The sequence below is a fragment of the Mchenga conophoros genome, linkage group LG18, assembly GCF_057382185.1.
Source record: "Mchenga conophoros isolate Kocher_MC1m ecotype Shallow Benthic linkage group LG18, M_conophoros_male_GT1.1, whole genome shotgun sequence".
Lineage (NCBI taxonomy): Eukaryota > Metazoa > Chordata > Actinopteri > Cichliformes > Cichlidae > Mchenga > Mchenga conophoros.
In genome coordinates, this window is record NC_140543.1 from 8,026,024 (window position 1) to 8,270,872 (window position 244,849).

Here is a 244,849-nt window from a genome sequence, read left to right on the forward strand (position 1 = left end):
CTGCGAGAAACCGCCTCTGTCCGCCGATCAACGGACCCTAACCCTGACCCTAACCCTTTAATAAACGGTAAGCAGAACTGATATTGTCCTTGCAACATTGGAATTTCATAAATGCACGAATGGCTTGGCGCGCAAAAGAATAATGTCACAACAATGTGATTGGTCACTTGGAATGTTGAACCTGGAACAACATTTTCATGATGATCTGGGAACAACACCAACACGACGATATCAGATCATCCGTGACGCACGCACAGTCTTCACTTTTTACGAGCGTAAAACTTATTACAAGAAAGAGCTTAAATGTCAATGGCACATCACCCTGGTAACCAAAGTCAAACAAATACTGCAGCATCACTGAGAGCTAAAAACTGTCTAAAATCTTTATCAAAATTATCTGTGTGGCTGCTTTACCAGGTGTAGCAATTACGTTTAACATCCAGGCATCCATGAAAACAGAATTTATGAAATTTAAGGGAGTTGGAAGTTAGCAGGAAGTGAGCTCGCTAGTTTCCATCTAAAGATGATATATTACATTCTGACTGAGGGATTTCTGAAAAAATTCAAACATATAGCTCTGCTATCACTTCCAACATAAATGAAGACAGAAACCTAAACAGTAATGACATTTGTAGGGTTACTGAAGTTGGGCTAGCTGGTATATAATGAAGTGCTACGTGGTGGCTAGCTCCACAGCTATGGTTAGCATAATATAAACGCATTAGCACAGTGAAGCTGTAGCATGAATGCTAACTTCCACTCGATAAAAGTTAACGTGAGAGTTCCCGATGGTTAGGGACAGATATAATCGCATGGCAGGATGCTGTAAACGGACCAAACTTCAGTCAGGAGAACAACTGAGATAATCCATCCACAACAAGACGTTAGTCATTCATTTATTGCTGCATTGGCTGGGTTGTAGTTACATCGTAAGGTTTTAAAAACTGAGCTTTAAAATGAATAGTGGTAATGAAAACCGAGAGAGGCCGACAGTGATCACTGACTGTTTTTAGGGGCTTGTTCAGATTAAATAGAACAAAATACAAAGCATTAAAACATGTTAAAAACACAACAGCCTTAATAAATGCAGAGTAGTTTGGACCGGAAGCAGGGTTCATCGTGTCATCACTTAAAGACCGGATAGCTAAACAATGATGAAACAATGGAGGTGCAGGTAGGAAGACATGGCATTGATCAAGTTAAACACATAATACACTATCAGCTGAATTTAGTGAAACATTGAGATAGTTTCATATACACCCACTAAAGTCATCAGTAAGATCACTCAGTGATGAATATTCCTAAACTTTCTCTAAAGAAGGACTGAGCTCTCCTACTCAGAGGCGCTGCTTACTGCCAGGCAAGGCAGACAACTGACTTCCTTCCAATCCAATCTGATTTGAAGCTGCTAAAATCATTTGTGTTGTCATGTTTTGTTTTGTTTTTTAGCTTTTTTTCTCAGTAGTTGTGATATCTGATATGGGTTTATTGTCTGCTTTACATTTACCTTGCGGCTGTTTTTGTAAACTCGCTCGTGCCTTGCTAACAGAGCAGAACCATGTATAATTTTTTTTATTGGTTTACATATTAGTCAGCTGTAAAATTAGATTTGTTACAATGGTTTATCAGTCTGAATGATCACTGACAGGCTACTGAGTTGTTAAATTGTGATTTTTAATTAAGATTATTTAAATGTGAGAAGTCATTGAGGGCAAAATCTTGTTACTGTACTGGTGAGTAATATTTTCAGTTGATACCAGCCATAAAAAATAGGAAAAAGAATCCAGGGAAAGAAAAAAATATACATACAATTAAGAATACATGATGGAAATTAAGACGGATCAAAAAAAATGTTTTTGAACCTAGCCTAACGTTCACTACTCAAAGAAAGATACCTATGTGGTATATATTTACACCTATTTGCTGTAGTGATCTGGTCATAGTCATGGATTTTATGGCTGTGGGTAGTTTTGTACTGAAACTGCAGTAATAATAGCCCATTTCATGGGGAGACGGCTCTGCATTCATGGCTGTCTAATCAATACTGTCTGTTAGGCGTCTGTGTTTGATGTGGGTTTGCGATTCTGTGATAACTGGTAGAATTAACTGGTGGCCTTGGACAGAAAATGTATTATTTTGTGTTTACAGGTTTTATACATTCAGAGTGGCTCTTCTTGATCCTGTATTTCTGATCAATAATACCAATCAAGTCCTGCACTTACAAGGGAGTAAAGCCCTTTTTACACTGAAGCATCTTTTAGGGATATTTTTACATTATTTTGACCCACTGCAAAGAGCACAGCATCCATGCATCTTAATATTATGATTCAAATAATCAGTGAGGGGAACGTACTGTATGGGTGCTAAACTTGTGCTGTCATTTGATAGTTTCTGGACAGGTCACTTTTGTATAGCCTTATTTATGCTTATCATTCAAACAGCGTTTCATCCTGGAAACACTTAGCAGGTTCCTTTATCTTGTCATGAGAACAATTTGCTGACTAGAAAAGGTATCCAGTTTCTTTGGGACTGCAGAAATTCATTTGTGAAGTACCTTTGGTTTAATTCTTGTAAATTGCATGTTGTTCATAGTTTGCAGAAGAATGGATGTCTTGGACCTTTGTTTAAAGTGCCTGCAGCTTGTTCTATCGATGTACACACACACACAGTGACAGCTTCATGGGTCTTAGAAAAATGTATGAACTTAGACTTTTGATTTGTGTTGTCATCTTCTAGAGTAAACAAGAAGGATGTGCTTTGGATCCACCGAAGAATCCATCCATCCTTTTTCTGCTCCTTATCTGGGTTCGGATCATGGGGGCAGCCGTCCGAGCAGAGAAGCCCAGACTTCCCTCAGCCAAACCACCTCTTCCAGCTCATCCAGGGACACTGAAGCGTTCCCAAGCCAGTTGAAAGATGTAACCTCTGCAGCGAATCCTGTGAATTTATTTTTTCACTCTCTTGCTTGCACCGTACAGTTGGTGCAGCAATGCATTTGTGTAGGATTTAGTTTCTCACAGACTTGAGGCCCCTGTTATGTGGAACTCCACACCAGCATCGGCTTGGCATGATGCATAATGCTGGTGTACTTTTTTCCCGTGTCAGCTCCCATTGCTCCCCTTTTCTCTGCTCCTGGCACCTCCATTTCATCACTTCTTTCTGCGGCCTGTGTGTAGTAGGACAATTGATGAGGGGAAAGATGCTGATGGTTGAGAAATATCACAAACTATGAGATCCACAATCTCCACAACATGCCTAAAAATGACCACAACTACTGTTGTAAACATCAGCACAGCTCGTACTTTAGTGTGAGACTTGGTATGTAATGTCTTCGTTAGTAAGAAGACTGTAAAACTGACGATGATTCAGACCTCTGGCTGAGAGGAAATAAACAGCTCAGACAACCACTCTTATGATGTGATAGACTATTAAGAAACTACAGTACAGTACCTGCTGGTGTTAAAGATACAGTGAAAATTACAAAAATCATATTAACATAGTTTTGTATTGCTATTAATTGTACATTTTTTATATTTTATTTCTCGCTTTTACTTATTTTGTTATACAGCGTTTTGTAACTTAATGTGAAAAATGCTCTATAAATAAATTTTTCTTTTTTGTACATCAGCAATTATAAAATTAATTATTTGGAATTGATTATTAATTATAGAATTAATTCACATGTGAGAAGTGTGTTGTGTGAGTTTCCTTTGTTGGTAGATTTGGGATTTAAATAGTTCTTTGGGTTTCATTCCAATCCAATCCAATCTTATTTATAAAGCACTTTAAAATACCCAGCACAGGAACAAAGTGCTGTACAGAAAATAAGTTAAAACAATAGAATAACAGAAAACAGCAAAATAAATGAATAAAACACATAAAACATTTCATTGACCAATAGAGGAATTGGTGTTAGGTGAATGAACAGTGGGGGGAAAAATGTCTTATCACCTGCAGCCCAGTTTGCGTTCTAGTTGTTTCTCTGTTTCCTGTCTGTGATTCACGTGCTTCTTTGAAAGCACTTTGAGGAAGGAAACATAGAATGATTGTCCCAGTGAGACTTTGTGGTTGTTTTGGTCTTTTTACCTTCATTTTTATACGGACTATTGTGTGTGACGTAGTTGACACAGCCTTGAAAAGCTATTCATCAGCATACAACACTTGATGTTTTGTTTTTTTTTGCTAAAATTAGCGCAGCTTTTCAAGGCACCCTTTTGAGTGGGAAGTCTTCATGTTCCTCTGTGACAATGTTATCTCGTGGTGCAGTAAACAGCTTTGCGACTGCTCTATCTCGCTATTCCCATACACCAAACTTGGGTCATATAGTTGATTGAGATAAGCCTCGAGATTTAAGGAGTGGCACAGTCAGATTTTGGGATCATGAATTGTTTGTGTGTCTTTGATAATGTATCCTGATATTGAGCTAAATAGAAAATATTTTTCAATCACTTGATGCGACTGAGGTTTCTGATATGATGCAGTATTAGAACCACGAGGTGAGAGAGAACATATTTATTACAATTTTGCAGTATTAAGAGTGAGATGTTATGACAATAAACAACATTTTATCGTTTGCGTACAAGTAATCAGCAATGATTTACTTTATTAGAATCATTTAAATAAAATATTTGCGCTACTTTCTCACAAAATTATGACAAGGCCACCAAAACAACAGCAAACACATATACAAGCACACATACACCCATTACCCCTAGTAAAGAAAGCATAGGACCTTTATTGAGCTTCATTTTTCAACTTTCAGCAAACTCATTGAGGTCCTCCTTTAGCCTGCGGTGGGTCCTCATTGACCTGTTAGGGGCCTGCATGTAAATAAAGCATTAAATAGTTTGACAATGTGGAAAACTCCACGCATCACTGCACCATCAAACCAACAAGAGCTGCTCTGGAGAGCAATCAGTGCTGACTAAACACGTCATATTGATGGATCTATCAGCCACTGGCTGACGTCCCAGAAGCCCCTGGCTTTGTGGTTGGACCATATTGTCAGCTCAGTTTGAGATCCAGCACCATGAATCCTAATCCTTCTGTCATGCCCAAACACCTACTGACAGCTTTAATTACTGCCGCGAGAGAAAGAGGTTTTCGTACCAGGGTGGCCCAGGTCAACAAGAGCATGTTTTATTGTTCAGTTAGGAACATTTTCACTAACAGTGAATCATGTCTGTGGAAAAATTTCAGTAACACTTTATTAGGACTGTCTTATTGATGTTAATTGGTCAAAAGAAAAATTCTGTGGTTTCTTTTTGAGTTTTGGGCTGTCAGACAAAAATCTTGATGGTGTCTTGGGAACTTTTTCAAAGTATATGCTGACTATAATTTGTGACCAATATTGGTAATTAATAAAGCACTGGAATCCCTTATTGATGGTTTGGATATTGTAGTAGCACAACAGGCCCTTTGTGACACAAATAAAAATAGGAAATAAACTGAAATAGAGCACAAATAAGACATGTTCCTGCTTTTGGCCCGTGCAAAGTTCTGGACAGTTGAAATATGAGTCCAAAACATACACAGGTAGAGAAAGGTAATGCTTGTGAACTTTCATCCAGTAAAGGGTTTTACAGAGACAATGGATGATTTCATTTTTTAAATTAAATTAAAATAAATTTCAATATGAGACAAAGACAACCTAAAAAACCCAACAAGCTATCCAAACCTACCTGTCCTTATGTGAGAAAGTAATTACCTCCCTTAAGTTAACTGTTTATCATATTTCTTGCAAAGCGGAGTCCAGTTTTACTAGCCAATTTTGTCACACAGGTTCTGTTTATGATCTCAACAAACAACACATCATTGCCACGATCTAAAGAAACTCAAGAACAGATGAGAATCAAAGTCAATGACATCTGTCAGTCTAAAGATGGTTACGACACTATTTTTAAGGCTTTAGGACTTTAGAGGTGAGAGTCATTATCCACAAAGGGGGAGAACTTGGGACAGTAGTGAAGCTTTCCAGGGATGGTCATTTTTGGGAAAATATTCTATGGACCGATGAGACAACAGCTGACTTTTATAAGCTAAAGCAATAGTTTTAACCCATTTGAGGTTGTTTTATATTGATTTTTTTTCTTCTTTTCAGCAGGTAGACCTTCTAATTCTACACATGAAAAGCCCTTGTGGGGAAATTGGGGTCTCAGAGCTTTATTTAATCTTTATCTGGAAAACCTTTCTCTATGTGGGTCCCCAGACAACAGCCATCCATTAAATATACCTGCTTTATCCTGCAGAGAGAGGAGTAAAGCTTATCCCAGCTGATATCAGGCAAATAGTGGCACACGCCCATGTGTCAGTCCAATCAGAGCTAACACAAAGAGAAAGGCACCTCACACCTTGGACCAATTTAAGATTATCAGCTAACCTACCAACCATGTCTTGAACATGTGCATGGAAGCTGGATCACAAGAACATGAAGAAAAAACCCTGCAGAGAGGCCCCACTAAACCCCACAGTTTCTTATTTCACCTCAGTTGGATCAAAATTGCCTAAAATTGGTTGTGGTATCCACACATAAACTCTCTGCTTCCTTTGTCTTCCTTTTTTTCTGGCATTCTTAAACAATTATCAAGACTGCTTTATCCAACAGCCCTGTTTCTCCATTCCTTGATAAGGGATGAGTGCAGGTCTTTGATCTCAGACTCCAGACTATTTCCTGTCTCAAGAAGGCAAACACAGGAAGTGTTGGAACTGGGGGTTTTACAAGGTGGTAACAACGAGGGCAGAGTAAATCAGTGCCCAGTGACACCAGCTCCTACGAAGTCCGTGGGAAAGTTACTTGCAGAAAAGAAAAGCTGAATGCAAACTCACCAAAATATAACAACAAAACTGAGATTAGTGTGATAGCATATAGAAAAATTCCAAATGAGAAATCACATAAAAAGCTTATCACCTGTGATCAGGAGGAATAAAATCCAATGAAATGGTAATCTGCAATGTATTTTAGTGTTTTGCAGGAATCAGCTTAATATTCAGACCACTGAACACTTATTTGCATTTTTTTCTGCAGGCATTTATCAAATCATAACTCGTGTGGAGGCCAGAATTCTAGGTTTGTGAGGTTGATTATTAACAGTTTAATATATTCAGACAAAAGAGTGTGCTTGCTCACCAGTCCATATCTATTGGATTCTTGTTCATCCCATCCAACCAAAGAACTCAAAGTCAGTACATATTTTCTTTCTACATATAACTACATATTTTTCTACATAGCTACATATTTTTTCCTTTTAAACAGTTTGACCCAAGAGGTGGTCATACCTTTAAATCCGATTGTGGTTGTCATATTGCATGTATTTACGTAGGTAAGCCTATTGCGATGACCTTCTATATCAACATAACCTGTTACATTTTTACCAGACTGTTTTGTGTCAGCAGCCACGTGAGGTCAAATGCTTGCAAAAAAGCCCCTGATCTCAGAAGTCCCCATGTATCGGGCTCATGTACATGAAGTGAATCTCTACACAAACTGTGCATGTAAATGTATAGACCATGTGAGGAATTAGTGAAACCTTAACCCACTCTTTCCTTTCAAAAAGCGAGTGAACTGTGGGATTCAGGAAAAACATACACGTGAGTAGAACCACCATAAATGTTTGATTAAGTCTCTCATTAACAGGGTCGTACGTGAACTGACTCATGCGGCTTCCCAGCTTACGATAACATAAAAATGTGAGGAGTTTAATTATTATACAAACCATTTCAAATCAAGGAATTTGATCAACGCTCTTTACAACAATAGTGTGCATTCAAAAAAGTCCTAAGCCATTACCAGCCATGCGTCAGCACTGGTTCCTTGTGACTTCTATGTCTAAAGAGCAAAGAAGGTCTTGTTTGTTAAAGCCCATCACGACACACAACATTGCCCAACTCCCTTGGCTTCATGCGCAGTGGCTGACAGGCAGCTAATGATTCTCAATGAGGGTTCCCTGCAAACAGCCTCATGAATTAGTCATCACCTTCCCTTGACCTGTGCTATGATACAATCTCTGCCAGCCTCGGAAGCCTCCTGAGAACCACAGAGGTTATGTAAGTTGAGAGATAGTAGACTGGAGGGATAGTGTGCAGAAGCAGCCAACGTCTTGCAGTCGAGAGCTGCACAGCTGTGATGGATGGTGGCAATTTGTTGTTAAGGTGCAGGTTGTGTTGCCATGCAAATATGTACGCCCTAGAAATAAGTAATGGACATCGGATTTGCCAGTGAAAAAAAGGTCAGTGTATTTTATGTAAAATTAGACACAGGCAGTGTATGGAGGTCTGAGACCCCACGTTAATTGTCCAACAGTTGTGCAATAACACAGCACAAGTCACCCTCCGTACACCAGGATTCATCAAATCCATTCATAGTGGAAATGTAGGTAATTATAGCTACAAGTTGAATGTGAGGAAGTGCAATGTAACTAATATATCTAACCATGACATGTTACTCTTTGTACTCAGGTCCTAAAGAATACTACAGGCAAAAGTCCAACAGACAAGTATTTTAGGCAAAATATTCTCTAAACTAGGGTAGACAACATGTTTTTGGTGTCATTAGACATAAAATTCAGCACATTGTAATTCATGTGACGGAGAGGTAACCGGACACCTTTACTTCCTCCAGCCTCTGTTTTCAGGCTTTAGAAAATCAAGCCCATGAGGACTTATTGAGGTTTATCAAAGATCTGTTCAGGTACTATACAGAGAAAAAAATATTGATAATACAACATGATACATTTACTGAAGAATGTATCAATGCATTTATAGGTAACACTGAAATAATAAAGGTTGTCAGTGAAATCGGTGCGATGCTGAATGTTCAGTATAAATTGTTGCTTGATCAGAGTGGCTTATTTTCATGGTTGCACCAGAGCTCTTCCCCGTCTTTCAGCTCAATTACTAAAACAATAGGCCATGCTAATGGAAAAATACTCACTAATTCATTGGCCTCCTGTGTTTTATGATGCCTGCAATAATGACTGCACATTATAATGTTACCAAAGGCTCCTAATGAACAAAATATAAAGCAAAGGGGTCCATGGAGCACAACATAAAATGTAATTACAATGTGCTACCATGAAAAATGACACTCGTGAAACCAAAATGGTGAACTGGCGTACGTTTTTTGCCCCAGAAAGCACAAAATAATTTTATAGTAATTAAATGATTTCCCCGGTGCTTTAAAATAATAATCATGATCTGTTCATAAATATAAATGTCTCTGTGGTGAATAAAATTACTTGCAAAATAGCCAGAAATTAATTATTTAACATTTGTTGTTGCTCAAAGCTAGTATAACTAACTATGAGCATTTGAAAAGAAAAAAGTGCCACCTAAGGAGAAGTAGGAAATACAATTGTAGATTCATGAAATGATATGTTTTTTTAATCAGCAAGTAACTAAAATGTTAAAGAGGTGCTCGTACTCAAATCAGTACTTTAACTTTTCTGTTTTGTTTTGCTGCAGATGTACTTAGAGGCCTGGAAATGGCATTGTTTAGTTTAATATTATGTTGTCACAACAAGTAATATGTCAGGGTTATGCTTCAGTCATAGACTGAACTCCATGGACGTAACCACTGCGATGTCTCCCACTGGTTGTGGACATCGAGGCTTTTTGAAACAAGATTTGACCTTACTTGGTAAATATGGTAGAGCTGGTCAAGCAATGCTTTTACTAGAAAGCTAGCTTGGTTAGCAGGATGCATCCTGTAGTCGGTGATATTAAGTGGCATGTTGCATCTTTCAGTAAACATGAACATTCAACAAGGAATTCTTGGGGCAATCATGGCTCAAAGAGTTGGCAGTTCGTCTTGTAACCGGAAGGTTGCCGGTTTGAGTCCCGGCTCGGACAGTCTCGGTCGCTGTGTCCTTGGGCAAGACGCTTCACCTACCGCCTACTGGTGATGGCCAGAGAGTGAATGAATAGTGGAATTGTAAAGCGCTTTGAGGGCCCCGAATGCAATCCATTAGTATTATAATAATTATTATATTATTATTATAATATTATTATAATAATAATATAATAATATTATAATAATTATTATATTATTATTATAATATTATTATAATAATTGAGACCACAAACCTGTTTAATACAGTTTTAAATCAGGCCAAAGTATTCTCATTAGTCCTTTATGCAGTTGTCATGCGCTAGCAATTAGAAGCAAAGCAGGCTGTGCCCATTTATAAAATGTCAGTGGTTTCTGAAATTGTGGTTGATTTCCTTTCTTTCTAATGGAATAACATTAGAATAATTTGGGAAATATACATTGGGTTCTTTCTAAGAGTGTGCGATAAGTAATGATTGTAGAAACTCCACCATTCAGTGAGTGCTCAGCCTAAGTTATGTCAAGGAAAAGATTTGAGTCACAAAATTATTTTTTTTAAATTGTACGTATAGTATTATAGTCACTGAGACAAGTAGGAGTCTTACATATTCTGGGGGTCCCCTAGGCTGATGCAAAATGGTGACCATAAAAATGGCGGACTGATCACAGTTGTGCACAAGCCATGTCACGATTTCAAATCAAAGTGTGAAGTAATTTCTCGACTGAAAAGTGGGTAAAATGGTGAGACATTTATCACAGATTGTGAGATACCCAACTGAGCATTCATGCAATCACTGCATTCTCACATTCGCAAAGGGTCATATGGGACGTAGGACCGCTGGGGCTTGAGAGAGCATCATGGCCTGCTGTGCCTGCGAAGTCACACAAGAGTCACAATCTGTGCTTCTTCTGGTTTGGAAGGCGTCAGTAGGCCAGGACAGATGGGAGAGTGAGCGGTGTCATCTGGTCACACCGTGGCAAGAAGGGCATCGGGGCGACCTTTGTGTAATTAGATAGATGCCTTCTGCGGGTTGGTTGGTGAGCTCACACTGAAACCTGTAGCTGTGAGCCAGTGATGCTGGGCTTTGCATTAAAACACTAGACAGGGAGCTCGGCTTTAATAAAATGCCGTCACCTGACTCTTTCACCTAAGTGCTCCACAAAAGCATTCACCTTGCAGAGAGTTTGTGTGGCTACGAGACCCAATTCAGCTTTTAATATACTCTATGTACAGACTGCAAGAGTGGAAATCCTGGAACACGTATTAAATATGAACACTTGAGACAATTAAAAGCCTTAGAATAAAATATATAAAATCTACCTTATTAATGCACACATGCACAAAAACACTTCTTGTACTTACTTCTTGTACATACTTTCTTGTAGTACACTGCTGCAAATATAAACTTTATGAGCTTCTGGCCACACATAACACAAAATTCTTGAACAATAAATTTAACATCCATAAATGGCAACAAAATGCCATAACACATGAAGGCCCATCAATAAACTCCAGTCAGGGCTTTAAGCTCGTATACGCTTCCCCAAAGTTGGATAAAAGGGGAGGGTCATGTCACAAAGGACATCTGGTGTAAAATATTTGCTAAATGAATGATTCCATGCCAGATCAGGAGATCAGACCTTGGATGATTCGCTGCAGGGAACCTGAAAAGGAGCAGCTGTAAGAAGGAGGACCCAAGATGGCGATATCTGTGGTATTCTCACTGTTTTGACTGGTATGAGTACACCACTCGAGTGCACTTGGTACACTTCATGTCAGTGAGTTCATTTATGCACTCAAAATATGAAGTTTAAGCACAGAACTATGCGATTTGAGACACGACACCCAACAATTCATGCAAGTTTTATTATCATTAATATCTGAAAGACTTAACAACCAGTTGCAGTTGCTTCTATCATCAGCTGAAGACCATAACTTACCAGTAGCTAGCGCTTGCTCTTTATTTACATGCACTCGCGCAAAATATGAACTTTCCTCTTTACAAAAATGTGCTAAAAGGAAGAAAAAGCCAAAAATTCACATTGTGACTAAAATATGGCCTCAAAATAGCTATAAGGGGCGTCTGTAGAGTACCTTGCGGGTTTTGAGTATGCTTTATAATTGGCTGCACATTTTGTTTTTTACTATAGTCTCTTACTCTTGGTGATGCTACTTTCATGGTTGAGTGTGCTGTAATATGTTAATGATACCTATGTGTGTGCCTCCCAGTACTGAAAACAGCGCTGAGGTGCAGCTGGATGTAGTTGTGATTGTATCGTTGTTTTTAATTGTCTGCACCTGCTGCAGCGTGCTGTTGAGATGAAAACAGTCTTGCTGTGCTGCTTGTTGCTGATGTTTCTTTAATGGAGTTCTAAACTTTGGGATCCATTTATTTAAAAAAGGGACGAAGGTAGGTTTGTTTATAGATTGTGTACAGTAGCTTGGGCTCTTGGATGTAAAACTTTACTTCCACCAGGGACCAATTATAGCGGTATGTGTTGCATGGCCAGTTTTAATTTTGAACTTTGAATTGGATCCATATTAATTTCAGACACGACAGTCTGCGTGTTCTTCTTTAATCACACTGTGACCGAAAATGAACTTGCATAAGGTTTCTCGAAAGACTTTATCTCATTTTCTTCTTCCCTTTATTGAGTCTCCTTGTCTGATTTGGGATAAGGTGGGTGCAGTTGGTGCAGAGGGACCATCCAGTAGATTTGATTAAACCAGATGGAATGAATGAATGGCTGGAGGAAAACGTGGGGAGGGGGTGAGGAAAAGTGAGGGACTGGAGAAGGGGCAGAGCAAAAGACAGTGAGATGAGGAGGGGAGGATGAGGGTTACAGCACTGCATTATGCATTGTGGATCATAAGCCTGGGTGGCTTGCTTTATAGGCTGGTGTCAAGGGTGCCACTCCTGCTTCACACTCTGTGGTGATCGGCCTGTTGCCATGGCAGCAGCAAAGCAACTCATTAGCAAATATTACCCTTGGTCCACGGAGAGAGAGCGAGAACCGGGTGCTGACTTTGACCGACAGCAGACATCAAATAATAGGTTTAATACTGACTGAGAGGAACCTGATAAACTCTGCTGGATTGAGGAGAGTGCATTGGTCATTTGCATATTAAGTGACTGGATTTGTGAGATGCTCTTCTTACTGAAATCCATCTGCAGTTATGAAGCCTCTGTACTACTAGACCTTCTTTTGGGAATATATTAAATGTCCACATTTTCATTTTGGCAGCAAACTGCTTCAAATTCATCACTGTGGTTGTTGCATGCAGGCTGGGAAAGTGTTTCATTTCTGCAGTCAGTTTGAATGCAATGGGTAAAGCTCCTTCTTACTATTTGCAAATAATATCAAGACTGAAGAACAAAGTTTGCACAGCATATCTTCCAAAACATAAATGTACATAGCTGCTGCTAAATAAACATGCTGTAACATGACCCTACATTGTTTTCTAACTAGAAGTAGTTTGGTAACAATGTTACCAATGCTTGGAAGCGTTCCAAATCCCTTTATTTTCTGACCTCAGCACACTTTACTATGTGCTATGTGGAAATTTATGGTCAAGGATGTTGTTGTAACTTTTACAAAGTTAAAAAAGAGTACTACATGAGAAGTGTAATTTTCTTCAGTAAACAGCACTCTAAATTGCTATGGATTTTTTAGGTTCACAAATCTTCTGATACATTTGGAGGCAGCCCCTAAAAAGTCCCACTAACACTTGGGGAATTGATGTGGATTTATGTTCCTGGCTATTGCAGAATATGTGAAATGGGGACCTAAATGCAGACTTTCAGACTGGCAGACATATTCAAAAAAACATCCATTTATTATAGATGGTAGCAGAGAGTATAAAGTTGCAAAGTTTTCTAAGATTCCAAGAACAGCTGAGAGTGCGCAAGGATGGCAACAGACGCTGAGACAAAGAACTGAATGGAATAGTATATATACACTACATGTACACAGAATGGCAGTCAGGGAAGTGGATAGAGCAGGGGGGGGAAAGACACAGGTGCAATCAAGACAAAGAAAATGGAAGGGAAGTCAAATCAGACTGAAAGACACTAAAGACCTCTTCTGCATCTCTTAATCGGGGTCGCAGGGGAAATGGAGCCTATCCCAGCTAACATAGGGGGAGAGGTGGGGTACAGCCTGGAGGGTCTGTCGCAGAGCAAACACAGAGACTGACAACCAATCGTACTCACATTCACACCTATAGGCAATTTAGAATCAACATTTAACCCAACCACAGTAACTGCATGTTTTTGGAGATGGAGAGAACCCATGCACACATGGGAAGCACATGCAAACTACAAATAAATAAGTATTATAATGCAATGAGTAAATACCACAATAAAACAAAAGGCAAAATGCAGTCACATAAATTAACTTAATTAAGTGTGACCCATCACTAGAGACTACTGGACCCTTTGGGAAGATTAATAAATATGGACACGATGAAATAAATACTAAATATCTTGAGCACCAAATGTGAGCTTGTGTGATTAACTAGAAGGTACTCAGACTGAATTTTAGTTTGCTCTTTTGTCAGTGTAATATCTACTTAAATATAAGTTGAGTTGATGAGCTGATTGCAATATATTTAAACAGGAATTTTCACTGATTGCAGACCAAGAACATACCCCACGTAGGACTCAAATTAAAAAAATTTTTTTTTTGGCTGCTTTGCTGCTTTCAGGAAAATTTCAAAAGTCCAGAGTTCACTCGAGTGCCCACATACCATAGCCTTAAAACTTTCATTTCAGACAAGCCAAAACACATAAATTAAAGCTTTTTTTTTTTTTTTTTTTGCTCTACAGATATGATTGACAGCTTATACAGTCCTGCACTCCTCTGCAGCACTGCAGTGTGGGAAATGGCAGTGAATCTTCAATAACAGGTGATCACGGCTGAGCAAACAACATCAAACCATAACAGCAGAGTGCCAGAACATCCAGAACAGCCATCCTTTCAGTCTCGCAATCACACTTCAGTACGTACAGCTCGAAAAAGAGCCTCGCCCAGGGTGTGTGTGATCATGGTAATGGAAAATAGTGTATAATCGAGAAGAGCGCTGGTGAGCTAATGAAAAGGGTAGCGGGGTGACATTTTCAGAGTGATGTCTGAAGTAGAATGACATTTACAGAGAAGAAGCCCCAAAGACAGTCTTTTTTTAAAGGGCCTGTATATTATATGGGAGCAGCACAGGAGAACGTGAAATGTGAAGCTGATTTCCACATGACTCATGCGTGCTGGTGTCAGTTTTTATCTTCAGGTAGTATCATTTGGCTGGATACTGGTGCACAGATGGAAGATGTGTGAAAAAAAATTCCCTTTCAAACTGTCAAGCATTAATTTGAGACAAAAAACTAACAGGTTGTTGCAGAACATTAAAAATTAACAGAGTGCATTAGCGATTAAAAAAGGTCATTTCGTCTAAAGATATGAATCTTTTTGGATGATTGCGATTCTTATTCATCGAATGGCAACAAATGATCACCAAGACATCTGTTCCAGGTGAGGTAACCCAGCAGGTTCCTTTTAAAACAGCTGTGTTAACACATAATTGACAAGTTTCACAGCCTGACAGTAATGTCTGGCAGTGCAAAGGAGGATTTCTCATAATGAGATGGTGCAAGATGGATAGCCAAGGCAGGAGAAACGTGAAAGGTTTGTGAGACATTAGGTCATGGCTGTGAGAAAGATGACTGTACGGTGAAATCTGGTTGAAAAAAACAAAACAAAAAAACCCAGCCTGAGCTCTTTGACGGACTTGAAAGAAAAAATACCACAATTCTGCTGCGAGACCTCAGTCCTGCTAGAAACCCTCCCTCAACAAAAAAACATCAACAATATTGATGCCTTAGTAATTTTAAGTGTGTTTGAGCTAATGGAAATCTTAACTTCGTTAGTATTTCAGGTTAAGTAAGCATGTCAGTGTTAAATAACCGTGCCGCACACAATCCCACGTAATCTCAAGCGGTCCAAAACTGCATATGCATGATGTCCTTTGGTGTCAGTGCCTTGATGCAGGAGTCACTGCACTTCCAGATGGCAAGCGATTTCATAAAAGTCCATATATGAGGAGTGGAGGGGTGGTGGTTGCTAGGATATAAAACCTGCCACCTTGACAAAATCTAAGAGTTTGATGTTATGAAAGCTGTGTACAACTTCCTGAATATTAGTGTGTATGTCCAATTAGCTAGTGGCCAAGCAACTGAATGAGTCTCGAACTGTCGAGCATGAACACACAGCATGAGTGACACAGCTGTTACTAAGTTGCTAATGCAAACCGACGTATAGGAACATACGTATCCACATGTGAATTTTCAAATTGCACTTGAACATAACAGGCACAGATTCAAAAACAAAAGCCAGTGAAAATGTTTTATATTTAATAATAGTAGAAAAGATGGGATGGGGATAAGAATGAAAAAGGTGTATACACATTTGAGTCACATATACATTTAGATCAGCTGGACACTGGTGTAATTTTTATGTACACTAAAAAACTAAAATTAGGGAAACTATAAAAAAATGCAAAGCAGTGCATTTCTTTATTTAACCTCGAGCTTCACTTCGAAACTCTAATTTGACTGAGTTTTGGTACACAGCGAAAAGAACTAATTACTTCAGTTTTCAAAAATACTTAGACCTACTGTGCCATGATGGCGTGGAAGAAATACTGATGGGTTCTTGATTGTGTAATCAATCGTCCCATTAAAGATGTTTAAAAAAACAATTTTTCTTTCAAAATTTTGCTTAAATCTGACATCATCTTATTAGAAACACAACTCATAACACGTGTTAAATGTTAACATCAAGTTTCTTTGCAAGAGTTACAATCAGAAGGTTTCCAGATGTTTCCTTGCACGGACCTGTGGATTGTACTAAAACGATGATTCACTGGGAGAATAGTCCATTGTGTCTGAACTGCACAAAAGGCTGAAAATCAATGCAATTTGTGCTTTTTAGTGGTGTAATCATTATTTAAGCTCATATGGAGTTTTGGCTACCATATAATGTCAACTTGCTTGTTTATGTTTTAGGTAATAGATTTGTTCTTATGTGTAGAAGTGCAAAGGAAATACCATTCTCATATTAAAAAGGCACAGTCTATGTCTTCTACAGAGGTCCCATCGTCCTGATACCGTTATCCAGTTCAGTTTTAACTGTAAAAAGTTTGCCTTTTCTTCTATATGAAAACTAAATATATTCAGAGGGGTATAATTTTTTAAAGACATAAGAGACTTCTAAGGACACAGCAAAAGTGCAGCTTACAGTAAAAACTTCACATGGCATTAAAAGTCTAACAATTTTCCGTCTGGTTCAAACACATCATCCAATGTAACTAAACAGCATGAAATCTTTGCACAGAAACATGAGCCATTTTCTCACAGAGGACATGCCCACTGAGAGAGGATCGGGTCATTTGAGAGACACAGATCAAGGAAGAGAACGTTCCCCTGCCACATGGGGGACTTAATCAGGACAGCTTTTTGAGACTGTGATTCTTCTCTTGAGAATGGAGATTCGTAGGGTTTGAACCTTTGATGTCTCTGCCAGTTGTATGGCTGCATGTTTTCCTTGGCAATCAATGAGCTAATAAGCATGTAATGACAATGGCCTGATGGTTGGATATGCAACAGATGTTTTCTTAATTCGCTGTTTGCTTAAGTTGAATGCCGGGCTAGAACATGAACATTAGCTGGTAAAGTAGTACAGTATAAACAGTATAAACAGATAATGAATAGGAGATATGGTTCAAATCTTATTTAAACACATCCTTACACTTGCATCTAAGTGCATTATGTTTAGTAATACTACTAAATTGTGTTTTTAAGGCAAAGTCTTGACATTGTCACAGACAAAGATGTAATTGTTATTGACATGAAAACATAATATAGGTGTACCCTCAACATTTGACTGCATTCCCTAGTCTATGTGAACGTTACCATTGGCCTGGCTGCTAATGCACCTACAATAAAACAGTTTTAAGACGTCTGCCTATAACATCAGTGAGCTAAAACTGTGGATCGATTGTACAGCTTACATAAAGCAATATAAATATGATATATGTGATAAATCTATATGTGATAAAATGGCAAAAATGGCTGTTCAGAAACACCAAACAAAAGAATAGAAAAATACAAACATATATTTGTTGTTCTTCTTCCTTCTTGCAAGTTACATCTTGACTGTATAAAACAAAGAAAGCAATTTCAGGGACTAGTAGTGTCACTGTCTGATGAACACTTACACATATGCAACATGTACATGTAACGTGCATGTTTCTACGTGTAATTTAAATAATTTGTAAGGATTTGACAATATAAAAAATAATCCCCAAAACCGATAATCCTGGTACCTGAGGCAACTCATATAGTAAATCTAATTCAGATTGATTAATGTGTCTGAGAGTTATGGAACAGACTTATATACATAATGAAAGCAGCTAATTTCTAGCCTCAGTTTTGAGCATCTTCTAGAAACTACTTCAATATACGACCAATTGAGACGAGCAAAAATCAAGATCAAGACATGTAGAGTTAGCTGAGCAAATGTCTTTTTAACATCTGGTTAGAATGCATGTGATCCCCTGTAAATATCCAACCTCTACAGGTGACATAAGGAGGCTAAATGTAGACTAAATGGTATCATACAGCATGTTTTTGTTTCCTAACCTGATTCGTTCATTCAACAAATGTTTCTTGCAGATTAAAAAAAAAAACCCAAACCTTTTGATTATCACGTGTGTCTATGTTTGTGTGTGTGCATGGGTTTATATGCCAGAGTCTCCACACCAGAATTTAATATGGATGACAAGTCGAGTCTACAGGGTCTCAATTAGAGTCCGAAGGCTGTTTTCCTCTGTGGCAGATTTTCTCAAATGTGATTTTATTAGTCAGTCAGAGAAAGCAGGTGCATTTTTAGCTTAAAATGCCCACTTACTCAGTTTATTATAGATATCAGTTTGTGTATTGTGTATAATCAAGGGTGCAGCAGTGATGTGGAACTAAATAACAAACCCAACATAGGCAGGGACCTCAAACAGCCTGACATTAAAGATCTGAAATACAGTTTTCACGGTTTTGTTCTATTATTAGGGTTCTGCATGAACTCTTACTCATAACCAGCAGATAAAGTTAGCAGACTTGGTGGTTTCACAGGGTCTCTGTGGTTTTTACAGTGGCTGCAGCAACTCATGACACAATAACTGCATTATTACCAGGACATATGTCACTGTTTAAGTTGCTTTAATGATTTGAGAGGTCACTGGGAGTATAAGTGATTTTAAAATTTACATTTTTGAATGTTTTTTTTTCTTTTTCTTTCTTTTTTATTTTGCAGTTCCATTATCCCGAGAGTGGGAAGCAGAGTAAAAAGGCCATTCACCTGCATCTTAACATGGGCTTAGCACTTCATAAAAAGATAAGGAGTTGGACAAAGCCCTAAAGCCTCATGGTGAAAGCTGCTGACAGTAATTACAGCATGGTGACAAAAGAGGGCTGAAATGTGCTGACATTTGCAGAGAAGTGTAAAGGCTATCTTAGACTAATAACCACTACAGATGTTTACTTGTTGATTCAGTCATTATGTCAGAAGCATGATGCACGTTTTAGTCAGGTGCTTTTGCATATTCCTGTGCTAAACCAATGCACTCATTTTCCCACACAACAGCCTCTAAGGAGAGTGACCCACTAATCACTGAAAAGCACTCCTTCAACACCATCCACATTTCAGGTTTTTCTTGTACAATCAATGCATTGTTGCATGTCTTCCCATCAATAACTTGACAATAAGCTCATGTTATTGCTTCTGCAGAATCTGACAGCATGACATTCCCTTTGAATGATGACACTTAATGGTTTATGTCTCTCCGTACACCCACTATTTTGATGGATGAGACATATGCTGTCGTCTGCAGCGCTGCGGTCACAGCATCTCTACATCTTATTGTCTCATAAGTCATTGAGCTTTTGAGGGGCTCCTGCCACTGCTCTCATGCCCCTCTGCAGTCTGCTGTGTTTGTGCAGGCTTAGCTAAGTACAGGCTAATTAAATTATTAAATGTCTGTGGTTTAATCTATATAAAGACACAGGGTGATAGGTGAACAGCTGCTTCATCGAGTGATGAGAAATTAAAAAAAAGAAAAAGAAAAAAGCTTTCAGTCCTCAATCAGTCGTTCCTCCGTTGCTTGTTTTGTCTGTCTACCTGTCACTTTCTGCCACACACACACATGCATATGCAAACATGGAAACTGTTTTCATGGAAACAGACATGTGCACAAAGCTGTTATGTGTTTGGTCCTCTTTTTGTTATGCTATTATGTCTTTTTCCCCCCCGTTTTTGTGGAACGGCCCACACACACACTTTGTCTTTTACTCCTTCCTTCATTGTATCACTCATTTTGTTTCAGTGTCACTCACCCAGTGTCTTTCTTTCCTCACGCTCTGTTGACAGTGAAACTATTTCTAGATCCCTGAGCCACACAGCACTGTTTGCTGTTATGCTGAACGCACCAAACCAGAGATGAGTAAATCCTGTTTACAGCAGGTACATGTAGATGCACGTGCAGTGACATACTGTCATGTATACTGTCAAGATGCACAACATATTTGGCCAAGATGCACATAAATATGGCTACTCTACGTGATTGCAGCTTGTGGCTGTTGCGGGAATATATGGCTATGCTTACAAACATGTTGGAAGAGACATTTTGTGTCAAAATACATGAATGCACCTAACATAATCTTAACTTATTTAATAGCTTTTGTGCAATTTGTGAAATATGTCATTTTTATTGACGTATTTGTCAAAGACACTGCCATCTCGCATCAGGAGTTGATGCTTATGGCAATAAGGAGTTGATGACAATTTGAGAAGGACCCAAAAGAATCTGATTTGATCACATTTGTGGTGCTTAAACTTAATCAGAGAAGGAATTTGAAAGAAATGGGACAAAAGTGGAAAAAGGGACACAAACTGTAGTTTTCAGGCCAACAAACCGTATGTCAGTCTTAAAAACCTCTAAAGAGGTGTAATTGGTGCTTTTCTGCTCTATTTGAGAATTCAAAGCACAATTTGCCTCAATCACCCAAATAGTGCTTTCTATCTAACTGGGAGCAGACTAGGAGCAACCAGGGATCAAACTACCAACCTTCCCATTAGTAGATGACCTGAACTGCCCCAATGTATAAAATAACATCCCAGGTGCAGCAAGGCAACAATAGCACTGCTTGTTGTCTCCACACTGTTATAGAGTTTGTTCACTCTTCTTATGTTTCACTATCTACTATGCAGTTTTATTTACCAGGGCTTTTGAGTTTTGGGCATCTGCTTCATCTATATTCGTTAAGGATATCAAAATGATATCAAAAAAATATGTGTTAATGATATTTCTGACAATATAAGAAAACAATATACCAAATGCTTTATTGGTGCTTGTAGCTTGCAGGCAGTTTTTGTAAATGTAAGTAAATGAAGGTCATTTCCAATTCGTTATTGTCACTTCCTAATTGGAAAAGTGAATCTTTAGAAATAAGGTGCCAGCAGTAATAGTAATAGTAGTAATATAGGACTATCAATCAATCAATCTTTATTTATAAAGCACTTTTCATACAGAGAAAATGTAGCACAAAGTGCTTTACATAGTTAAAAGCAGCCCACCCCACCCTCCAACTCACTCCCCACACTCTCAATACACATATATCCCCCCACCCACACACACATACACACACGCGCACACTTAAAGAGTAAAAATTGGGCTGGGCTCGCATGAGCCAAGTGAGGAAACACTATAACAGGGAGCCGTCTGCACCGGGAGCCGGTCACAGACCGCAGCCTCCAGGCTGGGCACACAGCAGGAGGGAGGCAAAGGAGCCCCCCAGCCAGGCTGAGAGGACCCGAGAGACCCAGCAGCCATGGTCAATAACAGCCCCGGTGCAGAGAGCGCCCTCCGAGGAAACAGTGGAGATATGACGCAATACAATATATATAGGGTAAAATGATAAAATAAATAAGAACAGGATACAATATAAATATAAATAGAATAAGAAGATTAAAAAATGAATAAGAATAAAATCAAACAAATATTAGGTAATATAGGACTATAGCTTATTACACAGCACGAGTCAAATGTTTCCCTGGATTTTTTTTATTAAAAGTATAAAATAACTGCTTCCCACTAATAATACCTAGATACACAATATTGGCACATAATAAAACTGAAAAATATTTTCTACCCAGGATGTCTTGACCCATCATGATGTAACTTGAGGCAAGATTTTTAACCAGCTTTTCCATGTAAGTGCATCAGTAATTTCCATCCACCGTTTGCTCTTCCTGTCATATGGAATGCAGTTAGAGAGTAAGTGCAGCTAGTGATGCTTGGTTGAGTCATTTGTTTAGATTTTAGTCGTGCATCACCAGCTGCAAATATCTCCTCCTTGCATGCCTTTGTACCCTGATTGTACTCAGTGGTGTATTTTTATCTCAAGTGGTGAAACGAGTTTGTTGTTTCCGTGTTTATCTGGAATAATTTTCTTGCATAATTTGTAAAACACTGTGTGTTGTTGGAGGTTGAAGTTGAAGTTGGTGGTGCTGCTGATATGACATTTTTATATCTTAAATCTACACTGGCATTTATACTGACTAACTGTGGCACAGTGGTACAAGTTTCATTTAATGTTACACAAAGAATCAGAAGCACAATGTACACACATTTGAAAGCTGCAAACTTTTTCTGGAGCAGGAGTAGTAGCTAGCAAAATAGTCTGAAGAAAGCTTGTTTAAGGTGAAGTTGTGCACCGTTTACACTGTTAATTATGTATTTTAATGTAATTTTTCTTTGCTAACAACAACACAAACACGTTTAATACTATGTCAAACATAAGTGTGTAACCAAAGTAAATAAATAAATAAGCTTTGAGGCGTTAAATAGCATAGAAAGAAGAGAGAAATGTAGTCCCTAATACATTAAACAACAGGTTGTAGTGTCACACAAACCCACAGAAGTGCTGCAGACTCAATCTTCAGTGTGAGGCATCAGGTTATGGGGTACCCAGCGCTGCATGTTATATCTTTGGTGCTACAAAATTGCCATTAAGTGTCATCAAAGTGCATTGCCTCTCAAGTGCAGCAGATTAATATGGAAATTATATGGTAATTATATTATAATTATTACCAGTTCATTTTCTTCATATATTTAGAAGAAATTCATTACATGGCACTGAAAGCGATACTCGGTGCCCTAAGGTGCATTTTGTACACATAATGCATTCCCTGCTATGAAATATGCATTTTGTATTCGGGGAATTTTTGTACTCGAAATGTACTGTGAGACAGTTGGTGCTCCATTTTAAAGCAATGTGACTCAACCGGAGGAGGGCGTTGGGAAAATGGACTCTTTATACATGAGGCTGAGGAGAGGAGTCACAGATTTATTTGTTTATCCTCTTCTTTTAAGTTTAATGTTTATCTTTGTCATATAGTCACACAAGGATTCTTTGTAAGTTCCTTTCGTGGGTTTTCCCCTGACAAGTTCCTATTTGGCTCAATTTGTTTTTTGACGTATCTTCGACCCTGTTCTTTATTGAATTACTTCAAATTAGATTTGTGTCTTTCCCAAGTCGGAGGCTTCTTTACACCGTAAGTGAAAACAAATAACTCCTCATGCTTTACTGTGATCCCACATTCTCCCTTCAGTCTTTTATACCGTCTCAGTACCTCGTGATCCATTTTACTCCCTCAAGTCATCTTTCCCCATAAACCGCTCTGTTTCCTGCATTTTTGTGCATAATTAATTCAGTCTCATTGGTGTTCCTGATGAGACTGAGTGCTCCTTTAGTTGCAGCTAATATCATGTGGGGTCATATTAAAGTAATAATAGTATCCTGTACCCTTTAACTTGCTCTTACCCAAAATACATGACCCAGTTTATAAAGTAAACCTTATAAATGAAGCGAGAAGTGTGAAAAATAACATAATTTTCAACACTGTTGACCTGTGCCACTCCTACTACGGTATAGTATTCATACTACAGTATGTTTCTCTTATTTTAACTCTGAAACATATGTTTTTTTTAACTGTCTTTCACATTTTGGATTTTTCTGATTATTATGCTGCACTAAGCTACTGACTAGGGCTGGGTATCGTCACTGATTTCTAGAATCGATTCAATTCCGATTCACAAGGTCCCGAATCGATTCGATCCACGATTCGATTTAATTCGATTTAAATCTGGGAAATTTTGACAGTCAGAAATATTATAATTCAGATCAGTACATTTACATATTTTTGTATCAATAAAAAGGAAGCTGACACACGCAAGACTTTATCAAAGGTGTGAGCGTCACAGCAGATGCTTTTGTGTCAAAGTAGCTGAAGATAAAACACATAAAAACATGAAGGTGGTTTTCCTGGCCTGGGATTTTATAAAAATATTCTGCAGTACATCAAAAACGAAAGAAAACCATTAATCAACATATGACCATTACCTCTGACGTTACAGCGGTTTGCATTTTGAATAATTTTAAAAAGTTTAAATTTGTTCAGCAGCAGAAATGAGGTTTTCTTTTCGGAAGAATGTAAAAGGGAAAAAAACAGCGGCTGACAGCGCTGTAAACAACAGTAGACTTGTGCGTAACAAGCAAGCGAATAATGAAGAAAGGGAAACTGTTCTTGAAGTACAGAGAGAGAGAGAGAGAGAGAGAGCTGTGCATCGCGGTGGAAGCAAAACAGTAAAAGTCAGAGGGAATTCATGACGATGTTTATGTGAAGCGTTTGGATCTTCTTCTGCTGCTGGTTCGGTCAATATTGTTTGGAGAGAGATCAAACTAACAGCTTTAGAATCGGCTCATTAAGGGCGTGAACACAAAGCGCGGACCCGCCGACAGATCAGAATCAGCGAGCTGTCGGCTTTCAGCCCCGACTGTGAGAAAGGCGACATCTGATTCTGATCCGCGGGGCGCTGTGTGTTTAAGTCTATGTGCAGAATCCATGTACCTGCTCTCATTTACTGTCTTAACTGTTTGGTGGTTCTTGAAATTTTGTGAGATGTCACCAGAGATTCTGGCATTTCGGGCAAAATAAATTTATATTAAAAAAATCGATTCAGGATTTTAATGAATCGATTTTACATTATTCAAGCCAGAATCGATTTTAATCGATGAATCGATTATAAAAACCCACCCCTACTACTGACTTATAGTGATATCGGATTTGTTTTAGCACTGATTAACATATCTTAGTAGAAAAACACATTAAAAATGAATTTTGGTTGGAGAAGGACTGCAAGAGATTAATTTGGTGGCCTACAGGCTACCTTTTTATTTTTACTATTCATATAGACTTACTGGTTATTTACATCTTGGTAGCACAAGGCTTCAAAACGTCATTAATTCTTCATGGCACAGATTCAGATAGGCTCTGGAAATATTCCTCAGAGATTTTGGTCTATATTGACATGATAGCATCTCCTAGTCACTGCAGATTTATTGGCTACACATCCTGTTCCAACACATCCCAAAGGTGCTCGACTGGATTGAGATCTGGTGACTGTCAAGGCCATTTGAGTATAGTGAACCTTCTCTCGTGTTCAAGAAACCAACTTTAGTTTATTTGAGCTTTGTCACATACTGCTGAACCCGGCCGGGTACACTGTGGTCATAAAAGGATGGACGTGAGCAACAACAATACTCAAGTAGGCTTTGGTATTTAAACAATGCTCACTTGGCACTAAGGGGCCTAAATGGTGCCAAGAAATAATCCTCCACACCATTACATCATCACCACCACCTTGAACTGTTGATACAAGGCAGGAAGGAGCCATGCTTTCATGTGTTGTACACCATATTGTGATCCTACCACCACAGACTCATGCTCGATTTCCTGTTCTTACTGTAGCTGACAGGAGTGGCACCCGGTGTGGTCTTCTGCTGCTGCATTCATTCAGAGATCATCTCCTGAATAGCTCATACCTGTGATGAGGGGTTATTTAAGTTACTCTAGTCTGGTCATTCTCCACTGACCTCATGCATTACCAAAGCATTTTTACCCAGAGAACTGCAGCTCCCTGGATAGTTTCTTTTTCTGAAACCACTGAAATGGTTATGTGGGAAAATCCCAGCTGATCAACACTTTCTGAAAACTTCACACCAGCCCATCTGACAACAACAGCCACGCCACTTTCAAAGTCACTTAAATCATTTAACAGTTAAGTAGTGACCAAGAATAAAAGCATTGAGCTTGGAATAAGCATAGTGCGTCATCTTTATTTTCGTTGGAAGTTTGAAATGAGCAAACCGCATTAGTGTGATTGTGATTAGCAGATCCTGGGTCATCCAGTTGATCTAATGTGTTTTAAGCAATGTCTGAAGAACAGGCCCTAGCCTACTTACCCAGGCTTGTTATGTCTGTACTGCAGCACTCGGTGTTAAAATGTATCCGTAAAACATTTAAAAAAGCACTCACTTTGTTTTGGGTTGTGATGCTGTATATGATATTTTTGCTCCACTTGCCAGTGAAGTGATAATGGAATAACTGTCACAAAATGTACTGCGTTATGGAAAAAGTTATATTGTTTGTGCAGATTGTTTTCTATCACAGGCTTTCTCTTTAATAGCATAAACACGTTGGCGAATAATTTTATTTCCCTTTTCCTCGTGCATTTGTAAACTCTGCACCATAAAGTCGTCATATCAGTCATACAAACCTGTTGCACTGAAATGTTGGACTAGAATGAGTAACTACTATAGGTTAAGCTGCCAAACATTCATTTGTCTTCAAGCTCACATCTCCTTCAAATAAGTGTCTAAAATCAGATAAATAACACTCAGTAATCCCTAAAATGCTCCTCTCCAAATGAACTTTGAGTATGAATATGTAATATCTGGCTGTGTTTATCTCAACAGTTTTGCGTTATGTGTAACAGGCAATTTTGGCTTGGAGGTGCATTTCTAGACACATTGTGCAACAGAAGCCTCTCTGTCAGTGCGGATTACTGCATTTTATGGTAAAAGTTCCCCCCCCTGGGATGTCATTACTTTAAACCCTCCTGCAATACATCAATTTCTAATTAACATTTGCATACTAGATTGTAAGGGTGCCTGAGAGGTGGAGGAGGGGGGCCTCGTACACATACATTTATGCTAATTAATTGAAATAAAATGAGCCTGGAGCGTAAGATGGGGCGGAGCAATGGAATGCTTCAACACCCAACGGGAGGAGAAGGCTTGATGCTCAAGTGCCGTCAGAGACGCCTGGTGCATCCAATAACGCCAACTCTCTGATGACTTGTAATAGTTAGTGGATGGTGCTGAAAGTCTCTGTGGTGGAGGATACTTGTTTGTGTGTTGTAGTGTCCAAGACTGCAGACATGGGCCATATCTGGGGCGTTTTTTGCAGTCACAGCTGAGTTTCTAAAGAGTGGATGTCACCCTGGCACCATGCACCTTCTTGCACTTGCTAAGCAGAGAACCCAGAAGGTGTTTTTGTGATGCAGTAGGCATATTTCTCATTTGATTCTCCCAATTTTAAAAGTTGTCGAGTCAACAAAAATGACACAAATTACCTATTACCTTTTTTTTTTTTTTTTGCTTGAAGGCATCAGTTTTACACCCTTGATTGCAACATGTTGTAAGACAACGTTCCCCAAACCCCAGGCCACGGACCGGAGTCTTTTGGTACCGGGCCGTGAGAGTTGAGGTGTTAAGTGTATGGTTTTCAGGGTTTTTATCGGTTTTTATTGTTATTTTTTATTGTTAACTCAGTTTCCCTGGGTCTTTTCCCATGTGTTATGAATAAATCTTCTGTTTTTTGGTACCTGTACTGGTTTTATTTTGTTGTATTTATCTGCAACACCTTATAGGCCGCCCCGTGAAAATATTGTCATAAACCGGTCCGTGGTGCAAACAAGGTTAAGGGCTGCTGTTCTAGGAAGTACAAATGATGAGGCCACCTACAGTATTAAAAAGTTTGCAAGGTAAGATTTCAACAGTTAACTTTAAAGCTTGACTTTCTGGTAGATAACTTTATTACCTGCTGCTGCCCCAGAGAGGTACCAGCTCAAATAGAGATTCACCTCTTGTTATTAGTCAAAGATCAAACACCAGTTTTCAGCAGAGGCATCAACAGTGTACAAGCTAAAGATCTCAAAGTGTGAATGCAGAGTTCAGCGCAGTTCAAGATATGCTCATCACCCATGCTGCTCGCTAGTTCCAGTGTGCACTGCAGACAGGGCAGAACAGGTCTTCCAGGTAGCGGTCAAGAAAGAGAACTTGAGAAGTACACGGGAGATGACTGAGCCAAATTTTAAAAAGTTGTCTGTGTAAGCCTGAAAACTTTGCTTATAATTTTATACAGTGACTTTTACACAAAAATATATAAAAGCTGTTTTATTGATTTGTCTGCAAGGTTTATGGTCAAATATCTAAAAACTCTAGTCTTATAGCTGCGGAACACATTATCGTTACATTACTTATAATGGAAGAAGTGTTTGCAAGAAGTATTATGTGAGATATGTGTGATAAGCAGAGAGTTGAACAAACTGTTGCCCACTTGGGCCAATTAACATAAATTAGAAAATGCCCGAGCTGAGAATGTCTGCATCATTCCACAAATTTCCATTAAAATCCAATCAACAACATCCAACTGATAAACAGACTGAGGCCGATCCATAATCCCTCCCCTCAGTTTCATCTCGGGAACAATTGTCCAGCAGCACGGCAGATAATTTGACTGATAAGATCTTAAATTAAACTACATAGAATTTGTATCTTACTACTTTTAATTTGCAGTAGAGATTAGGCGAAGGCCATGCATGTTTGTGCGAGACGGTGCTCGGGGGAGACGAGTGGGGGGGGGGTCATGACTTTGCTCCAAGTCAAAGGTCTGTTGAAATGAAGCGCAACATCCCTTTAAATGTTGTTCTTGCCTCATCTGAGATTAAAGTGGAATTAGGAGCTAACACATGATAAATTTCTACTTTGTATGCAGATGCGCTAATGCGAGAACTGCCTCAGTCAAGAATGGCACTCAAGGCAAATAAATGGTTGGCTTCTGAAGCAAGGAGCTACAAAAACAACCCAAGCTCTCCCCCCTCGGTAATCACAGCGGTGTAGCTGTATACATTAGGGGTGTGAACTACGAAGCTATTTTTATAGCAGTGTAAATGGTAAGCCCTCAAACACGGGAAAGGTGCAATCAAAGACTAGTAATGGGCAAGTGACAGCAAGTCCTGCAGACTCAAGTTCAGAGCAAAAGGATTTTTTTTATAAGAACAGCAACTCAAGACTGTGTTACAGTGGTTTTCTTTCTGCAGGCAACCTTTGTTCATTTCTTGGAAAGTGGCTTTTTATATACACGGAACTGAATTACCATCAGAAGTTAGTAAATGCTTTCTTGTGTCCTGTTTTCGGTTCTTAATGTTCTGTGAGGTTAAGGGCTCCAACAAATTGGCAGATCTACACAAAACAATCTGTTTGTGTTCTTTAACCTTGCAGCAGGTTTCAAACTTAGCAATGCTTCATGAGATGTTGGTTCACAGCTTATTTTTTCTTAATTAGTTGGTGGAGACTGAAAATTTTACTCCAGATATTTTTGCTGTAAATTTATCTGGAGACTTGATGTCGTAAAGTTTCTTTTAAATATGCAATTAAGCCAAAATCTGGGGGAAATTTCTTAGATTTTGCTGTGCGAATGCCTCTAAAGTCACTGACATCAATCACATTGTGGGTCAAGATATTAATATCACTACTGGGTCATAACTGTCAGTTTTATATTATAGCTATGTTTAAGGTCACTTTAAATAAGCGCAATAAATTCAAAGGAATAGTTTGGGTGACTGATATATATCCGTGTCCTCTTGTTTCACAGTACAGACGCGTGCGGTTCAAGGACAACAGGACCTTTTCATGTTTCTAGAAATAGTTCACCTCTTTGTTGTAAGATGAATCTGCTCTCTCTTTTGGATGAAATTACATGTTGTGTGTCAAGTTGAGACAGAGTAATACGCTCTGATTATCAAGCAATGCACCGAATCTTCGAGTATCTCCAAGGAATGCTAATCACTCGTCTATTGGATTTTTCTGTGACGCCTGCCATTAATCCTCACCACAGTCTCATGTGATGAAACTGCGGCACTCTTTTGAACGTAATTAACTCCCATGATCGCTTTTGAACCTCACTGCATTGAGTGCTCTGATCGAGAGAAATTACACCAGGCTATTGCGAGTATTTAATGGACCCACGAGTGTCAATTAATCTAGAGAAGCTTTTCATTGCACTTTCTTTTCATGTCCACTAGCCCAGGTTTTTTTTTTTTATTAAAAAGCTCTTCTACCGAGCCTCTGGTTTTGGAAATGAACAGCTTTCTAAGGCATTACAATAACCGGGTGGAGGGTGGTAAACCTCCATCGCTCGCGCTGGCATTTTTCACTTCTGACTGTATTTGTTCCTGCTAAAGAGTTTGGTTTAACCGTTTACATCCAGCGGTGCATTTCATTTAAACAGTCTTACAACAGTATTTGTTTTTGTGCAGTTTCTACCATAGCATTTTTAGTTGGATACCTCCCTGCTTGTTCAGTCCAGAAGGTAAAAACAAAACTTTGCAAATGAAAGCCTCCATTTTTTTTAAACATCTGCCCAGCGTTGGCCACAAACAGCAGCTGTTTTAACCCCTCAAACAAGTCTTTGGTAGTTCTTGGTGAAGTCATGCAGGGCAACACAGATATGGAGGACATTTGTTTTCCTTTTGTGTTGCTTTAAAAATACTTACAATAAGTTTTATGTAGTTTTCAGCCTCAACGTTGTTGTTATAAACAGCAAATAGCTGTGGGTTGGCCTGAACCCCATTGTAATTGTGATAACTGAGTGATCTTAGTTAACTGGCCCTATGTATACCATACAGTACATAATGTACAACATGACTGCCTTCATGGTCTTTTGCCAATGTGGTTAACGTTTGCTAAGTGCAGACTTCTAACCCTCATACATTCAGGTTATGTTAGGTAAAAACGATATTTCTCACAGTTAGAGGAAACCTAAAGTATGCTAGCTGTTTGCAGGAAGAGGTACTTTGCACGCCCATCTATTCAACACAGCTTCCTCCCTCTAAGCTGTTTGCTGGATTACAATAATGCCACATGACTTCCTGCTTTGCAGAATGTAAACATGGGATGTTGTAAGCTGTTAAAAGAGCTAAAGTTATTTTTGGCGTGACAGTCTTTTATTTGAACTCATTGGCTGTGCTAACTTGAGTATGATAGCCAGCCGTGGCGAGCTCACAGTCGAGATTATTTTATGTCTGCAACTCTCCTGTCGAGGTGGTGATGAGCACTGATATTACAGCATCTGGCTGAACAATTATTCCCACAGCACTCAGGGGAGCTTTGAGATTATGCTGCATTCCCCCAGCGAGCAGTGCAGCAAACAGCTCTCTAATTCAGTGTCTCCAGAGGGAAGCGGGAACGCTGCAAACAAAACAGCAACAGATTGTGCTAAATGACAGGTTTTGTGGTGTTAAGTTTTTCAAACCATATGTAGTCTTGTTTACACTAGCCCCAGTGATCTAGTCGTTTTGAGAAAGCAGTTCTCGTGTTTTTCTCAGATTTATTATTTTTATTCTAATTGTCAATATTTTAATAATTACATTAATGTGCCAAATCCTTTAGAAGAAGTTCCTTTAGTCCAACTTTTCTTTGTTATTGGATTATAAAACCATTTCTCAAAGTTCAAAGGGATAGCATTGAGATATTTTAAATTATAGCAAAGATTTGCACACATGGTTGACCAGAAAATGCCACTCCTTTTTGTCTTCCTTGTATATTCTTTGAAATGTTTTCACATTGACTGGATTTGTTTGTTTAGTTGTGTGTTCTTAGCCTTTGTATATATGCTCTTACACCTGGGATATTACACAGGATAACCACACTGCTGCTGTTCTAAGTAATTCAGCAGGGTCAAAATGTTAATTGAAGTCTTGCTTCTTAAAGCAACTGTCAATTTAGGAGAAGTGAAGTGTTACAGCTTTGCTTTTTCAGCCAAGTACCTGCAGCCCGTTATCACTGCACTGAGGCTACCAATAGTATAGCTTCACTGTTATGAGCTGCACAGGCTGACTGCAAAGTACAATTTATTAAAGCTTTGTTGAAAACAGATGTGTTCTGAAAACTCAAGTTAGTAGAAAGTCTGCCAACCATATTATATCAGGCAGATTAAATAACTACGTTTTTTGATAACTGATTAAATCTTTTGAAGGACTATCAATTACAGGAAAGTGTTGTTGATCAATGTTCTCTCTGAGATGGTGAATTATTGATCTATTTTATTGTGGCCACTTTGCTGATTTTAGGAAATGAATTAATTTAAAGCAAGCGTGAAAGTTAAATACACGGAAAAAGATTTTATATTGTCACTTTGGGACAGGAGGCTGTGGAAAACAATTTAGGAATTGAATTTTCTTTTCTTTTATTACGGTACCTAAAGGTTATCTTTGGATAATTTTGATTTGTAGGCATTTTCAGTAGGAGCTCTTGATTCCAACAGATGGGTTTGGGTTTTTTTGTAATGTGGTGAGGGGTTGTCAGAGGAACAGGACTGGCACCAGCTTAACAGATAATTGTTAAATATTCACTAAATCAGTCTTCCAGAGTTTGCCCAGCTTCTAATCAAAAAGCGTGGTGGGCATCTTGAGTAATTGATGCATAGCTAATGACTTGGTGATTAATAGCTTGGCACAGGCTTGCATAAATGCGGCTGATCCAAAGATGAGAAAAGGAGGGGGGGGGGACCTGAAGACAAAGACCCTGCAATGTTCTGTGACGCATCGGAGGCCGTGGAACATTGTCGAGGCATCGCTTTTATAAAAGCCATCTAATTAGCGGAATAAAGCTCAGTGCTGGTTGTGTTAATAAGTGATGGGTGTTAATTAGGTTTGTCCAGGCATATGGAGATTTGCTCCCTGGATTAGCATGCCTGTGAATGACAACAAAGAGGGAAGACACAGTTGGTTAAGTCTGCTGACTCTCATTGACTATAGGGCTTCTGTGATGGCTGAGCATCCAATCTCCGGTTTGTGTTTTGATTAATAATATTCAGTTAAAGGTCTTTTGGGTTTTGTAAAGGTCATAGTTTCGTTCCGTTTGACAGCGAGGTGACTGTTTCTGATCGGTTTCACCCTCCACTCCACAAGTGCCAGCCAGGAGATGAAAAGACACTAATTACTGACCTCTGTTCACACTAATACCTTTCTCATTTAAATAAGGGTCAGCGGATTCCTCATCTGCATGCAAGCTACACCAAGCAGTTATTAAATACCAAGAGACTTTCTTTCCCAGGTCATGAGAGCTGATAAATGAAATCTGCAGCTGCATCTAAGGATCCTCCGGATGTGAGAAACAGCAGCGCATGATGCCATTATCCCATACTGTGCGCCTAACTAAGACAGATGGTCCTGGGGGACCAGCAAAGCATCGCCATCAACCTCCCTCCTCTCAGCGAAGAGGTGATTGGTGGAACCAGCCTTGTACTGGGCTAATATTAGCCACAGATAAGGACACCTACAGAGTGGGGACATTTGGCATCAGCTAGGGATGTAGGGAAACCTTCAGTAGTTATACGTAGCCTGGAAAAATGACAAAAGGGATGGCTGCACGCTACATGATCTTTCACTTATTTCGAGGTCTTGAAAAATATCTCTGTACAAATTGATTCCCCTTCACAGCGTTTTTAAAACACTGGCATCTTTAATTTGAAGTGATTTTTTTTATAATTGTACAAGGGTGAAAGGTATATCTGTTACTGTAAGTCGATTCATTTAAAAGTGTTACTGTTCATGTCTGATGTATATCAAACACAAGAAGATTCAAAACGTGCACCGACTTTTGAATTTGGCTGGTCTCCCTTTCAAGATCGTCTCCTTTTTCATCCCTGGACCCTTATTTTTTTATTTAACCTTTATTTAACCAGGAAGATCCCATTGAGATTAAAAACCTCTTTTTCAAGGGTGACCTGACCAAGATAGGCAGCAGCAAGTGTCTCACAGTTACAGAAATTACTCAAATAAACACAGGCAGCAACAACAAACATGCAAAAATAAATGGAAAAAAATACAATAAAATAAAAAATTCAATAAAATTCAGTAAAATTGACAATCTGACACTTAATGAAATGAATTCAGTAATTTTTCAGTCGTTCTGCAGATTGTTCCAAGCCAAGGATACTAAATTGACTAAAGCTCTTTTCAGTTTGAAAATGGAACAGAAAGCAACAGGTAACCATGCGGACAAAGAGAATACCGACCAGCGTGCTCCATTGCAAGCAGGGAACATATATAAGAAGGTAGCAACCCAAGTATTGCCTTATATATAAAACTGTATAAATGAGAGATCGTCCGACTTTCCAAAGTAGGCCATCCTACCTGAGAGTATAATTCACAGTGGTGAGTCTGAGATTTAAGGTTAGTGATGAACCTCAGAGAAGCACAATACACAGTATCAACCAACCTTTTCTGGGCCTCTCTGGAAACCCTGTTCACTTTCATGCAGATATCTGAAATGTAACCATCAACCTCAAAAGAGCAAACAGCAGCTTCTGTATCAAATTGATCAGCCTTTAATGACGACTGATGTAACTGCTGATGAAAGCAGTGACTTAGCCTGGACGTGGCACATTAGGTTACAGCTAAAATAAGGTTGACATTCACAGGGTTATGAAGCATAAACGTATCTCCAGGAATAAGGCTCATCTCAGACTTCTACAACTCTGTCCTGGGGCATTTTTGGAAAGGCCAAATGTCCACTTCTCCTTCACACTGGCCTCAACTTCCATCTATCCTAATCTCAGTCCTTAAATTTCTTGTGCCTCATTTTCAGATACTAAATACTAAATACATGGTTGTCATCTGTAGCTTTTCCTGCAATGTTCAGTGTTTGTTTTTCTTATTTCAAAGAAGAACCATATGATAAATAAGAACTGTGACTTCCTAGCCACTTTTGTCAGTCACTCAAGAGATTTTGGCTCAGTTGCAAGTATCTCTTGTGCTTTTGCTTATACTTATACACCCTGAGCAGCTCATTACAGGCAATAAATGCATATGAGGAATCAAAATAGATGAAATCCTGGTTTGGTGTCAAGTGACTCATTCGGCCATAGAAGGGAAAAGACTATCAGACATTTTTTTTAACCATAAGCTTTAGTCTTTTAGTGTCAGCCAACATAAATTTTAAGCAGTTGTTACTCATTAGGAGTTGTTGGTACAAAGTGACTTTACATGCAGCTCTCAGTCCTGAGGTTAGCTTCAAGAGAAGTACAAATTTCCCATCATTGTCACATTATTGCAGACAGTTATTTGGACAGTCGCACATTTTTGCTCTTTACTCAATGTTGACATTAACCATCTCAAATTAAAGTGAGGCCTGGCACTTTAATGTAGCATGTTTTATTTTATTTCAAAATGAATGTGCTGAAGCACAAACCGTGAAGAACACACATTGCGTTGGGCTGACAATTAGGGTGAAGAACAGCATACGTCAGATGTGTCCTTTCATGTTGTACTATCCTTAAGACACGTCACTCACAATGCACTTTTTATTACAAAATCACCTGGCTGTAGTTCCTAAGGTTGTGAGTAAGGCCTCATGGATTAGACTGCAGTCTGCAAATAAATGATGAGGCTGGAATTGAGCAACATGGTGCGGCAGGCAGCTGCTGTGAAAGGCCACTGCACTCTGTAACCAACTTTCCTGCCAGGACATTAGATTGTACTCGGCTGATCAATGTTTAATGTTGTCTGTTTAATGTTATGGCTCATGGGTGTACTTGATATTTGTTTTCTCTCACAGCCTGTTTAGTAGCTGTCAGTTTTCGTTCTTTCCTCGAGTGTGTGATTCACATGAGAGTGCCTCCCATCTTATATGTTATCAGTACCCCTGAGGGTTTACGTGTGTGCTGGGAATGAGGCAACCTTTCTTGTCGGTATGTTTTAGAAGGTGTCTAAGTGAGAAATGGGTATGGATTATGACTTGGCTTTCCAAATAAACTGCTATTAAATTTGTTTTGTGGTTTTGGCAAGATTGTGTGTAGTTTGGGCAGAACAACAGAGCGATTGGATCCTGAAAACCTAATATTAATAATAATCATCATCATCACAGTGGTGGAAATTATAGAAATGTTACTGGAATAACAGATACGCTCCTGATTTGTTGTTTTAATATTATTCGTCTGTAACTCTGAGTACATGGCTGAGGAGAACTAAAGAATATATATAATGATATTATATTAAAGTCTGTAAAATGACAGAAGTGACAAAAGGCAAAAAGGCAGCACAGTAAATAAAAACTTTTTTACAAAAAAAACAAATTTCGAACCTGCCAATTCTGTGATTACATAAAGTCAACAAGTAATGTAATAATATCTGAGTTTAAAAGTTTTGTCGTCCCAAAATCGGACATTTCTTTAAAACAATCGCTATTAAGATGCTGTTAAGTATAACAAAACTGGTTTGTGTGTACTTGCGTCGTGCTGTTCACATCATGGCTACACATCTTTAGAGGCAGCTAAGTAGTCTTATGGTGTCATCTTAGTCGCAGATGTACGTAACCACACGCTCACACACTCCGTCTGCTCACCGGCTGCTGTCATCTGCTGGCACGAACACACACCAGCTCGTGTCCTGCGGGGGTGCTGGAGGGTCGTGGGTGGTAGGGCAGGTTTTCTGGCAGGCCTTCGGCTCTTCACCCCACACACTGGCCTGTCTGTCTGAGCCTCTTTTCTTGTCAGCTCAAGGACTCCTCTATCAAGTGTCTGTCACTATCGCTGTATGTCTCTGCCGATAGCTAACAGATGTCTAAGTCAGAGTTGAGTGAGTGACATGGCATCACGTTGAGGGTGGTGGGATTATGCAGCATGTAAAAGGATTACAAGTGAAATGCTAGCGGATGTCTGCTGATGTTGATACGGCAGAAGACACAGTAGCCTTCTCAGATTATCAGTAATGTCAAGAGCATTTCACTGCTTTTGAGTCAAATCTACATTGACAGCCTTTTAGGGATGAATATGCCTTTGTAAATGCAAAGCTAATACCTTTTGAAGGGATTCCTGAATCCCTAAAGGGCCATGTAAACCTTTAAGGTTAAAAAAAACCTCTCTCCTACACCCACTGCTATTTAGCTCTACATATAGGCAGAAAGACCTCTTCACAGTGCATCTCTTTCTTTTGTTCAGGTATTTGTTGTAGTCACAAACCTGTCACTTCCAGCATATCACATATTGTTGATCTTCAATTAAAATCAGTCCCAGAAATTCCGCCATGAAAAAAATGCCACTTCTCCCACCTCTCTTCCTAAGGAGCCAATCAAAAGCCAAACTGGGGGGAAAAAGTGCTGCATTGAAATTTGAGTCATGGCTAAATCCACATTCATTCAGTCAGAGGATTTACAGTAACTGGTTAAATAACTACTGCCAAATGCCAAGACGTACTTCCTCCCTTCCTTCCACAATCCTGGACGCATGCAACACATCTAACAGTCATATCATAGCCTGAGATCCATGGATGTTATCAGCTAAATTTAACTGAATGATATCAAATATCTTCCTTTTTTAAACTCTTTTTGGTTTAAAAAAGAGAAGAGACGAACGTTTTTTCCTATAATGAGTCTTGTAAGAGTTGTCCTTGATATTTAACCTGATATCCACTTACGAGGACATTATACTGCAACTGTTCTATCGAAATTTAAAGCGAATGTCTTCATGTGTGGATCAAATTTTTCTCTTTATTTTTACATTCATCAGGTCCCAATCAGCCCAAATAGCAAAGAGAAATTTAAAATGCATGCCATGAAAGAGTTCAGGTCTTAGGAGGTTAAGGCAAAGTAAACACATGTTACTCTGGTACTGTTGCAATTTACATGATAAAGAGGAACGCTTTAGCAATTATAATCTGATCTATTTTACTTACTGATTATAAAGCACCAGTAAACTTGGGGTCTTAGGTATATTCTTAGAAAATAGAGGAGTAGAGACAAATATGAAAAAAAGACATGATGTAGAGCAGTTTTCATTAAACCCAACGAGCTCATACAGTGGATTATTAATAATTTTACTACTCACAGTTGCTCTATCTCTTTGGGAATTTTCTAATAGTTTTAAAAAAGGGAATATTTGAGCCTGAAACCAGTTTCCATCAAATTAAATCTATAATCACAGTTTAAGTGTTGAGTTCCAAGTTTTCTCTCAAAGAGGGGAAGCAATACGAAGATATTCTAATTAAATTGTTACACATTAGCGGAGATTACAAGAAAAACAGATGAAAATCAGGATACACTTCCCCAAATTCCAGAAACGCTTAGCATCAAGTACAGTAACAGTTGTTTTCTGTTCTTTGATGCTGTTATCTGTTGTTTTACTGGAGGGACACTGAGCATAAATATGTGGATCAAGTATGAAGGCACAACAACATATTTACCCCTAGTGTTCATTTGCTAAGAAACTGCCCATTTTTAATAAAAACGTTTTTATTTTTTTTAAATACTGTGCAGTATAAATCACATTCGCTCATGTTTCTTTAACTCTGTGCTTATAGTGCATGATTTCCAGGTTTTCTGTATTATCAGTCATTACACTCTACAAAACTGCAGATAATGGCTAAAATGTAAAAACTAAATGTCGAGCCGTTGTTATCTCTTCTGCAGAAGCTTTTCTTTGCCTGATTTTGACATTAATGCTTTATAACTATTGTGCTGATAATCTTTATGAAACCTATAATTATGTTTTGAATGGATCTTTACTCCGCTGGGGAAATCACTTAAATCTCAAAGGCTTTTTGTTTAATTTATGAGCGATGGGACTTTAATTCCACTGGCTAATGAAAACTAATGAAAACTTACATTCAGATTTCAGTCATAGATCAGCATATCAATAGCGCTGATGCAAGGCATTTTAATTCATTTACCAGCCTGGGATCCTTTATTAAATATTACTCTCTGGCTTTTAACTTTGCATACTTTCTGCATCACTGTTTACATTTCAGGCATCCAATCCAAGCTTATACTGATAAATCTTGCCATAAATGTGAAGAGATCTTTTAGTATCTTTGATGGGCATGTTTGTGGTTGCAAGGTTTGAACTTCCAGGTCACAGCGTTACCCTCTAACCACAAACCCAACCTTTAAAGGAGTGCATTTCAAAAGAACCAATAATCTTCAACAACAAGTGTAATTTATGGGTCAGTGTAGCCAAGTCACGGTAGATTAATTCGCAGACTTGATGCAGGGCATTGCCAGTGACTGAGCTGAATGAAATGTTGAATGGACTCCCCTCGCTTGGCGGTGGGGGAAGTGAATTCTAATTCAGCCATAGTGCTGCACAGCCTACTAATACACCATTCAGAGTGCAGGATGGAGGCCACGTACGGTGAGCAGTGAATAAAGACTAGAATCAAGGCCAAACCAGACTCTAAGGTTCCGACCTTGAGGTTGCAAAGTCTCCACATGTACTGACTGAGAATAATGATAACTTGCCTGTACACTGTATATGTGTAGGTCTCATTGTTGCAAGGTCTTCAATAGTGCTGCTCTTACTTGTTTAACTAAACTGTTAACTGTCCTTGTGTGAACAAGTCTCATGCTGAATCATAACAAACCTATTCTGAGACTCCAATTCTTTTTAGCCTTTAGATGGTTGGAAATACACGTGAGCTATTCACATAGACTGTAAGAAATGTTTAACTTTAAGTGGGATGAAGATAAAAGAATGAAATAATATTGAGTGGACTCGAACCAGGGACATCACAGTTATGATCCCTAAAACAAAGATGGCCAGAAGAACTCATATGCTTTGCATTGCAGCTCCACAACCATTGGTATGTGAGTAATGAGCAGCCCATTGCTAAGCATTGTGAAGAACCACTAAAGTTAAAAGGTACTATAAGTGCAGGACTGCTTACCATTTATTATTGTTGGTGTTGTATATGGATTATTATAGAAGTTGAATGGAATCAACTGGTGAAGACCTTCTCCAGTTCACATCCCCATAAACAGAAATTCGGATTAAAAATTAATTTTTTGTAAGGATGTTTTAATTAATAATCCACATCCATTTTTTCATATTATATAATTATGAGTAATTATTCATTATTATTATTATTATTATTATTATTACTATTATTATTAACAATAATAAAAAAAATATATAGTTTTATGGTCGAGGATGTTTGTAGATCCCATTGTGATCTGTAGTGAGAGTAGCGAGCAGGTGGACAACAACCCGGATAGGTGTAGGCATGCTTTGAAGAGAGGTGAAATGAAAGTCATTAGACACAAGACGGGTATAACAGTACAGCTACAAGGAGTAGAGGTAGTGAAGGTGGATAAGATTAAATATCTGGGGTCAACCATCCAAAGGACAGTACATCCTCTTCCTAATCTCTCTTGTGCACTGACCACTGCTCTGGGTGGTGACCCCAGGTATTTAATCTTATCCACCTTCATAACATGCATGCATTCTGTCTTACTTCTTCTAACTTTCTTTCCTGATTGATTTGTGACAGAAAGATAGCAGCAAGAGTGAAATTGATTCACAAGATGGTAGTGATCTGCTTTGAAACGTGGTTTCGAGATGGTGACACTGACAAAAGAGAGGCAGAGCTGAAGGTGGAAGAACTGAGATTTTGTGACCAGGATGGACAGGATTAGAAATGAGTACATCATACAGACAGCTCAGGTCCAGCACTTTGGAGATAAAGTTGGCGAGGCAAGGTTGAGATGGTTTGGATATGTACAGAGAAACGATAGTGAATACGGTGGACCAAGGAGAAGAAAAAGAGGAAGACCTTAGAAGATGTGATGGACGAGATGCAGAGGGTTGGTGTGACAGAGGAGGATCCTAGGCATGGTGTGAAATGATCCGCTGTGTCAGCCCCCAAAGGCAGCAGCCAAAAGAAGAAGAGAAAGAAGCAGTTACAGTTATGTAAGGGAAACGACTATCTCTATGGAGTTTAAACACTTGGAGTAATAAAATAATTACTTAATTACTTAATAAAAGAATTAATTAATTTTAATTAATCTAGTTAAAATGACGTTAACGCCATAACGCTGTTAGCTCATCATTAGCTTGTTAGCTTTTGGTTAGCTATTAGCTCGTTAGCTAGCGTTAATGAGCTAACCGCGCTAACGCGTTGACGCCGTGCAGCCTCACGCACGGGTCGATCCGCATTAACTCGCTAACGGAGATTTGCCCCGTTAATGCGGTTATGGCGCTAACGTCATTTTAACAAGATTAACGCTGACAGCACTAAAAATAATACACATTTTCCTTGTAAAATCTATTTTCTTTCCACATTCTGACTTAAAAGCATGTGAACACCCTGAAGTCAAAGAGAATGGCTTCCCCACTTGGGAAACGGCAATGCAGGAGTTTTATCCCAGTTCCTTCAGTAAATGAACTTAGATATTATTGAGTTCACTTATAATAATTAACTTACCCATCTCATAAACAAAAAATGCTAATATGTTGCTAATATAATACCTATGTTTTATCATGCCAGAGTTGAAATGACACAGGATTGCAAAGCACTCAGAAAATCAGGGTAAAACTCTGTAAGCAAACAGTGTGGCACACATAAAGAAGGTCTATAACATATTTTTATTAAACCCTATTGTGATATGCTGATAATTCAAACAGTGAATTTACTTCATGTAAGCAAAAACTGATGGTATTTCTTTCAAGTCATGTGTGAAAAGCTTTTTTACATGTACATCCTGTTTCCACATGCCAGTAGCGTGCAATAGCGTAAGTAAAGAATTGCCACCACACTCATTCATGTTGCATGTTTGCACAAAATATTTTCTGCAGTAAAGCCTGAAGCAAATACCTTCAGCTTCTTGCCAGTACCTAGTGACAACATTTCTCTTCGTGTTTTCATTGTGTGCACAAATTTATCAGTGATAACCATGCCCACATGTGCTGGATGATTTAAATACAGAATCCATGTGTGTTTGTGCAAAAACGTGCAGACGCGTATTTTATTTTTTATTTTTTTAGCCATTCACAGCTTCCAGCAAAAATACGTTGACATATTATACTTGACAGTCATATCTCATAAAAAAAATGTGTATTTTTGTTTAATACCTGTGACATTTGTTTGGCATTTGAAGCCGCCTCCACATCGTTCTCACGCAGGACATACAGGAATCAGATCAGCCATTTATGGATTTAAATCCCAGGATCAGAGTGTTCCTCTTAAAACACCCTTGAGTTGAATTCTCAATGACATTTACATCTTGTGATTGCTATTTTAGATAGGCCTGGCCCCTAGCACATTATTTAGATGTCACTGGGATAGTGGATAGCATTTCAGCTGAAATTTCCCTTTGCCTCTTCCAGATAACGTTGAGGAAATATGAGCTTCCCTAAAGCTGCCTGGCAGAGTGACATTTCCATTACGGGTAGTGTTGTGACAGTGGGGAGTTGGGTGCAAATGAGAGCACGCATATGTGAGACTTGATCATGTACATGTGGATTTGGACAAGGCTCAGAGAGTTAAAAGAAGTGTGCATGTGTTTGGATCTTGTAGCAGGTGTTTGTGTGTTTGTTCATGCCTTTATCTATGTTTACATGTCCGTGTCGTGACAAATTATTTGAAACATGCACAAGCCTGTTCACATGTCCATTACTCTCGCACCAATGGAAATGCGCATTCGCCCAATGGCAGAGCAAACTGACACTTTTCTTTTTTTGTGGTTCATCTATTTCTTGAATGGCAACTAATTTTTTGACTTTATTTTCTTAAAAGCGAGAGTACAAAAAAACATAGATTTTGTTATTTTATTAACAAAATGTGTGGATGTGTATCTATGAGTAAAATACCTGCCCTGCCCACACTTAAAATGTGTGTCAGTTTAAGCCATTCAGTTGTTTCTTGGCAAGTATTTTGTAACAGAAGAAGAGACGGCATTTTTGGTCAAGGATAACGGAGCTTTTTGAAAATGCTCTCCAAAGCGGATATATTTGAAAACACCGTTTTCACCTCGCAGCATAGACTGCGTAAACGGAGCCTTTAGGAAACAATGATGCATTTAAGACACATGAGGCAGTCATGTGACCAATTAAACTAAGATGGCGGAGGGCATTACACAGCAGTTATTTTGTTTACAGCGCTATTAAAGATTAATATCAGTCTGTACATGCTCCAGATAGCTTTTCTTCAAATTCTTTAATTCTCTCTCGCTTTTGCAACTTTGTACTTTTGTGTTACTCGCAGCAACAACTCCACCTCATTGTCAGTCCATTTAAAAAATTCGGTGCTTTTCTGAAAACATTTTTGCTGCAAAGTTTCAAAGAGCCGGAAAGTAAATAAACTGCAGACAGAAATGACACAGGTCAAATCGTCTTACGTTTCACGCATGCGCAATACAGGAACGTAAGCGCTTTCAGTTGTTTCAGTGTGGATGAACAACTGTTCGGAAACGATTGAAAATGAGAGTGTGGACATGGAGTGTTTTTAGACAAAAACGCTGTTTTCCGGATTTAGTGTAGACGTAGCCCAAGGTCATCCACACGTTGGCAGTCAGCAAAGAAGAAACAGAAACTAGAAAGTCCAACAAGGAGAACTGAAATTTGTCAAATTCAATGAGACAAAAGATACATAAAATAAGAAAACACACGAAAATGCCTGGAAAGTATGACTATTCAGGGCCCAAGCTAAATCTTCACTGGAATAAAAGAGTGCAAGAAAGTGTATAAAGTGAGAGGGCTGATTGAATAATTGAACATACTGATCCACAGCAGAGCAAGTAATCACAAAAGGCAGGATGTGAAACAGACTGGCAGCAAAATGAGTGAAATGACCCAGAAGGCTCCGGCACGACAGCCATAAAAAGACCCGATCAAATTCTCCAAATGCAAAGGAAAGGTGCTTCACTGTTTTTAATTAGCAGGGGATCACTTTAATTTTAGCTAAGCACAGGATCGCTGAATGCATGAAAAGGAAAGGAGACAATGCCACCACACAATTCAAAGCACCATCTGCAACTACATCATTAGCCTAACTGATTATATATAAAGTAACACAGATCATCATGTAAAGTACTGCTGCTTTCATCCTAGGACATAACTGCTAATATGCAGACATGTTTTTGAACTTCTGAACTTGTTTAACTAACAGGCAATCTACGTATGAATGCTCATAGCTACTTTATTAATATCTGCATATTGTAGCGTGATAATTAGCCAAGTTTAAATGATCAAAGTGAAGGTTTTAGTAGACTTGTGTTTGTGCAGGTAGATTCCCTGAGCACTGCGGTCCCTTTGAATCTTCCATTACACCTTTTAGCCACTTCAGAGGTCTTTCCCTAATCACTTTTCTTTACCCTCAGAGGAAAACCTTAAGTTTCGTTTTTAATGCAACCATGCAAATAAATGGAACACAACACTAGACTTGGGGACAGCATGGTGGAGCAGTTAGCACTGTTGTCTCACGGAAAGAAGTTATCGTGCTTCCTCCCACAGTCCAAAGACAGGTAGGTGGTTAATGGTAGTTAGTGGGGTTAGGTTAATTGGTGATTGCAAATTGGCCATGGGCGTAAATTTAAGCGTGAATGCTTATCTGTTTCTCTGTGTTAGCCGACAGCCTGGCAACCTGTCCAGGGTGTATCCCGCCTTTCATACAGTGGCAGCTGGGCTAGACTCCAGTCTCCACCACCCTCACAACCCTGAATTGGATAAGCGGAGGAAAATTGATGTATGGCAATGGACAGGGCCATACTCTAAACCGGCCTCACTTGTATCACTAACCATGATAAATGTACAAAGATCCATCATACTTATGATATGGTTGATGACAATACATCATACAGGGACTGCAAGGTGTCGCAGGCAGACTTCATAAACGGCGTGCACAGAAGACCGTCTCTATCACAAACATAGTTTTTAGATGAAACCCTCAGTTTTACAGCATTTCCCAAATCCAACAGATGATGGACGAGTACCCAGAGGATCAACCCAATAAATTAGCAGAACGGCAGCCTAATCATGTTAGCAACACCCACAGACATCTGGTAAACACTTCAGCTGGAACCATGCAAATGAACTCTGGCATAATGGTCGCCCAATTATGGATTTGACTAATGGGGGGAGCACAGGGTGGTGGGTGATATGTTTGTGACTGAAATGATGACTGCGATAGTGTATATATGTTTGTTTTTTCTAATAAAAAAAACCCCATACTGCATTTATTTTTACATGTGCATTGAATGCTTGCATGTAGCATGTAGGAGGTGTTTGTCTGTTTTCATCTATGCTTCTTTTTTTGTGTCTGAGGCTCATTCTGTTTGTTCATATCCATTTATATTACATTCTTTCATGCATGTGTGATTATGCAAATCTGCATCGTTACACATATGTGTTCATATTTGTTTTTGTCTCGATATATTCAGAGAGGACCTTTTGTGCATTTTCTCTATGTATGTGTGTACATGTGCTCCCCCCTGCGGACTCCCCCCATCTCTGCCTGACAGCATGACAAATTTACATTACGGAGCTCACCTGTTGACATGCAGGGGGCATGAAAGATAACTATCGATATTGCCATGGTAACTGTGGCCCTGCTGTTACCAGAGACCTACAATGCCACGATGCAGTGTATGCCTGAGTGTGTGTGTGTGTTTGTTTGTGCCAAAGTGTATGTATTTGTGTGTGAAAGAGATGGAGTGGGGGGTAGCTGTTGCTTACAGGGGTTGGATGTTCTTTTCCAGAGGTATAGTCTGCGACACAGCGGGTAGGTGACAGGGATTACAGCCGCAGCCAGAGGTAAATAATATGACCACGCTGCTCGTCCCTGTGCAGAAAAGCCTCTATATTTCGGAGTGGTTGCCTTGGCAACTAGGAGCAGAGAGTGGCCCTAATTTTGTGTTGGACTCCCTGATACAGATGAGCTGTTCAGTGTTTTGCGGAAGGTTCTTATTGAATGTATTTTGTTTGTTTGGCAAAAGGAAAAGATAGTGAGAGATACAGACTTTGTGTTCGGTGAGCTCTGCTGCTACTAAGTGAATATACTATATGCATGATGCCAAAATCCTTCTAGAAGTAAGTCTTGCCACTTGGCAGCCATCCCACCATTTGAAGTGGGCTAGCAAAACCAAACCCTTAATTAAATGCAGTTTGGTACAATATACATTATAAACCACCGCTCGCATCTGATGAGCAGTGCTTTAAAATGCTGATGACATGCACCAGAATAAGATTTTAAAAAAACTTTTCTCCCAGCAGGTTCTACTTATACTCTGAATGCACAACATTTCACAACATTGCTGCTTCATTTCAGGTAAACGCCCTGCTGATTGACATTACAGGTACAGTAAGCCAAGAAAACAAAACATACATTAACCAACGTGTTTCTGATGACATCATCTATATGGCTGCGTCTGTGCAAGAGCACGATTGCCAAATATGTTTTGCAGCTAACCTACCTTAAAACAAATGACTTCTTCTTTTTGGGAAGAGGCAGGACCACCACCATCACAATTTGTCTTGTGATGCTTTATTTTGAATGAAATTTTTATTTTCACCCATACTTAGAGCTCACTAGTCACTAGTCTGGCTTTAGCTAAGTGGGACTAGAATTCAATTCCGTTAAATTTATAAGGTACCAGTTAGCAACCAGTTGCCTCAAGTCAGAGTGAAAACCCAAAGGATCCAATGAGCAGCAGTTGGTGATGGCGTGGAGGAAACCACCTTTTAACAGGAAGAAACCTCCAAAGAATGAGACTCAGGAAGAGAGTAGATAAGTTAATGAGTTGATGGGGAGTGAAAAGACTAACATTACACTTAAATATTCTACTCAGAGTGGTGTGTTGTTTGTGCTTTTTGATTAAATAATGGTTCTTTCTCACTTTAATTATTAAGGCTCAACTAATAAAAGTGAAACTGCATAAAAATGCAAAATAAATGGGTGGCAATGGGTTACTCTATTCACAGAAGCTGGATCCTACTGAAGTGTCCATGAGCAAAGCAACATAGAATAACAAAATAAAATGGGAGAATGGTGCATTCCTAAAGCCCCATCATCATGCTGCCTTGGCACACTGCTGAGCTTTATAGATGCACTTTTAATGTTTTTTTTTGTTTGTTTCTTTTAAAAAGCAACTCAAACACTGAAAATGCATGAACTGCTCTTGTTCCTGTTTTTGGTTCCTGAGCTTTGCCCTCAGAAGACAGATAAAAATCACAAAATCAAATAAAACCGTCCAATGTACCCACTCTGTGTCTCAAGTCACATAATGGCAGACTTCACTGGCTATTTTGAGTGCATGAGTGTGGTCGTGCTGACATTGACAGCGATATAATGCACTCATAACATACTTACAAAGCTTATTTTGGATTACTGTATGCTTCTAACCCTCAATGGTCATCATACTGCCAATGAAGAAGGACATGAACCACAGAGCAATTTTCTGTTAATCAGTGCGGAGTTGTCGTCTCTGAGAGCAATTCCAATACTACTTACAGTATTTTTTCCTTTTTTTGTTTTTTGGTCAGGCTTTAATGGTACATGTGTTAAATTTTGGGGGTGTTTGTGTGCTGAATTGCCATCTGTAACATAGAAGATGTGTGGTCAGAGGCTCAGCAGATTGTAAATGCTCACAAAATGTGGCATCTTAAATGTGAGAATTTCTGCGCAATTTGCCATGTTTGGTTTTAAACAACACCTGTTCCCAATGCATGTAGAGCGGTACAAATATGACTGTATGCAGTTTACTGCATGGAAATGTACAAAGTGAATTATCTAGATCGAGACACAATGATTATTCTTATCATTTGTGCCTGTTTAATGTTTGATTTTTGTGCTTCTTTTGGATGTCACCCGGAAAACAGCTACTGTTTTGCAGCACATCAAGTGATGTATGAGTGCTTGCTGCAAAACGTCTTATGGTGGCATAACAGACATAAAGAATGCATCATTGCTTTTCATCTGTCTCACTAAAAGGACTGTGAGGCATAACAAAATCACAGATTTACATGTGTTTTTGCACAAGTAAACATAATGTGATGCCATGCTTGTGCATGTTTGTTATGCACACAGGTACATCCTCAACAGGAGTTGTGAGGTCCCTAAAACAAAAACAAATCGAAGAACGACCTTCATCACATTTTTGTCCAAATGACTGAAAAAAGCAAACTAAAAAGATGTATGCCTAATTTAATTTTCAGAAAAGTCAATATGTTGCAGAGACAGTAATGCACTGCCCAACATCTCATCTCCCACACTCAGTAATTCATTTGCTTTAAAGTAATTAACAAATGACCTCTGAAAACTCTGAGTTGGAAGTGAGTCATTCTCTCAGTTCATCATTTCAAAAATGTGGACTTTGTGTACTTTTAGAGGTGTTTTTCCCTCCATATTGTTTTTACACTCCATACATGCTCAAAACACAAATACAGTCAAGTTCTGACGATGACAACGGCAACAACAAACCGTTCGGGAACATTAATAACATCTTTCAGTTTCTGTCTCTCTTTCCTGGCTCGATATCTTTTTGTCCCTTTTTCAGCATCTTTCACTCGGTCTCACTGTCATGTGGTGGACAATAAATCAATACGGCATCATTGAAGGAGATGTCTGTGGGAAAGTGAGGAAATGGGAGACCTCAGGGTTGAGAGAGGAAGGAGGCCGGGCTGTTGGATTGTCAAATGAAGTCTGTCCCTCTCGCTTTCTCCCACTGGGTTATTGTGTGTACGTGTGTCTGTATCAGTGTGTGTGTCTGTCAGGGTGAGCCATAAACTGTCTCAATAAGATATGAGATAAAAATTTTACTGGTGTGTGTGTGTGTGTGTGTGTGTGTGTGTGTGTGTGTGTGTAAAAGGGAGAGAGTGTGAGAGAGACCAACCCTCTGTGGCACAAACATGAGCCAAAACTGTCAAACTGAGAGATGAGTTAAAATTTTTACTGCTGCATCTGTGTGAGCATGTGTGCATATACTGGTATGTCTGCATTTGTGGGGACCATTGAGTTTTATACTATAAGAGAGAGGATATTTGAGGAGTATGAGGACATTTTATGCCAGAGCTGTTTTAAAGTATTGTTTGAGGGTCAAGACTTGATTTTACAATTAGGTTACCATTTTACATTTAGATGCGAGGGGAAAGTACGCTTAGTCTGGAAAATTTATTTTAAAGAAATATGAATTTTATATTTAAATTATTGTTGAGAAATACTGCATGCACATGTACACATTGCTCTGTGTCCATGCAACTGATATGCCCTTGTGTTATTTTTTTTCTTTTTAATGGAAGGTGGGCTTCATTCATAATGTATCATGGAGACGAGTGTGTATAAAACATTACCAGACTCCATCAAATTCCAGACAGTAAACTGTCTGGCAACTGTCCCACTAGCACTGCCCAAGGCAGCCTGACACACACACACACACACACACACACACACACACACACACACACACACACACACGCATGCATGTGAGGAAACTCACATGTGAGTAAACCAAAGCACTCCTATTCAAATATTGATCCGCAGCCTTCTGTTTTCAATTCAGCCTCACTTATGAAATTCTCTTACAAATCTACTTCAAAGGCAGCAAGTGGCCGAGGGTGACGGTCTGCAACAAGACTGGCAAAATTATGCTGCTTAAAATGTGGGTGTGTACTGTATGTGCAGGTTTTTACTTTAATTTGACTTTGCATTTATGAGCGGAGCAGCCCTTTGTCTACTTTTTTGTTAATCCTTTGTCTCTGATATGTAAAATATTAATATAACCTCAGTTTTAAGCAATTTGTCTGATGTGTTGACACTGAGTTTGTGTGGCTATAAAAAGTGTCATAAGCTTTTTCTTTCTTTCAAAACCAAAAATATACAAAAGTCAAAATCAATGAATCTTATTGTGTGTGGTTTTGGTTAAAATTGACCAAGATCATTGTATATCAGAGTACCGATAGCAGTCCTTTTATTCTTTTCTTACTCAGTATAGTTCATCATGCCTGAAATCCTTCTCTTTTGCAAAGAAGAAATGCATTGAATATGTGAAATAATGTGCCTGGAACAGATAATGATGTATTATATTTAATTAAAAAGCAAATCACTAAGCATACTAATTGTACATTTAATTTTAAGCTAGTATATATAAATATATTAGAGATTAAGTTAAAAACTTGAAAAAATAAAGCTCCTGGTGTTGATTTTGTAGATATAACAATGTTTACAATAGTTGCTAAGTTGATAGCTGGCTGGCTATCTGTCATATTGTAAAACATTATTGAAGGAATTTGCCCATAAAGCATGGAAATGTGCTTAGTATTTCAGCAGCAGAAAAATAGTATGTCATGTTTTTGTGGATCTAATAGTCATCCATTAAGTCTACTACCTGTTTTGAGTAAGATTATAGAAAGAGTTGTTTATGAGCAGATTAATTGTTATTTTTGTGGGTATACTAACAACTGAATTTCAGCATGTTTATAGAAAAAGATATTCTACAACTACTGCTTTAACTCAATTGACAGATAATTGGCTAACTATAGAAGACAAGAAAATGGTTGGTGTGGTACTGCTGGACTTCACAACAGCCTTTTATATAATTGGTCATGATTTACTGTTGAAGAAATTAGAATGTGGATGAGGAGTTATTTGAGTGATTGGAAAAAATCTGTTTATTAATATGAGTAATTTTTAGACCTTAAAGCTGTAGACTGTGGAGTACCTTAAGAAAGTTGTCTTGGACCATTGTTGTATACGTTAAATAGTTTCTGTAGTGTATTAGTTTAGTGTGTAGTGTACCCCAATTGGTCATCGCAGATGGCTCCGCCCCTCCCTAAGCCTGGTTCCGCTGGAGGTTTCTTCCTGTTAAAAGGGAGTTTTTCCTTCCCACTGTCGCCAAAGTGCAAAGTCATAGATGTTGTATGATTGTTGGGTTTTTCCTCTGTATTATTATTGTAGGGCCTATATTACAATATAAAACACGTTCTACGGAGCACTTTTTACAATGACCCCAGAAAGAATGACTGCAGCTAATGGGGATCATAATGAAATTAACTGAACTAACAGCCATTATATGCTGTTATTTAGAATTACAAGGTGATCTATCTCTTCTTAGTAATATAAAAATGTTTGTGCTCTTCCATTTGTATATCTTCTACGGATTATCAACCAATTACTAAACTAATTTTGGACTAGCAAATATATACCATAAGCCTCACCCTGCTTATGTTAAAAGAAAGTTCCAGCAATGACTCCATAAAATTAACCAATCGTAGCTGATCTTCCTTTCAAGATCACTTTCAGTGTTTCACTTCTTTCTCCTTGCACCTTCTCTTAGTGCTTAACAAGCCAGGACATAGGGGACGAAGAAGAGGAAAGCTAACAAGCCCCTGTTAGCTTTCCTGTACCTAGCTTTTTAGTTGGCAAGAATGGTGTAATGGCATGCTAACTTTGTGAAGAAAATGTAGCTATGAAAAGCACTTGCAGGTAGTTAATCTCAAAGAAATTAGTAGGCAATTAGATGATTCATCCTTCATTCATCAGATCAGTAGCTCCTCATAGAACATTTAGCAATCGAAGTCAACTGCAAGACTCATACCTTTAAGTCTCTTAATCTTGTGAGATGCAAATTTTCAACCATTTGAGGAAGTTTCCTGAATAATGCCTTCAATCTAAATAAACCCAAAACAGAAGACTCTCAGGAATAATGACCCTAATGAGTTTTGTTTTGCTAAGTAGTTTTAATTATTTCAGCTTTGTTTCTCTCACATTATGTTTTGCCTGCCGTTAATGGCCCTAAATAGAAATTACCCATCAGTTTACACACACCATGGCAACTAGTGCAACTCATTCTGATGTGTGGACAAACATGTACCTTGCATATACAGGGGATTATTTAATCAATATAGTCAGGCACAAGCAAATATAAATACATAAATAGAAAGTGAACCAGCAGCAGCAGCTTTCCATAAAGTAACAATTAATCCAAGAGTCATAAAGGACATCTCATAATAAAGCTTTAATTTTTCCAAAGGGAATAAATAGCTTATGGGCTGTTTGCAGTTCATTTAATTTAAAAGATGCATAAATCCTGTCCCACTTAGATTGTTGTATATATAAAGTGAATTTAGTATTGGATTGAATTAAACTAATGAAATTAAGATTTAAATGAGAGTGAGAGATGTAAGTTAAGCTCTAGATGATAATGAGGTGTATACTGATAAAGTGTTGAATTTTATTGAATGGTAACACACACCTATGATTGTGTAGTGTTGGACATTTTGATATGGTGAAATATGTTTTGGATTATGTTCACTCCCACACACAAGCTGACCTGTTTTAGATGTGTATTATACGTCTGTGTATAGATTCATGCATGGTTGTGCGCGGCCACACTTCCTAAAATTCCAGACTGACCAGAATATGAGACTGTTTCCATTCATGTGTGTGGGTGAGCTGTGACTATATTTCGCACTAACTATTGATTTGGCCTGTAAACAATCATCAACTCTGATTACATAATCAATATGATGGATTGACAGTGTGTCCACTGACAGACCGGGGAGTTTCTGAATGAGTCATTTTGGTCTGTTTGGGCCACAGAGCACAAAGACGACATTGCAGTAAATCTGTTTTGCTCTTGTTTCACCTGCAGCAAGACCTCTGCAGGTGGACTCATATGTTTCAGCTGCTTTACGACTTTTAAAAAGCTGTCCACATTGAACGATACTGCGATTCAAATACATTTAATGCTGTTATTCTACAAGTATGTTAGAGGGAAACTGCCTCTGATGCCTTTTAATGATGTTAACAGTGTGGCCTTGGACTGTAAAGATCAAATCATTCACAATCACTGGATGGATTGCCTTAAAAATTGGTACACACATTTATAGTATACATAGGGTAATCATGCTTTTACTTGAAGTGACACAATAATTATTGACTGTAATGCGCCAAATTTTTATATTTATGAGGAAATATTGGTTTTACCTAAACTTTTTTACAAAACCCTATAATCAGAATACTTTAATAATCCCTAAGGAAATTATGTGGGTTACAGTTGCAGACTAACAGTAACAGATTAAACTAATTAAATACTATAATATATATACCACATTAATATTAGTGATATAGTGTTTCTTTTTTCCTTCCCTTTCTTTTCCCCCCCTAATGAATACAAGTTGTGGGAAGCCAAACAATTTTACAGGGGTGGCCAAGCTGAGATGATTACTTATATTAAAGTAATATTTATTTATTTATTTCTATGGCAAATTTCTATACTTCCAATACTCCTATTTTATTAGCCCGCCAAAACAAATATGTAATTAGTTCCCATTTCTTTTGATTAATCTACAAAGACTGACAATTTAGTAAAAAGCTGTCAGTTTCCAAAGAGTTATAGTATATACATTTTTTTGGTGACACTTAATTGTTTAAAAAATAGCTGTTACATTTATTCTTTTACTATTGGTAAAGCTCCCAAAATGGTTAAAATTTAAATTTATGGTAGCACTGGTAAAATGTGTCCTTGTGAGAAGCACAGCCAAAGAGAAATGGTTCAACACAAAATGTCGTGAAAAACTCCTTAGATAATACTTGTCTGCTGACCATAAATTCAGTTATTTTAGTATCTGCAAAACGCTCTGAAAGGCGAGGGGGCAAGACCTCCTCTGACTTAAAAGTATGTGTAGCTCTTCCCCGAATGCGGAACTACAGCTCTGCTCCACAATAGGAAAATTAGGCATAAATTTTAACTTATTAATGGTTTGCCAAAAGCAAGCCATTAATAATTAATTTGTGAATGTCAGTTTGTGAATGTCAACCAGAAATACTGTGAGAAACTGTTCCGTTTTCTCAGTAATTCATCCTCGATTTATAATGAAAGAATTGGAGCCATGTCCTCCATCTTTTATACAGTCACTGATATTAGCATGTTGATGTCAGCATTTAACTAAATGCACCATGATTTTTCTCAGTTTTTTTTAATGACATGACCAAATTAAAGACCATATGGCAGTGTGTTGGAGCAGACTGGTGGTGTGGTGGATGACACTGAAGTTCTTGGGTTCATATCCACCATCCAGGCTCGCACCTTTCAGTGTAGGGTTTACCTGTTCTCTCCAAGTACTCTGGCTTCCTCCCACAGTCCAAGGACGTAGTTAGTGGGTTACCTGATTATTCTAAATCCCATTGGTGCGAATGACTGTCTGTATTGGCTCTTCAATAGACTGGTGATGTGTCCAGGGTGTGCCGCACCTCTCACCCTATCACAACTGGGATTGGCTTTAGCCCCCCCTGCAACCCTAAATTGAATAAGTGGAAGACAATGGCTGGTTATCCGCCTTCATACAGTAAATTTATGTTTGCGTCTCTGTAGGTAAGTTGAACATTGAACTCCCCTTTATAAAAATGTCTGGATTTAATCTGAGATACTTTTGTTGCCTTGTTGGCACTTTGTAAGAAACCCCTGCTGTTTTGCTTAAATTCCTTTCAGACAGTGGTGTCAGATGATTTATAGTGCTCTCCATCCACCTCCAACAACCTCTACTGTTTCCCATCAATCCACATGTTGCACCTCTCTGCACTGCAAAACTTGTCAACAGGCCATTAAGTGTTAAGCCTCCAAATCCATTTTTAATTAAAGAGTTTACTAAATTAAAATGCAAATCATCTTTCAAGACAAAATAAATGAACAATGCTTAGTTGAAAAACCAAATCATGAAAACAAGCTGTACTGTTGGGCGATCCATATTTTTTCACCGTTTATTTGTTTCTAATTCAACATCATGTTTCCAGAGTTGGCTTTAATCAAATGGGGAAAGGTCTGAATGGAGGTCTGTGGAGTGATCTGTTTGTTCAATGTAAATGATGCTGAAGAAATCTGCATTTACATGTGTTGCCCTCCCCCCCCCAAGACAAATGTAAACGATACCAGATTAAATGACTTGTTAAGATGGATTTTTTTCGCGAGGAGTGCAAGCTAGCTAAATCCAGAGCCTGTCTTGGGGAGGAGAACAAATCGGCTCCTTCATGGACCAGTGAACCATCGACTCTGTAGCCAGCGGAGTCCTTCAGATAGAAAAGATGCATGGTGCTTTAAACCATCGCAGGCTTCTGCTGCTCAGCCCCTCCTCCTCTCCTTTTCATTCCTTTTGCTTGGGCTTGAAACCGCTGCTCCATGACACTGGACATTACACATAGAATAAAAATGAGGTGAGGCAGCTGGAAAATTGAACATGTTGTCAGGCTGCAGTAGCTGTTTTCACTGATTTAGGAACTGTAGGCCACACTCGATTAGGGTCATTTATTTTGGGTAATGTAAATACAGTGATAGTGGGGTTGGCCATGTGAAGAATGGGAGTGTGTTGCTGAGTTTATTGGTAAATGGAAAGTTACAGCATGGTATTTTTAAAAACGGGGGACGATGGCTTTTCCGTCTACTGACTGTGATGATTATTGCAGTGTAGCATTTTGAGATATAGCCACAAACAAGTGATAAATGCTGTTCATAGCTGCCATTCTGTTGGATGACTTCAGTTAAACGCTACAGAGGGGTGCATGCAACCCTGGCAAAGTTAATGTTTGTTCAAGTGAACGGCTCAGCATATTACATACAGGTCTTACTGATATATGACATGTACATTGTCATTTATCCTTATTCAAGCTGAGACTCCAAGCAAAGGAGGTGCAAAAGAATTATTGTCTTTTTCATCTTTAGTGTTTTTTTTTTGTTTAAACTCTCATTGTGCCACAAGTACAAGCAAATATCAGAAGATTATCTCAAAGCGATGGCTGAAAGGCAAGCGGCTTAGCTCTCATGCAATCTTTGATCTCTGCTTTGAGTTGCTGCCTCAGTTTAACGGAAGAAAAAAAATGAGTATTCAAAAGCTACATGTAATAAATTTCTGAGAGAAAGCTGCAGATTTGCATGCTGCCTGTGTGTTCTGCAAACATTTGGCATGTGTGAACTTATCATGTTTAAGAGGTGAACAACAAGAGGTCACAACGTTAGAGTCGCATTTACCAAGACCATCAGGTAGTCATGTGACTTATATAGGTCGAAAGTAGATACAACCATCATTTTTTCAGATGAATTTTTTTTATAGATTCTGCAAATATAAATATAAACTGACTGAATATAAAACAGGGGTGATTAATTTCAAATATTATTTGCGGATATGCTCCAACTGTTTTGTCCTTTTAATCTGTTTCATCCAGCAGATCTAAACTGGACTAACCTGCATGAAAGGTGCTACGCAAATAAAGAGCATTTTACTAAAGGCTGATCATTTTTCAGTATTTTTCAGTACAAAAACAGCAATTTGCACAATTTACTTATATATCTCTCTTCTTTTGCTAAAAAATCATTTCATTTAAAAAAAACATGATGATGTTTGAAGACACTTGCAACTTCACTGCCCTTAATGATGTAAAAATTATGATGATTTTTAGTCATTATCATGAAGCTTTTAAGAACTTTCCCCACTCTTTAAGGATTTTTTTTTTTACTTTATTACTTTATATTGTTCTGCTACTAGATTTAACTTTTTCCTTTTTACGATATTGTTGCCAAAATGGTTCAGTTTCTGCATTATTTTAGGGACAGTGTAGTTTTATCCTGTTTTGTTTAGTCCTGGTTGATTTATGTGAGTTGGGCTTTTCTTCAGTTGATTATACATTTATCTGATCACCAAAACAAATAAATCAGAGAGATTTGCACTACAAACAATGCAAAGAAAAGCTATTCAACAAAGCAAAACTATATTTGCAAGCCTTACTTGCCTTGTCTTAACAGAAGGAGCACAGCGAGTTGTAATAGTTTCCTGCTACATAAATGCCAAACTTTAAAGGAAGGTAAATAACCTCTGCATAGCTGAAGTGACCATTCTGCTGAAACGTGTAATAAAACAACAGCCGGTGGCCACGGCTTTCGCTCCCTCGCTGATTAACGGCTCAGGTCGTTAGAAGTCAACCGAGGTGACCTCGCTGCTCTTTGACCTCTGTTAGTCAGTATGCTGTAATTGCCGTGTCCTTGTCTCAGGCTGGCTGGAGCATGTTTTAAAAGGATGGCGATAATAACTAACACACATAAACACGCACAAGCAGTCATTTCTCTCACAGTTTCCCTTCTCGTAAATCACAGGCCCAAACGCTCACACTTTCATTCTTGCACATCTCGCTCACACGCTTCCCTGCATCCGTTTTTTGCAAACTGTCACGATTAGTGCAAGAGACCGAAGAAGCTGAACGTTGTAGAAAAAGTTAAACCTTAATTTACACTTTTGAATTCACAACAGGTATGAATTTGCAGCTTTTCAGAAAGTTAGTGAAGTCGATATTCAAACAGTGGCTTTCAGTTTTTGTAAGTCCAGGTGCCACAGGGTCATGTGACAGGAAAGTCTTCACTGTTCTCACTGGTTGCAGCTGCAGGTTGGTTATGGTTACTTTCACATGTGGAATTGCATGTAAGTCTACTTTGTTTTCCACAGATGTATTTTCTGACAACTATGCTCTCTTTCTCCACAGTCTCTGGTGCAGGTAAGGTCTCCGAATATGTAAGTGAGTATTTGTTTGAGTGCGAGAGGAGCCGGGCAACTTCACAACAGGACAGAATTTGCGACAAAGAGGAAAACCAGACGGCAGGTCAACCTGAGAGGACGCGGGGACCGCGGCACACGCATTCCCAGCCATCTCACTTCCTAATTTTAGTTTCAGTCCTATATAAAGTAGCTACAAAGAGATACGGTAACAAAAAACAGTGTTTCCATGACATTAGAAGATGTTACTTTGACTTGCATTCATTTCCTGGAGACTTCTAACCATAACTGCTGCTTGTGTAACCCTTTCCAATACCTTAAGTCAACTCTTCATGATTGTATTTAACCAAATTACTGTTCACATGTGGAATTGCATACACACACACACAGGCACTCCCCCTGACTGTGTAATGGACTTCCTTTTGCCTACAGCTCCAGGTCACTGATCGCACTCTGTGTGACCTTTAGGCCATGATACTCTCAGTATCCTATTTGCTTCCATTTACTATGTTAGAGCCATTTTCATTAGTTCAATGCCAAATTTCCTCCCGTTAATACCTCTTAATGGTGTTTCTGAAAAGCATCAGCAAACATTATAGTATATAATTGTGCTGAAATTAAATTGAAAGAATTATTTGTAACCATTTGTAGTTATTAATTTAAAGCGAAGACCCAAAGAAAATGAGGGGTTTTTTCTTTTTATGTTTTGTTTTCATTACATAACAAAATTGGTCTATTTCAACCAGGGTCAGGAAGGAAAGGTCACTTTTCAACAGCAGCTCAGTCAAGTTGGCAAAAAAATAGTAATTTTTGTTAATTTGGGGTCATTTTTTATAATAATATTTGCAGCTAAATATCACATTTTCATTTCCGCGAGCTTATTTGAAACAGGCAAATCCACGTCTTTAGGACTCTTTGATCAGTGCTGGCAAGAATCCCAAACAACCACAATAAGTTGTTCCATCCATTTACTTAACTGCTTATCCAGTTTTGGGTTGCTGGGAGCCGTAGCCTATCCCAGCTGTCATGGGGTGAGAGGGAGATACACTCATGACAGGTCAGCAGTCCATCACAGGGCTGACACAAAGACAGCTAATACACCTGCAGCCAATTTAGAATCAACTTAACAACCTATTATTTGGACTGTGTTAGGAAGCTGAAGTACAGGGAGAACATGCAAAGTCCACACAGAACATGCAGGATTAATGCCATTATGGTCCCAGTAACGTCTGGCAAGCTTAGGTAAGATAAAAATAGGAATAAAAACATTCATATAGCAAGAATGTTTCTTGTTTTTATGTAGCTTTGATGATTTGTGTGTGTGTGTGTGTGTGTGTGTGTGTGTGTGTGTGTGTGTGTGTGTGTGTGTGTGTGTGTGTTATTGCATGTGGACCACAGACTGTGCGGTGTACAGAATGATGTAGTGGTCGTTTCTTTGTCAGCTGATGTAATACAACACCACAAACTGCGCCATCCCGCTTCTCACCCACACAGAGGGAGATGTGGGACAGTGTTCTTTTCTTGACAAGCAGCTCTTCATATCACTTGACAAAGTATCAGGGTGCCTGGAAGTGTTAGATGCTGGCATTTGCACTTAAAGCCTTCGTGAATAGCTGCTCTGTGCCAAGCGAGGGCTTAGGCTAAATCGATGATGACTGTGCCAAGAGAGAGAATGAAAGGGTAAATTTTGCACAGCTGTCCCTAAAAATAATGGAGGCAAATATCGTTCTGAGGAGAAGCATGTGAGTGGTCTTAGTTTCACTCAAAAACATGATTTGGATATTTTAAGAGGATCAAAACTGTGTTGATGCAACTTTACTAAAAGCTGGGAAAAGTCACAACAAAATATGTTTCGGGTAACCTGAAAAAAGGTTTACAGAACAAATTAAATGCAGTAAACTGATTGATGTTAAGTAGAAACACAATGTGTTTGTGCTTTCTACTTTTTTCCATTAATGACATGCAATAGTAGCTGCTGAAATGCCTCAATGACTCGGTGCATTTTGCACACATGTGGTCATCATTATTTATCAATCAGTTAAAGCATTGGGTTCTCACGTCCGTGTGTCAACAAATAAAATCGGAAAATCGGAAACGTTTTTTTTCTTTGGTTGGTTTTTGTTGGAATGGGTGGATCTTAATGATGAATTAACGACGCGAATATATTACACACGAAAAACGATAAATAAAATGCATCTAAATTTCACGTCTTCACTTTGTTTATATACCTTCTGCTTAAGTTGCGTGGTAGAGCATTGGAGTGAATCATGGTCATTGCTTCACTTATTGGCTTTGACTTCATCTGATAAATACTGAATCATCCTACTGTTGCTGCTCTTGGATGGAAAACTTGCACGTGTGGCACTGTGAACCAGCTGGGCTCAAATCTTACTGAAAGGTATGACTTTCAGATGTTTCTGACGCAGTAATGACTCAGCATTTAATATCGGGGCTCTTTAAATAAGGGACGCGTTAATAGACATCAGATTTTTACAGTCACGGAAATTTCTGATTTGTTCTGCCGTGGGAAATGTGAAGTTTGGTAACATCTGAAGTCAGAAAGGTTACGTTTCAGCATTTGCGTTTACTTTTAGAGCCACATGCTATGTAGATTTTAAGAAAAGTTGACAAGTCAAAAACTTGTATACAAATCATGCTGATAACTACCATATGTCAGTACGCCAAATGTGCTACATTTTAGCAGCAAATTGCTTCACTACTGTAAGCTTTCTACCTTATTTTCTGTTGTTTAGTGATGTTTAATAGTAGACCTTGCTGCTGAGAGCTGTACATTAGTTTTGTAGGTTTCACGTTAAATAATTATAATCTCTATTATTCAGTTGCAGAAAATAATGTCTTTAGTGGTGGTGAAACAACTTCTAACTAAAACAAATAAATCATGTGGAGTACTTGTAGATGTATTATTATTACTAGCTATATTACTGGGTAGAGTACTCTGGGCGTAGAATCTGCTGGAGAAATCATGTATCTCATCTGGCCTGCTGAGAAGGATCTGGAACTGGTGCCTCTGTGACCCCATCACGGACTGATGGCCGGATGAGTTGCTGCTGTTAATGTTGTCATTATCAGTGTGGCCAACTCCTCAGTAAGGAAAATCGCTATTGGTTGTCCTAAAAGTCGCTAGAAGTTGCTAAATGACATCATTGCCTAATTTGCATAACTGGTCATGCATACGTAGAAGAGACAAAGTGAGTAAAAACACCCTAAATGCATTTAGAATATATTTAGAACTGCAAATTAAATAATTTTAGCAATTATTTAAGAGGATACAATTTCAATTGTACTGAAATATTCTAGCATAGACTTTGTCAATAAAAGGTTTCTCTTTGAGGTTCCACAGGGTTTCATCTTGGGTCCTCTGATGTTTATATTTAGTTTTAAAAGTTAATCATCTTTACCTCCAACTGTTTTTTTTTTTAATCGACTTATTTATTTTGTATTGCTTCTGTATGTACATTTCAGTAAGTTTTACTTTTATTGTACATTAAACTATGATGACTACTTCTCTGGCAGTAATAGTGCACAAACTGTAAATAAAGCATTTCTGTTCTGTTGAGTGAAAATAACCATTTAATCAGTTCTTTGTGAACTAGCGCTGAAAACCTCTGATATGGCTGTCAAGTGCGGTGGAACGTCAGTAGTGGTCTGCAGTGAAAGGTTTGAAGTTTCAAACCATGTTTTTTGCTTTAATACTAAATGCATGTGCCACTTGGATTATGTGAAGGAGCCATCTGTCTAGTAAATGTTTTGTTTTAGTTGAATTTTGTACATTGATCATAGAAAGCAGCTCCCTGGTGCACATTGGCAACTTGAAGTTTTGCAACTTCTTAACTTTTTCCAGCAAACCAAAATGCTTTTGGGCAGCCCATCAACGTAGTAGCTGAAATTAGCTCTTTTATTTACAGCTGGACGATTGCTATGGCGTCCTTTTTCAAATCGCCTCCTTGGTAATGACAGTAATTATCACAATCCAAGTCCTCAAACAAGGCGTTTTTGGCCAGCTTCGTCCATTTCACTCCCCAATCCAGACTCTCATCATTAGGTCCTTTGGGAAGTATAACTGGCATGCCTGCTGCAAGGCTGTGTGTGTGTGTGTGTGGGGGGGGGGGGTCTCACATTGTGTACCATAACCAGCTTGGCTCATTGCCAGGCAGTGAGACCTGATCATCAGTGTCATGACCTTGTGTTGTGTTGAAACATCTTCTCACTTTGTGTGTGTGCTGCCGTTAATCTGCACATGTATACGTGTGTGTGGAAAAAGGAGGAGGGGATCAACACTATGAGAGTGTTTTGGTTTCACTGGATTGTTTTCTGAAGGAAAGCTTTTGAAAAATCTGAGAGGAGTGTGTGAAGTCGAGCTGAGGGTTGCATGTGCCTCGGATATTGATATGTACTTGAGCACATTAATGCATGTGATCTTTCATGTGATTTCTTTTGCAAATTCTGCAGCATTTTTAGATGTAGGAAATAAAATTAAATCAATCAATAAGTGTGCATGTGAATAAAAATCACAAGTGGTTGCCCTGTGCTTAATCTTTTACTGAAAGTGCAAAACCATCAACATAAATAAGGATAAAAACCACAAGATGGCAATAAATGAATGGAAGAAATGGCACCATTTGCATGTGACCATATCCTTGAACCTGGGAACACCAAATGTCCTTGCCAGATGGCTCAATGATCCAGGTGTTAACTGGTCAGCTATGGCAGACTGTAAAAATTAATTGTATGTAAATGTTACTGTTTGTTTTCTGAGAAGATATTCTCACTGCAAGTATTAGCATTAATATCTGTATGCATTAACTGAAACTGTGAGTTGTGTGTTGCTTGAACCTGTTGGTCTGATTGGGTCATTCTCTCTCCACTTTGCATTTTTGCTCCATGCTTGTACGGGCTTTATCCAGGTGCCCAATTTTCTACCCACAAGACATGCATGCAGTGATTCAAAATTGGCCGGAGGTGTGGATTTTAGCGTGAAAGGGCCCTTAGATTTCCATGCCTTTGATGGACTGGCACTCTGTCCAGGGTGTACCCTACCTCTTGCTCTTGCCAAATATCTGCTGGGACAGGCTCCAATCACCCATCCACCAGTGTGACCAGCACTACTCCTATGCAGCCACAGCTGAATATTCAGTCATGAGAACGGTCTGAACCGCATTCGTGTGTCAGAAATGCATGCATCAGAATGTAAAGAGTTATAATTAGCTGTATTAATGAGTGTGTTATGGTACACGCAGATAAAAACAGTTGAAATAACATTGCCAGACTGTGTTTCAGATACGTGACTATCACTGCATTACACTTCTTTGTACATGTGCCCTTGAACATGTGCTCTCTGAATGCGGCATATATAGAAGCTACGTTTTATTACATGTGAACAGTAAGTGCATAATAATAGGATGTGTCTACCAGAAGCCCAGTGTTAGCCAGTATGTAGCTGCTGTTGCTCTCAGCCCACCACAGCAGACTAATGGATCACTGTCAGTTTCTCCTGTAATTACTGAGATATGACTGTGTCATTATAGAAATGCCACCCCCTCCTCCATCATTCCACAGCCGTTAAATGCACGGGTGTTATTGTGTGTGGGTGTGCATGTTCCCGCTCCAGTATGCACATACACATTCAACTATACATCCAGTGAAATAAAGGGTTATTTTTGGGGATGCTTTAAACCTTTTGTGAAAGTTTGCTCTGCAAGTATCTCGTCCATCAGTTCTGTAACTTCACAGGTTTTCTCATAGAAGTTCCATTGCATCGTTTAATTAATTTAATTAAAAGTGACAAATTGCAGACGTTTTCTGCATTATAAGATAGATGAAGGCTAAACTATTACTACCATAAATACAAAGAATTTAGTTGCAGCAACACGTTTGTGATTGAAGCTTATTATTTGTACACTACTTATTGGTGAGCCTACTTCCTGACACTGTGCTTTAATTTAGGGTTAAATCGTTCCTTTAAACATTTGTTGAAATAACGTAACTGGATTAAATTTTTTAGCATGAGGATTAATCCTAATGAATCTGCTTTAAAATATCAAAAGTGTATAATTTAAGCTCATCTAGGGTATTTTCATCACAGTAATTTCAAATTTTCAAAAAAATGTTACCTTCATTGATGAAACATGGCAGTTTCCTGAATAATGTACATGTGCTTTGTTTATTTTATTTTATTTATTTTTTTACTTATTTCAGTTATTTCAACAACGATTCTAAGAAACCAGGATTTTTTTTTTTCCACCATCGTGAAAGGGAAAATGGTATCTCATGACCCTCAGTCAGGGAAATACCCAGTCACAATCACAGTGCTATTAAAAAACATCAGGGTTTCATTGCTGTGGTTTACAATAAAACATTGTCCAGCTCCTGCTGAACAGCTGAATATTTTATTTATATTACTTATTTATTTTTTTACAGTGTCATCTTTAAGCTTAAATTAAATGACAATGACTAATTGAAATTTTACACTTTAAAACCAAATGATTTGATATATCTCACAAAAACGTGTTCATTCAAAGTCAACATTTAGTTTTCTCCCATTTTTTTATAGACACAAACGTTTTTATCTACGGCTGTTGTTCAGATAAACAGCACAGTTATCTTAACCCCTGACACAGTTACACATCGTGTAGTGATGATTTATTCTGGAGAGTTTTATATCCAACTACACCCTGGAAGCGATCCAACTTATGGTCATCTACAGTTAAAGTGCTCATAATTAAATTACCTGAACTTTGTTTTCTTTAAAACTTGCACATGCAAAACAGCAGAATTACCAGCGTGTGCAATATATGACAACCATCAAAAAAGAGATGAATATCCAAAAGAAATGGATTTAGTTCAGTATATTTCAACTGAAAAAAACCTGCATAGCAAAGTATTATATAACAGCTATATGCCCAAAACACATTACATTATCATATTAAGAAATGATACAAAATAACGTAACTACTGTGAATGAATACGGCACAGATTGGGAAATCACTTTATGTCAAAAGATGAAGGCAGCTAAGAAGGTGCTCGATGAGCTCGTTCATGGAGTGATAAATACGCCCATTGTGTTAAAGCTTTTACACAGATGAGTGTGTGGCGTCCTTTGGTGTTCTGCTATGATACACACAGTTTAACCAATAGTGAGGAGGGTCTCTTACTCCTGACTTAACACACGAAGGACACTGTAGTTTCAAACTTAGATGCATGGCATATGCATCACCTTATAATATCCATCCATCTTTCCATTTTATTAACCGCTTATCCAGTTTACAATCACAAGGGCACTGAAGCCTATCCTAGCTGTCATAGAGTGAGAGGTGGAGAACACCTTGGACAGGTCGCCAATCTACTGCTTGGCTAACTCAGAGAGGCAGACAATCGCTCACCCTCACATTCACAACAATGGTCAAATTAGAGTCACCAGTTTAGTTAATGTTCATGTGTCTTGACTGAGAGGAAGCTGGAGTAACTGGAAGAACCCGCACAGGCACAAAAGATGCAAACTCCACACAGAAACACCCTATCCTGTGTTCAGATCTGCTGGTCGTTTATCAAAATGTGGGGTGTAATCTTTGCTTAAGCCTAATCAACTGCCTAAACTTCATCAAACAGCAGCAAAAATAACCACAGTAAAAGACAGAAAATCTCTCTCCGCAACACCAGCAGCATCTGACAAAACATCAGTATTTGATGAGAACATGTAGGTCAGAGGGGAGGAGCCTAGAGATTGGTTTGTAGAATGAGGAAGTTCAGGAAAATGTATGGAAGAAGAGGCTGATGAAAAGAAGTGGAGTAGTGAAAGAAGAAGAAAGCTGACAAGAGTACAAACAGTTGTGGGATAAGGTGGTGAATGAAAAGGACGAGGTATTGTGTAAGTGGTCCGAGGATGCGCACAAAGGATGTGTCACAGGTTAGAGAGATTAAAGATGGAAACTGACAAGAAAAGAGAAGAAGGATAAGGAGTGTTTTGAGGGGATAATGAATAAAGAATTACAGGCTGCATTGTGAAGAGATGGTGGAGCTGGGAGTGTAAGTAAAGGATTAGTATAAAAAAAATGGGACGGTGGTTAGTCCATATGAAAGACATTGAGAGACAAAGAGGTCAACAGGCGAGATGACGGTGAAGTTTCTAAATAGAGTGTTTCGCTGTTTTGGAAATGAAGTGGATGAAGAGATGAAATGGGCTAGTATGCTTGCAGTTCTGAAGAATAAGGGTTATGTGCAGAGCTGTAGTAAATATACAAATAATAAGCCATAGTGGGGGAGTTAGTTGTGGAAAGTATTGGAAGCTAGGCTAGGATTAGTGAGATGCAGCCAAGAAGTGGGCTACAGATGCAGTGCTTGCTTTGACTTTGAGAGTACTGCTAGACAAACAGTCTTTGAGGACTTGGAGAAAGCATATGATAAAGTGCTGTGACAGGAGGTGTGGTACTGGGTAAAGAAGTCAGGAGTGTGTGACATTGGTTTATTAGATGTATGAGTGTCGTGGGACTATAGTGAGGTGTGTGACAGATGGTTTTTAGGTGGAGGTGGGAATACGCCAAGGGTTGGCTCCGAGCCCTTTTCTGTTTGCAGTTTTGATAGACAGGCTGACAGGGAAGATCAGGCGAGGGTCTCTGTGGATATTTGCAGATGACATTGTGATTTGTAGTGAGATTGGGGTGACTTGCCTGGAAAGTTCAGGGAATGCTGTGGAGACAAGGTGTAATAAAATACAGCAGAAGAAGGGCAGAATAGTTGTGCATGAGTAAGAAGAAGGAATGTGGGATCACGAGGATGCAAGGAGTAGAGGGTTCAAAGAAAGTTAAAAGTTTGGGAGATGTACCGGGTCCGAATCCCGGATAAGCCCCCATATGTCTATGAAACAGCTGGGAAAGACAGACGGGTTTGGGAAGGTATATCACAGGGGCAACTCAGGTTAGTTGGTTCAGGGACACAGTAAGACAGGCAAGATGGAGCAGCCAAGCAAAAGGAAAAAAGGAATGCCAAAAAGGTTGTTTATGGATGTGGCGAGAGAGAGTGCAGGCGGTAGGCGTAATAAAGAGCAGGACAAAATGGAAATAGATATTCAGCTGTGGCGTCGCCTAATAGAAGAGGAAGATATTGTTATTCTTATTATACATATATCTTTATATTAACACATAAACATATGGCTTCACTTTTAATAGCGCTCTCAACACTTTCTATATGTCACTCCTCCATCTTTTCACACTCACCTACATGCTGAAATCCACTTTAATGAAGCCACACTCCCCACCATTAGTACACATGAACTAGCATTAGAGTGATTTATTAGGCTGTTATTGGTCTTTTATTAAATCCTGATGAATGGCTCTGAATTCCTGGAAGCACTTTGCATTAAAATAGGAAAATGTCAAGTTGTCAAAAAATATCAACAGGCGTCAATACAGTAGAAAACAGTTGTGATCAGTCTTCAAAAGCTTGACTCTGTTGTCATAACACAAACACAAGTTCTGTTCTCGCTTTACAATCTGCGTCACTAACATGTACTTTGCCACCGATGCTATTTCAGTCATGCTTGGCAGTGTTATGAGTGCATCGTGCTGCCAACGATTTTTTATTGTCTCCACTCCGCCATGTACTGGTGCGGAAAAAATAATCAGAAGACTAAAACTAGAAACTAAATCAGATTTGAACACTGACTGGAAACATTAAAGTCTATCGGGATCTTTGGATTGTAATACAAACTGTTGAGATGAGAGTCTTGTGTCTCCTCGCTCTCTGCCAGACCCACTCAGCTGCTCATTTGCTGATCTCTTACTGTGTTTTTATGTCACTCAATCACTCGTTCTGCTCGCTCTCGCTAACACTCGCTCACCCCATCGTCCTTTGTGTTTACATTGCAGGATCCATTTCTGCATGCAATTATGTTCAAGCAGGTGTGTGTAGTGCAAATTTAGTAACTGGTGAAACTGTAGGAACAATTACTTTACGTAGGCTCGAGGGTGTTTTTTGAGGCCCTTTCCCAAAAGGGCGTTTCAGTTATTTCTTTTGCTAACCCCCTGGAAGTCTAATAGTTTTAATTTTTATAGACCTGTTGCTCCTCTTGCTGTTTTTAATGGTTGCTGAATTGAAAAATAAACTTGTTTTGCATTAAAACTGGTGTTTCGGCGCACTACACTATCGCTACATGCTAAAATTAAAACTTAACCACTTAAGTAAGTAAGTAAGTAAGTAAGTAAAATTTTATTTATATAGCACATTTCTAGATAGAGATCACAAAGTGCTTTACAAGATATAACAGATTAAAAAGACAAAATACAAACAAAGTTAGCAAAAGGCAGTTTTAAAAAGATGTGTTTTTAGCTGTTTTTTAAAAGTAATCAATGAATCAGCGGATCGTAAGTCCTGAGGAAGGGAATTCCACAGTCTGGCGGCCACAGTAGCAAAAGCTCTATCACCCCTAGTTTTCAGTCTCGTATACTGAATGACAAGTAGGCCCTGACTACTCGACCTCAGAGACCTACTAGGGGCATAGGGCTGTAAAAGTTCAATAATATATGGTGGTGCTTGTTGTTGAAGAGCCTTGAAAGTTAAAACCAAAATCTTAAACTGGACTCTAAATTCAACAGGAAGCCAATGTAACTGCATGAGCAACGGTGTTATATGTGAAAATTTAGAAGCTTTCGTCAAAAGTCTTGCTGCAGCATTCTGAACGATCTGCAGACGCTCCAAAGAACCTTTATTTAAACAAGTAAACAGGGAATTGCAATAGTCCAGTCGTGAAGAGATAAAAGCATGAATAACAATCTCCAGTTCGGTATAGGATATAATAGAGCTCAATTTAGAAATATTTCTTAAATGATAAAAGCAAGACCGAACAAGAGATTTAACATGACTATCTAACGTAAGAGCAGGATCAAGGATAATCCCTAAGTTCCTGACAGATGGTTTTACAAACGTTGAAAGAGGACCAAGAGCATTTATTATACTGGGTATATGTCTATCTGGGGCACATAAGAGGACTTCGGTTTTACTTAAATCCCTAAAACAGTCAAATGAATTCACATTTTTGCTGTTGTACGTTTTTGTTTTTGTTTTTAACCTCCTAAGACCCGAACTCTTCCACGGCATGCATTTTTCATTTCTCTTTGATATTTTGGCATATTGGGGCCCAATGAATGTAAAAACAAAGAATTACCAGATTTTTTTTTTTACCTTATTTTTGTTTTTAAGAAAAATAAGAGCCACATATGAGGATATTTGTTTAAAAATTTGATAGAACAGTAGCAGTATAATGTCCTCGTAAGTGGATATCAGGCCCTTGTAGAGCAAAATGTAGTATTTTGGTCTAAATAACCCAAAATGTGATGTCCACATATGTGGACACCAGGTCCTAGGATGTTAAATTTAAATTGTTCACCATGAGCATTCATTGTGCACACAGTGCTAGAAACCCCAAGTGCAAGACTGGCATGTGTACATTTAATTTAAAACATACTTTACTGCTATTGTTATTTTTAAAATCTTCTCCAGGGACACTGACCTTAATCTAAGCAACTGCTGAAGAGATTAAATTGCACAGAGCAGCTCATCAGCGAGGAGGACAAACGCTGATGTTGAGGGAAACTAAACTCTTGTTTGCAAAGAGCAGAAGATTGCAAAAGTGTTTTCTTTAAGCATACAGTTGTTCAGAATTACGCTGCAGTGAGTAATTAGCCCCTCTTATAAGTGTCTAATAATCACATTTTTATCTTTATTTAGCCAAGGATGATGTGCTGAACAAGCAAGCTCTCATTAATTATAGGCAGCTCCACCTGGGACTGTTCTGCTGTTTACCACTGAGAGACTCCTGCAGGCCCAGGATATTAGAAAGGTCATGAGGTTTGAGCTATGACTTTTATTCTTCATGCATGTTTTGTAACTGTTATGCACTAGATGGTAAAATCCAAAGGGCACATTCTCTGCTCCTCCAAAGGACTCAGTCGATACTCTTAACTCCTTCATGAGCTTTTGGAGAAAAGAAAAATGGAGTTTGTGTTCTTGTCGTAAGTTTAAGATATTCTCATTAGTCTCAATGTCTAGTGCAATGATGAAAGTAATTTTGTTGGAGAACTCCAGTGCAAAGGACTAAACATGAATGCATTAATCACAGGAGGCCAGCAGTGCAGCACTAATGTTTTCTGTCTTGTGGTCAACTTGTGATTGACAGTTTAGTCAGTGCAGTGCGTCTATTATTGTAATTAAAGTGTTGTTTATCCTGAATGTTGTTACTGTAACCACGATTTGAATAGAACAAAAATGCTATAGCTAATGGCCCCTGAAATTCCACACTCTGTCCTCGTGTGCCATGACCCTGCACTTTGTTTTAGGCCTATTGTTGCTCTTTCGTTGTCAACATTGCCTTATTCTCATTCAAAGTATTTATTTTCCTACAAGTTTGGACATGTTCTCTGGGGATTCCATGACAGGCATTGTGGGAACTGTAGGACGTCATGCTTCACTAGATAAGACCTTTTAAAAACGTGATCACAAACTCCTGTAATGGACTTGAGTTTAATCTGAGACAGCAGTGAAGTTTCACTATATGTTGAATACTATTATACATTAGCATAGATCCATAGATATTAGTATATACTACTAACACAAAAATTAGGGTATAATATATCAACAGACAAAAGAACAACAAAAAACCACTCCAGATAACGCAGTTCTCTCCCCTGTCAGCTCTCTTTTCACAGAACAAGTTCAGTCTTTGTCAGTGTTATTTCCATCCACCCAAACCACCCTCATTAATAACGAAAATAGACTAAATATGCAATAGACGTGTCCCCAATATACTTGTAACTATTTTCAGAGGAAAGACGTGTAATTTAACAATTCAAGTATCTAATATATTTCATGAACGTATCTGGAGCAAACTATTAAATGTGGGATGTAGGTCGCCAACAAAGGACCGAATAAACCTCCCTCCAATACTTTTCTCCTCGTGACTACGTGTCAGATGTGGATTCTCGTTGGCTCATATGGTCGCTGTCCACACCTCACCTTACACCAGACCCACATGCCAGCCTGAGTTTGCGTGCGCATTTATCCCCGCGAGCACGCGTTGGGAGCGCAAAGAGGGCGCACCGGTGTCAGTTTGCTCCAGCCCCTTTGTAGCGGTCGGTCGCTGGTGGCTGCGCGCAAGGCGTCTAGAAGCAGAAATTTGGGGAGTGGAAATTCCGCTGTTACTTTCACGTCTTCCTGACATTTCTGCTGCGGCGGTCAGTCAGTCGCTGAGAGCGGAGAGAGGCGGAGAAAGAGCTGAGCTGAAATAAGGAGTGAAGATCTGGAGAGCGGCGCTCCGATGTTCCCCGCGGCTGGGTTTCCTCTGAATACCGTTTAACTAGTGATTTCTCTTTTTCCATTTCCCACTTGGAAGTATGTCTGTCGCTCCCGTTTGGTGTCAGGAGTGAGAGGTCTGAGCAAGAGTCGCAAGCTCACGGCTGCCACTTTTGACGATCGGATTTTTCCTTTTGATTCTTCGTCTTTTTTTCTGCATTTGGATTATTTTTTTTCCAGGAGATGCCAAGTTGTTCCCTGACAGACGCAGGGCTCTGCTGCTGAAGCTCACAGGATGCTGGGGACTCTACAACAACCAGATTTCTTACTTTGAGACAAATCTCTGTTATTTTTCCTGTGTGGACGTAAACTCTGGACGTTTACCCACCCGTTTGCCTTTATTTTTTATTTTTTATTTTTATGTTCTTTATTTTTTCATTTTAACAAATGTCTGTCTTGTGCTATCTAATAAGGATGCGTAGTGGATTGCTATTGTTCCTTTTCGCCCAAGTCTTCTTGGTTGCTTCGTTGACACAGACTGGTAGGTGTTGACGGGTTGAATGAATACATGTGGCTTGACAACAGGCAGTCTAGCTGAACGTTGATCCGTTTTACATCGTTTTGCACCATTGTTGCCTCTCACCTGTTATGCTTCGGCTCTCCCTTTGAGAGCACGTCCGCGGGGCTTCAAGTTAGACCACGCAAATACCGTTTTCAGTAGAATTCCTCCAACAGATGGAGGGGAAACGGCAATAAGCCACAAAATACACGGAAACCGGATTATACTAATGTATAATATAGCGACAGAGGCGCAAATTACCTTGCAGCTGCAAACTAATACACACAGTCACTGAGGCACAACAATTCACTGTAATAAGTTTCCTTATTATAATAGAAAAATTAAACAATTTGTCTTTGAGGTCTGTTGGCTTCATCCATTCAGAGACGCATTTTGGAGCTTGGCGCTTGTTGTCATTGAAGCATGATCTCGGCTACAAGCAATTCATCAAATCGTTCAGAGAGAAAATTAAATTTAATCATCCTGCCTGATTGCTGGCAAAGCAGCCCACCTCACCTTCATGGGCGTAATCACACCTTATGGTGCGGATGCAAAGGAACCTCACTTTATCCAACACCTTTTCTAAAAAAGTGTACGAGTGTAAAGTTTTAGAGAATTCTAGTGTGTGAATTTATAGTTCCAACGTGTGCCTGGCTTCTTGGCGCAAAAAAATATGTGTAATTTCTTTTTTAAATTTCTGCTCTAGCGGTGGATATTTGGATTTATGTGCCCAAGCTGGAGTTGTTAGTGTCCTCCTCACTCCCACCCCTGCGGTTGCACTTAAATCTTTTACACCAGAATGCGCAATCAGTCAACATTACAGTGCAGACCAGTGCCCAGAAAGTCAATTTATCTCCTCTAACTGAACAACTTTCTTGCTTTTTTTGCGGTGTAGATAAATGCGGGGGGAGCATAGAGATGCACGCCGCGGACTACCTGACCTCCCCGGGCTATCCCAGCGCCTACCCACCGTCCCAGCAGTGCGTATGGGTGATTACCGCCCCTGAAGCGGGTCAGAAGATCCTCATCAACTTCAATCCGCATTTTGATCTGGAGGACAGAGACTGCAAGTAAGAGTTCACTCCTCTCGCTCTTCTCTCTCTGCCTCTCCCACCCTTCTTTGCTCTCTCTCCTCAATTCTGCCTGGATACAGTGTGAAACTGTGCCACCTATTGGTCAAGGAGATAGTTGTACATCTGTTCCCAGGAAACGGGGGTGCAGGGATGAGATATGGCGCTGAAGGTGCTGGCAATTACTTCAGAGGAAATGGGCTTTGATGGGTTTAGTAATTCATACATGATAAGGAGGCAGGCTGGACGGGCTTTTAGCATGATTTTAGGGGGGAGCAAACTCTGCAAAACTGGCTGCATCCGCTTTTGATTAATGAAGTTCACTTTGCTCATTGCTGAAATGGAGAAAGTGTGTTTACTTTTCATTTGGAAGTAGAGTTTACCTGTTTGTACTTGAAGAAGAAACGCTTTGTGTGCCTTTTTGTATGCAGCGTTGGAATAATGATCAAATTTGATTTTTAAAATGGGTGGAAGGGCTGCTGTGTTGGTTTTTCTGAGGAAGATGTTGAAAGATAAACACAAGTCAGTTAATGCTTTTATCTGTACTCATGCTTCCTCTCCTGCTTTTTCTTGCGCTATTTATGAATCACAGTAACAAAAGAATACGCCAGTGCATCCTGATATCTAACAAACCATTTATTTCTTTAGGAAAGTTCCAGTTTTTGAGTTGCTGTGAAGCTTTTGTGCTTTTCTTTGTCTTCCATCATAGTTAAGGAAATATATTCGAGTTTGGGAGCACTGGTCAGACAAAACAGCGTAAGTGACGGGATGTTGTTTCCTGAGAACTTGTATTTTATATTTTTTATTTGTTTTTTGTTTTTTTGTTTTCCTTTTTGTGAAAATGATCAGCAAAATATAAATAAAGGTCTATTCAGCCTTATCGCTGTCACTGGAGGCAGTTTGGGTTATCGACTTTTTGAAAAAACATTCTTATAATGATACACGCACGCTGGAATCATTCATGTGTGCGTCTCATGGTGCTTTCCTTTGAATTACTGTTCAGAACCTGTGAGCAAGCACCCATGCAGACACCCTTAAGCCACCCTCTGTGACATAGAAACACACACTCAATTGTGCACGGCCGCACCACAACCCATGTGTTGCCGTTGTCCATAAATAAGCTTGTTTTTATGTCGGCTCCTCTGCCTTTTTTAAAAGCTCCATAAATGGCTCCTGTGTAAATCACGACTAGCTGTCCAGCGCTGTCTCACAGATGGGGTCCACCAATACTATTGGATCATGTTTCAGCACCAAGGGACTAATAAACCATTAGCGCTCGGGACAGATAGTGGATATCGTGTGTCTTTCGGGGGAATATACACCGTCCACTGTGCTGAAAGCAAACAAGCTGAAAAGAATCTCCTTTGGAAGCTAATTCTGCAGTGACCCTATTTTGTGTGATAACCCAGGGAGCAGTATAAGCATGCAATAATGCTGCTTAAGTACTTAATGAAATGTAATAAATCATGGCGATAAAATTTTCGACAGTGGCTGGCTGGCACTGCAGTAGATCTCGAACTGAACGTTATTGTCTCCCTAAATGACTTTTCCACAGGTTAATGTGCTGAAATAAGGCAGTTGTAAAATAAAATATTACAGTTTAATCAGGTTTTATCATGAGCAAATGGTTTTAATATTAACTAGAGACCATCTGGCTTCTGGTGTCGGGCAAAGCACCAACAGAGTGTGTTCAGGTTTTACGAAGATCACGTTTTTTATGTCCAAAAGGTGGAAAAGTGTGAAACCAGGAGGGAAATGGAAGCATGAGGTGTATTGATCGTGTTGCTCTTCAGTGTTATGGGATTGTTCATTTTAGCCACACGTGCCTGATTCCATGTCTCGCAGTCAAGAGAGCCAACGTTTCCACATTCTGATTGACGCGCCTGTGCCCGCTGAACAGCCTGACCACCCTGCAGCCACCTCAACATGTCATTTGGCTGTTTACTTAGGGGCCTCTCTGCTTTCCTTGATTGGTTTCATTATTTGTTGTGTGAGTTTATGTTGGATGATGATGGGGTGCAGCTCGTAGCTCTCTGACTTGGCAGGAGCGGTGTTGTTTTTGGGAACGAGTCAAATCTTCGAAATATGCCCGTCGAGGGGGGCCTTAAGCCTTTGGCAGCGCTGCGGTCCCACTTAAAAATTTCCTGAGATGATATCTTAGTTTTATTTCACTGGATGGATGGCACAGCGTCAGCTCCGGAGTATGATACGGCAGTTGGCGGGGGAATGAGTGGAAACAGGAACAGAATATAATGTTTTACTGTGAACCGAATGTCTGAAAAGTTGAGCGTTAATCTCTGTTGATAGACGAAGGCGGATGAGGCATTACACACCTGTTGTAGAACACCTGGGACAGCTACTGCTCACCTGAACGCCCTGTAGGTGCCATACATCACCCAGAAACCGTTTAGATTGTTCATAAAATCATGTTTAAGCTAAAAACGTGAAAATGTATAAACCTGGAAGTATTTCAGACTATCACTTTAAGACTCTGTTTTACAGTAGTGAGTAATATGCCATTAGAAATTAAACTAAAAGCTGTAACAACAGCAATTTAACACCTTTTATCAGCCCAGTCAATAGCTGTCATCAGCTGTTATCAGTCCAATACATATGGTCAGTAGCTCTGAGCTAGCAGGCTTAGTTTGCTCTTATAATCGATTGTATTCAACGATTAGTAGATAAAAAGACACGTTATACAAGAGACCTCAGGCAGGACGCAGTGAATATGGAATTTATACAATGGTAAATATGGTGAGCTAACAAACAGAGCTTTGTAACATGTGCTTTATGATGTGAAAGGAAGCAATTTACACAAACAGTACTGTTTTTCTCACCTTAGTCTATTAGCTTTGCTGCCTTAATGCATCCAAGTGCTTTTGTTGCCAAAGCCTACCAAAGTGCTCCGACGCCTGACCAAGTAGTTTGTTTGCATAAACCTAATCCTTTTGGTGCCTGATCCTAACTTAGCGAGTGAAATATAATTGAAATCAACATTTTTTTAAAAAGCCCCCTAACCGAAAAGACAGGTCTCAAACTCATGACTCAGTTTAAACTTGAATTGATTATGTTTCTGCAGACTGTTTATAAGCTGGCAACACAATTCACATTACCTTTACTCAGCAGAAAGACGATCTAGAAGCAGGCAGCTTACAACAAGTACCAACAGCTACGAAAACTGATCATTGATTTAGGTCTCGTAACACACAACAATAGTAAATGTATTTTGGCTAATAAACTCATTAATTTGAAATAGTGCAAATTGCCAATTTCATCTTCAAAGAAGCCAAGATGATGCATTTGAATGGTCTGCTATGTCTAATCAATAGTCCAGAGAGCAAATTGAGTTAACTATTAGAGGAAACAGGAAATCATCCAGTCTGAGAAGCTAAAAAGAACAAAAACGTGTTTTTTCATCTTTTTTTTTGTCTGATTAATGGCATAAATTAAACTATTGTCACTTACTTGTCTGCTAATCAACCAGTGTTTCAGTTTCCAAAGCACTACAATCATCAGTAACCTTCACAGCACCTTCACAGTGCTGGTTTGAAGTGTCTCGCTAACACACATTTGGAAATCCTACAAGGAAAATCAAGCCAGTGGCATTTAGGTTACAGTTTCTCAAATATCCCTGATTTTAAGATACTCTCCAAATTGAAATTCATTGTTGGAATGACAATCCCACCTCCTCCGTCATAGCATGTAGCCGCTTGCCCATTTCTCCCAGTCCCATAATTAAATTATTGGACCAAAACAGAACAAACATGTTCCACTGCTGTGAAGCATGTCTGCAGTTAACTAGCCAAGCAGAGAAACCATAGCAGTGCTGTTCCACGAGCGAACGCCGGCTACATTTCCGACATCTGTGTCACAAAATATCTTCCCCGTGCAGCCTCATGACCCAGGGTTTGTAATTATGATCCCTAATTACAGCATATGTAAAAATATATGTTTGTGAGCCCTGTTTTCTACAGGGGTGATTCATGAAGAAAGAAATCTGGGAGGAGCTGTGCACTAGATTTAGATGATCCATCAGTGTGGAAACAATATAGCTTTATCTGAAAAATAACACAAGTGTAACAAACACCATTATAAGCTGCTGTTATTTTAAAAGAAATAAAAATGGAAGCATCTTTTTTGTGGACTTTGAGGTCAAATAGATGGATCTGTGGTTCACGAGGCCATCGTAAGCTTCAGAAAAACAGTCAGTCTGTGGAAGTAAAAGGTCGTTGTTGGAATTATCACCCAACCTCTCAAGTGACAAATTCTGTGCTCGGTGAACAGACGAGAAGCAGTAACACTTTTTTTTCAGACACATTAAGATCCGACGGCTCTTCCTCTGTAGCCAATCTGGAGCCGCACCAGAACAAGACTTGTCTCACGTCCACGTCTGAAATAGCGTGGCCGACAAAGTGAATCCCCGCGGAGCGTGGTAAAATAGAGCAGAAGCATGGGTAAGGAACATGCGTCGGTGGCCGGATAATTTGGGACATCTTTTTAGGAGTTGGCTGAACTGTTGCCTCCTACATGAGGCTGAACTGGCACAGCGTGCACCTCACACATACACAGCACACACACAAACACAGGCAGCCTAAACTTTCTGTCACTTACATTAAGCCTCGTGTTCAGACGTCGATGCACGCTGCTACAGTACGCACAAACCACACATCCTCAAGCGCACATTCATACTGATGCATTAAAGGTAACTTCAAAAGGAAATCTGCCATTTCTATCTCCTTTCAGCGATGGATATTGTCTTTGAGTAATTTTGTTGTTCAGCTCTCATCTTTCTTTCATGTAGATAAATGTCCATAAAGAAAAATCACGCGCATAAAATGAAATAAATGATAGATTAAAGGGAAAATGTGAACCTAAAAACCTGGATAAGCATAAAAAGTGGGAAGGTTAAAGGCAACATACTGGAGCTCTAATTCAGTTTTGATCATTCGGATAGCAAGTAAGTGAATATCGTTTGGAAGGACAGAGTACTGAACGTGACTCACTGAATACAAAAAAGCACTGAGGCGATTTAGAGGCCTCTTTGTGAAACAACAGTTTCAAAGATTTGTTGAGTTTTGCTTCTGTCACCAACATTTTTTTTTGGTTACCAGCCACATCAAAGAAGAGACAAAGAAGAGGTCTGTCGTGGATTTCATAGCCCAATTTGGCTCAAATACATCTCCAGTTATATGAAAGGGACTCACATGACTCTTTGCAGTTCTGTGAAAAAGTATGACAATGCAGTGCAGTAACTTGAAGTGATTGTTTACTGTATGATTTTTTTGGGGGGCCCATTTTGCTTTACAACTTTTCTTCAGGCCATTGTACTTTGTGGGCATTTGTTTATGCACGGCTCTCTCTGAGGTCTGGACTTCGACTGGGCCACTTCTTCACCTTAATTCTTTTCTTTCTCAGCCGTTCTGTTGTAGATTTGCTGCTGTGGTTGGGATCACTGTCCCAACCACAGCAGCATAGGATGTGCTGCAGTATCAGCCAAGTTTTAGCTGTTGGACAGACATCCTCACATTTGATTCTAAAATACTTTGGTATGCAGAGGACTTCATGGTTGATTAAGTAACAGCAAAGTGCCCGGTCCTATGGCTGGGGGGGGGAAGCCCAAATCATCACCCGTCCACCACCATGCTTGATAATGAGGTTTTTGTGCTGATTTGCTGTCTTTCGTTTTTGCCAAATATGGTGCTGCACATTAAGGCCAAACATCTCTAATTTGGTCTCATCTGTCCAAAGGACATTGTTCCAGCAGTCTTATGTTCAGATGCAGCTTTGCGAAACTGAGCTGTGCTGCAAGGTTGTTTTTAGAGAGAAGAGGCTTTTACCTGGCAACCTTTCCAAACAAGCCCTACTTGTTCAGTCTTTTTGTAATTGCACTGTCACAACATTTAACAGTCAACATCATAACTGAGGCCTCTAGTTTGAGATGAAGCCCTTGGATTTTTTTTTTTTTTTTTTTTTGCAGTTTCCCTGAGCGCTGAATGGTCTGACTTTAGAGTGAATTTGATGAGAGATCCACTCCTGGGAAGATTATGGCATGTGTCACAATAAACCTGAATACTCCAGACCAGCAAACTGCTAAAACTTCTGCTTTTATAGAGGTGCCCATACTTGATGATGATCAATTAATCGAATGCATTTCATTAGCAGCACCTGGCAGCTACTTGGCCTCTTAATTCTGGTTGAAGCAGGAAGGTGCAAATAAAGAGAATTCAGATTTGGGATTTTGTGAAGTTCAGCTAGTCGCTGTTTCAGTTGGTGAACAGTTATAAACAGTCTTAACAATGCTGACCTTAGAGAGAACAGAGAGAACCAGAAAATCCAAAACAGAGGAAGCTATCAAAGCTGTGTCACATGACCTCAAGGCTTTCCAGCACCACCAGTTTAATAAACACACAAGTGGATTTCAGTGTGATTCATATGTGGAAAAACACTGGGGTTCTTTGTTTTAGAACTGGGTTACACTCCACATCACATGCACCCTGCTGCCAAGTTTTTATCATCATGTAGATTTTTTTAAAAGTGATTTACTACAAGTTCGTTGTATCGGTCTGCATTAACATGGGTTAAAAAAAGTAAATGAGTGTAAAATACACAAGTGAAAACTCTCCTTTCGGTGATGGAGATGAAACAGGGTATAGGGTCAGTTTGAGTAAAAGTAGGCACGGCTAAGAAGATAATTAGAGTAGTTAATCACAGCTGCAATTTGTGGACTGCCTCGTGATAATAAATAACATTATAAGGATATCTGTGTTTTTTTTTCCCTTTTCTCTACCCAGCAACACATTTAAATTTGATGCAGCTTGACATTTCAGGAACATACAGCGAACTCGTCATCGTACAGAGGAGAGGCTGGAGGGGGAGAGGAAAAAGGGAGAAAAATAGAGTTCCTCCAGAGTGTGACGGAAGGATCAGTTGCTCCTTACAGTTTGTCTCGAGGCAAAGCGCTTCATGATAAGTCAGAAAAATGCCCCAGCAGAGACACAGTCACAGGACCGACATCTCGTAGCCCGGAGGTGTCACATGAATGGAAACGTACTGTTAGAGGGCATTTGTGTTGCGTGTGCAATGGTTGGTGGAGCTCGTGTTTTCAAAGTTGATTTCACGTTCTCATTTCTATTATTATTCCCAGTATGTCTCACTTATTTATATATATATTTTGCTGAGGCATGGTTTGATGTGAATAAATGAAGAATGGATCATTGGAAAAGCTTGTTTCTTTTCTATTTTGCAGGAACATTTATTTCAATGAGGAGAGATCACTTGGAGGAATTGAACATGATTTATTAAGATAGAGAAAATAAAGTATTTGGGGATTAGACTCCGATGGCCCATCATGGCTGAAAGGAATCCCAGCGGTGATAGGATTTAGAATTAGGACCCCACGGAGTCGAGACGCTGGTGGTGGTGGAGAAGATGGAGATTATGGGTTGAATAGAGCTCTGGCTGAGGTGTCTGAAGTGGAGATGGGGAGGAAAATGACGGAGAGCACAGATTTAAACCATGCGACGCTGAGGCTGATTGGCTCAAACAGGGTGGACAACTAGATGATCGGACTAGAGTAATGGTGTCGGTATTGATTCAAGATTCTTTATTCGCCACATGCATAGTTATACAAGCATAACACGCAGTGAAATGTAACCTGACTCGCTCCTCGACTTGTGCAAAAGTACATAAAGTGAATTAAATAAGAATAGACAATCTGAACATTTTACAAAATAGACAATATGAACATATTTCAAATTAAAAGAATTTGAAATGTACATTGTGCCGGTGGGTTTAGAGTGTCTAGAAGAGAGTCCTGTCTCAGTCACGTATGAATGATGTGAGAGGGCGGGCGTGTGTGGTGTTGGGGGGGATGTTATGGTTTAGGGCCCGGATGGCTTGGGGATAGAAGCTCCTCTTGAGTCTCTCTGTCCTTGCCCGGATGATGCGGAACCTTCTACCGGATTGCAGAAGTTGGAACAGTTTGTTGCCAGGATGGGACGGGTCCTTCAGGATCTGCGCTGCTCTAGTCCGGCATGGGAAAGCCGTAGCACAAAAGCAGGCAGATCAGTGATTGCAGATCTTCCTTACTGAACTTATGCATAAGCTTCATTTAGTTGACCCCAGTGTTTTAGGCAACAACGAAGAAGAGTCAGCAAAACTAATATAGCTTTAAGGCAAGACCAGTAAGATTTAAGGTAGATCAGACAATATTATTGTCGCTTTGCAACCCACATTTTCACTCCACTTCTTCCTTTACGTGGCGTGTCCTACTTAATCATTGCCATGTCTGTCGTTACTTATACTTGCTCCGTCCTGTAATGAGGTCTTGCCGCTGCTATCTCCTTCTGCATCTTTCCTTTTATATGTATGCACATGGAACGGCTGGGAGGTATGCTCTCCTCCCGTAATGGAGGGTCAGGGAGGCCCCAGGACAGAGCTAGGCAGCCAGATATAAATTACTGCAGATGGAAATAACTATAGAGGTCCTGACTGAAATACGCTTTATTGCAAAATAAAATAAGAGAAGAAAGTGTGATGGGCAGCGACACTGTTACACAGACTGAAGGAGTGTAGGAGAAGCTTGTTTGGGCTTTTTATTAGGTGCTTTGAGGAAACAAACCCTGGTATAAAATAGATGGTAGAATCAAATTAATGGACGCACGCGTTTATGGATGGGCCGATAAAAGGATGGAATTCAGTGTGAGGGGAATAAATGTCAGAATGGATGGATAGATTGACAAATGATTGGCAAGATATGAGTGTTTTTGATGAAAAATTACATATAGGCGACTGAAGGGATAAAATCATTTCTGGGTGACTGAGAGAAGCATGACACGATTAGTGGATAAAAGGGTGTTTACCGAATATATGAATACATTTGAACAAACTTTGTTCCCTCCTCTTCTGAAAGTGTGCGTTTATACCACTTCAAAACACGTCATCTTGAATGTCATCCTTTGTTTTGTGGCTTTAGACCGAGGCGTCGCTTCATCCGCCCCGCGCTCTGAATTCTCAGCATTCACTCTGACTTTGCCATTTTCAGAGGAAAAATAAAAGCCTCCCTTCCAGATGGTTGTATTTTTCAGCTCCACAGCGACCACACAAAACAGGAAGGCTGAATGTGCTGCTGTCACTCCACGAGTGACTTGTGGCCCAAAAAATCGAGGCGGGAGCCTTCAAAAATAATTTAGCTGTTTGTTTTTGTGTTCTTTTGTGATCTGTAACTTTAAAGCACAAAAGCACAATGAGGATTAAGTCAGCGTCATCATGTTTGCATTCTGAATGAACAGTTGTAGTGCCTTATGTAATATCATTTCCATTTTTTTCAGTAATGCACAAACGAATTTGTGATTTCTCGAGTACATTTGTAGAAATGGCAGGCACACCGGGACTATTTAAACTTGTAAAGCAGACCACCTTAAAGCTGGTGGTTGTTTTTGATTGTAAAGCCAATCTCATAGTGGCCCCTGACAGTCCTCAGCCTCCACTGCAGGATGCATGTGGGTGCAGATGGGGGCAACAAGAGGCCCCGGGAGCAGTGGACTCGCGTGCCTCGGTAGAGTTGCGTGGTAGCTACACAGAGAGTGACGGAGAGCCGAAGCCGACAACCAACACCGTGGTTGCATGCTGAGAGATCCTCAGCGATACAGAGACAAAGACTTAATGTTCCTTCTACAGATCTAACAATAGCTGCAATCATAAAAAACTGCATGCTTTCTCCTTTAAAAAAAATGAGCACTAAGCTTCAATAGAAATAGAAATACACACTGAGGACTGAAAGTTTGATCGTTTAATCCTGTGTGGTCAGAAAAAACGTTCAGCTTTTTATAGAAAAGGGAAAATCTGCTTCATAAGAAGAGATGAAGATTAAGCCAAAGGTTAGAGGGTGAAGTGATAAAAGCAAAGAAGGATGAAAAAGAGATCAGAAGGGCACCAATATACTCAGAGAGACAGCGAGCGTCATGCTGGTTGGCACGGTCAGTCTGATCCTGACCTCAGCGACAGACCTCTCACTGTTTCTCTCCACCTCCTCCACCCTCAGGGTGTCCTGTCACTTGTTTGATCCAGTCGCCTCCTGCCATTACTTTCTTTTTCTCTGTCCGTCGTCTTGCTCTCTTCTCCCTGTGAACTCAGTGTGCACTTGCTATGTTTTCATCCCACGTTCTCCCCTGCTCGCCATATGCTCTCCCTCTCTGCTTGATTTGACAAATGATGGCGAACTTTAAACCGTGTGCAACCTGAGCTCTCGGCCCTGTTTGACAAAAAACAAACACAAAACGATAACTGGCCAAATTACAGCCTACCAGCATTTGCTTTTGTCTGAACCACATTATCATAGAAGACGATATTTGCGAAGGTGTAAGAATCGGCTTTTTAAAAAAAGGGTCGTGAGCACCCAGAATAACTGAGATGTAGTGGCCTTAGATAGAAATGTGTGCATACACAACCAGAAAACAGAGTCCTTATCTCTGTTGTTTACCAGATATTGCACGTAACCTCTCAAAGATCTCATATATTCATTAACTGCAAGCCATGAGCAGGGGTAACCTGACAATCTAGGGTGAAACTGAGTTTTCTGTTTTCATGCCTCCTAATTAGGAGCTTCAGATTAAATTTATAAGATTATGAAGGATTTAGAAGTTTTGATAAGCTCATAGGAATCATGCAAACAACTTTAAGGACACCCTGCACTCAAAATAAAGTCATGCAGGGAAAAAAAACAAGGAATACAAGGAAACCTCTACAAAGAGCATAAAGAGACACCTCAATCAAAGAACTCAGAGCTTTGAGTTATTTAACGGTGATTGTTTGGTTGATTGGATCTTTTTGAGGCCTTTAAAAGAAAAAATAAAGATTTCTTTTAGGAAAAACACACCGAAGCACTTTACAATAACTGACAGATAGATTTACAGAGCTGGCTGGTGCGAGGTTTTTAGAATTTATTTAGCTGTGAATGCAATAATTGACATCCACCATTTAGTACGAACAGAGGTTAAACACTGGCGAACAAACAGACTTTCACCAGCTGACTTCTCTCTTTCAGCAGCAAATATTTGTGTAATAGGAGGAAGGGTGAACTCTGAATCCTGCTATTGTTTCTCTTATGTAAGTTAATATTGTTTAGATTTGCCTTTTTTAAACAATTACAGGCCCCGAATTCTGTGAATCAGCTCTCACATATGGAAACACTGATTCACACTGACTGTATCAAGGCAGGCATTAAACAATAGCGCACATACCAGCTAAGCAAACACAAAGTCAAGTGCGTGCACACACACGCGCGCGCAATAAAACTAACAATATGTTGTGAATGTAATCAGAGCCATTGTGGACTCATCAGTGAACTACACACACAGACAGACACTCACACTTTCACACACAAATGAAAACACATGTCAGATTAGATCCTTAACGAGCAGATTAGCAGGGAGAGAGCTTGCAGGGGGGAGAAAGGGGCAACCTAGTCGACAATGTCACACACACACAGCTGCAATCACAGGATTTACAGGACACACTCGCTGATACACTCCAGATGTCCTCAAAGCAACACACACTCACACACTTATACATCAGAGGGCATCAGAGGGCATCCATCAGAGTAAACAGCTGGATTTAACGGTGATGATAAAGCTTCTTTTGAACTCTTTTTTTTTTTTTTTTTTTTTACAAAGCTTCTGGCTGTTATCTAATCTTCTGTTCAACTTCAATATATCTGATACACAGTAACCACTAAAATGACAGATGGTAGTGAATAAATGTGTCATAAATTGCTGGATGGGTTGAATAAGTTTGGCGATTTTTATCCGAAGAGGTGTTTAAGTATAAGCATCGCCTTTAGGATTATATTTCATGGGGTGCTGGTTGGGTATGGCTTCCTTTAAATCTTAAGAGGCTTTCAGGTTTCAGCTCGGCTTAAGTGATTATTCAGGTTTGTTTCTCTGAAATGTTGTGTTGCAATCAAAGTTGAAATCTGCTGCTCTGTATTTTTGTACAAATGCAATATACAATCTCTTCATTTTTGCCCTTTACTTCTGGATTATTTGTTCCTGACAGCACATAAGAATCTACTTAAGACAGTTTTTCTGGATTGAAGTCCAGCCAGAGCAGCTTTCACACTTCAGCAAAGGTCTCAGGGAAAACGGGGTCTGGCCCAGCAGTTGGCTGTGGTGTAAAAATGCCCCTGTGTGAACTTTGAAACACCTCTAAAATAGGATTCCCAGACATGTCTTTAGAGAGAGAAAAGAATCCTTGTGATTTGTTTGTTAAATGCATAAAAATCAAAGCGGCCGCACTGCTCCTCATCACCAAACGTAACGACTTCACTCCTCGTGCTTCAGTTTCAAGCCGACTTCTGTGAAAACAAGGACAGGTCAGGCTCGGGATATGAGGGTTAGAGGTCAGTCAAGGGGTCAAACTGTGTTTTGACCCCCTTCAGGGAGGACGAGCAGCTTGAGAGGCTTTTAAATATGCGTAACAGGGAACCAGCCCTCAGTGCAGCCTGAATGGCAGTTCAGTCGCGCGATGGACAACGGCCTTTTTCTTCTTTAGCTTGTAAAGGAATGTGTTGTATCTGTCTGGGTAGAAACATCCAGAGTGACCTCTGAATGAGACACGCAGGCAGAAGATACACATCTTGCGGGCAGATGATAAACAGACGGAAATGTGTGGGAGGCATAAGCAAAAACACACAGATATATGCACGAATTAAAAATTAGACCAATGCATGCATGTATGAATGAATGCATTCATTGTGTTGACCCAGCCCAGCTAACAGACACATTTGGGCCTAATCTGAGCTACGTGCTGCACTTACAGCTCATTTGCAGCCCAAAAGTGTTGAGCTACGTTTGACATGAACAACAGCAAATATTTTGTGAGCTACAGTGCTGTAACCTACCTGACATTTGGCCAATATAAGGTGAACCTGCGGCTGAGTTAAAGCAGCCAGACCAGAATCGATGCCACCATTCAAGTTCAAATGTGGCCCCAAAGAAAACCAGTGATTTCTCCCAACACTAGTTGCTACTATCTAGAAAAACTTTGAGAATAACTTGATTCTTTACTTTCATGTGAATAAACTTTAGTGCAGTGTGTCTGTGTCTTTCTTAGTTTAACTTTTGCATACATTGCAAAGCACAGTGAGTGGAGGTAGGTGACTCTGCATAATGAGCTGTAAGTAGTTTTGAATTAGACTGATGAATCAAGGAAACTCCCCAGGAAATGCTGCATTAGTCACCAGAGATATTTTATGCTGTTCTTTGCTAACATTTATTATAGTGCACATTTATGTGAGCAATAACAGGCAGTTGCTGTGTTTAGATGAACAGATAAGACACGTCGGTTATAACTGCCGAACATTTTTATTATGGGAAATGGCGATTAGTGTTAATTGAATGAGGAGAATGTAGTTCTATTTGGCTCTTTGGAGAATGTGCATCAACTTTTTGGTTGTTGAATGATGAGAAATGTTTCAGCTTTCCAATTAGAACATGCTGTTGTTTTAAAAACTCTAATCCTATTGTTATTCATCTTGCTAAAGTGTTAGCGTGGAGCTCCAGAAACATTAATCCTCAAATAACACGAGACTCATTTGGGTGTTTATGTTTTTATTACTGAAAAGCCAATTTTGCAAATGGGCTAATCTCCATATAACTTGGTTTATTTTCCAAATGTTAGTCATTAAGTCCCAACACCAGGAGGCAGTTCTGCTCGGCATCATCTTTCTGTCAGATTGAAGACTGTTTCGCAGCCTCTGAGTGTTTGCTCTTTATCTCTCTATCTGCCTCCATGTCTGTCTGTCAGCAAGCGTCCATCGCTGCACACTGAACAATCCCTGCTAGAGTTTCTATATTTGTGTCTGAATAGGGCTGGATAATTAATCTCACATGTTTTTGGAAACTAGAGAGGAGAATGTATAGCGGGGAAAGCCTCTCTGTGAATGCAAATGAACTTGTCGAGTGCTAACGCATGTCAAAGTGCAGTGGAAGTGACAGTGTGTTTATTGCTTTGACCCCGGATCACTTCAGAGAGGTGAGGATTGAGTGTCGGTTGACAAAGGGTCTTTTTCCTCCCAAATCTCTCAGGTACAAAGTGAGAAGTTTGGAGTTTTTCAGGATTCAGACTCAGAAACGCCCTGCTGTGTTTATTGAAGTCTAAAGTTACCCAGGCATACTCAGGATGTAGCAAATTTTATGAAGCTGATTAAACTTTATCTCATTTTCTGCGCTCACAGGAAACACCTGGATTTTTATTACTTGTATAAAACATACAGGCTTTAGCTCATCTTTTTTTTTTCTCATAAAACAGAAGCACTTCGAGCAACGGAATAACTTTCCGACTCTCCAAAATGTCGACTCTGACGTTCGTTCTTTTCACCTTTTCCACATTAAACACAGACGAGTTTGCAGCAAATCTCATTTCATCCTTCTGGGTCCCTAAACAGTCTGTCTAAGAAAGCGGAGGGGAAAATGGTGTTCTCTTTCCCCTTTCTGCCGGATTAAGGCTTCCTAAATGAGAACAAATTCCACCTCCTCCTCGCCTCCGTTTTAATTTCCCAGAAGGATTGCGCTGCCGTGGCTTTGTATCTGCACGGCCGAGGTGAAGGATGAGGATATTCATACTTTGGCTGCTTGGCCCAATTTATTTTTTGGGCAAACTTCTTGTGACTGTTTAATCCTATTGGCTTAAATTGGATTTGCTTTAATATGTTTTCTCAGTTTTTGAGATTCATCATCATACCTCAGTTACAGAGTCTCATGAACAATTTGTCATCTAGGACCAAATTTGCATGTAGGTTCAGGGTATTTGATTAGCAGCCATGGCCATTGATCATCTAAGTCTGTTAGATGTGAAATGACTCTTGTGTTGTGATAAGTGTGTCCTTAACTGCTGAATTTGAGAGTTAGGTCATTTTTTCTGATGCTATTCTTAATCTCAAGGCTGGCATAAGCTGCTGGGTCGGGTAGAAGTGATGAATTATGTGACACCACATATTTTACTTGTCACTGTAGACTTGCCAACCGCTTTCTCTAAACCCTTACATGCATAATCTTTGGACCATGTAAAAAAGGATATTCAAGAAGCAATGATACACGTTTATCAACACATCTGGTGAAGAACCAGCACAGTCTCACAGCCAGGCAATTTTCTCCTAGCTGGAGTCCTCTGCTGATGCACTGTAACACTGAGAGCAGCTTTTGTCCTGGTTAGCACAGCTTGGCATCACATTTTAACACCTTCAGCACCACTATAGCACCATCTTTCCATGTGCAGTTTTTCTATTGTAGAGTCAGTTAAAGAAGCCCCGTTAGGAAGCTTCGAGCTGAGCATTCATAGCCTAACCAGCTTAGTGACTGTCAAACTGAGGACATTGGGATTGACAAGTTGCTAGCCAATGAGCACTGCCTGGATAATCCTCATTTCTGACTCTAAAGACTTCTGACTCGACTCCAAAGTCTTCTATGCAACCAGAACTCTTTTGGCACCAAAGAAAGCGCTTCAACATTTGCTTCACTTATCACACCCAGAAAGTTCATCGTTTTCTATCAAATATCAGGTTCGAATGAAAGGAAACGGCGAAAACAAATGGGAGAAAAATCTGTCTCTCTGTCGATAGCCGACGACACCGCTATTCTGTCACGGTGAACGGATGGGAGTCGGGCGCAGACTGAAAGTCACAATTAAACAGTTCTTTATTCACAAAAATACCAGGTGCAGAATATATGCAGGTGGGGAGAAGTCGGGGGTGCCAGGATCCACAGGTCCTCTCACACTCATATTCCAAACACAGTTCCACACGCTCCTTCCACACTCGCTCGCTCCGCTGGGGGGAAATCTTCACACAGCCACGCCAAACAACTCACGCTCAGGGTTCCAAAACGCAGGGTTAGAGGTTTACAAGAGACGGAGGTCACAACCAGGAAACAAACTCGCGAAGGAAAGCTTTTCTAATTTTCACAAAGCCGGGATTTTACACTAACGTGTCTAGCACAATCATTCAGCGACAAGAGACTCCAAGTCCCGGCCTTAAGATGTGGCATAGAAAGATTCAAGATCTTTCATTTATCACGTGCATAATTATACAAGTACAACACACAGTGAAATGTGTCCTGATACGCGCCTTGACTGTGCAAAAAGAGAGAGAAAACATTATATACAGTAAGTAAAGAGGACATTATGTGTAGGCAGTGAATGAATTATATACATTAAGATAATTAAATTAAATAAACAATCTGGAAATTTACAGTTCAAATTTGGGAAGCCAGAGGATCAGGCGTGATATGAGAACGTGATAACAACGAGTCTCGTCTTAGCCAGTTATGGTTGATTGGGGAGGGGGCATGTCCTGATTTAACACACGGATGGCCTGAGGGTGCCCAGATGGTGCCAAACCTTCTGCCTGATTGCAGAAGTTGGAACCGTTTATTGCTGGGGTGGAACGGGTCCTTCAATATCTGAGCTGCTCTGGACCAGCATCTCCTGGTGTGAATGTCCTGAAGCGGGGGAAGAGCAGTCCTGCAGCAGCGTTCTGCTGTACGGATCACTCTCTGAAGAGCTTTTTGTCCTTGACACAGCTGTTCCCATACCAGGATGTGATGTTCTGCGTGAGGATGCTCTCCACAGCGCCTGTATAGAAAGTCCTGAGGATCTCTGGTGAGACCCTGAACTTCCCTAGTTGTCGTAGGTGGTACAGGCGCTGCCTAGCCTTTTTTGGACTAACATGATAGATGCGTGTTTGGAAACAGGTGTGTGGGGAAGGCAGAGCGGCGAGAGAGAAAAATGTTAAAACAAACACATGTCGCCTTGTAGGGCTGGATCAAGGCATTGACGCCAGAGCTCGAGCTTCTCTCTGTGACACTAATGGCTACTGAAAGATTACAGCGTTTGATGCACTGGGTTGAGAATACGTTGGAAGGCCAGTGGTTTGCATGCCTGAAAGGATTTGGTGGCATCTAACAGTCATGTTGCAGTTGTACCGAGTCAGTCTGTGACAGTGGGGCTGTTAAGGAATATATTGTGTCAGTTAGGGAGAACCCAATTTTTAAAAATGGACACGTGTGTTGTGAGTAATTGGATGGCATGAATGCAAGTGAGTATTTATGCAAAATACGTGAGCGTGAGTAGAAGAATGACTAAGAGTATTGTAAGGAGATGAGTTGAGCTGCAGCGAGTGAGTAAGACAGCGAGCAGGAGATGATGTCGATTTCTTGATGAACACGGAGGAGGTGATAAACGCAGAGGGATGGACTGGTGTGTGTTTGTGATGACAGGTGGCATCGTAGTGTGTTTTCTGCTCACGCGCTCAGACACTACACACACGCACGCACACACATGTCCCATCTGTAGCCTCCCAGCAGAGCGACTGGTCAGGCTGAGTTTATCGGTTAAACACAGAAACCACTCATGTATTACAAAATCGGAACATTGTAGCCTTCAGCATCCCCCCCGTGTGCGCTTGCGAGTGTGTGCGCATTACTCACAAGGACAAAAATGTCTTCACAGAGTCACACTGTGGGAGCTTGGCTTGCATTTAGGGATGAAAGCTGTTATCAATAAGGAAAGCCATTAAATTAGTTGACTCGGTTTATAGTTGAGGGTCAGACGTGTAATTTAGAGATTCGAGGTCAGTTTAAATCCTGGGAGAATGAGCGTAAGTCTGTTTTCTGAAGCAACAAAAACACTTGAGAAAACAATGTTTTAATGGACAGTTTTGAGTTTGTGTATTCAAGAAGCTTGTTATTGACAGATGTTCAGTGGTATGCACAAAATCCGAGAGAATTTGGGGACCACGTTAGAACATTTATGTCCTTCCTCACATATTATTTTTCCAGTCAAGCTTAGACAGCACTGTGTGGTGCCCCCATTGTTGAACCAACAGGGAAGTTCTTCAATTGGCCACTTAACCTCCTAGGACCTGGCGTCCACATATGTGGACGTCATATTTTGGGTTGTCTAGACCAAAATACTAAATTTTGCTCTACAAGGGCCTGATATCCATTTACGAGGACATTATACTGCCACTGTTCTATTGAAATTCTAAATGAATATCCTCATATGTGGCTCTTGGAAACAAAAAACAGGTTAAAAAAAATCTGGTAATTCTTTGTTTTTATATTCATTGGATCCCAATATGTCCAAATATCAAAGAGAAATTAAAAATGTATGCCACGGAAGAGCTCGGGTCTTAGGAGGTTAAAGTTGGTTTTGCAAATCACACAATCCATTGACTCCCATGTTAAACTGTCCACAGCAGAAACAGTCATTCTCCTTGCTTGGTACAAAAACAATTTTAGCTTCCACAGTTTTGTTCTCACTCCATATGTTTTCTTAATGTACATGTCAATAGTTGAGCTGTATCAATAATTAATAGACTTATTTTTTTTATGATTAGGCGTGTAGCCTGTTTGTTAAGTGGTATTTGGTGGGCAAACGCACTCTCACTCTCAAAGCGTAACGTTTTACGCTAGGTGACAAATCGTCAGTATATTACGGTTCCGGCCACCCAACGTGTCCCTAAATTACGAGTTCAGAAAAATGAGGAACATGAGAACCGTTTGGAATGAATCTACATGTACGTTTATTTTACTTAAATCACTTTGGAAAACACTATCTAACACGATTGAGGTGGTGGTTAAGATTAGGGATAAGGTTAGGGCTGGAATAAATCTATTCGATTTCATCCACAGTCCGGCGTGTAGCATAGGAACGCGGAAGGTCACCTTTCGCGTTCTCGTGGAATGCCTTGGGACGTGACGAATCGTCAGTATATTACGCGTTGGGAGTGCATAACCTGTGCTAATTCAAGTCATACATCTGTATGTGATTTATATGAATGTGCAATATGAATATTACCAAATTATTTGAATTCTATGGTGGAGGAAACTATGGCTGCACCTTGCTAAACAAACTAGCATGCATTAGCTCATAATTTATTCACCTTCTTCAAGTATGCTGACTTTTGGCTCCATAAAGACAAAACAACATCAGCCAAAGTGCTAAAATCAATTCAATTCAATTCAATTCTTTATTTATTTGTCACATGTAGTTATAGCTGGTACAACATACAGTGAAATGTTTTTTCTGGCTAAAAAAGTACTCCCAATCAATGTGGAACTTCACAAACCAGTGAGCAACATCCATTATTTACACCTAGTTTAACTAGATACACCTAGGAAATGATGCACAGATCAAATGTAGCATTCAAGGTGTGTGCGCCATCGTTTCTGGCGTACAAAAGTCCTAAATGACTCATGAACAGGAAAAAGGATGTAACAGAAGAGAACTTCTGATGTAAAGGCTGCTGACAATTTTGCCTTGTATTCAGTGCAGTTCTTGTTTACAAAGGCAAAGGGAATTTGCATTGACGGATATACAGTTTGGCAGCTTTAGCTGCTTAATACATTAAAAGTAGATTTGTTTGGGTGTGAAAGAAAAAATGTTGCATTATGCAATTTTCTTTAGGCCCGTTGGACGATGATGCATGACAATACCTGTTAAATTTAGAGAATAGGGCATGATACCCTTTTAAAAACAGAGTACTGTCTTAGTGTTATCGACACAATGGCTCTCAGCCTGCTGCTGAGTCCAAAAATATTTTGCTGAGGTTGTTAAAAGGCTAATGAAGGAAATCACTGGATGAGACAGTGCATGAGATGGGTGCTGTCGGAGAAAAGTGGGCATGCCAAAAAGTTTATTACAGTGCTTGATCAAACTTTACCACCTGAAAATGACTGAAAGAGAAGCTTTTGGAAGAACCTTTTAATGTCTGGAGAGGAAGGTGGAGCGCAGTGTTTGCACAGAGGGATCCAGAAGAAAGGAAAGGGATCTGGTTAAAATAAAGGGATGTCAAAGAAGAAGGTGTGACGGCGCTCTGCAGAAACACTGAGTCATTCCCAGCTTCAGCTTCGCCTTGCAGGAGGTGAATGTAGCAACAGCTCAAAGTTCACTCTGTAAATGCTCCTGTGATATGTTCCAGATGTGCTGTAAGAAGTTAGCCACAGGGGTAATGCAATACAACGCAGCACCATGAGCATGTTAATGAGTTGTAATGCATTTGGAGAGCAGAACAAGGGTGCATGCTTACAATTCAGCACTCCAGTAGCTTGGGAAAGAGGTGAGAAGGAATTCGGGGCTGTGTGAAAAATTCCCATTCCATGTCTGGATCTTATTTATTTTAAGTGGTAATCTGCCACATCCTCATTTGTGTTAAATTTGGCAGCGCTGGGTGAACGAAATGGTCACTGTTCTCAACAGTTTTCTTTGCACTTACCGTAACAGAGATTACTTATCTGCGAGGGTGATACTGTGACACGTTTATTTGTTTTGCTTTAGCTGGTTTCTCAACTGAATGGAAATTATTTTTAATCAGTGAAATCGCATCTTTGTTTTCCCAGTTAGGCCTGTTAGAAATTTTGCTAGCCGCCCCGTTTCCATAGACTGTACAGAAAAAAATGCAAGTGCATGTTGTTATTGCACATAAATAACAGACATATGGGACTAGCATAGGCCAAGCTATCCATTTTAGCTGCTGCCTGTGCTGACACGCCCAGACTTTAATCTTTAACTAAATCCACACAGATGAGCTATAACAGCAGCTCACCCCCCATACGAGTGTTATAAAGGGAGAAATTAGCTACTTTGTACTAAACCTTTGTACCAAGCTGTAAACATGTTATTTTGTTGAAGTTGGGGATTTTAACAGAGGCACACATGAGAATTGTCTTAGAGCCTCTAGTGGCCACTGGAGTAACTGCAGTTTTTGACACCTCTGCATAATCGTTATTTTTCAGTTGCCCATTTCTCATCATTTAAAATATAGCGTTATTGTTACTGCTGTTAGGTTAAGACCACATGTTAGGTCTCAACTTTGTTCAGTTTTAAAGCCAAAAGGTGGAAAAACAAAGAAGGGGATGCCACACCGCGCTGCCACAAAGGGCCATAGGTCGGACTCAAACCCTACTGCACTCCGACCGTGTGGCATATGGTCACCTGCTCACCCAGCGAGCTGAACTGGCACTCACAGTCTCACCGCTTAGTCATTTTCTTTTGCAGTTAAGACTGTAGCGTCCTCGCCTTATAGATTTTGTCAGGTGGTTATATATGTAAGATGAATATCTGTAAAGACTTTCCAAATGAATTCATAAACTTTCAATAATCATAGTCTCCAAACATATTTAGAAACTTGAGAAAGTGCATCCAAAATAGAGATGCAGACCAGTTTAATCTTAACCTTCAGCTTCTTTCATCTTGTAACTTTTGCAATCAAATCAAACTGTAATTATAAAAGTGACAGACCTGGCTCCTTGGGGCACACTCCCTTAATTTTCTGAGGGGGGAAATTGCACAAGTATTAGCTTACACTGAATTTTGTTAAATTATGAGTTCTTTGTGCTATAGAGTGGACAAAAAAGTCGCACATTTCTTATGAAACTGTTTAATTCTTGAAGCTCCTGCGACTTTATTATCCACCTCTTCACCTTCCTCTGCTCTTCTTCTACTTGCTTATTAACCTTCACATGCACTTCCTGTTCTATACATGACGGTCAGTAAGTGCATCCATTAATTGCTTAAAATGTTAATTTAAACATCTGCTCTTGGGCCTCCAGATGGAATGCCAAGCATTTTTGCCCTTGAGCAAGGCATTTGCCACGGACAGCTGCATTTGGAGGGCATGAATAGCCGGTGTGGTTAATGAGTGATGTGAGGGGATGGAGAGGAGGCTGCAGGGCTGAAGACTGAGAGACTCTCCTTAACTAGAGTGTGAAGAGACAGACCCACTTCATTAAACGGGCTGTCTGTGCAAACACTCACTGCCTGCAGGACTGGCTGCAGTGACTGAGGGAGTGAGTATAGCCATCTGCATGCAGCCACACACACCAGACACACACAGTTTCTGTGCGCCTCGCTCTCCCTGTTATTTTATGAGCCTTTCTAGGGGAGGACAAGGGAGGGAGAGGTGGAGGAGCTGGGTGGAAGTTTGATGCTATGAATAAAAATGCCATCACCTACACATCACCGTCGGCACTAAGACTTTACAAGTGAGCACTTAAGTCCATTTCTCACCGGGCATGTAAAGTCGTCTGTGAACGCATGCAGAGCAAGACCAGAGACAAAAGGAAAATAAGTCAGAAAAGGAGAAAGAGCAGATTTTGTACACCCAAGGCGAACGTATCCCTGTTTAAACACAGAAAACCTCATCTGTCCCCTGAGCTGTCTGAGAGCTACTGTAAATTTCACAACATTAAAATTAAAAGCATTTATTTTTTTTTTATAAAATGCTGCTGTCTTTTCATAATCATGTTTTTAGAGGTTTTTGCTGCCGTAATAGGCGTATTAGTTAAATAACTTGGGGCCTGTTAATTCACTGAGCTTAGAGAGTCTGCGTCTGGGCAGCTTTGGGCTTTGACTGTGTTTCTACTTTGCCTGCTGGTGTAAAATTCTGAATTTTGTGGCATTTCTTTGGCAACTGATCCTGTATGATTTCTTTACAAATATGTTATTGTTAGCTGGATGAAAGTACAAAGCCATTGTCCTTAAATGTTTGCAGATTTAAAGGTGTCCTGGGAGAGCCTGGTCTAAAATGAGCCTTTATTTTACCTTGTTATGCTGTGTCTCCTGTCTGTCTGTATTTCCACTTTTAACCATCTAATAAAGGCAAGAAAAGCTGTTTAATAAATCCAGTTTACACTGTTAGAAAATAAAATATCCAAATGGTATTTTTTTTATAATTTACTAAATGACTTTTGCTCACCTGTTCAAGACCTTACCTATAATCACCGCTATGATTTGTAAGATTTGATCTAGAAACATCCTCACATCTGTGCACACTGATGCACAGGAGCTTTGTTTTTCCCTCACCGTAAAGACAAAGAGACCAAAAAACTTTAAATCAAGATGTCTGCATCAGATACAGGAGAGAAAACAAAGCCCTGCTGTCAGACTCACGGGGAGACTCTTTGAAAACTACTACCTAACAAGCTCTCTGCCTGCACGCTAATGCTGTTAGCCATCAGGAAAATCATCAGTCAGCAGTCTGAGTCAAGCTAACCGTCTAGACGAGCTCCAGTCAAAACCCACCGATTAAGTTTCTGTGCGAAAGCCATAGGTGTGTTTATCGTTTCTGGTTCAAACGCATTAAACTGGTCATGGTTATCTGGGGAAGCTTGTTTTTGTTTTAAATATGCATCACTGTGGGGAAGAACTCTGATTTATGTGAGTCTTATCTACGAGCTTCTGACCAACAAGCTGCTAAAGGAATATTTTCATATTCGTTCCAGCTTCCTCAAGAAAACTTGTCTGATAGGTCAGAGGTCAAACTTTGCTTCAAAACAAAAACCCTAGAGCTCTTATGGATTTTCTGTCTTACTCAAGGACGGCACAGCCAATCACGTCCCACTTCTGCCGCTCTTTTATTTTACACATATCAGCTCCGATTCTTCTTATTCCAAATTGCCTCACTTGCTGCCTTGAAAGGATGAGGCTTTGTACATCATATATTACTGCTGTGCGAAATATTTGTAAAGCACTAATCAAAACAGCTACTAACGCTTTCAGACACTGTAGAAATAATAAGAGATACATGTCAAAACAAGGACATGAAGAGCAGAGTATAAAAAGGCCAACAAGTGAATAGTGAGTAATGATTTTTTTTTTCTTTCACATCCTACATGTTCTGAGTGCCGATGCTGGAGGCAGTCTGAGCAGTATAGCTGATTTCCAGTGGGTTTTCCCGTCATAACAGCCAGACAGGAAATTTAACAGTGTTTCCCACACACTTAGATTGTGTTTGTGGCGTTTAGGATGAGGCCGACCTCTGTGTGCAGCATCCACACGCTCTTAAATTATTATTAAATCCCTTCTTTAAACAGGTTGTTTCCTTGAGTTCAGGATCTATTCCTAGAGAGAGAAACAAACTGACTTATAGATAATACAGATGCGATATAAACCTGATATAAACCATATAAACCTGTGAAATGAATAGTTAATTCCAAACTTTGCAGAAGAGCTTCATAATGTTTCTTTTTTTCTGATGTAAAGGAGGCCCGTCAAACCTTTGCAAACAAGAAATCCAGTGCACACAACATCACACAGCTTCCAGGTGCACAGAGATGCATGCATAATGATGATATTACAACTATAATAAAGTGCTGACAAAATGTGTAGATTAAACAACAATTTTGCAAGTAATAAAAAAGAAAAAAAAATTAAATAATACCATAAAATCTCCTCTGTCTCAGCCTGAGGCATTTCAGCAAACACTGGAGCTGGACCTCAACCCTAAAGCACTCACTTTTTGGATTATCTGCTTTCTTAGGCAGTGAATTAATAATCATGGCGTAACTGTTTTCTAGCAAGCAAGGACAAAATATTTTATTCAACAACAACAAAATCCAGTATTTTTGTGCACTATAGCTTACTCTAATCTGATCTGAAAGCAATCGATTTGATATGAATAGAAAATGTTTCATTTTCAAACCCTGTTTTGACGATGGGCTCGTCACATTTGGTGTATGTGGTCTTGAATCTGTTCAACCAGCTTGCATCTGAGCAGACAACCTGTGCAGCTTCTTCAGGCCCAGTTATTTATTTTAGCTCCTGCATAGCACAAAGAGATGATTATCATCACATACACACACTTACAAGTGTATTCATATAGCCAGACATCCACTTTTTACTCATTTCGACCCTTAAAAGTGTAGTTAAGGTGCTGAATAACATGAGTTGATGTGCAGAGTATTTCACAACATGGCCTTGGATAAACAAAAACACACGTATTACTGATTACACACTCACACACAGACTTGAGATGTTGTAAAGCGGACGATGGGTGGACAGAAGGGTGTCGGCTGGTAAAGGATGAGTCTGCAGCGGTGGTGGGAGGTCCACGCTGAGGGCAGAGACTGATGAAGTCTCTCGGTGCGCACGGTGGGATCCCTGCAGCCTCCCGGTGCTTCATCCTGCCATGTGTTCATATTCCTGTTATCTCTGCCTCTCTCTTTCTCTCTGTGGTGTCCCTCTGACTCCCAGACGGAGAAGCCTCATGTCCGATCTCATAGATTCTGTTCACGCTACAGTTTCCTGCATCTGATTCTCTTTTCATTTACCCACACATACTTGAGACAGAGCTGATGTTTTCTTATCATCGTGAAAAGAAACAACATGCGCATGAAGTCCAGTGACTATATGGATCGCAACGTGGGGTTAGATTTAAGCAAAGATCATTTTTATATGAATGTGCAGACGTTCTAGAGTCACACAAGTCTGATCCATACGCCGTTTTTGAGGTTGAGTTGTTTAATATCATACTGCCTTGTGAGCTGCCTGTTGTTGCACAGCCCATCCAGATACCGGCTCTAAATCTAGGCAAACAGTTACATTCCTCATTAATTACAATGCTGCATCAGAGCACATTATCCAGCTGAGACCGTTTAATCCTACAACAGTATTAGCTATAAGGACAAAAACCCCAAACATTTCAAACAAAGCCAGCCAGCTGAGGTGGTATTTGGGGAAACGCCTCGATTCAGTCGAAATCCAGAAGCTCAACAAAACATGTTTGAGAACGACAAATATGCTCTTCCTTTGTTGTGGTTTCACAGTATGGGCGTGTCCCCTCAGCTCCTCGAGCAGTTGGAATCAAAGTATTTATGAAAATGCATTCAAGAATAGATAAATCTGTCTCAGCAACACAAGGCAGGACCTGTTCTTGCATTGTGGGAGTTTTTATTTCTGTTCCTTTTAACAACAGGAATGCATTGAGTTACTATTGTGTGCCAAACAGCAAGGAGGGGAAGTGAAGACAAATTCACTTCCCCTCCTCATTAAATATTTGCAGTAAGCTGGAAGTCCCACCTATAATCAGTAAAATGCCTCAAATCACTAATAAGCAAATCAACAGGAACATAAAAATCATCCTCGGTCTCAACAATTCAAAGTCAAAGTCGCGCACAGCTGCTGTTTTGCAGGATCATAAATCTGAACGTGCATCTACTCTGATTCCCCCACAGGTACGACTATGTGGAAGTTTACAATGGCGGTGATGAGTCTTCGCCCATGTTGGGAAAGTTTTGCGGGAAAATCGCGCCATCTCCGATCATCTCCACCGGCGGCCAGCTCCTCATCAAGTTTGTCTCCGACTACGAGACCCACGGGGCGGGATTCTCTGTTCGCTATGAGGTCTTCAAGACAGGTGTGTAGTTTCAAACAGAACTGCTGTGATGTCCTTGCTTTATCTGCTCAGCAGCAGTAAAAGCATGAGCTGAATGGCTCTGCTGTTTTACATAAATCCATAAATGAATGTGCTGAATACGCCTGGTGAAAAATGGCCCCTTTAAATTCAAATGTAGTTTTAGATATCCAGGTGATTGTTCTGTTGCTCTTGGATCAGTTTTATATATCACCTTGTCATACATAATGGGAAAAAGTCTGAATTGAACACCATTTTAGCCATTTAACATATTATTTGGGTGGAAAAATGCAGGAGCAGATGACAAATTGAACAAAATCGCTATACCTGCCCTCTGTGACTGAAAGGCAAATACAGCCTATATTTTATGGTAGTTATGGTAGCCACTTATCGCAGTAATTTTGCAAACTTAGTCGAATTTTAAGCTCCATTGAAGCAATCATATTATCTGAGATTGCATATAAAAAAGACCGCAATCATGTGACCTGTGTTTTTGCTAAAATCATCTTGACTACGAATTTATGCTTTTGGTAGATGAATGTAGCAAGTGAGGGACACAGTGACTTTTCAGTAACAATGTAGCCATGCCCTGTGGCATACCCTGCGTCTCCTCTGTTTTACTCTAAGTTAGTGTTGTCAGCGTTAATCTCGTTAAAATGACGTTAACGCCATAACGGCATTAACGCGGCAAATCTCCATTAGCGAGTTAGCACGGATTGCCCCGTAGGTGGGGCTGCACGGCGTCAACGTATTAGCGGGGTTAGCTTGTTAACGCATTAGCGCCGTCCAGCCCCACACACACGGCAATCCACGTGTGTGTGTAACTTGCAAATGGAGATTTACCGCATTGATTCGGTTATGGTGTTAACGTCATTTTAACAAGATAAACACTGATGGCACTACTCTAAATTTAACTATAATTTAGCAAATGAACATCAGATTGTATTTAATAGGATGTAAAACTAGCAACTCAGACCCTTAAACCCATTAGGAGAATATTTTTTTAACATTGTAAATTAAGTAATGCACTCAGGTTTTTTGTGTATCCACATTAGTAGCCATTAGTTACCCCCTGGTGGCCTTTAATAGGAATGCAGATTCGAGTAAGTTTTGCACTGGCTCCACTTTTCAGACCCAGAGGTTATTTTTATATAATCTATGGATTACTGAAAGGAAGTAAAACAGGAAGAAGTTGGTCAAGTAACCATAGCAACCACAAGTAACACAAAAAAGCTTCCCGGTTAAAGAAACATACTTGGAAGAGAAAATAAAAGTAAGCCATTATGAGCCCAACCTTGACCTAAACTTAAAACTGGGCAGGAAAGCACAGTGAGTGGAGTGACCTTTAAATGAAGTGATTTACCAAAGACTCTGGAAAAAACACTTTTTTTTAATAGTGGTGTCAACATGTTTGTGATACTTGCTTTGTAAAGTTGATGAATTATAAAATCAGGAAAGTCTATCCTTATTGTGATGATTGTGTAGATGCTTCATGTGTATTGTTTTTGCAGTGAGTAAATAACAATTTGTATGTTAATGTAATCATGACAGTAACAGAGATAAGAAATGACCTGAAAATAATCAAAAGTATGGAAGTGCATCTATTATTAACACCAATAAGCATTAAAAGGCGTGCAACTTCACTAACCTGCTGCAGCGTCAACAGTCAATAAAACCTGGAATTCACTCCCCGCAAGAGGCTTTCTCTAAAATTAGGGTTTAACAATATTTTTGGGTTTGTCTGCCTGACAGCTGTAGCTGAACCTCTGGTACAGTGACCTCTATAGCTGCAGGCCAAACAAACTCAAAGACCCAGAATTCATTGGAGGAACACCAAGTCCCAGATGGACAGGATGCTAGCAGGATAGACCTACATAAACACTCCCTCTCAAGGAAGGAACCTTGCTCCCATGTCCTACATTTGTATCTGGTCTTTCCTCCAGGGTCCATTTGAGTAGCCGCCAAAATGACAAGTCTCCTGTGACCACTTCAATTTTCACCAGTGGGGACTGGAGATAAATCAGATAAAAAGGGAACATGTGTGAGATTCCCCTTCGTTTTTTGTTTGTACCCAAGAGAGCAATAACCATTCAGAAAATAACGGCATCCAGAAATAACAATCCCCAGGTGGATTTAAGTTAGCAAGTGCTCCATTGTACTGTGAAAAATGGATAGGCAAGTGCTCTTTTGTTCTTTAACGAGGTGCACGGCAGTACTATGAGGGGAGGTTAGAGGCCCAGCTCCAACTGAAGCTCCTCCAGGCTCTTCACTTGTCTCTTCTCTAAACTACAAAGTACGGCCCGACTCCTGACTCTGAAACTTTAAAAATATGCTCGTATCAACTTTAATTTCAGGGTACAAAGTGTAGCCGTGACTGATGAATGACAGGATGTCATTAGAGAGTCGGTGTAATAAATCTTTAAAAGTGGGTCAGCAAAGTATTAGCATGGAAGGAACACTGGTCCTGAGCATTTTTCTTTAAGGATCTTTTTAAAGATCCACAAAAAATTTGTGCTTTGATCTTAAATAAAGTGAAGATTAGGATTCGCAGGCTCTTATGAGCCGACTGCTTGAAGAACAGATACAACTTCTTATAATTTTATCTGAGATGGATGGTGGTAATGTTTTGGTTAAAAACAGGCTAGTTTTTAACACAGTAGCCGTGCGATGTCACCTATTCCTGCCTTTTGGCCGTTGCCCTCTTTTTTTTGTGAAACCAGGCATCGTGACTGAAAACATCTTGTTGCTCATTTATTTTACACTAAAAGGCAATTTTCTTGTATTCATTCAATAAAATTTAATATTTATATAGGCTGTTATTATATATCACAACAACAGTCACCTCAAGGCACGTTATATTGCATGGTAAAGACCCTGCAATAACACAGCTGCATAATAATACAGTTGGCGACAGTGGGAAGGAAAACCTCTGGCAGAACCAGGAGCAAGGGAGGAAGAATATTAAATAAGACTTAAAACTAATGAGAGAGGCTATAAACTCATTAGGTCATAATTAGGTCTTATTATGAGGCCATAAATCAAGTGAGAAGTCGAAACCGTCTCATAGGCTTCTTTTTTTGTTCCTTACTGACCATTAGAATGAACGCTGGGTTTAGCTAAACTTTGTAACTAATAACCCCAAATATATATGCAATTTAATTAAACAGACCCTTTAAAAATGGTTTGAAAAGTCTTGCACTTTGCACTGGAAACAGCTGCAGAGACGTTTCACCACAAGGTCTATTTAGTATTTCTTCTGCGGGTGATTGATCTTAATCATCACCGCTCTTCATCGCTAGGTTTTCATGGAACTGTGCCAAGAGTTTAATTTAGACAAATCATAAATCACTACCAGAAAACTGCCATCGTTAAAGAACGTGATCAGAATCTTCTCGGCAGCTACTAAACGCACCTTGCAGTGAGTATCTGAAAGATCGTTTTTCAAAGTAAAATTGCTCCGATTTTTCTCATATTACTGTTACGTGTCGATTAAAAAAATGAGGGTTTAACTGTGTGATGTATGAAGCGAATGAAGCGTAGTTGTCAGATCTGTGAGTGTTGCCATGCTGCTGTTGTCCCACCTTTTAACTGTCAGTGAAACTGTTGTTGTTGTTGAACGCGTCCAGCTGCCATGTCTCGTCTGCAAGCTACTGTTCAGCACCAAGACGAATGCTTCAGAACAAGCTGTTTCAATGTGCTCACACCCATTTTTATGTTATTGCACAGCCTGCACATGCACGTGTTAACATCTTATATTGCTTTTTTTGCTTCTGCGTGTGTGAAAATCAGTCTTTGTTGGTAACGCGGTGCATTCATTTGGTTTCCTTTGTGCGTATGAAACAGACAGGTGTGTGGGACCCCAGGCTCATTTAGCTAATGGGCTGTTTGTCCTTGGAGGCAACAGGGGTGACCTGCAGATGAGATGGATGCTCTGGCATAGAAGAGGGCCTGTGAAACTAGGGCACAATACGCGTGTGGGTGGGAGCATGTGTTTGTGTGTGTGTGGGTGTGCTGGCCTCAATATGGGTCCTCTACCTCCTAACAAGTTAAAAACAGCACTTGTACTCACTCAGGTAATCCCCCTGCCATGTCGCTGCCTGGCTCCTCACCACATTTAAAATCCATTACAGTCAGAGCAGCATATTGTGACTCACTGCTAAATGGAGCCACTGCTCTGAGCAATGCTCTTCTTTGTCTTCAATGCACGATTATCTCTCTCTGTTTTTGTCCTTTGAGCGCAGATCTTTTCAGATCTGTGCACCCTAAAGTATCAGAGGGACTAGATTAGGCAAAGGTTTTGGATATTATATGTAATGTAAGATTTTTTTTTTCTCGCTGTTGTTATGTGCACTTTTTTATCCTCACACAATAAAATATGTGAGGATAAAAAAGGAAAAGTGACGGAGATGACGAGGTCTCTTTGGAAGCACTGCTCCTGTTGCATTTGAATTACTCCCTGTTATAAACGTTGACCAGTAGCCAGTATTAAGTGTTCTGTGTTAAAACCTTTCAACCCAAGGTTCATTTTGAGAAAGTGGATGGGGTTTGAATGAGAGAAAATTTGAGAACAAGCTGCTGTGGTCAAAAAAATATTTTTAATGCACTCTGAGCAGCTGACACACAAAGTTCAGGTCGTTTGCACCACATGTTCTTCCTCAGATGCCTCGGGATGTTGCAGTCTCATCCTGGGGGAAGAATTCATGGTGCACAACCTCATGACTGATTGAAAAAGCGACACTCATGACCTTATGTGCCACCTTCAGACTGCAGGTTCTCTCTCAAGCCATCTCTCAGCACCGGTGGTGATCCTGAAAGTTGTTTCAGTTTGACGCTGAAGTTGTTGTTTGCCGTCCTTGTTGGAATCACATGTTTTAGGGGATTTTCATTATGTGTTTTAGTTGCAGGAAGGTTGGAAATGGTGCAGAATTATTGACTATTTTAAATCAGCTGTGCTACTCGTATCCATGAGCTTTTTTCAGGCGTTTTTCTACAAGAGTGAAGACTAACAAGATTAACTAACAAGCTAACGAGCTGTTTGGTTCCATTTGTAGTCCAAAGCCTTAACCATACCTTCAAAAACTTCAATTCTATCATGTTAATCTCAGTTTCTCTTTTATATTTAATAGAGATGGACCGATCCGATATTACGTATCGGTATCTGTCCGATACTGACCTAAATTACTGGATCGGATATCGGAGAAAAATAAAAAATGTAATCCGATCCATTAAATATCACGAAAGCACCTCACAAAACTTGCAACACGCTGTAACTCACCTCAGAACGTTAGCACGTCGGAGCAGTATGCATCACGTGATAGAGCGGCTGTGGCATGCGGGACCTGTCGGTGGTCTGGATAGCATGTGGAGCTTCGCTAGCAACCCGGCATTTCATCTCCGACAAAGTTATCCCCGAGAGAAGTAAAGCAAGTGTGTAAGTCCATTTCTGAATGTTTGTAAAGCATTCCTGCGTTAAGCTTAACAAGCGATATATGGAGCGACTGCCTCTTCTTGCTGCTACTTCAATCATGAAACTGCTTAATGATCAGCTGATCGGCTTTTCTGTCGTGAGTCCGTGTCTCTTGTTTGTTTTTGGCCCACTTTGCACCAGAAAGAGGAAACCAGCGGCTGAACAACAGAAGCACGTTTAAGCTTGATCAGCTGTTGTTAGAATGTATTTAATATTACTTTCTACTCGAGGATCTTTTTCTACGTAGCTGACGGCTGGTAACTGTGCAGGGGCGGATCTAGCAAAGTTTAGCCAGGGGGGCCGATAGGGCATTAACAGGGAAAAGGGGGCACAAAGACATACTTTTCTTTCTTATTCTCATTTAAAATTTCTAGCTTTTAATAAATAATTATCCGAATCTTACACCCAAAGTTTTAATTTGATGTAAAATGAATAGAAGTCAATTACTATATATAGTGACTATTAAGTCTAATATATATACCCTAGTAAGCTATAGTACTTTTTCCTTCGGGAAGGTACCATCTGTGCAGTCTGCAATTTTGTTGAAGAAAGATGTTGAATCTATTTAATATTTCTTGAAAAATAATTGATTTCTGTGCATTTTTTTTTTCACACTGCATCAAATTAAGGTTGATTACGTTGATTAAGCATCATGAGGTGGAGCGTGAGGGGTGGTTCCCTATTTTTTATTTATTTATTTTTGTTGTTGCTGGGAGTTGGAACCTTATTAGTTAGGTTGCTTAATATTTACGCTAAGTACTCTTTAAAATACCAGAATAGTGAGGATGGTGTAGGTCTAAGTTTATTAGATTGATCAGTATTGCTGAACTATGAAATATTTTTTTTTGCATACAGGTATAACAGAATAGCTTTAGTGTAGTTGTTGTTTTAAACTTGAGTATGAACTTATACAAAATGCAGCAAGATATTTTTAAAAAAACTGTTTTGTTGATTAAAAAACACTATATCGGATTCATATCGGTATCGGCAGATATCCAAATTTATGATATTGGAATCGGTATCGGACATAAAAAAGTGGTATCGTGCCATCTCTAATATTTAAGCAGTATTTGCATTTGAATTAAGAAAAGCATATGAAGTCTGTAAAAACAGGGGAGCATTAGCTGTTTGTCTGAACACCATGAATGGCATGTTTTTCTTTTCTTGCAAAAAAGTCCTTGTGGGTGTTCTCCGAATGACTGATTTTATCTGGATAAAAGGCAGCAGTGATGCAGTGTTGCTATATCATCATAAAAACATTCGTGTGCAATCTGCAATGTGGGAATTTCACACAGGAAACTGAGGTTCCCTTTTTTTAACCGACATCAGCGTTATTTTCTTGCACCCATGACCACCGGAGCTACTCAACATTATTAAATGTGACTTTTTTTTAAGCCAAGCAAATTAAATGAAAATAAAACACTGGGTTTTAGTATTTTCCCTTTATATGAGAGACTTTTTGCTAGATTTGACATATGTCTCCACTTACCTTTGCCTAATTCTGTGTATCAGTCTGTGGCTTCGTCCCTCATCTCCAGCCCTCTTTCCCCCCTGTCATTAGTACAAGAAAATCCCTAAACACTGCCACAAAAAGCACCAACCCTCATTCAGATGACATGTTCTGTTTGGCTTTAAAGATGGCACTAATGAGTGCTGGGCTGTAAAGCTCAGTCGCATCCGTCTTTTGTAACCATAACCATAACTCCACCCTCTGCAGACCGCACAGTGCATTTCATTTAGAAATGATAGCCAAGTGAGGCCTCTTCAGTGTCCTGGAACTATATTTGTCCCAACTCTCCTGTTTCACTACAGCTTTTTCAAACCAGAAACACATGTTTGTCTTTGTGGTTTGGTAGACAAGAGGGGGGCCGATTTCTTTCCTCTCTCTCTTTCTGATGTGACCTCAAGCCGCAGCTGATTGAAGGGTCATTGATTGAAAAGAAGATGAAAGTAAGAAGAAGATGGATGGACAGAGGATGGATAAATGGGAAATGAGAGCACCATGTTGTTAAAGGAAAGAATGCACTCGTGTCAGTAACGTAGCACAGTAACACATATGCTTTTCACCAAAACATTGTTAAATATGGAAATATACACATACTGAAGGGTGCAAGGGTTTTTGTCTTTTTTTGGTCTATTTGATTGTTTGTTTAAGCTGGGCTTTTTCTCATTTTCAAGACATAATAGTCCAAGTTACAACATCCAGAACTGAAAAATACAAAAAAAAACAAAACATTGAAGTACCAAAAACTGTAGTTCCTCAAGTGGCCACTTGAGGCTGCTTCCATGTCTGTGCAAGTAGACAACCATATATATATATATATATATATATATATATATTGGGGGTTTTTTGGTCTCCCTAGCCTATTTCTGCCTCCACAATAAAAGCACGGTGGGTGAAAAATTAGAGGCATGCCCATTTTAACTGACAGCACCATCTACAGGGCCTCGCACCCACTGAAATGATCTGACACATAATTTGATTCACTCTGTAATGCAGCCCATCCAAAAGGTTTGTGCTCTACTGTTTAATTAGTCCTTTACTAATGCACCCATACAGTTTAACAATGGCGCTTGCTAATCAAGCTCGCTAACCTCAGCTGATAACTGCACCCTCTCATGTAAAAAAGACAAAAAAAAAAACAAATTGATGATGTCATAGTCATAGGGACTATGCCCATCTTTTATATACAGTCTATGGTTAAGTCATATTTATTCAAACGGGTACAGCTTTCGAATTTGTTTGGTTGTAAATTTGATTTTTTAACATAAGGAAATCTTAAACTCAAAGAGCACAACAATGCACAGAGGCAGAGGAGGAGAGGTGAAAAGAGGCTTGTAAACAAAAAGGCTGGTGGTAATGGGGAAGTACAGGACTATAGATACTCTGAGAACTCACTGACTAATAAAACAGAAGTGAAATAAGTCAGGTTGTGGAAAACCATCTTAAAGGCAGGAAATACAACAAAGGCATGCAGTAACAGAACAAAACACACTAACATAGGTGAACATAGGGAAGCGGTGAGAAGAAAAGATGGGGCGGCAGGGAAAAGTAAAAGAAAAGCAACACAAAAACACCAGAAAAATAATCACAGGCATTGCAAACCATGGCAATTAAAAATAACCCACATTGATTGATGAACAAACAAGTTGCATTATTCATTTTTATCTTCATTAAATCAGATTAATTTCTGTCCTTGATCGACATACCGCAGCACAGATTTCTCAACCTAGATTTGAGAAACCCATCTGCACATTTCACACAGACACACACATAACTCATGCGCACACACACACAGTCCAAAGTGTGCCAGCTGAGCAGGAGTGAAGCCTGCCTCATCCCTCGCCGCCCATCTTTCCTCATCATTTATCATGTCGGCCTTTTAATGACACCACCTGTGTCAACAGCGAGGGGACCACTTCAGTGTGTGCGTGCCTCTCCTTGTGTTTCTATCAGTGTGTGGATTTGCGTTTGCAGGCATGCTCAGATAACATGCAGGTCACATCTGGACTGGCAACACGAGAAGCCCCCCGCGCCGCAACACACTCACGCTAACACACACGCACACTTTGTTCCTGCCTCCGAGCAACGCTTGACCCGCGTCCACGCCTCGTGTCCTCCTGTCTCGCTCGGAGATCAGTCACTGTCTCGTAACCTCGCTCATGTCACTTTGCAACAAGCAAGGTGTGAACCGCCCCGCCGCGTTGACCGATGCAAGCCGACGCAGAGATTTTACATGAGCAGTGTAAACATTGCGGATGTGACTGTGGAGAAAACAGCTTGTGTACAAAAGATGGCACTGACATAACAGCTGCCAAGCTGGCCCGCTGGTCTGTTTGGATGAGCCTTGTGTCACGTGTTATTACTTTGAACTGGGTCGTCTGTGTTAAAAAAAGGTTTGTCTAGATAATGTGAAGATCTAACAGCGCATGTGATGTTTTCATGCAACTGTTGTGGGTCAGACTCTGAGGCTTCATTGTCCAGTGGACAAGAATCATACTTTCTAAAAACATCTTCCAGGAATTTAATTTGTAGTCAAAGCTTTGCTCAAACCAAATGTTTCTATTTTCCCTTTAGCTCGTAACATTTTTCATCCTTCTAGACTATTTTGGTCGGTGTTAGCCAGTTTTGTTCTCACTTTATATATAGTAACTGCAAAGACAGCTAAGTTAACTAAGAATAAATATAAGGACTTTAACTATTAATTAAAGCTTATTACCAGGAACTTATTGTAAAGCGTTGCTCTTTCTTAAAACCTCTTTGTCTAAATGTCAATACTCAATATATTTATGTACTGTACGTGATTTGTGCTAGAAAATATCCATAAATGCTGTTTGCAAAACTTAAAATTAATGCATGCACTAAAAGCTTTACACATAAAACAGAAGGTAAGCAAATATGTTTAAGAAATAGAATCATAGGCTCATTATGACTTCCTCGAAAAACCCATAAAGTAAATTTAACATCTGCGTCCTGACCGTGCAAGTTTCATTATGTTATTAGTTGTGATTGCAAGATTAGTATTGTGTTGTCTGTTAGTGTGTCTCTGGGTGCGTTGCTGTTTGTTTGCCATGATCAGTCTCACATGGTCTGGGATCTTAAATAAATTCCAGTCAAACAACCCCACCCCAGTCACAACTCAGACTCAGTGGGCTCCGACAAGGGAGGGGACCAATCACGACGCAGCAAATTGGATGGAAATTGCATGAATTTTGTCAACAAAACAAGGGGTTTGTTTTTTTTTCTCTCATTAAGAAACAGCATGTGTGTGTGAGTGGGGGGCTTTTTCTGTATAAAACAGGTATTTCAGATTCTCCTTATTTTTGAAAATCATTTCCGGTCTTAGAACTTATTACTTCCTTTTTAAGATGTTAAAGCTGCAAAAGTGTTTGGACCTGCCAAAGTTTCAGACACAGGGAAAGGTCAAAAGCAAATATATTCAGTTGATTTCCAACATGTCTATCCTTTTTTTTGCCACCGTAACAACTGAAAAGGTCAGAAATCCAAACTGCTGAGGATTTCGTAAACCGTGCCAACACAAACAGACCAAAAAACCACCTCAAAAGGCCCTCTGTTGAAGCTCGCGTGGAGGGATTTTGAAGCAGATGCAAAACATTCTGACATTTTGCTTCTCATTCTGTAAATGTTTAATTTTTTCTTTCTACGTTGCAAAAACATGAATTTTATTGTAAGAAATAAACTACAAAACCAACGTAAGGGCGGACACATCATGACCCCTTACTGCCTTACTGCCCCTTAACTCCACAGAGTTTACGCCGTCGTTTAGCTGAGGATTGGTCACCTCTTGACATTTTAAAGCCTCATCTGTATCTTCTCACCTTGCAGGTCCTGAATGTTCCAGAAACTTCACGGCTCCCAGTGGAGTCATCAAGACACCGGGCTTCCCTGAGAAGTATCCCAACAACCTGGAATGTACCTTTATGATCTTTGCCCCCAAGATGACAGAGATCGTGGTGGAGTTTGATAGCTTCGACATGGAGCCTGACACCACGCCGCCACCGGGCGCCCTCTGCCGATACGACTGGCTGGAGATCTGGGACGGCTTCCCTGCAGGTGAGCGGAGGGCTGGGGTGCAACGGGCAAATGTTAGTTGAAACCTTAGAGTTTAAAACATGACTGAAAAGGAATTTAAAACTGAACTAGTGCAGACATGAAGAGAAGAGAGAGGATGATGCTTACAGCTTCAAAATAGTAATCATAAAAGAGCATTTTCTTAACTAGTCAGAAATTGTAAATGCATATATATAAAAAATGATTACCTGATAAATAATTTCTAAAGGGCATAAAGGATTTTTAATGTTTTATGAATTTCCAAGCACTCTTTTTACCCATTCATACACTTAACTTAAATGCCAGAAAATGGTCTTGTTTATGAATTAAAGCATGCAAAATAATCTGGAAAAGATTTTTTTTTAAATTTACTGATTAATGTGAAAAGATGAAAGTAAAAAAAAAAAAGCAGGGCTGTTTCTCCACAGATGTGAAGCAAAGTTACAAAAAAAGGGGCGCAGATGTAGATGGAAGTGAGGAAATTGGGAGGAAAAGGGACAGAGAAGTGAAGGAAGAATATAGAGAGTTGTGAAGCAGAGGAGAGGAGGATGAAAAAGGTTTGAGACAGCTTCCCCCTGTGGATGCTGACAGAAAACAGACAGAAAACAGGCAGAGACATGTGGATGTGAAGGGGAGGAGGACCGTGGAAAACAAGTATGGATGCCTTCCCTGCTGGTGAGATGAGTCGGGATTGAGTGACAGAGGTGAAAAATAGGTGGATAATTGCAAAAGCGAGATGCGGGATGAGCAGGGGGAGCAAGAACAGCAGATGGGGATACATACAGGATATGCAGAGTGCACGTGTGTGTGTTTTTCTTGATTGGTTCATTTAAAAACATATTTTTTAGGCTACAGGATGAAAACCCCGTTGGCCTTAACATTTAATTTCCAGTTTGTGTAGAAACACTCATTTTCACCTAGCAAAAGTCTGCAGTAGATTTTCTCATCACTTCAAAACAAAACAAGTTTCACTCACCCACGAAAAATCTTTAAAGTCACTGAGAAGTCACTGCGTGTTAAGCCTGAGCTTAAATATGTTTAAAATTAAACCCCTCATACTCGTTGTTTTGCTGTTGCAGTTTGGTGAATCACTCTGTGACCTCATGCTCCCCAGCAACAAAACACATGTTGCAATGCTTCAGTACACTACAAATTATCTTCATATGAAGTATGTGTCCGAGCTTGTTCTCCTGCTTTGCACATCCCAAGTCCGGTCAGGATGATGATTATGCATTAAAGGAATAGTTTGATGAATAAAATTATTAAATAAGATCAATCTGGAGTGGCAGATAGCACTCCTGGTTGAAAAAAATCTATCTATGAGTGTCATTAAACCTCAAAGGGAGGTGTATCCAGGTGTCATGGACATGCAGAAATATGAGGAACATGCAGAAGGTGACGCTTATTTGCATCTTTTGCACTGAAAGTGAATGATGCAGAGACTCCCACACATTGTTCCTTTCACATTTGTAAAATCAGCTCAGGCACAACCTGAACAGCATTTCTCAGCTTCTATTGTTGTCTAATTAGCCGTGCAGCGTGCATATAATCGTGAGAGCTACATACCTTGGACAGGCCTGTGCCGGCTGCCAGGATGCCCACAATACTTGCTGCTGTGCCCAAAGCTTTGCCTGATTATTGCCAAGGAGGAGACTGGCATGAGGACGTGAGGGACACAAAGACTGGCACAGGTATACAGGCAGTGACATGCACTTTTAAGCGGTGCCAGTATACATAACATGCCAGGGCTTTTCCTGTCAAATGATCTGTGCGTATATTCGTGTGTTCAGGTGTGTCTGTCTGCATGAATGCATGCGGATGTGTGTGTGTGTGAGAGACTATCTGTGGGTGATGTTAAAGCCGAGCCGACAACAAAGCGTCTGCAGCAGGGTTGAGACCGGCATGTAGCTCTACATCCCAACAAACGTTCATGCGCACATCAAAGATTCTCATTAGCCACGTTTTTTTCGTCTTTGAGGGCTGTAAATCGATTCTTCAAAAAGAAGCTCTTTCTTCTGACTGGACTTAATTAGAAAAACATTCAATGGTCTTTTGTTTGGTTTTTTTGTTTTCCTATTTTATTCTTCAGAAAAGATTCTTTACAAGAGATTTTTCACATATTATCTCACCAGAACAATGCAACCATTACCAAGTAAATATCTTGATCAAAGCTTCTCATCTTTTTGATGAAAAATTCCTACTTTCTTAGTTTTACCAAAGCTTTAAACACATTTCATGGCTTTCATTAGTTCCTGGGGTTTGTCCGATTGTTTTAGAAAGGCTACAAGATGTGCCTCTTTGAAAACCTATAAAAACTATGATGCAGTTTATCCATTTTATGATTCTAATGCACTGCCTGCAGTTAGAGCTTACAGGAGAATTAGATTTATACGAGCCACATCCACCCATTCATGCAGCACTTTTTCTCTGTCAGAGACATGTGATGTGTGGTGCAGGGAATAGAAACTTCAATACGTGGGCCCAGAGATCAGTCTACCAGCCTTATGATTAGTAGACCACCAGCTGTACCTCCTGAGCCAGCTGTCAGAGCTTTACATGTGCATATTTATGTTAGATTGTTTCTTTAATTTCTTGTATTAGTTGACAAATTCTTGAGAAGATTGGTGGCTGAATACCAAAACACACAATTTGAGAACTAACATCTGTTAATACTGACGCATCCAAATTTTTGCAATTTTTTTGCAACTTCAGATTTTCTGTGATGGTTCTATGCATTCGTTATTTTATAAACTTATTATTTTGGGTTACTTCAGTTTGTCGGAGAGCACAGATCGTATAAAAAACTTAGAGAAACTTTGAAATAAATATTATAAAGTTGTACAAAGCTCTATTTATTTTGGTGGCTTGGATTCTCAAACTTTACAAACTGATAGCTTAATGTCAAGAGTGCTGAAATGTAATTTTCTTCCTCACTTTTCCTCGGCGTTTGCTTCAGATATAACCATTTCCTTAGATGTATATGGAGCCATATCGCCTGCAGGAGTTTCTGCTTCCAGGGGGCTGATTGCATCAACTGACAGCCTTGCAGCAAAACCATTTTCACAACACCTCCGATAAGGCTGAAGCAGTTTTAAAATGTAATCCGTCACAGATTGTCGACTACCTGCTTTAAACTGTAACTGATAAACATAAACCATCAGAGTAGCGCAGCTCAGCATTCCTGCTGTGACCGCCTTGTGTTTCTGTTTAGCTGGTTTGCCTTTAAAAGCTGAAGGAAATTGTTAGAGAAGTATAATTTTTGTAACATATAAAACTGAATCTTGCTCCGCGGGTCTCTGAGAGATCGCTGGCGCAGTATCTCCTCAAAGCAGCAGGCGAGACTCACATTGTTTCTCATAGATAAGAAGAGGATGAAACAGGGGATCACTGTGGATGTGGAACTCAAAGTCTTCAGACATGAGACAGTCTGTGACTGTGTGCTGCGCATAAAAACACATGATGTTACAGCGGGCGTTCCTGTGATGCTCTCATATTTTATCTTTAACTGTGAGCGTCTCCTTTACTGAAAGAGGAATCCCCGAGTATGCTGGTTCTGCCTGTTGCCCAAGTAAAAACAATAGTTTTCAATGGTTTTCAGGAGCTTTAACCCCCTCAGGTCTGAATTGTTGTCACTTAAGACCCCAAACCCACCTTAACTGTAACTAGTCAATCAGAATATATCATGTTTGTTATTATTAAATTCTTCTTCTAAGTCTTTGTAGGCAGGGAATAAAGAAAATGGTCATTCTAACTGGAAACCCCCCCAAAAAAAGAAGAAAGTATTCACATTTTTTCCCTAAAAATAAAAATGTATAATATATTTATTTTCTGGTGACCAACTATGATAACACAAACCTAACAGAATTACACCACTTTGCATTATTAGCATTATTATTATTATTTAAAACTCACACTGTTGACTGTATCTGCATTTTTTTTTCATTATTTGCCTGACTGAGCGTGGTGATTAGCTACAGCACTTTTAAAGTGACAGTTTACTTTAAATATACTTATTTTTCATTGTTTATCCATCTAGATTCTGGTGTTAACTGATATTGCTTTTATAATTTAATTCTTTATACTGAAGTACACCCACCAACCAGGTAAATAGAACGACTGGAGACTCAGTCCAGTGACATTGTAAAAGCATATAAACATGAATGGTGCTAAACATAATTCCTTCAGTAGTTCCCTAATAGTTTGTGTTTCTCAAACAAGCTCAAACATGTGTTTTGTACAGAGCACAGAGTTTGCATTTCTGTTATTACTTGTATGCATAAATCAGGGAACAGCAAACCAGCTGAACATATTTTTAAAAAGTTACATTTTTGTGCAAGCAAGGAATTTATTCAGCAAATTGAAGACAAAGTTTCTAATTATAAATAAATGTAAATTGGGAGGTTCAATAGATGGTTGTTTTCTGTATGTTTCCTCATAATTAGTGTTGGTAATTACACTGTACTTTGTAGGAAATTTGTACAAAGAAGCTTAAACAAATCGTTTACATTTCATGTTGTAAAATGGATGTTTATTTTTGTGGCGTGAATGTTTTAAAGTCGGCTTTTATTTATTTATTTGCTTTTTAACATGGAAAAAGAAACAGGTAACTCTTCCTCAATCTGTTCTTGGACCCTTCAAAATATATATTTTTAATATATCTGCCATATTTTGCTCCTCCCACAAGACTACAGCTAAAAGAAAGTTTTTGCATGGATTGTTATAATTTGATGTCATGCGATAGGAGTTTAAAACTTAATCAAGGTGTGATATCAGAATGAAATACCTTGCACTCACTTGATACAAAGGTTATTCATTGCTGCGCCTGATATGATCCTGTATACACACTTTGCTTGGAGTGTAAGGTTGGGAGTGTCAAAACAATACGTGGTGGGAATGAGTGTTTCTGCTGCCTGCCATCTCACCTTTATTTCTGCCCCTAAGGTGTCACATCACTCCTGAGAGGTGGGAGATTGTTGCTGACAGGAGATTAGCTCCAAACTTTGTTTGTTCAGAGCAGATTCGAGTTTTTCTAAATCTAAATCAGAACTTTTCAATCTTGGGTTCCATGCAAGATTTAACAAGTAGATTTAATTGATGTCGCGTAATATTTCCCATGATAACAAGGGAAGTATAGGACAGAAAAAACACTCTCTGGTCGGGTGATGAGTGATGAAGCTGACATCTCCTTTTCTTTCTCCCTCCCTGTTGCCCATACTCTTCCCCCTTCTCCTCCCAGTGGGCCCTCACATTGGCAGATACTGTGGCCAGACGTCCCCGGGCCGAGTGATCTCCTACACGGGCATCCTGTCCATGACCATCACCACTGACAACGCCATCGCCAAAGAGGGATTCTCTGCCAACTACACCATCCGCGAGAGGACCCTCCCCTCAGGACACGAAGACGAGGGTGAGCAGCTGGATTAGTGAAAGGAGTGCGCGATGCGGAGGGCAAAGCTGTCATCTGGTTCACTTCTTTGATATTTCTGGTCTCATAGAGAATGAAAACAGAGTAAATATGAGCCAGTCTGTAGTTTCAACTCAACCTAGTTGTCCTTGAGCACGAGGCAGTCGTTCCTCCAGCTCTACAGAAGCCGGACTCTATCCGCTGTCTGACCTCTGGCCTCTGTGTTCCAGTCAATAAAAGCCCCAAAAGACACTGCATTATAAAATAACTATTAATGCAGTTGAATAATTAAGTTAATGGTTGATGATCCATATTTGCTATAGTCAGCTGTTGCATTTTACAGCTTAAAGTCCATTTGTTGTGGTTGAAGTCTAACAAATGGACCAAAAATACTCCTTCCCAACCTTTGGGCTTATTTTATGATAAAGCAATTTATTCTCCTGACAGCTCATTCAAATAGTGTTCCCATCTAAGACCCGTTTATTTTAATACATGATAGCCTCCTGAAACTCGGCAGTATTTAACAAGAGTGGTGCATAGATGTGGGTAAGATTATATATTACATGCTGTGTAGCTTAGATATATTTTCTTTCCTTTTAATCATCCTACAACGCCTGGGATTTACGCACGACTTTGTAGGGTGTGGTTGGAGAATGCTGCAGAATTGTCGATAGCTGTTTTCTGAGTGGCTAAAAGGACAAATTTGAGTCTTTAGAATAAATACAACCAATCTTGCATATTGTTTTTGTAAGTGATAACTTACCAGAGAGGTGTTTTCTGAGAGATAAAACCGATAGTTCTATGAGTTATTTGCAACAGCTGTGCTTAAATGACTCAACCGTTACCATCAGACACGTGAGTGTAATCTTATTACATGGTTGCTTTTAAATTAATTTCTTTTAGCTTTTATCTCCAATTCACTTGATCAATTTCCCCCATGAGGATACTATCATGAGGCAAAAGTTCCTCATGCTTGGTAATTGTCTTTTTCGTGTTTGTTCATGTCCACGTGTTCGGGACAGAAGCCGTTTGTCTGCATCGGTTGACTGTATGACCTTGCTGGAATGCCTTTAGGGGTTTAAGTTATGCTGGCCTGTATGCTAACTGCACTCTGGTAACCCTGACCCCGGTCACCCCTCTGTAGGAATGTGTGTGTGTGTTCAAAGGTGAGTTTCCTTAAGGTCCCTCAGTGGCGCTTTAGGAGAAACCAATGTAAAATACTCAGTTTGCTCTTCCAAATCGATCTTTAAGTGTTTTTTAGGGTAAGATTACCGGCAGCTGCACACAGAGGCCGGTGTTATTTTTTTTTAATATAAAATCTAAATAACTGGTTATGTCAAGACAGGAAATATAAACAGACTTGGAAATGGTCAGACACAAATAGTTTTTGGCCAAAATCACAAGCCAGTTATTAGATATTTTGGAACTTTTGAGAAAATGAAATTATCGATACAGAGAAAAGCTTTTTGTTAATAAGTCAGAGCAATGTCCGTGTCTACACGTAAATGTTAAATATTTGAATTTTTAAGAGAAAAAGCACAAAGTCTCTCGGTTTATTGTTCCAAATTTTGAGGATAGTCTTGTTTTAAACCCCTTTAACTCCAAAGGTGATATTATGATGAACAGATCACACTCACTCTAAGGGAAATATTTCTGTAACCAAACATGTAAATCTCGAATTTCACCAGAGGGTCAAAGTTGTTATCACCATTTTTTTTTTTTTCACTCCTCCTGTTTGTTTTTGCTGTGGGCGGAAGATGTGGGTGTTTTCAGCTTGTATCTTATGTTGATGGTGAGCATTCGAGACAGTGCGATAATGCACTGATGTGCATGTATCAGATATGTCAATTGGTATTTAAACAGTAACGATAAGTCGCTTTACTAGCCGAATTTTCTTTTTTAGGATGTCTGACAACAGCCCTGGGTTTAGAAAAAGGCTCACGTACAAATATACACATACACATGGGAAATTACTTTGCCTGCAGACCATCGGCTAGGCTCAGCAGATTGAATCAACGCTTCTCACCAAACCAAATCACACTGTCTTTTCTGCAGTTTTATACAACCAGGGTTAGCTACTCCTGCAGCAGGGGGTAATTCAGCAGTTGCCAAAGGGTGCGTGGACACATTTTAGGGTAGCTCAACTGCTCTGACACTAAGAAAGATTTGTACTAAATAAACCTTGTGATACAGGCGAGAACACCAGCTGAGAAACAGTTGTTGATTTTTTAAAATTAATTCTATTTCACCTCTGTTTAACCAGGAAGCAACTGGAGATCAAAATCTCTTTTTCAATGGAGATCTACCCAAGACAGCGCACTGTTACGAGGTTAAGAGTATTAAATCAAATGTAACATGAGCAGGCGTGGGATAAAAGTAAAGCAAATCAGGGAAAGCAAGTAACATGACAGAATTAGCAATTCTTTAGAGCTTTACAGTCTCACTGGAGACAAAAACATCCAGCTTTAGTGTGCACTGGAGGTTATTCATGAACAAGGTGCAAAATAAAGTCCTGGCTACCTATTATTAAAAAGGAGACATCCAGAGGAGCGAAGGCTGTGGAATAATCACCACTACAGCTACTGTTAGTTGACTCTGTGGACTCTTAAAACAAGCAGACAATTAGGATTATTATGATTTTTTTAATTAAACTATCAGTTAAATTTATGGTGTCTTTTTAAAAGGCTGTAATGCCAAAGGAGTTTAGCCAGTCTGACTTTGTAAATAAAAATATGTCAGCGTTAATGAAGATCAGGAAATCAGACTAGTCTGGATAATGAAGTGTCGGAGAAGCAGCAGGCATGTAAATAATGTCAGAGAGATAATGAAATATCTGAAATGTGAATAAACAGTCAGTTAAAATGCACACATTTGAAACAACTGTCAGATTAGAAGCTACAGCTTTAAATGTTTTATGTTGTTTTTATGCAGATTTTCACACCAGTGCTGCGCTTCAGTTTCGTAAAACAATCCACAGAGAAGTTTTCTCCAAGCAAAATGCTTACAGTCTTAGAGGAAGCAAATGCTGACGTCCTGCAGTGAATTTATGGGTTTCTCTCACTCTGTCCCTGCCATCAGCAGTGGCCTCCAGCAGAGCTTTTGATCAGCTGAAGCATTGGCGGGGACTTCAGTTTGCATCCTTTCTTTTTAGATAGTGGGGTACAGGGACAGGCTGGATGTTTGTCCCTCGTATACCTGCTGCGGCGGGGACGCAGGGGCTGTCTCATGAATAAAAATAAGTTTGATGAGACGGGAGCTGAGCTGAGATGGAAAGCAGAAAAATCGAGAGAACTGGAGAGCTGTTGAGGATAAGCTTGTGTTTCAGCTGTATGAGCGTGCTTTCTTATGGTCTAGTTGTAGTTTCAGAGCATTTTCTGGCAAGAGGATTCTTCTGGGGAAAGCTGAATTGGAGGATTTGGGCCTGAAAATTGTCAATTTAAAAATAAATAAATAAAAGATGATGAGCACAATATCCAGCTTTCTGCAGGCTTTAGGAGATGTCGCAAGCAAACTTTCTCCCTGGTTTATTTGTGGGACTTGGAATGATGTAGTGTGTTTGTGTCAGTCTGGCAGACCTTGTGTCTCCAGACAGCCCTCCCACACACACAGTCACACACACAAACACACATTTCTTTACGGCCACCCTCCCTCTTCCTTCCCCACACTCTCCTGCTGTTACAGAGTGGACACTCATGCCTAACAGATACAGATGTGCAGCTTAGATTAGATTAGATTAGATTAGATAGAACTTTATTAATCCCACATATATATATATATAAATACAGAGACAATATAAATAAAATATACGAAGGGGATAAATAGAATAAATAGGAATAAAAATAAAAATACAAGTGAATTGCACATTTCAAGTATTGAGTCTATTGCACTGTTGACTATTTACAAAAGTATTGCACAAAAGGTATTGCACAGTGAGGTGAAGAGGCACTACAGCTTAGTTGTTCCCCCCTCCTTTGTCCTCCTGTTTCCCCTCCCTCTCCCCTCCAGGGAGGAGTTAAACAGTCTGATGGCGTGTGGAACAAAGGAGTTTTTAAGTCTGTTAGTTCTTGTCTTTGGGAGAAGCAACCTGTCACTGAACAGACTCTTCTGGTTGTTTATGGCCGTGTGCAGAGGATGTCTGGCATTGTCCATAATGTCCATCAGTTTCTTTAATGTCCTTTTCTCTGCCACTGTCACCAGAGTGTCCAGCTTCATGCCGACCACAGAGCTAGCCCTCCTGATCAGTTTCTCCAGCCTGGATGAGTCCTTCTTTGCTGTGCTGCTCCCCCAGCACACCACAGCATAGAAAAGTACTCCAGCAACCACCGACTGGTAAAACATCCTCAGGAGCTTCCTGCAGATGTTAAAAGACTTTAAAAGACAGCAGCTTGACATTGTCCAAGCTGCTGTTTTTGGTCCATTTCGTAAGACCAGCGGATTGCAGAGCTCTCTAAACCCACCGAGGAGTGGATCATCCTTCTGATAAAGATTAAAACTGAAAGTCACAGAGTGTTAAAGCTGAACCAAACACAACAATAGCTGCAATAGCTGCCTGCTTGGGTTTGTATGCATTTATATCCGTTTGTAGCTGAGCACATATGCATAATAGCACCTCAACAAACATTTTATTATTGGAATTATTGTCAATTTACTTAACAAAACATGTATAATATTTTCTCTAACAAACATCAGAAAGCCAGAATTATTTTACTTTAACAATCATAGGTCACAAAGAAAAGCAGCAAATTATTTTAGAAGCTGAGAATAGCAAATATACTTGAAGAGAACATTTCCCATGTCTGCAATCACTCACTGCTCACTATAATGGACTATTTAGTTTCCTTTGAGTGCTTCTGAATGTATAATGAGTATGCTACACTTGACTATAAGCATCCCACAATATGTCTCTAAAGGCAGAGTACAAAAAAGTGGTTCCTAGACAAGCGTCGTATATCATCGTGCACAAATAGCAGGGAAAGCAGTGAATCACAACAAAACTACCGCATTTATTAATTAACAAAAAATCTGTTGGTATGAGGTGAATTTAAATTTTGTGTTAGTAAGTACGAATTTATTCATCGGAAAACGCCCAAATCTTCCCAACGACCTCACTATATGGTTATAAAGGGGTTTTGTTTTCATTGTTAAAGATGCATTTTGTAAGAATCTCTGCAAATTGCAACTAAAACTTTCACCACTAGAGGCAGCAACAGACACACAGTAGAAACAGAAGTGCCGTTATCTGCTTTTTTATCGTTAATAATTTTATTTTTTGCCCTGCCTCTATTTTTTCAGTTTTTTTTTTATTTGTTTTTGTCGCCATCTAAATAAAGGTCACTTTGACTCACTGCACTATCTTGTTGTACTGTAAACTAAACTAAACACTAGTGCTGTCAGAGTTAATCTCGTTAAAATGACGATAACGCCATAACTGCATTAACGCCGCAAATCTCCGTTAGCGAGTTGGCGCGGATCGCCCCATGCGTGCGGCTGGCAGGCGCTAACACGTTAACGAGCTAACTGTACTAATGCGTTGACACCATGCAGCCTCACGCACGGGGCGATCCGCGCCAACTCGCTAACGGAGATTTGCGGCGTTAATGCAGTTACGGCTTTAACATTATTTTAACGAGATTATTGCTGACAGCACTACTACAAACACATTCGTTTACAATAAGAACTTTTAATGAACATTGCTATACATGGCCCATGAAAAAATTAGATTCACAGCGATGGTAAAGTACACAGCAGAAAATCAAAATTTAGTTGCAGATGTAGATTAAAATGTGTTTATCGAAAATAGTAACGCCACCTGAATCCAGGTTTTAAAATGCAAGGATTTATTTAATCTGTAAAGTGATTTATAGTTAGATTTTGAGTTACTTTGGACCAGTTAGCAATATCATCTGCTTCTGTGCCATTTTCCACTATTTTGTTACATTTTTATAGCTTTTTTTGACATGCTGAAGCTTCCACAGATTCACAGTAACCCTCCGTGGCCTGGACTAAAGCAAAAACACATAGATTGTTCAGTCAGATAGATTTTTATATATTTTGCTGGCTCCATATGTCTGCACATGGAGTATAGCCTGTGAATGTGTGGATGCTGCATAGACATATCAAACCAGTGCAGCAGCTCTTTGTAATGACCTCTTACTGACTTCTCTGCAGGCAGCAGGAAGCTGGGACAGACTACTTCACATTGTCTGGGCGACACTCTAATCACACTCAGGCTCACTTGTTTTCCTGCCTGACACAAACTCAAACTTGAGTAGTTGTTTTTTTTCCAACTCAGATTTATAACTCTAACTTTCAGAGCCCGGTTCTGGAGTTTAATGAAAAATTCATCCATTAGTAATGACTGCATGCAAGAGCAAAATACCAAAAATTCAGTTCATCCAGCTAATGATGTGTGTAATAGACTTTTTAAACTCATATTATAGAAGCCGTTGGTATGATTTTGACAAACAAACATTTTCCCATCTAACCTGATGATAATTTATAGGCAAAAGAATTAATGCGTCTCTTGATTCACAACAGTAACTTGATGATTATTTTCTCGTTGGGGGTGTTTTGATGTATACCTGTGCTGTGGAGCTTTTTATCTGAAGGATTTCTGTCTTTTTCGTCTCGTCAGATTTTGCTTGTATGGAGCCACTGGGCATGGAGTCTGGAGAAATTTCCTCTGACCAGATCACCGCTTCCTCCCAGTATAACTCCAACTGGTCCCCTGAACGTTCCCGCCTTAACTACCAGGAAAATGGCTGGACACCCTCAGATGACAACATGCGGGAGTGGATACAGGTGAGTAAATTTGTCCTTATTTTTAACTGTCATTCATCATTCATTATCGTTATGGGTTAGAGTTACTCACGTCTATATCTTTAGATAATGTAGCGATAATTACTGCTATAATTCCACATTTGAAGGCTCAGAATAGGTTAGAGGGATTGAAATTATGTCACATTGGCTTAATTTTCAGAGTGTGATCTCAGACTGAAAGCATCCTTGTATCTCTGTGGAAAGAGAGTGTTCCTCAGTTTGAACTTCACTGTACCACTGAGACCATGCTCACATCTGGTCTGAATATTGTTCACTCATATGTACCACTTCTGTGTATTTTATGGGGACACTCGACAGTGAAAAAATAAACCAGTCTGCATTATTCATTGGAGCGTGCCTCTCCAGCACAGCTGACATCTCTTATTCATAGTGAAATCTGATAAACTAGCATCCAGCAATCCCTGAATGAAGGAGCAAAACATTCTTGTGTTGAAGTTTGGTTTTTTTGACCCTAAAGAAGATGGAACTGTTGGGTAAATTTGTTTGGTTCAATAGTTGATCAATTTGTTCATGCTTGTGGAACATTTGACATAAAATTAATATAAACTGGTGAGGAGAAACTATTAATGCTTAGTGTGTGGTTGTATTCTTAAAGATGATATGTAGATTGGTAAATGGACTGGTTCTTATAAAGCGCTTATCTACTCTGAGAGCTTAAAATGCTTTTAAACAACTTGCCTCAATCACCCATTTATACAAACACTTTTCTATGCTTTTCCTATCTAAGTGCTTTCTAACTAAAACTCAGCAACTTGGGGTTAGCTTCTTGCCCAAGGATATTTAGCATGCAGACTGGAGCAGACGGGGATCAAACCACCAAGCTTTCTGCTTTACCTCCTGAGCCACAGCCACCCCAGATTAAAGATTTATATACAACTAATGCTGTAGGATGGTTAATGGCAGTTATTTACCACGGTATAGTAGGTATTTTATGAAAATACCACAAAACTATGCTAACTTGTTGTGAAAATTAAGCTAGCAGCTACCCTGTAGCTACTATACTAAGCCTTTTAGTTGTTTTTTCCCCCCATATCATGAAAAAATATATATTATTATTTCTTACTTGTTTTGTTCTGCATATAAAATAATCTAAATTTTGATTCACCACCTGATATTTTTTCAGAGAGACAGTATTAAGGGTTAAAAATAGCTGCAGCTAGCTTATTACTTTACCTGTAGCTACCATTAGTTCTTTTGTGTTGCCTTCACTAAGAGACAGCCAAGTCAAAGCCTACTTTTTTTTAAACATATCAATATAAATGTAGGTACTATTTTTGTACGGAAAAATACAAAAACAAGGTGAGATGAGCCACAAATGTGTGAGTCCTCAGGACAAAAGTTGTTTTTCCCTTATTTTCTAAAGAAAAATGTGGTAAATCAAATTTAGGTTTTTAACTATGATTACAGGAACTAAAATCTAATTTATTTACATTCATATTAGAACCCATTAAAGTATCATACCCAACAGATGCTCAAATTAGTAAAACTCAAGGGACCTTTTTATAATTAGCAATTGCAAAACAAAACCAGCCTGTGAATTTCCTAATAAGGGTTGAACCAATAAAAACAAAATCTACTTCACATAAACAGTCCCAGTGCTGAGGTGCGGCCAGAGTCCAGCACTGTCCCATTGTCCGGGACAGGAACTTATAGAGGAAGACTCACAATGCCCCTCGCAATAAGAGCAGACCCTCACTTCCCTCCTGTGAGGCTTACAACAGGAAGCAGACAGGAAGACGGCCTCAGCGGTGGATTAGTATTAGTGGCCCTCTATTGTCTGTCTTGGGACTTGTTTTAGGTAGTGGCTCATTGCTGAGCCCTCTGAGATGTTAGGATATGAAGGACAGTGTTTTAATAGAGGTCAATGGGTAAATTAAGAAGAGGCTAAATTTAATTGAGCGTCACTTTAAATACTACATAAAATATGTAGTATTTAAAGGTTTGCCTTAAGAGATGTTAAATATTTATTTTTCCTGATGGTACCAATTACTTTGAAGGATGTTTCATTTAGTGACAAAGTAGAAAGATTCTTGGAAATGCACTGTTAATGAGTTAAAGCCCCTTTTATATGTTTCTTAGTTTTTGTAAGGTTTCCATCCATCCATCCATTTTCTTCTGCTAATCTGGGGCCGGGTTGCAGGAGCAACTATAAATGCATTGGCTTTCCCAGGCCAGCCGAGAGAGATAATTTCTCCAGCGTGTCCTGGGTCTGCCCCGGGGGTTCCTCCCTCACCTAGGACGCATCCTTGCCAGATGCCCGAACCACCTCATCTGGCTCCTTTCGATGCTCATTTCCGCTGCTTGTATCCACGATCTCGTTCTTTCGGTCACTACCCAAAACTTGCAACTATAGGTGAGGGTAGGGATGAAGATCTACCAGTATCTGATCGCTTTTTACACCACGAAGGACCGGTACAGTGCCTGCATCACTGCAGCCGCAGCACCAATCTGTCTGTCAATCTCCCGCTCCCTGAACAACACCCGTATATTTAAACACCTCCACTTGGTGGCGTAACTCATCCCTGACCCAGAGTGGGCACGCCACCCTTTCCTGCATGAGGATCATGGTCTCAGACTTGGAGGTGCTGATTCTCATTTGTGCCGCTTCACACTCGACTCGGAAACGCTCCACTGTTAGCTGACCTTTAAGGTTTATTATCATTAAGTGGGCACTTGGCATCATCTTGTTGGTCAGTCTTGCTGGAAAATCTCATTTATATTGTGTTACTTGAAAATGAACATAGAAACTTAGAAGATTTACTAAGAAATTATCTCTTTTTTCCATTGAGGAAAAAATTACCAGATTTAACTTGTTTTTGACTCTTAACTAAATACAATGAGCTCCCTTCACTAAAGTTTTAAATCACCAAAGAAGACTAGGTTGGCAACAGTTGTCACTTTAACCACATATGCACTGTGGCAGATCTACTAACATTATAGATGGAGGATAATATTCCTGCAGAGGAGAACTGGTTTGTTTCTGAGCCTCTGGGCAAAGTATTACAAGGCTGCCATCTGCACGGTGCAGATTACTTATTATACACACAGTGGACAGACAATGGCAGTGCAATTTGTTTATAAGTAATATGTATGTGTGGTGTATTGCTTAATTTATTTCCTTTGTTTTATTGCACACTCCTCTGTGCAGTTAGATGCTAATTTTAATATCTCAGAGAAGAAATTGGCAGTTGTTTAATGAATCATTTCTCTTTAAAGAGAACATGGTATGCTTCTGTCACATTTATGCTGCAACATTGGTGAAGTTGTATTAAGGTTTAAAAACTCTGTTTTAGACATCTTATTCAACTCTTGGCTCCGTATGATGTCTAGGGCTGCCACGATTAGTCGACTAGTCACGATTACGTCAAATATCAAAATTGTCGACGACTAATTTAATAGTCAACGCGTCATTTGAAGCTTTGTAAGATCCTGAAAGACGCAGGATTAAGTAGTAGGATTTAAGAGTGTAATAAAGGACTGAAGCAGAAGATTGCAGCAATGCATCTAACAAGGATGCTAGCTGCTGTTAAACACCAAAGAAGAAGAAGCAGTCTCCGGCATTGTAGCTGTGTCCAGCATTTGTAGGCCGATTACGTGACAGCGATGCAAGGCTGTCCAAATTCAAAGACTCCTCCAAATGCAGCTGAGAAATGTGTCCTCCTTTTCCCCAGATTTGAAGGATAGGTTGGGTGTATCCTTCGTGGCCCAACCTGTCCCAGAATTCATAGCGCGGCCCAGCCAATTCCAGTTTCCAACAATGGCGGCAGCTATTTAGTTTTAATATTATTCTTTCTGGGTCACAAAATAAACTTTTAAGATGTTTTCAGGCAAAAATGTAGCTGTGTAAACTTCAAATTGCTGCGCGATTTATCAAGACATCAAATATTTGCAAAAGTGATCTGACGTAAACATGATATATAAGTCACATAGATAACTTAAGAATGTTATTGAGAAAAATGTCACAGAGAGTTGATTTCCCTAATATGGTAATTACACAGCTCACTGAGAGTACAGAAGAACCTCCCACCAGATGTTCAAACCAAATGTTTACCAATACTAAACTGTGACTCATGCAAAGCTATTTCTGCATGGACTAACAATGAAAATGCATAAAGGTCGCTTTGATACGGGAAGTTTGCACAATTAATGCAGAACAAGCCTGAAGCGTCAGTTCAGGTGATGTTATACACGAGTGCAATTAATCAAATAATTATTAACTGACACACTGTGAAAATGGTGCTTAGCTTTCTTAGTAATGTAGGCTTTTTAGGCAGCATGGTGGCTTCAGGAGGTACTGCTGACAATCTGAGCCTAGAAAAATTCATGTCGCTCACTGTTATTGACACAAACACCCATCTGTGCAGCTGCAGTGCAGAGACACTGGCATTTTTCTTTTTCCCATCAATTAATCTGTAAAATCTGCAGGGTTTTTTTCTCGATAACAAAACACCTGGCTTGAATATGCCTTTTCAGCAACATTGCTTCTCCTGTGTTTCCATCTCAGAGCAGTTTGATTGTAGGTACTGCAGGAGGTGACGATACTCCTTGTGTCAGAAAGCTCTGAGAACTCTGAAAGCTACCAGGTCCAGTTTGGTGTGTGCAAGCAGCTTTCTGCACGTGTGTTCATCCGTTGCTCACATAAAGAAACATGAAGAAATGGCAGACCATCCCCCTGCCACGGTGATTTATAGCCTCCAAACCAATGCTGTTGCTCGCCCCTCTGACTCTGTGAGGTATTTGATTTTGTGAGGAGAATTTTCCCATTTTATTTGATTAAGTGTGGTGCGTGGCCAAGTCTGCACAGCATGGTTTGCCTTACGGCTTTCAATTCATCTTATTTGAAAAAAAGGAATTATGACTTAGTTAATTCTTGCATGCCTGCCTCCACCACTGCAAACACCTCTATTATTCATTTAAAGGCATTTATATTTTATTGATACTATTTTCAGGTTCCTATTCATAATGTGATCGGGGTGATGTTACCCGGTGGCGGTGTGGATGGCGACACACCATGAGCTCATTATCTAGCTGTATGATAAATATGTAATCATATTTTGCAGTGCCGCGTAGTGACCCATTTCATCAACATGCTGGATATTTGCAATTAAATGAGGCCCAACTCCTACAACCACATTTGCTCAAGAAGAAATACTGAAGTTTTACTTGTGCTGCAGTAAAATTAACCAAGCAGGAACTTTGCAGTCAAATGAGCTTTAAAAACAACTTTTAATAAAAAAAAAAATTATAAACTATGAGTCTGTACTCACAACTCATGGAAGTCCTCCAATCTCATCATGTAGGCCTTTGGCACTCTTTCAAAGTGGAAGCACACCAATATGTCTCCAACCACCATCAACAAATGAAGTGATAGCACTGGGTGGAGGAGCCCATCTACTGGCAAGATTTATAGATTTGATAACATTTGATAACTGCCATTTAATGGGCTGATAAGATTCTGCATATGTGCATATGGGGGACATTATGATCTGATTCACATGTTTTTAAATTAAATTTTAAATGAGGAAAATGCAGATAGATATCTACCTCTTACAGATAAATAACTAGTTTTGGTTTAAGCGATTAACGTTAAAATAGTTGGAAAGCAAACATTTTAATAACTGACTGTATTTATTTTAATTTCTGGAAAATATTTACAAAAAATCACTACTTGGGTAAGTTTAATTAGCTCTAAATTTACTATTTATTATGGTTGTTATAAATATTTTATTGTTTACACGTGTTTAAATTGGGCTCCACTAGTAGAGCGGAGCCACAGCACAATGGCACCAAAGTAATTTGTTGGATACTTGAGATTAAAAGGCACTATATATGTGCAGAGCATTAAATAATTAAAAGCTACAAACAATATGTTGAGCATATTAAGAACATGTACTCGAACATGTATTCGATACATTCCTAATTCTTATAATTACTACTTACTCTATTATTAATAGAAAAATTCCAAGGCAGTTATATTGAAGTCTGAAATAAGAATCATTCATAAATAAAACAAAAAGTTATTAATGGTAAATGGAAATTCTTGAGTCGTGTTGAATTTCCTTGCCATATGGGAAACATGGTTAGTAGGTGCATCTTTGCAATTGACCTGTTATTGAGGGCAGTGATGTAAACCCAGGAAAGGTTTCCTTCCCCTCCTGGCTTCAGGTATTTATAGAACCCCTGCTGTTTGTCTTCAGGATCTCTTTGACGCCACCAGGAAGAGCATCTGTAGAACTCATTTAGACATATCGCAAGTGAGGTGTGTTACTGAAACCGGGGCATTAGGGAAGCGGAAAGACAAAAGATCATCCACAGAATGTTAACGGGTCGGCCTATCCAGAGCAGACCTCTGGAGGAATGCCACAGTGAACTTCCAAACCTGGGAAATATCATTAACCGAGACAAATAATCAGTGCACGTCAGACTTGTTAACATAGAAATGTGTCCAAAAGTTGTGATGAACGAACTGAAGAGCCTTTGCACTGATTATAAATATAATTTCTCAATTAGTGAGAGAGGAGAGGTCGAAAAAAGGTGATGTTCTCATCAGTTATGTCAATCATTCATCAAAGAAAATAATGCCCCCAAACCATGTAGATCTAATTAGTCTGTTCATTAGCTCATTTTGACTGGAAACCCGAGGCTGCTAAAAAAAAAAAAGAAGAAGAAAAGATAGAAAAAAGACGTAGTTGGACAGTGAGAACAAAATATATTTCTTTTTAAGCAATGCCAAGTAGTCATGCTGTAATATGATTTTAAGGATCCCGTGGTTCTAAATGGCACTCAGCAGATGCATAATTGCATTCAAACAAAAAACATTTAAAAGTGACTTTTTTCCCCCCTCCAGCAACAATTAGGGCCATTAATGATTTTGCCATTTAATGATTTTAACACTGTAAAAGCAAGCCACATGCCACAGCTTTGCAAAGCATTATTTGCAGCATTAGTATAATTTAATAGTAGAATTTTAGCTGTTTGGACATCACTTCAAATTCACTTCCTCGCAGCATGAAAATCAATGAGCAGTTAATGAGAATTCGCTGTTATTTTATTATTTTAGAAGGAAACCCTGTAGTTCCAGAAATATATTTAAAATTAGAAACTAACAAAATAACTTAAGAAGTGGAATTGGACGTCAACAGATGCAGCTTTATTTCAACATTTGAATATAATGTGAATATAAAAGGCCATAATAAAATTCTTTGCAACTCCTTACCGTAAATACAGCATCAGTTTTGCACTGCTTTTTAAGTCATTCTGTATTCATATACTGGACCGTCTTCTCCGACTGTTCCAGGCAGCCCTTGATTTCCAATATTATCCATGTAGCATTAAGCTCAAAACAGGTAAGGATGTGCTACATGCTAAACAAGCTAGCATGTAGCTAAAGAAGCTACATGCTGTAGCTAAACAAGCTAGCATGTAGCTTGTTTAGTTACATGCTAAACAAGCATGTAGCTAATAAACGTGTTACTCATTGTTGTTTGATTTGACAAATAATCAGCCTAATAAAATATCAGCTGTATGGACAAAACCTTATGCTAAATATATGAAAATAAAATTAATATTTAAGTCGTTGTGTAGTTTTCCACATGTTCCAACCATCTAATTATCTTTTTTATCCATAAAAACAAACTGCAATCAGCTGCATCACCACAGGCCTCCACTTTCCTAAGTAAAAACTAAAAACTTCAGATGACAATGGAGAGGCTCAGTCTTTCTCTATCACTCTAAAAGCAGTATCCTGTTTTGGCAGGAAGTAACAGAGTTTCTGTTCAATCTCATTTAGCCACACTTCAGCTCGAGTTATGTCCCCTTCCTGCATTTTGTTCCCTTCATTAAAAAGCTCTAAGTGTGACCATTTTCTGTGGCATAAATGGTAGGCACTGCCAAGTGTTGAATAATTAGAAGATGGAAGAGCAATTACCCTCGGTCGCTTGATGGAGGAAGTCTGGAGAATGGAGTTATGGCCGACCGCTGCAGAAAACATGTAATGACAGCAATGGCTGGCCAAAGGATGGCTGTAAATGGTTTTCCTGAAACACTTTGTTTAATCTTAAGTAAACGGTCTCCCTTTTCTTTAAAAGCTCTTGTGTCAAATATTGTTTTCGCCACAGAAGAAACTTTAGCACTACAGGGAAATAGCAGTCCCTCCAACCCGTTGTTATACCCAAGATGTTTGGTCAGGACCCACAGACATCATATTTTAACATGCTGTAGCATCATTTTTGAACATGCATGGTCACCAGATGGAGTTCATTACGAGTCCCTCGGAGATACAGACTCAATGAGACCGCAGCCAAAAGTGGTCTGGCAGTGTTTTCACTGCAGGACATGAAGTCACTTGTAGTGTAGATAGAAGTTTACCTTTTAACATGTGATTAAAGTTGTGAAAGGGTGTACTTTAATTCAAACCATGTACTTTCATGGGCTTACGAAAGTCAAAACAAAAGTAAAATCCCAGACAGGATTCGGACTTTTGTCTTCTGGTTGGAGGCTGTGGGATTGTCCCGTCCACCACTCCAAAAACCAACTACTGCAAACTACTGTAGGTTCTGGTACTTCCTCCCTCACAGTGGAAATTGACACTAAAGGGGCACTTTTTGTGTAAAACTATGATGAAAAATGGCAACGTTTCCATAATATGATTAGTTGGGAATGAGAATATGTCGATTTCTCAAGTCAGGTTTTTACAAAACGTATTGATATCGATTATGTTACACTAGAATTAACATTAAAGTTACTCTAAAATGAATCCTTTTTTCCTATTTCTGAATCAGGTCTTTATCCTACACGCAGTATTCACGACTTACCTCCTCACCTCCCAGTGTACTGACTTCTGTTTTTATTACAAGACCAGCCTTTCTTAATTTAAGCCTTTATTTAATCAGAAAGTTTCTTGAGATTGAAATCTCCTTTCTACGGGATGCCTGGCCAAGAAACCATACCATTAACTGCAGGCTGCTGTGGCAAAATCTCAGATAGATTTCTCCGTATAGGAGTGTCCATTAAGTACAAAATCACAGCTCCAGAAACACAGAAATGACTGTGACACCTACTATTGATAGTTTAGCAGAAATTAATATTTTCAAAATCCTTTCAGCACTAGCAATTTTTTTAAACTTTATTAAAACAAATCTTCTTTTAGGATTATGCATTTCCTAATAATTTTAAATTGGTATCAGTTTTTCCATTTAATTAAGGGTGCCCTCTGACTTAACCTTCCCCGACTTGCTTCACTTCTTAAGTCAGAGCAGATCTGGTAGCTTGTTTGTGATTTCACAACAAAAACCTGCTGTGTAAATCTTCTCGGTCACATACAGTATGCATAGTGTATGTGGGTGAGACGTCTCGTGGGAATTTAGATGAGAACAGAGCTGGGAGCGCCGTCAAGTAATCCCGCAAAGTATCGTTTCCCAGGGGTCTCCCTGTCAGTTACACATCCCACAAAGACCTGCGGGAAGCTATTCTCTGCTCTTCTCCTTAAAAGGAAACAGTGGGAGAAGTCAAATCCTGACTTCTGGGGTCTTCCCATGTACAATATCACAGCTGCAGTGTCTCTATGGTAATATAATTACACACCATATATTATAGCCATCCCACATATAGCTTAGAGTGTATTTTGGTATGCAACTGATAATTTAGAAACTCAACAAACAAGCGACTGAGTTTAAGAGGAATTAAATGGAAGCCCCATAGAAAGTCTTTATTACACATTTAAATCGTTTCCAAACTTTGGAGAAACTCGATGTGACGAACACGAATCTGTGTGTTGGTGAAATAAGAAATCTTAATTTAAGATAAGCGTTAGTGTGGACATTTATAGACCACTGTGAGGCTTTCTGTTATCACTGCTGCTCTCTTTGATGATAACTATCACTTCTTAATCTCCTTTTTTATCGTTTCCTTTTTCAGCACTTTGAACAGCCGTGTTTCTGGACGCTGCTGTGCTGCATTGAGATTAAAAAAAAAAACTTCTGCCATCTGAAAAATTATTTTTATCTGTTTTTTTAGCCCTTAGATCATAATTTCGTGAAAGAAACTTGGGGGAAACGTATTGCCAGGAGATCCGTTTTGATCGAGTAAAATGTGTGGTTGAAAAAAGATGATCGCTTCTGAGATTCTTGCTAATAATTTGAGAAATCTGCATATAGCTGTCCTACTGTCTGTTTAGGTCGACAAATGCTTATCTGATCCTCTTCGAACTCGTTGGACATGTTGCTCTGTATCGTTGCGAGCACGGTGCTGAATCTGAAGTTGTCTGGATGAGCTGTTTTTATGTTTTACTTTGTTCTGTGTGGCCAGTGTTGCCCCTACAGCAGGTGTCGTGAATCTGACGTAGCCACTTTTATTTTTTATATGTCAAAGCTTTAAGTGATTCTTTCTATTCTCCAGCTGCAAAAAAATGTGTAACCTTTAAACCACATTTAATTTAAATCTACATCCTACTAGGGCTGCTCGATTATGGCAAAAATGATAATCACGATTATTTTCACTGAAATTGAGATCACGATTATTTGACGATATTTATTTAACCCTTTAAGACCTACCATAGAACCAAGTCCACCAGAGCTTATATTATTATTTTTTTTTACATGCTGTAGTGCCATTTGTGGGAGCATTTCAAGTTGCTATACATCAATACAACTGTTATAGCCCATATTTTAATAATATGTATGCATTAAGTCCATAGTAATTACATAAATTGCAAAAAAGTGCAATAAACTACAAAAAAAATTGAAAATCGCTTTTGTTTTGTTTACATATATTTCTACTTGGAGAAATTTAAGAGGCTTATCCCTCAAAACTTTAAATACAATAAAGTTGCAAAAAAATAGTTTCCCACCACAGGAAATTTATTTTGAGTGTCTTCATAGTTTTATTTTGGAGATACACCAATTTTTATATACTGCAGGAAAAACAAAAAACAATCCTATGATGCAAATTTGCAAAAAAAACAGCATGTGCATCATTTCACTGTGGGAAGTGTTACGAACAGCTGATAGGAACGGCAAAGCGTGTTTCTGGAATATTATGTTTTTGTTCCTGCAAGCGCTTTTTATGCAATTTTTGCAAAGCTATATGTGGAACGAAACCGTGACCGAGGACAAGCTGATGGCATAAGATGTAAGTACAACTCCTCCGGTTTCATATGCAAAACAAATTATTGCGCTAGCTTACACGGTTCAGGTTCTACAGGGATTTAAAAATAGTTACGCTGCTCTGACCGGCTTTAAAGGGTTAACAATGACTTTAAAAAAATAATGTAAAATGGTGTGCAACACCACTGAAGTTTTTTTTTTTTTTAAACTCTCTTTTCAACCAACGGCAGTCACTCTCCTCTCCAAATAACTTCTGCTTAGCTTTCCGAGCTTCCCTCGGGCCCTCTTAATCAGCGGTCTCCAACCTTTTTTGCGCCACGGACCGGTTTATGCCCGACAATATTTTCACAGACGGCCTTTAAGGTGTCGCGGATAAATGAGGGAGGGGCTAATAATCGGCTCAGTCATTTTTAATGATCGTTGAAAGCCCAGATCGTAATCGTGATTAAAATTCGATTAACTGAGCAGCCCTACATCCTACCCTACATTTATCGCCAAGCGCCTTATCTCTCAATTTAGCTATTCCCTGAGAAAGCTACAACCCCAGGTCTGCACACTCTGTGCAGCCACATTTGAACAGACCAATCACACGCATGCATTCAGTGAGCGTTTCTTCATGAGTCCTCTTGTCAAAACTATCCGGTTGTTCAGTGATGACGCGACGAATCCTACTTCCGGGTCTAAAATAGTCTGCGTTTAATATGGCTTTTGTGTTGTTAACATGTTTAATGTCATGTATTTTCTTCTATTTGATCTCAAAAAGCTCCTAAAACAGTCAGTGATCCCTGTTGACCTCCCTCGGCTTTTATTACCGCTAATCATTTATTGAAGCTCAGTTTTTAAAACCTTAGGAAGTAACTACAGCACAGCCCATGCAGCAGTATATGAATGACTAACCTCGTATTGTGGATGGATTATCTCAGTTGTTCTCCTGGCTGAAGTTTGGTCCTTTTACAGCATCCTGCCATGCGATTACATTTGTTCCTGACCACCGAGAACACTCACGATAACTTTTATCGAGTGGAAAAAAAGTTAGCTTGTTTATATTATGCTAACATAGCTGTGTCGCTAGCGGTCACGTAGCACATCATTATATACCAGCTAGCCCAACTTCAGTAACCCTACAAACGTCACTGCTGTTTAGTTTTCTGTCTTCATTTATGCTGGAAGTGATAGCAGAGCTGTACGTTTTAATTTGTTTCCAAAACCCCGCAGTCAGGACATGCTATATTGTATTTAGATAGAAGCTAGCGAGCTAACTTCCTGCTAACTTCTAACTCCGTTAAATGTCATAAATTCCGTTTTCATGGATCCCTGGATGTTAAACTCAATTGTTACACCTGGTAGAGCAGAACGCTGATCATTTTATTAAAGATGAAAGACTTTAGACAGTTTTTCAACTCTCAGTAATGCCATAGTGATCGTTTGATATATGGAGCTGCAGCGGAGTTTAGACCCAGACACGGCTAGTGACGTCAGACTGAACAACTGGATAAACTTAATGACTGCATGCACGTTAAGGACATCTGTACATCATAGTTACAATCTCTCAGAACAGACTCTGTACTAGTTAAAAGGAAAAATTGAGTTACTCAATATTATGTTCCCATTTGGGGGATTTTCAAGCATAATTGAATCATTTTCATTTCACATTCTTTTCTGTTTTTAGGATTTCTGGGAAGTTTGTCGTTGTTTGCTATACTGGATAATTTAACTCAGACACATGACAGTAAGCTTAGTCAGTCTAGCCTCAGAGTCAATCTGAGAAAGCCCCAGACACATCATGCTTTTTTTAAACTGCTACTGCAAATCGCCTTGTTGTCGGCCAAGGTCTCAGTTTTTAAGAATTCAAGTGTCAGAAAAGGGGAATTTAGATCAAGGTGGCTCAAGAACTTTACTGTTAACAACAAGACAGCTCCCAAAAAGAAAGTGTTTTAGCTAACTCCTTATATTTCCTGACTGGTCTTTATTTTGCTATTTAGTCCAAACAACATCTTCAGCACCTATTGTAGTAGGTTTGAGTAATACAGCGGTTTACTGTTAATTCCCTTCGAGCTGACATGCCCCTCAGCCCGCCCGTGGTCGAGTTACATATTTATTCTTTGCTTTCAGTTGTTGGTTTAACACAATCTCTTAAAACCAACCCCGCATGTCACACACTAGTTAGTAGTAATGCAGACTGACGACCATAAAAGTAGTCATGAGCTCCTACAAACACACACTGTCAGGCGTGCGGACAGTTTTAGACGTAAATCGTGTATCATGCTAAATTACTTCGTGGGGAAATTTTACATTGTTGTTAATGAGAAAGCTCTGACATGCGTCTAACAGTCAAATTCAATCAAACAATAAATGAAAGAAACGTCAAAGTCTGAAGTCACTTCTGGGATTAATAGCTAAAACGAGAGATGATTTCAGCCATCGATGCCTCCTCTCACTGTCTTTAAGTGAGTATTCATTACTTATAACACTTGCCAGCATTTTACTCATAGAAACAAGTGGCAGCTTAATGTTTCTGTAAACTCTTTCTCATTAGGTTATGTGTCTGAGTTTACAAATGGGGTGGCATATCTCTCCAGCATCCTCCTCTGATTTTTCACCGTCTAGTTAATGATGAATCACAGTGTTATTAATGAGGTCTGAGTCCTTGTTTCCCATATGCCTCAAGTAAAACAGAGCAAGACACTGTAGCCTATCCAGTCAGTGCTGCTTTCATATTATGTCCTTATTGTATATTTTCTACAAGATACAAGAACTAACCTGCAGAATTCTGCAAAAACAAGTTGCTTTATTTCACTACAGGCACATTTTGACACTTTAAGTTGTTCCCAAAGAAACACAATCTTATGCTTGAGTGCACTGGGGTTAAATCGGGCCTCAAAACTCAGAACTTTTGAATCTACAGGCTTTCATTTCCTTGCTTAAGTGCTCTTTGACAGTAATTGTTGTTCAGTGGAAAAGCATCTGCTGTTGGATTTTCTGTCACAAATCCACTCTTTTAATCGCCGCTCCGAAAATATTTTTGTCTCTGATGTCCCCCACGGCTTTCACCCACACACTTTTTACTTTTACTCTTCTAACAGTTTGTACAATACTTCTAAAACGATTTCATTTTTAGCTAATTTTGATTTTTACCCATTTCAACAACCTTAATGCATTTACATTTCCACTGTTTATGTACTGTATTCACATGTTTTTTTCACCTTTACTGATTGCTTTTTATTACTGTTTATCCATCACATAAGTAACAGTTTAAAATTTTTAGGCAAATCTTCTTCAAACCCAACTCTTAATGGTCTCATATTTCTCATTATCAGCCACAGATTATACATAAAGACAGTCTGGGGTTTCGGCATGTTGGAATGTTGTAATTTCCACTTGGTTACAGTTGTAGAATTCAGTCGTTGGACTTTGTTGTCTCTACAGGTGGACTTGGGGTTCCTACGATTCGTCAAAGCCATCGGGACGCAGGGTGCCATCTCAAAAGAAACCAAGAAGCACTACTACGTTCGCACATACAAAGTGGACCTGAGCTCCAACGGAGAGGACTGGGTCGCCGTGAAGGACGGCTCAAAGCAGAAGGTAATGATGAGTCACTTATTCTCTTACAATGATCATCTACCTAATGCTGACAAGTAATGAAGGACCCTGCATTCTAATCAATGAGGTAAATGGCTGAATCAATGTTTTCCAAGGCTACAGCAGCTGGCTGCATGCCTAAACTAAAGTGTGCACTGAAGGTCTGCTTTGCATCCCACTTCTTTTAACACGTTTAGAATTCATTTATTCTGGCACTGGAAGTTGTTGGTGCAGAAATAAACTTCTAGGGACTGAATTTAGGCAACATACTGACAAACACTGTGTAACACGAAGCTTCAAAAGAAAGTCTCGTCTACTCTACGCTAAATCTGCATCACGCTGAACATTCGTGGTTTATTGTTTCAGGTGTTATTTGTTGTTTTTCCCAAATTCTAATTACTGTGATAGTACAGTATCATCCAAAGTCATGCAAAAACACACTGAAAGCTCAGTTCTTAAAGGTCTGCATAACCACAAGGCCGCAGCTCAGGCAGTTGTACCAGTAGTATCAATACAGTTTGCTGTAGTCATGTGTTACGAATAAATAATTTTCAATAAGGCAGCTGTGGTGTTACTGTAGTAGCAGCTGTATTATTGGGAAGAACACTCATTTCTATTGTCGATCGTGGAGATGCTAGCAGCCAGAGCAGAAGCTTTATTTGCACTTTTGGTGGGAGTAGCAAACACTTACAGTGTTACAGTGCATAGCTGTACTGATTAGCAGCGACTGTGATGAATAGCAGTAAACATTCCTGCCAGCGCTGCTGTTTTGCCCAGGTTTTCTCCTTCTATTTAAAGACCATCCCCTGCGCCCTCACGCTTTAATCTTTCTCCCGGCAAAATCACCTAATTTAGGAGTAACTGTGATGCATGCATACATAACATTTGTGCATTTCTTTAACGTTACCTGAGTTCCAAAGTCATGTATGGAAGCCAGTCTGGAAACAGTCCACACAGTTTTAAACCCATCAGTCACTGCGGCGGCCCGACTGAAGTGGGTAAATATGAGTAAAGTAACAGATGCTCTCCTGTGCCTGTATTTTTAGATCTTTCTGGGGAACGACAACCCCACAGATGAAGTTCACAGCCATCTTCCCAAACCCACTCTGGCTCGCTACATTCGTATCCGCCCTATGTCCTGGGAGCAAGGCATCTGTATGCGCTTCGAGATCTACGGCTGCAGAACATCAGGTACACAAACTCATACATACTGATGTGGGACCTCACTCCCAGCTTCAACTCCTGATGTATAGATTTATGTTCCACAGCTACTCCGCCGCATACCGTTAGTGCTGAAGTCCGTGTTTTTACATATTCCATTCATACATTTTCTTCTTAATTAACTTTCCCTGTCCCCTCGGGGATTAATGAAGTTTAATGTAATCATTTTTCCCCCCTTATCTAACATATACATATGCAGCGTATGCATCTGCTAATACTCACTGGATTGCTTTTTTCCCTATTTTCTAATATAGTAAGCCAAACAGACTGTATATACAGAAATTTCCAGCTCACTTTACCATCTCCATAATTTTTCTCCATGCTCAGTAATCTCTTGCAAATATTCTGCATTTTTCCCCAAACACAAAAAGAAAGATTTATCATTTATTAAATGTTTTATGAAATTTTAATTAAGAAAAATGTTCAGTTCTTTCCTGTTTTTATAGACCATTCGTGCTCTTCTCCAAACCTGAGCTGAAATTTTTAACATAGCCTCTCTTTAAAAGATGGATAGAGCCCCGCAGCCTTGTTTCAGAGCTAGAATGTGCTAGAAAATTAGTAAATTTTAAGCTTTTGAAAATCCACCAGGGTAAAGTTGTGATGAAGGTGGTGATTACAGGCTGTAATCATGAGTGTTTTCTGCTGTAAAGTTAGCGTTTTATGATGCGAGTTTTACTCATAGTCTAACTCGAGTGACCGTTAGAGGAACTGCACTAATTGGCAAAAACAAAAAGCCACTGATCTCTTAAAGAAATGACTAACATTTCACCAGCTCGTCAGTTCTTTTTTCTTCCTTTTACTTTTTCCTCACTTTTGTTCATCATGAATCAAACTAACATCTTTTCGCTTTGTGGATGAGAAACCCCCGCCGCTCTCTGTTGATTTAAAATAATCACTGCTTCCAAAGCGAGCGCAAACTCCCACAGAAGGATGCCGTTATTCATTACAGTGGAGCAGAGGAAAATCATGGTGCCTCATTACTCATCCCCTAACATTACATAAACCTCAGTCCTTGAAGTGCTACAAACAACTCTCAGTAGGAGGGCCTCATGAATTGGATATCAGGCTCTTACTCATTGGAGAACTGGATATAGAGTGCCGGACAGGTGATTCGGGAGATATAGTGACGCAGTTTGGAGAGTATATATGTGTGCTGTATGCAGGTAATGCACTTGAAGCAGAGCCATCATTTACTTCAGAGCACAAAAGTTTTTATCTACATTTTCGCAATTTAAAGAAGTGATAAAAACATGAATGCACGTTATCGTTTGCTGTCCCTGGGAGGACATTTGGTTCTTATAAGCTCAGCAACATCAAAACGCACACTGGCAGCCCTGTAGGAGGTTTCCATAAAGGAGTCTGAATAGCTTTATACTTTCACACTGTGCAAGAATTTACATCCCCAAGAGCTGTTGTTGTTGTTAAACGGCAGATACAACTGTGGGAGCATTTGTCAAATGCAAATATCATGACTGTTTGGGCCCGGATATTAGCTCTAGCTTGTTGTGGATAATGGATTTAACTTAGCCTTGCAATGACTAGACCATGCTGTGCAAGTATTATTAAGAGTTCACATTCCAGGCAAGCTTATCCAGTCATTATCCCAGAATATTTTCCAATACTTAAACACTGTAATGAAAATGGAAGCGTTCGAAAAAGCAGCCTGGCCCGGTTGTTGAACAGATTGTACTGTATCCTCAAGGTCGCAGGTTTTTCACACACGTCGATGAGTCTGTCAGCATCATGATGCCCGTGAGGCGAGACTTTAAACCTCCAACATGTTGCTAAGATTCTGCTGCGAGCCGCCTCTTGACCTCTGATGATGTGAGGCAGATTTGTAGTTGTAAACTTTTCTCTCCTTCTTCATTTGAATCAGAGATCCGTCCGGTTTTGCTTAATGAGGCACATTTGTCATTTTGGTTTATATAAATCATTTTTAAAACTCAACTTGACTTCACTGCAATAGGAGTGAAACTTTCCAAGCCTTCTATGTGCTGAAAGAAAGCTTTGTTTAGACCAACTCTGCATGAATAATGCAGCCTCTTCATTTATTTCGGTGGAGTGTTCAGTGGAGGCTCGGTATCATCTGGCAAGGTGCTGTCAAGTGTATAATGCAACTAAATTAACTTTTACCCTGAATGCAGAATTTCTCCTATCCCCTTTCATGCTCATCAAGAGAAAATAAAATCATTTCCACTGTGACAACTTCCCCCTCCTCGTCCTAATGTATTAACTTTGCAGTGTTTTGGTGTCTGGTAACTCTTCATACTTGAGGATCTGTTAAATCCCGAATCATTTTTCATCATCTAGCTGGTACTTGAGACTATGTTGCAGAGCAGGGCGATATGACCAAAAATATTTATCACAATATATATTTGAACATTTGCGATAACGATATAACTGACGATATAATTGACACTAGACAAAATACTTTACAACTCCACAACTTTATTAATGCAAAAAAACCCAAAACATCAATGTGTTTTCACTTAAACAAGCAGCTGTTTTTTGTGTGCATTAAAGTTATATAAAAATGTATCAGTGCAAATGCAAATTCCTTGCTGACAGTTTAACCAAAAGGCATTTCCGGTGGAAATTGGCCGACATATCCTCAGCATAACCATGTAGAATATCCACAAAACTTAAAAAGAGGTTATACACACACAATACGGTAATATTATGTTGAAGCACAGTACGTATCACTCCGCGAGGCTCCTGCCTACGGTAGCCGTAATGCACCAACAATCCATCAAGCGGTGCGGCTTCGTAGCTTAGCAAAATCGTACTAAAAACATTTGACAGATTTTCGAGCGCCGTGTACATAAAATCATTTCCAGGTCAGTAAACACAACCAGAATTCATACATAACGCACACGGGATTATAAGGGGCACTGTCGATTTTCAGAAAAATCAAAGGATTGATTTTAAGTGTGTCGTATTTTCCAAACAACACGGTATTAACGACGGCCCGCTAGCATGCTCTACCAAAAATAGTGCTTTGTTGTGTATCTGAATCTGAGGGACGAAAGCTAAACCAGTTCCACACCACTGAAGTTGCAGCATTTTTACAAACCAGTTCTGGTTCATCCGTTTCGTTCAGCTATTATCTTTTGTCATTCTCCATCACCGCCATGGTTTTTCTGCTTTTTATGAAAACAAAGGCACTGCGCATGCGCGTTTTGCCCATATTCTAGCGCGATATTTCATTTTCTTATCGTTGCCCGACATTATACCAGTATTACCGTGAAAGGTACGATATGGCCCAGCCCTACTATGCGGCAACACGATGAATGCTTTGGATCTAACAGTCACAAAGAAGGAGGCATATTCCTCTTTTTTCACTTTAATGTTGGCCTGAACATAGAGGGCACAGACGTGTTCATACCTAACAACCTTTGTCTTATAGGTGTTGGAGTATATCCAGCCATGATAGTAACATCAGTAATGGCAGGAGAAATATAAAAAGAAGCACTTATTTTAGTTCAAAACACAGCTGAGACACAGACGTTTGGATGTTTGGGTTCTTATCCATCACAATCATGTTGCTATCAGGGAGCTTTCTAATCTGCCTGTTTTCATTCTGTTTAATGTCAGTGACCATAAACTTACAGTCGCAGTCAAAAAGAATTAACAAAGAGTCCTGAAAAAGATGTTGTGGCAGCTCCAATCACCCTGATCTCAATATTATGGAGTCAGCGTGAGACTGAAATCCCGCTGGTGCCTCAATCCACAGAAGACGCTCGGAAAAACATACCCGCGAAGTCAAATCTGTGCTTCCGTACAAGAAGGAGAATAGTTGCTGATAGTCAAGCCCCTCAGAATCAGAGAGGCTCGACTCGGCAGGCAGACACCCTCTTTAAGATTCAACTCACAGCTTTCCTTTTTGATAAAGTTTTTAGTTCGAGCTCGATCAGGTGACCCTGAATATCCACTGCTAAAGGCTCAGGCTCCTGGAGGACTTTCAAGCGATGCACTGAGCACTTATTTTCCACTCACGTCTTTTCACTCCCCACCTGTTTATACACCACTGCTGCATTTTTGTCTTATCTCTCCATCCGCCTCTATTTCGTCTTGTTTCTCCATCATCTCTGCTGGAGATTTCTTCCTATTAAAATTGAGTTTTTTCTTCCCAACATCACAAAGTCCTTGCTGATAGGTTTTCTCACAAACACCTTACTGTCCCTTGTGGCGACTGTTGTTGTGATTTGGTGCTATGCAAAAAGGATACTGAATCCCTGCTTCGTCTACAGAGCAGCAGCGTACACACACTAAAAGTTTAGTAATTCCTCGTTTATTCAAACAAACCCATGCTGGGGATTAAAGATGACTCTTTGATATTTTTACCAAAGCGTTTAAACACTGCTCCAGCACCCAGAGGGCCTCAACTAAAACCGCTGACTTAAGCAGTGACAAGATAATGATGGCCGTGGCATTTCTTATCGTACTTTATGCCTTTCAAAAGTTTCCTACCCACTGTTCACTGTCTGCTCATCGTTTTCCTGCTGTACAGACTACCCGTGTGCAGGGATGTTGGGGATGGTGTCTGGCCAGATCTCAGATGCTCAGATCAGTGCCTCGTCCTACGCTGACCGGGGCTGGGTGGCCGAGAACGCGCGTTTATTGACGGGAAGGTCAGGCTGGACCGGACAGTCGACAAAGCAGCCTTTCAAGAATGAGTGGCTGCAGGTGGGTTCACAAACACAGCTGAGTTTAGAGATGAAACAGGCAGATCATGACCTCATGTGTGTTTTATTTGTTTACAGTGTTAGAAAGTTCAGTTATGCATCCAGCAGCCACAAGCACATCCTTAACTGCTGCACTGTTAACTGAAACAGTGCTTCCCAAAGTTTCTGGCTGGTGATGCTTTGATATGAAGACAGTGTCTGCTCACTCATATGGCCACGAGTGCTTTTATAAACGGTTTAAAATAGAGTATACAGTTTATTTTTCCTGTTCCCCACTCAGATGGGAAGCATCAGGCAAGAAAAATATCTACATTTTGACTAGCAAATATCTAAATAGTCTTAAGATTTCTCAAATTATCCTGATTCCCACCTGCAGAGACCCCAGTCCCCAGAGTGGAAACCACTTGTCCGCACCAATCCAAGCCAGTTCTTTTTAAATGAAACCACAGTTTGTCTTTGTCATTTTTATAATCTATCACAGATCATAGGTGTAGACAGTATTTTGCTCCTTCACAGGTGGATCTGGGCCAGGACAAGACAGTGACCGGTGTGGTGATCCAAGGAGGAAAACACCGTGACAGGAACGTCTTCATGAAGAAGTTTAAGGTGGGCCACAGCCTGGACGGAGAGGAGTGGACCATGGTGAAGGAGGAGAACACCACCAGGGTCAAGGTTGGCTCACTTACACATGTAACAGCAAAATGTCACTTTTTATTAGTCTGTGTTTGCGGTGCCTGGCAGCCAGAAGGTCAGGTTGTGTAACGTGAGTGCTGAAAACAACATCTATTTATCTGTTTGAGATGCAGATTAATTAGTTCACACGCAAAGACAGAGTAAAACAGAAAATGACCAAAGACATGACAGCCAACATAGAAATGAGGAAACACAGTCAGGAAATTGCCTGAGAGGCTAAAAATTAAAACTGCACATCACCAAAACAACAATTAAATCCAAACAGGGACAAAAATTCAAAAATATCAAAAGAACTGAGGCTCAGCATGACTGGAATCGAGAATCCAAAACTCAAAAACAACACAGAACCATAAGACTGTGACTAAATGTGCTTAATATGACTTCAAATGAGCACATCTGAAGGTGGTGCTCGAGGCTATCTGAAAGGACCACGTGTGCACATCAGATGAAAGTGGTTTTACTTTTTCTTTTGGCTTCTATTCCTCTTCTTTCTTTATTCCTCCCCGTGTCTCATTCAGCAGCATTGTGAAGCAAGCGATGAATTACAAGGAAAGCAGATAAAAAAGTTGTTGACATGAAATAAACATCTTCTTACAGACGTCTTTAATTCCTGAAAGCCGTCAGACAGACGCTCTGCACGACACAGCGCCGCTCCTGGAATGAAATGTTAATCACCTAAATTATAGACGGCTTTTCATGTGAGCTCTGTTTGCTGGTCCGTGTTTGTTGGATGCTTTTGTCTGAAGAGCTCCACAAAACTTCCACCAGGAAATCTGTGTTTTTATGGAAGCGAATCATTTTAGTGTACTTTAAATAAACGCAGGCTAGAAGAAGAAAGAAGAACTGTGGGTAAAAAACTGAAGCGGCATTATTGGGGGGTGGGAAAGCATCACAGCAGGATTCGGTGACACAAAAAAAGTGCGGCGGGAGTTGCTGCTCGACCACCCACGCATTTATTTATTTTTCACATTCGCCCAAGCTTTGTGCCGAGGTCCCTCGCTTCTCTCTGCACCAGAGCCTCTAAGACGCGTATTGATCAAACGTGTCGATACGTCTGTGTTACAAAAATATTAGTGGTCATACCTTACTGATTCCCTCATCGATCGGCTTTCTAGCACTTTCTTGGCTTAATGACACCACAAAACCGCTGCAACTAAATGAAGTTTTATTGCTCTAGAACAGAGTGCAGGGTGTAGTCCTGAACTGAAGCCGATAAAAACGTTAATATACAAGTAACTTTAAGTTGTTAAGTATATTTCACGTTGCTGGGATTTTTTCTTTTTGTCCTTTAGATGACAGAAAACATAACAAGTCACGATTTTGGTGTAATTTTCTGTCTCTGTAAACATAACTGTAATTCCAATCTGCAAAAAGGAAATGCATGTCGTTGCTCTCGAGACCCTTCTTCCCCTCCTCGGCTGGCCCTGCTGGTGCGACATCCTCCTCTATGTTTTCCAGATGGCAGGGCGGAGGGCGAAGCTGGCCATCAGACTCCTGCTGATTTACTGCAGACGGAGATCTAGATGCTCCCGTCAGCCTCTCCGCTCTGTTTCCTGTAGCTTTTTATAAAAAACGCTTCAAAAGACGAGGCAGGAAGGCTCAGTGGTACGTGTGTTTAAAGGTGCCTGGGCACAAGCACGTACTCTGTACGTACAGTGCATGTTCGTGCATAAAGATGAGCGTATATAGAGTTGTATAACATGTGCAGGTGGCTTATTCTGTCTAATCACAAACAGAAGTCCTGGAAGATGCACAACAAGAACAACAACAACACACAAGTAAAGGATGATTAGCTTTCAGGAACCACATTTGTAATGGATTTTAAGATTACAATTACAGTGGTAACAGTGTAACCTCCCAGCATGCAAATTCAAATCACTCATTTTATGAGTGTAAAAGTGCCACAGTGTTGTCTAAAGAAACTAAAAGGCTACTGTAATTTCCATTGTGGCACTATTCTTTAAAGAGGACCAGAAGCTAATTTCCAGATCCATTTTTTAATTCTTTACCAGAAAATCTTTCCATGATTCTCAATTTAAAATAATCCTTATTCTTCTTGAATTTCCCCTGCGTGCAGCCCCTTACTTTGTCCTTTTTTAAACTCCTCCTCCTTTCTTCTTCTTCTGCTGATTGACTTCCCCTCTGAAAGTTTGAACAGCATGTGGGCGGGGCTTCTGTGCCTGATATGACCATATAAGGATACCCTCTCTGACAGGAAATTTTTTTAAAACTAGCAGGTTCGTATACTCATCAGATATATGTTGGATTTTATGCGTACCTGCAGACAAACATAACATTTGTGTTATGGAACGGCTGTGTGCAGGCAGGAAAAGGACCCACAGTGCAGACTACAGAGACAGACATGAACTCAAAAGGGTAACAAAACTGAGAATACAAAATAAGCTTACACAGCAAGATGAGGGTGGATCGCAACATGGACACAGAGAAACACAGGGCTTAAATACACAGAGGGAGCAATCAGGGAATGGCAAACAGGAGGGAAACACAGCTGGGGCAACTCAGGCCTAACGAGACAAAGGAAGCAAAACCAGACACATTAACGTAAGACATGGACCTTCAAAGTAAAACAGGAAACATAACACAGAGACGCAGACTTGACACGGGGATACAGCAGACAGGGGAGACAGCAACTATGGATCACAGACAGAAAACCAGAACACTAAAACTCTAACAAAACCCACATAGAAAACCTAAACTAAGAATAAACCTATAACCCATAATATAATGAAATAAACAAAATCAAAGAACCAAAACCACAAAACACTGGGCTGATGACCCAGGAACTCTAACAATTTGTGCATTTGCACATGTAGACATTAAGAGCTGCAACAGTTTTGCCTTTAGTTTCTTATGAAAGGCCACTTTTAGTCAGCACATACCAGAACATGCTAAGGTGTTAGCAAAGATGGAACAGCTTTAGTGTAACAGTTATGTCCATACACAAACTTTTCATATTATAATTCCAGCTATACTGCCACTCTGCAGCCTGTAATAAATCAGGCACGAGGAAACCGCAGCGCTTCAGACATGCAGGCGTGCGTTTGGTGTTTGGTGTCCCGCCACTTGGTTCCCAGTGTGACTGTAACCATTTTCATCTGTGCTGCTTCCATGCTGAAAATATGAAAGGATGGCCTCTGGATCTGATTTCCTCCTTTCATTTTGTTTCAGCTCCTTGTCAAACAGAGTAATGCCTGATCAGAGACAGCACACGCTGTTTTTTTCTGTTATTCTTATCAAAGCCCCGAGGATGGGGCTTTACAGCAGTGAGTGCTGCAGAGTGTTCAGAATAGCTTGGTAGTATTAGTTATACTGGTACCTTCCTCTGTAAATGACAGAGCTTTCATACCAGTTTCATACGTTTACTTCTTTGATGCAATTTCATGCATCTCATATCAGAAAGATCCTTAGACTCTATACACTGGTGATAATTACAGGTAAAATTATGAACGACTTAACTATAAAGCTGCACAAGTTAGATCAGAAAGCATGCTTTCCAACTTTATGGTCATTTGATTCAGGGATACAAACATATATCCACCAAAAATCTATATCAGCTTATGTAGGGCTGCAGATCAGATGATGTTTACCGCTGTCAGTGGTCGATATTTATCAGCTGTATCGCATTCATTTCATAATCACATCCCTTGTTTATATGTAAAGGCCTAAATCTGTGCAATACCTTTATTTCTTCAGGTATTTTTGGGGAATCAGAACCATGACACCCCGGAGCTAAGATCCATAGGTCCACTTATTACCCGCTTGATCAGGATCTATCCGGAGAGAGCCACCAACGAGGGCGTGGGCCTCCGTTTAGAGCTGCTGGGCTGCGAACTGGAGGGTGAGTCCCTTTTACCACAAACAGATCTATCAGTCCGTCGTTCTGCAGTATGCCACAAAGATATAAAGAATGGCATTAAGCCTGTGATGTGGAGCAAGTTTGAACTGGATCAGATTACACTGGAAAACTTAACAGCATGTTGCAGTTTAATATCCTGATATTACACACTCCTGTGGTTTCTGCCTTTGGCAGGCTTGGTCTTGCTTGAAAGTGGCACTGAGCTTTCATAAACCATAGCAAATAGCATGCAGAAAAAAGAAGGTGAATTCCAGAAACTGCAAAGAAACTCGTTGCAGGAAGACGGAATTTACCGTTGGGGTTGTTGACAGAAGGAAACAAAAAACCCACAGTGAGGCACAATGGGACACACGCACAGTAAATGTTTTGTATCTGGGCTGAGTCTTAGATCTCAGTCATCACACTCACAAACATTCAGACTACATCTCTAGGCCGCATGTTTTATCTCATGTTTAAAACATCGTACTAACAAGAAAGCTCAAACTTTACGCCTCTGTTGTTGTGCATCGTTCTCTCACATTTTCTGTTATTCAGTTTACTTTAAGGTGTTAAATGAAATAAAGCAGGCAAACATAAAAACAGCAGGTATATTTAAAGTTTGCTTGGTTTTTTCCTCAAATGAAGTTCACCGTTAAAAACATTACTTGAATCCTTTTTTTTCTTCAGCCTCTTTAAGAGAGAGAGCAGGTGACGTGCTGCGGCAGTTCTAAATCTATTGATCTGCAGTTTTTGCTTCTTTTAAATCGCACATGACTCTTGAAAACCATTTGCCTTAGATTACATTACAGCAATCCATGTGAGTCAAAAGCTTTAAACACTTGATTTCAAGCATGATTTTGTCACCATAGACGGAAAAGGTTGAAAAAATTAAGCCAGTGTGAAAGTGCCTCAAACCTGCATTTTGCCTGACGGCCACCAGAGGGCATTACCTGTGGTTGGAAAAACACTTCAAGTCCGATAGAGGTGTATGAGAAAACAGCTTTCTGTCTGGACCTCTGTAAACACCTTCCTGATTAGTTTTTGGGCTTAGTTGCTCATTTTGGGTCATATTGACTGAAAAATAAAGTCTGTGTGGCAAATCTTGGCCATACTGTGTTTCAAAATTGAGGATTACCTGTGGTATGAAACCGCACGCTCATTGGCTAACAGATGGTAACAATGTAAAGATGTATATGGTTATTTTAGCGACAGATACCTCACTCAAACTGCTTGTCGAATCTTTTTGTTTGCGAGGGGCAGCCAATCAGAAGAAAGCTTCCTCAGAAAGAGGGAAAGGGAGCTAAAGCAGCTCGTTTCAGACTGAAGGCACGCACAAAAGCCCAGGATAAGATAAATAAGGATAATTTATAACAGTGACTCAGGCAAACGCTAATGAAATCTTTGAAAACGTTCGACATGTAGAGCTGGGCGATATGAGATTTTTTCATATCACGATATGTTTTTTTCATTTCAGGCGATAACGATATCTATCACGATATAAGCCAAATAACTATATTTGTAAGATTTAAATGTGCCGTTGCTCACAAGTAAAATGTGAAATAATCAGCAGCTTGTTTTTATTTAAATATTTATTTCCCATAATAAGTTCAACAGGGTAGATGTACTTAAGGAACATGAGACTTTTTCAGATAAATAAAGGCAAATATTGCAAACTACACAAAAGGCAGCCGCTAAAGCGTTTAAGTTTCAAAATAGAACAAACGAAACAGACTAAATTGTCAATTCCACTTAGAAACAAAATATTAATTCTAAAAATAAATCTTAGTTTGTTTTACAGAAGAACAGACAAAACTGACTAACTTTTGTCAATATCAAATAAACTGAGAACTAAAAGGAAATTCTCAATCTCTCCTTGTTGTATAGCTTAGCTTTTCAAACAGTTTTAACAGTTACTTTAGTCTGACAAAAGCCGAATGACGAATTAGCGCTTCCAGTCAGAGACTGAGGCTACGTCCACACGTACACGGGTATTTTTGAAAACGGAGATTTTCCGTTTTCGTTTTAAAAATAATCCCGTCCACACATAAAGGCAGAAATGAAGGAAAACGCTGCTATGAACATGCCAAAGCAGCAGGTGGCGCTAGATTCCTAACCGTGCAGAAATGTTGGCCAATCAGAAGTCTAGAAGCCTCGGTGGGAAAAAGTAAACAAAGCTGGGGCATAGAAGCAGAACCGAGTCGTATGTGTGGACGGACAGTAACTGTGTGTATATGTAAGCATTTAAACACTGCAGAGAGTAGAATTAACAGTAACAGTATTGTAGAAATTCATTTCACCGAAACAATAACGTGGCGCACAGTGTGACGCATGCACCAGTTTATTGTATTTCCAGACTTGCTTTCGGCACAATTTACAGTGAACGCTACTCTGTTTTTTGTCAGACTTGAAATAGCCGAAATACCTTCACACTACGGAACTTCTATGGCTCTTCCGTTCGACAATCTCTCCGGCATTGGAACCATCATCGGTTTTCTCTTTGGTCACGCTCGGTTGATTTTTCTAGTCGGCACACTCATTTCCTCCATTACCCGCTGGCTGCTTCCCAAACAAACACACGTGCGGCTTGGCACTTGTGCTGTACGTAACAAGTCACGCGACGTGACGCTGCGGCTGTGATTGGTTCGGCTCTGCGCTACCTAATTTGGATTGGCTGACCTTGAGCGGCGAGGTCTATCGCGATAGCTTAATTTCTCTATCGAGTAAAAGTTATATCGCGATACATATCGTTATCGTTCTATCGCCCAGCTCTATCGACATGCAAACAGTATTTGGCCTCAGTCAGCCGTTAAACAGTAAACTGCTTACACTTCACGCTGGTTGGTGTAATGAGAGGCAGAAAGAGAGTGTGAGCACATGAAAAGGCTGACGCATGCCGTGGCAGGGTACTATCTCTGCTGTTGCAGTGGTCAGAGCTTGACGGGTGTGTGGGAGAAAAAGGGAGAGGAAGAGAGGGAGGAAGGGTTTGACCTCTCACAGTAGGTGAGGAAGGAACAGATGAAGGGAGGAAGCAGGCTCTCTGATGGAGTATCTGGTTGCACTGTAGGGAGAATGATAAGAATCAGCAAAACCACGCAGGACTGCGCGTGAGAGCCCGAGAGAGGAGAAGACTGATTAAAGGACGGAGAAGACAAAGAGATGAGAGAAGTACGCGGGGCATCTTAGATCTGTCAACTCAATTAAATCAACCATGTTAAACTGAATTTTTGAAAACCTTAAAATCTCTCAACAGCTAATTGTTTTTTCTTTGTATTCACGTTCCCGTCAAAGAAAAATGTTTCCCAGTCGACAGGGAAGCAGCTCGGAGACAGCGACAGTACCTGCACACCTAATTGTGCAAACCATTAACTTTAATACTGCTCCTCAACTAAAATCCAGTAAAAGTAAGCAGCTCATATGCAAAACAAACATCCTACTCTTCCCTAGATGAAAACAGTAAACACACTTTCTTGTGCGGAGTCCAACCTACAGTAATATCCGCAGCTGACACATACTCTAGTGATATGCTTGTGAATGCAACAGTTTGTGACTCATGTTACAGATGGACTGTGACTCATTGTTTTTGACAAATGATCTACCATGTAGGTCTGTTTGCATGTGGGCATATGTGGGTCATATTAAAGGAAAAGCATTAATCCTTGACCCTTACAGCAAGGGGCTGAGTTCCTTCTGTTCCACTCTGGGGGCATTTTACTGGCATTGTTAGGGTGCACTTGTTTTTTTGGCCGGGAAAATCACAGCAAATCGGTTTGGGTTTCTTTTTTAAGTTGTTCTGAGTGGGAGTGGAAGATGGCAGTGCCCACCTTAATAAGAAATAAACCGTCACTGAGCAGTTTTGGGAGTGCAGCAGTGATGTAAATCATCTTCAATCTTTGGAGTCACCAGATCTTAACAAGTCTAAACACCTGAAGCCAGTGTGAAAGTGCCTCAAAGCTGCATTTTGTCTGATGGCCATGAGAGGGCGATACCTGTGGTTGGAAAAGGACTTCCAGTCCTATTGAGGTGTATGAGAAAACAGCTTTCTGTCTGGACCTCTGTAAACACCTTCCTGATGAGTTTTAGGGGTTAGTTACTCATTTTGGGTTCATATTGACTGAAAAATCAAAAGTCTGTGTGGCAAGTCACACAAGCATGTCGATTATCAGGTTGGAGAGGTAGGATGGGTCGATGGACGGATTTCTTTTATCAATGAAAGACACAGTCTTGGTCACTCCTTAAAAGCAGAGGTCACTCAGTGAGAAAGGCAACAGTTTTGCAGCCAAAGTAAATTAAATTAGGACGCTCATCTGCCAAAATAACTGCTGCTGAAGCTCACATTTATGAACCAACCAATTGGAATACAGCGTGAAATGATGCGGATGAACTCGATGTACTTGTAGGGAAAAAAAAGCCAAACAAACTTGAACAGAGTAGATGCAAAACAGAATTTGTCTTGTTTCTGAGATGCTTCCTCCAGCTGTTATCGTGACTGCAACAACGAGAGCGTAGCAGGGAAACAAACATAGACTGCAGCATCACGAAACAGTCTGATGTCCTCCCCAAGTTCGAGTTCCACAAAATTGATTTCCACTTTTTCCTTTAATTTGTCACTCCTCCACTTATGTAGACTTTGCTGGGAGATAATCGCACAAAACAATCCACACATTTTTACATGTGTTTTTAAACAACACTGTGTACAGTATGTGGTGGATGATGGTGTGGCATTATTAAGTTAAACTGATACTTTAGTGTATTTTTAGTTAAAGGGGGGTCACTGCAATACACACTGCAGCAGGAGACATGACACAGACACTTTAATCCCACTGCTTGCAGCACGTGCACGCATACTTAATAAAATACATGCAAACCATGTGGATACATATAAAAACGTGGTCATATCCAATTATCCAAATCACAGCTTTCTTGTAGGAACAGAGAAGCTCGCTGAGGCAGTTTGGTGCTTCATAAATGTGCATAATGACCTCAAGTGGTCCTTAAAGGGCTAAACAAGCAAAATTTGTGCTATTAAATAAATAAAATGTGCTAAAGCTATTGTTGAAAGCTTTAGAAATGTACGGTGTCGGATATACCAAGCATCAACTAGCAGTTCATTTATAACTGAAAACAGGTTTTTGTTAATTAGACCGAGAGCCGCGCTTCATTAATGAGTCTCCCTCTCTTTTCACGAGAACATCAAGATGCCAACTCGAGCCCAGACAAACACAAGCGAAGAGAAACTAACAAGCTCAACGATATTCCTGCGGATCACTTTCAGCAGCTTAATCAGATGTTTTGCCTCGAGCTCCGAGTTAAATCAGCTCGACGCGTACATCCACGCTGCTGTAAGAGCAAACCTCCATCCCACTCGAAATGTCGCAGACACGTTTCCTTACAAAGTTTAATTATATGCAGACCATCTGTGGTTTTCACATAGTCTGCATACGCTTAATGCAAGTTCAATTTGTTTAATTTACATAAAAACACATCACCACACATTGACTGCAGAGTAGAATTTAACAAGATACAAGAGTTTCTGTCATTATTACTCTGGTACTTGATGGGGGGAAAAGTGCCAGCTCTCAACCTTCCGAGAAATCAAGACACTTGAGTTTTGTAGTTAATGAGAGCGCTGTATCCAACCTTAAATCACTTTTCATTAAAGGGGAACCTATTATGCTTATTTCTAACTCCATATTTTCATCTGGAGAGTCGACTAGAGTAGCTCTGCATGATTCACAAGTCAAAATCATCTTTATTTAAACTTATGCTGGGTGTTGGTGCAGCCCTTCAGTTCATCCTCTGTGTTAGCTTTCTTCGCTCTCCCTTTAAGACAACTTTCTTCTGACTGGCCCGTGGTAAACTAAAGATCATGTTAATGACCATATTAAGAGCATCCTGGTATGTTATTGGGTCTATGCCCCTGCATTTTGGACTTATGATTCATAGTTTTGCTATTTATATTAATAATTCTTGTTTCTTGTTTGTTTGTTCCCTTTTTTGCTTCCAGTCGGTCTTCAGTGTCTATGTGTTTGTTTGCCTTCAGTCTCCCCAGTCCTGTCTCCTGTGCTCTCAAGTTCCTTCATCTTTTGTCCACATGTCTTAGTCTGACTCTCAGTGTGTTACTTCCTGTTTTATTTTGAAACTGCCCTGGTCAGTGGGATTCCATTCAGCTGTGTTCCCAGGTGTGTTCACTCTGCCCAATTCCTATGGCGTTATTTTTGTGCCACTATTCTGAGCGCACGTAAAAAAAAAATTGCAGGTGCAAGTGTTGCATTTTGAGGAGAAATTTATTTTGAGCGAAGAAAAGCTAAATTTGAGTGAACAAAATTCATTGCTGCATGCAAAAAATGTATTTCAGTGTTTGCTATTATCCACACACACACACACACACACACACACAATAGCAGCCCCTCTCGCTCAGTTTTTGCATTTGCGCTCGCTCGCAATGTGTTGCTCGCGCTCTCAACATTTCTGCCCGTGCGCGCTCAACTCTTTCTGTACACCGTTATATTTGTGCCACAAAACCAGCCAATCACAGACTTGGATGCAAAAAAATCTGATTGGCTGTTTTGGTCTCCAATCAGCTCGAAATGACGAAATGCAATATCCCAGAATCCATTTTGTCCAAAACTCAAACGAGGCAGTGGCGGAGGAACACAGAGTTCTGGGTCACAAAATAAACTTTTAAGATATTTTCATGCGAGAATGGTGCTGTGTAAACTTCTAATATCTGCTCGATTTATCAAGACATCACATATTTGCATAAGTGCTCTAATGTTTTCGGAAACTCTTTCAGGTCTTTCAGGTTTTTGTTTCTTGATTACCAGCAATAATTTTATGATTTGGAGTTTTACATCTGTATGCTGAGTCCTGCATTCTGGGTCCACTCCCTGCCTGCCACACGCCCGGCAACAGACAGAGCAAACATAAAAGAAAAAATACTGTCTGCAACTCGGCATTGAAAGCAGTCTGAGGCCTGAGCATTAGACTCACAGGGATTACTTTTATGTTTTGTCATGTTTAATAGGAGGAACACCATTTGTAACAGTATATATGGAAAAGCGTAATAGGTCCGCTATAATGACTCTGAATTCTCATATAAAAGAGACAAAATGTGTTAGTTTCTCCTAAGTATTCTCCTTTCTAGACCAAAAATCCTCTGAAACTTTCTTTTCAGTCATTTTCTTTTTCGAGCTCACTGCAAAAAATGACATTAAAGTTAATTAGACCGACTATATTGTCAAAAGCTTTTAATGCATGTAGCTACTTTTCTTCTTTGTAAATCTGTCTGCAGAGTAGACGCGATCTGCCCAGCTCCATGTTATTTTTAATCTTCATTTTTTAAGAAGCACCGTGAAATAAATCAGAAAATCAAAAAGTCCTTTGTGCCCATTCCTGTTTGTGTTTCCACCACGATCGCAAAACTGTGAAAATCAACTTAATTAGACTGATAGCAGATGAAAAAGCAACAGGTTTTTAACAGTTTTCCCCCAGTGGGTATCTGACAAGACCGAGACACAGTGGCATCCCACTGAGAACGCCTGTCTCCGCAGTAGGAGGTGATTGGGTCCTCTTACTTGTTAGTTACCAAATAAAAGTTAAGTTTTGTTTTTCTTTGGCATCTTTGTCAGCAGTGTTTCTCAGACACTAATTCAGCCCCAGTAGTTTTCCTCCATTTTAAAACAAGTTCAAGCAGCTTTCATATTACAGCTATTAAGTTAGATTTTCAGACTATAACGCTCTTTGATTTGTACACTAGAATATACGTGAATTGTAAACTGCATCTAAGGCAGGATTACAAACAGAGCAAACTAAGCAAATGCTCAGGAACCCACAACTCCAGGGGGACTCATAAGTCTGTCACCGATGATCGGTCCTGCATCCTTCGAGTTTGGCTCCAGTAAATGAGAGGGACTCAGACTGGAACCAAACTGTTTTAGTTTTGCTTCTTTCCATCAGCGCTTTGTGTAATTATCAAGCAGAAACCCAAGGAAAGAACTGTAAGACAGCGGCAAAATATTTTTGGTCTCAGTATGTCTTTAGCAGTTAACGAATCACTAAAGGCCGATCATTATTCACTGAGTGTTTTAAGACTTTTTTTCTCTGCCCAGTAGATGATGAGTTCGCTGTCAAAGAAAAATTGCTAGCTTTTAATTAGCTTTGAGAAATCAGTGAATTATTTTGGCTTTGGTTTCAGCTTTGGATTGGTGCTTATGTAGCACTTTTCTACTTAAGCTACATTCACTCATTCACACACACAGTCATACACTTCTTCTTTTTTTAGTGCTTTTTAATAACTAGCATCCTCACATTTGTTGGATGCCCAAGGGCTTCTTCAATGTCCACACATGTGGACACTGGAGAAGCACTTATGATTGGTAGATGAGCCCCCCACCTCCTGGGCCTCAGTCGCCTGTGACGACACAACTTTGGAGGTGTCTTAGTACTTAAAAAAATGAAACTAGTATAGTTGTGCCACAGGGCCTCATATGAGATCACCCTAGCGATTACTGAGCCAAACAGGCTATATCCCTTTGACACTCAAACTGCATTTAAACGTGCATGAAGGGCACTGATAGGGCGAGAGGTGGGGTCAGTTCTTGACACTCTTTCATCTCCTTTTTTTAATCCATTCTAGTCACTCACACTTCCTGTCTCTTCATCTTCATCCACAGAAATAACAACTACAGCACTTCCCACCACCCCACTCGCATCTACGCCTCCCATGACCACATTTGGTGCGACCACCACAGCACCGATCACCAACCCCGGCACTACAGCAGTTATAGAGTGTGAAGATGGACGGCTGGACTGCATCACTGAAACCGAGACCCCCGAATACGACGAAGGTAAACCACGGAAACTCGGTTCCTTTTAGTTCGCTCTCCGTCTCGGTGAGCTCGCCAAATTAAAATGCAAAGCAATAAAAGCTAAAAGGATTGAACGCGGGAATAAAAGCATTTCTTCTTTCTTCCTTTAAATGTTATTGATTTAATTTCTGCTTTAATGAAGCCCAGTTGGAATTGGATCATGAGAAATTCTCCCTTATCTTCTCACTAGCTGCTACAGTTTTGACTGAATTGGTCTTTTTCTGTTCAGCTTTATTTATTTATTAGCTTTTCTTTAGTGCTGTCTGACTATCCTTGTTTCCGATTCTCCTTTATCCTCTCTTTTATTTACAGCCACGTTAAGCATTAGGCCTCTTTTCTAGGATTTAAAAAGCTAAAGAAAAAATCTAAAACCTTAAAGTTAAAATGTTTGGCTTGAATGCCTGGTACTAGTTTTTCATAAAAGCAGGTATGTTGTGTTTGTGCTGGCATCTGTGTGGGTGAGAAATCCCTCTCTGACCTTTGACCCCAAACTGACTGCCCCATCTGTCTTTCGCAGGAGGCACCACGTCCACCAACCCCATTATGGAGTTCATGCCAGGTGAGCATTTCCGCCCCAATCTGCTCCCATGTTTCCCCGTACAATGTGTTTCATTTAAAGCAAAGTTAAACCATTTTACAGGCAGCTTTAGATGTGAAAGCGCTGCTCGGGTTTTGCCAGATCGGTGCATTAATTCAGCCAATGGACCCATTATTCAGTGTCACCAACGGTACTGACCACGGTCGCGAAGAACAGTGAAGCTGACCTCCATTAGAGTTAATAGCTTTTTCATGGCCCCACTTCACAAATGAACCTGACACTGCTGAACCCTGGCACTAGCGGACTACAGAGAGAGACAGAACAGACACATGTGCTATTAGGTTATATATTTACAGAGAGAGAGAGAGGAAGAGAGTGAAAGAGAGAGCAAAGACTTTTTTTTTCGTCAGTGTTTTTCATCTTTGACGCCAGACCAGCTGTAGTCAAAAGACGATTATTTCCCTGTGTAGTAATTTGCACAGCACAGATCGCGGAGGCTTGAAGATGCACAACACCTGTAGGCAAGCTTAAATGCTGCGCCACATCTGCCAGCTAGATGCAATTGGAAGGCTATCAGCTGATACCAGCTGAGCTTGTATTTGTAGCTTGTCTCTATGCTCAGTTTTTAAATGTAACACAAAAAATCTGTTTAATCAAAGTTTTCATGAAGTGCTATGCACAAAAAATGAATAAATATATTGAAAAATCATAAAAGAAATAGTTAAAACTCAAGAATTGAACATTTTAAGTTATGCTGGACATATGGGTGGGGCATCCACTACTTTTACTGGTACTGGATTTGCTAGTAAATTTCTATAGTCTGATTCTTGAGGTGCCATCGCTATATATTTCTCTGGGTTAAATCTTCTTACATCGATGAAAAGGTTTCTACAGGTTTCAACAGCAAGGGGAAGGATAAAGGAAAGGAAAGAAGGAAAGAAAATAGGAAAAAAAAGTCAAGATATTTGTGCATAAATGTCATTTTTTCATGTTCCTTTCCCTGCAGATTTCTCTTAAACCCCACTGGAAATGTTTAAATAGCGTTTTGTTATAAAGAAACAACTTAAAACTTTCTAAGAGTGTCTGAGGTTGAAACTCATGATCATTCATCTATAAAACTGCACTTTACAGATGTGGAAACAACAGCAGAAAAGAGAGTGGCATTAGACTCGTGAGATAGTGTGAAAAAACTGCAGGTGTTAATGGAACGAGAAACATTGATGTTGTGATTCCGCACATGCATTTAAAGCCAACTGCAGCGCTCTGTTTTGGTCATTTATGGCTTTCTTTTCTGGGTGAACATTTTAGCACCACATCACAGTTCACCCTCCCTTGTGAGTACACTGAATGCAACTCATTTTGAGCAAACAGGCTGAGAAGAAGAGGAATGAATAGGCAGAAAGGTTAAAAAAAATGGCAGCTCTGACAGGGGGGGAAAAGAAATAAAGCGGGGGGGGGGGGGGGGGAGGCTGGGTGAGGAGGATAAAGAGGCAAAAAGAGAAAGGGAGAGTGCAGGTAAAAGAGAGGAACAGAGGGAGGTGAAGTGAGAGCAGCGGAGGAAGAATAAAGGCCTCTTGGGTCTCAATTAGCTGAGCTGAAGCATCGCGTGAAGACAGCTTGGGGTTGCTGGATGGTGGGTGGGTGGGTAAGGTGGGTATTACTGTGTAGCTCCACGGTCATCTCTGCATCCTATTAGCCTCTCAGAAACATGTCCACTGTTGAGAGATTTTTGCATTTATTTGGATGCTGCGGTGAACCGATACCGCCCGTCAACTGCTGGCAGAGGCAGAGGAAAAAGGGAGGGTTTTTTCTGTTTGGGTTTTTAAGGGGGCCACATCCGTTGATGTTGGTGGCACCGCGCCCTGCTCCGTGGTCCCTCCACTCTTCGGTTTCTCTCTCCTAAAGTGCTGATCCCAAACATATGGACGTGCTTGATACTGTTTTCTATCAGGGCTGACATCTTGCTGAGGATGTGGAGGAAAATGCCCTCCAGCGCTGCACATTGTACATACAGTCACAACGGTCTCTCTGTTTGTCTCACCCCATCTGCACAAGCCTTTTGTAGGCTGCACAATTTATACTCGGAGAGCACATGACAGCAGGAACAGCTTCCTGATAGGAATGCTACGAGACTTGCTGTCCTTTTTTTCAGGCCATCTCCCCTTACCTCCTCCTGAATGACACTGATTGGTCAGTGAACACAGCACCAGATCGTAGCTGTACGCCTCTTCACTTAAAAACCTAAGCAGTTTGTCACATAGCATAGCAGCTTTTCAGGGACTTGATTCAGTTCTCAGGAAGGGTTTACAGGAGCAGATAGGAGCTGTTTACTTCAGCATTTGGGATTCAAATGAAGGGCTACTGTTTCCTTAAGGTTGTCTTTAAAGTGCTTGATGTACCAGCAAAGATAGGAATAAATATAGTTAAGACACGCGTCTTAGAGGCGCCCCTCCCTGAGCCTGGTTCTGCTGGAGGTTTCTTCCTGTTAAAAGGGAGTTTTTCCTTCCCACTGTCGCCAAAGTGCTTGCTCATAGGGGGTCATATGATTGTTGGGTTTTTTCTCTGTATGTATTATTGTAGGGTCTACCTTACAATATATATTGCCTTAGATTGAAGGACTGCTGTTGTAATTTGGCGCTATATAAATAAAATTGAATTCAATTCAATTGAATAGAGAACCTTCCAAAACTAGGACTGAACTCACAACAACTGTGCTTACTAATAGCTGATTATTGATTACAGGGAAAATTTTCAGTTATATTTTGTAGGTATGAGATTCTTAGGAGTGTTTTTGTGTCTCTTTGCTACAGCTTACTTGTGGTTCGCCTGTAACTTTGACTTCTCGTCGTTCTGCGGCTGGACCAGAGAGACCGGTACGGGAGCTGAGTGGATCATCCAGGCCAACGGGGCTCCCGCTGTCCACAGAGGACCACCCCTTGACCACATGGGTAGGTGATGAGTGCTGACTTTTTTTTTTCTCTCTTTCTTTGAACTAGTGGCACTCGACAGATGCTTTGGGAGAGTGCTCCGTAGCTCTCGATGTTACTATGCATCTGCTGAAAAGTCTGTTGAAACCTCTTGTGCTAGAAATGGGAATATTTTCAACAAAGCTTTAAATAACACTATACAGTCCCCGTGCTGCTGTAAATTCACAACTCTGCCTTTTTTCTGTTTAAAGAAATGAGGAAAAACATGCCTATGATGTAAAAAGAAATTCCCACTGGACACCCAACCTTGTTCTTACTTTGAAGGACAAAAACTTTGTGAATATGGAAATATATCACAAAGCTAAGTAGGCCTGATGCTCTATGAGCTGTTATACACATGAAAAGGCTCAAGCCACTCACTCATGCCACAATGTTAAGTCCCTGTAAGGTCCGAAAGGACATATTTGGGTAATAATTACTGTAAGAGGTCCATCTGTCCATCCTGTAAAGTGTATCTGGCAGAAGTCTAGGCAGAGATGCCCAAACTTCTTTCTTTTGGTCACCTTGCGAAGCGCAAACAACTGACCAAATGACCGTTATCCCAAGGTTGTGACCACACACCCTCAGAAGGAATCTCACTTTCACTGCTTGCATCCAAGAGCTTATTCTTTTGGTCACTACCAGCACCTTCTGGCCGCAGGTGTGGGCGGGAAAATAACTCAACCTCCCACCTCCAAAACGCTGAGATGCTTGAACTTCTCCACTTGAGGCAGTAACCCATCCATAAATATCAAAACTGTACTCATCATGGAGCACAGCCGGCAAACATTTTCTGGATCTGAACTGACCCAACCTTCCCAATAAGGATCTTTTCCTGATGAGAGCAGCATCTCTCACCGGGTTTTACAATGGAACAGTCCAGAGTGTTCACAGCTGAAAGCAGGGGATCTAATCATAAGCAGAATCAGAAGCATGCTGTTCTGCTGTAGCTTCCTGATGGGTTTGATGGAGAAGAGTTGTCAAAAATGGTCCAAATTGTTGTGCATGTCATCGTGTGCATTCACACAGGGAGAGTATTCTGGCTGCACCAACAAAATCGTTGCTTACTACCCGGCCCTACTCACCAGAATGTTTGCCTGCAGCTTCTTCCTCTTCAAAAAAAATTATCTTCAAGTTGAAAGGTTGCTGTTATGAGACAGTGGAAGAAACCCAAAAATAGTAGCCATGTTTGAAAAAGATAAGAAGAGATGGCGTGAATTTAAATCAACTTATTTTTGTTTTGCTTTGTTTTTTAAGAACAAAAGATGCAGTTGCATCTTGTGCCTTTTTCTAACAAAACATATGTTTGTATGGGCGTATTTTAATGTTATGTGCTGTAATACAATTTGAAGAAGGAACGAACAGCCTTGAAATCCTTGACTTTTAAAAGACATATAGCACTGAAATTCATCAACATGCCTCGGCTCTCTGTCCTTCTCTCCATTCAAGCTTGATGGATGTGATGGATGTTTCTGTGGAGACGGGAGCAGCACTAGCAGCAGCTCTAAAATGAATGATTTCACCTTGATTTCTTGACTTAACCAGATCACTAATAAAAAATGAGTATTTTGTGATGTCAAGTCAGATTTTTCTCCTGAAGCGAGAGCCCTTTGTTTTCACGAGAAAACCTTGTGAGGTCCTTGAATCTGATGTGTGTGGGGGTTTCGAAAGCTTGATGCTAAGCAGTATCGCAGACATTATCAAGTACTCACTTTATGAAAAGACAGTTAAATGTTTAGACAAACCACAAGGAAGGTAATCAGCTGAATGCAGTCAAATGAATGTACTGTAATGAAGGCTTGGGAGATTTATGAGTCCTTTATTGTCACACTGATGTTTGCGCTCAGTCATATTAAGGCGTGTATTCATTAAAGATGTATAGATATCAGCATATTTACAGTCAGGGATGTATTTAAAAGAATAATATCAGCAGTAACGCATTGGAAAAGCTTTCAGGAGTCCTCTAATGTCACAATCACCTCTTACCTTGTCTTCTGCTGCCCCCTGCAGGCCAACCTGGGAACTTCATTTACGTGCAGCTGACTGACTCGGACACACCGAGTAAAACTGGTGAAGATGAGGACAAAGAAGAGAAGGTGGCGAGGTTGGCCAGCCTGCCCATCACCTCTCCAGACTCTGACCTGTGCATGGCGTTCTGGTATCACATGGTTGGTGAACACGCAGGAGCGCTTCACATCAAACACAGGAAGGAGACAGAGGAGGGGCAGATCCTGTGGACGCTCAGTGGCCATCAGGGCAGTCGGTGGAGGGAGGGACGAGTTATACTGCCACACTCAAGCATCCCCTATCAGGTAATATAAATCTGGATGTAATGACTCTTAAAATGACAGCAGGGAGAGATTGTAAATTCACTACTACTGATAACTATAAGACAAGTCAGTCCTGAGTCAGAACATTCTTTCCTTATAGGCTCACCATTAGGATGGATTTTCGGGGTTATTTTTGCCTTCATTATGTGCAAACAGAAAGTATGTTAAGGGCAGAGAAAGAAAGGTATGATTTGGAACAAAAGAATAAACTCTGGATGTTGGGATTACAGTTTGCACCTTAACAATTTAGCCAACAAAAATAAAAAAAAATTACTTATGTACAGCAAAGTTTCTGGATGATTAACCTTCTCTTTTTGTTGTCCTGTATGAGAAAATGCATGTGAAAGACTTTGTGTGGTTTTTTGCAGGTGGTGGTGGAAGGCATCGCAGACCGACGCAGCTTAGGCTACATAGCTGTGGACAACATCCAGATCATGGATGGAGTCAGAGCTGAGGACTGCAAAGGTGTGTATTTCAATGTTACGTAACATCGTCATCATTGCTGTTTTGTGCTTCGCTTTTTCTGTGCGAGGCCAGTGTAGCTATGGTTGAGGTGTGGGATCGGCCCAGTTAAATATGTGATCAGAATTTAAGAGTAAATATTTTAGTTAAGCCAAAAAAAGTGGAATGTCACTACCGTGTGAATGTGCAGTATCCCTTGGTTTTTTTAGTCAGATCCATCCCTCGTGGCCTGTTTAAAAGCACCAAGATGAAAAAAACTCTGCTCTTTATTTAGCAGGAAAAGTCCTTTTCTCCTTTTTCAACAACTACAGTGAAAGAAGAACCGCTGTTGGTGGAAAAATTACCTACCCTAACACATATCTTGTTCCAATAAATGCAAGAAATGGAACGAATCAGCGCTTTAAATATTAGCTCAACTTTGGTTATTTTTTGTCTAATATTCTTATTTTTGTCTGGGACATCATCCAAAATGTGTAGAAAGAAAGATATGAAATGCCAGCATCTGGTAGGCCTGCTTCTGCATTGTATGCAAACAGAGAATCTTTTTTTTATCCTCCAGATCCCAAACCTCCTACATCTCCACCAACAGAGATCTTCATTCTGCGTAAGTATTGAACATAATATCTTGGTGCCCGGTAAATAAGTGCATGCAGTTTTTATTGGACATTTCTGCACTTTAAATCATTGTCTCTGTCTCTGCAAAGTAGAATTGGTAAAGAAAAACATTCAGTCAATGCCAGAATAAGAATCAGACTTGTGTTAGCATGTTATTTTGTTTGGTTTTACTTATGTCAAAGAACTACATCTGTTGTTGTTGTTGTCGTTGTGCTCCCATATACCAAATGCTTATTCATTACTGTACTGCTGTAAATGTGATATTTATATAATAATTGTGGTCTTCAAGTAAGCAACCTCAGAAACTAAACAGTCCCAGATTTTACAAGAATATTTTAACATAATTCTAATGAAATTAATATGCGCAATATTCTCAGTCTCACATTTTCCTCTTCAGATATCTGTGGCCTTTCCATGTATCGCTATTATAATCTAAAATTTCAATAACACAAAATGCTGTCAATTGACAAAATAGCAAATAAATATTACGCTCCAGTAGATTCTGACATATCAGAAGTAGAAAACAGCCGAGTTTGATGATTTCTGCTTTCTGCTTCTGCTCTTTCGCCCACATCTGCAAATCTCCGTATGGAGAAGAAGGCAACTCTGATACATTTAGTCAGATCAGGAGCTAGTGTTTCTAATTGGGAGTGTGGCTGCTCCTCTCTATCAACCCAACAAATTGTGTATATAATTTCTAAAGAGATATTGTTCATAACAGCAGGATGCAGCAAACCGCAACCTTAGTGCATAGCTAAAAGCTAAGATTTCATTTTTATGTTGACCAGGAATAAAGAAATAATTAGCAAGGCAGTGACATATAGGTCACAGGGGGGAATTTTCACCATCCCTCTTGGCAAATATAGGGATGGTGAAGACTTGGGTCAGAGACCAGTCGAATTGGGTGAATGGGTCCAGCAGATTCAACACATTCCAGGAATGTGTTGAATCTGATTCTTTCCTGGAATGTGTTGAACATTCCAGGAAAGACCTCCGAGATCTCTGTCCAAAAGAGTGCAGTCCTAGAAACATCAAAAATACTATAAGGACCCTCAAGCTCCTTAAGCCTCTAGTAAAGGACCCGCACATGCATTGATTCTGTTTCAGATGTAGTTTATCGTCAAGATACGCTTTACCAAAGAACAAGACGTACACATGAATATATATTTGCAGCTTCCTCCCTGGTTATAACATAGTAAGAATACTATAAGTTTAGTAGCCACTGAAGTTACATCAGCTTTCCCTACATAAATCTAAGAAAGGAGATCAAAACTCAATAAAATTATGAACATTTACACTTAGTAAACAAGAGTCAACCTCTTTTAGGGCTTTCCAACCAAAAAAATTAAATAAAAAAATGTCTTTCATTAAAAATCAGAGTTTAGGACAATCAGGGACTAGATTTAGGATCATTTGAGAGACACATTTTAAAACTTTCCATCCACTGAAGTGACTTTTTTGACGTTACATTTGACACTGGCTTCAGGGTCAGAATCTGTTTCTATTGTGAATATTTTAAATGGAATCTTTTTTTAATCTTTTGCAGCCATGGACACCTACTCACAAGAAAACAGTCCACTTGGCAGCCCAGGAAACATGCTGAAGACCCTGGACCCGATCCTCATCACAATCATTGCCATGTCAGCTCTGGGTGTCTTCCTGGGCGCCATCTGCGGTGTTGTCCTGTACTGTGCCTGCTCACAGGGCAGCATGACAGACAGGAACTTATCTGCCCTTGAAAACTATAACTTTGAGCTGGTAGATGGTGTGAAACTAAAGAAGGACAAGATAAATGGACAGACTAACTACTCAGAGGCGTGAGTTAGAAACGGGGACGGAGCTGCAGTTGCTCCGCATGGACACGTTCGATGCAGCCAATCAAGAAAGTGGAACACAGGGCTGAAGCCACCAATGGGACGGCAGGGTGGGCTGAAAAGTGAGCCGATGTAATTTTATTTCTCAGGAGCAGCAGTGGAAGGGACTCACCAATAGGGGGCACTGTGTATAAAGAATCTGTACAGCAAAAAAAAAGAGAAAAAAGAAGAAAACTAAGGATTCTATTTGTTTTTCGGCGTGCTTTGTTGATTTCATGTAATCACATGCTGGTGTTGAGACCAATTCAGATGAAAGTATTATTTGGAAAGATAAAATGTTTTTTTTTTTTTTTTTTTCGTTTGTTTGTTTGCTTGGTTTTTGTTTTGTTTTTTCCTCTTTTGTTGTTTCAGATGTCATTGTTACACAGAACAGGCAAACTATTTGAAATATGCTATTGTGATATCTGGCTCTTGTTGGCCGTATGTCCCCGTCCCCATGTGTGCATGAAAGTGTTTATGTGTGTGTGTGTGTGTCACATTCATACACATCTGTATATAAGGTGTGTATGGGTAGTAGTCTGACTGTAGAGGTGTGTATCATTACAGTCATGTTTGTGTACATGATCAGCATGCATCTGTGTGTGTGTGTGTGTGTGTGTGTGTGTGTGTGTGTGTGTGTGTGTGTGTGTGTGTGTGTGTGTGTGTGAAAAGCGGGGACCCGTCCCTGCCTGTTGACCTGCGTCTAGTTCCGACAGTGCCTTTTTTTTTCCTCCAGTTTTTCTGTTGCCTTTTTTTTCTGCTGGTTGTTTTCCCATCAGCTAATGTCCCATCTGGGGTTCCTACACGGATGTGAAAAAAAATGGAAAAAAAAAACGTTTCCACATTGTGATAATAAACCTACAAACTTTTTAATGTTGTAGTGTGTTGTCAAATATCACATGTGTTGGTGTAGCTCTGTAGATCCTCATGCCTCAATGACAGTGGCACTGACACACTTTTAAAATCTAGGCGACATTTAGGAAAACTTGTGAAATCTATGGAATTTTCCAGATGGAAAATGTGTAGGAGCCCCGAATGCCTCATTTTCACGACACATCCAACATATTGTACATAGGTTTTAATATATTTGAGCGCCCTCTTTATAGAGAAAGACACCAGTGCTGCAGCATCCTTTCTATGCTGAAAGAAATGTCACTGTTTATCATTTGGATTTTGATAATGTATAGAAAAACAAAGAGATACAGACCTGTTGTTTTTGTGGTTTTTGAATTTAACTGTTCCCTGGTTTTCACTTATGTTTTTACAGACATGGAAATGAGAGTAAGGAGAAAAGCATCAGATATGCCTTGAAAGAAGAGATGATGGATTTTTTTGTACAGGGTAACCTCAGTACCATAAAGATGCTGACAACAAGTTGAGGATGGATTGTTAAGATTATTTTTGAACGCCACTGGCACACAATGAGACTGCTAGAGCTTTAAGCAGAAGGGTGCCCAGTGGTCTGGGACCCTTGTGATGGACTTCAAGCATCTCTTTCAGTCTCTTTAGGGTCTAACAGCATCTATTATTGAGCAGACTGGTTTCATTTTCAGATAGGAATGAATAATTAAGAACAGCTGGAAATTTAAAATTGTTTTCACTTTAAAAAAAAATCTTAAAATGAGTTTATTTTGTGAGATTTGGTTTTGTATTTCTATTTCATGTGGTTTGTACTTGGTCTTTAATTTGCTTGAGCATTTTAATGCCTTATTTACTGTAAACCATAGTAAACCTTTACACTTACCAACTTTGGTGTTTGTGAAATATAAAGTCAGGGTATTTATCTTCGAAAACTGGTTAAAAACTAAGAACAGCAAGTGTTCTACAAAGACTGCTTTGTTGTGCTTTAGCTTTTTAGCTGAACTTCTTGTTATATGGGTCTCTTCTTTAAAACACCGTAAAAAGAAAATGTTGGTGAAAACTTTTTACTACTCTCTAACTATCTGACAACCTCAAACAGATGTTTGTTTTAAATGGGAACATTCTGACTTAATGCTCCTTAAGTTGGGGCAAAATATACATGCACAAAACTTATTGAAACCCAGTAGTGTGGTTGACTGACATTTTGCCTTGTTTATTTCCTGTTTCTACTGCACCATGAGTGGTAACTCTACCTATTTTTAATGTAGCATTATGAGACATCACCCAGCTCAAACTGAGAAGTGCTCACCTAAGTATCAGTTCTCCATCTTTAACTGTCTTTTCTCTGTAGCCATTCAGTAAGCATCCACAATCAAATAAAGTGTGCTGACCGTTGAAGCATTCATGCTTTATTCTTCCACATAACTCTTCATCTTCTTGCTAAAGTTTTACCTGTACATTCATAACAGGAAAAATAACCAGATAGGATATCCTCCCCCTTTAAACTTACAAGGATGCTGCAGCACTCAACGTGAAAACAAATGTTGCACTGATATATTTAAAAAAGAAATAAATAATCTATGTGTTTATGATGTTGATTTGCAAAAAGAGAGGAAGGAGGGAAGAGAGGACAGTGTTATTGTTGCTTCTTTTTAACACGGTTTCAGAAGACTACGTTATAATTCTGAAATGTACAATTTACAGAGATGTTTTTCATTCTTGAAAAAGCTTATATGCGTCTCTTTGAAAAGTAACAATTTTATTTACTTGGTATAATATCACCTTGTGTTTTTGTACTGTCACTGATGTACGTGCCAATGTTTTATTTTTTTTCTTTGTATGACAAAAAAAAGTTTTATTTTCAGTACCGTTTTCTGTAATTTTGCTGTCTCAAATCTAGAAAAAGAAAGGAAATGAGGAAGTTAAAAAAAAAACATTGGAAAGCAGTGAGGCCTTACGTGACTAATAGTATTGTTTGTACTTTGACTTTCTGGTCAACACTCAGACTCATCTGTCTCTGTTGTCTCAGACTCTCCTCATTGACTATTACATTCCAAAGAATTGGATCAAATAAATGTTTTAATTAAAAGCTGAGCTGCTTTTTCTTTCTAACATCAAAGATATATTTTCTATTCATTACATAAAGCTTTATTTCTATTTAAAAGGGTTTTCACTGCAGCAATTTTGTCATATGCAGATGTTACTTTAAAATATTTTGGCGTCACTATGTGACAAGGACCGGATACCTCAGATGATGGAAAATCCTCGGTTAACACAGTGTTTCTCCTTACTTTTTAACTTTGTTTGGGAGACTTTTGACTACCTACGGGACACTTTAGGGCACAGGTGTCGAACTCCAGGCCTCGAGGGCCGGTGTCCTGCAGGTTTTAGATGTGTCCTTGATCCAACACAGCTGATTCAAATGGCTAAATTACCTCCTCAACATGTCTTGAAGTTCTCCAGATGCCTCATATGAACTAACCATTTGATTCAGGTGTGTTGACCCAGGGTGAGATCTAAAACCTGCAGGACACCGGCCCTCAAGGCCTGGAGTTCGACACCCCTGCTTTAGGAGTTACCAAGAGGGTTTAGCATGTTGCTGCCAACACACCAGGCACGGGACATTAAAGATTTCAGGGATGGGTTAAAATTTCTGGCTTTTATTCTTTTTTCTGGACAAATTGTGATTAAGCTAAAGCTACAGCTGGATGAAGGTCAGTTTATCAAAAATAGTGGACACAAATCCTGGCATTGTAGAAAAGTAACCACAAATGTTGCCTACAAAATTTCCTATTTTCCTATTGGTCTGTGAGACCCCTCTCTACATGATGTGTAAGTTTTGCTTTGCCTGTCTTATTATTGCTCAAGACATGTAATGCGGTTTGGCACACCGAAGCTCAAGATTGTCAATTATCCGGCTTGTACAAAAAATGAAAATCTTAAAAAGCACAAAGCAACCTAGAATCAAAGAAAGTTCACCTTCAAACTAAAGGTTGTTCCTTTTGAACACAGTGTAGCAGAATATAAAACAGTGAAAAAAGTTTCCCAATTAGACTTTTGGTATCTCATTTTAGAAACGTCTAGTCATATTGTATTTTCTATGAACAATAAAAAAGGCAATGTATCACTATCTTTTGGCAAAAGTACACAAATTTGTCACAGGTAGAAGTACAAATACTTGTGTTACAAAAATACTGTATTAGAAGTTGAAGTGCCACACTTCTTTACTCAAGTGAAAGTGGAAAAAGTACAGACAGTGAAATGTAGGGCTGTTCGATATAATGATATATATCGGCTAACGATATAAAAACGTCTATTGTTTCATTTTACGCTATTGTGTGTTTCTTGGTGTCGCAAAATAAACTGTTTACGACAATATTTTTTCATCGTTTTGATGGACACTGTAGTGGCTATATTAATTTCTTAAAGTTCTCTCTTTCTCTTATATTTAATATAACCACACTACAGACCGACAAGCGCCTGTTTTTATGCATTGTGGTTAGCAACAATGACAGTAACACCATCGCGTGTCTGCTTGTTTATGTTCCACATAAACCTTTCACAATAAAGCTCAAGATCCTGTTGAGACTTTTCAAAATAAACTGAATCACGTGAAAGAGCAGGTTATTTACGGATGAGAAGCAAAAAAGAGCCGCCAGGTGCTAAAAAATAGACCTTAGACTCAAACGCTAGAACAGGCTGTTCCCCGCAGCACCCTGTGTAATAAATACTCACAAAGAAAACGGCGGCTGTTACAACTTATGTCTAAAAATGTATGGTTTCATGCATCGGTTAAAACACTCGACTCCAGCTACATGACGCGCAGCTGGAAACACTTCACACAAGTCGAGCTGCCCGAGATTCACAGAATTTACAGAAAATGTTACATTTTTGTGATTTATATCGTTATCGGATGATAGAATTCTTATATCGGGATATGAGATTTTGGTCATATTGCACAGCCCTAACTCAAAGTATAAAACTGAAAAGCTCTTTGGAGGACATTTCTACCAACAACTTTGGTGCAAATCTCAATATAATAATTAAATATTAACACAAGGAAATAGAAACTTTATTTCAACTTAAATTTGAATTCCAATTAATGTAGTCAGCTTGAACGTCCGCTTTTGTGGAAAAAAAGAAGGGGAAACAATGTGAATTCTAAAAAATTAAATATCTATTGTTGCCTTCATTGCAGACAGATGGCGTTACCTTCACACCTAAACAGAAAAACCAGTAAATTGAGATTGAGCAGGTGGGTGAAACGTTAGATTGGTTGTAGTGGTGCAGCGTGGGAAAAATAGTAACTTATAATCATTTATATAGAGAAATAAGTCACAACAACTGTGCTGCTGCTCTTTGTGAATTTTAGCTAAATATTTGTACTTTGCTTTTTTTCAACCCTCGGCTTATAAATAAAATAATGTCATTCATATCATGTTGTACATCTGTTTTCAGAATGCTTTAGATACCAGTATTCAAGAGCATCTGGTCTACTCCACCCAAAACCCTGAACTGGTTTATAGAAAGACAAAAATTTCATGGATGTTTGTTTTTTCCCAGTAATTTCAAGCATCCCTTTGCTATGTTGTGTTTTGCCCACAAAGAGGCAGCATTGACCCTATTAATACTATATGTGACACGATCATATGCCAGATGCAAAAACTAAATGCATTTCTATGGCCTGTATTTGTATAGTGCTTTACTAGTCCCTAAGGACCCCAAAGTGCTTTACACAACCAGTCATCCACACATTCACACACTGGTGATGGGAAGTTACATTGTAGTCACAGCCACCCTGGGGCACACTGACAGAGGCGAGGCTGCCACCGGGCCCTCTGACCACCACCAGTAGGCAACGGGTGAAGTGTCTCGCCCAAGGACACAACGACCGAGACTGTCCAAGCCGGGGCTCAAACCGGCAACCTTCCAATTACAAGGTGAACTCCCAACTCTTGAGCCACAATCGCGCCGTTTCTATTCTCATACAACTTCTGACCTGCATAAATGACAACATCTTTCTCACACCAGGTAAGTCTGATTTCGTGTGAACTTCAGTTTGTGGCTTTGTTTCAACTTAGGTTTCCTGCCTAAATCGGACCCACTTCACCACTTTCTCACCCTCTTTTTTTTGTATCCGCAGTTTTATTTCCTGGAGTAACACTATACTGTGGTTTGCACTGATGCCTCACAGCAAGCAGGTTCTGAGTTCGAACCCCTGCTGTGCCCTTTACCTGTATAGCCTGCATGCCTGTGTGGTTTCTCTTGGTTATTCTACAGGACATCTATGTTAGGTTAATGGGTAATTCTAAAGTGGCTATGGATGCAATGCAAATAAAGTGCCGAAATTATAGAATATGGTTATGCCGTATGGTTAAAATGTGTCTTTTAGTCTTAAGGGCTTTAACTGGCCAGTAATACTTCAACTCTATTTGTGCAAGTGCATTTTAAATCTATGCTAGACATCTAACATTGATGGTACTCGACCTTAACATTATCCTTATCATCTTATCATGCAAACCAACCGTCATGCATACAATGCAAATAATGAATGATTCAAAATGTAGTTTTCTGGTGTTCATTTCTCATATATATATAAGGATGAAGTAAGTGTGTTCATGCTGCTACTATGAATCCTCCAGACTGGTTCAGCAAATGCAAACATCGCCAATTTTCTTTGCATTCTTCTGTGGTGCCCCATTAAATGAAGAAAAACAAATTACAGAAGTCTGTGGTCATGTTAGATCCCCCCCCCCACACACACACACACATATATGAATCAGAGACTGAAATAGAGCACCAAGTGAACTCTTCCTGAATGGATTGTCAAAGGTACGAAGCAAGATGAGTGTGCAGTGGTGACAAGATGTTTAATAAAGCTAGTGACTTCATGACTCAGTTTTCTAGCTGGCAGCATCAGCTGCTATACACCAATATAAGACCAATATAAGAAGTAACTGCTAAAACTGTCAGTGAGAGGTCATCAAAGCTGAAAAGTTGAACTGCTACGACTACTAAAGCACAGTAGCTGTTAGCATTCTTTTTTTAAATCTTTTTTTTATTATTTTTTTTTTTTACAGGAAATAGGTCTAGGTGACAAATGACTTAATCTTCATACTGTTCACAGAGGAAGTGAAGAATCTGGGAAACTAAGCGCAGCAGAGCTAAAAACAAACAAACAAAAACCCTCTGCAGATGAACTTCCTAGTTGAGATAGTTTGGTGGAAGGTATCTTAATACAAGGACTTGTGATTTGTTTAGATTACATTTCAAATAAAAAATATTGCATGAGCCTATAAAATTCTGTGTTTGCTCTTTAAATCTTTTTTGTAAAATAACGCTATAACTGAGTATTTACCTTTACAGTATAGTGCAGAACTACTAAGTAGCCTGAAATAGAAGTTATAAAGCAATTATTTTAAAAATACTGTGTATATAATTCTGTTGAATGAATACACTATCATTACAAAACAGTGTTTAAACTATTGCATTGTGTCACTTTTCATTCATGCCTAAATATTGCACACAATGTTCTATACATAATTTTTTTTTTTACATACGTATTAATTTCTTTTTCAAATATTCAGATTTGCTGTGGGGCTTCTCTGCTTTGTTCATAGTCCACCCAATGCCACCCCATTGAAAAATTCCTCGAAACGCCCCTGGTATCGGCATATCAAAAGCGAAAAACAAACAAACAAAAATCTAAAAAAATGTATCTTGTGTGAAAATTAAGAACGATATTTGCCTTTGAATATAATTATTTGAGTGTAAATTACTTTTACACTGTGCATATGTGTGTGTATGAGTGTTTACTTCAAAGGCTACAGCCTGCGAGATTGTGCGTGTGACTTTTCACCGCATCGAGGGTGAAAAAGGGTTCACTCACTGCTCTCTCCTGTGTGGTTGTTCGTTTCCCCTCTGCGTGCCGCAGTTGTTCCTGTGTAGGCGGAGCTAAATAAGAAGAGGTTTATGAAGTAGGGGCATAGAAAAAACACCCAGCAGCACCAAATTCACGGCGGTAACGTGTTGGTTGAGCGGGATCTCAAAGAGTCTTATCTATTATTGAGAAGGCTCACATGAATAAACGTTAACTCCGCCCGTTTTTAATCGCTAACGTTACGTCCGAGCGGTGCGGCTTAATTAGCTAAAACAAAGCGGACCCTCAGAACAGTTCTAGCTAGTCTTCGCTTCAGTTACCGGTTATATTCCGTTTGACGAGGACACTTTTTGGAAGCAAATGTTACTGTAAATCTACACAGACGTCACAAAGGTATCGGCTTAAGGTGAGTGGTTTTATTTTAACCGACATTTGTGACATTTACCGGCCTGCCATGGCTGAAATCACAATGACGATGGGGGAGAAGCAAAGAATGTGTGTCTTGAGGCTAAAAAAAAGTTTGGGTGTGGATTAACGGCAACTCTAGCTAGCGGTTTAGTTTTTAGTTCAGTGTTGGTTTCTTTGTCTGTTCAGCTCTGTAGCATGTGAAATGTTGGCTTGTTTAAAGCTACACCTCAAGCAGGCTCCTCGATAAAATCTCAAATTGAGCTTTGTGCTGAAAGTAGGCCAAAAAGTAGCCGCTTTGTACTACTGAAGAGGGCAGTGTGGGAGGCTAAACTGTGAGTGGACAGTGGGATTTGTCCCTCAAAGGGAGCTGCTAACAAAGCTTAATCTTGTTGAATCAAATCAGATATTTAGCAGAGGCTTAAATTGTTTTCCAGTTTTTTACTTGGCTTCTTGTTATACAAAGTTGTAGTAGTTATTGTGGTGTTGTGAAGTCATCAGATTTGTAAAATAATTGCTTTTAATTCCCAAGTTATCAATCAGAAACTGCCTGGTTTGAATAAACAATGTGGTCATTTGGCTCAAAGTTTAAAGCCACCCCCACTGTGTCCTAAACAGCCTTTAAGTTTAGTCTGCTGTCCTGAGAATAGAACTTCCCTTTTGTAGACCCACACCACCCTGGGAGACTTGTAAAGAATATCTTGAAGAGACCACAGCTGGACTATGGTTTGGTTAGACTGCATTATGGACTGTAAACTGTGGTTGAGGATATAGTAAGATCCAGGATGACTTAAATCTAGGTCAGCTTGGTTAACCAGATTCTTAAGAACCTCTTGTTCAGCCTTGGCCACAGCTGTGATTCAGCTATGTTGACGCCAGCACTCCAGTTGGACAAGATTGGTCTTGCTTGCATCTTCCTGTAAAGGAATAGCAGCCTCGGGCTGTGTTTTGTCTTCCCTGAGCAAGCTGAGTTGGTTGAAGTAGTAGTTGGTGGCCATCTAGTTGTTGCTTTAATAAAGTGACTCGTGTTAATTACTGACCAGTCTTGGCTTGTAGACAGCATTATAATGACATGGTAACGGTGTCATATGGAGGTGTGACAAACACCTATGTATTTGATCTTGTACAGCAGTAGAGCACAGATAATGTTCACCAGGCATGTTAATTCCAGACATGCCTGCAGACTGTAGCCAAATGTGCACCAGTGAGTCACTTCCTTAGTTACATTGTTGTGCTGTTTAGGCAAGGCCCTGCAAGTATCCGGGGGAGTTTTGGAGGGTCATTTAACCTTACTCAGTGCCTTAGCCTGCTTCTGACTGGTCAGATGTGAGTCACAGATTACAGGACCTCCAGTGACGGCAAGACAAAGCAACTGGGAGTGTTTGTTTGAGGAGATATAATCATGATCCTTTCATAGATATTATGAGGCTTGAGTCAGTGGTAAAATGTGGTAGTTCTCACATCTAAGAGGAGAAAAGTTTCATAACACTTCATCGTTGTATTTTTACTCAGTTGTATATAGTATTTGTATTCTATTTTTATCTTATTGTATATTTATTTTATTTTATTCTACTGTATATAGTATTTTATTTTATTCTATTCTGTACAGTTGTGTACTGTATTTATTCTTATTGTATTCTAATTTTTGCCTCATAACTTTTGCACTGTCCACTTCCTGCTGTGACAAAACAAATTTCCCACGTGTGGGACTAATAAAGGTTATCTTATCTTATGCAGAAAGAAACGCACGAAGGTTGGTAGATGGACCCGAGGCCATTTTTACAGTGGATTTGTACTTCTGCGTTAACTCAATGCTCATAGGTATAGTGTTACCACAGACCCTTCTGTAACCATATGCTGTAACTTGACTTGTAGCTCCCTAGAAATGTAACTGCACATCACCAGGTGGGTAATCCTTTTATGGTCAAAATGAATCCATTTGCAGCCTCTTAAACTACAAGGACTCGCTGCTTGGTTTCTCACTTTAAAGCGAAAATGTTTGCCTCATTAACTTTCGGCTGGGAAAAACAAGACATGTGAAGACACAACCCTGTGAATCATCAGGGTTTTCTTTGGTTACAACAGGTCTTATTAAAATCTGTTATAAGTCAGAGTAAAAGAAATTTCCCAGAATAACCTCTCTTTTGGTGAAAAGCCCCCCCATCCCCCAAAAATGTAAAGACTGCTGGCCTGCTGTAATTGATGGAAACAATGATAAAATTACATTAAAAAACATTTAGCATGAGCAATTTCAAATTTCAAAGCCTTTGGAAGTACGTCAGTTAACTAATTTATACAGTGTTTAATGAAATCCAGCCGTAGTAAATTCTTAATGCAGTTTTTATTTAGGGAAAACTGTTCTGGCATGTAAAAGATAACTGAGCAGCCAAAATGTTCTCACTTGGGATCAGACTGAGTAAACTCTGTAAACAGAAAGAGACATTTACATAGTTTCCCACAACATAAATTTGGAGTTTGTTAAATATCGAATGCATTATCTCATCCCTCTGAGGAATGTTGAGAGATGGGGATCTTTTTCATACCTGAAAAAACTTCAAACAAACTCTACAAACATTTTTCAGCTAAAACAATAGATTTATCTGTGTCAGAGTAAGATTTCATGACTGCTGGATATCTAACACACTGGATATGTTGGATTTACTCACATTTTTTTTTTTTTTTTAGATTTTAAAAGCAAGAGCTCACAGGCTTAGGCTCGTCAGAATAATCAAATCTCACCTTAAACTTTTTTTTCTTCTTCTTTTTTTTTGCAACAGATAGTTTAGGTAAAACGAATACTTTGACTTTGTTGATAAAGAGGTCAATATAAAATAAAGATCTGCATTCTTGACAATTAAGGCATCAGCTGAACACTTGTTGGTGGAAAGAGTAACTTCCCTTCAACTGTTTTTTCTAGTCAGCTGGTTGCCAGATGATGGTTTCTGATTCTGTAACAGGAAAAAAGTACACAAATTATGCACACGCAACGAAAGGAAAAACAGCTAGAAAGTAGAACATGGTTTTTGGAAGTGCTACAAGGGAATCACTGAAATTGCAAGCGGGTCATTTCCTTCAACTGTGCTCTGACAATGGACGTGCCCATCCTGATCCTTCAACGGCCTATTGGATGAGGCTGGGTGTGGTTTGATTAAGGAAATTGATGAAAAGTCACGCTGAGTTGTTTGGGGGCCTAATGAACCAAGAGTAGACTGTGACTTTCAGCAGCAGATGTGGACCGGGTGGCAAACAGAGCTTGGTTGTGGGGGAAGGGTGCTCGACTCGGTCTCTGAACTCCCAGATGACCCACTCTGTAAGAACAATGGGGACTTGTGTTGTAAACCATCTTTCACTTTTGCATATTTCTCAGAGAAGATTTGGAAGAGTCACGCTTTCACCAGTGCGCTTGCTACAGTAGCTGTCAGTTTTTTAAGGCCCACATTGTGGCATTACATGATATCCATTACATAATGAATAAATGTACATTGAAACAAGGCGGGAAACCATGTCAATGTGGAACTTTTAAAGATGGTGTTTAAAGCAACAGCTTGAGCTAGAGAAATCAAACTAGGTTAGATTTTTGAAAGCTGGTGCTGCCATGCTGAGCTCACAGTTGCAGTCAAATATGGTGCTATTGAAGTTTGTCCACATTTAATTTAAGAACACACAATTGCGTCTCCTTTCAGGTGCACATGGATAGCTGCATACATAAACACCACCTCTATCCTGAAAAGCCTTTGTGATGATTTTCTGCTTAATTTATAGAAACACTAAATGTTTTTTTACCAGTGGTTGTACAAAAGAAGCAATTTATAGATGTTTGTTTCCATGTTTGGATTTAGAAACTTCGTGTGAAAAATTAGATGTTTGATAACATTTAATTGAGAAAATAACTGAAAGATTAATTAAATAATCATTAGTAAAAGCCCTGATTTCAGGTAGGAGCCCATTTATTAAATGTAACATATGATATTGGGGATTGTTTGTGCATCGGAAAAGAAATGATTATAATATTGTCTGATGACGATGGGAAAAATGAAAGTGTTACAGGTCTTACTGTGCAGGGATACTGTGCATCTGACCACAGATATCTACACTGCATAAGATCAGACTTCAGAGAGAATAACAGTAAAAGGGACAAAGATGAAGAGCAAAAATAAATTTAATAAAGTAGATTAGTATCAGAAATTGTCACAGCAACAAGTTCACAATATTCAGTGTCTAATAGTGTGATGCACATTTAAAATGATGTAAGCCAACAAGAAACCAAGTGGCTAACCTCAGCTCACATGAAACCAGAAACCAATGAGAAACGAGCAAGAGTCACGAAACATTTTCCACGTTAAATATTGGCATGCACAAATGCAAATAGTTGGCATAAAGTGATGTTTTTGTTCAGAATTGGTGCTTATTCTTTTCAATAATTTCATTTATATGTATGACTTTTTTTGTTTAAGTCATGGGCTAAAAAAGTGCAAAGATTATTCAGCCCGTGTGGGTAGAGTGTTGTCTAGACAACCATTTGTTTCCTTTTGTTCTTTTATTTATTTTTTTATTTTTTTATTTTTTATTTTCAGCCTGAGGAAGTCGAGGAAGCTGCACGTCAGCAGAACCTATTTGGCAGGAAGCTTTTTGCGGGTGTTCTGAATACATTTGAGATTGACATGGGGGGGGTGCAAAGTAGACGTAGGCTTTTAGATCATGTCATGCTTCTATTTTTCGTGTTTATCACATAACACTTTGTACAGAAACACGATTTAGCTTTAAAACACCATAAACACAGCCAGTCATTATTGTTTTGGACTGCGGTCATCCACAATTTAAACAGACATATATATTATGGAATACTAAATACTAACAGATGTGCTTCCTTTTCACCACACCGGGCTTAACTGTTCATATTTGTATTGACAGGCAAGTCACAGAGGAGTCAGGACAGCAGGTTTTTAGGCTTCACTTGGTTGACGTGTTTTACTTTAAATCAGAGCAACTCTTTCATTTCCACATATCAGCCTAACAATTTATGGGACCTTTTTTTCCTAGAGGAGTTGTCGGGCATCAACTTTAAATCCCATTTTAAAAGAGGTGGTCTCTCTCCTCAGACTTTGTGTAACACATGATGACACACATCTGCAGAGTCTGAGTCAAAACTTCCTTGTTTACTTCTTGTGTTTCTCATACTTACCCTGCCTGAGAAAATCCCAGCATTGTTTTAAGTCAGAGATATCAGATGTAATTGTATTGCCCCAAACTTGGGGTTTGTTTGCGTTCAGTTAGGCATTTTATTCCCCCTAACAGCTTGCTGTCTTAGATTTGAACCATTTTGCTTGGAGGGGGCCTTTGAGCCTGTCCTAGCTATCATAGAGTGAGAGGTAGGGTACATTCTGGGCAGGTAGTTTATTCCACACTAATGCAAAGAGATGGACAATTAGTGACATTCACATTTAAACTTACAGCAAATGTGGAATCACCAGTTAACCTGACAAGTCTTAGTACTTTGAGTGAAAGCGAGACTATGGAGACAGAAATCGAACCCTTCTTTGTGTTGCTAACCGCTACAGTCCTGTTCTGCCTGCGAATCTTAAATTATCAATCAATATATGATGTTCTGTTTTCCTTTCAGAAAAGCAGTTACTGGGATGATAGTGTCTAATGTAAGTCAAAATAAGAGAGGAGTCGATTTTCTGCAGGACAAAAATAATTCTCTGTGAATTTTCATCACAGAGCGTGGGGTCTGGTCCCTAAGGCATCCTTCTGATTGCACATTGAATCAAAACGCCTTGGGGCTGATGGCAGGCAGCAGGCAGCAAATCGTAGTAAAAGGTGCTGTGGAGGACTGAGTTTCAGTCAACTTTTCTCAGCAGTTGTTGGAAAAAACTTTTTTCATTTCTTTTCTTTTCTTTTTTTTTAATGGCTATCCAAAGTAATCCATGGAAAATGACACAACTTCTGTTAGCGTGTTATGTTTTGCTGGTACGTTTGGAGGATTGGACGAATATGTTTACTTCTGCCAGTTGTTGAACTAACAGTTGGAAAATTGTAACATGGTGCACAACCCTACTTGCTGGTAATTATACAAAATACCTCAAGTTTAAAAAAATCTATATTTATTTCCAGATTCTGGGACCAGAGTAGTTCCTTTTGGGCCCGAACTGGAATTGGTCCTGATGAATGATTTACTGGTTGTTTAAATAAGACAGAAAATAAATAAATAAATAAATAAATAAAAGTAAAAAGAATCAGAACAAAGGTTTTTGGTCTTACACCAAAGGAAAGTCTCTAGCACTGTGGTTTTTGAACAGGTTGTTGTAAGTGGAGTGTATTTACAGTACCTTAAAGTATTTTTGTTATAAAGTACCTAAAAATGAGAGAAAATGAACAAACTTCTGTTAAGTCACACAACACGGACTTTTTGCCTTAATTAAATGTGGTCCAAGTGTGCTAAGACTTTTCGTTGATCAAATTGCTCTATAAATATTGCTGAAATCTCTGGCACTTTGCATTATACTTAACTTTGCACAGACAGTGTCAGATTGGTTTAGCAAGTGTGGCTCATGTTGCCAACAACATGAGATATTTTTGAATGTGGTTACACATTGCATTGTTCAAGTGCTACATGCGACACACCAGTTTCTTCATCAGACTGTAGGCCCGTGCTGGTTAGCAGGATGTCGTCTGTTTTACTTTAAACCTTGTTTGTTTAAAGCTTCCTGTCAGAGGAAGACGGACGGTGCTGACTACTGGGCCTCGTGGCATTGTAAAATTTTAGACAGTTATGGAAGTTGTAGGTATCTTGATGCATGCTCAGTCATCCAGGTGAGGAAATCTGAAAAAGTTGAGTCTGTTCATCCGGCCGTAGCGTTTTCAGTCCAAGTGACTCATCCAGGTGATCTGAAGAAGTCTTCAGAAGAAGAGTGATGAAACGTTTTTCCTGAAAATGCTACGCCCAGATGAACACAATCAACTTTTTACGATCGGTTGTAGGTAGTTCTCCTATAACCCACTTATGTTAAGAAAACTGTGTTTGTACAATGGTTCCCTTTTAATTTCCTGTCAGTAAATAAATAATAGCCTCTGTGTTTCAGAGGAATGGCTGCCAAAGCTGAATCTCTTGATATTGATTCATGGTGACATTTTCTAGTAAAAGTGGACTTTGAAATTCAGTGTAAGGCTATTGATATTGAAAGGTAGCATTTGGATGTGAGCACTTATTTAAGAAATGCCTGACCATATAAGATAAGATAAGATAACCTTTATTAGTCCCACACGTGGGAAATTTGTTTTGTCACAGCAGGAAGTGGACAGTGCAAAAGTTATGAGGCAAAAATTAGAATACAATAAGAATAAATACAGTACACAACTGTACAGAATAGAATAAAATAAAATACTATATACAGTAGAATAAAATAAAATAAATATACAATAAGATAAAAATAGAATATAAATACTATATACAACTGAGTAAAAATACAACGATGACAGAAAGGATTATTGCACTTAGTATTATTGCACATGTATGGATGTGTGTGCTTGATCAGTTAAAGTCTTTATTATGGAGTCTGACAGCAGTGGGGAGGAAAGACCTGCGAAATCTCTCCGTCCCACACCGTGGGTGCCGCAGTCTCCCACTGAAGGAGCTGCTCAGTGCTGTCACAGTCTGCTGCATGGGGTGGGAGACGTTGTCCATCAGGGATGACAGCTTAGCCGCCGTTCTCCTGTCACTCACCACCTCCACTGGGTCCAGAGGGCATCCTAGAACAGAGCTGGCCCTTCGGATCACCCTGTTCAGTCTCTTCCTGTCCCCAGCAGAGATGCTGCCGCCCCAGCAGACCACACCATAAAAGATAGCAGAAGCCACAACAGAGTCATAGAATTTCTTCAGGAGTGGGCCCTCCACTCCAAACGACCTGAGTCTCCGCAGCAGGTACAGCCTGCTCTGCCCTTTCCTGTAGAGGGCGTCTGAGTTATGAGTCCAGTCCAGTCTATTGTTCAGATGAACATCCCAGTTACTGCAGTTGTACTGGTAAGAGCTGTGCTGGTTATTATCAGCAGGAGCTGAATTGTTATGAAAAAGTGTGACACTGCAATGCAGCACCAATGGAGAACTTGTACTGTCTCCATCAGCGTGACCATACAAAGTCATAGTTAGCCACAGTTTACGCATGTTCTTGTAAACATTAGGCTCACAGGTCTGTCCCGTCTTCCCGTGTGGTGATTCAGAGCAGGTTTTAAATGGGAACATAACTGTCACAGTTGTGTTATCACTTGTATTTGTTGGCAGGTTTATTAATTTTTTAAAATTAATTATGACATTTTTAATCATTACTTACCAACAGTGTGCGGCAAGGAAGCAGCATGGCATGTAGAGGACCAACTCCTTCAACTCACATATGGTACAGACTAATCTGTGTAGTCACAATGTGAATTCAGAACTTTCTGCTAATACACTGAACGTTATTGTGCAAGAGTAATATGAATACTGAATAAACCACTTTTACCACTTTTTCTAAGATCATACAGAAAATCTGATAAGTAAATGGGGGAAATATGCTGGAGATTCCCTGATGATGAGTGTAATTGCAGCTATATATGTGTGTGTGTGTGTATATATGTATATATATGGGTGTAGCCACTGTAATTTGACACAATTACAGTTGCCACACTGTGCTTTCATTGGTTAAATGAGGTCGTGTGTGTGTGTGTGTGTGTGTGTGTGTGTGTGTGTGTGTGTGTGTGTGTGTGTGTGTGTTTGTTTTTTAATCAGGGCGAGCCATGGGATAGATATAAATGAGAAACAAAGAGAGAGCAACTTCCTAATCACAATATAGACCCACCTCAAAACATATCCTTTCACTGAATGTTTTTCCTACATAAAGAAATTGGTTGATTTTGATCCAGCTTCATCCTCATTTCTGACTCTAATGTGGACCATAATTTACAAAATGAACATTGTTAAATTCAGTAAAGTTAAAACCAGCAATGACATCAGTTGTACACCCACCTCAAATGTCACAGTCTAAAGCCAAGCCATCTTGTTTTTCTATAAACAATCACTGAGCATCACTGTCTTAGAATATATTTTAGTTTCAGTAGTAAAACCAGTTGAATGTCAGTGATGTAGAGTAGCAGAAGCCAGCATTGGAACCCTGAAGGTTTAAGCTGTTTTGGGTTAAATTACCAGCGAAAACTTCAAAAAGTGCATTTGGGTAAACTTTAAGGACCATATCACCATGTGCGATGGAGTGGCTGATCAAAAGAAGTTATAGCATATGAAAGGTCCCTCATTTATCTTTTGATAGACTCATCTGCAGCTTTTTTCCATAATCATCATGTAGTTTAAAGCATGTTACACCTTAACTGGATCTTCTGTAGCAGATGAGATGTTTTTTGAGGTTACCACTAACATAAGTCCTTTGAAGTCCCAAATATTGTCATAGTGATCGGTGTTCAACCTTGTATGTAGGACATGCTCCTATGCCAGTTGGCGTTCTATCATGTTTTACAGTTGTGAGAAGCTGCTTAGCCACACAGTCTGTTACAAATTAAGCCTTCACACTGTTTAGCTTGAAGCTATCAGTTCTTATCAGCTGCACATGTTAATGTTCTATCAATACTATTGAACAAGTAAGAGCCTTTCCCATTCAACAGTCAGACACTGGTTCAAATAAAACCGTTAAGTAAGTGTTTCTAAATAATTCAAACTAAGCAGTAAGTTGTCTGTCTGGATATTTAAACCCAGTAGCTTGTTAATAAATGCAAAGGCTATGTTAAATTAGGTAATGTATCCTACACTGTTGTCATTAGCTCAAAGGATCTTTAAGTCTCCTAGTGATCTAGGTGGAAGGAAACTTTTGTTCCTTTTTGTAGGTGAACCTGTCGCTCAGCAGTTGGGTGTTGGCTGTAGCTCTCTGCTGCTTGCTCTTTCTCTTAAATTTAATGTAGACAACTAAGACATAAATGTATATTTAAGGAAAGACCAAATGAGTCGTGAGTTCAGAATATTTCCTTCAGGAGAGATGTGTAAGCCATGTCATGCCCAAAGATTAGCAACACAAATACCAATGCCTTTGACAAAAGGAGGCATTGAGTGCCTTCAAATCTGTCATCTCTCTGTAATTTGTAGTCGACAGACAGAGTTGGCCTTCAGAAATGTCGGGGTGGAGCTCAAAGTCTTCACATTGTGCTGGATGTGTTTCATGTTGAAACATTTTGTCCGTCTTGCCACACAGTCTTGTTTGTGTCCGAGTTTTAGTTGGTTGTAACTCTGAAGAGAGATTGTTTACTGATCAACTGAAAGAGTGAGCTATAATCTGTTGTTCGTGACTGCAAAGATTAAAAAAAAAAAAAAAAGTCACACTGCAGTGCACTTTTTCTGCTAATGTCATATTTTGTTTTTGGTTTGTTTGTTTGTTTTTTACAGAAATCAGAATCAGAAATGCTTGATTAATGCCGTAGGAAATACATGTTCTTATTTTTAACTGAGAAACTTGCTTTAAGTCGGTCAGTATTTCTGATATAATAGGAAGTGGTTATTTTGTGGTTTCCCGTGCTCTCTGACCCACTGCACAACAGCAAACATACATACATGCACCTTTCATATCAAAACATAAGTGTTAAATGACCTTTCTTTTTCTTGGGTCACATGAATAGACTTTGGTCCCTTGCCTATTATCCTAACACTATCCAAACAGACTATTTTGAGTCACAACGATTGGATTTCCTTTAAACAGACTATTTCCTTAGTGTTATCTTACTGTGAGTAAAACACTGAAAATTGGTTTGTGAGTTTGAGGATTGGGCAGACAGTCAAGCAGTGTGTCGCTGGAGATTTGATAACGGCACAGATTCAGGAGGCGGTATGAAACAGCCTCACCAAATATGGGAATGTACATGCATGTGGACACCCTTAACTCTTTTTTTTTTTTTTTTCTGGTATGGGTGGAGTTTTCTGATATACATTTTATTTATTTTAAACCAAAATGACAAAACTAATAAACAGACAAGAAGAAATAAAACTAAGTTGCGCTCAACAGTTTGATTTTACTCCAGGGGTTGAATTCTTAAAATCTGTCACTAAATTGTTAAGGAGACTAGTTAGAGTGCAGTAGGATTCTCTGCACATCATGTTTCTTTGTTCATCTTTATAAATGCACATTCACACCTTTTCTTGATCTCATGATGTTAACTACAAGCTTTTTTTTTTCTTTTTAAATACTTCTCAATGAATACTAATGTTTATTTAGTGTCTTATAGTTTCTATATCTTGTGTATATACAGTTGTTTAATTTAAATTGGGACGAGTTACATATTTCACACTAGCTAATATAGTTTGCTAATCTGATGCCTGGGTTCACAGTATGAGTATGAGGTACTAAACTTAAAGAAAATCTTGATCATCTCAGTTCTGCTTTTTTTTTTCCCCCCACTTTTGCTGTGTGGTTAGTACACAGTGTGGTAGAAAGGCATCTGTTTAATCAACCACAAGTTATTCCTTCCTAGTTTACATTCTCTGGTATGGGCAGCTTGAAATTTCGTCATGCCTGCTAGAGTCATTACATGTTTTCTGTTTAAGTCATTATGAGATACTTGGACAGTAAAGCCTAAGAGAACACTTCAGTCTTGTTCTATCTTCCTACTTTTGTCGAATTTCATTAGTAAGCCTGAGTTGGCCTAAAAGCATCCAAACACAGTCCGCCTGATACAGTCAGGAAGTTGATCCATGGAAGTGATGATGAGCTGGCAGCTGAGGCCAGCTGAGTGTGGGTGAATCAGCTTTCCTTATTTAGGATTTTCAAAATGGGAATGGCTCCTCCCTGCTGCTGCTTTCATCTCATGGTAAAGACAGAAGCTCAACAACATATGATGGGATAGACATTAAAAGACTGTCATGATCAAGACTTAAAGCCTGTTAATTCTTTGGCAAGTGTTTTAGACATTTGACCCCCAGATGTCCGTGAGTTTGCAAGTTTGTGTTGTAATATTTACTCCAAATTTTTCAAACTAATAAAGCTGAACTAAAAATGACATTTTATTAAACAATAAAGTGTCAACTTAAATGAGCTAATTTAGGTTTAACTAAGTGCAATGCTGTAGTGCCATAGAAGCTAATGTATAGAATAGAATAGAATTCAACTTTATTGTCATTGCACAGGTACAGGGCAATGAAATGCAGTTTGCATCCATCCACAAGTGCTTTAGTGATATAGATATATTACAATATATATTAGCAATAATATAGATATGTAAGTATATTACAGAAATGGGTCTATTATGGTATGTTATAATGTACACGGTATGAAGTATGTTGTGAATATTCTATAACTATAAGTATGTACAGCTGTGATGAAATTAAATCTGAAACCTGGTATGTTTTTAAAAAGAAACCCATCTTCCTGTATTTTAGGCCACACAAGTTTCAGATCTCACTGAGTTTGAATGTCTTTAAAGTTTTTTTTCTGTGCCACATTCAACCTCCACAACCACAACAGCACATGCCAGCACCTTCCTCTTTCTCTTTGCTCTCTTAGAATTTAGTATGTTTGTAAAGCCATTTCAGCATGTGCAGCTGTTGTAAAAATGTGTCCAATGTAGATGTTTTAATGTCATCTATCAGTGACCTGTTTTGTTTTCTCTGTTTTATTTTGCAGATGGACCTGAGCTTACTTTTAATAGCAGCATTATCAGCAGCCCTCAGTGGCAGCTTGGCACAGCAAGGTAGGAAGTTAAAGTTCCCGTTTTGCTCCTTTTCTTATCTTAACTATTAATTATAATCTAACCTACTGCACAAGGTATTTTCATCCCTTTGCAGTACAGCCACAAGGGCACTAATTTACTAATATTTATTTTTTCATCCTAAGAATGTGGAACTGTTTCTCTCAGGAACCTGTTTCAGGGAACTAAACGGGTCAAAGTCTGCTGATGTAGCAACAGCCTTTTTAAAAAAAATGTTTTTACATGCAGCAAAACCGAGATACAAGGCCACATGTAGGCTTTTGCAATCTTTTAAAAAACACAAGCACTCACGCAATATAACAAGCAGAGTGAAGCCTGTTATATTTTCCACGAGTATGTGAGGGGTTTGCTTAGGCCTGCGTGACATAAATTTCATAATTACAAAGTGTGAACATGAGGCACTGTTTGCAGACTCCTCTTCAGAGACGTTATCGTCACATGCATTGACAATATAAAAGATGGGCCTAGCCACAGAGATGTCACCCATCAGTTTCTGATGTCCAATGTTTTGGTGATTTGAACCTAAAGGTGACGAGTAGGAGGCGAATCTGACCTGGCATGCACACCACTTAGCTAAGACCCTGAATAGTCTTTGTTTCTGACATTTAGAATGACATAAAATACGCAAAATGGATTTAATGTTTTTGACTTAATAGATTTCCGTAGGATATGGTATTTTTTGGAAGCCACAAAAGTCACCCCTGCTGGGACGTATGCATTGGTTTAGCCTTCCTCACGGTGTGCTGTTGATGATTTATTCCAGTTGCTCAGTTAAGTAACTGAGTATCAAAATATACATATTTGGTAGAAGGCAAATTTCCTGGCTTGGTAGTGTGCACATAAGGAAGGTGTTAAGTGTGCATGTGGTCTTTTTTCATAACAGTCTTCTGTATTATGACTGACTTCCTGTCCTCCTCATGGAGCATCTCTGTATTAGGTGTGTAGAGTTTAACTACTGCAAAACCACTCCCACTGGCACAGAATCTCTTTCCACTTGATCACTGCCTCATTGATCTATATCTGATTTTTATTTTTGACTCTTCCTTTGTTTCTGCTATTCTTGATCTGACATCTGACTGGGTTTTAAAAAATAGTGGTCCTTTCTTAAACAATTAGCTTCAAGCACAGAAGTACTAGCCTATGAGTATGTACTTCTTTTTTCCATGAAAACTGCCCTGTAAGAAGTCTTACAGAGGTCAGTAAAGTACACAGACCACCCAAGAACCACCAAATAGTTCCTGAAGTAGAAATGATTTATTGTTACACTTTCTTTTTCTTTCTTTTCTTTTGCTCTTGACACACATTATGAATGATAGTGATAGAAAAGTTTTCACACTGGCTTGTTCTCATGCTTTTTCCCCTTTCAAATCTTCATTCATGGTTTTATGACTGTTAGTCCTTTTGGCCAACAGTTGGAGTTTTTTGTTTTATGGAGTTAGGTCATTACTTGGTGAGTTGTCTGGAGCTTTTCCCAGCATGACTCAGTTTTCTGGTCTGGGAGGGGGGAAGGGAGGAGGAGGGAGGGGGGGTGCTTTCCAGCCAAAAGCTGCTTTGAGTTAGTGAGCTAATGGAAAAGATTGTATCATCTTGGCTAAAAGGAACTTGTGTCATCTCTTTCAGATGGAAGCATATGCATCAAGGCAAACGCGCAGTCATGTGGGGAATGCATCCAGGTCTCTGAGATCTGTGGATGGTGCACAGATGAAGTGAGTTGGATCAGCAAAGCTGTGTCAAAGCTGTTTTATCACATGAGTGAAAAAATATCAGAGAGCTCTTTATCAGTGAGGAAAGTTTCAGTTTCCTTGAGCTGCACAAAAAATGATGAAAACTGTAATATCTGTCATTGTCACCATTATTAAATAGGAGTACAAGACTGGAGTCATTCTGCAATTCAAAACAAATGAAATAGTTCAAGTGACAAAATGCAATAAAATCCATTTAATTAAATTAACTTTCACCTTTGTTTATATGAATGCGTGCATGTAATCTGTACTCATCCTGTAAGCAGTATAAGTACTCAGGAGTTAAGCGATTAGAGACTTTTTGTTTTTCACCCAATGGCAAGTAAACCACAGTTGGTCCATTAATTGTAAACAGCAGTGCTGCTCCTGCTGCTGCTTCTTCACTGGAAACTTGGTCAGGATGAAGCTGCTTAATTAGATGTTTAGTGTACCTAAGGCGGATTTTCTTGCTGTGGTTGAAATACAAACAGACCACAGTATGAGGGAAAAGACCAAAAACATGCAGTTGGAATTAAACATTCATGCACAGTAACAAACAAATGTAAATGAAGTTCTTTTTATGCTGTGTCAGTGACGTTAACACAAGCAAGTAGAATTTTTGTTTACATTTATACTTCGATTGTAACTAAAAATGGATTTATAATCCAGCGTATATTTAAGTTGGTACACTAGACACAGAGTGGGGCATCAGGAGCTGTTCTCTCTGCCCCTCAGTGGCACAGAGGCCAATCTTTAACCTGCTAGTTCCCTAGTATAAAGTCTCAGTGGTATTAGAGTGGGCGGGCATTTCCTGTCTTCTGCATGCTCTGTCCAAGCAGCTCCCTCGCCTTATCAGAGGATACAGAGCATTTCCATTATTTCAAATACCTCTGAAGCAGACTATTTCCTGCTTTGCGCTACTTGTGGATAACCGTGGAAAACATACTGACCTGATTCTCTTAAAACCACATTACATTTATGTATGAACATGGCTGTAGATTCCACTTCTACTGTCACCTGACTTCAGTGTACAGTTATAACCATGTTTAGGTGAGAGACTCTTAAAATAAGTGAATTTATCTGAAATGAAACAGGGGGGGGGAAACACTGACTGATACCCGTGAGGCAAGATTCACATGTATGTGTTTAAGGGCTCATGTTCACTTTAAGCAAGGTTGTGGGAACACAGATCAACAAATTCCTACACCTGGTTAGCCTTGGATGTATACATATGTATATGAAACATTTTACATTTCTGTACATGTTCGTTGCAAAAAGAGAGAAACTAAAGGCAAAAAGAGCTAGATTGAACTGGGTTACAGTTTAACCACCCAGGAAACACAGACAGGCTTTAACCTGCACCACATTTCAAACAACAGAAGAAGCACAACCCTTAAACTGTCCAGTTTTGTTCTGCACAGAATAAAAACACTGAAACAGGGAAAAAAATTTAATTGATTAGATGGAAAGGCTGAGTTTTATTGGAGAGGAGGGCCAACTATAGGAAAACGGGTTTATAGTTAAGGTGAGCCTTTTAGTAAACTGTTGAAACCATGTCAGGGTTAAATGCTTTTTGTTCTCGTCATGTGCCAAGACAACTGCATTCCTGTTAAATCACGTCTGCTGCTCTCTATCAGCCTGCTGATATCCACCCCTGAGCTTATGAAACCAGGCCTCGACTTCAGTTTGTAGTTGAGTGAAGTCGTTTGGAGCACCTAAAGAGATCTCTCTTTAGAAGAAACGCTCTCTCACAAAGTAGCTCTGCTTTAGAACTCATCAGATTATGTGCAGCTAGATGCAGGCAAAAAGAAAGGGGTGTTTTTATGTCATGAGGTTTTGGAAATAACTGAGTCAAAGCACTGTTTTCGTTTTGACTGGGTTCATTGTCTCGGCTTCTCCTCGACTGCTCCTTGTGGTGTCTCATGTGCATCCAATCTATATTCTCTGTTAGGCCTGTCAATCATCTGTTTCTCCTTTTCTCTCCTTTCCACGAGTAACAGTGAAAGCAACAGTGAATGGTAAATGGTAAATGGCCTGTATTTATATAGCGCTTTACTAGTCCCTAAGGACCCCAAAGCGCTTTACATATCCAGTCATCCACCCATTCACACACACATTCACACACTGGTGATGGCAGCTACATTGTAGCCACAGCCACCCTGGGGCGCACTGACAGAGGCGAGGCTGCCGGACACTGGCGCCACCGGGCCCTCTGACCACCACCAGTAGGCAACGGGTGAAGTGTCTTGCCCAAGGACACAACAACCGACACTGTCCAAGCCAGGGCTCGAACCGGCAACCTTCCGATTACAAGGCGAACTCCCAACTCTTGAGCCACGATCGCCCCCGAAGCCACGAAAGTGAAAGTAACAGTGAAGCCATATCTTATGTTTCGTTGCATACTTTGTCATTTCAACATTCATGAGATTTGTATCTGCAGCACTCGTGCTCCAAAGATTAGTCTGTTTATTAGTTAAAATAACCAAACAATTTTGTTTCACTAAATGAGTCTTTAACCTTTTATACTTGTAAAGTGACACATTTAAATCAGTGTCATTAAAAACACTGACATTGAGGCTCCAGAATATAAGGTGCTCCATGGTGGATTGAAGCCTGGTAGAAAAATGAAAGCCACTAAGCTTAATTTTGGAAAATTAGATTTTAAACTTGAAAATACATTGTTTGTCTTCAAAGATCAAATTACTTAATTTTGGTAGGCTAATAAGATGCATAAATTAAGGAAGTAGCTTTGTCGAGAAAAAAAAATTAAACAAATTCAGTGAAAGGGGGAAAAAAAGGGAAATCCTTAATTTGAAGGGTCTGAAATGGTAAAAGCTGTGAGCAAGGGTGTGACATGTAGCCTCAAAACTATATAAATAAAACGCTAATGTGGACGTGGAGTGTTTTTAGACGAAAGCACAGTTTTCAAATTTACCTGGATCAGTGTAGATGTAGAGCCATAGGAATCCCCCAGCAGCCTACACCTATTGCAGCATAACTAAGGGAGCATTTAGATTCACCTGATCCAGCCCTAACTATATGCTTTAGCAAATAGGAAAGTTTTAAGCCTAATCTTAAAAGTAGAGATAGTGTCTGTCTCCCGAATCCAAACTGGAAGCTGGTTCCACAGAAGTGGGGCCTGAAAACTGAAGGCTCTGCCTCTCGTTCTACTTTTAAATACTCTAGGAACAACAAGTAAGCCTGCAGTCCGAGAGCGAAATTCTCTAATGGGGTGATATGGTACTATAAGGTCATTAATATAAGATGGGATCTGACTATTCACGACCTTCTTTGTGAGGACCAGGATTTTTGAATTCAAAATCCTGGTCTTCTGCCACATACAAGGATGTATTGTTATTCATTCTTTCACTGATTAGGTTATTGCGGCAGCGTGGTTTTCCTTTCACAATACAACCCAAAAGGAAAACACAAACAATTTGAAGAAAATTATCCCGGTCTGTGGTGGGAAAGTCATTTGGAGTAATTCTCTAATGGTCTTTTCTTCTTTTTGCAGAAGTTCCTCTCAGAGGGCGAGTCCAAATCAGCTCGCTGTGATGATGTGACCTACCTGAAGAAGAAAGACTGCAAAAATATTGAGGACCCCCGCGGCAGCACTGAAATTACCCAGAACAAAGATGTCACCGTTCGCAACAAGGATGGGAATGTAAAACTCAAGCCTGAGGAGATCACACAGATACAGCCTCAGAAACTCAAAGTGACGCTCAGATCTGGTAAGCAGGCGTATGCTGATGCTATGTTCCTGACTATGTTTACATTTATTAGCTAGCTGTTCAGCATCGATTTCAATGTTTTCACCGACGCCATCTTGGTATTTTGAAACCAGATGTGATGAGTGATGGCGGGTCTGACTGTGAAACCAAGGACACAGCAAACTCATGGGCTAACATTTGTGATTAGCAAGTCAATAGCCAGTGAACGTTCCCTGGATGATAGTAGTGGCCATAAGCTACTGCATGATGCTTTTCTTCTGTCATTTAATGGTCGGGCATTGTACAGCTACAAGCATTTCACCCCCATGTCATACTGTGTATGGTTGTGTGTGTGTGACAAATAAAATTTGAATTTGAATTTGATTAATGTGGCAAAATGTTATGCCAGATGCCCTTCTTAATGCATCGTCAGGGGATTTGTGTGCTTCTGGGATCAAACTTGAGATCTTTTGCTTCTTAGGCAAATGCATAAATCACTGTATTATGAAGGCTCAGGTCTAGAAACTAGCGACTGAGCCCAAAGTTTGCTGAGGTCACAAAGCTAGAAGTCACCTTGAAGTCTTTTTTTAACCAGAGGAATATAGATGTGAATATACATAACTTTCCCTAGGGATCAATAAAGTATTCTGATTCTGATATCCTGGTTGAATTTCTTTTACTCGTCACAGTTAAAACAGCTGTGTAAATACCCTAACGTAATTAGAGATTGTGTTATGTTAAAAAGGCTTTCAATATAGCCTGAACTTTTGATGCTTTGGCAGTTTGCTGAAACTGTTGTCAGGTCAAAACAAAAGCAAATTTTTATTTGGAGTAAATATGTTGATGGTTCATAGTTGGTGTAATGTCAAAGCAGTTTAGATTTAGAAGCCGTTATATTTGTGTCAGTCTCACCTTTAGCCACTTTAAAGCCAGTGGACTGGAAAAGATAAGAAATTTATAAGAATTATTTTAATAATTTTATCAGTTTGAAGAAGCTGGCATGATGCAAACTTAAATTTCCAAAGATGGTAAAATGAATTTGAGACCACCCCCTTAAATTATCTTTAGTTTCCAACCCTTTTGTATTTAAGTGTAACTCTGGTTTTCCAGTAAAAACAGGAAACTTGTCGTTAGTCTAATAACTAACAATGCTCTGCTTTTGCCTTTAAGGTGAGCCACAGACTTTTGACCTGAAATTCAAGCGTGCTGAGGATTACCCCATCGACTTATATTACCTCATGGACCTCTCGTTCTCCATGAAAGATGATTTGGAAAATGTGAAGAACCTTGGCACTGACCTCATGAGAGAAATGCGGGAGATCACGTCAGACTTCAGGATAGGTACGGTTAAAAACATGAAACCCAATAAATGTCCTTCAAAACAGCAGAAAACCCTCAGCCTTCCAAATGAGTTTATAATCCCAAGTTAAGAAATGCTCTCCTTTTTTGTTTCGCCTTAAGGTTTTGGCTCCTTTGTGGAGAAAACGGTCATGCCTTACATCAGCACCACACCTGCCAGGCTAATCAACCCCTGTTCCAACAACGAGAACTGTACGAGCCCCTTCAGCTACAAGAACGTCCTGAAGCTCACCAGCAACGGAGACAGGTTTAACCAGCTGGTCAGTCAGCAGCAGATCTCAGGAAACCTGGACTCTCCAGAGGGGGGGTTTGATGCCATCATGCAGGTGGCAGTCTGTGAGGTGAGCGTTTAATTAATTAAGCTTTTTTTTTTTTGTGTGTGTGGTTTTTTTTTTTGTTTGTTTTTTCTATTCTTCTGTGCCTGCAAAATGCATAGAATACAAATAAGTATAAATAAGATAAATAAGGATATCTTCTTGTTTTGATCCCAGGAGCAAATTGGCTGGAGGAACGTGACTCGTCTGCTGGTGTTTTCCACTGATGCTGGTTTCCACTTCGCTGGAGACGGCAAGCTGGGCGGCATTGTCCTCCCCAACGATGGGAAGTGTCACCTGGAAAACAACGTGTACAGTATGAGCCACTACTACGTATGTACCATCATGTCTTTAACACTAACAGTAAATCCAGGGAGAGCTGACTGAGAATGAGAGCTGTTATATGTTCACCTTTTTTAATAATGGTCTCAGTTTTATCGTCTGTTCATTAATTGTATCTTCACATGACCCATATTCTTTGTTAAGTTTGTTTTGTATGTTTAACAGGATTATCCCTCTATTGCTCACCTGGTCCAGAAGTTGAGTGATCACAACATTCAGACCATCTTTGCTGTAACTGAGGAATTTCAGCCTGTTTACCAGGTAACCTTTGTACATTGTGTTTGAATACTATTCTTTTTCTTTTTTTATACAAGCAGAACCCACACTGGGAAGGTCAAAAAACCCTGTATTGTTATGTATATATGTCTATCAATATTTGTTTTATTATATAATGTTTTTTGGCTCAGAATGGGTGTTGGGTGGTTGATTGGTCCATTGGTCCATCGCCTCTGTCAGTGCACCCTAGGGCGGCTGTGGCTACAATGTAGCTTACCGTCACCAGTGTCTGAATGTGTGTGTGTGAACGGGTGGATGACTGAACGTGTAAAGCGCTTTGGGGTCCTTAGGGACTAGAAAAATGCTACACAAACACAGGCCATTTACCATTAGACATGAAATCTATTATCTTATTTTTTTTTAAAAATTACATTATATTTCAGAAAATTATACCTCAGTTAACAAAACAAGGTCAAAAAACCAATCACAACGCTGGTGATTTTCCTTTCTGCTTTCAAAGAATTTCTCATTGCAGGAAAATGTAATAACTTTCCAGCACTGTATTTCACAATTTAGTTAGGAATATCATCCAACCGATAGATCAGCTCCAATTTTTTTTTATGTAATTCACAGGATATGATTCATGTATGTTAATTCTTTCTTTTGACTCTCGTTTCTCTTACAGGAGTTGAAAAATCTTATTCCCAAATCAGCTGTCGGCACGCTTTCCTCCAACTCCAGTAATGTCATCAAACTCATCATTGATGCCTACAATGTAAGTTGAACTGCACAATCATCACGTGATCTTAGACTCTCCCCTGATGATCGGGGATTGATTTAGCATTGAGTTATTTCTCATGTATACATAGCCAGGCATTTGTCATCTTCATCTGAGCACGTGAAGATTACAGGTAACGAAATGTAACATAAACGTAAGAGGTCACATCCAGAGAAATTCAACGCAAATAATCAGCCAAATTTGAGGAACTGATAACTGGTGCTTTCCTCTTCACCTGTGTGCATGAATACTTTCTCTCTTCCATCATAAACAAACCCAAGTGACAGCTATGCCTTAGCTGTGCCACTCCCAAAAATACATCTTAATTGTAAGGAATTAATTATTACTTAAGTTAGTTATAAGCTGCTACTCATCTGTAGAGAGACAAAGTTTAATAAATGTTTGATTCTTATCTTTTTCTTTTTTGCAGTCTTTGTCATCTGAGGTGATTCTGGAGAACAGCAAGCTGCCCGAGGGCGTTTCTATCTCGTACAAAGCCTTCTGTAAAAACGGTGTGCGAGGAACAGAGGACAACGGCAGGAAGTGCACTAACATCTCCATTGGCGACGAGGTAATAGGATTCAGGCTTGGTTTCCATGTGCTGACGAGTGTAAAACAAGCAAACCAAAAATTATATCTGAGAAAAAGAAAGGGTTTAGATACTCTGGGGAAAATGTATTGAGTCAAATACATTTATTTGATGATCTGAAACATTTAAATGTGACAATCATACAAAAAGAAAAACAGTTACCTTGATGGCATCCTCCTCATACGGTGTGATTCTCTCTGGTTTCCAGGTGTCTTTTAAGATCTCTATTGAATCTCAGAAGTGTCCTTCAGGTGGCAAGCCTGAGGTCATTACAGTGAAACCGCTGGGCTTCAATGAGGAGGTGGCGATAGAGCTCAATTTCATCTGTGACTGTGAATGTGCCAAAAAGGGAGAGCCCAACAGTCCGAAGTGCCACGGGGGAAACGGGATTTTTGAATGTGGAGCCTGCAAGTAAGTATTGATGTGCATTGATGCAGAGAGATGTAGAGCTGCTGAGCCATGTATGATGGAGCATAAGGATGTGTGGGTCTGTAATTTCAAAATATTCCTCAACATATTTAAGTAATTTGATTAAAAGCTGGATTTATGATTTCAGTGGCATACTTTAATCATCCACCTAAATAGTCAAGAGACTTATTGCTGCTTGTAATGTGACACTAAAACTTGAATAATTAAACTTTTGTTGTTCTGTGGCAGATGTAACGAAGGACGTATTGGGCGTGAATGTGAGTGCAGCAAAGACGAAGTCCGGTCAGACGACCTGGATGCTAACTGCAGAAAACCCAACAGTACAGATATCTGTAGCAACAATGGCGAGTGCCTCTGTGGCACCTGCGAATGTAAGAAGCGGGAGAATCCTGCAGAAGTCTACAGTGGCAAGTACTGTGAGTGCGACAACTTCAACTGCGACCGCTCTGGCAACTTGCTCTGCGGAGGTAAGGGTTACAGAAGTAAACTCATTTGAAAGTATGATTGATTTAACTCCACACTGAATGTGTTTGATGCCTGTGCTCCATTAGGACATGGACGCTGCGAATGCAGGAAGTGCATCTGTGACACCAACTACACAGGCAATGCCTGTGAATGTTCCCTGGATGAATCCACCTGCCTTGCCAAGAATGGGCAGCTCTGTAATGGCCGCGGCAAATGCGAGTGTGGAATCTGTAAATGCGAAGACCCCAAATTCCAGGGTCCGACATGTGAGGTCTGTCCGACCTGCCCCGGTGTCTGCACTGAGCACAAGTGAGTGTGAAGCTTTCATCTTTGGTTGGAGAAACAACATATAGAAATCTAAAAATGTAAAGTCTGTTTTAACATGTAAGCTTAGAAGTTGTATGCCAAACTGAGTCATGTGATTTATGATTAAATTCTAGTTAAAAGCCAAAAGATTTATCTTTGATTTTTAACTAGAATTTCATAACAAATCATCTCAGAGACTATAATAATTCATAGTCATTAAAACTTATTTGATACACATTACAAAACAATTCAAGGAACACTTAAAAAAAACACATCAGGCAGTTTGCAGGATGCCAACAAGGTTCTGCCTGGGTCCTTGTCACTGGGAGCCTTTGGGTGTGGAGTTTCATGTTTTCCCAGTAATTTCATGAAATCTTCCAGGTGCCTGCGTTTCCTCCCAGAGACGTGCTTGTGATTCTAAATTAGATGATGTGCTTGCAGTGCATAGAATAAGCCTATGACAAATGACAAAACAAACTCTGTGGAAGAAATGCTGTTAGTTTTAGTTCATGTCTTTAGTTTTAGACTTTGTCAATAGAGAGGCCTTTATGTTTAAGCGGGGGATGTCTGTATGACTGAGGCTCTCACAAAATAAATGCCTTTAATTCCTGTTCTGAACTGACACTAAACATTTTCAACAGTAAAAACTAAAATGAACAAACTCACTGTGGAAATTAACCCAAAGTACAATAAATCAAAAACAAAATGTAAAACTAAGAGTTAAAATTAAGAGTTCTCACTGTATTAAAATGATCACATCATCCTTTATCTAAACAGTTAGATTTTCACTCGTTTTTTTCATGTGTGGCAGTTCAGACCTGACGACTGTTTTCCAGCATGGCGGTTATAATGTCTGGCGTCTCGAATATAAAACACTGTGGTGAGTAAACCACGCTGTGCTTCCACAGAGATTGTGTGCAGTGCAGAGCGTTTGGGGATGGCGAGAAGAAGGAGATGTGCCAAAAGGAGTGCAGCTACTTCAACCTAATAAAGGTGAAGGACCGAAAAGATCTACCTCAGCCCACAGACCAGAGCTTCCCCCTGACCCACTGCAAAGAGAAGGATGCAAACGACTGCTGGTTCTACTACACCTACGCCATCACCAAGAATTCCACCAAGGAAGTCTTTGTGGTAGAGAAACTGGGTACGGTCACACTGAGCTGATTTTGTCTGATCATCCTTTTACTTGCTTTCTGTTTATTGTTACAAAAGCAGATGCAATAGACAGTTTAATAGATGAGATGGCAAATCTTCCCTACTTTTAAGAAATCAAGAAAATAGCCATTAATATCAATGATTACTTATTTTCTGTTTATGATAATTACATTTTTGTTCTTTATATGAGCAACCGTTTTCATTGGGTGTCTTTGCTTTCCTTTTCCGTTAGACTGCCCGTCAGGACCTGACATCATCCCCATCGTGGCAGGTGTGGTAGCGGGCATTGTGCTCATCGGCCTCGCACTGCTGCTCATCTGGAAGCTGCTCATGATCATCCACGACCGCCGAGAGTTCGCCAAGTTTGAGAAGGAGAAGATGAATGCCAAATGGGACACGGTGAGTAGTAGAACCGCATCATCCACAGCACTAAATGACAGAGCCGTTCACTCGGGTTTATGCTTTAAAAAAATTTACCATGCTGAAAGAGCTAGTTATTTAAGCCATTGTGTCACAGTCCGCAGGTTAAATTTGGTATAGAAGGAGGCTGCTTGTTTTAGATGGTGAGAGTGTTATAAGATACGGGTCATTTTAGACTGAGACTTATGCAGAGCTACTCCAGTAGAGCTAGAAGATTCAGTAAAATGAGTCCACTTTAAACTGTAAGTGTTAAACAAAAAGATGAGTGTAACTTTACAGATTTTTCCAGGATTGTGCATGTGACAAAGCTCTCTAGGCAAAAATGTGAGGTAATCATGAGGATATGCCTCTCACTGTGTGGCCTGTACTCAGTCCTCAATGAACCCCAGCTCTATGCAGTTGTGTTAGTTCTCTATTCACTGAGGGCAGGGAGTGGCCTTTTCTCTGCTGCTGGTGCTGCCACTCGCCGTCCACATGCCACAACTGCATGACCATAAAAGGCAACGGAGCAGAGCGAGGAAGCCTGCAGAATGACCACTGATGGAAAGTTCAGCAGCAGCTGCTGCTCAGTGTGAGGCAGTTACAGCAGCAGTGTTTACGATTTGAAGGGAAAAAGCAGAACACAAATCACAGCCAGAGGACTTTAAATACTATTATTTACCACATTACAGACACACAGTAGATGGCTTTGAATTTCTTCTGATAAACATGTCATGAAGTGGACTATGTTACAGTCAGTTGGGTTGTTTTTTTTTTGGTTTTTTTTAAATGGTATTCAAGTCTGTTCTTCCTAGTTTCAGCAAACCTTTTTAAAGAAAATTAGTTTTTTAAGATTTTATTTTATTATCAAATGTTTTGGCAACACAAGTGGAACCTATAAGGAAGAAGAATAAATATAAAAACAGTTTTAAAGAAAGTAGGAAACAAACTACTAAACAGAAACTGTGCAGCACTAATGACTGGTAGTAATAATTACAACGCTAATTAGTTACTATAATGTATTGCCTTCTTAGACTGTTTTCTATCCTTTCCAGTGCTTTTCCTGATTCTCTCCATTTCTTTCTTCAGTTTTTTCCATTCATCTTCCTTCTTTTTCTTGTTAGCAAGGGAACCCCATATACAAGAGTCCTATTAACCAGTTCCACAATCCCAGCTATGGGAATAAAGCCGCTGCCCTTTAGGTCAAAGTTTGTATTGCTCCTTCTTGCATGAGTGCAGCAATGAAATAAGTTTAGTGTCCGCATGTTGTGAATTTATATGCATGTCTAACCATAAATTTATATCCTGGAAACATTGGAAAGCAGATTTATTTTCACATTTGGTGATTAACGTGTATCTCTGTAGGAAAACTTTCTCCTATAAACATAAAAAAGCAGCTGCATCATCTACAAACAGGCAAAGCTTAAAACAGCACATGTGAAAACAAAAACCGGAACCTCTGCCCTGCTACAACACCCTGGACAGATCGCCGCTTTGTTGCAGAGCTAACATGAGAGGCAGAACCATTCATGCTCACTTTTTACATATACTGTCAATTAACCTAACTTCATGCATGCCTTTGTGTTGTGGGATGAAGCTGGAGTACCCCACACAGAGAACCCCAGAGCAGATTTTAACCCAGGATCTTCTTGCTGTGATGTGATGGTACTAACCACAGCCCTATGCTGCCCGACCCAAAGAAAAACCTCCAGGGAAAATGGAGTTTGGATTGTCAGCTGCTTTTAGGACAGATGAAAAAATAAACATAAAGCTGTCAGGAACTAGTTCAGAGTTCAAACAAGAGGGAAAGCACAGTTTAATTAAAAAAGGAGCACATTTTCTTCAATTAAATTAAACCTACTAAATAGTTTAAAAAGGATACTGTCAGTATTTTGAGTGTGTGGACCCGCTTGCTAGGGAAAAGAGAGGTTCAAGTATCAATTTGTAAGCAGCTGGCACACAAACATGAAAAGGTTATGCATGTTTTCCCTGTTCTTTTGAGTGCTGTGTCTCAGTGATGCATTTACTGTGTTTGCAACGGTTTACTCACTTTTCTTTCTCTTTTCTTTGCATTTCTCAGGGTGAGAATCCGATCTACAAAAGTGCCGTAACAACTGTCATCAATCCAAAGTACGAGGGAAAATGATGGAGCTTAGCCTACTTCGTGACAACACTGTATGGAAAAGAAAGCGGGAGGGGCGGGTTTTATAATGCTCACTGTTTTTGTTTGTCTGTTTGTTGTTGTAGCCACCAAATAATAGCATTGCATTTTGCGGCTCCGTTCTATTAACTTTTGATCTTCTATGCATCATCTGTAATTTGTACAGTATGTATAAACGTGTGGTTTTTAAGTTTTGGTTTTGTTGAGAGAATTTTTTTTTGTTAAATAGAAGCCATCAGTGTTTCGATGAGCGGTTGAAATGAATGTTGATAATGGACAGTAAAGGAAGGGTTTCTTTCCAAATTAGCGTGCATGCATACAGTGCAGAGTAGGAGGCAATCAGTGTTTCAGAAACAGGCATACAAAAGTTTTACTGTGTCTTTAATCATTTTCAATGAGTGGGCGTCTCTTTGGATCGAGCCCTTCAGATGTAGTGCCGGGTTTGGCAGCAGCGGGGTGTGTACAGGAAGTGTTTTTTTTCTTTTCTTTTTGTTTTCCTGTGTTCTGTGTAAAGCCATACATGTATTCACAGAACAGAGCTGGGGGTGATGGTATGTTTGTTTTCAAAGTGACATAATCCGTCTGAACAATCATTTTTATTAAATGTGTCTTTGTGGAGAAAAGATTTTCTTGGGTTGCCTTACCTGATGAAGGGCAGCGGTGTACAGTAGTCTTACTGTTCAGCTCCAGGTTTTACTTGCTTAATTTAAAGCCAACTCAGGTCCTTTTATTCTTCTCAGCAATGCCAAATACACACAATTCTGCCTTATTTGCTGACTAAATTTGCTTATATTGTTTTTATTTGTACAATGTGAATGGGGGGCAAGTGTCCTGTTTTACATCTGAGTTACTACACCTAACTCTTTCAGAGGTGCCTCGATCAAACGTGCTTAATTAAAAAGAAATGGGGATGATGAAAAAAAGAGGATTGATAAGAGAACTTTTGGAAGGCTACGCCTGTCATCAACGTTTAAGTGCCTTTGTTGATTTCTCCATCACATTCACAATTGCGATTCTGTTTTCTGGAATTATTTATTGAATAAACCCCTAAAAAAAGAAAATGGACCCATATTGTTAAGTGTCATTGTGTATTTGCTGAAGATTTGATGCAGTGGAAACTTACATCATGACGTTAAAAATGACAAGATGACGCTCCAATGAGAAGTGTGGATGGTTTTGTTTACAGGCATAACAACAAGACTGTAGGTATAGTAGCGGGTAGTGTTCTTATTTTATTTGTTTACATTATGAAATTATCAAGCATTTAAATGTTTTATCCTGTTTAATTCAAAAATGATCGAAGTACTATATAGTAATATAAGTTAAAGTAATACAATTAAAATGCATGCAGTATGCATGATTAAACTGCCCTACTTTTACAGTAATGTAAGAGAAAAATGGGGGGGACAGAAAATAAGAGAGATAAACATGTTTGACCATTTTTTTTTTCTGCAGCAGTAGAGTTGCTGTTGCTTCATTTCATGATTTTTTTTATTTTTTATTTTTTGAATACCAGGTGTCTGGTATCAAAGAAGAAAAGGGAGAAAAATCCCTCGTTTTGTTTTCTCTGTATTCAAAGATATTCTGAATGTATGAAAACAATTCTTAAAAAGAAACTCAAGAGACCTGTTGAAGTCATTGTTTATGTATTATGTATTACAGACATTCCTTTACAAAAAAAAAAAAAAAAAATCGCAAGAATCGCATAGCTCAAAATATATGAATGCATTAGCAAAATAGTTCAATAATTAAAAAAAAAAAAAGTAGGGAAAAATGGATTCGAATAAAAGTTCAGTGAGTAAAACTAAATAAATAAATCACTGATCAAATCAATTTAAAATGTAATAATCTAAAAACCTCAGTCATACAGAATAGAAATATTTTTTTGCTATTCTACGTTTAGCAGATCTTTCTTTTTTGTATATAGCTTTATTTGCTTTCATTTTATACTTTTATTTGTTTATTTTAGCATGTAAATCAGCTACAAGCTAACGCTCGTCGTGACGTCGCCAGCCAATCACGTTGCACTCCATCCCCGTGGAGCGTGACGCCTTGAGTCGGGTGCTCTCCACAGGTGATTGGTGGCCTCGGCGGGCCAATCAGATCGCGTCGTTTACAGCAAAGTTGTTAACCCCCAACAGTAGCACTTTGGTTTCCACCTCTCTAGTTTCAGCCAGCTTTACATCGACATGGACTTTTCAGCAGCCAAAATAAGCCGTTTTTTGGTAGATCTACACCGGACAATGGCTCTGCCTGCCCGGACACCGGCGGACCGACCGGCTTTTATTATGAAGCCAACTAGAAGAAGTAGCTGTGGCTAACGCCAGTGGTAGTTGGGTGCCTCTGTGGCTAGCTGCGTCGTGTTGCCTGTCGTTTTTTTTTTTTTTTTTAACTTCTGACTTGCAGAAATATTGCCCATCTATTTATAAATCCCCGACGTGTGACCGATGGTCGACTTGGTGAGTATTTTTCTGCAATGTTTTTAACTTGAATCGATGGTCGCCTGGAAAAAAGGCCCATCGTGATTAGTGTTTTCTGGCATCAGATGATTTCATACACGCAATCAAATTCCTGGCTGGTCAGCTGGATGCGATTCAGCATTAAAACCACAAGTTTCTAATCACTTTGCCACCTCCCGAAGCTAGGAGACCGTGATATGGATCGATATGTTCGGATGAAACGTTTATTGTTTTTATAAAACAAAAAAAATCTAATACTCTAGTTGTTACAGTTAGGTGGAAAAATAAGATGTCGGAAATCTGATCGGGGTTATTTGAGGGGGGGTAAGAGAACATGAGCAAAAGGTGGCTTCCTCATTGAGAGGCTGCAGGTAATTTTTTAAATATGATTTCTTCTCTGGAATTTCCATCATCATCGTTGGAAATGTAGCACTGGGGGATCATAGGCTTTAGGGTGTGTGGCTGAACAGTGCCAGGCAGCTCCTGTGGTCTGCTAGGGAACTGCTTGGCCCTGGCCTGTATGGGTCTGGATCATAGCCTTATGCCCCACTCCACTGTATTATCTAACCTACAGTAGCTCCTTTCATAAAACACCCAGCCAGACGAAGACCTCTGACCGTCCTGGCCTGCTTGGCTGGATGAAGCTCAAATGGGAACTGCCTCATGGTGACTAGTTGTGCTGTCATTATTAGTTAATAATTAGTAATAAAGGCCTGCTTGGGATAAAAACTATGCTGGGGTTGCCTCATCTTCTGCATTAGACTGGATGTAAATCAGACGAGGACAATGTTTCTCGTGTTTTCCTGTGATTATGTGAACTTTTTGTGGGACAAACCCCACCCACATGGCACTTTTGTGTTGTGTGCTGACCCAAAGTATGTGAGGTATGAAAGTAATGTATTTAGTTTGAGGTAGTCTCTTTTGTATTTTTTTTTTTTTAGATGTTTTTAGAAGTATAAATCTCAAGGTCACAAGCTTAACTTACTAAAAGTATGTCACTCAAGCTCTTGTCTTTTTTGCATAACCACAGGGCAGTTGAGGCCTTGTCCTCAGAACGCCTTTACTCAAAGTTTCTGGAAATTAAAACAGATTTCAAGGCTTTATTCTCCAATACAGCTTAATTTGGGCTTGGCTAATTTGGAAAGCATCCAGCAGCTGTTATAATAACTGCATTACACAGACTTTATTTGTTTCAAAACCTAGAAACATGCACATGTCCCACTAGCCATATTTTAGTCATAACCTCATGACAGTGGCAGGCAGCATAAAAGGTGAAATATCTAAGAGAAGGAAACTATCGAGCATTGTAATATTACTGACACTGCATTTACAATTATACCAAATAAACTGCTTATAAGAAACTTTAAGAAATCATTAAATAAGGTATAAAAGTACTGACAAATGCAAGTACCTTTTACAGTTTTTTATCTTAAATGTAGCCTGCCAATTTCTTTTCAAGTAAAATGTTATAGATATAGGTTTTCATGTGTCACAGCAGGAGTCGATGACCACAGTAATGCTGTGCCTCTTAATATAAATGAATTGGGCTCATGTGTGTGTTTGCGCACAGCAGGGAGCTCGGTTACAGTCAAAACAGTAGATGACACACTTCATCACGGTACAAAGCTTTACTTTGAATCCCAGATAGTTAACATTTGATAAATAAAACTGAATTTCCTTGTAGGTAGGCACCAAAATATGCTTTGTAAATCCGATCTATTTCCCATTACTCTTGTTTTAGACATAAATGTCAGAGTTGTTCTCTCTAAAATAGCTTCTTAAACCTTCGCTAGTAAAGATGGGATTCACCAGACATCCCACAATATCATATTATCACAATACTATATTCATGTTATATTAATTAACATAGTGCAATACTCTGCACTGCACAAACATATATTATTATTTATCACCTTTTTTCCAAGTGCAAACTATGTCCTCAAAGTTATTGTTCTATCCAAAGATAAAGTTATCTCACTTCAATTATTCATGTTTTGTATTTGCTCCAAATGAAATTGTCAAGCATACCAACACTGTAACCAAAACCTACCATAAATGTTACATATGGAATGGGGTCACCGCAATCGGTTTCTGATAATACAGCAATTTCCAGGTATAAATCATCGAAAATCACGTAGTGTTGCTGTCCATCTAGACAAAAAAAAATCACATTTAACTATTAACTTTGTGCTAAGCAACCTTCCTCTTCTATAAGAGTCAAGTTCCCTCGAATTGTGACTCAGACCGATGACAACATGATGAATTTGTCTACATTTATAGATAGCATAGGAATGATTTGCAAACCTTTGACAATGTCTCTGAGAGTGGTTGCAGCCAGTCCAAGTCAGACTGCAACTGTTTGCAGAAAGATTTCCTCCTCTTAGGCGAGATGGAGAGACCTGCAAGTCCAACATGTAGATTCATCACTGGTTAGGGATCCTTCTTGATCTAAACAAACACTTATTGTCTGTCTGCTGACACTTAACAGCGAATTAAAGGTAAGTACCTTACCTAGTTACCTTCATAAAATGTCAGCCTGCTGCGGACAGTGGATGATGCCGCATGTAGTAGACATGTTTCACTGGATAAACAGAAGGGCTTAGGTCCAAAGGTGGAGGATGCCGTGACACGCCTGAGGCCTTTTGTTTACAAAGCAGGCTTTGGGGTTAACAGTGTTTTAAGAGTTACAAAAGTGATTAATTGCTTAACGGTGTAGATCACCATGGTAACATATACTGCGGCCGTAACCAGCTCCGAAGCAGGCTAAGTTTGAGATTAGAGATTAACAGGTTTTAATTCACCAGCTACTGATAAGTTAGTTCTCCAGAAAACAGAATTATTCCTGGAAATCCCTTGGACATCTGTGTGTGAATAATAAGAGGTTCTAAGGTGTCTTAAGGTTTTTTCTTTTCCTGATGAGCATTAATAATAAATATAGATTCTTAAAGAAACCTATTTCCTGGTTTTTCCTTTTGGCTAAAAACCCTTTTTATAACAATTTTATTGTTCTATATACCATGTATATGATCGTAAATCACATGTTTATACTTGTTGAACTTATATCAAATTTGCACATAGACCAAGCCTGTGTCTAAATTCTGGGCCTGTGGCTGTTGTATTTAAAAATTAACCTCCCCTAATGACAACCTGTTTGTCAGCTTTACATCCTGATTTCTAATAGGCTAAACTTCATTAATATACTAGATTTTTTTTCCAGTCTTCCTGGCCAAAGTGGTTAAAGTACTTTGACATTCATACTTTTCCTCACACACGTACCCAAACACGTAGTGGACTCGCCTTCGGCTGTGTTACTTTCAGCCTGTATTTTGTGTTTTAACATCTTTATATTTATTCTAATACGATAGTTTTATCTAACTTTATAAAATCAGGCACACTGCTGCCAGCAAACCCGTCAATGTTTGATAAATCAAATGCTCCCAACACTGACTCTTTCACATGAACACGCTCACAGCTATGTTGTGAAACCCTGGTTTAACTTATCGAGACGATAACCCCCTTTGTGGGACTGAGTCTCCAAGTGGACTTTTTAATCAGATTGTGTTAAACAATCTTGGAGAATGTGAGAATGCCAACTTTTGAGAACAAAGGTGAAGTGCAGAACTGCAGTCGCTACACAGGGATAGAGTTGATGAGCCATGACATGAAGGTATGGGAAAGACTTGTTGAAGAGCGGTGGGAACGTGTGCAGTAGGAGTGATGGATGGGTTCAGGGATTGCCTCTGAACCTCTTCTGTCTTGAACTGCTGATGGACAGATGAGGTACCTCGCTTACTACATCCAAGATCAAATGACACATCCAGGATCAAATCATCGCGCTAACTTTGAGCTTGCTATTCCGGTTCTCCGAACACACCTGTTGTTGACGATTAGTATAGCTGGATGAAGTAATGTGAGATCACTGGATGAAGTAATGTGAGTAATGTGGCTTAACAGGGGCTACGCATCGATAGTAGAAACATTGATCGGCAACCCTTTGATTGGTCGGCGAAAATGTCGAAGGAGCGCGCTCGGTATTTTTCGGCAGCAGAGCAAGAACTCTTGATTGAGGGATTTCAGGAGTTTCAGAGTGTAATTAAAATGCAAGGGAACACTGCAAAGACTGCAAAAGCAAGGAGCGAGGGCTGGCAGAAAGTTGCTGACAAATCAAACTCGTAAGTAATTTAATAATAATAATAATAATAATGGATTGGATTTATATAGCGCTTTTCAAGGCACCCAAAGCGCTTTACAATGCCACTATTCATTCACTCTCACATTCACACACTGGTGGAGCCAGCTACGGTTGTAGTCACAGCTGCCCTGGGGCAGACTGACAGAAGCCAGGCTGCCATATCGCGCCATCGGCCCCTCTGGCCAACACCAGTAGGCGGTAGGGTAAATTTATTATATTACACTATATTATATTATATTATATTACATTATATCCTCTTTCACATTAGAGCCACAACAGGACCCACTAGAACATGGGAACAAGTAAAAGTGAAATATAAGAATATTCTACAGAATGGTAATATTTATCACTTATATTGCTTTTAGTCTCTTGGAAAGAGACCCTGAAATAATCTGTTTGTTTGTTTATAACAGCAACCAAGAAAAGGGCAGAGCAAAAAAAGACAGGTGGTGGTCCTGCACCCCCTCGTCAACAAGTTAGTTAAGTAAATAATACCCTCACGGGAAAACCGATATCTCTCTATGAGCACACTGTCGCGCTGAGCTAAAGGATCCTGTCTGTCCCGCAATATACGCTGAATTCTGAGGACTCTCCTTATCAATCTTGCACCTTCCGCAATGGGTGGCTCGCGTATACGGACAGGACATGGCAGCGACAGGCTTCCCAAGTCCACCTTCGCTTTTATAGCCGTGGTCTCTCATCTTGATTACATGAAGTAATTTACAATTACTACTCTGAAATATGAATTACATCTGAAATAATCAAATACATGAAATAGAATGATTAATAGTACATTTCCCTTTTTTTAGGAAATGACCTGTATGTATCTGTATGGAATCAATAAAAGGATCAAGTGCTGCATTAACTTTAGTTACATTGATAATATTTATTTATGGTAAAACAGTGGTAAAATATCGCTGTTGCTTTCGTATAAATGAAGCGGACATACCTGAGTGGCCGCGATCTAATCCTGTTTACATAAAGTAAACCTGCTCCCGAGCAGGTTTACGCTTACGGATCTGTTGCTATGACAGCAAGTCCCGGATGAGCTTCGGAGAACCGAACGATCCAGGATCACGCGAAATCGTCAACAATCAAATCCAGCTAACTCACTTAGCGAGGTACGAAGAACGGACCCCAGAAGTCTCTGTGAACAATGTTTACAGACAACATTGTGATCTGTGGTGAGAGTAGGTGGAAGAGAGTCTGTAAGAGGTGGAGGTATGCTCTGGAGAGAAGAGGAATGAAAGTCAGTTGGAACTAGGGCTGCCACAAACGATTATTTTGATAGTCGACTAGTCACCGATTATTTTTGCAATTAGTCGACTAATCAGATCATGCATCCATTGAACATAAAACGTACAGCTTATTGCTCCAGCATGCAGCTGCTCTTATATAACTATCATTAGCTTACAGCTTTAAGTGTTTAAGGTATGTGCTAACTAAAAATAAAGACAAGATGATAGTTTGTTAAACTTTTAATGAAATTTGCAGATTGTCTCGGTGGAGTTTAATAAACTCAGCCGTCTGCTCCTTGCTATCTAAAATATAACAGGACACTGGAGTAAATTCTCGACCACCTCACACTTCTGTTTAATCAGTTTTCTGTTTGACGTTTATTCAGCTGTGAAAACTGTAACTTTAATCTCAGCCAAACTGATTTACTCAGAAACAAATAAAACACTGAACAAAGCCAAACAATATAACATTTTAAGTCATCTAACTGACTTATATATCATGTTTAACCTGAGTAGCAAAAGACCACGGGGGTCTGAAAACGATGTGCCGGGAGTTCGGTGTTCTCGCCGGCTCTAGTGAGCCTTGATCTCCCAATCAGCTCGTCTCTGAAAACGTCGGAGCACTTTTGGGAATATGTGTTGTCTTGATAAACCTAGCAGTTATTTGAAGTTTACACAGCTACATTCTTGCCTGAAAATATCTTAAAAGTTTATTTTGTGACCTAGAAAGTGTAATATTAAAACTAAGTAGCTGCCGCAATGTTGGAAACTGGAATTGGATGGGCCGCGCTATGAATTCTGGGATAGGTTGGGCAATGAAGGACACGCCCAACCCATGATTCAAATCTGGGGAAAAGGAGGATGCATTTGTCGGCCGCATTTGTCGGAGTCTTCAAATTTGCCTGTCACGTAATCGGCCTACAAATGCGGCCTCCAGAGGATGCAGCCACTGAATTTCGACAGCTACGATACTGGAAACTGCGTCTTCTTCTTTAGCCTTTAATGGCAGCTGGCATCCTTGTAGATGCACTGCTGCCATCTTCTGTTTCAGTCCGTTATTCCACTCTTGAATCCTACTACTTGTTTCTGCGTCTTTCAGGATCTTACGAAGCTTCAAACGACGCGTCGACTATTAAATTAGTCGTCGACGGTTTTGATAGTCGACATAACCGTGACGGGTCGACTAAACGTGGCAGCCCTAGTTGGAACATGACAGAATACATGTGTGAATGAGAGGGAAATGGGTGTAACAGTAACGATGCAAGGAGCAGAGGTACTTGAAGGTAGATGAATTGAAATACTTGGGATCGACCATCCAAAGCAAGAGACAGTGCACAAGAGAGGTGAAGAAGAGAGTGCAGGCACAATGGAGTGGATTTGGAAGAAGGATGGTAGTAATAGTGAAAGGGAAGGTTTACAACATGGTAGCATGACCTATTGTGATCTGTGGTTTGGAGACGGTGGCACTGACAAAAAAGAGAGGAAGCCGAGCGGGAAATTGCAGAGTTGAAGATGCTAAAGTTCTTGTTTAGAGGGACCAGGATTAGAGAGGCATGTCTGAGGGGGTTTAGACGTGTACAGAGAAAGGATAGTAGATATATCAGACTAAGGATGATGATTATGGAGCTGCAGATGCTGCATTTTGTGTGCTGTTGGGCAAGAATGTGAGAGTAATGTACAAATATGAAGCAGATCTTCCTGTTGGAAAATGTTCAATAAACGTGCCATTTCAGTTTAAAACCCCTTGTTGCACACAAATAAACTCCTTTTGGTCCATTTGAGTGCCTTTGTGTGTTACCCACCAACACAGCCAGGTGTAGTTGTTGGATGGCCAGACCAGGAGGCCCTTCTGACAATTACAAACAGGTGGTGGATTTTGTTTTTGCTCCACCCAGACCAACAGGATCTAAATCTCCTTTTAAACTACATGTGAAAAACTCATCAAGCGTGAGCTTTTTGACTAAATGTCCCTGCGCTGTTGTCAATTTGCTTGCAGGTCTTCATGGCACCATCTATGGATTTATTGATGAAAAGAAAACCTCAGGTCCCCTGGGTGGATCCTGGCTAAGAAACATGTCACCACCATCAACAGGTAACAATGTTAAATTAATGTTGTAAGTGTTTGGGTTTGGTGTGTGGTTTTTTTTTTTGTGTGCGTGTATTTCTTTGGGGGGGTCACTTGAGTAGCATACTCAAACCATACCTTTGTGCTAGTCTTACCCTGAAAGCACCACAACTTCAGCCTGCTGGGATAAGCATGGTCACTTTTAAGCTTTTAACTGATACATATAATAATACATGCACTCAAAACGATGCACACAGTTTGTGATGCACTCACAGAGAAATGGCAGGCAGCGAGTGCCAACATGCATGCTGGTGATTTGATCCTTTGCCTGTCAGACCAGAAGAGGGCAGCGTTGTGCTCACATGGTGAGGCGTATCACCGGGAATAAACGTTTCTGGGGGGTTTTAATGATGGGCTGTGGTCAGATCAGAGTGATAAGTTTCAGTGGATCCGGGTTGTTCTTTCTGTGTGGTTCAAAGGGACAGCTGTCTCTACCCTGTGGTGTTAAAGGCGTTGGCTGTAGTTATTTTTAAGATTTTTGTGCCTCCTGTATTGTTTATCAAAGCATAAAATACACTATAGTGAAAACTTCCAATGTATAGTAGTAATTAGTAGTATTTTTATTCATTTTCATATATGACAAAGGTTTGGGTGGAAAAAATACAATTAAATGACATTGTTTGTCATTCCTTGCCAATAAATGCAGGGCTGTTGATCAGATTGATGAGCTGTAATGAATCACTGTAGTTGTTTCAGCTCAGTTAACAGTTATCTCTGTTAGCTGCATTAGCCTGCAGCTAGTCTGTCTCTAATTTTGTTAACCAAAACGTAAAATACACTGCAGTAAGATAGCTTGTATGTCCCACAGTTGGGAAATTCACTTTATTACAACAGCAAAATTAAAAGGAAAAAAAAATATAGAAGAAGCAATAAAGTAACCCATGACAATAATACTACACAATAGAGAAAATGTACACCATGCAATATTAAATACCTTTTTCAAATTCATTTTATTTGTTTACAATTTGTTTACAAAGTTTTAAGTGTTTTTTTTTTCTTTTTCAAAAGTAGAAATTATTCATTATATATTAAATGCATTTTTAAATAGGGGTATCTTTTTTTATTTGTTGTGCTAAATACAGTTGGCAGTGGTTTTTTTTGTTTTTGTTTTGTTTTTTTAACCGTAGTCCTGTTATTCCAGTAGTCCCACTTTTTATTTATGTTTTTAAAATCGCATTTTTATTTTCTTTCATTTACTATTTTTTAAAGGGGGTATAGAACAACTTTACTTTTGTCATTTAATTTATTTATTTGAAAATTTATTTCGTTTTAGTTTACGATATACATTTCGGCCATTCCCGGTGCTTATTTCAATAATTTATGTGTATGTGTGGAAACGGAGTTAGTTTGCAAGAAATACCCCCTTCCCCCTACCCCCGCAACGCGCAAGCGCTCGGGACCGTGTGGGAATGGTCGGTCCACGAACTGGGGGTTGGACCGCTCCGAGCGAAACAGAGCAAACGAGTTTTAAATGTCCGCCATGTTGTCCATGGCGCACTGAACCAACGGTAGGGAGCGGAGCGTCGGAAAAAAACAGTCCGAGAGAGAGCGACCAAGATCCGGGCCTTCCCCCGGCTCCGTTGGCGACGCCCTAAATACAAGCTACAACCATTCGAACGTTAGAATAGAGACTAACCGCACAGAAACATCCATGAAAGCTCCACTCGGTACCGTTGTGAATATTAGGAGATCGGATAGATTTATATTGCACCTCGAATTGTGAAAAATGAGTAAATTGTCGTTTCGGGCACGGGCGCTGGACGCTTCCAAGCCACTACCCGTCTTCCGTTGTGAGGATTTACCCGACCTACACGAATATGCATCAATTAACCGGGCAGTGCCGCAGATGCCGACGGGGATGGAGAAAGAAGAGGAATCGGTATGCTTTAACCGTTTGAAAATATGAATTTATACGTTTTGTTTCATTTTTACGTGATCACAGGCGTCCCTCTTTTTTCTGCGCAAGCTTTCACAAAATGGCCGCCAATTTTCTCAGGAGAAACACGACGGTTTTGTGCCGCAAACGACTCATATACGGGGCTCGGACGGATTTTTGGGCAAAGCGGGGATGCTTTGTGTCGTTATTGGATAAAATTGTCCGGTTTGACCGGCATATTTGTGCGTGAGGTGATTTTCTGAGTACAAAGGAGTCATGTGACCTGAGCGATTCCGACATTTTGTCTCGTCTGTCAGGACGGGGCCTTGTGTTGGCGTAATTGCAGCGGACCAGGGCAAGGGGGAGCTAGTGATTTCAGATTATGTGGCATCTTTGCTACCAGCAGTCAGAAATGTCAACAAGGCGGCCATGCATTGGAGAAAACACAGCGGTGTTCGTTTTGCATTGACTTGATGTAAATGTTTGCTTGCTGTTTTCCTGCACAGAGCCTTGTGTGTCATGAATGCAGCTGCCGGTGCCACATTTTTATGATGATTTCTCCGTACGGCGAGCCCGGCTCGTTATTAGTATGGACGCTGTGGGTTTGTTATTATGTTGTTGCAATTAAGTTATTGCATGTGCAGCAATCACACAGGTAAATCACTTATTGTCACTCTAACCAAGAAGATACTTCTCTGTAATAGGTTAATGATGTCGATTTTCCAGAGGTGCTGTCACCGGCATCTCTCATTGCAATGTGGTCATATTCTGTTGTGCATAGAAGGAATATTTAAACATCAAAATAAATCAGAAAAGCTCGTTTAAATTACCTAAAAGTGCTTTGGTTCATATGTTATAATTTTCGTGTAAGTAAATGTTGCAAAATAAGATTGGGACTTTGTTGTGCAACTTTTTGTGTTTCCTCTTACTCCACAGTTAAGCCACTGTGGGATGAGCATCTAAATGGTTATGTGCATTGATAGTCAACTATCTATATAAGAACATTGTTACATTTCAAAACTCATGAAAGCTTGCAGATAATTGTTAGAGAAAGTATCTTTCTAGTTTGATCTCCCTGCAAGTAACTTAACAAATTCTGCTTCCTGTTGCATCCCACAGGGCTGTTGTGATTATTTCAAAAATAGGGGGGGTTGTAAAGCACATGCACCCTGTGGGATTTCTTTTTCCTGTTCTTCGCTTTTTATGTAATTTACTATGCAGTAGTCTGACACAGCAGTGCTCTCATCCCGGGAGTATTAAACAATATATCTGCTTCTCTGAGGAGTCTGCTACACAGCTTACCCAGCAGTCTTGCCTGATGTTTAAATATAAGGTTGAGTACACGAGGGGGATATCGCTACAGGGATCTGTGTTGGATACTTTTTTCCCTAAATTATTCAAGCAAAGTGTGTTGCAGCCGGTGTTGTGGAGGCTCGGTGTCAGGGGTTCAGTGTGTCAGATGGCACAGCGGGCTGGCAGACCAGCGCACGTGGCGCTCCAGAGGAGATCAGGGTGGCAGGAAGGAGGAGAGAGGTGGGGGTTGCTGTCACTTCAAAGTCTGTGCTCTGCTCAGCTGGAGTGCTTGGTTATGTAACAGTCATATTATCATAAGAGGTAGGCCAAGGCCTGCTGCGTGCCAGCCGCTCTGTGTTGGGAGCTGTCTGTTATGAATTCTGCGTCAGACTTTAGATGGAAATGTATTTTGAGTTGTTGTTGTTGTAGTTTCTGCTGCTGGTGTGTATTTTTAGCTTTTGTAAGAGCACATATTATTTGTTTTACCTCCACGCTCATTAATTTGCACAGGGATGCTTGGTCCCTTTTTCTCTTTTTCCTCCCTTAGCGATGTGCTTGACCCAGTGAAAGCAAAAACTGCATTTATTTTCTGCAGTCTGAAAGTGTTCAGAGAAAGCATCAGCTTTGCATGTTTCACTCAGGACTATTTAAGCCAGACTATGCAGTGCTGGGTAGTCTGACACTCTGCTAATAGAAAGATTTCTGAAACGAGCAGGGAGACGCTGCATAGTATGTTCAGCATAGCCAGATTTTCTCTGCCTCCACGTGGGCCTCTTGGAGGGTAGCGACAATTTGTTACCCGAAATCACCGTTGGATGCACAAAACTTAATTTTACGCTTGAGTAAATTCAATGCTCAATACAAACAAGTTGTTTAAAAATTCAGTCCTGGTTATTTTTCTTCTGGACAGCACCAAAATTATTCTGCTGTGAGGATGGAAAAAAACCAACTCTGTTAATTATCCTGACTCAACAAAGCCTAAAAGCCCAGTCGCAGGTGACGGGCATCACAGCAGTAACTGATATCAACTTTCTCTGTTAACCCAGGCTGTTTGCTCCAGGCTCTTTGCACACACTCATAAAAGCGAGTGGTTGATGCATCATTTGCTGCTGCTTCTGCACAGTCGGGCACCGTCAAGTGAACAGGTTGTGGAGGTTATAAAGATCAGTCTATAAGAAAAATGACATTAAAGCAGTGTTGCAGAAAATGATTGATATTGTAAATTTATCAAGCTACAGCTTCCCATTTATTGCACCTTCCACCCCTCTCTTGTACATTAGAGCGTTGAGACTTTGTACATTTAAAACATGAGTGCATCGGGATTGACTCGGTCTCATAGCTCAGTGGAAGTGGTGTGGAAATCGCTCTAGGTTGTAGCCAGTGAAATTGTTTCCACAGATTCAATATTCGTGGTGATAAATGACCTTGAAATAGACGAAGCATTCATCTTTTTTATTAGCTGCATTTCCAGCAGGAAAACATACCAGGTAGCAGATAGGATCAAGCATTAAAAATTTTTTCCTGTGCTGCTTCCTTCAGTGAGGCTGTTCAATGTATGGCTCAACAGTTTAAATTTATACAATTCTGAGCAGAGACTGTACCTCACTAAGAGTATACTGAAAATGAATTGGTATACGTTTAGTGAAATCTGGCACATCAGGAAGGTTTTAAACTGAATTGTCAACTTTCCTTTACTTTGCACCAGCTCGTAACTTCAGCAAAAGTTAAGAGAGCTGAACTCATGGCATTGAGAACTCACAACTTTGCGCTTCCATGTCCATCTTTCTGCTCAGCTTGGGCAACAGGACACCTCGTAACGCTTGTAACCCTGCTTGGCACACGAATAGTCAACGCTTTCAACCGTCGTATCTCTGTCCAACAGGCCGGTCTCTGCGTGTTTGTGTATTTCTGGTAGCGTAGATCTACCAAAGAGCTGTCACTGCTGAAATTCCCTCAGCACATGTAGCGTGTTTGTTTTGGAGCCAGACACTTTGTCTCGTGTTTACGTTTGGGTGAAAGTGAGGTCAGTGTCTGCAGCCCTGCTGGGAACCCACAGGCATCTGTTTTTGCCTCTTTTCCAGACACGCTTCTTGTACATACACACAGCCACATGCTCTGGCGGGACACCAGGTTTTTTCTTTTTTGTTGCTTGTGACCTTGCTGGGTGGGAAAGTGGGGCATGTCACCTGTCCAAAGTCTCTGCTGGCTCCACGATGTCAACTAGATAGCTTCCTGCGTCAGCTGTTTCACTTTCCGTTTGACTATTGACAGATTGGTTCTGGATGTGTTTGTGCACCAGGTTCCAGGAAGGGTTTTCAGGTCATTTACATCAACTAGCCCACATTCACAAACCCCCCTCGCATCTCTACTTTTCTTTATTAATGTACTTCCAAAGTAGAGCTATATGTTTACTAAGTGTAACTAAGTTAGAAAATGGTCTGTCATCATTAGATTTAAACTAACTAGCTAATTCTCTTCTAACTAAACCTTGTAACCTCTCTTTACAGATTCCTGAAAACCAAACTTCATAATAACGTCGGGGCACAGCCACACTGATCATTTTATTTGAGTAGAAAGAATTTGGATGATCTGTTGTTTTCGGTGGGGACTCATTGTAGAGCATTTGGATCTGCGAATGGCTAATGACGTCAATGGTAATCCCCGGAAGGTGACTATGCACATTTTAGACTGGGCTGGGGGTTGGTAAATTATCACAGCCTTATTAACTTATGAGGCTGCATTCAAGTTGCAAAGACTTGGATCGTCTTATAAAGCAGGCTGAATTGGAGTGAATCAAAGGTCTGGACCGAGGCAAATTCTCTCCCCATTTCTTTTAATGTGTGAAGCGGGATGGAAAGTTGCTCAGTTAATTGCTTGTTACTTTACAAACTGCCCCACAGAGTTTGAATTGACCAACTGTGGAGAAAAACCTAGGCTCGTAGCTGCTATTACTTTCCCACCTCTTTTACTCTTGGTGTTGAATATCGTTCTCTCCCACACACGCTGCATAAAACTGCTTTTGTACTGTGGCTAAGCATCCCTCAACAGCCTCTTACCAGACTGTCCCTTGCGGCTGTCCATCATGTTAAGTGGCATTTACAGTGTCTGGGACAGTAGCTGTCAGAGGCGAGACTGGAGAAGGTGGAGGAGGCCGCGGCTGGCTCAGCAGACTTGACAGTGATCGATGTGGTCATTTTAGAGGGCTATTTCTGGACTCCTCTGTGTATTTGAGGAAACGAGTGCAAGTGTGTGCGTACGAGGGCATCGGCCAATGCTCTGTATTCTGACTGTTCATCTCAATCTGACTTTATTTATTGTCAGGCAAATGACCACAGCCAGGAAAGTAAACAACCACGTTGCTTGATTAGGTTTGGCAGGCGATGTGTTTTTGCTCAAGGCTGTTTAGTCGATAAAGTTTTTCCTCATAGCAGAGGGACCCGGAAGCAGACTTGGAATAAGATGGGAACATATAAGTGTAGAAGTGCGTGGTGGCATATGTTGCATGTTTAAAAGGTGTTTGTATGGTTTCATTCATGCAGGTTGGTGCAGATCAGATGAATGACTGGCCTGTAAGACTGATACAAAGGAAATGCACAAATTAATTAGTGATTAAACTAAATTTAAAAAGGTGGAACAGAGAAATAAGAAAACATTCAAATAAACCCAGAACCATTAGAACATGGAAAGTAAAGTAAGGCAGGTATGTCACAAAATAGAATAAGTCAAGCAGTTGAGTTCTAATTGGTCAGTATAATTAGAATAATGCAGTGCTAGATGATAAAACTGAAAAACCTAAAGGTACAGTGTGTAAAACCTGACTACTAGATTTTGGTAGATTACAGTACCCCAAATTCTATTTTCTTATCCTGCCTAGTTTTAGCTACAGCGGCTGCTCTAGGACAAACTCTGGCTGTTGTTCATCTGCACTGAGTTTACCTCAACTATACCTCAACCTCGGTATTCTTTGTTTCCACATCTATTTACTCTTGAGGAGGCTGTAAAACTTTGTGAAAGAAGTCATGAGTTAAAGAGCCAATGAACAACAATACTGGGGTGAGATGAGGATATCCTGGTCTTTTCTGCTTGCCAGTGCTGCTGTTAGTGACATTTTTGAAGTGGTTCTAACACTGTTGGACATGGAGCACTTAACTCTTAAATGATTTGAGAATGTTAATTAAACGGTTTCTCAGAGTGTGGTTTTTAGGATACACAAGGCTAATACTAGCTGGTGTGATGTTAGCTTATAACTATCTTGCAACAATATGAGGAATAAACATCAAGTTGTGGACTTTTTTATTTTTTTATTAGAACCAGTTTAAGAGATGTGGCTTGAGGTGAGAACGAAAAGGTGGAAATAAAGTAGGGCTGCCACAAACGATTATTTTGATAGTCGACTAGTCACCGATTATTTTTGCGATTAGTCGACTAATCAGATCATCATCCACTGGACGTAAAACTACAGCTTATATAACTATCATTAGCTTACAGCTTTAAGCTTTTAAGGTGCTAACTAAAAATAAAGACAAGATGATAGTTTATTCAATTTTAATGAAATTTGCAGATTGTTTCGGTAAAGTTTAATAAACTCCTTGCTATCTAAAATATAACAGGACACCGGGGTATATTCTCCAGCATCTCACACTTCTGATAATCAGCTGTCTGCTTGACGTTTATTCAGCTGTGTAAAAACTATAACTTTAATCTCAGCCAAACCGATTTACTCAGGAACAAATAAAATACTAAAAAAAAAAAAAGCCAAACAACAACATTTTTAATTTATCTAAGTGACTCATATATATTTAACCTGAGTCGCGAAAGACGGCGGTGGGTTTGAAAACAATTTGCCGGGAGTCCGGTGTTCTCGCGGCGCTAGTGACCCAGCCCCCGGCTAGCTATCGAGCTAGTGGGTAACACACGTCTCCGAAAACGTCGGAGCGCTTTTGAAAATATGTGGTGTCCTGATAAACTGAGCCGATATTTGAGGTTTACACAGCTACATTCTCGCCTGAAAATATGTTAAACGTTTATTTTGTGACCCAGAAAGAATAATAAGAGTAATATTAAAACTAACTAGCTACTGCCATTGTTGGAAACTAAGCTGGGCCGCGCTATGAATTCTGGGACACAGCTACTTCTTCTTCGGGGTTTAACGGCAGCTGGAATCCTTGTACATGCAGTGCTGCCATCTTCTGTTTCAGTCCGTTATTACACTCTTAAATCCTGCTATTATTCCTGCGTCTTTTGCGATCTTACAAAGCTTCAAACGACACGTCGACTATTAAATCAGTCGTCGACGATTTTGATAGTCGACGTAATCGTGACTAGTCGACAAATCGTGGCAGCCCTAAAATAAAGTAGAAGAAAGATCTAACAAAGACATAATGAAAATGTTATTTGGGCATATATAGTTTGAAAGAGCTCTTTGTGATCTTTAAATTAAAGATAACTTATAAGGCAAACGGTTTGTGGTGGCTCTCCAGTCAAATGCATAACAAGATTAGCCACGAAAAGCTTGCTAGCAGACAATATTACACACTGTTAGTGTACATTAGAGGTTATTTAATAGAAATGTTACAGTTTTGATCATTTTTAAAAACTAAAATGGAATGAAACTTAATATTGAAATGCACAAAGTAAATAAGTAATGTCTTTCAATTATACTCCAGTCAGGTTGGGTTATGTTTGCAGGGCACCATGGAGAGGCTATTAGGAAAGGGGGGGGGGGGAGAGAATCTGCATTCTCAGAACAGATCGCAGCACCACATGGCAACGATAAATGTAAAAGACAACCGCTCGCCTCGGGTGTACTAAACAGACTGTGCATGATATTGTCAGGCCCAAAAAGTGCAAATGGTGGTGATGAACACTGCTCTGGGACACCATAAAGTAGATTTAGGACTGTAGACTGAAAGTTTTGCGGATGACAGCACAAACTTATAAATTGAAGGTCAGACTTTGTCAAATTTGCTTTCCTAACAGTTTTTATATTGTTTTTCTTGTGACTTGCTGTTTACAGGTAACAGGTATGAGTAATCATTCATTATAATTATATTTATTTGGAATACAAATTTGTTTGTTTAATTGGTAAAAACAGATGTTGATTAAAACCTGTGAAAAAGCAGGCACTGTGGATACTCCCTTGAAAATTCACCAAAATTATGTTTTTCATGAAATAAAATCACCTTAATCTCTGTTTATTTCCTTTTATTTCCACTGGTAGTTTCTGACTGGATAGTTCTGAAAAGCATCTCTAAAGTAATTAGTTTTGTTATGATGGTTAGTCCACATTTTGCAGTTTTGTCTCGTAGATGATCCTCATCTGATTGCATTTGTTATATATAATAAATGACTGCAGACCATATGAGATTGTATACATTGTCCTCAATGTGGTAGAGCAGCAATGTTTCAAGGTCTCTGTAAGAGTGAATAACAGTAAAATCTCTGGTGTGTTGAAATGGCAGCTTGGTGTTGTAAAGAGAAAATTGATCTTTTTTTTGCTTGTTTTGCCTCTTTCAGAAGACCAAGTTCAGAAGTTACATTTCTCATGTTAATGTTTCGATCACTTAACTACTGCACATGTTGCAGGGTCTCTACTTCTGTGTGCCAAGCTTGGTGGTGCATCACACTGATCCTTTTTAACACTGGGAAATGTGTTATGTCAGCTAAGCTGGAAAAATGGGATTTGTTATGCTTTTGAATGGTGGATGCTCATATATTATATTATATTATATTATTAAATATATTAAGCTAATCTTTCAAGTAATGCACTCAGCATATGTGCAGTATTTTCTACTCTCATCTGCTTCAGTCTATCAGACAAGTTGTGAGGCACTAATATGACCTGGTACATGTTTGGCAAATGGAAGCATGTAAAATGCAAACACATCCGGTGACTAAAGAAGCAGCAGTGGCTCCACCGTTATCTGCACAGCTGATGTTTTTTGAGGGGGGGCACTAGGTGTCCAATTGGCTGAGTCTGAATGTAGCCGTTCAGTACTTCCTCCTCATAATTTGTTTATGGATTATCTGGGTTTTTCCTGCAGAGAGGAAGTTTTGCCTTTTTCCCCCAAGAGGCTTGAACCAGAGCTAAAGGACAGTTGTCAGCATTGGAGTTTGAGTTAGTCAAGCATGAGCATCTTTCTTCTCAAATGATCAGAACCAAAAACAAGGTGTTAAAATGCAGAAAAACAGATAAAATAAAAACCTTTTTAAGCCGGGTTCATTTACTCAAATTTAACTATTATGTAAATGACCAGAATTACAAATACCAAAGCATCATTTAAAGTAGCCCAGCCCTTCATTGTCTTCATGAAAATTTTTTTGTGCAGTCACGTAAAAACAAATGCACTTGTGGTAGCATGTTATCACAGATTTGGTGCATTTATTCCTTCCCAAAGCCCATCTAAGCTAGGATAAATGTGATTATACAACGGTAACGGACTTATTAGGGATTTTTTTTTGCAACAGACAAAGTTCAGTTGCTTTGAATAACGGACCAGTTACTGACTCATTCACTTACTTTATCAACCTTCTCTGGCTATTAATACTCCCCCCCCCCCCCCCCCCAAAACTACTCTTGTATGTCTGACAGCCGTGGGGAAAACGATATACACACCCTCTCTCCGGAGAGCTGTTGTACGAGGCCAGCAGCACGTTGCCTTGTTGACAAAATGCCTGCCAGTGGCTTGGTGCCCGGCTCTGGGCCAAAGGCTCTGCAGCTCTGACTCTTCAGACAAACAGCCCGCCAACAAACCAGTTAGTCAGTCCTGCAGCCTATCTGCCTGCCTTCCTGCTTTCCGCCTTATTCCCTCAGCAAGCTTGCAATCTTGGCAGCAGTAGGCTTCCATCTCTTATTTACCTGCCATGAGGCAAAAAATGTTGTTAGCCTCCATTTCTGCTCTCAAGATAATGATTGGATCGTTTAGCTAAAACTTGTACTTCTAGAGCCAAATTGTTATTTCTTGTTTTTATTAGGATCCAAACTACATATGTGTTTTATATGTTTGAATTTTTGTTTTTGGTTAAATTTAGTTTGAATTAGTTTCCAGTGTGAGTTTCATTGTTTATTTTCATTTTAATTTGTGCAGAGCGTATTTCTCTAAGTCCATATTACAATAAAGGCTTGTAGTAGCAGTCAAGTTTGAAAAAACAAAAGCACCAAAACAAATCCTTTGTGAGGAGTTGTCTTCAGTTCTTTTCACATAATGTTTGGCTAGTGATTTAAAGACACACAGGTAATAATAATCATTTAAACTTATTTGGTGACCTGTTTTTTCCTGATGCATTTCACTTCACTACTAACTGTTGCCAATGTTTTTAAACTGGCTTGCATTTTGAATGTATGTAAAACATATTCATCACTGAATAAGCTGTACTCATTCAGTGGAGCTGACATCAAACTAAAAATAAACAGGAAATGTCTTTAGTCTTTGATCAACTTTTCCAACAAAGTAAGCATGAGCAGGCACTGATGGTTATGTTGATACTGAGCTGTGTACAAGACTGACAGTTAGCTGTGTTCAAGAAGTGTTTGTTTTGTCATTTTTGGAGCTTGTGCATGTCTGGTTTCCTCCTGGAACTCAGTTTGCAGGGTTACAAGTTCTTTACAGTCACCCCAGCTTTCAGCTTTTCTAGATATCGCCTGATAGAAGTGCGTTTTAGAATTAAACCAGTTCATTTGGATGTTGGTCGAACTTTAACCTGTCAGTTCCCAAGTACAAAGACTGTGCCAGTAGCTGGGGTTGGCTTACTCTCGTGCATAACCTGCTAGCCCAAACCATACCACACTGAGAATTTCCAGTAATGCCTGCATGCAAGAGAATATTACTGCAGTTGTCCAAATTCATGTGTATTTTTAATGTGGTCTTGGGGTGTCTTAATTACAGAAAAAAATTGCAATTATTTTGGTCTGGATACTTTTATTTAAGCAGATTTCCTTGGCTTTACTTTCCCCTCCATTTGAATCATAAGGGTGAATTCAAATTAACAGAATCTCCAAGTCTGGAAAGTTTGTTTTGAACTTGGGTCAAAAGTAAAGGACGTGTTTAAAGGGAAAACAAGACAATTATTGCAAGTGTTATGGCACAGTGATAGTTTTGATTATCTTGTTTTTGCTATTCCCATGAAGACTAAATGTAATTTCAATTAAAATTTGATTGCACAGCTCTGTGTGTAAAGGATATCACATTTTATTTTAAGTAATACACGCACTGGTCGCAAGTTTGTTGTTCAATATTTTTCGTGCTTAGCTTTGAATGATGTATACAAATAAGTATTTAAGAGTATTTATGGAGGGATCTGTTGGTTAAAATATGCTTGAATGAGATGATCGACTGAAGTTGTTTCCCTTGTATTTGACAATCCCTGGACAAGCAAGGTCAGGTTATAATTATGCATATGAGAGTATTACGTGACCATACTATCGCTTGACCCATACCAATGTTGATATTTTTAAAATGTAAATAGTCTAATTTCTATGAACAACTTCTGCATCTAAATTCTGTAGGCATTAGATGAGATGTTTAGTTCTTTCCATTTGAGTCTGGTACTGGCCATCACATTAGGAGTTTGCAAACAGAAGCAGAAATTCTTGCCTGAATATCTGCTGGCTATATCAGAATTTTTAAAGTTAGGTTAAGTATCACAGAAGCTGAAGTCTGATTAGACGCAATCCACTGGGTATGGATTTCTATTCTATAGTTAATTTAATACTGTGTGTTTGCCTAGCAAGGTACAAGCAAATTAACTCGTTGCCAAATCTGGCACAAAGCATTCTTTCTGCTGACGTCATGAGTTTTGTTTTTGTTTTTTAAATTAACCTAATATTTTATTTTATCATCGTCAAAGCATTCTAAGAATGAAATTTTACAGTTAAAACAAAAACAAAACTTTAAAATGTCCTTAAACCTAACTCGACATGTCTGTCCTTCAGCTCGGCGATCATATCGGTTGATAGTTGTTTTTGACAATGTTTACAAAGCATCAGCATTGATATTCTGTCTCTTGCCTTCATATCAGCCTGCTGATTTCAAGAAAAGTACTTTGCTATGTTTTGTTTTGAAGAGGACATCATCCTCACCTCGTCTCCGTGTTTCTTTTAGGAACACCATCTCCAGCGGGCCATCTCAGCACAGCAGGTCTATGGCGAGAAGCGGGACAACATGGTCATCCCAGTACCGGAGGCGGAGAGCAACATCACCTATTACGATTCCCTCTACCCTGGAGACTTCAAGATGCCAAAGCAGCTAATTCACATACAGCGTAAGTGGGCTTCTCTAATGGAAAGTTTGTGATGCAGAAAGCAGAGAAAATGAGTGTGATGTAGCAGATTAGGGGCCCCAGTTGTTTTCATTAGCCTATAATGGCGTTCCCTTCATTTATTTCAAATGTGTTAAATGACACGTGGGGGCTTGCTGAGCAAAGATTATACGCTGCAATGAGTTGAACACTTCACATCAGTGTTACTTGCTTTTCTAATTTGAAAATTGTCACTCATGTTATTAGATTTACTTTCCCCTCAGCTCTGTAGCCCTAGAGTTTTTCCAAGAAGCAAGGGGGGAAAGGTGACCTGAACTGACATTTAAATATATCCTGTATTGAAAGCAAGCCACTTAATAAAGTAGAAAGTTGGCTGCTACTTAGAGTGTAAAATCCCAGCCAGTTTAGGTGATTGAGATCTTTTATCATTTTTATTGGCATTAAGCTTTGTTAACTTGAAGTTGTCATGTTTTTCTATATAACTCGAGATTGCCTGTTCCAGTAGTGAAATTGGAGGAAATTATGTTGCTACATGGCTTCGTTTAGTAACCATGGCTGCGTCACAAGTGGTTTGCTGTGATTGTTTCTCAAAAGAAAAGCAATTTGCTGTACCTGAAACATACAATGTTATCAAATGACATGTTTTGTCTAGTTAGAGAAAACCTTGAAATTAGTCTGAGGCTTGGATGGGTTGAAACAAGTAGAAAACCCAGTTTGCATCAGTCTTAGTCTTGAAAGTTTAGTGTTTATACAAAAGTATCTAAAATTCTACAAAAGCAGGCCTGCCATTTTCCATGCATATAAAAACCTTTTATATATTTAAGTCAGTGGTGTGAAAAGATGCTGAATGTTAAAAATGTTCAAATTAATGGCCCTGGCTGGTGAAAGTGAATTTGCCTTTTTACTCTTCAATAACCATCTAGCCCATCTATTGTGCTTAATTGGCATCTCAAGATGAAAGTGAATTGGTGTAATTAAATCTGAAGTGAGGGTTTCATTTTAAAGCTGAAACTGCAAATACTTTGATCTACACATTTTGTTCTGCAGGTATAAGTTCAGTTAGCATAGATGTTTTAATTTGATTTTGGCGGATGCGCCTGCATAAATGCTGCTGGCTGTGAGGTCTCAGGCAAAATAAATGTGGTTATTTGAACGTCTGAGATGAGACTCCTTGGCTTTAAACAAACTACAAGAATGCAAAAAATTCGCTTCAGATTCTGTTGTTAATGAACTCAAAATGACTTTTTTTGTATTCATTTTCTTTGTGAAGCTGTGGTGCATTTGTGGCCCTCCTGAGAGCCCAGAATTAGATCAGTAAGATCAAGCTAGGGTGTCAACCATGTGGCTTAGCCTGCTAAAGGATTCAGTCCAGACCACTTCAAGGCTTACCAGTAACATCAATAATCGTTTTTCCAGTAACATCCCTGGTAAGATGATGTTTGAATTGCTACATACTTACCTGGGAAGTTACTTTTCGTGTGTGTGTGTCTGTCTGGTGACTCAAACAGGCTAACAATAAACAGACTTCCATGTTTCAATGCAGCTAGCCAAACAAGGAAGAACCACTTTCTGCTGTTCTGTAATGGCACAAGATTGTGCTTAACATGTTTAAAAACCTTTAAGCATTTCTTAAAAGCTTTACAGACAATGTTAAATCAGTGTCTGTTTTTAGGAGCAGGGATCCATGGTGTAACTTAGACTTTATACATGCAGTGTTTCATGTCCACTTTAAGTGGTACACGGGTATCTTTCTGCTTTGGCTCTCAATTGGTCAGGGCGTTGCTTCGATGCAGGTTTTCGAAGCAGTTTTATGGCCGCCTCGGATTAAAAATGGTTTACTGTCATAAACGCACATTTTGGACAAAAGCAATGTTTATGGTTACTTAAGGTCATTGGTTGATGCCTGCATCCTGTACATCAGGGCGGTTCAGATGCCACATGGCTTTAGGGTTGCATCCTCGTAGTGCTTTCTGAATGGAAACTGCTTCGGTGATACTGATGTTTAAATGGCATATAACAGATTGGCCTAAAAATTTGAGGTGGGAAAAGGGAGCAGTAGGCGTAACGCACTGTGTCAACACTCTACAACAAACACCCAGATAATCTTTACTGTTCATTGGTTCCACTCGGTCTCCAGACAGCCCTTCCTTCCAGTTGTCTGAAATGGCAAATCTGGTGTAATTAAGCCTGATAATCATCCAGTGCATCCCCAGCCTTCATGTCCAACAGCTGCTGAACACTCATTTATTCTCGTTAACGCTTTAATTTTGGATTATATATTTTATGCAGCAGGTGTTTTGTTGCTGCTTGGGCCATAATAATAATTGGTTATATTCCCCTGTACAAAACTCTTTTTTTTTCAGCATTAGAATAAACAGTAAGAATTGTTTGGAATCCAAACAGATGCTGAACCAAATGAGTGGAATGAGTCCATGTTACCTGCATCTTGTCTGTATGTTTTAGTGAGACCAAAGCAAGCTTGTGTGAACTTGTCCAGAAACAATCTAAATGCTTTGTATCGTTCCTTGTAGTTAAATAAAAATAAACGTATTTATTTATTTGTTGCCTCCCTCATGCAGCTTTCAGCTTGGACACAGAGCAGCCGGATTACGACCTGGACTCAGATGATGAGGCCTTTGTCAACAAGCTGAAAAAGAAGATGGAGATCAGCTACCTGCAGTTTGAGGAAATGATTGACCGGCTGGAGAAAGGCAGTGGACAGCAGGTTAGAAGTGTAAAAAATGTTTTGCAGACAAATTCATCAGGTTTGTTCCAAAGTGAGATTCACTGATTAAAGAACTTTTTAAGACTGCATTAGTTACTAACACTGACTTGAAGCCACTGATGGCAGGCAGTGTCAGATTTGTCACCCTCACTGCTCTCTAACGTGATTGTATTTATCTCCTTTGTTGCCCTCGCAGGCTGTGAGTCTTCCTGAGGCCAAACTGCTGCTGAAAGAGGATGATGAGCTCATTAAAGAGGTCTTTGACTACTGGAGCCGCAAGAGGAAAAACAGCAAAGCCAACTCCCTCATCCCCACCGTCAAGCAGGAGAAACGGGACGGCTCAAGCACCAGTGACCCTTACGTGGCCTTCCGACGACGCACTGAGAAGATGCAAACTAGGAAGGTTGGTGCTCTCAATTACTGTTGCTAATTTTTAGTTCTGCATTTCTGCAGTCCTATACAATCAGTGTTGCTTTTGGGGATTGTTTTTATTTCTTATCCCTGTTTATTGTAAATTTCGCTTCACATCTTAGAACCGTAAAAACGACGAGGCCTCGTACGAGAAGATGCTGAAGCTTCGCAGAGATCTCAGCCGAGCCGTCACAATCCTGGAAATGATCAAGAGGAGGGAGAAGAGCAAGCGAGAGCTACTGCACCTCACACTGGAGATTTTTGAGAAGAGGTAAGCCAGTCTCGAAGTTGCACCCACAGGACGTTGCTACATAAGTTAAAGCACCTTGATAGCAGATTCTTATTCACTTGTTACTACTTTTTTTTTTTTTTTTTTTGTGGACTTGTGCCAAATTAAACGACTTTGAAATGCCTCACCTTTAGATTTATGGAGTTATCCTCTCCTTTTCATCCAGAAATGTCATGTCAGACTTTGGTGGTGAGGTTATGGCAGAAGTTCTGGCTGAAAGGGCACTGGTGAGACCACAAATCATCCCCCTGGTCCCACTCACCAACCAGTACCGACACCAGGACCATATGGACCTCAAGGACTACAAGTCCAAGGTGAGCCCGTAGGAAAAAATTTGTCTTACAAAAAAGACAAAGGGGGAAAAAAAAAACATCTGATGAATTAGTTAAAGTTGCTTATATCCAGAATTGAAGGGTCAGTGGCATTGTTGCAAGTCGTGTTTTTAAACCACTGACCTGCTTAAAATGCAACCAAGAAGGAAAATGAAAATGGTGGTATGAAAAGTTAATATAATGAGTCTTTTAAGAGGAACACTGCGCAAGATAAAAGGCTGCCCTTGGGCTGCGGTCTCTAAAGGTGTACTTTAAAGTGCCTCTGCAGTGTCATTAAGTTTGGCCGCTCTCCCTCTTGTAGCCTGAGAAGACAGAAGTTCCCCGGCAGAAAAGGAAGTATGAGAAGAAGCCGAAGGTGCTGCCACCATCATCAGGCACACCCCACCATACAGGTCCGGTTGTCTTCAACGCCAAGGACCTAAACCAGTACGACTTCCCCAGCTCGGATGATGAGCCCTTTTCCCAGGTACCTGCACGCTTAAGCAAATGCGTTCATTCATGTAAAGCCAAGCATGTTACGCAGATCAAGCTTGGGACTTTTTCCTCAGACGAATTCTTTACACAACATTTTTTTTCCCTGTAGTTTGACTTTTTGCATGGTGCCACTGGGTTATTTCCAGTTTGCATGGTTTTGAAATAGTATTATTATTATTTTATTTTTTTTTTTTTACAAAGTGGCAGCAGCTGTTATGCTGCGATAAGGTTCATTAGCTACAAAGCCAAAAGAACAGGTAAGGTTTTTACACAGCAGGAAGAATTGGGGGGGTCTGTATTAAGCTTTTATTTTCTTTATTTTCTTTATTTTCTTTTTCTTCCTCTACCTGAAAACTGATCAGATACCAGAAAATATGTTTTTCTGGCTGCATATTGTTTGGTGCTTAATAGAAAAAATCGATAGGGAGTTGTGCAGGTACAGAACCCAAAGGATGCTAAAGAGGGCTATGATTTAAATCAAAGATTTATATACTTGAAAATTATTTTTAGGATCTAAACTCAAACTGAAAGATTTGAATCACTGCCAGGCAATTGCTTCACTGTAGAACCTGCAGGGTCACTGGGGGCTGGAGCCTATTGCTGCTGTCATAGACACAGCCAGACTTATTTTATAATCATTGAAAGGGGAGGAAAAAATATCAGGGTAAACCTGCATAAAAGCTGTTTCAGTACTCAGTTCAGCTTGAGTGAATCTGGGCTTTAATTTAAAAAACAGAAGTCCTTAGGGAATAAAACTCGAAAGGATTCTCATTGGCTGCCTGCAGTTCCCTCTGTTTCCAGATCAGTGTCTCTCACCTGGTCCATTTTGGGTAGTGTGTGACAGTTTGCAGCCAGTTTTGTCTTTTTGCTTGCCCTTTGGCTACTGTGTAGGCCTCCTGAGGGAGTGGAGGTGTGCTGCCGCCTGGGCCCTCATCATACACGTCTGCACTCGCAGACATGCTGTGACAGAGAAAGTCAAACTCCAAGTCGGGTCCTTGCTTTGTACTAGATGACCTCGTTCTCCTCCACCTTTATTTTTTCCATTTGTTTTTCATTTTAAAGTTTGAGGAAGTACTCTGTGAAAAGATGTTACATTTTGCCCCAATCTATTGAGTTTGGGGCAAAATGAGACTACAGAAATAATCCTCCACTCTCAGAAAATTGATTTATTCACTGTTTAAAAAAACTGTTTTGTTTTTTTGTTTTGTTTTGGGGTTTTTTTTGAATAGTGTAAAAAGACATCATCTGTCTTCTGTTGCTTAATGATGAAGTACAACACATACTGGAAACTGTTCCCTCTTGTCTGTGCAGCCACTTGGCTGTGCACTACGGCCTCTTCTTGTCTCCACTACCGCTGCTAAACTCTGCCCTTTGTCTTCAACAATCTTCTCAAAATTGCCAAACCATGTTTTATTTAAAAAAAAAAAAAAAAAAAATTAACAAAGGCTTCTGGCTTCAGTACTATAACTTCTGCTCTTCAGCTGACCTTACGCTGACCTCTGACGTCTCTCATCCACAGCTGCACTCAGGCTCATCAGAAGCAGAGGAGGAGAACGACCCAGATGGTGCCTATGCCTTTCGCAGGAAGGCAGGCTGCCAGTACTATGCTGTAAGGAACATTACCTTTTGTTCCTTAGAATACCTTAGTTGTCTGTAAGGAATAATGAAAATTAGTATTACATGTTTAAGGAAACCCTTACTATGTTGTAAACATAACTTGAACAATGCTATCCAGTACTGAAGTCAATACATTGGGGCATGTAGTTCACTGATGAGATTGCAGATTGATTCTAAACTGCACAGGTCAGATGTATTGAACCCAGAGACCTGCAAGAATGAGTGGAAAAGGTGAACTTAAGTGTCCTGTCTGTCTTCGTAGGCTCGTCAAGATCGGGTGGGTAGCTGGCCGTGGTGTGGACAATGGGAGGGTGGTTTGGCAGAAGCTCGCTTTCGCTACAGTCTCACCACAGTCACCATGCCACGACGATGCCTGGGCATGGCTCGACGGCGCGTGGGACGAGGCGGCAGGTGAGTTCACTTACTGCAAAGTGCTGGCATTTGAATCCAGCTTTACATTCTGTGCTCGTCTGTCTCATCTGTGTAGATATCTACAAAGCAAAATCAGCTAAACTTATCACTTTTAGTTGTTAAACCCTTTTCTCCCTCTTTTTCTCTCAGGGTGTTGCTGGACAGAGCATACACAGACTTTGACAACATTTTCCATGGACTGGATCCAGACATGCTTGACCTGCCTGTTCCTCAATCTCCTCCTCCTCCTCCTTCTCCTACTCCTGCAACTACTTCACGCGCACCGGCCACCGACAAGTTTGCCAGTACCTCAGAAACAAATACCTCGGAAAGAAGTTCCTCCTTCAGTTCCTCTCTTTCCCCATCCTCCCCCACTTCCACGGACCTCAGTCAGATACTGTTGAATATAAAGTCGTGCCGATGGAGGCACTTTAGACCACGGACACTACCACTACATGAGCTGGACAATGCCCACCCTCTATTCAGGAGGCTGAGCCGAAGCCTGAAGCGCCCACTCTCGGCCTCCACCACCGGAGGGCAACCCTTTGGCTCCCAACGTCCAGGGAGGGTTGTCCCTGCACCCACACCCGTTGCTGGTAGGTGGCTTATCTGACTGTAGACAGACACTGTTGTGTTCTCTTTGGGCTGTGTTGGTTTCATAACTTATACCCATGGAGACGGTAAGATACCAGCTAGTTAGTGTTAGATATTGTTAGCTATATAGTGGTTTGTTTGTAATTAGCAGTTTTTCATCAGGCAGTATAAAGATGGCTCTCGGTCTGGAAAGTAAAGCAAAGGTGACATGTCCTTTTAATCCCTCTGTGGTTTCAAGAATTCCACTTGTATAAAACTCTCAGCTGCTTGAGCTCAGGATGCAATTTTTCTCCCATATTTTTATTTATTGTGGCGGGTTTTGCTGTCAGGGCTGGGCTAGGTATATGTCAGGGCGAAAAGGAAGCAAAGCCAGACTTAATAAGGTCTGCACAAACTAAATGGTAGTCCTCAGTAGTTTTGGCATGTCAGTGCTTGAACTAGCTCTCATCCTATTGCATTTTCAGGATAGCATGGTCCTCAAGTTGAGAGCGGAACAAAGACTGTCTTCCAATTTGCAATCCAAAGCAATGGAGTTGGGAGTAGGCCAGCAGGAAGGTTCTCGTTACTAATGACTAAACATTTAAAGTAAGAGCACTTTCAGTGGTATGACAGTCATGGATGCCGTTCGCTTGGAGAGTTTGAAAAAGTAACGGTGACAAAGTGAGTCGCCAGCTGGCTTGTTCAGGACACATGTCCAAGTGTGGTTGATTTTTAATCGAATGTTTGCAGCTTTTAATTTCCTAGATTTTCATCAGAATTCCTTGTTTTGTGGCTGTGCTAAAATAGCAAGAATTTCTATATATTTTATTTTTTTGTTTATTTAGAACAGCTGTTGCTCTGGGGGTAACATTGTATGAATACAATCTACCTTTCATTCCTTAAGGTGTCAGTTAAAGCAGGATTTCATAAATGAATTCATGACATGCATGGATTTGACGAAGAGACGAAATGCCACAGGTCCCCGGTGGTTTTACTGTGAGGGCAGTCAGGCGGCGGGTGTCTTAATATTGCTGCAACTTGTTTTGATGTGCATGAAAAAACAAGCTGCTTATTGATTTTTCCAGAAAAGGTTCAGTGAGAACCTGAAAGACTGATATAATTAACATGGATCTTTCAAGAAACTCTACTAATATGTATTGTGTATGAGCAAATGTGACAGCTGCACTTGTTGTTTAAGTAGTTGATTTTTGATTAAATTACACGGTGTTGGAGTTCAAGAAATAAAAATGACACGTGCTCCAGATGGAGGTAATGCCACAGGACGAGCTGTGACTTGGAGATGTACGCAGATTGTGGATCTTATGAAACTGAGAAGTGAAAAGCACACAGGGAATGGATACATCAATAATGCACTGATGCACATAATGCCTTTAAAACATGAGATGAGAACTTTTCAGTTCAAACACTAATGAAGAAGAACTTATGGCCATGTTATCTACAGCTAAAAAACTTTGATTCAAATACTAGGGTGGATGAAATATCCACAAAAACATGTTCAGGTTTTCTTTGGCTCTACAACACCTAAAATGTCAGATATGACTGGTTTCATGAAGGAGTTTGACATTGACTCAGGCTTTCTATTTCAGAAACTGCACGTTTGCTTAGAGGCATATTTTACTCTTCACCTTAAAACGGAACGATTTCCCCTGGTGTATTTAATTTGCAATGCCAATCCTATTGATGCCATTAATATCTAACTTAATCAGTTTAAATCTATTAATCAGCTGTCCTGTAGCCGTAGATATGGATATCACTTCAGATTAAATACTGACTTGAGTTTTGCCACTAATAACATCCTATAAATAGACTAATTTGATCCAATGCAAATGGGCTTGGCAGCTAATTAGGACCAAGTATGAAAACGCATTCATGCATTTATTGGGTGCACATTTTATGCTGTTGTGCCTGGCAGGGCTTTATTTGCTGGCGTTCATGACATATGGCTCAACTGATACTTTTGTTTCTGTAGGGATTTAGCCTGGTTGAGACAGCCACCTGTGACATTAAGAACTCCGTCTCTAAACTTGTTAACTGTATAATCTTGCTTTGTAGTAAACCTCAGTTTTCAGGCAGGAAATCTGAGAATATATTTTCTGGAGTACCCTAAGTTTACCTGAATATGGCCAAAGCGATTTCTTTTCCTACCACATATACTCAAAACTGAAAGAATCAAAGCTGGAATGTTTTATTGTAGTACAAAAGCCACCTGGAGAGTAAATGGATGTACTCATTACCAAACATTGGTCTGACCTTTCATTAGAATGCATTGCATCACTAAAAACTCACTGGTGCCCAAAAAGTGTTAAAAATAATTCAGGAAACCATGTAGTGGTTTTGCTTTGTTCATAGTGAATTGGTTTCTGGTTCGGTCATTCATTTAGTCATGAGCACAGTTTGCAGTAAGGTCTGCAGCATAACAGTAAAATCTGAAGATGCTCCTTCGTGACTGAAGTCTTTGGCCTTTGTTGTACTCACTGTTGTTTGCTTCCCTGCTGACTTATCAAACGAGGCATATTGAGTGGGTGTGAGTTGACAGAGTTGTTGTCTGTGTGTTGCTGTTTGATTCAGACTGTTGGAGCAGCTTACTTTTCTTTCCCAAATAAGGTTTTTATTCATCCAAAAGCAGTTGAAAATCTTCCCAAGAAGATAGAAAGTTGGTCAAATATTTGTTTTCAACTTTCTATCTTCTTGGGAAGATAGAAAGTTGGTGGCAATACATTAGGCACAATGTGTCATGGACAGTGTATCTGAAAGGCTCCGTATGTATCATGTGGTGCGTATCTTGACCTGGGTTTAAGGTTTAATGCCAACCTGCCACCACTTAGCTCAAATATTCTTTGTGTCAAAAGATCTGTCTGTTTTATGATTGGGAATTTGTAACACTGTTTTTGTTTCTCTCAGCTTTCACAGTTGAACAGTACCAGCAGCATCAGGAGCAGCTGTCCCTGATGCACAAACAGCAGCTGGAGCAAGTCCAGCAACAGCAAGCCAACAGCGCCACCACTGCCAACAGCACACAGGTCAGCGTGCAGATCAACTGTACAGCAGCAGACAGTGATCTGAATTTATATATTTATATAATATATACTTTTTGATTGATCCCCCCGTAATCTTCAAATCATGTAAACTTGTTACTCTTGGTCTCCTAGCAGACCCTGGCAAATACATTGGACCAGGCCAGTGCTCAGTTTGCCGCCTCGGCCCTCGTGACCGCCGACCAACTGCTGGCTCTGAAAACCAAGGAGGAGCTAGGACCAGGAGTCAATGGCGTCCTCTCCCCCTCAGGTATAACGGCTTCCCACACAACCACTGGTTTGACCAATAGCCTCTTAGCTTTGAAGGCTCATGTTGTAATCACTATTGTCGAATTTAACAAAGGTATATTGGTATTGATGATCCCAAAATTGTTTACTTATTGATTCTAATTCTAGTTATATGTTGAAATTAAAACCAAATTGATTAATTTTTTTCATTTATTTTACAACAGCACTATTAAAATGAAAAGTCCACTTTACCAAATTGTTAAAGTACAGTGACAGTGAAGTCAAGACAAAGCAAACAAAGGGACAAAAGTAATCATAGTACTAACGCCCTCAATACTCATCAACACAAAAGAGCAGATGGCAGCACAATGAAAGTTCAACAAAACCTGCACCAGCAGCACCCCAACGACTGATGCCGCTTCACGGAGGAGTGTTTGCTAGATAACCAAGAAAAGTGACAAAAGGGAATTTAGATTTTCATTAATCTGGAGATGGAAGCGGGGCACCAAGGTGTCCTTCACAGATCAAACTCCTGCAACCTGAAGTCTGATAATCAGTGACTTTTTCTTTGAATACTGATTTGGTGAAAAGGGGAAAAAAAAACCTCCTGCTTGTACATTTTCTTCTGCCACGCAGCAGATTAAAATCTTTTCCTTGTCAAAGTTTTTTAAATTAAAGTTTCTGTTAAGTTAGGCTTTGAAACCTGTGTGCACATCTACAGTACCTCATTTTTTAAGGATTATGATTAACACTTTGAAGGGAGGGAAAAAGCTGCTTTGAAACTTTGTGTACTCAACTTCAAATTGCTGTGCAAATTCAGTGCTTCAAATTCAGAACAGGAGCAGGTTTAAAAAAAAAATAAAAAAAAATCAGGTGATAATTAAAACTTCTTCTCCAAATCCTGTTTATTCCAACACCACCCCCATCCCACTCCACCCACTTCAGGTGTCTACAAGGGCTTGCACCTCTCGAGCACAGCGTCCCCGTCCCCTGCCACCCCGGCTCCTCCCACTGCTACAACGACACCTGCTTCGCTCCACCCCTGTACCACCACCACCAGCTCCACATCTGCTACCAGTAACAACAATGGCACCACTCACCCTGCCAACACAACTACCACTAACACCACCACTCAGGTCCTGCTGGGAAATAACAACAACCTACGGCTGAGTGTTCCCGCCACCAAGCGCATCCCCACATCCCGGACACTGAGCACCACCATGTCTACATCCGCCTTAAAGCTCGCCCACGCAGCAGCCGCCAACTGTCAGAAACCCAAGGTCACTACAGCCTCGGCCTCGCCGCTGGACATAGTGCCCAGGTAAGGAAAACTGAAAACACTCGAGGGGTGAAGTGATGTTCCAAACAGAAGGCCGTACCTAGCTGAATAGCACACAGGAAAACGTCAACATTAATCCTTTTAATTTATTACCTTTTACTCAAAGCAGCCATGTCCAACATGGAACACTCTTGAATGTGTATGTTATGAACCTACTGAGTTACCAGCAGAGTTGGCAGCTCTCAAAGTTTACATGTTCTTGTGAGCTCAGTTTGTAGTTTAGCTGTCCAGCTTTCACATTGTCTAGTCATTCTGCTCTGTGACAAACGGTTTGTCTGCTTGAGATATATTCCAGGGATGACATGTTAGACCAAAAAAGAAGAGACTTTACTTTTGTATATGAAGCATAGGACTGCTTGCTAAAAGGTTTGCTACCTGTGCCATCTTTTCATGTGTCTGATGAAAATCTGTCCAAAACCAATGTGAGAGCAGCTGTGCAAGATGTTGTCACAAAATTTATGGATGTGCGTAGTTAAGATAAAAAAACATAGTCATAAACATCTCAGTACGCATCCAATCTGAGCTCCGGACATTACTTCCCTGTCAATGTTTACCTTATAGATCCAACCTGAAAATGTCTTTGGCGGCACCTTTCACCTACATCTTACTCAAGAATAACGTGTCTAATCGCTATAAAACACTTACTTCTGGGCTTTTATTTAGAAATGTAGCACATTTAGATTTTATCTGTTGTTTTTTATAGTTTGTAGAAACATGAGTAAAGATATTGTTTGGCCTTAAATCAGGCCTGTTGTGCTTAATTTTAAGACAACTGAAGTAACAGGTTTATGCTAGCCTGTCTGTGCTAACAGTTTCCATTTTTGCCCTCAGGGAGAATCATGAACAAGACAAGCCAGCACTGAACAGTCTAACGGACAACACAGTGGCCATGGAGGTTACGTAGCCTCTCATACACCGCTCTGAGGAAACGTGACTCCATTGTTTTGTTTTTTTTTGTTTTTGTGTTTTTTGTTTTTTTTTTAAGGTGCTATGCATCATTCGTTAGTCATGAATGCAAGTGGTGGCGGACTGAGCACGGCAAGGCTGGGTTTCCATAGCAACAGTTTGGGACTTAATTGCAATGCTCGTCTCGTACAATTCCCCCCCATTTGTTACTGTTAATAGGAGATCTCTGTAAATTCTTAATATGGCAATTATATGTACAGTACTGCATATTTGTAATACCCCTCTCCCCACCCTTCTTGTATATAACATTACTTGAATACAGAATTGTTCATTTGTGATGTTTTGCACTCGATATTAAAAAAAAATTTCAAAATTAAAAAGAGAAAACGACAAACTGCAACTGGTGCGAGTATGGGGTGTGAAAGTTATACCACAGAAAAATGTATGTCATCACATGCATGGTGCGGAACCTGCTGTTTGATCTATTTATTGTGCCGTGTTTACAGAGGTTTTCCCCCCCACATTCATTAAATTTTTTTTTTTTTTTTTTAAATACACTGTATCCTTCATCAGTTCCCTGTGCTGTAGTAAGTGTTTAGGTAGATTTATACAAAAAAGAAGTCCCCACTATTTTTTTTTTTTTTTTCTCCTTCCTTTTTGGATGTTGTGAACATGGCCGGGGGCTCACCCGTTTTTGTTGGGTGTTCCCATGTGTCTGTTTAAATCCACGCAGACGTGTGTTTGTTAAAGATTCAGGCGCAGGGCAGTAGATGTGTATTTAGCCCTTTTCAGACGTGATGTGAAGCATTCGGCTCAATCAGTCTCTTAAATTGACGGCACTGTCGTTCAGAATTCACTCACACACATCCAGGGGGGCTGCTGTGGTTGCCACGCGTACCAAGAACTTATTACATTTGTGGTGATTAGTATTGTGTGAGGTGCAGCCCGCGCTTCTGAATGTTTCTTTGACCAAGATCTGTGGGTGCTGCTGACTGTGCTGTACCCACCTGCCCCTTGCACACAAGCCGAGGGCTTTCTGAATCAGGAGCAGCTAAAATACATCATAGATAAATGTTTTAGTCTAGTTTCAAATCTAAATCAAAGATGAAATGTTATTGTTGTGTAACGCAGCTCAGAGACGCAGGGGAATCGCTAACAGATGCGATCTAGTGCGAGCTCATTCGTTGACATGACTTAACGCAATCAGACGAGCTAAAGTGGCCAGTGAATGTCACTGAGACGCCAACACGTTCAGATGCCGTCAGATTAATTGAAATGTCTGAAAGGGGCTTTTGTTTGTTTGTAGGCATCAGTTTGTCAGTGGGTAAATCAGTCTCCACAAAGCTCTTCCATACATATGTTATTCCTGAGACAAGTAACAAAACAATGGGGATGAAGACTTTCCCAGAAGACTTTGCTGCTTCTGACTTATCTAAGCACTATATATTATAATTTTTTCTTTTTTTAATTAATGCTGCTTTTGTATGATTTTTGGCGTCTGGTTTCTACCAGATGGCCTTAGTAACTTTGTTTTCTCTAAAGGATAATCCCCCTCCCTTTACCATTTTTTTTTTTTTTTAAACAAATATTTTTGTATCTCCCTTCTTCTTTATTTTCCCATGAAAGACTTCATTCTTTTGTTACTTGTTCTGAAAAAAAAAAAGAAACTATAAGGGAGTAATTTAAAAAAAAAATGCAGTAACTGACATTTATTATCATTCCAGCTTCTGTATAATAAGGAACATGTATCAATTGAGAGAAGAAAAAAAAGAAATGAAACAGTTTTCTCTACTTTTAAAAACTCCAGAAGGCTGAAAGGCCATGAACCACAAGTTATCGGGTGCCTTCATTTGGGAAAAAAGAAAAAAAAAAACTTTTAAAAAAAATCAATAAAACAAAAAAAATCACTCTCTTCTGTGAAGAGTTTGGTACTGAACAAGGCTACGTGTAGTTTTTCTTTGTCTGTACCACAAGCCCAATGCCCATTCCAATGGCCCAGTTGATTCATGATTTTTTTGTTTCCCTTTTGTTTTTGTAAACCCTTCCACCACACACACTCACACACATGGGAAAGACTTAAGAATCCTCTTGAATTGTCACAAAATGAAATAAAAATCCAGGGCATTATGTGTTTCGACCAACATGTCTCCTTTGTTTTTGTTACTTTAATGGTTTCGTTGCGTCTTTGTGTGAAGAAGCTTCAGTTTAGGAGCCAAGTTTGATCTCAGGTGGGCCGGACAAGACAAACTGTGTAATCCTCCTACGTGTGAACATTTAATGAACCGTCCAATTCCTCATGCAAACTAGATGAACACCCTGAGAGAAAGAACTAAAGAGCAACCCGACTTTTTCCTTTGTTTAAAGTAGTGTAGATTCAGTGGGTTCCAAAGTGTGGGCTGTGAAGCTGCCGCAAGAACTGATTTGTATTATTTACTTTGAAACAAGTTTTTATAACTGATAGATGTTTTACTTAAACTCTTGTTTGCCAACAGACTGCAGAAGTTGCTGGGGGCATTCATCATCCCTAAATGCAGCACATGGTAGTGGTGAAGTTAAAGTTATGACCACTTTGTAGTCTTTCTACTGCTGTGGTTTAGTGTTTTACTGCTGGCAGTAAACAAATCCTAACCAACAGCTAATCTTATGTGATAATCAAAGACTGGGGATGAATTCTGCTGATGTTTTTAGTGATCCAGGGCGATGCAAACTTCTCGTTTGGCCTTACAGAAAGCATCTCTGAGGGGCTTGTTACTGGCAGCCCACAGATGCAGTCTACTGTGAATTTCTTCCCACTGATTTTTGTGTAGCTGAAAACACTACGTATGTTCGTAAACTGGTGAAATGTGGGATGATTAAGTAGCACCAGCACGGTGGTGTTTGAGCTATCGAAGGACTGGAAAGAGTTGGAAAACTGAAGTTTGTGACTGTCCTCAATCATATCCTGTCATAAGGATATAATCTTTAAACTTGAAACTTTTATTACCATGGCACCAGAAACTGATTGTTTTTGAAAGGAATTTGGACTAAAAATGAGTTCTTAAGGTGATATTCTTATTTTTCTTTTTTCCATTAAAAATAGTTTCATTCAGCTACATAATGAGAGGCGGTTAACTTGCTTTAACCAATGACTTCTGCAGAATTGGGTTTAAATGATCATTATATGTTATGACATTATGATATAAAAATGGAAACATTGAATACTCCCGCTTCAGCTACTTGATCCAGTTTCATGAGAAGGATTAGTAAAGTGTCCTGCTATATTTATCCCTTTGATCATGGATGTCAAACTCATTTTACATTTTCTAAAGATGTCCAGTGGGCCGGATTGGAGTCTTGGCCTGGCCGATTCTGGCCCAGAGGCTTTATGTTTGACACCCCTGCTGCAGCTGGAAGAAGGCTGGCAGCTGCTCCTTCCACACATTTTATAGCCAGTGGTTTATGAAACTGCTGACTCAGCACTTTCATTAAAGTGTTTAAGTGATACAACTTTAAAACGCATAAAGCTAGTTTTCAAAATGCTTGCACAGTAGCAGCCTGCAGTGACATGAGCCTTAATATGATATATTTTTCATTAAACACTTTTCCAAAAGATTCACTCAGAAATTAATATTAAATTTAAAAAAAGATCAATTCCTCTTCCTCTAAGAAGTCGCTGGTGACATTTATCCATTTTGGTTTGTACAAGAGGAAAAAGTGAAGGGACGAAAATAATCCAACCTGTAAAATGTCTACATATATATTTTTACTATCTATTGTGTAGCAGAATAAGAGGAGTGTCACTCTGTTCCCTTATGTATTATTGAGCTATAATCCATAGTTTTAATGTTGCGACTGCAGAACGTGAAGCCACCTTTCCCTTTTTTTTCAAGCTGAAGCTGCACCATGTTATCATCCTGGGACACTATATGTTGCTGTTCAGTTTACCGTCTCCTGCGTCGTCCTTTGGCAGCGATGCTCTGACGCAGCAGCCGCTGCAGTCCTCTATGGTCCTCTGTCAAAGACCTGCAAAGCCTGCAGCAGAAGGCTGGAAGCGTGGCAGCACAGGTTCGTCAGCCAGGAGATGCTGATTCCTGCCCCCGTGAGACCGTTTTACAGTTTGTTTGGCTTTTTTTTAAACACTTGCTGACTTTTTTTTTCTCTTTCACTTTTACTCACTGGTTAGTTTTAGCCACTAAAGATAACCTGATTAGTTTTGGGTAAAAACATGCACCCTCATTAGAGTAATCCTGCTTTTTAACAAACAGCCAGATCTCTCTCAATGATGCCATAACATCGTCCCTCAGGGCAAATATTACCTGGGGGAGGTTTGAGTTCCAAACATGGCGTCTGTGAGTCACAGAGAGGTTTACAGATGGTGGAGATTTCCTCAGATTTCAAGACAACACCACAGCACCCAGTAGTGACTGACCCTGACCTCTCTTCCATCTGGTTTAGGGTTTATGATTTGACACCACCAGGGTCTGTTAGGCCTGTCTTAGAGAACTGGCTTCAGCTGACATAAACCCAAGCAAAATTATCTGAGCAGAGATGCCCAGATCGCCCTCCTTTCAGCCTCCTCTTCTAGTGAAATACAGACCCAGCTGAGAGGAATAACTGCTGCTGGGCCTCCTCACCTTAGAGCCTTCCAGCATGAATCCTGCTCAGATATCCAGACCATATCAGCTGACTTGTGTCTGTGTTGAGCTTTCCTCTGAGCCCCCTCATAATCACCTAAAACTTCACCCTACCTGTGCAGCAGAGCCCCGACGTTATAATTGTAACAGCTTTTAATTCCACTTTTCTTCTGATCACACAAACTGTGGTTCAAGTCTTCAGTTCCTCTAAAAGTAACAGCCAGCTTTACAGGTATCCACCCTCCCCAAACCGCTGCATTTACTGTAAGGTGACTGTACCCTGATGAACCGGTTTAGTTCTCCTCTTTGTGCCTCATGCCCACGTGTGTCCCTTTTATTCATTGACTGAATAACAGGCAGAGGACCCTGAGCCGTGTTTTGGTGTTTAAAGCTGAAAATAAAGCAGCGTGAGTGGGTGTAGTGAGCGTAGGTCATGAAGTGTTTTTCACCGGGTTTTTTTCCACATCAAGGTGGCTCACAACTAAAACGCACGGAAAAGTACTGCAGCACACACACAGTTTTTAAATCAAAGTTTGGGCAAACATACATTTATTTTCCCCTGCAAAAAAAAGAAAAAGAGGCCATCCAGGCATAGTGTTGCTGTTTACTCGTGGCTTCTATTCACTGCAGCAATTTGGGCAGGATAAGCGATGACATTTAAATGTAAATTCTACTTCTTAGAGAGGGAAAAGCAAAGTCGATAAGAGCTGCAAAGTAAATGAGCACAGCGGAGTCTAACTCCCAGAGAGAGATTGCCTTTTCTGTGCGACTGACTTGATCATATTTAGATCTTTCTCCTGTAATTGCTTGTTTCAAAAAGATAGAAAGTGATGAAGTGTAAATGCAAGACAGTTTTAGGGACGTGACCTGATACTGGGTCTCGGAAAAGTGCTGCCGATTTCGCTTTTAGTTCAAAGTAAATGCGCTGAAAGTGGTTAATGTGGCTGAAATCAAAGTTTTAATGCGCAGGTTCAGCAAAATGCAGAGAAATAAAAGTGAAAGAATGGAAAGGCAAAGAGTCGGGATGTTAGTGGGAGGCTGGCTTTATCTGTGAGAAGAGGTTAGTGCAAGTTTGCACAAAAAGATTCATTTCAGCTTGAGGATAAAGGCACAGGACGTACTCAGATTGGTCCATTGTGTGAAGCCAGTGCTAATTTTATTCTAAGAATAGTCTACTGCAGGGGTGTCAAACATAAGGCCAAGGGGCCAGAATTGGACCCAGAAGAGTCTAATTTGGCCCACTGGACGGCTTTGGAAGAAGTAAAGGAGGAAATAAATTCTTCCTGCTGATAGAGACTTCTCCCACAGCCATTCTTACTACACCAAAGCAATTAAGTAACAGATAAACAATTAAATAACATAAAGTTTCCTGTTTTTTCACTATCAGCTTTTTACAACAATAAAAGCAAATGGATATTTTCTGTGACTTATAACAAACTTGTTGTTTTATAATTACAGGACAGTCTCAGTACTTTTCTGTAATTTGTGCTGACAGACTTTTTCTCTTTGCCACTGCAGCATTTTTGAAGTTGCCTTTCTTTTTCAGAAGGGGGGATTTCACCAATCTGACCCACTTGAGATCAAAGTGGGCCAACAATGTAGTTTGACACTCCTGGGCTAATGCAGGCTAGTTTCAGATCCAACTTCCTCCTTATTTCTTATTTCTTTTCAGTTGATAAAAATTTGATCATACAGTAAAGAGACAACCTGAATGTTCAGACTGCGAGTGGCGACAGTAGGAAGCTAGAAAGCTCGGATCAAACCAGGTTGGTCGTTCATTCTCATTTGATCCAGCTCTAAATATAAGCTTTATAAACAGGAACGTTTTTAAGCCTATTCTTAAAACTAGAGACAGCGTCTGTCTCCTGAATCCAAGCGTCTGCCTCCAATTAAGAAACTCAAGGAACCACATGTGAGGTTCCTTACATTAAGTTGCTAATTTATAGTTTGACAGTGAAGTGCTTCAAGATTTGAAGGGTCCAAAATGAAGAGAAGGAAAAGAAGACAATCCTCCTTTCGAGTCTCTGTTAGCACTCTCGCTGTGGTGTTTTGGATCAACTGAACCTTTTTTAGTGAGCTTTTAAAGCTAATGTACAAGAAACAAATCCATTGATTACTTTTTTCAGCATCACTCTGAGGATGTTTCTATTTTTTTTGTTATGTTTCCAGTTCCAGTCAACAAATGCTGGTAACGAAAGTCTGTCAAAGCAAAAGCACAAAGCACGGCTTGTAATTTGTGATTTTCTAACAATGTTGAGTAGCTGTGATAAAAAGGACAAAATATTTTTTAGAGACCAACCTGTTGGAAATTTGAGCAATTTTCATTTCTTCAAAGAGCTTTACTGAAGAAGTGCCGATTCCTGCCACGTTATTGAAAGAAATTCAGTTTTGCTACAGGTCTGCTCAGAATGTTTTTCAGTAAAATGTTGAATTTTTTCTACTGAAAGAATCAGCCGTGATTTCAATTTGAGGAAAACATGCAAAAAAATAACTCACTCAAACTTCACAGAAAATCTGAAGTTTTTAAAGAGTCAATTTAATAAGAGTGGAATTAAACTGACTTCTTGAGCTGAACTCAGTAAATATTTGATCAGCATGTTCTTAAAATTACATTAAGTTGCTAATTTATATATCTTTTGTGTCTTTTTAATTGATTTGGTGTCATGCTTTCATCACGTCAGAACTATTAATCACGTCCCCTGCTGGGATTATTAAAGCCATCTTCATTCATTTTTCGTTCAGGTCTTTCATTTGTTTGTTTTTTACCTCAGTTGACTGTTCAGGGAAATGCATCCTGTAGCTAATTGCTAATTTCTCCTCTGCATTATGAGCTACTCTCTAATTATCTGTCTCCTGTTTGGTGCTGTGCAGGTGAGCGGCTTTATCAGAACTCCCAGAAAACAGCTCCCTGCATGAAAGTAGCTTCATAAACAAAAGATTGAAATTGTTTGATATGCTTTATGATCAAATTCTTCACCGAGAAACTTTTAAGCAATCAAGCATAGTTCATGCCCATGCATAAGATGTTTTTAATTGCAGTGTTAATAGCCACTTTGTCTGAAATAAAACACTTAAAGGGAACTTATTTAGCTATTTTGCAGCTATTTTTATTATCGGTGAACCTGGTTAGAGGAGCTTTGCATGAGACGCAGTTCAAAATAGTCCTGATTTATCTCATACTGGGCCTCAATGTAGCACTTCTGTCTGTAAGAAGCTGTTTTAAGCTCCTTTACTCTCCCTTTAAGCTGTCAAGAGGCAGTTGTATACCTGAGATGGCCATATTAGCCATTTTAGCCCCTCAGTGACATCATACAGAGCCATGAGTAGAAAAATACTGCATCAGAGGTTTTAGAGCAGTTTGAAGTCTGAGCTTTTGGCTCACAGGGAGTACTCACACATATACTGACGCAGGTAGATGTATCTATACATGAAATAATAAAAAGTATGGCAACACACCTTGAAAAAAAAAAATTCTGCAGATCCAAACCCACATTTGTGCGTGATTTAGAGGTGAATGTCCACATCAGTGTTTGCCATCAAATCCTCTGACCTGTGATCACAGTGGGAGTAACTCACAGCTCAAATTTCTTAAGAATTTCAAAGAAAAATCCCACATGACCTTGTAAAGTCTCACTGGGTGTGAAACAGCAAACACAAAGCAGCTCACCAGCTCTGGATTTCTGTTACTATGGCAGCACCACTGTGGGAGCTGTGCAGACGTCTGTTACAGCTCAGTAGTTTTGTCACCTTTGTGTAAGTCACGTTTCAGTTACACATCCGAGTCAGTGTTTGACTTTTGTTTAGTCAGTGAAAGGCTAAACTAGCAGTAAACTCTCTGCATCACACATGAAGACACTCAGCAACTATCAGGTGAATCCTCGTGAAACTGTTTCCGGAGAGTTAACTTTACAAACTGCAGTTTTTCTCCCACAGAGGGGTTCACATAACTTTTGTCAGTGGCCGGCGCCTTAATGCTTCTAAAGACCAATTATAGCTCCGTGTTTGTTATACAGTGTGAGCAAAGCTCTGCTGTGTAATCATGTCATTCAGTCAATGATTTACTAACTCTTAATAAAGCCACGAATTTCCCCTCATAAATCTCGCACAAATGGTCACTTATTAGACAGTAGCAGCGTAACACAGATGGACGTGAACACCGACTCTGAATGCTTCGAATGAGGTTTACTTCAAAAAGGTTTGGCATGGGGCAAAAAATAAAATTACAACTGAAAGAAAACAAACTAAAAATGTTCAGTTTTGGCTCATTGAACCATAGTTGCCACATTCTGTGATTAAATCTATAATATTAACCAAGAAAATGAAACATTAAGCTAACATGGAATTACTAAAAAATGCAGTTTCCTTGTAGTTGTCACTTTAGGCTGGCTCAGGAAGTTAGTTAGTCCACATTGACTCCCATGTTAACATTTAGAGCAATAGAAAGCCTGCTTAGAGCCTGGTACAAAGAGGGGTTTTGAGTCAGTTGTTTTAATAACTCTTACTGTGGATTATTTGCTTCCTGACCTTGTTCAATGCCATTTAGAGCAACTTTATTGGCATAAAGGAACAATTGATAAAGCCTGGTGAGTGGTACGCCCCATCCAAGAAGTTTGTGGCTCACACTGTTACTTAGCACCAACACCAGATGTGGATGCAGCTGGCTAACCAGCCTGCTGGTTTATGCTGATAAGTCGGCGCCTGATCGATCAATTACGGTCACCTCTGGCTCCAAAACAGCAACGCGGTAGCTTGGAAAACGCTGCCGCTTAAAACTGCCGAATCTAAACCTAGTATATAATATCACAGTGGCCACATCCATTTTTAAAATACAGTCTATTAATTACACAGAGTTGCTGAATTGAACTTCAAGACAGAATATTGGAACAAAACTGTGAAAAGATGTATTCTTAAATAAGGTTGGTATAGGTGATATCCTCTAACATAGCAGTGAGGCACATGTTTGCAGTGACAGTCTTCCACTCATTAGAGCACCGAATGTGTGTGGATCCACTGCTGGAAATAGACCCAGACATATACAGTATGTGCTAAGACCGACTATTTTAGGAAATCCACAGCCTCATTTAAAAATCTTGTCTTTTTGAGC

At 39.7% G+C, this 244,849-nt stretch overlaps 3 protein-coding genes across 7 annotated transcripts; all 3 read left to right on the top strand.

Moving 5' to 3' along the window:
* Positions 1-70,388: 70,388 nt before the first annotated feature.
* Positions 70,389-166,771, top strand: LOC146553139 (neuropilin-1a-like). Its single transcript, XM_085256110.1, has 18 exons — positions 70,389-71,189; positions 72,103-72,277; positions 98,284-98,465; positions 109,277-109,504; positions 114,738-114,908; positions 121,540-121,706; positions 136,274-136,429; positions 137,473-137,617; positions 142,158-142,333; positions 142,849-143,004; positions 146,740-146,884; positions 155,554-155,727; positions 156,266-156,307; positions 159,097-159,234; positions 161,263-161,564; positions 161,951-162,047; positions 162,604-162,648; positions 164,206-166,771. The coding sequence occupies exons 1-18, from the start codon at positions 71,096-71,098 to the stop codon at positions 164,478-164,480; spliced, it is 2,868 nt and encodes a 955-aa protein (XP_085112236.1). The 5' UTR covers positions 70,389-71,095; the 3' UTR covers positions 164,481-166,771.
* Positions 166,772-172,331: 5,560 nt separating this feature from the next.
* Positions 172,332-200,396, top strand: LOC146553140 (integrin beta-1-like). 3 transcript variants are annotated; one of them, XM_085254777.1, is made up of 18 exons: positions 172,332-172,659; positions 174,396-174,479; positions 185,303-185,369; positions 187,008-187,093; positions 190,623-190,839; positions 191,989-192,159; positions 192,280-192,518; positions 192,669-192,824; positions 192,999-193,094; positions 193,735-193,824; positions 194,258-194,398; positions 194,625-194,827; positions 195,074-195,312; positions 195,397-195,619; positions 196,525-196,760; positions 197,004-197,170; positions 198,295-198,372; positions 199,251-200,396. In XM_085254777.1, the coding sequence occupies exons 3-17, from the start codon at positions 185,303-185,305 to the stop codon at positions 198,370-198,372; spliced, it is 2,409 nt and encodes an 802-aa protein (XP_085110903.1). In that variant the 5' UTR covers positions 172,332-172,659; positions 174,396-174,479; the 3' UTR covers positions 199,251-200,396. The 3 variants fall into 3 exon arrangements, with proteins under 3 accessions (XP_085110903.1, XP_085110902.1, XP_085110904.1); XM_085254776.1 differs by lacking the exon at positions 174,396-174,479; XM_085254778.1 differs by lacking the exons at positions 174,396-174,479; positions 198,295-198,372 and having other exon boundaries at positions 172,334-172,659.
* Positions 200,397-201,446: 1,050 nt separating this feature from the next.
* LOC146553141 (enhancer of polycomb homolog 1-like) lies at positions 201,447-237,273 on the top strand. Of its 3 annotated transcripts, XM_085254775.1 has the most exons (15): positions 201,447-201,790; positions 209,217-209,312; positions 222,615-222,774; positions 225,351-225,496; positions 225,693-225,899; positions 226,030-226,178; positions 226,363-226,510; positions 226,830-226,994; positions 228,522-228,611; positions 228,882-229,030; positions 229,181-229,626; positions 232,526-232,644; positions 232,774-232,909; positions 233,833-234,208; positions 235,058-237,273. In XM_085254775.1, the coding sequence occupies exons 3-15, from the start codon at positions 222,675-222,677 to the stop codon at positions 235,128-235,130; spliced, it is 2,304 nt and encodes a 767-aa protein (XP_085110901.1). In that variant the 5' UTR covers positions 201,447-201,790; positions 209,217-209,312; positions 222,615-222,674; the 3' UTR covers positions 235,131-237,273. The 3 variants fall into 3 exon arrangements, with proteins under 3 accessions (XP_085110901.1, XP_085110900.1, XP_085110898.1); XM_085254774.1 differs by lacking the exons at positions 201,447-201,790; positions 209,217-209,312 and adding an exon at positions 210,758-211,224 and having other exon boundaries at positions 232,777-232,909; XM_085254772.1 differs by lacking the exons at positions 201,447-201,790; positions 209,217-209,312 and adding an exon at positions 210,759-211,224.
* The last annotated feature ends 7,576 nt before the right edge of the window (positions 237,274-244,849 follow it).

Coding starts and splice junctions, on each gene's coding strand:
- LOC146553139 (XM_085256110.1), top strand. CDS start 71,096: ATGTCTGTCTTGTGCTATCTAATAAGGATGCGTAGTGGATTGCTATTG. Junction 142,334..142,848: donor TCAAGAATGAGTGGCTGCAG/GTGGGTTCACAA, acceptor GCTCCTTCACAG/GTGGATCTGGGCCAGGACAA. Junction 155,728..156,265: donor GACCCCCGAATACGACGAAG/GTAAACCACGGA, acceptor TGTCTTTCGCAG/GAGGCACCACGTCCACCAAC.
- LOC146553140 (XM_085254777.1), top strand. CDS start 185,303: ATGGACCTGAGCTTACTTTTAATAGCAGCATTATCAGCAGCCCTCAGT. Junction 193,095..193,734: donor AATTTCAGCCTGTTTACCAG/GTAACCTTTGTA, acceptor TTTCTCTTACAG/GAGTTGAAAAATCTTATTCC. Junction 194,399..194,624: donor ACATCTCCATTGGCGACGAG/GTAATAGGATTC, acceptor TCTGGTTTCCAG/GTGTCTTTTAAGATCTCTAT.
- LOC146553141 (XM_085254772.1), top strand. CDS start 211,072: ATGAGTAAATTGTCGTTTCGGGCACGGGCGCTGGACGCTTCCAAGCCA. Junction 225,497..225,692: donor AGAAAGGCAGTGGACAGCAG/GTTAGAAGTGTA, acceptor TTGCCCTCGCAG/GCTGTGAGTCTTCCTGAGGC. Junction 226,995..228,521: donor ATGATGAGCCCTTTTCCCAG/GTACCTGCACGC, acceptor TCTCATCCACAG/CTGCACTCAGGCTCATCAGA.